Source organism: Microtus pennsylvanicus, chromosome 9, assembly GCF_037038515.1.
Source record: "Microtus pennsylvanicus isolate mMicPen1 chromosome 9, mMicPen1.hap1, whole genome shotgun sequence".
NCBI lineage: Eukaryota > Metazoa > Chordata > Mammalia > Rodentia > Cricetidae > Microtus > Microtus pennsylvanicus.
In genome coordinates this window covers 89,430,223-89,718,580 of record NC_134587.1, presented here as the reverse complement: position 1 = coordinate 89,718,580, position 288,358 = coordinate 89,430,223, and positions in this window count along the sequence as shown.

Genomic DNA, 288,358 nt, shown 5'->3' with positions numbered 1-288,358 from the left:
AGAGGGCAGGGTACCCTGCCCTGTGGGAAGTCCAAGGCTCCCCCCCCCTATATTCTGGCTTAGGAAGGTATGCATCCAAATAGAATAGGATCCCAAAAAGCCAGTACATGCAGCAGAGACAAATCCCAGTGCCATTATCATTGGCTTCTCAGTTTGCCCCAATTGCTAGCCACATTCAGAGGTTCCATTTTGATCCCATGCTTCTTCAGTCTTAATTTGGTGAGTTCCCATTAGCTCAGGAACACTGTCTCATCGGGTGGATCAACCCCTCACTGACCTGACTTCCTTGCTCATATTCTCCCTCCTTTTGCTCTTCAACTGGACCTTGGGAGCTTAGTCCACTACTCCAATGTGGGTCTCTCTATATATATCTCCATCTGTCGCCAGATGAAAGTTCTATGGTGATATCCAAGATAGTCATCAGTCTGCCTATGCAACAAGGCCAGTTCAGGGACCCTCTCCTCCACTGGCCAGGGTCCTAGATGGGGCCATCCTCGTGGACAACTGGGAACCGCTCTAAAGCCAAGCCTCTTGCCAACCCCAAAATAACTCCCTTAATTAAGATGTCTCCTTCCCTGCTCCCATATTCGTCCTTCCTCCATCTCAACCACTGGACTCACCTAAGCTCTCCCCAGCCCTCCCTTTCACCTTTCTTTCTCCTGGTCTCTCCTTCTCCCCACCCCATCCCTACCCCCATGCTCCCAACTTTTGCCTGATGATCTTGTCTGCTTCCAGTTTCCAGGAAGATCTATATATGTTTTTCTTTGGGTTCACCTTATTACTTAGCTTCTCCAGAATTGCGAACTATAGGCTCAATGTCCTTTGTTTATGGCTAGAATCCACTAATGAGTGAGTACATAAAACATTCATCTTTTTGGGTCATGGAAAGGTTCTGGATAAACCATGAGAACTCATTAAAGCATGAGACAACAAAGGAAAAACCATATTTTCATAGCAAAAAGTTTCCTTGAACATAAAATTCTTACAGGGTCTATGAACACACATATAGATATTAATAATCACTCTAATATTAAAATTATTTTTCCAGGAAAGCAAGCAGATGATCTCCAGAGCATAAAGCCATTGAGTAATTTATAGCATTTATATATTACATATGTTTTCAATAAATGGAAACTCAACATCTTGGGTATGGCATTGTCATGTAAATGACCCTGTCCATTAAGCCTTATTCACCAAACAGGTGGATTGCTAGATTTGGATCATGACTTGGCAATTAGGTACCAAGATACACTGAAGTAAATTGTAAAGTGATTGCAAGTGTAATCTCCTAGCTTTGATCCTCCATTGCTGCATTTTAATTCTTTCTCATGGTAATTTTAATTGTTTCAAAAGGAGTAGGTAGTTTTGTAAATAAAGTACATAACTTAAATGTCCACAAAGGTTTGGATTATATTTAGGAGCATGTTTTTATTGAAAAACTCATTTAGTAACACCTTCAACTTCTTTGTCTATCAGGGTTCTCTAGACATTATTCTCACTGTGCCATATTTTTTTAATATTTTCACAATGTACTTTTATAATTACTATAGAACACTCCTCACTATTACACAAAACTCACCTGTGCATCTGTTCTTGCATTTTTCTGAGTAGTAATTACCAAGGGGCCTGAAATGGTCCATTATTGAGGTGATATTCTCAGCTCTCAATCTATACCTTCATAAGGCAAAGTTCACATCTCAAGCTGGTAGTATTTGAAACAGCACGTTATGAAATGTACACCTTCATGCTGCATCCATACACAGGACCCACCCAAATCAATAGTATATCACATTGTAATGTGTTGAGAGACTTCCACTTTCATAGAAGAGGTTCTGTGTCTACACAATTACTTCATATAATCCAGGTCTCATTGTGGAGACTTTCAGAATAAAGAGGATTAACCTAGTTTTGTGAGGTTGTAGGATATAGTGCCTAAACTAGAACAAACCAAACCAAAATCATTTACCAGTTTACAATCTTTTAAGAATTTTGAACTTTGAATTCAGATATAAAAAAAGAAAAGCTAATCAAAAATATTTTAATAATATAGTTCTGCTAATAAGTATATTTATTGGATTTATAATACTAATTTGAGTTATAGAATTTCAATTAAAAGTGAATTCACATTTTCACCACGCCAGGATTACAGGAAGCTTTTTCTTCCTGTAATTATGGGACCTTATTTAGATATTATGATCAAAGCAAAAGAAACCTGCAAAAGGTTTATTGAACCTCTAGTCACACAGTACTAGAATAACTTTGAAATGCACAGAGCCGAGTTTCATAATAGTTAAGACTTCAAAATCACCACGCACCAATTCCAATACAATTAGCTACAGAAGATATTGACACAAATTCCCAAATGTAATCTCTGAGAAGAAACTAAAGGCTTTCAACAGAAGCTAGTGTCAAAGTACCTGAAAATGCTCATTGTAAACCTGCCTTTGAAAGATGAAATGCCTCTCTGAAAACAAGTGCAGATACTGAATATTTTGAACACCAATTTGCACAAAGTATTAAAGTTTACACATGCTGGGGTTTTTTTTTGTTGCAATTTTAACCCAGTTAATACTGTCACATGATTATGCTCTGGACTCCTTCATAGTTTATACTTAAATAACTACTCACGGAGAGAGCCTTCCACCTCCCACTTTGGGGATTAAATCTAGTAATCCTCCATACTACATTCTGCAAGATGCCCTCAACAGACAACAGATAAAGAAAATGTGGTACATTTACACTGGAATATTCTTCAGCCTTAAAAAAAAAAGAAATTCACAGAGAACTGAATGGAGCTACAGAAAAATCACTTGAGTTAAGTAACCCAAACTAGAGAGATAAAAATAGTTGGTGCTCACTTATATGTAAATATTAGTTGTTAAATCAATGATAAGTAAAATACAATCCATAAGATCACAGAGGTTACATATCACAGAGTAAGGGCCTGAGGGTGGTTATGAATATATCTACACATCTCCCTGGAAAAGGAAAATAGAATAGTTGTGGATGGATAGGTGGGAGTGGGGGCACTGGAAAAAGGAACAAGTAGAGAGAGGGAATGAAAGAGGGAATATTGGGGAGAGACCTCTTAAATTAAGGGCTACTTGAGGGGCAATATCAAAACCTAATATAGTGTAAGTTTCATATATATATATATATATATATATATATATATATATATATATATATATATATATATGAAATATACAAATATTATATATATGAAATTGACAAATAAAGGGAGATAAAAAATTCACAGCTGAACAGCCCTTGTCACCAAATGAAGTTTCCAGTAAAAAGCTTGAATAACTCAGGCTGTTGACAAGGCTACAGGTTAACTTCACAAACACATATAAGGCTTCATTGTTGAAGACAACACACAACCAATAAGGTGGAGAAAGCAAGATGGTGCTTCCCTAGATCCTCCAACCATACAGATTATTTTTCATGGTACCAGAAAGCAGTCCGCATGCTGACAAAGGAGAAAAGTAAGCATCACCTCAGTTTCAAACCCTTCAATCTAGAATGATGTCTTGACTGCAAGATATGCTAGTACAATTGTGGCAGCAAGCTTGTGAGAGTAACCAAACTATATCTGCTTTAATTGAAGATCAAATCCATGTGATAGAGCCCACACACAATGTTGCTTGGGTAAATAAGAACCTGAGACTAGATAGCTACCCTGCCAGGGCAAAGGATGTAGCATGACAATTGTAATCATGAGTACACAGCTACTATTCCTACTTGCAATAGATCTGGACCCAAAAATAAAAGATGTGAGAGTTGGGGGTGGACTACTAGGGAAGAAATAACTCAGTAGGTGAAAGAAATGGATGACAGAGAATAATGGAGGATAAATGTATGAGTAATACATATACTTATGTATGTACATAGATGTGCTACATACACACATGCCAACACACACACATGCATACACACACACACATATATGGTGTGGGAGATCCTTCTGTCTATGAGTTTATGTGTTGTTTTTATTGGTTAATGGATAAAGAAAAGGTCTTGGCCTGTTGATAGAGTATAGTAATAAGAAGCGGCGGCGGGGCTCCGTCCCCAACACCCCAGCCGCCTGCCCGGCTAGCTTTACCCGAAATAATTACAGGGACACTGTATTCATTTAAACACTGCTTGGCTCTTAGCTCTAGCCCTTACTGGCTAATTCTGATATCCCAATCAACCCATCTCTAACAATCTGTGAGCACCGGTCTTACCGGGAAGATTCTAGTTCAGAGCTTCATCGCGTGTGTCTGCCCAGGAGCCTGGAGCATGGCGTCTCTCCTACGTCTGCTCTGGAGAGGAGAGCTGTCGAGTCTGACCTCACTTCCTCTTCCTCCCAGCGTTTTGTTCTGTTTACTCCTCCCACCTATCTCCTAACCAATGAGAGCCAAGCAGCTTCTTTTTATTTAACCAATGACCTTCCTCCATCAATAGAGTAGAAGTTAGGTAGGTGGGAAAACGACTGAATGCTGACAGAAGGAAGGTAGGAGGGGGGGGAGAGCGAGAACATGGAGCTGTTGGATATAGATGTGGTGAAACTTTGCTGGTAGGCCACGACATTGTGGTTATACACAAATTAATAAAACTTGGGTTAAATTAATACATAAGAGTTGGCTAATAAAATGCTAGAGCTAATGGGCCAATCAGTGATTTGATGAATACAGTTTCTGTTTGATTATTTTGGGTTGAAGCTAGCTGGGTAGCCAAAATTAACAAGTGGCCTCATCCAACATATATATGAGGGAAAAATTTAAAATGTAGCATAATATATCACTGGAAAATAATAGGAAATAAAAAATGGAATATTCCCTGATAAAAGTTAATAGCTTATGTCTGCCAAAAGACACAGGAACTAAACAATAGAAAAGTGCATATTAACACAACATTCGAAATAAGTAGATACTCAAAATATCAAAGACAGACAGACAAAACTAAATCACATTAAAATGCCAAAAGCAGAAGAGAAATTAATCAAAATATAAAAATTAAATAAACTGTAAAATAATGCAAAATAATAATAGTAGTGGGTTGATTTTTTAGTAAAAAAAATAAAACTTAAGATAAAACCATTTCCACTGAAGAATAAATGGAAAATTGACTAAGGAGGATTAACTTTTGGTGTTTTATTTTATCTTAATGAAATTATTAAATTTAAGAACAGATACCATATCTTTGGGAGTTATAGTTATATACCTGCTTATTTGGTAAAATAAACAGACTTTATCCCAACTTCCTGTTTCCTGTTGTCTATGGCTGTGTATTTCATTTGTTACTTTTTGAGTGAAAACCTGATCTTCCATTGTGAGGCCACTGTGGAAAAGGCCAGGATTTCTGCCATGGTCATGAAACAGCAGGAAGAGTTCTAGAGAAAGAAAAAGTCCATATTAATTTTCAGGTGGGCAGACAGAAAGATTCAATGGTGCGATTTAAGACCAAGAAAAATTTGCCACTTAGTAAACTGAGAGTCTGTTGTCAATGACAGTTTGCCAATGGTACATTCCAGATTCAAATTTGATGAGCAGCGAATCAATGAAACAAACTCATCTCCACAGTGAAAGGATGGAGGAAACTGTTATGCTATACACACTATTAGACATCAAAAAATAACAAATAAATCAGCAGCAAGGAACTGACACACCAAAAAGACAAAGGGAAAAAGGAACTGGTGCTACAGCTTTGCTATTGTAAACCAGATAAACTTATAGTCAATAAACTGCCTAATTCCAGCATATCCTTACTTGTCCATAGTTATATTTCCCTCTCCCACTGCCTTAATTTACATAAGAAAATTGATATTTCCCTGATTATGTTTTTACATATGTGTGTAATTTGTTTTTGATCAAATTAAACAATGTCATATATGGATGAATATCAAAACAAAATCAAAATCAGGCGATTAATCTACTAGTTTCATTAGCAAATGTTTTTTCTTTTATATTTAGCACCTTTAGATTTCATATAATCCAACAGGGGATATTTTCTTTCTCTGTAATCAATACAACAAACAGGCAGAGATTTGACTTTTAGTTTGTCAGGAAGATCCTGTCATATACCCCTGATCACTAGATTTAAACAGATTGCCTCATAATCCACATTCTACATTTCTTAAAGACTCTCTTCCTAACTCTAAATTGAATGTTTATGATTGAGTCTACAGATTTGAGGTTGCCTCTTACTCATCTTGTCTGAATAATAGGATTTCATAGCTTTACTAACTCCATGTTAAATTCTACATCATAGTTGGTTGTCTTTTATTACGACAGAGAACAGGAGCATTGACCTATGTTGGGGTGAGGCAACACATGAACTAATGTTGTTGTCCACTGGACATGAATACTAATATCCTGATTTTTCTCTTTTGATGAAAATAAAATGTTTTTTTTTCTCCAGTCTGTGGTCATAAATTTTGTATCCATGTGTAAATTTGTTATCAATTTTAGCAAATGTGTAATGAGTGAAAGACAGTAAGGTTCACTTAGGACAACAATTGAATAAAAATTTCACTAATTCAAATAATTTTCCCAGTCAATTCTGTGAATCATGAAGAGAGAATCACTCACTCTTGTATGTATCTTGCATCTTTAATGATAACATTAATAACTCCCACCCCTAGTCACACTGTCACACATATTCAGATAAAACTTTTCTTTTGATTTATATATAATACTAGCTGAAGAATATAATGGATGATTCTACCTACTTCATTAAAACATTGGAGAACATTTTTTTTTTTAAGAAAACAGCTCCACATGTCAAGTATATAAACACAGATTTTGTGCTTGAATTAGGGAAATGATATGGCACAAATACAGTGTAACAGAAAGAATATCCATCAAAAACAGACTTAGATGGTACTTCATTTATTACCTGGGGCAAGGTGCCTCCTTTCCAACCAGAAGACAGTAGTTCTGGTCTGCATCTTCTTTATCAATGTCAACTGAGATCATCTGCCCCATAGTTCAAAACATGGTCTGTGTGATTTTTTTTTTTTGCAGTTTTCATCAGCTATAAATTAGATACAGTCTCTTCTGCATAAAGACTGAGGAAATGTTTCCAGGCATGACCTGTCTGCCTAGATAATTCTGCTCTTGTGGAAAAGTGGATAAAAATGAAGTACTGAGAAGGAAGAGGCATACTCTCAAAAAGTCAGCTTTAAACTTCCAAATGTTAACTTTCAGTAAAACAAAATTATCAAACTGTCTTTCAATGCTTAATTTAAATAACTCAAAGAACAGCTTGTCTGCAAATATAATGACTATATTTTCTTATGCAAAGGACGACAGAGAGACCTGCTTTAATTATAACTGAATAAAAAACAAATAGGTTAGTTTGATAAAACATAGCATCTTTAGTTTCAAGAGTACTGTAAATTAATATTTTTTGTTTTCCTTTACAAATTTGCAGAATTGCTTATGTCATATATATATATATACATATATATGTATATACATATATATATATAGTTTTGACTTATTCTTCTGTTCATTTTTTCCTACTCTATCTCTTGGTCTCTATGTTTCATCAACTTCTGTGAGTTCATAAGTTCAACAGCTACTTCATGAAGAGAAGAAAATATTTAACAGTAGTCCTCCTCATTCTCTAGATCGTAAAGTCTTTCTATATCCCATTTTTCTTCTGGGTATATTATCTCATCTTTAAAAATAGGTATCAGTACAAGACCTGTTCAAAATTAAGACAGTCAAAAATTCCATTATGGATTGAAAATAAAACTTCCAAACTCCCCACCTTGAATAAAGAGTTATTGATAGTTGATAATTTCTGGAAGAGTGAAAATAAATTTTATGATCAATAGGTGTGGTGTAGCTAAAAATAGCCTATCCGTGCTCCAGTGGATCAACCCTTATTCACAAGCATATAGAAAGTTCTAACTAGATCCAAAAGATTATTTTTCTTAAAAGAAAAAATATGAAGTTGAGAGATGTATATGTTGCTGGGGATCCAGGGAGCACTGAAATGGGAAAACTGGAAATATGTATAGTCAAAATTATATACAAATTATATATAATATGCTAATACATAAATGCCATATATATCATAAATATGTAATTTTCAAAAATAAATATAATTATTAAAAAATGAATGAAGTATAAGCTATACACATTTTTTCTATGGTTAACAGTCATATCCTCAATGATCTGGTTAACAATTACAATGCTTAAATAATGAATAAAAGCCTTGAAAATAAGCAAATACACAAACAAAGAAACTGAAAGGTTATGAATCAAAGAAAATGCTAAAAAAATCATGTAGTTACCAATTGAATTGTGAATGAGTTAATAAATCAACACAATGAAAAGAGCTCTTCTTTTCAAGAGATGCAAGTGTCATTGATGTGAAAGAAAAACACCTATATATTTTTCAAAATAAATCACAACAGAGAAAATAAACAAAAAGCAGTAAGTCAGGGACTCAAGTAATGGTAAAAGATTCAACATTTTCTTCTTGATCTTCTCTGGAGGACTGAGAAAGATGGCCAGACTAATAACTGATTTGAAAGATAATCAGAACATATATTTTGTCAAAGCTATAAATTTACTGAGGCAAAATTGAAGGGACTTCAAAGAGATTGGACTCAAAGAAATATTTATGTTGAAACATTAAAATCAACGTAAAATCTGAAGAGACAGAAAAAATGTGGATAATTTCCAAAGAAAATCATGCCTGACCTGTGCAAGAGAAGGAAAGTTCTGATAACATGAGATCTTGTATTTTTCTTCATATGAGAGGAAGTCTAGAAGCTTATGCTGCATCATTTTCACATCATTAAAGAAATAACTGTCAACCAGAATGTCAGGGACACCAAAATTATTCTTCATACTAGAGAAGGGATCCAAAACATTCTCAGATGAAGGGAAAATAAGGGAATTTGTTATCAGGAGATTTTCTCTAACAGAATGGCCTAAGGAAGTTCTGCAAATAGAGAAAAGTATACACAAAGAAATTTTAAAAACTTGAAGAAAGTACATACATGGGACAACTTTCTTTTGAATTTTATTTTCTTTTTTCCTTCCTTCCTTCCTTCCTTCCTTTCTTTCTTTCTTTCTTTCTTTCTTTCTTTCTTTCTTTCTTTCTTTCTTTCTTTCTTTCTTTCTTTTTCTTTTCAGTCCAGGTTTAGTAGATACCACACTCCAGGAAAGCTGTAGGTTAAAAGACCTGAACACTTTAGAACATAAATACAGGAAATTTAAAACTTTTAAAACTCTGAAGTTTCATCTGAAACCTGTTAATCCTGGTATAAAAAGCCTGCAAAAGAGGCACACTTACCTTTATTTTTAGCAGAAAAGTTAACTAACAAACTAATGAGCTACCAGTACCCTAGTCATCAAATACCATCAGAGAGATCTGAGAGGGGATAAATATATGAGCAACAGACAGCCTTTTCCAGCTACCCATGCTATCTTAAGTCTCTCTGTCATCTTTGGTGATCAGCATTCTCAGGAGTACTACTTACTTGCCTTTAGATGCTATACCCAGGAGGCCTAAGAGATTTTCCTGTGGGGGTAGGATTGGGTTTACCTGTCTTTGCAAGACAAGATGAGATAATCAATTCTCCCAGAGTACGGTACTCCATTTCAGGGTCTAGCAGCTGATGAGGTGAAAGATAGCTTTTACACTGTGTGACTGGATTTGCCACATTCAAACACAAACCTCTATGAGAAAGTTTTTCTGCAGCCATGTGTCTTCTTAGAGGAGCCACAGGATGTTGCAGAAGCTAGCACAAGAAGCTCTTTTGTTAAATGTCATACTCTCAGATCTGTAAAGGCACTTGAGAATTAGAGTGCCATTACCTGTCAGTTATATCTAAATTAGACATATAAATTAAATGTGGATATTTGGTTTGCCCAGTCAGTTACGTTTGCCAATATTGGCAGAAGCAAGAAGACTAGAAATGATATTTCAGTCTCTAGATTTTTAGCTGTGGTCCTGAGACCTAGAATATAATCCTAATCATGATTAATAATATATAATTTACACAATGGAGCACTACTCAGATGCCAAAAAAAAAAGAAATGGCATCATGATATTTTCAGGAAAATGGATGGAACTAGAAAAATAATTCTGAATAAGGAAACACAAACTCAGAAAGACAAAGTGTGTACTTAAACATAAGTGGATAAAGTGCATAAGACATAAAGCAAAGGATAAAGGGAGACATCATGGAGCCACTGCCACAGATAGATGTGTTGAAACTTTGCTGGTAGGCCACAACCTCAAATTGATGCACAGATTAATAGAAATGGGATAAATTAAGATTAAGAGTTAGCCAATAAGAAGCTAGATCTAATGGGCCAAGCAGTGTTTTAAATAATATAGTTTCTGTGTGATTATTTTGGTTCTGGGTGGCTGGGAGGAACAAGGGGCCTCTTCCAACAGGAAGACCATAATATGGACACATGGATTGCCCTGGGAAGGGTAATTGAGATCTCGTGGGTAAAATGGAGTCAAAGAGAGGTGGTGAAGGGGAGGGGATGGTGGATGAGAACATGAGGGAATGCATTGTTGACTCGAGGGAGGGATGGAGAGCAATGAAAGAGATATCTTGATAGAGAGAACTATTATGGGGTTAGGAGAAACTTGGTGCTAGGGAAACTTCCAGGAATATACAAGGATGACATCAGTTACAAATCCTAGCAATAGTTGAGATGGTGCTTGAATTGGCTTTTCCCTGTAATGAGACTGGTAAAAACACCGACTTTCATCATAGAGCCTTTTTTTCAGTTATTGGTGGAACCAGTTGCAAAGAGCCACAACCAAGCCACAACTGAGCTCCAAGAATCCAGTCAAAGAGAGGAAAGAGGGACTAGATGAGCAAGGAGTGTCAATATCATGAAGGATAAATCAACAGAGACAGTTGAACCAAGCTTGTGGGAACTCATGAACTCTACATCGACTGCTGTGTAGCATCCAAGGGAATGAAGTAGGTCCTCTGCCCATGGGAGACTGTTGTGTAGCTTGGTCTATCTGAGGAGCCCTTGGAAGTAGAACCTCCTGGGATCTATCCCTGATGCATGAGCTAGCCTATTGGAGTCCAATTCCTATGTTGGGAAGCCACGCTCAGCCTTAATGCAGGAGGAATGGGCTTGGTCCTGTCTCAGCTTAATGGGCCAGGCTTTGTTGACACCCGATAGTAGGCCTTACCCTTTGGGAGGAGTGTATAAGAAGTAGGCTGGGGTGAAGACAAGGTGGGGGAAGAGGTGGAGGAGAGAACAGTAGATGAAATTAAAATGAATATCCTTTTTTAAAAAAATCATAAAAGGTAGATCAAAATATATGACAATGTGTGGTGTGATTATAAATGAATAGTGAAGAAATAATTAAGGCAATTTAAGTAGGAATTAAGTACCTGGATATTGAGATACAGGAGCTTGTGAGCTTTGTGTGCACTGACTGGAACCAAAGGCAAGTCCTCTCTAAGAACAACAAGAACTCTAAATAGCTGAGCCATTTCTCCAGTTCCTATACGTTGTATTTAAAATTATAAAATAACAATGGAAACCCTGAAAAAAATGAATGTATATATAGTTAAAGTTAACATTTTTCTGAAAATATGTATTCTATAATCAATACAGTTATAAAAGTAGTTCAAGTAACCTATTGAAAAAGGATTAGAGCAAGGACAAGTAGAAAAAAACAGAAGATAAAAGCTTTTAAAATTAAAAGGGTAGTTTTGAGTCCCATTATAAAAATGAGTACTTTAAGTATGAAATTATAAAAATAAACAAATTTAAATATTAATTAATATTAATATCTACAACACATAGATTTTTACCTTGTTTTGGAAAGGGGCCATTGAGTGAAGTTTAGATGAAAATTCATTAAATAAGCAATGTATCTTGTGTTGCCCAAAGGCTGCTTCTTCAAATACTCTTGTATCTCATCTAGTTTGTTCTCTGTTGCTATGATAGAACACTGACCAAAAGCAACCTGAGGCAGAAGGTATTTATTTCATCTTCCAATTTGCAGTCCTTCAATAAGGACATGATAGTATGGACTCAAGCAAAAACCTGAAGCAGGACCCAGTGACGTGGTGGTGGTTCCTGGCTCACTCTTTAGCTCACTCACAGGCTCAACGAGCAACATTTCTTGTTTATTTCAGGTACATAGTAGTTTGAACAACGCTTCATCCATGTTAGCTAAAAATATTCTCTGAAACAAAGCACTAGGAATGAGTTCAAGTTCAGATCATATGTTGTTATCCCTGTGTTCTTCTTTCCTCTCATACTTTGCTGGTTTACTTATCCTTCTCAGTTATATCCCCACTAAATTTCTCAGCCCTTTCTCCTTCTTCCTCTCTACTTGTCCATATTCTCTCCATTCCTGAATTCCTACCTTATCCCATCCCCTTCCATATCTTTATTATACAAAATATTCAGCAACACTGAGAATATATCGCCATCAACAACAGCAAAAAACAGTAGCCTGGAAAAACTGTCTTATTTACAAATACTTTATATCAGAGAAAAGCTCCAATAATGTCTGTAAAATGTAAATTATTTTGCCACAGTTGCATTTGTGATGATTTTTTTTCACTAGAAATAAAGTACTTGGATAGCAAGAAGGAGAGAAAGAGAGACAGTAGAGTGGACCAAATTAAATATTTTCTATATTTTTTAATCTAATGTATCACATAATAAATGCCACATGACAAAATAAGTAATATATAATATACCTTTTCAAAATTTTGAATATGTTAATGTTTAATATAAATATATACAAGAATATGCATAAGCAGAAAAGAGAACATTCAGGGAAAAATATTTTAAATTATTCATAATTGTTAGTGTAAAAATTGGCAGATTCATTTCCTATTACTTATTCCATACAAATATCTGATATGTACCAATAGATATGAGGACATAACCTTATCAGAGAAGTTTCTAGAAGAGTATTTTTTCCTAGCTGCAGTGTTAGTGAGCATTACTTGACAAAATAAAATTTAATTCACGTACCAGTAAAATCCTTGACAGATTTTTCATTAAAGACAGCAGTTATCCTGTGTTTTCTGTCTCTTAAACAGCAATAAGGAGTTTCTTAACATCTAAACATCATGAATAGATTCCAATAATAAATTTATAAACAATATATATTGTTATTTTTACATTATTATAGGTAGTAGTTTTCTAAAATATAAAGGATGTGTAATAAAATAGGTACATGTGTAATAAAAATATGTTGATTTGCTTTGTATTATATCAGAGTAGGACTATGCATGTTTTATTTTTTAAAATATTATTTGGTGTAACATTGTTCTACTGTTTATGTACCATGCCAAAATGTAAAATAGATATATTAATGGAGGGGAAATAGAAAATTGGTGTGTTAAAATTTCATCTCCATAATAAATAAGAGAGGTATCTCAAGTTGAAATAAAATATTTTGGTCACTAAATTTTATTATTATTCTGGATATTGAAATAATAGAAGAATAGTCTCAGTAGGTTCTTTTGGAAAAACAAATAAATTACAAAGGAGGACTGAGTCCTTGCCCATCTGTGCATTTTACAGCCACGATGAGAAATTGGTGATTTGACACCATGGGCGTTATTAAAAACACAGTTCTGCCAGCCTAGCTTTCATACATAACAGATTACACTAATTATCTGCTGTGGCAAATTCACATTCTGGCTATTAACTCTTATTTACCTGAATAGACAAAATTAAGCATGTACCAAATAGAAGCCAGCAATTTCCAAAACTAAAATAATTGGATTGCGAGATGGCATTAACTGCCTCTTGCTGGCTGATAACAGCTTCATTTCCAAGCTCATAAATAAATAGAAACATTATACCATATTGAATTGGGTTTATTGATTCTGAATATCCCTTCTACTCACATTTTTCCAATAAAGCTGGTGATAGTCTGAATTTTAAAATTTTTCCCTAACTATCTAACACTTATTTTTTATTTGTTCATGATCAGTAATTTTCTCAATGTTTTTATTTTAATTTTTACTGGCTGGATGAATTAACAGAATGATGTAAGATAATTGATATAATGAATATATAGTAAGTTTTTATTTAATATTCTTCTGATTAAATATACATATTTATTGTAAGTTTTTCTTATTATTAATGAAATCATATATTCCTAAATTCACATTTTTTTCTTTTAAAAATGTTTATTTTATTTATTTTTATTTGTGTATATTGGTGTCTATACATGTAAAAGAAGGTTCCTGAAGACCCCAGAAAAGGGTACTGGTTTAGCTGGAGCCCTAGTTAGAGACAGTTGTAATGCATCACACATGCGTGATGGACAACAATCATGGACCATCTGAGAAAGTACCAAGGCTGCCTACACAACTGAGCCATTTCTCCAGTTTCTCCATTCCTTTTTTATATAAAATACTCTCATAGAAATAATGGAAGTTGTGTATGGATGTTCATCATGATTCATTTATAGCCTACCAGCAAAGATTGAGTTCTCACTGTAGCACCAATCTTCGACAGACAAAGTGCCACTTTTTGCCAAACTTTTCCATCTGCAGTACTTTGATATAGAAGGATTTGACTGGGACAGTTCTGTAACTGCACTGTTAATGTTTTTGCATTGATTTTTGTCTGTGTGTTTGTGTTGTGTCAAACTGACTCAAACTAGAATCATCTGGAAAGAGGAAAACCTCAGTTGAGAAAAGTCCTCATGACATTCACCTGTAGGCAAGTCTGCAGGGATTTTTCTTAACAATATACGTGGGACCTAGGGAGGTCCTTGTGTGCATTGACATCTCTGGACAGTTGCTGCTGGCTTGTATTAAAAAGTAGGCTGAGAGAGGAAAGGGGAACAAGCTGGAAAGCAGTGCTCCTCCTCCACAGTTCTACTGTATTCCCTGTCTTAAATTCTTGGCTTTACATTGCTCAAGGAAGGAGTGTGAGCTGTAAACTGAAAATGTCTTTCTTTTTAAGTTAATTTTGGTCATGGTGTTTATCACAGCGACAAAATCCTAGCTAGGATGGAAGGAGGAAATTGTTATATTTTCTAGGGAAACAATGAAGGACTATAATTATATAGCAGTTCATAAAGCAGAGCCAAAAGTTTCTAAAGAATCATTTCTACGCAAGTACACACAGACACACACACATCCTTATGCACGTATGAGACTTCTTTAAGGTCTGAGTCAAGTTACCTATGAGAAGTTAAATGTATTGAATATTTGACTTATGATTCAACATTCCTTTTGTTTTTCATTGTTCATTTTTAAATGTATGCATTATTCTGTTGTATCCTCTCCTTAATCGTCTTCCTACCTTTCTTCCTACTCAACTTCATGTTTTGCCTTAGATACAATCAATGTTTCTACTCAGAACTCTACTGAACTTGGTCCAATATATGCAGGTGTTATTTACCTATGTAATTTTATGCAAAGATTTCAAATATAGCAGCATGTAAACAACTCTCATGTCATTTCATCATTTCCTATATTATATATCTTATGTCATTAAATTGTACTGCACTCCTCAAAGCATGTTTCAACTTGAAAAGTGGAATTATCAATATAACTTTTTTTTCACAATACAACAGTATAATTGATATTGTTCCTCAACTATTGTTTACCTAAAATATATACCTAGATATCATTTTGTGCATTTAAAGAAATAAACAGAATCTCTCTTTATCAATAACTACTTCCTTATTAAGTGATTATTTCTTAAAACAGAGTGCTTTACTCTGAAGCCGTTGGGTTTCATACAAGTTGACTGATTCAAACTTCTGAAGTATACAAATAATAATCCATTAACATTAAGAAAAACATAATATTTTATAGTATACCTTAAGATAGTATAAATCCCTTGTGGCATTTTTATGTATCATCTTTTTTTCTATCTTCCCTGACTTTTCTGCCTCTTCTTCTGATGATTCTGATGCCCTGTCCTTCCCCTCAGTTTTCTGCATCTGTTTCCTGGCCATTTGTATTCCATCCCCTTGCCCCTTTTCCATCACTTAGGGTCCACTTTTACCACATGATTACCACTCTTTTCTCAAGAATAACACAAATATTGTGCACATATATATTCACATGCACACATAGATATAAACACACACAGCATTCAGATGAGATATGCTGTGATATTGTGATTTGTCCTTGAAAATAGATTTTTCTCTCATACATTATATACTGACCACATTATTCTCTCTCTCCAATCCTCCCAGAACCCCCCACTCATCTCATCTAGATCCACTCTCCCTCCATGTACTTATCAAAAAAGAGCAGGTCCTGAAGAGATAAAAACCACACAGTAATAAACAAAACACAACATGATAAGGCAAAAGCCCTTACATCAACACTTGATGGCACAAATATCTGTCTTCCTGGGACTGACTTAATTTACTTAATAATGGTTTCTATTATTCTGCTATTAATAAGCTCCCATGTTCATGCATATTTCATAATTTTTAATATTAACTTATTTGAAAAACTATCTTTTTTCTCATTTTGCATGCCCAAATCACTACCCACTCCCTCCCCTCCTCCTGCTCTCTCAAACTTTCTTTCATCCAATCCCCCATCTATTCCTCAAAGAGGGTAAAGCTTGCTATCAGGAGCCCAAAAAGTCTAGCAATATGCTTTGAGGCAGGACCAAAGACTTTCCCACAATATCTAGGCTGAGCAAGGTATCCTTTAGAAATAATGAGTTCTAAAATGCCAGAACAAACAGGGATAAATCCTGTGACACCACAGTCTTCCCCAGACATACAACTGTCACCCACATTCCATGGACCTAGTTTTGTCCTATGCTGGTTCCCTCTCTGTCTGGCCAGAGTTGATAGGCTTCCATTAGCTCAGATAGGCTGTTTCAATGGGTATCCCCATCATGGTCTTGACCTTTTTGCTCATATTCTTACTTCTCCCACACTTTGACTGGACTTTGGGAGCTAAACCCAGGGCTACCCTGTGGATCTCTGCTTCTGCTTTCATCAGTTGCTGGAAGTACATTCTATGCTGACATTAAGACATCAGTCCGACTGTAGGAAAAGGCACGCCTCCACTATTGCTTAGGGTCTCAGATAGGGTCATTGTTGTGGATTCCAGGGAATTTCTCTAGTGCTACGTTTCTTGATAGTCCCATAATGGCTCCCTCAATCAAGATATCTCTTTTCTTGTTCTCCATCTCTATCCCTTCCCCATCTCAACCATCCCATTCTCTCAAGTACTCTTTCCCCCTCCTTTTCTCTCCTCCTTTCCTTCTACCTTCCCTTCTGCCTCCATGCCCACACTCCCAATTTTCTTAGGAGATCTTGTCTATTTACCACTCCATGAGATATCTATAGAAATTTATCTTAGGATTCTCTTTGTTACTTAGCATCTCAGGGGTTGTGGTGGTTTCTCAGAAAATTGGGAATCAACCTGTTGCAAGACACAGCAATATTACTCTTGGGCATATACCCAAGAGATGCTCAACCATACCACAAGGACATTTGTTCATTATGTTAATAGTAATATTATTTGTCATAGCCAGAACCTGGAAACAATCTAAATGCCATTTAATCAAAGAATGGATAAAGAAAATTTGGTGCATTTATACAATGGAGTGCTACTCAGTGGTAAAAAACAATGACACCTTGAAATCTGCATGCACATAGGTGGAACTAGAAGAAACCATCCTGAGAGAGGTAACCCAGTCTCAGAAATATAAGCATGGTATGTACCCACTCATATGTGAATATTAGCTGCAATGCAGAGCATATTTCATAATTTACTTATTTTTGGGGGGCTGAATAAAGTTCTACATTTTCTACCCTATCTACATGCTTCTATCTGTTGTAAATCTAAGTAATAGTGCAGTAATAAACACATATCTGTACATATAGTCCTCTGTATTTGTTCAACCATAACTGTTATTGCTGGGCAGTATGGCATTTCTGACTTTCATTCTTAGTAAACCCCACTAATATTTTCATAATGACTATACCAGTTTGGCTACCCATTACCAGTGAAAAGGGTCATTTTCCCCATATCCTTGCTAGAATTTGTCCTTTTTATTCTTAATAATCATAGTTCTAAGTAAGGGCTGATAGAATTTCAATTTAGTTTAATTTTCATTTCCTGATGGCTAATGATGTTGAAAAATAATCAAAAATTTATTAGCTATTTGAATTTCTTAAATCTATTCAATTATTATCCCATTCATCGAGAAGATTACATATGTATATAAATCTCCCAATTCTGAGCATTTTCTACATATTGATCCTCTGGTTGATATAGAGTGCACAAATTCTTTTTGAACTATTAACTGAAATTAAGGGTCATGCCAGGGGTAATATGGAAAACTGATAGAGTAGAACCTTCATACATACATACACTCATATACATATACACATATATGTGCATATATAAAATTTATTTTCAATAGAAGGAAATGTATATATATACATATATGCATGTAGGTATATAAAGAATTTCTAAATAAGGTTGTGAAATAATGGAAGCAATGCTATGACTATCTCTTGTCATAAAGTGAAACATCCAGTACCAGAATTGGCATACATCTAATTGAGTTGTTGGCAAAAAATTCCATAAGAAGTCTCAAAAATTGCCAGGCTATGGATAAGACTACAGTTTGCTTTCCACAAATTGATTTCAAGGCCTCATTGCTGAAGAGCACACCTACACAACTTACTGAACCTGGAGAATTTCAGCCAACACATACATAGAATATTAATCCCTATGTTTTAATATCTTTGGTACAGGAAGGTATTTTCTATGCTACAAAAAGAAAAATGCAAACAGCAACCCAGCCATAAACCCTTCGATCTACACTATTGTCCTGGCACAAACTTGTAAAGAATCAACAAATTGATACGTGATTTCACTTAAGACCCACTTTATACTGTGGGACCCATATCTGACACTACTTAGGTGAATACAAACCTGAGATTAGACAGCCCATGAACCTATGCTAAAATCAGATAATACTGGTCTAAACAAATAAAATTAAATGTAGTGATGAAATGACTCTTATTGACATTCTGTAATACTTATGGATTATTATCTTGTTTAACCATCACCTGAGAAATTCCTGCATTAGTACAGTAACAAGTACAGATACCTACAATCAGACATTATGCAGAGAGTGAGAGACCTCGGAACACTCATCCCTTTTTGGGTTATTTCCACCAAATCTCTCTTATCAGGGCTCAGTGAATATCATAGAAGGGGAGGCAGAGTATAAGAGCCAGAGAATGGAGAATATCAAGAGGACAATGTTGAGGGAGGCTACTCCTTTGTTTCCTGGCCACCAGGACTCCTGAAATATCACACAGAATTCTCTATTAACTGCAATACTATTTAATCAATAGCTTAAGCATATTTCTACCTAGCTAGTACATCTTAAATAAACTCATTTTTATTATTTTGCATTTTACCATGAGACTTCGGATTTACCGGTAAAGTTCCTGGGCATGTGTCTTCTTTGGAGGCAGCTACATGGCATCTCACTGACTCCTACTCTCTCTGTATACCTTTTCTAGCCAGGCTATATTCTGTTAAGCCACTGGCTGAAAGCAGCTAATTTATTAACCAATGGTATAGAGAGGAGAATCCCACATCAAGACGAGGTCTTCATTATCAATATGGTTAAAGCACAAAGTCACAGAGACTGAGGCAGCAAGCATATGTCCTACAATGGTCTGAATCAAGACCGCTGCATATGTATTATGACTTCCAGTTTAGTGTTCTTAGGGATTCATGAGGGTGAGAACAAGGAAGTCTTTATTTCTTGTGTTTTCCCTTCAATTCTGATGTGTTTGTATTGCTTTATTTTCTATTACCCCTTAAAAGTCTATTTGTTTTCTAATGAGAAACACAAAGGAGTGCATCTCGATTGGAGGATAGGTGGGTAAAATTACAAGGGGTAGGAAAAGGAGAAAATGTAATCTGGATATATTATGTGAGAAAAAAAATTACATTCAGTAGGAGGAAATAATAAAACATTTTTGAAAATTATTTTCCTATAAGAACTTCCTAACTATGTCCTCAATGTTCTAGTAAAGTTTGTTTTTATTTTCATTTGATTCTATTTTATCTTTAAGTTTAATTGAATGATTTTTTTCAATAATCCACAGACAGTGCCACAGTATATTTTAATATATTTACTATTTAGGTTGGTGTATATATATATGTATATGTATATATGTATATGTATATTATACCTTGTATGGAATCATATAACCCCATATATACATGCACCCAAGAAAGCCCGAAGAGAATCTTCTAACCCCTTGACTTGGCATTGTTGGTGGTTTTGAGCTGTCTGATGTAGGTGCTAGCAACTAAATCAAGGTTCTTAGCAAGAATAATAAATGATCTTAGCTGCTGAGCCACGTATCCAGCAGAGGTGTGCATTTTTAAAATCCAATTATGTATACAATTTCTACTTTGAGATGCTCTACGATGCAACATACAAAACATATTATCATTTATATTTATAGTCTTTTAATTTTGACCTACAATTTGTTGTATCTTAGAGATGTTTCTATTTGATTCTGAGAATGATGCATATCCTAGTTATAAAATATTCTGTAGTTATCTGCTAAGTTCAAATAGGGTATGGAATAATTTATTACAAATTTCTAAATTTTAATTAGGATAACATAACTAATTTTGATAGTCAGCCAAAGCAATCATCCATAATTATTGTAAAAGAACATACCTAACCTCTTAATTCTATTAATGTTTGTTTAATGAAACTGGAGCCTGAATATTCTGTGCAGATTTATTGAAAGTTTATTATATGTTATTGATGAATCCTTTTATTAACATGTAAGGGTCTTCTTTTTTTGTTGGATGTATGTTTTGTTGGATGTATGCATTATCATATATCAAAATGCTAAGCCAGCTTATTTATAACTTTCATGTGTTTGGCAACTCAATTTCTACTCTTCTAGTTTATAGTTTTGTCAGTGCAGTATATTTCTGGAAGAAAATGCTTTGCTATTTCTTATTTATTAATCAACTCTGAATCTCTTGAATGAGGAGTTGAGGACATTTACATTTAAGATTAGTACTGATACTCTTTCTTGTGTCTATTGTCCATTGTCTTCTTAATGACTTGAATTGGTATAAATCCTCTTCCTTATTCCTGGTCATTACTGGGTCTTGGTTAGTTTGGTTAAAGGACTTAGTAAATTATAATTTTTCATATACCTTTATGTATTTTCTGCATTGTTGACTTATGTATTCATTTGTACTTGTTTTGGAACCTTCTTATTTCTCTAATAGTTTAGAAGATGGCTTTACAAGCCAATTAGTACTTTCAGGGACAGAAATATATCATTCCATGCTCTGCTGGCATTTAAGATAACTGAAGAGCCTATATGATATTGGTCTGAAATCTTTGCTTTGTAAAGTAATATATCTTTCTCTGATAGCTTTATCATTATTATTGTGTATACATACAAATGTGTGTGCATGCCTCTTTCTCTTTCTGTGTGTGTGTGTGTGTGTGTGATGTGTTTGAGGCAGAGGCTTGTCTAGCTTAGCATGCATGTGGAGGGCCTAGGATTACTTTGAGAAGATTGTTCTTTCTTTCTATTTTTACATGGGTTCCAAGAATTAAACTCTGGCTAAAAAAGAAAGACCAATGACCTACTGATTCATATCAGTAGCCTTCTTACAGTTTCAGTTTCTAATATCCTTTCTTTTTTTTTCGGTTTGTAATGTGTCATATATGAAATGATATTGAGACCCTTCAATGGCATGTTCATTATTGTAATTTCAAGAGAGGCCATGAGATATTGCAGACTACAGCTCTATACTGTTCTAACTAGATCACTTTCTGCTAAAATTCCACCTTCCAACATACCTAGTCACAGAGTTTTTGCAGAATGCTTCTATTTGTGGTATTGTGATAGGTCTAGTACCTTGGTTCCTGTGAAGTTTTTTCCTAAGGTTGTGTAAGGATTTTTTTTCTCAGTCTAGTCACAGTATGAAACCTTAGAAAAATCTCATAATCAGGTTCCCGCTGTACTTACGCCTTTGTCTCCATGCCCAAGATAGTTTGGCTATCTCTTCTCTGGTATGGCACATTCATGCCTTCTTCTAATCTCTGAAGTCTGAGAAGTCCTTCTTCATAAGCTCACTGGTGTGAATACCATATCCAGGAGCAGGCAATATCTTCCTGACATTTTAAGCTGAATCCATCCTGGTAGAAGCAGCACAGTGATGGTGGTCACTTCTGCCTCTTGACCACAGAAGGACTCTTCCTTTACTTCCTTTTTCCTAAGAATGCAGTCAATTCTTTATGATTCTGACTCTTCATTGTCAGATTACAGTGCAGTAAATTATTTTGTTATCTTACACGGAATTTTGATTTTAACAATTTAGAAAGCATGAGCCTTTTTTGATCCATCCTGAACTTTATAGCACTGTTTGTTCATTTGTAAAATTCTTCCATATTCAACTCTTTGAAATCTAAATTATTTACAAATCTATTCTCACATTTAAGTCTTATAGTACCTACATATACCTCTATACGAAGGCCAATTCTCACTCACAAATCCAATATTCCCATCTTAAAGGAAGTGTTGCAAGGAAATTCCTTTCTCTGAATATTTTAAACTTCTATCACCTATATTTACCTAATGTCCTTCACTTGTTATCAGGAATGATATTTTATCAGATAGTATCTTTCCTGAATGACACTGTTGGATCATATAAAAAAATGACTTCTGAAAGACAATTTTCTCTGTGTTAAGTTCGGAGAATAAATTGCAAAGGAAACTATTACTGACCTAGGTCTGTATATGCAAGCAGGGTGACTATATCAGAATAAATTTTGTTACCATTCAGACAAATAAATCAAAAAGAAACTATTGTTTTACAACCTTTCAACTTGAAACCAAGTGTAGATCAATGATATATATTCTTTCCTCTGTAGAGTGAATTATACCTAGGAAACACTACCCACAACTATGCTAGAGAGTCACCATCTATCAGGAGTCTGCATTTTACTAAATTATACTTGTGTTCAGGTTTTTGCTTTTTATTTTCTAAAATATAACAGTATTTGCATAACTGTAAAAAACATATTGTTTATTAAGGGAAGAGAGGCCATTGTTAATTTTTTTTATCAAATGCTTAGCTCTTGCCTATAAATTATGTACTTTTGAAAGTTAATCCCAGAAATATGCCAAATGCTAGATTTATAAAAAATGTAAAAACAAAATATTTTGGAATATCCTATATGTTAAATTGAACAAGCTATGATAGACAATTTTAATCAAACAATAATCTACATTTTCATAAGAAGTTGCTGCATTGATATAATTAATAACTATTGTATATTGCTTTTAAGAATGGAAATGATTCTAAATTATCTGGCTATGCAGACTTAAATCATTTTATGGAGGTAAGATCAGATGTAAAACTTTTCAAAAAAAAAAAAAAGGAAATACTGCCATTGGCACAGCTTTAACTAGTGCCATGAGATTTACCTGTCACTTGTGACAGACTCATTATAGATTTCAGTTTGTGTAACTAGCCATCAGATAACAAGTCATTCCTTGTATTAAATATGTTAATACATATATTCTAGTGGTTCTGTTTATCTGTTTTGAGCACTGACTGAAACAAGAAAACAGCAAGTGGGGCTAAGGTATTAGCCTAGTTTGTAAAGAACTTGCAATGCATACATAAGAATCAACATTTAATCCCCAAAACAAAAACAAGCAAAAGAAGTGAACGTAGTTTTAAGTATTTAAGTACACAATAGGCAGAGACCATCAGATTGTTGAGACTTGCTGGACCATAAACTACTTGGTGATTATGAGTCCAATGAAAAACTTTGCCTTAAAAAATGAAAAATAAATAAATAAAAGGGAGAGAATAAAAAATACTAATGGTATCTGAAGAACAACTTCCAAGACTGTCTTCTGACCTCTATATGTACACATGGACATGTGCATTTGCTGGGGGATAATGTTCTTGTACACTATAAAGATTTGCCACCCATATTGGTTTATTAAAAGACTGATTGACCTGAGGCCAGACAGGAAGTACAGATAGAGCTACCTACCAGACTATAAGAATTCTGGGAAGAGGAAAGGAAGAGACACAGTAGCAAGATGGGACTGATTTACTGGAAAACATTATCAAGCCACGTGTCTAAACATTGATAAGAATTATGGGTTTATTTAAGATGTAGGAGCTAGTTAGTAATAAGCCTGAGCACTAGGCCAGCTAGTTCATAATTCATATAAGACTATTTGTGTTTATTTTTTCCTGAACTGTTCTGGGACTAGGAAGGACAGGGATTTCTTTTTTTTTATTTTTAATTTATTTATTTATTAAGGATTTCTTTCTGTCTACATACATTCATACATTTATATCCTCAACATAACAACAGGCACACACACAGTTAATCAGTTAATATCTCTCTCTCTCTCTGTCTGTCTGTCTGTCTCTCTCTCTCTCTCTCTCTCTCTCTCTCTCTTTCTATCACACACACACACAGACACAAACAAACACTAAAGAAGAAAGAAAACTACAAGTATCTCAGGAATGATGATATCAAATGGTACAAAGTTTACATGTAACAAGAAAGAAATAACATGTAAACAAGGGGAGAGGTGTGCCCAAAGCTATTATAAAATAGTTAACATTTTCATTAGTCATTAAAGAATAATCAAGAAATAATGATGTAGAAGAAAACAAGACACAATTAAAAGCAACAAGAATCCTTAGTCACAAAACATCATAAATTAGTGCACTGCACATTTACATCAGGAATAGAAAGATATATGTATATATGTAAGTAAACATAAATAAAAGAGTCCCATACTAGCTCAAAATTGAGTGTAATGAAGGGTTCTTTATTTAGGGGTAGACTCCCAGATCACAATCCATTGCACAAATGGGGAACAGGAACTGAATCCAACAGTCAAGAAAAAGTATGTGTGCATAAGCTTTACAGTTGCATTTACAGCATAAGAAACTACACCCAAGTGCTCTGGTATCTTAAAGGCTATTGGCTTAAGAAGTTCCCATAGTATCTCCCCTTTTTGTCTAAACAAGTGAGTTCTAAGCCTAATTAAAAATATATACAATAAGAACATATATCAATTTTTAAAATTAGAATTACAACCACTATAAGCAATAATAAGCAAGAAACATGTGCTAAATGTTTTAATAATTATCCTATCCTAAAGACTCTAAGTCTTTTACTAGAAATGGTTTGGTCAAGTCATGAGAGGAAAGTAACAATGACTAGTCTTCATCCCTATCAAAAACCTGACAAGGGAAATAATATTACTTGAGTAAACATCAAATGCAATCAAGCAACTTCCAAAATGTGCTATAAGTGAAAGAAACAACTGACTACCTGGGCAATCACTCAAAGTCTTAATTGTAACATTGGAGCAACCCACTTTGGCTCTAGAGTAACTGACACACTATTTTCAGAGGCAGGAAAATTCTCAGGACTGTCTTATGTTGTCTTGGCAAGGTTTGGCAGTCTTTTTACTTTTATCCTGCTTGTCTTGTCCAGACTGTGAATTTTGTTAGTGGTTCAGACAAGGGCAGTTCTTTGCACAAAGGCCAATTTTACTAAGAAGAAAATATGATCCAACTAAAGTGTCTTCAGTATCCAACATTCTCTTGGGAATAGATTGGTGCTTCCAGGAGCAATTGTGGCTCATATCAACAAAACCCTAAGTTATTTAAATTGTATATTCTGCATTTCTTTGAAGTGGTTGAAGATTACCTTTCTATATAGAATACAATCTCAGTGTATCTAAAAAAAAATTGATTAATCTAACTATAAGTTTGACAAACCTGGATGTCTATTGACCTATAATTCTTAATACCTATGTAACTTAAAGACTAAGACGTAATACTAGAATATTAAACGATCATTAAACAACTGTGCAGCAAATGATGACAATGATCTCAAAATATAAATGATATATCCCTCTGCATGAGCAGGGAACAGGAACAGGACCCAGCAGACAAGAGACTGTTCATGTTTTTACTTTTGTATATATAGTACATGTGACCATGCCCAGAGTTGGCCACTTTCTTAAAGGCTATTGGTTGAAGGAGTTCCCACAGCATAATATAATCCATAGACTGAACTTTTTCAAATGAGAAGAGGAGGAAAGAATGGAGGGAAAATCCAAAGCACCATTAATTTCTTGAGGCTCGTGTGTGTGTGTGTGTGTGTGTGTGTGTGTATGTGTGTGTGTAACTGCATGTAGAGGGAGAGATTCCACTACAGACATAATCTATCTTTAGGAAAATTCATACTACATGTTCAATTCCTGCCAGAAGCAAGGTTATATTATTAAATAATTTAAGCTTCTTTCACCTGAAATAAAAAAGGGGGAGGCAAGAAACCCTGACTTGGTATGTCTCCTGAGTAAACTATTATCACTGGTTCTGCAAATCATTCCTAGAAACTCAAGGTCAAATAATATTAAATATTCTCGTAGCAAATAAATATAGTGATTAGTAGATTATTGTAGAAGAATCACAACTCTTATAGTTCCTATTATAGATAATAGTAAAAACTATGAGACTACATGAAAGAAAAGAGTTTGCTCTTACTCTGAAATTCACCTTATCTTTAGTTACCTCTTTCCCCCCCTGAAATGTTTCCCTGGGAATTGTTAAATAAAGTCTCTTTTAAATAGCATCTATTGTTATAGAATTTATTATATATCACTGCTTACCTGGTTCTGGCTAGACATTACTGTTCCTTACAACTTGCTTGCAAATGGTCAATGATTTCTAAGCTCACCAGTAGATTCAAAGAAACTCATCAATAAAATCCGGTTACCTGGGTATGTTTTTCCATTTCTATAATGTAGCTACTGATTGTAGGCACATGGATTTGTTTAGACATGCTTAGCGGTTGTTAGATTTGCCATACATTTTGATGTTTTCAATTACCTTAATTTGTTTGATATCTATGCATTCATTTCTGTTCGAGTTTGTTCTCTATTGCCGTGATAAATACATAGCAAAACAATTGGGAAATGATGTATCTGTTTGACTTAAACGTTCTGCTCATAGCTTTTTTTTTCATTCAAAAATTTATACTTCCTCCCCACCTCCTATTCCCCTTCCACTTCCCCTCTCATTTCCCCTCCCTCTCCCCCCTCCTTAAGAGAGGGCAGGGAACCCTGCCCTGTGGGAAGTCCAAGTCCCTCCCCACGGCATCTAGGCCTAGGAAGCTTTGCATCCACATAGGCTAGGGTCCCAAAAGCCAATACTTGCAGTAGAAACAAGTCCCAGTGCCTTTATCAATGGCTTCTCAGTCAGCCCCCATTGTCAGCCACAATCAGAGAGTCCGGTTTGATCACATGCTCTTTCAATTCTGGTCCAGCTGGATGGATTTGGTGAGTTCTCATTAGAACAGGCACACTGTCTCAGTGAGTGGATGCACCCCTCATGGCTGAGACTTCCTTGCTCATCTTCTCCCTTCTGCTTTTCAACTGGAGCTCGGGAGCTCAGTCCATTGCTCTGATGAGGGTCTCTGTCTCTATCTCCATCTGTCACCAGACAAAGATTCTATAGTGATATTTTTTATTGAAGAAAATCATTATAGAAACTCAAGGCAAGAATGGAGGGGAAGCAGATCCACTAAGAAATCCTGTCACCAAGCTTGCTCTTATGGCTTTCTCAGCTCTTAGTTTTTATAACACAATATTAGATTTGTTTGTAGCACAATATTAGGTACCCTGTGTTGGAACCAACAGGAGTGGTCTTTGACCTCTTCCATAAATGAAGAAAACGCACCGCAAATTTACTTGCAGGCCAACCTGATGTAGGTATTTCCTAAATTAAGGTTCTTTCACAATTGATCCTACCTTGTGTCAAGTGGAAAATTGAGATTGCATGACATACAAATAGATCATTTACTAAACACCAATATTTTCTTTCTTGTTTATCCCAAAGATATCACACTATGTTACAGTATAAAACACATTATAACTTCGAAATGCCCAGTCTTTAAAAAGTTCAAACAATTTAAAAATTAAATTTATGCAAAGTACCCAAAATCTCTTTAAAATTTTAAGGTCTTTCAATGCTAGGTTCCTGGGGAAAAGGAGGGGACAAGAACTATTTCATACGTCTTATTCCAGGAAGGATGAAGCAGAATGCAGTAATAATAATAATAAAGCAAACTCATTATCTGCAAATATAAATAAATCCTGTAGCTCAGTGTCCACCTGGGATATACTCACCATCTTCTGGTAGCCAAGGTTATTTTAACAGCTCCACTTCATGATTCTTCCACTTGCTGACTGCGCAGTTGGTTTCTTAGCCTCCCCTATTCCTTACTAGTTATTGTCATTGATAATAAGCCTAATGCCGTGACATGCTACCAAATGTTTTTGGGCGTAATGGTGCTGCACCTTCACCAGTGGCTTCTTCTGAGATCTCTTCGGGAACTAAAAACTCTACCTTATGGTGTCAAGCCTCAGATTCGATCCATAACACTTTAAATCCTGGGATTTCAACTCTGATAACATTTCACATTCAACAATAGCCTCTCCTGGCCTCCCACAGAGCCAGATTTCAACTAGAATACACAATCCCTTAAATCCTGAAGGTTTCATGCTGCCAAAGCAATACCACACCAGAGACTCTTACATACTCTTAAATTCATCTACCTGTTAATTTGTTGCCCTGGCCCCTCACTATGCCACAAATTTTGGGTGGCAACCTTTTTGTAAATACTCCCAAAACCTTTATCCTCTCTTCAATGATGATTATTTATTATTAAAGACAGATGACTCACCAGCTCCAGTTAACTGGTATCAACTGTCTCATTTAATCAAAGTTTTCACTTTAGGATTACTAGTCTGTTCTTAATTACGAAGAATTTTTGAAGTCCAGTAGATGAAAACCCATATTCTTCATTCAAAATATCATATGACTCATCCCAAGAGAATGTTTGAGAAACTTTCAACCATCCCTCAGAAACTTCACTAGCCAGGCCTCCATCATCTGAATCGTTGTCAACATTCTTGTCTTTCAAGTTGCCCCAGAAACTAATTAATCTCTGAATGCACAGTGGCTTTTCCAGGCCAAACTCTGAAAAACAAAATGATCTTGTCAGTCACAGAAATAATCCATAAAAGATTTAGCAGATTCTATGCTTTATTTTTTTTCTTTTTCTGTGATAAAATACTGACAAAACTCAATTGTAGAAGGAAAGGTTTATTTGGTTTTCAGATGCCGATCAGAGCCCTTCTCTGAGAAAATTCAAGACAGAAAATCAAGCAGAAATCTGAGGGCAAGGATTATAGTTGAAGCCCAAGCAGGGCTGCTTACTAATCTGCTCAACATGGTTTGTTCAGGTCAAGTAAGTAGTACTGGCCCTGAAGTAGCACTGCCCACAGTGGAATATGCTTTCCCATATTGCTCATTAACCAAGAAAATTTCTCACAAACAAGCCAATTTGATGGAGGCATTTTCTGGGGTGATGCTCCCTTTTTGAATTTAAGTACCTTTTATTTTTTATTTCTTTTATTATTATTATTATTTTATTACTTTAAACAAATACCCATCCAAATCCCCACTCCCTCCCCTCCTCCCACTCCCTCGACACACCCTCCCACCCCTCCCCCTCCAACTTAAGAGAGGGCAAGGCACCCTGCCCTGTGGAAAGGGCCTCCCGACTAAATCCAGGTTGAGCAAGGTATACATCCAAAGAGAATAGGATCCCAAAAAGCCAGTACATGCAGTAAAGCCAAATCCCAGTGCCACTGTCAGTGGTTCCTCTGTCTGCCCCAACTGTCAACCACATTCAGAGGGACTAGTTTGATACCATGCTTGTTCACTCCCAGTCCAGTTGGAGTTGGTGAGCTCCCATTTGCTCAGGGAAACTGTCTCAGTGGGTGAACCTCTCATGGTCTTAACCTCCTTGCTCATATTCTCACTCCTTCCACTCTTCAACTTGGATCTTGGGAGCTCAGTCCAGTGCTCTGATGCGGTTCTCTGCCTATATTTCCATCTGTTGTTGGACAAAAGTTCTATGGTGATATTTAAGATAATCATCTGTCTGACTACAGGGCAAGGCCAGTTCAGGCACCTTCTCCTTTATTGCTTAAGGACTTAGCTGGGGTCATCCTTGTGGATTCCTGGGAATTTTTCTGAAGCCAGATTTCTTGCTAACCCCATAATGGTTTCCTCAATCAAGATATCTCTTTCTGTGCTATCATATCTTTCTTTCCTCCGTCTTGACTATCCCATTCCCTTAAGATATTCTCAACCTTCCCCTTATCCCCTTCCTTCTATCTCCCCGTCCCATGCTCTCAATTTTGTCAGACAATTTTGTCTCTTACCAATGCCCCAGGTGGGTCTATATATGTTTTTTTGGGGGGGGAGGGGGTTCGCCTTATTACTTAGCTTCTCTAGGATCATGGACTATAGGCTCAATGTCCTTTGTTTATGGCTAGTATCCACTTTTGAGTGAGTACATACCATATTCATTTTTGGGGTCTGGATTACCTCATTCAGGTTAGTGTTTTCTAATTCCATCTATTTGCATACAAAATTCAAGATGTCATTGGTTTTTTTTTTTTTTTTTACCACTGAGTAGTACTCTAATGTGTAGATGTGCCACAGTTTCTCTACCCATTCTTCATTTGAGAAGCATCTAGGTTGTTTCCAGGTTCTGACTATTCAAATAATGCTGCTATGAACATAGTTGAACAAATGCTTTTGTAGTATGATTGAGCATCTTCTGGATATATTCCCAAAAGTGGTATTGCTGGATCCTAACATAGGTTGATTTCCCAATTTTCTGAGAAACTGCTATACAGATTTCCAAAGTGGTTGCACAAGTTTGCATTCCCATCAGCGATGGATGAGTGTTCCCCTTACTCCACATCCTCTCCAGTATAAGCTGGTGTTTTTGATCTTATCCATTCTGACAGGTGTAAGATGATATCCCAGAGTTGTTTTGATTTGCATTTCCCTAATTTCCTTAAGTATCTTTTGGCCACTTGAAATTCTTTTTTTTTTTAATTTATTTATTTATTAAAGATTTCTGTCTCTTCCCCCCCCCACTGCCTCCCATTTCCCTCCCCCTTCCCCAATTAGGTCCCCCCCATCAGCCCAAAGAGCAATCAGGGTTCCCTGCCCTGTGGGAAGTCCAAGGAACCCCCACCTCCATCCAGGTCTAGTAAGTTGAGCATCCAAACTGCCTAGTCTCCCACAAAGCCAGTACGTGCAGTAGGATAAGAAATTCTTTTGTTGAAAATTTTCTGTTTAGTTTAGTACCCCATTAATTGGGTTATTTAGAATTTTACTATCTAATTTATTGAGTTCTTTATATATATTGGAGATCAGTTCTTTGTCTGATATGGGTGGGGTTGGTGAAGATCTTTTCCCATTCAATAGGCTGCCTTTTTGTCTTATTGACTGTGTCCTTTGCTTTACAGAAGGTCCTCAGTTTCAGGAGGTCCCATTTATTGTTGCTCTTATTGTCTGTGCCACTATGGTTATATTTAGGAAGTGGTCTCTTTGCCCATGCATTGAAGGCTACTTCCCACTTTCTCTTCTATCAGGTTCAGTGTGGTCAGATTTATATTGAGGTCTTTAATCCATTTAGATTTGAGTTTGGTGCATGGCGATAGATATAGATCTATTTTCATTCTTCTGCAGGTGGACATCCAGTTACGCAAGCACCATTTATTGAAGATGCTTTCACAATGACAAACACAAAGAAACAACAAAATAATCAACAAATGACAAATAACATTTAATTTCAGAGTGGATATTTTTTTTTTAATTTTTACAGAAGGGGCCAGCACTGACTCAACACTAGTTGTTATCATAAACATTACAACAATCTTTTTTTCTCTGTAAAAATTTTATGGGTGTTTGTGTACATATATATGAGAGAAGGAGACAATTAGATATAGATAGAGATAGATGGCAGATGATGACAGATGATTGTAGATAGGTAGATGATAGATAAAGTGATGATAGCACAGGTAGATACACAAGATAGTTGATTTGAGAGACTGGGATTGATAGGTTAGTCTTAAAATTCAGAAAACGAGTGGTCAGTCTTTCAACTATAACTAAGAACAAATGGAATTTAGAAGAAAAATCTCAAAATAAAAAGACATATAACTAGGGTTCAGGAAATTCACTCAAACATTTTCCTGATTTGTACTTTAACTAGGTAATGACAAGCAAAAATACAAGTCCATACATGGAGAGAGAAATGACAGGGAAGGAAGAAGTAGATATGTGATGGCCCTGTTCTCTGCAGTAAATAGTATCCAATATTCAGTCTCATTTGCTGCTTTAATATTCTTCAGTGTAAGACTATTAACAACCAATGCCAATGATAAACTAACTTTACTTTGGAATTCTGTGGTTAAGTACACATGAAACTAGTAATTAGTTTAGTTTCACAAGATCTTGTCACAAATAGTCTCATTTTATGAAAAGAAGATGATTATTACTAACAGCCATTAGAATAATCTCAATTAAAACAAAATACTTACATTCCCCATAACATCATGTATTAAGACTTTTATGACAAAAATTGCACCACGTTTAAATGAAGAGAAGTGAAACATAGTGAAGGCAGAATATCTGTCCTGAGTCCTTTTATATTGAAAATCAGAATCTTTAATAGTCTCTTGACTATCTGACTCCATAAAGACTTTAAATGTTAAAACACTGCACCTCTCAGCTCTCACAGAAAAAAAAATATTTAACCTTCTAATTTAATGCTCAAATTTCCTGTTATGCTGGGCATTGACACATCTTTTTTTCTGAATTTATAAAATCAAAGAGTCTTGGAACCTGAGATATTTCAACTTTAGAAGGTTTTAAAGGTTAAAGGCACAAAGTGATTTAAGTATTTAGAGGGGTATAGGAGTGTTTTCTGAGGCAAAGAAATCACTCTAAGTTATTCAAAGGCTTCCTTTTCCTCAGGGCAGTTTAAATAATTGGATTCATGGATATCTGAATCACTGGCTGGGTGTAGGGAGGAACCAATGTCACTTTCTATATTCATACTGAAATATCTACTTCATTTTATCATTTCGCTTAAAATGAATTTTTGACAGAAATAAATACTAAATATGTAAACCAAGACCTTAGGGAAATTATTTTAACAACATGCAAATGTATATCAACCATCTAACCACATAAACAGTGAATTTAAGAGAAATGATCACCTAAGTCACTGTGTTTAACAGTTTATTTGAATGATTATTCCATATATTTAATTCATGATGAAAAAGTATATTTGTATTTAGAAATTAATATCAAATTTAGTACAAATATGAAACCTAACGGCATATAATTAATGTTAATTTGCTAATTACTGAACAACTTTTACTTATAATAATTGGGTAAAGGATTATTTAAGATGAATATAATAGTTTGATTAAATTAATATTTTATATATAACTAACAGATACATAAATATATTCATATTTCTAAGTAGATTTATATTATATCAATGTTTATATACAATTCATATTTATCTTCGGATTTCTTGAATGGCTAATGAGATAACAGATGCAGAACACTATGGGCTTTGGAAAGGAGGATAGGCTGGAGTATGAAGAAAGAGTTCATTTTACTATAAAGGCATGCTTACAAAATGTGTTACCGATCGATAGGTGGTACTAGGCCTCAAGTAAAAAGGACAACCAACTAGTAAAAGTCTGGGATAAAACCAATATTATGTGATTTTGAAATTTTAGAGATTCTATACATGAGTATTGTATTCATATCGCTTCTACGACTCCCCTTCAGCTCTCCACACTTCGGCCTCCACCTCATTCTGTCTCTCTTTCTCCCATTCAAACTCATGATCTTTTAATTCTTTATTTATCATTAATATATAATTATCATTGATACATATTATATATATTATGTATACATATATAATCTATCTATCATCCATTTATCCATCATGTATCATCTATCTTTAAATGGAGTAAAGTGCATAAATGCATAATCAATGTGCTGGGTACTCTTAGTTATACGGATATGTGAAAGGCGGAAAATCTTAAATAACTGTCAAGACTGACTAGGAAAAAAGCAATTTAATTACAAGGAAATATGCATTCCCTGGTCCCTATTGATATGCCTCCATAACCAGAGAGACTCTCTAGGGGTTCAAGAATTTGAATTAGAGAAACTAAGGTTGGTGATAATTTGAATAGTGTATTTAGTTGCTAACACCAGCAATCCTGCTGGCACTGGTCGCATCACAAAGAAAAATGTTGGTCCAGAAATGCATTTATATGCTGCTTATGGAGACATGAATCAGAAAAGGAGTACACAGTGTTCTGCTCAATCAAGCATGCTGGGCCAGGTGAGAAATAAGAGCTAAATAACAAACTGGTGAACTATCTCTGCATCCTTGTTACCCTGAGAACTCCAGAGCAGTCATGAGCACTCACAAAGGAATTTCCTGTACTATTGACGTCACTAAAAGTCATTATGTCACACACTAAGCATGCAATTTGTGGATAGCTAATTACCTATATGTACATTTATTATTTATACATTTACAGTGTATATAATAATAGGGATTTTGACTAGATTAAAATAATAAAGTCAATTCGTGATGTAAATGTGACAAAAATAATAAAAAAAAACGTGGCTGTGAGCAAACTAGAAAATCTATAGTACCCGACCTTAGCACTTAGGACTTATTAGCTGCACATCTTAATATCCCTTATGTGTAAGAAACTGCACTAGGAAAATATTCGATAAATGGATGGACAGACAGGACAATTTAAATCTAGTAAGCTGTTCTATTGATGACTTCTTGTATCTTATTGCTGACAGTGTATTTTCAAAAGGCTTAGAAATAAATTTGGAAATTGACAATTTAAATCTAGTAAGCTGTTCTATTGATGACTTCTTGTATCTTATTGTTGACAGTGTATTTTCAAAAGGCTTAGAAATAAATTTCTCTCTATATCCAGTAACTTTATTACATTAAATTCATGCATTACTTTTATGATTAGAAAATTTAAATACTGCAAAATTAAGAGCCACCTAATTTAATCAAGGTGAATGGAAACGTGTGATTACATTAAACTATCAAAAATATATCAAAATATGATATGTTCTGAAAAGTATTACTTTGAAAATCAAAAATTTCTAATTAACACATATTAAATGTTTACCAGAGAATGGTTTGAATAAATGTCAACCAATTGAAGATTAAAAATACATCTAATAGCTTCCTCTCCCAGAGGGTATAGAATAATCTGGTGATATTTTTAAGATTGCCGAAGTGGAATATCCATCATATTAAACAAAATCAGAATGAACCAAAAGTTCTTTTGTAATGAATACTTTGCATATGATATCTGTCACTTATGCTCATATACTAACATTCAAGAACCCCTTCCAAGAAATACAATTAGAAAATTTAGTTGAAATAGATTGAGATTTCATGCAAGGAATAAGCCAATATTTGTCAAATACCATAGAAAGAATAAATTTGACATCAACAAACATGATACAGAAAGCAAGCCAAGAATAGGGGTGGGCCTTAATCTCACTCCAGAAGCGTACTTCCTCCAGGAATTTCACTCTTCCTAAACTTGGTTGCCAACTGGAATCGCATGATCAAATATACGAGTGATGGGCAAACATTTTTATTCAAACCACCACAGCACTCTTTGAAATTTAAAAATGTTTACATTCATTCTTCCAATATCAGGAAACTTTGACACACCCATAAATCACAAACTTTTCTGTGTGTGGAGAAGACAACCTAAGGAGGCAGAAAGAAGGCAACATAAAAGCTAAGATCTGAGGCCTTGAAAGAAATCAAACATGCCATCACCTCATTCTTGAAGTTTAAGATCCCAGAACTGGGGGTAGATAAGTTTCCCTTATTTAAATTAGTCTGAAAATGTGTTATTAACAATGTGTAATTAAACAATGGGTTTGAAATTTTGATATTATGGTATTTTCCTATTTGATAAAAGGTATGATTTTATAGACAGTCCTCCTCTTAAACTCTCAGTCTTGCCTCAGGATCCCTAATGCTTGGATTGAATTTTTGTGTCACTGTGCTAAACGTTTTATGTTATTCATGAAAATAGCACCCTAGAAAGTTGGTGTAAATACTGAATTAGCAAATATCCAATATTGCTTTTAAAAGAAATATAGGAAAGCCCTACGGCCAGCATACAGTTATTGATTGCTATCACTACATATTAAAATTCTATTGCTTAATATGCATTTCTATATGAAAAAAATGTTATATGATATATGTTTTTATTTACAAGCATTAAATTCATAGGCAAGAATACTACAGCTATTGTTGGACTCAAGTAAATCTATTATTTTAGTTATTTCTAATTGATTTGATAAGAATACAATGCCCAGACTAACGTATAGAAAGAAGAATGAATTTAGAACTTCCAGTTCCAGCTGGAATGGGAGTCTATTACCACCCTGAGGGGCAGCATGATAACAGAAACACAGGCATTTTGCTGGAACAGCACCTGAGAGTGCAAACCACAATTCACAATCATAAGACAGAAAGAGACTAGGAATAGTGAGAGGCTTTTGATACCTTAAACCTTCTCCAAAAAATCCACACTTCCAAATCCTTATGAAATGGCAACAAGTAGGGACCAAGTATTCAAATGACCAAAATTTATGGTAGGGGAGGGGGGAGGGCATCTTATTTAACCTACCACATCTGCTATGTGTATCTCCGTGGAAATATCACAGACATCTGAATATTCGTTATCTCAGAAAACATGCAAATGTCCCTTTAGAGGTCATTTTAGATATTAAAATAAGCCTAAAACATGTAGATATGACATATGAAGATAAGACACTGAAGAGACAATGAAAAGGACACTTAAAATGTTATAACTGAAACATGAAGACAGACCACTGTCAATTTATTTTCACTGACAATAGACTCAAATATTTGACAATAATTGCATATCTGAAAATGGCTTGAAAAGATCAAATTTATTGGTGCTGTTGTGACAAACATCAGCAGCACTAAATTTTCAGATATAAGACCCAGAAAAATGAGATATATTTTACTGGTAGTTATTTCTTCCTAATTTACAGACTTGCAGTGTAGTACTTATACCTTATGTCATATAACTTAGTCTCCCTGATTCATTGTTCTACAGAAGAGAGTCTGTTCATTAAACAACGAATAGAATTCAGTTGTTTATTAGTATAGGTGGTAATTATGACTATAAATTTTAATTTCTCATTGGAAGTATTACTTTTGTATCCCATGAGTCTTTGACTCTTGTAAGAAAGCTGATTTCAGTTAATATTGAACCTATGTTTCTTTTGAGTTCTGTGCGATGTGCCCATCAACTTGCCTTCAGAGCAGGATCACTGTTGGAACATGGTCCATGAATGTAGCTGTGTAAGATTTTTAAGAAATTGTGAGAAAATTCCAAGTAAAGAAGAGTCTTATGATCTATATTCCTCTAAAACATGGGTTGATTTTGGAATGTGCTTTCCTGCCTTCTAACCTCAGGTTGTTATGGAGAGAAGTGAGTTGACTTCAGATCATTAATTATAGCTGGCTATTTTTTATTTGTTTATTTGCTTCTATAGAAAACATCATTTTTCCATGTAGGTGTAAGCAGAGACTGTTCATTCATTTCCTGACTGCCCAGTCCCAAATAATCACACAGAAACTATATTAATTGCAAAACTATTTGACCATCATTGGACAAACCTTACATATAATCTCAAGAGGCAAGAAAAATCACAGCTTTTTAAAGCCATACTAAAAGAGGCTTTTGAGTATAGAGTTGATCCTTCCCTGTCTTTAAACTTACTTATAATCCCCACTAAATTGCTCCCCACAGATATTGTATCACAGGAGGATAAACCATTGGAATGGATTTATTTACAGCATAAGGGCCATAAAGTACTCACTCCTTGCCTTACTCCTTTTGCTTAGTTGGTAAATCATGAGAGGCACTAGGTCAACATTTGTATGGGTTTAATCCTTGTTTCATTATCTTACTCTCAACTAACAGTTTCTAGGTGCATTAACGAAATCTGTGAATTTTCAAATCTCTTTCACAGATTACTGAGGAAGGACACAAATTCATTTTCCAGCTAAAAATTTTTGGATTTTCACATACAAACTGAGTATGTGATTACAAAATACTTCAACCTTTTCCCACTCCACAGGCAGATACATTTTTTTATGAACAGCTCATCTAAAAGTTTAGGAGGCATTTATGGCCAAGAAATTTATCTACCTATTTATACTCCCTTTTCTTTATCACAACAGGTGGGACTGATGGTTTTAAAGCATCAATTATAGTGAATTCATAATTACTTAAATATTGTTTCAGATTCTGTTTATCATTTCCACTAGTAGACTCATACTCATGCTTGCACTAACCACCTTGGTTTTATTGCAGAATGAAATAAGCAAGCTAATGAATTCACGAGCCTAATTTTTACTTCAGAAAAAAATTGGGAGGGAGTTTGTGTTTAAGTCATTGCAGATGGATCCACTGAAGTATTTGGAATCCTCTCTGGCTCCTCCAGTGCTGGGTTATCAAGGATGACTTCAGTGGGCAAGGAGACAGTGGAAATAACCAGAAAGATAGCAAACCTCCAGATAGAGTGAAAAAGAAATAATGATCATCTTATCAGAAGATGTCTGCTCACTTGGGGTCAAGTAAAGGCTCTATTCACCAACGAAGAAGTCATTTTACAAATGACTATGTCTATGACTGGACCATTGGACAATAATTGACAAATTCATTAACTTGGAGAAGGGATGGTGTTTACAATTTCGGGGATTATTTCTAGAGTTTTCATTTTTTTTTCTTTTTTTTTATTGATAAAAGAAGAATAAAGAAAAAAAAACAAATTTCCACCTCCTCCCAGCCTCCCCTTTCCCTCCCCCTCCTCCCACTCTTCTCCCCCTCCTCCCACTTTTCTCCCCCTCCTCCCACCCCTCTCCCCTTCCCCCCACTCCTCTCCCCCTCTCTCTCCAGTCCAAAGAGCAGTCAGGGTTCCCTGCCCTGTGGTAAGTCCTAGGTCCTCCCCCCTCCGTCCATATCTAGGAAGGTGAACATCCAAACTGGCTAGGCTCCCACCAAGCCAGCAGATTGCGTAGGATCAAAACTGCATGCCATTGTCCTTGGCGTCTCATCAGCCCAGAGTTTTCATTTTTATAGAACATCTTTACATTTGTATTACTATTAAAGTGAACTATGGCCTTACATTCTATAAGATGCCAGAAACTATTAACCATATGGGCTTCTTTTAAAGTTTTAAATTCTCTACATTTTTTAAATATTTATTTATTCATTATGTATACAATATTCTGTCTGTGTGTATGCCTGCAGGACAGAAGAGGGCACCAGATCTCATTACAGATGGTTGTGATCCACAATGTGGTTGCTGGGAATTGAACTCAGGACCTTTGGAAGAGCAGGCAATGCTCTTAACCTCTGAGCCATCTCTCCAGCCCCTATTCTCTCGATTTTTCTGATCAACATAATAAAGTAACTAATAGCACTGGACATAGTTTGGATTTCTGTTCTTGGTGGCACAGTATTACACACAGTGTTTTCACCGTTCTAATATAATTTTCATGCTGATAGGATACTCCTGTACCAAAGAAAAATTAGATTTTGTCAACAGCAACCCAAATCTAAACTGCTGTGAATATCCTGCTATTAAATAATAAAAGGGGGAACACTGGAACACTGTCCATGAATAAAAATGTGTGGGGATATTTCTGCGACTTTGTTATAAAAATTCCAAGTGAACAAGACAAGAGTCTTTTTTTTTAATCTCTGGAATTATTCTTGGTTTGTGTTGTCATGTTCTTCCCAGAGGGAGTGGCAGACGTAATCATATTTCAGATTTTTCATTACAACCAACAGTTGTCATTTGTTTATATGTCTCCATTGTAAAACATGTTTTTGTCATGTGTATTTTCTCCTTGTTTATAACGCAGGTGACCTTTCTTAACATCAGGGTATAAATTCACTGATGCTCTGAGAAAACTTTGGCTATTGAATGAGACCTTTTTCTCATTCCCAGGCTCCATTCTCCCCAACTCACTGTCATTCTAGTGGTAAAGAGATAATAACTTCATTCAAACTTCAATTGTATACAGAAATACATTGCTGAGTTTTGCCTTCGCTGGTTGTCACAGTGCATTACTGCCATGATAAAAGGTAAATCATTCAAGAATCATAACTGTCAAGAGAGTATCATGTAGGCAAAGCTATCAGGGGTAAAGAAAGCAGACATAAAGTCAACTCTCACTCATTTCTCTGCATTATTTGTTATATCGCCTGTTTTAGTGCAACTATATTCTTGTCTTGTCCTGATTTTTCTTCCATATTTGATGTTTCTCTGTTTAATAACTAAAAACACTTACTAAAACATCAAATTACTCCATATGGGTATGACTTCTTGCAAATAAAATGATCTACAATTCACCTTCCTTAAAATTTTTCTTTCTTTTTTGTTTATTTTTTAAAAAAATATTTTTCTTTTTTTTTCGCATACTGACCACAAGTTTCCCTTCTTCATCTCCTTTCAGTTTAACTAACCCTCCCACCACATGCTTTCTATTTACCCTCCTCCCGTACCACTACTCCTCAGTCTCCATTCAGAAAAGGACAGGCCTCCAGTGCATCAACAAAGCATGGCACATCAAGTTGAGGCAGAACCTAGCTCCTCCCCTTACTTCAAGGCTGGGAAATGGAGTCCGCTAAGTATGAGAGACAGGTACTAGTCTCATTGCTAGGAACCTTACAAAGAGAACAAATGAGGAATTTGTTTTCTTTTCAATACTGGGGGATATGTCTAAATTAATATCATCCATTTACTTTAAATACCACGTGTGTCAATTGTTTTACTTCAGCAGCAAATAATAACTTATGTGAACATTATTAAAGGAAGTACAAATACAAGTTTCCATAATAAAATAATTCCATAAAAATAACTAAGAACATAATAAGGAATATCACTTAGAGTTTTATAGATTATGGTGTTTTAGTTTAATGGATAAATAATAAATACCTTAAAGATAATCTAAAGCTAATAATTAAACTAGCTGTTTGAGCTGTTATTATGATTGCCGATGTGTTTTATGCTTTATCATTTTTTGCAGTGTACTGTTGTGTGAACGTGAATCTTTAAAATAAAGTTAGGAATTATTAGTTTTCTTGAAAAATAAGGAAAATTATTTTTATACTGTCATAAATTAACCACAAATATAGCAATTAATTTGCCAAGAAGAAATGCTAACAGTTATCTTTACCTAACCAAAAGTTTATTTTCAAATCAAACATTTAATAAGGACATTATTCAATTACTATTTACTTTGGCATCATACCACCAAAAATTCTTGTAAAAGTAGTTTTTCATGGATAGCTTATATAATAAATATACTTTGTTTTTATTAAAATTATAATGAAGTTCCACTATAATATATGTATAGATGTGAAGACTATTATTACTTGATTGATATGTACATATCCAACTGTTTATTTTTAAGTTCTCTTATTTCATAATATACACAGCAATATAGAATTGCAGTCATGGACTTTGTTCTCATGAGTCATCAGTATTGATTACTGGATAATACCCAAAATTTGGAAAATATTTTTTAAGATTATGGGTGTCTAAAGAGGGCAACAGAACACAGAAGATTCCCTAGAAATTAATCCTGGCATTTCAGAAGGTGGTTAGATGCCTTAAGTAGGTGCTAAGAATTAACTTCAGTGCTTTGAAAGAGTAGAAGTTATTATTAACTAGGGTATCATCTCTACAGTCACTAAAATAGTTTTAAAGCCAATTTTTAAAAATAAATTTGTGAAATTTTCATTATATGATACACTGAGATATTATTAAACTATTTTGGTTTAATAATATTTATTAATATTCTGGTTCTTACAATGTTGTTTTAGAACAAAATTTTGTGAAAAATTGTCAGAAAACATTTGTTGTGCATGCTGTTAAACCACTCTTTACTTTTTCTTTCTTCTTATGTGTTTCAGTTTACAAGTAACCAGTTCACCAAACTAGAGAATGATCACATTATGTGTACTATAAATTAAAATCTCCTGACTTTAATTTAATTTTCTAAAGTATCCAAATATTTAGATCAAGCCAATGTTGATTCTTGATGAATGCAGACAGAACAAAATTGTCTTCCTATTTTCATTAAAAGCTGTGACTTATAAATGGTGAGTATGCTTAAAAACTGGATGCAATTTTGACCTCAAAATTACAAACCGTTAACTTTAAGAGCTGTGTTGAATAACCTCTGAAAACATTCAAAATTCCTGGGCATCATCCAGGAAAGCAATTAAAAAATGGCAGATGTGGGAGTGGGGGAATAAAGGGGCCCATAAACTTATGCTGCTAAAACCTTTGCCATGGGGAGAAGAGGCATTAGCTGCATTTAATAGCCTTCCATATCCTCACTACAATCACCTCTAGAAAGTTTCTCTTATGCACACGCTAAAGGAAATGCTCCATTCTCATTAGAGTTCATTTGTATTGATTTAACACCGCATTACCTTTGAGGGTTCTGATACACTGTATTGAGTTTATAGAATTATAGAAATTAGAATTGGAGAAGGCCAATTGACTCATCTTGTTCAATTCATTAGTGAAAGATTATTTGGTGTAGCATATTATTCAGTGTTTGGTCAAATTTTAAAGTTGTTCACTAACAGTACTTTGGGGAAATGATCTCAGTGATACAAAAGCTTGGGGCATATATTTTTTTTATCATTATCACCATAAAAATTGGTTAACCATATCGTTACCATGGAATTTGACAATGTGGGTAGATTTTTCTAACATATATGCAGTTTTCCATAAGGAAATTTGCAGCAGAAATATCACATAAGTAACTAGTAAATCTGCACTTTAAAATGGTGCCTATTTTCTGTCTTATTTTAAATTAAATTTATTTTAAACAATATTTTCTCACTTTGCATGCCTATCCCAGTTTCAACTCCCTCTCCACCTCCCGCTCCCTTAATTATGCCCCACTTCAGTCCCCCATCCACTACCCAGAGAGGGTAAGTAGAGTCAACAAAGTCTGACACAATCATTTTGATGCAGGACTGAACCTCCCACTCCCACACCATATCTAGGTTAATAAAGGTATACCTCCAAAAAGAATGGGTTCCAAATACCAGTTCAAGCACTAGGCATAAATACTGATCCCACTGCCAGCAGCCCCACAGTCCGCCCAAGCCACACAACTGTCACCCACATTCAGTAGGCTTAGGTTGGTCCTATGCATGTTTGCCTGCTATCAGTCCAGAGTCAATGAGCCCTCAATAGCTCAGGTCAGCTATTTCTGCGGGTATCGCCAATATGGTCTTGACCCCTTTGCTCATATTATCACTCCTCTTTTTCTTGGACTGGTCTCAAGAAGTTTGGTCTAGTGTTTAGCTGTGTATCTCTGCCTTATCTTCCTTCATGTTTCTGCTTCCATCAGTTGCTGATGAAGGTTCTATAATGACAATTAAGATAATCATCAATCTGATTACAGGGGAATGCCAGTTCAGGCACCCTCTCTACTATTGCTTAGGGTCTTAGCTGAAGTCATTCTTGTTGATTCATACGAATTTTCCTAGTTTCAGGTTTCTCTCTATCCCCATAATGGCTCCGTATATCAAAATTTCTTTCCTTGCTCTCAATCTCTGTCCTTCGCCCATCTCAGTGGTCCTATTCTTCGTGTTCTTCTTTTCCCTCACCTTATTACACCCCCTCCCTTTCCATCCTCTCTTTTCCCCTTGCCAATTTTCTCAGGAGATCCTGGCTATTATCCCTTCCCAGGAAGATCCATGTTACCTAGCTTATCTGAGATTATGGACTATAGGCTGGTTATCCTTTGCTTTACTTACAAATGAGTACATACCATGTTTGTCTTTATAAGTCTGGCTTACCCCACTTAAGATGTTTTTTTTTTCTAGTTCTATCCATTTGCAAGCAAATTTCAAGATGTCATTGTCTTTTACCATTCACTAGTAATTCATTTTGTAAATGTACCACATTTTCTTTATCCATTCTTCAGTTGAGGGTCATCTAAGTTTTGTGTTTCTCTCCATTTAATTTAATGCTGACTGACAGCTTGCTATATATTGTTTTTATTATGTTTAGATATGTTCCTTGTAAGCCTGATCTCTCCAAGACTTTTATCATGAAGGAGCATTGGATTTTGTCAATGGCTTTGCCAGCATCAAATGAAATGATCATGTGGTATGCCTTTCTTTCAGTTTGTTTAGATGGTGGATTACATTGACTGATTTGCATATGTTGAACCATCCCTGCTTCTCTGGGATGAAGCTAATTTGATCATGATAGATGATTTTTTATGTGCTTTTGGATTTGGTTTGCCAATATTTTATTGAGTACTTTTGTATCAATGTTCATAAGGGAGATTGGTATGAAATTTGCTCTTTTGGTTGAGTATTTGTGTGTTTTTGCTATCAGGATAACTGTAGCCTCATAAAATGAGTTTCGAAGCATTCCTTCTTTTTCTATTATGTGGAACAGTTTGAGGAGTTTAAGTATAAGCTCTTCTTTGAAGTTCTGGTAGAATGCTGTGCTGAAACCATTAGGCCCTGGGCTTTTCATGATTGGAAAGCTTTTGATGATGGCTTCTATTTTCTTTCAGGTTATATGTCTATTTTAATTGTGCATCTGGTCTTGATTCAATTTTGGTATATAGTACCTATCCAGAACACTATCCATTTCTTTTAAATTTTCCAATTTTGTGGAGTATAGGCTTTCAAAGTATGACCTAATGTTTTCTTTTTAATTTTCTCAGTATCTGTTTTTATATACCCCTTTTCATTTCTGAGTTTCATCATTTGGGTATTCTCTCTCTTTGTATTGTTTTCTTTGTTTCTATTTTATTTATTTCAGCCCTCGTTTTGATTATTTCCTGTAGTCTACTCCTCTTGGATGAGTCTGCTTCTTTTGTTCTAGAACTTGTAGGTGTGCAGTTAATTTGCTAGTGTGAAATTTCTCCATTTTCTTTAGATAGGCACTCCATGCTATGTATTTTCCTCTTAGCACTTCATTCATAGTGTCCCATAGGTTTGGGTGTATTATATAATCATTTTTCTTTGAATTCTTTGTAGTCTGTATTTCTTTCCTTAGTTCTTTCTTAACTCAGGGGTGATTCAGTTGCATACTGTTCAAGTTCCATGAGTTTATAGTCTTTCTGCAATTAGTGTTGTTGTTGAATTCTAACTTTAAGCCATAGTGGTCCCATAAGATACAGGGAGTAATTCCATTTTTTTTTTGTATCTTTTAGGGTTTGTTTTGTGACTGAGTATGTGGTTAATTTTAGAGACTGTTCCAGAAGGTGCTGATAATTTGTGTGTGTGTGTGTGTGTGTGTGTGTGTGTGTGTGTGTGTGTGTGTGTGTTTGGTGAGATATCCTTTAGATGTCTATTAAGGCTATTTGAGTCATGATGTCTTTTAGTTCTCTTATTTCTCTGTTATGTTTCTGTCTGGGTGACCTGTTCTTTGGTGAGAGTGAGGTGTTGAAGTTTCATGCTATTAGTGTGTGGGGTTTGATGTGTGATTTATCCCTTAGTAATGTGTAATGTTTCTTTTACATATGTGGGTTCTCTTGTGTTTAGGGCATAGACATTCAGAATTAAGACTTCATCTTGATTGATTTTTTCTGTGATGGGTAAGAAATATTTTTCTCCATCTCTTTTGATTGATTTTAGTTTGAAGTCTTTTTTGTTAGATATTAGGATACCTGTACTTGCTTGTTTCTTAAGTCCATTTGACTGGAAAATGTTTTCGCAACTCTTTACTCAAGTAATGTCTATCTTTGAAGTTGAGGTGTTTATCTTTTATGCAGCAGTAGGAGAAATCCTATTTTCATATCCATTCTATAAATGTGTGTCTTTTTGTATGTGAATTTAGTCCATTGATATTAAGAGATATTTATCACCAGTGATTGTTTATTCCTGCTAGTTTTTTTCCTGGTAGTGCTTGTGTGTTTCCCTTTTGGGGGGTTTTGCTGGTATGAGGTGTGAGGTTATCTGTTGGCTGTGTTTTCATGGTTGCAATTTTTTGGGGGGTTGTAGTTTTCCTTTTAGTATTTCCCTTAAGACTTAATTTGAGGATAGATGTTATTTAAATCTGGTTTTGTCATGGAATATCTTGTTTTCTCCATCAATGGTTATTAAAAGCTTTGCTGGGTTAAGTAGTACAGGCTTGATTACATGGTCTTTTCACATCTACAGAACATCTGTCCAGGGCCTTTTGGCTTTCAGAGTTTCCATTGAGAATTCTGGTGTAATTTTGATGGATCTGCCCCTATTTGTTACTTGGTCTTTGTCCTTTGGAATCCTTTATATTCTTTCTTTATTCTGTATATTTAGTATTTTGATTATTATATGGAAAAAGGACTGTTTTAATTTTTGGTTTATTCTATTTGACATTCTATAAGCTTCTTATATCTTCATAGGCATATCCTTCTTTAGTTTGGGGGAGTTTTCTTCTATGATTTTGTTGAATACATTTTCTGTGCCTTTGAGTTGGGGCTCTTCTTCTTCTATCCTGATTATTCTTTGGTTTGGTTTTTCTTGGTGTCCCAGATTTCTTAGATGTTTTGTGTTAAGGATTTGTTAGATTTAACATTTTCTTTGAATGATGAATCTATTTCCTCTATTATATCTTCAACTCCTGAGTTGATTTCTTCCATCTCTTGTAATCTGTTGGTTATCCATGCATCTGTAGTTCCTGTTCATTTACCCAGATTTTTGATTTCCAGAATTTCCTCAGTTTGTGCTGTCTTTTAAAACTTTATTTCAGTTTTCAAGCCTAGAAATATTTGAGCTGTTTGTTTCACCTGTTTAATTTTTTTCTTGCTTGTCTTGACTTTCTTTAAGAGATTTACTGATTTCTTCCAATTTCGTTCTTCCATTTTTCTAAGGGAATTTTTATTTCCTCTTTAAAGGTCTCTGTCTTCTTCATAAAGCTATGTTTAAGGTCTTTTTTAAAAAAAATATTTAGTTAGTTAGTTAGTTAGTTATTTGGTTGGTTTTTCTGGATTAGCATGTTCAGGTCTTCCTGTTGTAGGACCATTAAGTCACTAAGTTCTGGTGGTGCCACATTGTTTTTTATGTTGTTGGATGTGTTATTACACTGCCATCTGCCCATCTTTTCTTCCTGTGGGTGCAGTTGGGACCTGTGCTTTAGGATGGCTCTTTTCCTTCAATTAATGAAAGTTCAGCCTCTGTCTTAGGTTGTTGCTCTTATTCCTTGTGCAGTTAGGTCTGTGCCTCTACTGTATGCTGGTAAGTTCTGGGGTTCCTCCTGTTGTAGGCAGGGTCACAGCACTTTCCAGGGGAGCTTGACTCCTGTGTTCACAGACTCGTCACAGAACGGGAATGGTTGCACTCATGAGAGTGCTGCTCAGAATTTCTGGGGTTTGGTGGGTGGGGGTGAGACACAGAATGTGTTTCCCAGGGCTAGGGCCTAGGGCCTAGGGAGTAGAACAACTAGGGAGTTGGAGGCAACAAGGAAGCCAGGCACTTACCTCTCCAGAGGCAGTCCAAGGCTCTGGTGGTAAAAGATTTGGTGGGGGAAGTTTGTGTGTATAGGGAGGCTGCTCTGGGGTCTCTGGGATTTGACGGGTGGTGGTAGGGTACACGGTTGCCTTCCAGGACCAGGGTCTAGAGAACAGAGCCCTCCAACCAGGAAGCCAACACTGACCTTTTCAGCTGCAGTCTGGGTCAAGGATCCAGGGGTTCAAATGTGGTGGGGATGGTTGTGCCTGTGCAGAGGCTACACTGTTGTCACTAGGATTTGATTGGTGGGGTGAAACATGAATTGTGCCTCCCACAACTAGAGCGCAGAGAGCAGAGTCCGCCATCCTGGACACAAACACTCATCTCTCCAGGGGTCATCTGGGCCAAAGCTCTCCTGGGCACAGATGTGGTAAGGGATGGTTGTGCATGTGAGGAAACTCCTCCGGAGTCTCTGGCGTAGCGCTCATTTAAAGATGAAAGATAGCTGGGCTGTGGTAGTGCACGCCTTTTATCCCAGCACTTGTAAAACAGAGGCAGGCAGATCTCTGTGAGTTCGAGGCCAGCCTGGTCTACAAGAGCTAGTTCCAGAAAAGGCCTCAAAGCTACAGAGAAACCTTGTCTCAACTTGTCTTGAAAATGAAAACGAAAAGCCAAAAACCAAAAAAAAAAAAAAAAGAAAGAAAGAAAGAAAGAAAGAAAAAAGGTGAAAGGTAATTCAGTTACTTTAACAAAATAACATTAAAATACTACTGTGTGAAACTGATTCTCTTCTCAATCACACGAAATCTACCAATAGCTGCTACAGCAGCCATCTATATCTATATCTACATCTATCTATCTCTATGTATGTGTGTATTTCATTATCTATTAGAAAACATACAAACATATGCATAAATATATACATAAATATGTATATATTTCCACATTTATGACACGGAATCTTCAGAATGTGCCAAAGCAATATTTACAGATTATTATTCCACAAATGACATATTCAAGGCATTTTATTTCAGTAAGTTGAATGAATTCCCCAATCCTTCAAAATATCAATCTATCTTGAACTTTCTGTAACAAACAATTGTGTCCCTTTCCTTCATTTATAATGGAAATGAAAGTGAAGAAAATGAGACTCTTTTCCAAATACCGCTGCAATTCATCCTCTAGAAATATACACTGGCTTCTATCAGCGACTCACGTCATAATTAATGTCCTCTTCTGAAAGAAATCCAATAGTTTCAGAAAGATATATTATAAAAATAGACCTTTAATAAAAGCAAACAAACTTTTTGTTTTAAATTGATAAAATGTTTTCCTGTAAGGGCATTTAGTTCTTCTACTTTTGTATGCTTTTGTGTAGATATGAAATGGTTTGATATTATTTTAAATTTTCCTCTTGCCTAAATATCTTTTTTTAAAAGACTTGTGTTTAGAAAGTTCCTCTTTATATCTTCTTCCTATACATATATACCTACATTTTGGTTATAAGTAATCTTGAGGAAGCCTAGCAAGAAATTTTAATGCACTCATTTTTAACAATTATACTTCACTGACATATTCTGTTTTGTCCTGTTATCCACAGTGGCTTTTCTGATACAAATCCATGTCTTCTTTTATCCATGTTATTCATCTTTTGAAGATTATTTCCTTTTCTGATGTTTATATCTTTTTATTTATTTATTTATTTATTTATTTTGTACAATACACATTTTCAAAGCCACCTTGAGGAACTACAGGAATGATACCATCGTATTTTGGTTCACATTATGTTCATTCAATTTTCAGGTGTCCTTTATCTTATATTTAATTATCCACAGTTGCACTATCATTCTGCCTGATGATTTATACTTTTAAAATTCACAAGTGTGTTTGTGTTGGGAAAAGCAGTATTTTGATATAGCAAGTCCGTATAAAGTAGATCTTTGTGAAGCATAAAAATATCCATGTATGCTGGAGTAGAAGATAGTCTTTACAGGAAATTCTAAATGTATTCTTTCTATGATATTGTAGAATTGAGAACTAAGACTGAGAAATAAAAAGTAAATGTATTTCAATAAATAAAAATAAAAGAAAGCATAGAAAGGCAGTTTCCCACTGAGAAATAAAATGTTGTATAATTCACAAGTATTACCACCCATGTTTATTTGTTCTCTTTAAATAGGCCAGTAACTGATAATTGAGCAATCACACTATGTAAATATCTGTGCTAGGTAGTGGTGAAACATTATTTTCTTCCCCCAAAATATTAATCAAATTTGGAAGATAACACTTCTGCTGAGATATTCATGTCTTCATGTACTGAAGAGTTCTTTGCTTCCATTTGCTTGGAACCTACACACACACACACAAAAAAAAACATATAAGAATGACAAAGAGCATTGTTGAAATCCAGTGAAATATTTCCAGAAGATATCACACAAGCAGATCGGAACATGTGGGAGGGAATTTATTCAGAATTTGAGCACTGCCAAATGGTATACAAAGGGGCAGGATTGTGGGCTACACATCAATTATCCATGCATAACAGGACAATCATGATTGCAAGGCCAATGTGGGCTACAGAATTGAGGCCCTTTCTCACAAAACAAAACCAAAATAAGTAAATGAAAGAAAGAATATGAGACTAGCCATCCAATAAATTTTATATCCCAAATTTTGTTGATTATACGGTATAATTCCAGATATCAAAGAAATACCTTGTAAAATATTAAATGTTATACATGTCTTGAACAATTTTATTATGAGAGAATATTATTTTTTTAGAGAAAGAGTGATACATCAGGAACTATTTTATGCACACAAAATATTTACTGAGCACCAAATAAAAAGAATCTTAGTTTTGTAAGCAGAAAAAAAATTTCTCATGTTAAATATCTGAGTACCTAATCTAAAGTGATGGTAGCATTCATGCGAGCATGGGACACTTCATAACAGTGAAGCAAAATCTAAAATGGCAATTATAATCAGAGACTTATTTTGATTTCAAAATCAAAAACGAAAGAAATAGTGGCCATGAAACAGGAAGAAAGCAAGGGGAAGCACGTGGAAAGTGTGGCATAGCAAAAAGGGAAGGGAAAATGATAATATTATAATTAAAATGTTAAAAATAAAATTATCATAAAAAGTTTTTTTACCAATGAGTTAAACTGTGGGAAGTGACTAATGAAACAGAAGTGATCTGGCTCCCAGAGAGATAAAGTGAAGGACTATGTTCAGAAAAATGTTGATAGAAAAAAGAAAGAGACAAAGAGAGAGTAACAGAAAAGCAGGGACAGAGGTAGAGACCCAGTGACACAGAGAGAAACAGAGGAAGTACAAAACAGAAACTGCTAGGTAACATCTTTGTAGATGAAGGTCATTCTCTTTCTGTATTGTAAAAAAAAAAATTGACATCCTATAAAATGAATATTTTTACTTATGGAAATTTCCTTTAGAGCATGGAAGCCCAGAGAGTCCCTGCTAATGTTTCTTGATTGCTCAGCCTAAAGCCATGTCAAAAGGGTATATTTTACTAGTCATAATTTGATCCCATTCAATAATCACACTTCAAAGCTGTAGTTCTTACAAGCATTCCCACTGGGAAGCATTAAATAAACCACATACATCCCAGTAAAGCCTTTTCTCTACATAGAATTTTCCAGTTCAAATTAATAGTTTTGCTGGTGTTGAGAAGTCTTATTTAAGTGCACTTAGGAGAGGTTCATATAATTTGCATTAAATTAACGAACATTAAGCTAAATAGTGGCACAGAAAGGAAATAGAGAAAATACACCACCTGAAAACAGCGTTATTATTTGAAAACGAATTGTGAAGTTTGCACTGAAGAGAAGTAGAGCGGCTGGTGAAAATGGGGGGGGTGTTTAATGTTATACTGTGATTGAGAAAATTACTCTATCATGAACAGAGAAAAATTAGCTGGGTAAATCTAGGGAAAGCTTTTACTCCTAAAGCAAGCAGGTATTAAAGAATGAAAGGGAAGGAGCAGGTGAAAGGCTTTAAACCTTATAATGGTTCCTATTTTTTATACAGAAGTCTTGGCAGTGAAACTGATTTGAAGCTATAGTTAAAATGTGAAAAATATGAAAGGATTCTGGGAAGGATTATATCAAGGACCGAAGAAAAGACAGATCACTCTGCCTACAAATGGCCTTTTCTGACTGTCAGCTACAGAACACTGAAAGCTGTTTGGATGATCTGAGTTTAGAGACTCTGCTGAGGAGCGGGAGCTCTGCATCTTGGGGTCACATCTTATCAGATGTCACATCTTATTAAAAGAAGCAATATACTGTCCATATGCATAAACCTACATATACTATATGAATTATGCGGATACTACAGAACCTCAGAGGAACGAGTGGCCCTGGCTCTAACCTGGAAGTGGAATATGTTAGGAATCAAGCAAAGGGAAGTTGAAAACAGAAAAATGGGCCCAGATATCATCACAGTCATTGTTTATCTTAATGAAATTTGGTTAAAAGTTCATCCACTCAGATTTTCCAATCATTGCTGACTCTTGCTAACTAATATCTGCTCCTCACTATAACATAGAATGGAATTAGTGATGGCCTGTAGAATTAAGGTCGGTGCATCCCTCTGCCCATCCCAGTAAGTTTCCTTCGCATCAAGAGAGAAGTGAAAGCATCAGTCCTTGGAGTTGTTGCCAAGATTTACAGAAAAATTTATACTTTTACTCATACACTTGCACAAACAGTTTAAATGAGACTGGTACATGAGAAAGTTATAGTTACCTAAGTATAATCTTTAATAAAGAGGCAGAAAACCATGTTTTACTAGCTAAATGCTTTTTAATTCTTTTCCAGTTTGTGTCAGAGGGTGGCAGAAAAATTTTGAACAGCTAGAATTCCGTAGTGAGTTCCTGTTTCACACACACACACACAGAGAGAGAGAGAGAGAGAGAGAGAGAGAGAGAGAGAGAGAGAGAGAGAGGAGGGAGGGAGGGAGGGAGGGAGAGAGAGAGAGAGAGAGAGAGAGAGAGAGAGAGGGAGGGAGGGAGGGAGGGAGGGAGGGAGAGAGAGAGAGAGAGAGAGAGAGAGAGAGAGAGAGAGAGAGAGAGAGAGAGAGAGAGAGATGCTACACACAGAGAGAAAGAACAAAACAAAACAAAACCAAAACCCAGAAAAACAAAAGAGGGTTTAAATAGTGTTCTAAATATCTTTATTTTTACATTTCTGCAATTCAAGCTGTCATCCTTCTAATCATATGAGATAAGTAGGGAAATATCTATCTTTGCTTATTTACTGTTTGAGTGGCATTTTCTTATAATACTCTTACTATTACATCTTCGTTTTATTGTAATTCTTATTCTTTAGACTCCCTATGCAGGATGGAATGCTATGCAATAAAAATTCTTTTGTGTGCCCTCATTGCATTTTAGTTAGTCTCTTCCCAGGTACAACCAGCAAAACATTACCGCACAAATGCAGTCAATGTGAACTTAATGTCATAGACAAAGGATAAAATCATTAAAATAATCACAATGCCATCATAATTATAGCTTACGTTTTTATCTTTCTTTTACTTTATCTCATTATTTTTGTGATTGTTGTTTTCTATCTGTGTAATCAACAGATAATTTTAAATGTACTTTATTAGGCCAAGGGAAAATATTACAAATTGATTTTTAACACCACAATGATGAACATAAAGAAATCCATAAAGTTTCCATGTCACTCATTATTTACATTATTTCTTTTAGAATCATAAAAGATTTGAAATTCTAAAGTTCCTATAACTATCTAGCTGAGAAAGCCACTGGGTTATTTAAAAATTAGAATTGTGTAGTTGTGATTATAAAAGCTGCACAAGGATCATTAGAGGTTAGATACATGGCACAGCTACAAGAAACAGCATATCCGGTTTTATCCCAGGCTTTTTCAAATCCAGGCCAGCTGGCCTTGGTGAGTTCCCCATAGAACATCCCCATTGTCTCAGTGTGTGGGTGCACCCCTCGTGGTCCTGAGTTCCTTGCTCGTGCTCTCAATCCTTTTGCTCCTGATTTGGACCTTGAGATTTCTGTCCAGTGCTCCAATGTGGGTCTCTGTCTCCTATCATCGCCTGATATGCCTATATGTTTTTCTTTGGGTTCTCCTTATTTAGCTTCTCTAGGATCACTAATTATAGGCTCAATCTCGGTGAACAGAGCGGACAATGAGGACTACCGAGAACTCAAGAACAGCGGCAATAAGTTTTTGATCCTACTGCACGTACTGGCTTTGTGGGAGCCTAGGCAGTTTAGATGCTCACCTTACTAGACCTGGATGGAGGTGGGTGGTCCTTGGACTTCCCACAGGGCAGGGAACCCTGATTGCTCTTTGGGCTGACGAGGGAGGGGGACTTGATTGAGGGAGGGGGAGGGAAATGGGAGGCGGTGGTGGGGAAAAGACAGAAATCTTTAATAAATAAATAAATAAATATAAAAAAAAGAAACAGCATATCCTAAGCAATTCACATTATCAGCCACCTGTTCATGTGAATAGCCAGTAACAGGAAGCTTTCTTCCACACATCTACCCAAGGACCAGTAACAAAAGATCACTAAGCAACACAATATCATACTTTAAAGAATTGCACTTCTGCATTGCTTGTGGGAATGCAAACTGACACAACCCCTTTGGATATCAGTGTTGCAATTTCTCAGAAAATCAGGAAACAACCTTCCTCAAGACTCAGCAATACCACTTTTGGGTATATATCCAAAGGATGCTCAATCATGCCACAAGGACATGTGCTCAACTATGTTCATAGCAGCATTGTTTGCCATAGCAAAAACATAACCTGGAAACAACTTAAATGCCCCTTGACAAAAGAATGGGTAAAGAAAATGTGGTACCTTTACATAGTGGAGTACTACACAGCAGAAAAAATTAATGACATCTTGAAATTTTCATGCAAATGGATGAAGCTAGAAAACATCATTTTGAGTGATGTCACTCAGCCCCAGAAAGACAATTATCATATGTATTAATTCATAAGTAGCTTTTGAACATAAAGCAAAGAAAACCAGCCTACAAATCACAATGGCAGAGAACCTAGACAATAATGAGGACTCTAAGAGAGAGATACATGGACTTAATCTACATGGGAAGTAGATTAGAAGACAAAATCTCCTGAGTAAACTGGGAGCATGGGGACCTTGGGAGAGGATTGAAGGAGAAGCAAACTCTCTATAGCGGGTAGGAATAATCTGATGTTCAAGATTAAATTTAGAGAATTTTTGTTTAATTTAATGTTGTAAACCCTAAGACATTATCACACAAAGTTAAAAAAATATTCAGTCACACAAGGTATATGGGCATAGACTGCAAAGAGATGTGATAAAAATCAGTAAGAGAAAAAGAGTCACTGTGATTCTCTCCTTAAAGTTACAGTCTGAACTTAACAAAGAAATCCACTCTGCCGCTGTCTGAATCAATGGCTCATTAAGAACCTTTTAAGGGGAAATCGATGCATTTTAACCACTCTCTACTGAAAATGCACAAGCCACTTCAGCACGCACTTACACTTCTTTTATAACACTTGTGTTTACATGCTTCCTTCCTATTTTGCTACCTATTATTTATTAGATAAAGAGAATGATTCCATTGTTCCTACATTTGGATTTAGATTTTAAGCATTTTAATTTTTACATCTTTGCAAACTGTTATTTATTAAACAGAACTAGACTGAAAGGTGCTACTTTACTTACAATTCAAATCATACAGTGCCTTCTTTTGCCATCTATTTACAATGCTTTCCATCATAAATATACAGAAAAATAGTACAGCTATAGTGAATAGATATTGATACTTTGGAATAAAAGAGGATTTTAATTTAAGATATTCAAAACTTCCAAATGTGAAATACTGTTTTATTTAATCAACTTTACTGATTTTTAATCATTTTTAAAAGTAGGTAAATAAAACACTTAGGGTTTATAATTGATATATTTAACAATGTTGTATGTACCATACAAAGCACTAAAAAAATGAGAACTGCTAATGCATTACTTGCTCTTAATACATTTCAAATAAATTTAAAATAAGTCATATTGAAACTTCAATTCTAGGGTACAGAAGAGAATCCTTTGTGATGAAAGAGTAAGTACTACACTCTGTAGAACTGAAATTCAGTTTCTCATACTCACACCAGATTAATCACCACCTCCTGCTACTCCAGGTAAAGGGAACCTGAATCTTTTTGGCTTCTGTGGGCAACTATACTCACATGGGTATACACACACACACACACACACACACACACACACACACACACACACACACGTATGCATGCACACATGCATGCATGCTCAAGCACACAGTTAAAATAAATGTTTATTTATTTATTTATTTAAAAAACTGTCTTTTCTCATTTTCTATACAAATCTCAGTTTCCATCTCTCTTTTCCTCTCATTCTCTCCACCTTCACCCCCCGACACCTACTCCTCAAAGAGGGTAAGGCTTCCCGTGGGGAGTTAACAAAGTCTAGCACATTGTTTTGAGGCAGGACCAAGGCCCTCCTCACTATATCTAAACTGGGCAAAGTATCCCTCCAAAGACAATGGGTTCCAAAAGATCAGTAAAAGCAATAGGGATAAATCCTGGTCTCACTACCAGTGACCCCACAGTCTCCCCAGGCCATACAACTGTCACCCACAGTCCAAGGTCCTAGTTCAGACCTATGATGGTTTCCTTGCTCTCAGGCTGGAGCTGGTCAGCTTTGATTAGGTTGGGTAAGCTATTTCAGTGGGTATCCCCATTATGGTCTTGACCTCTTTGATTTTATACTCACTCCTCCCATTCTCTGACAATACTTTGTGAGCTCAGTCCAGTGCCCCACTGTTAATCTTATGTGGTAGACTATCTTCAAGCTCTGGCCCATACCAAGGATCTACTTGCAGTGTATAGATGTTTGAGGTAGAAAAAATTTTCTTTGCTGAAGATGTGACCAATGTTAGGTTTACCATACTCTAGGAGGTGGTCACATACTCATGTACATGAAGAACATTATATGAACTTGGTTATCAAAACATCAAAGTCATGAAGGAAGTTGGAAAAAGGTGCTTGAGCGTTATGAGGACAGTTGAACCTCACAAAACTTTGGATAGATATGATCATTTATTCACATATGAAATTCCTGAGAATTTTATAAACATGTGAATGTTTCTATAGCTTACTAAAGGCTACAAAATTGCTATAGATTATAAGGGCTTGCGGGGGAGAACTTTAATTGTTTTTGGAAGATTCTGCCTGTTGGTGTGCATCACTTTGAGCTTATCACTTCCAACGGTGATGGTACTACTCCGTACCATCAGTTCCATCTAATGCTTCATAGAGCATTCCTTTATTTCTACTTGTTAACTGATGGTCAGGGCTGCATTTCTTTCTCTGAACAAACATCACATTTCATATAAAGTTCTCAAACACATTGCAGGCAAGACTACTGTTGCTGAATCTCAGGCTACTCCTCTTGTCAAATACTTTGGCTTATTTGGATTAAGCAATGCATTAATGCATGTCCCAATGGTTTTTCATAAATGACACAGATCACAGAGAGTTGACAATGGAGAATATGAGCTGGAATAGCGTTGTAAGACATTAGGACACAATACCACAAAAGATATCATGTAAGGATCATGATAATTTTGAGGTTAAAATTTGAAAATTGGTAAAGACTGTAAGCTTTTCTATCAGTGTTTTTCTGACTCAAACCACAGAAATAAAACAACTCCAAGTCTCTTAATTTCTGTAAAATTTCTGGCTTCTTAATAACCCAGGAATTCTGTCTCCCATCAAGGAAATGTCACTTGACACATTTTTTCAGCCACTAATAACCTACTGTGTTGCAGAATATTATTTTAAAATGTGTTGCTTTTTTATACTGTGGAACACTTATTTAACAAAGTAAAGATGCCTTTTCAAATGCTGCCTTTGTTTAACTATAACGATGTGATTCTTTCCCTTTCTAAAGCACCTGATGGTCTAATAAAGAGCTGAATGGCAAATAGTGAGGCAGGAGAAAGGAAATGTGGGGCTGGCAGGAAGCAAGTATAAAAAGAAGGAGAAATCTGGAGAAGAGACACAAAGAAGGAGCAAGCTAGGACAAGAAGAGGAGGACGTCAAAGGCCAGTCACTCAGCCACCCAGTCAGCCAGGGAGAAAGGTATACAGAAATAGAGAAAGATAAAATCCCAGAGGCAAAAGATAGACAGGATAATTTAAGATAAAAATAAGCTGGCTAGAAATAAATCAAGTTACGGGCAGGCATTTAGAAGAAGGAAAAAGTCTCCGTGTGTGATTTGTTTGGGAGCTGAGTGTTGGGCCCCCAAAAAGCAAAGAGTCAAATGAGTAGAAAGAATACAAAAAAAAGCAACACTATTATCCACTTTTTCCAGTCTCATTATTCCTACAAAAATATTTAATTTATTCTTTTTTTTTTTTTTTTGGTTTTTCGAGACAGGGTTTCTCTGTGGCTTTGGAGCCTGTCCTGGAACTAGCTCTTGTAGACCAGGCTGGTCTCGAACTCACAGAGATCTGCCTGCCTCTGCCTCCCAAATGCTGGGATTAAAGGCGTATTTAATTTATTCTTAACAAACACCAAGTTCTGACTACATCTTTAAGCTGCTTTTTTATTGAATTGCTTAACACACTAAGCATATATATTTTCATTTACTTTATAAAGTCTGTATTGTAGATCCCCCAATGCAGAAATAATAGAAAGAATGGTTTTCCCAACTAGAACTACAATAGAACAATCTTAGCAGAATTTTCAGAGATCTGTAAGAAACAGGGAGAATATAATGAGAGCCATACTCAGCTCCCGTACTTTGGGAACCTGTGTGCATGCTATGTAAGAGCAATGTTTGGTGTAGATTCATGGTAGAGGAAAACTGTGAGTTTCTTGTCTTTGCTAGAGGGAGGAAATATACCCATAATGTCCCCAAAGAGTAATTGCAGACTCTAAGCCTTACATAAATCAGCCAGCCATCAGTGGATATATTTCTAGTTCCAGGAATTTAAACACAACTTCAGATCAGTCACTGGCTAGCCATGAAATGACCTTCATGCATGAGTGACGCCTTACAGTAAACAAGCATCAAAACTGAAGTTGTTTTGTAGATTTTTTTTTCTCTGTTTAGTTATTGGTGATCAGAGAAATATATGCCGAACTCTGTCAAGTGCTGTGTTTTGTTTTTATACATTTATTGATAGGGTCAGTGTGTTGTTTTTCTCTTTATTATTCTTCTAATGACACTTTATTTTTCATGTTAAGTCACCCTTGGTTTCCAGGAATAGCTTCATCAAGTTGTTGTAAGTTAATCTTTTCAAACTTCATTGGTTTTACTTTTATAATTACTTGCTGTTGATTATCCACATTATTTCATGGTGGCTGTAGATCTATACTTTTTAAGTATTTTTATTTGTTTGTTTTTCAAGACAGGTTTCTCTGTAACTTTGGAGCCTGTCCTAGTTCTTGTAGATCAGACTGGCTTCAAACTCACAAAGATCTGCCTGCCTCTGCCTCCCAAGTGTTGGGATTAAAGGCATGCAACACCATTGCCCAGCAATAATTTTTTTAAGTATTTTTTTATTTTAAATTCCTATCTGATCTTCTGAGCTTATTTAAGTATTGCTGTCATTGTTATTCTAATAATATAATTTTGAAATATGAATTATATCTTCTTGAATGGTTTGTAGAATTCATTAGAACATATAACTAGGTCTACAATTTTTGGAAGGTATAAAGGGAATTTTTAGTACACATACTTCTGGCCAGTTATATAGATCCTCAGGCATAAGTTTTAAATGTTTTTGGAACTTTAGTAAATTAATCACTTTAAAGCAGATTTTTTGATTTATTAATTGGATATTATATTACTAAATGAAGATCTATTGGATCTGTACTAATGTCATTTCCTTTTCTGTAACTTGTGCTCATACAAATTTGTAATTTGTGTTTTTAATTCCTTGTGTTTGGCATTGATAAATATAGCAACAGGACAAACTTAATGAAAAAATTTAAAGAGAGAGCTTTGATTTCAATTCTTTTCATTTTTATTTAAATTATTTCTTTCTGCTTTTTATCCACTTACATTGCTGTTGTCATTGTTTGCTTTTGTATTTGTTGTTGTTGTTGTAGTGTTTGACTCATTTAGGACACTTTCTTGGACCTTTAAGCGTTTCTGAGATGATTAACTAATGCTATACACTTGAACTCTTAGCACATTCTGGAATGTAAGTGCTAAAGCCTCATGCTGTGTTGTCATCTCCATTATGGAAAATTGTGTGTGTGTTTGTGTGTGTTTTGGAGTGCACAGGGCTAAGCAAATCCATTCATGCTAACAACAAAGGAAAATGTTGATTTCCTTTAGGATCTCCTGATGATATCACCTTTTGACTAACCTGACTGACTAGTGAGCTGAGATTGATTGATTGATAAATTTTGGCCCCCAATGTTAGGGGAATAGGAAAATGGAGCCACACCTGGTAGGATTTGTTGATACTATATATTCTAATCTAGATCTTCATGCTTGCATATCAAGTAATCTCTGAGTCATTATGCTAGGATATGGTTTTTATCTTCTTTTCACCTCACCCTCAATCTCTGGATTTTATTTATTTATTTATTTATTTATTTATTAATTACTTATTTATTATGGTGGGAAAGTCGGGCATACTCTGGTATATGTGTGGAGGGCAGAGGGCAAACTGCTAGAATCAGTTCTTTCCTTCTACTATGTGAATCCCAGGAATAAAATATAGCTCAGTATGCTTGATTGGCAGTAGGCACCCTACCTGAAAATCATCTGACTAGCCTATCTAGAGCATTTAGTAAATAATATAAGTACAAATTATTTTGAAAATTTCAAGTGTTTATCAGCTATTTATTCTGCTTTTTTCCTTTTTTTTCAATTCAGTAAGTAGTGAATATCATCTGTGTTTTATTTTCAATTAATTTAAAATAGCTAAAATTTTATTGATTTATTTTAAAAGAAAACAAAGAATCTTTTTTTCATTTTACATACCAATCTCAGTTCCATTTCTTCCCCTCATCCCCATTCCTCTGCTTAATCCTACCACCACACCCCAAATCCACTCCTCAGAGAGGGTCAAGGACATTGGTTTGAAGAAAGTTCAAGGTCCTCCCTACTATATCTAGGCTGAGCAAGGTATCCATCCAAAGAGAATAGGATCCAAAAAAGTCGGAAAAAACAGTAGGGATAAATTCTGGTGCCACTGACAGTTTCCCCACAGTCTGTCCCAGCCATACATCTATCACCCACATTCCGAGTGACTTGTTTGTATCTATGTTGTTTCCTTTTCTTTCCGGCTGGAGTTGGTGAGCTCCCATTAGCTCAGGTGTCCCCATCATGGTATTGACCTCTTTGCTCATATTCTCACTCTTCCCACTCTTCACCTGGACTTTAGAAACTCAGTCCATGCTTTGATGTGTATCTCTACCTGTTTCCATCAGCTGCTAGATGAAGGTTCTATGGTGATATTTGAGATATTCATCAGTCTGACTACAGAGCAAGGCCAGTTAGGGCACCCTCTCCTCTGTTGCTTAGGGTCATAGCTGGGGTCATCCTTGTGAATTCCTGAGAGTCTCTCTATTGACAGGTTTCTTGCTAGCCCCATAATGTCTCTCTCAATCAAAATATCTCTTTCTTTGCTCTCATCTCTGTCCTTTCTCCATCTCAACTTTCCCGTTCCCTCAAGTTGTCTCTGCCCTCCCCTTCTCCCTTTGTCTTCCCCCTCATCCTCCCTACTTCTCCCACCATTATGCTCAAAATTTTGTCAGACAATCTCGTCTATTTCCCCTTTCCAGATGGATCTATGTATGTTTTTCTTAGGGTTCACCTTGTTATTTAGCTTCTTTAGGATCATGAACTATAGATTCAATATCGTTTGCTTTACCGCTAGTATCCACTTATGAGTGAGTACATACCATGTTAATCTTTCTGGGTCTGAGTTACCTCACTCAGGTTGTTATTTTTCTAGTTCTATCCATTTACATGCAAATTTAAAGGTGTCATTATACTTTTACTGCTGAATAGTACTCTAATGTGTAAATGTGCCACATTTTCTTTATTCGTTCTTCAGTTGAAGGACATCTAGGTTTTTTCCAGGTTCTGGTCATTACAAATAATGCTGCTATAAGGATAGTTGAACAAGTGTCCTTATAATATGATTGAGCATCTTTTGGATATATGCCCAAGAGTGGTATTTCTGGGTTCTGAGGGAGGTTGATTTAAATTAGTTTTAATTCACTTTAAATCAAAGTACTTCATATTTAACTTATTTAATGTCTGCCTTAGAATATATGCAAACTTTTGCATATTCAGTTTAACTAAAACACATTTGTATTCTGTTGTAACTTTGGAGAACATTCCATAAGTATTAATTAGCAAAAAAATCTGTGGAAAATTTGATTTAGTTGTGTCAATATCTACACTAATTTCTGGCCCCTAATTACGCTGAATACTATTATTGAGTAGAGCTTTGTGGCTCTTCCAACAGTTCCTGCTCCCCCATGCCCTAACTTTCATAAGGATAGGTTTCTTAACATTCTTCCCAGTTTCTGTAAGAAGACCAGAGAATAATTATAGAGAAAAGAACCTTCCTGATAGAGACAGTGACACCATCAATTCTCTGCAGACACTGCAGCTTGCTGCATTCTTCTATTCTTCCAAGTCTCGAACAACTGCTAATAACCAGCCTCATTCTTCCTGCCTCCTTCGGCTATTCCTGTGCAAGGGAACAAGGCTGCCCCACCTCAGCTTATCCCTTTCCCAAAATTTTGACTGACTTGCTCTTGTTTTAGTCAAAATCACAATAAATTCACAAGTTGCTAAGTATTTCCATTTTGTGTGATTTTAGCCTGGTACCTTGTGCTTTCAAAATTCCTGGAGGATTTGAAAGTCTCAAAAATTTTTTGTATACAGATCTTGTGTTGAAAACTCAGTCATGTATGCAGTGATATATTCAGTATACACGATGAATAGTTTTTATTTGCCTTTGTCAGAGCTGTAAAACTCTTGGGGCTGTTAATTTTAGTTATGAATTCTTCATTTTACAGTAGCTTTAACAATACAAACTGAGTTTTAATTTATAGTATCATTTTAGAAATGATAATATATTGTCCTGTATTGCCTCCTGATGTTGTTATAAAGTACCCTAACCTAAAGTAACTTGGAGAGGTAATGCTTTATTTGACTTTCTAGTCAAGGTCACAAACCATCAGTGACTAAAGTCAGAGCAGGAACTCAGGACAAGTGTTCAAGAAGGAACTTGGAGACAGCAACCTTGGAAAAACTGTTTGCTGAATTATTATCTGTGTTGCTGGCAGAGGCTCATCTTTAAATAGCTTTCTTAAATAGCTCAGGACCTGCCTAGGAATTGTACCACCCATACATAATGGACTGAGCTTTCTTACACCAATCTGCTGAAAAGAGAATGTTCACACACGTAAGTCCATGGGTAATTCTGATCTCCACAATTCTTCAGTTCAGGATTCTTTTCTCAGATGACTCTCCACTGTATTAAGTTGATAGGCAAGGCTAACCAAATGCATAACATCTAATATATAATCATATATCTATAATCACTGTGTCTAATTAGGTTCAAGTTTCTTCATGTTTCTCATTCATTCTACTTTATCTTGAATTACTTGACTGAATTTTACATAAAAACTAAACTATCCTTGAATGCCCAGAATATTTTTAAATATTTCTGCATTAGCTTTTTAAGTATTTCTTTGAAATATCAGGGCTTAGATTGTTTTAATGCTCTTCTTGCACAATTCTGTAAACACGGCTTCCTTAGTACAGGTTCATTTTCACCCTACACTTTAGATTAGCTGAACTGTCATAAGATTTATTTCTTATAAGTAAGGTGTTAATAAGAAACCAATAAAAAGCTCCAGGTCTGCTGACTTTTAAGCACAGGTGTTTAATCACTCCTGCAGTGTCTTTGCTAGTCCCTGAACCATTCTGTATTTCTACTTTTTCCTTTGCCTCTTTCATTAAGTTTTATTTAAAAGAAATTCCCTTCTGATTTGATTTTAATGTTATGAACAGTTGTCCATAACATAAACATAACTTTAAAAATTAAAGAACATATTATAAAACTTACAATGTATTTTTTTAATTTTTTAGAAAAAAATTTAAACCACTCATTATAAATGATTTGTTTAAAGTAGACCTTCATAACATAACTCTGGGGTTGAAGGTTTGACCAGTGACTTATTCTGTAGAAAGTTCTAGATTCGATTTTCAGCATATTCAAAATTTAATAAAAATACACTTTTGTATAAATTTCTGAAAATCACATTTCATTTCTTTTTCTGTTTTCTTCATTACTGTTGAATTACAACATCTAAAGATATATGTACAGGATAGTCATAATGTCAGTTGCTTTATTCCTCATAGCCTTTCATTTGTCCTTATGGGAATTATTGGGTAAACATCAGTGGTTGTCTGAGAAATTTTGGAAGTGCCTTGTGAGGGTACATAGAATTACAAAGGTAGAACCAGGATAGAATTACTGGGAAAACATTGTCTTTCTTTATGTTTGATTCTAGAGGCATATTTGAATGGGGGACAATATCATGTGGAAGTGTACTTTGGGAGCTCCTTTAGCACCTTCAGCAAATATCCTTTAAGATACCATGCCCACTCGGGCATTGTCTCTTATTCTATAAATGCAGATGTAAAGTACATGTTCCCTTTTTTGCTTCCTACTTTCCTTCTGACAGCTAAACTCTGTTCCTGTTCCCCATTCATACAGAGGACTGTGATCTAGGACAGTGATCTGTGATTCTCTCCTAAATAAATAAATTCTACATAATTCTTAACTAGTGTGAAATTATTTTGTATCTTCCAAATCATCTGGTGCCTGAATGTGGGGACCATCCTACACTTTTCTGGTTGGTCCACCAGCTGTATGACACATTGGGCACTGACTTTCCCACCCATGGTTCTACCTGGCTCTCAGAGCTCCCCAACTGGTGATCCACATGCTGCCTCTCTGTGTGTTACATGTCAACACACACTGCTGCTGCCTATGATCCCTGTGCTGTACACAGTCCGCAACTCCCACTGACAGAAAACTTCGAGTTTTCTTTTTTTCCTGGGACCCAACTGTCATTTGATTGCCTTAATAATTGCTCTTAATTTGTTAAACAAAGCGTATTTTTCAGTACCTAAGTAAGCAACACACTGCTGCTGGTGTCTCTTGGACACGTGGTTGAAACTGTGACACCTGCTGGCTGATAATAATTATTACACCTACCCTAAATCATTGTAAATGATCTTACAATAGGTATGATCTGAAAAACTTCAAATATTACTAATAACATACAGGAGCTCAATGATTATTAGGCTTATACTATGGAAGGTATTCTGAAAGGCTCATGCAATTTTCCTTCTACATCCTTTTATTTGATTCAAGAAATTAGCTTTGTTTTCAATATTATCACATTAAAAATGGTGTAATACTTATAACATAAAGGGCCTGCTCATTTCTGTAGCATGAGGGCCGGTTTGTTGAGGTTTCTGTCCCACCAGGTACCCATAGCTGGCAAGGAGCAGTGGGTCGGTGAAACTACCTTAACCCCAGAATACACCAAAATTGTATTAATTAAATTACTGCCTGGCCCATTATTTATAGCCTCTTATTGGCTAACTCTCACATCTTGATTCAACCCATTTCTATTAAATCTATGTTCACCACGAGGTCATGGCTTACTGGCATGCGTCTAACCAGTGTCTGTCTTGAGCATGAGAAGCATAGTGTCTGCATGACTCTGCTCTTCTTCCCAGCATTCTGGTCTGTCTACTCTGCCTACCTAAGGACTGTCTTATCAAAAGGCCAAGGCAGTTTTCTTTATCTAACCAATGAAAACAACACATAGAAAAAAGACCCTTCTACACCAAATACTGGAGAGGGATGGCATCAATTTTACAAAATTATCTGAAAGAATTTGTCCTATTGAGTTTAACTATTGGAATCTGTTGAAAAGTTATTATATGTTCAAAGATGAGACATTATCTTTACCCGGATGAATTTCATAACTTGGAATCCTTAGTGAGGACATTAGAACAGAACACTGGATAGGATATTCAGATATTTTTAAGGGCAGAAGCAAAAAGAATTGAAAAGATTGAGGAATTTATTATAATTGATGAGCAGGGAAAGAAGGTACAAGACAAGATTTAGCCTCATCAGTATGTGTCAGACCTGGGGATGACTTATACAGAGTTTCAGCTGCATATCTGATAATTTCTTCAGAAAGACCGTCTGGCACAAAGTACCCTAAAGTAGTTATAGAATATGCATGGGAACCAATATGTATGAGTGATCTAAAAGAAATAAAACAAGCAATAGTTTCTTATGGCCTACATTCACCATTTGTCAGGGAAATGGTGAAAACATGGGCTTCAAGTACTAAGCCTGTCCCAGACAATTGCCTTCAATTAGTCTTAGTGGTCTTAGAAAATGGACCTCAGCTGCTTTTGAAAGTGTTATTGGAGAGAAGAGGTAAAAATTTTAGAGCACCAGGAGAAAGCAAAAGAATTTGAGATCAAATTCTTGGCTAGGGTCCTTACTCTGATCTTCAAGACCAGTCTCACTACAATGAATGTACCTTGTCCCTATGTAATACAGCAGCTGTAAATGTTTGGGACAGGATTCAAGAACTAGAACAAAAAGGATTGAGTCAGATATCAGGGTAAGCAGGGACAAAGAGAACCCTTTACTTACTTCTTACAAAGGTTAATTAAGACTATACAATTAGAAGTGACAGATCCTGAAGCTAGATGTGTACTAATTGAATCCTGGATTTTTGAAAATGCCAACTTCCAATGTAAGAAGATCCTTGGGCCTTTAGAGATTAGATTAGCGCCCATAGATAAATGGATCTTGCATACATGAATGTTGAAACATTTGACTATACTACTGAAGCTTCAGTGGGAGACGTGATTTCCAATGTTATGAGGAGACACCATAATGCCAAGTGTTTTAATTGTGGAAGAATTGGACATCTAATAAAAGTAGACAAGAAATTCCTAGGAATAATGTCTCTTCTAGGAATGGAAATCACAGGAGAACTCATCCTTCAGGTATATGTAGGAGATGTGGCAAAGGCCAACATTACAGTAATGAATGTAGGTCAACAAGAGACAGATAAGGCAACACAATACCACCAGCAAACTCCTTGGGGGCATCTCATAGGTCCCAGTGTCAAACTAAATCCAGTCATTCCCAATCACTGTACAGAACATATCTCACTAGGAGAATTAACCAATCCATGCCAACTGAAAAAAAAAAGTACTGTCATGGATGATGGAATAGACATGAAGTATGAATCAAAAACTCCAGTAGGAAAAAGGGAAAATATATTTTGGCAAACTTCTATAAATCATCAAACCCAAAGCTAAGAGTGCATATAAATAACATTGTAATTGAGGGATTACTAGACACAGGTGTGGACATGTCTACCATTGATCCAGAATCTTGGCATCCAGATTGGCTTCTTCAAGAGGCAGATATTCAATTCCTAGAACTGGAACCGTGTCTCAAGTTAAAGAAAGCATGAGTTGGGTTGAATGTATAGGGCCAGAGGACAGAAAAGAAGGCTGTAGCCCTATATAGCTAATATCAATCATTGGAAAAAATATGCAAGCAAATCCTAAGTCTATAATTTACCATTAATTACATGGATGACATTTTGTTGTCTGATTCAAATACAGATGCTTTATAAAGAATGTTTGAATAGCCAAAGAAAGTTTTGCATAAATGAAGATTAAAAATTGCTTCTGAAAAAATGCAAAGTGTAGATTCTATCAATTACCTAGGATATAAATAGTTTTACAGACGGTTAGGACACAAAAGGTACAAATTAGGAGAGACTATTTGCAGAATCTTAATGAATTTTAAAGATTGTTAGGAGATATTTCCCACCTATGACTGACTGTTGGGATAACACCTGATCTAATAGTTCATTTGAACAAAACCTTAGATGGTGATAAAGACTTAAATAGTCCCAGGGAACTAACAGCTGAAACAGAAAAAGAATTGATGGTGGTTGAACAGAAATTACATGACACACATGTAGAGTCAGTGAATTTAAATCTTAATTGTATTCTAGTCATATTGTCTTCTAGAATTTCCCCTACAGAAATTTTAATGCAAAGAGGAGATATTATCTTAGAATGGAACTTTTTACCACATAAATCAAGAAAAAAATTCAAAATTTATGTGGGAAAGTGTCTGAATTATTATAAAAGGAAAATTGAGACTTTATCAACTAGCGGGAATATAGCAGAGATTATAGTGTCTTTTACTGCTGATAAAATTTAAAAATATCCTAATACCATTATCCATGGCAAAGAGCTTGTGTTAATATTTTAGGAGAAATTAATATAAAGTATCCCGAAAGTGATAGAATTAACCCTATAAAGAACTACTTGGATTCTCCCCAAATTGTATGTGACACACCAATAACTGGAGCCCATACATTTTGTAGTGAAGCAAATAAATCAGGAAAGGCAGGTTACAAATCAAAAGAATTAAGTAAGGTGGAGCAGAATCCTTATAAGTCTGTCCAAAAGGCAAAATTATATGCTATTCTCATGTTACTATGGGATTTTAAAGAACCTCTCCATATAGTTATTCATTCACAATATGCAGGAAACATTGTCTTCTATATTGAAACTGTTGAATTTATACTAGATGGTACAGAATTGACTTTTTAGTCATACAATTTCAAGATATAATCAGGAATAGACTTTGTCCCATAAACATAACACACATCTGATCTTATATGGGCTTCCTAGGTCATCGGGCACAAAGTAATCAGAAATTGATCAATTATTGATTAGAAGTGTGCAGAAGGCCTCAGAACTTCATAAGAAACATGATGTAAATAGCAAAGGTTTAAATAAAGAGTTTTCTATTACATGGTAACAAGCTAAGGAGATTATAAAGAGGTATTCTACTTGTGCTTTCTATAATCAAACACTTTTATCTGAAGGTAGTAACCCAAAGAGTACTCAAAGGAATGAGATCTGAAAGATGAATATGTTCTACTTTACAAAATTTGGAAAACTAAAATAGGTACACCACACCATTGACACGTATTCAGGTTTTCAATGGGCAACTGCCTTGAGCTCAGAAAAGGCTGATTCAGTAATCATACATTTATTAGAATTTATGGCCATCATGGGTATACCTGCACAAATAAAGACAGACAATGGTCCAGAATATGTATCCAGGAAAATGAAACGATATCTTTTGCTTGTTATAATATAAAGCACATTATAGGTATACCAAATAATCTTACAGGTCAGACAGTTATAGAAAGGTCAAATCATACTATCAAGGATAAGCTAAACAAACAGAAAGGGATGGAAAATTCTCCCAGAAATAGATCTAAGGTTTAAAAAAAAAAAAAACTTAGTATATACAGTAACCATACAGGGATTGCCAAGTGGCAGACATTATGTTACATTTAACTTGAATATTATGATATAAACAGAGACTGTAGTTTGGTTTTTGGGCCACGCAGACCTGAATAATCACTTTAAAACAATATTAATTACAACATGGTTTGACTAAAAGTATAGCCATATTCCTAGCTAACATTTACATCATAAATTAACCCATTTCTATTAACCTGTGTATTACTACAAGGCTGTTGCCTGTGAGTAAGGTTCTGATATCTGTCTTCTTTGACAGTTACATGGTGTTTCCCTGACTCCATCTCCCTTTTTCCCGCATTCTCTTTATTTTTTTTTACCTAGCTGTATTCTGCCCTGCAATATCCCAAAACAGTTTCTTTATTAACCAATGGTAATAAAACATATTCACAGCATGTAAAGGGGAATCCCCTATCATTGTTCTATTCTTATATTTAAGGAGATTCCATGAAGCAATATTCTAATATGGCATAAATTCACCATTTGTGATGTGGTGTAGGAGGGTCTTCTTTCTATGTGTTGCCTTCATTGGTCAAATAAAGAAACTGCCTAGGCTTTTTGATAGGGCAAAATTGATAGGCGGGAAAAAGAGAACAGAATTCTGGGAAAAAGAAGGCAGAGTTGGAGAGAGCAGCCATGGAGCCAGCCGCCAGGTCAGACACGCTGAATCTCTCCTGGTAAGCCACAGTCATCTGGTGATACACACATTAATAGAAATAGGTTAATCAAGATGTGAGAATTAGCCAATAAGAGGGTAGGGCTAATGGGCCAGGCAGCAATTTAATTAATACAGATCTCCATGTGATTATTTTGGCCATAAGCTAGCCAGGGTGGGAACATAGCCCCCTTTTCACTACTACAGAATGACATGATAATGAACTCAATGTAAAACCTGAGAGGGCTTGAAAAGAAATTGTACACACACACACACACACACACACACACACACACACAAACAAACAAAACAGAGTTTAATACAGCTTTTTGCTGTGTGCCTGTGGAGTGCTGCAGAGAAATTTCCCTGACTCAGTAGCCAGAGCAGGAGAAAAGCATCATGGTCTTAAAATGCAGCTTTCCAGGCAGTGCCGCCAGTGAGAACATTTTAATGGCTTTTATGGGACCGGATGCTTGTGTTCCTGCTCGGGATCAGGAAGAAAGTATTCTGAGACCATGCCTTTGCTCCCTGCCTGGGCAGACTGTGGGACCAGGCTTAGGCAGGCTGGACAGCATGGTGGATTTCTGCCGCCATGCAGAGAGATATTTCCAGGCTGTGCAGGTAGCTAGCTGAGATGATCCAGCCTAACAGATTATTCTAGCCAGGACTTGAGACAAGCCTTCCACTTTTCCATTACACATAGACTGAACCAAAAAAAAAAAAAATGATACACCTACCACTCACAGGACTTGGCAATTAGGCCAATTTTTCTTTTAAGAATTCTCTAAAAATGCCATTTCCTCCAGAGAGCAGGAAGTCAATTTAAGAATATGACATGCACATTCCCAAGAGGTGAAGTGGATAGTGTTTGATCATTCAATGGATTATGGATATTGGTAATTGTTTATTGGGTTATTTACAAGATATTATTGGTAATGGACAGAGAAAAAGCTAAACAAAGAAAATTACATTCAAATTTCCTATTTGGAAAAGAAAAATGGGGTTTATAGATGTAATAGGATAAAAGGGTAGATTATTGAATCTATGCTGAAAGGAAAAAGTGAAGATATAGATGTGATAAAATAAAAGGTAGTATATTGAATCTACTTTTAGAAACCAGCTACTACTTTTAAATGTTTTATATTGAATTGGATTTTTTTGTATTGTATGCAAATTTTATTTATTGAGATTAATTTTGTTAGGATATACTCTACATACATTTCTCCTCTTACTCAATGTATTGTACTTATATAACTTATTTAACAATGTAACAATGTAATGAAAAGTTCTCGTCAATGGATATGATTATTATCACCAACTGTTTATGAAAAAATGCAGTATAATTTGACTTGTAGTCACATTAGGTATGTCTTCAAGGTCAAGCAAAGATATAATTTTAGATTGACAAGTCATTTGAAAACACTTCAAAGATCTAAAGAATATGGCATTTAAGATATTTCAATAACCAAAGTTCTTCTTTTTTATGAAAATGAGTCATGTTTGCTTCTGGCAGCACTTATCCACTTCAGAGAACATAATGGGCATCAAAGAAACTCCACATAGACTTTCCTTCCTTTGTGTCAAAAGTGAGCCACTAGGCAATAAAATCCCCTTTCCCTGATTACTAACAGTATGCTGTCCTAATTTGAAAAGCAGGATACCAAAGAACGACTGTCAAACATTGTCGAGACATAGAGGGACAGCCCTTCAGAATATCCTGCTGCACAGAAAAGTCTGTCAAATATACTAGGCCTCTAGGTCATAGACAGATGCTACAACACTGCAGAGGAACTTTGGGTAATTGTTCAGGCAGCCAGATGTCTCTGTTATTGCTCACATTTTTTGGTAAGTTGTTTGCTCACCCTTTCTGCTTATAATGTTATTTCTTTCTTGGGTCTCAGAGGGAGTTAAAGACTAGATATGTGTACTTTTTCTTGTTTAGCAGATACAACAGCAAGTTATGACAGAAAGTAAATTAGGTACAAGTCTGTGGACTCACCAAGATAGGATACATATGGAGCATTTTCTGATCTAGAATGGCCTTCCTTTTGTTTATGTATTGCTTTTATTTGCTGATATATAAAGCTGCTTTGTCCAATTGCTTAGCAGAGTAAAGCCAGGTTGAAAATCCAAACAAATATATATATATATATATATATATATATATATATATATATATATATATATATAGAGAGAGAGAGAGAGAGAGAGAGAGAGAGAGAGAGAGAGGGAGAGAGAGAGAGAGAGAGAGAGAAAGAAGGCAGAGTTAGGCAGATGCCATGTAGCTGATGAAGAACAAAGATGACCAGAAACTTACCAGTAAGCCACAGACTTATGGTGGTACACAAATTAATCGAAATTAGTTCATTTAAGATACAAGAGCTTGCTAGAAATTTGCGTGAACCATTGGCAAAACAGTGTTATAATTAATATAGTTTTTTGTATAATTATTTAGGTCTGGGTGCTCAGAAAATGAAAAAGCAGTCTCCAAATGCAAATTTCTCTGAATTTTTCAAATGCAAATGGACTAGATATTGTTGACTAGTATTATTGCCTGTATATATTGCTATAATTTATGTATTTACTGTATATAGCTTTTTATATTAGATAGAGCATTCTTTTTTATTTTAAATAAAAAGGGGAAATAAAATGTTATATTATTTATATTTTAATAAATAAAGCTTCCATAGAAATCAGAAGGGCAAAAATAAGTCACTAGAGGTTAGGCAGTCGTGGCACACACATATAATCCCAGGATTTTAGTGACAGAGACAGATGAATCTCTTTGAGTTCAAGGTCATCCTGGGATACATAAGATCAACACAGAAAAATTTTCAGGGGGTGTTGTCTCGCATCTTTAATCCCAGTATTAGAAAGGCAGGTACCTTTAATCCCAGTACAAGAGGTAATATCAAAGTGGAGGAGAATGAGACTCTCTCTGTGTAGTCTCCTTAGTCTGCAATTACCCAGGCTTGGTAGAGGGAGCCTTCTCTAGTGGCTTGACTACTTTACTCTCTTGTTTTTAGATTGAACCCCAGTATCTGTCTCTGGTTTTTTATTATTCATGCTACAATTTCAAGGATGGCATTAAAGTGAAAGGAAGAAGTACACCGGAGATGAAAGAAAAAAGAATAAATAATTTAAAATAAGATTAGTTCATAACCATGAAAAATATAACAATGTATACACAATTGTATATTTTAATAACCTTTGAATTTATTTTATAGCAAATATTAATTATAGTCTCTGTTTACTGAATAGATGACCAAATAAAGCCAAAGAATGAACACTGTAACTGAGAGCTACTGTGCTTTTTAGGGTTCTCCATCCAACAGAACCAGTACAATGCATGCCATTATAAAAAGTGGAATTCACTAGGCTAACTTATATCATCAAGGGTGGAATAGTACCCAATAGGCACCTGAAAGTCAGAGAGTTAAGAAATATATAATTACAGATCATTGCAAAAGCTAGAGGCTCAAAACAACAATTCAAGCTGAGTCCAAAGATAATGAGCCTGAAGCCTACAGGGGTGTGAAGTCTTGCTTCAGATGATGATGATGACCTGGGACAAATGTCTGAAGATGGTATCATGTAATCATCTGATGTTGTTCAAGAATGGGGTCCTGGAAAGTTTCGGCCATCTTTTTTTTTTTTAATGGAGTTTCAATGGTTTACATGAACAGTTTTACAATCAGCTTGTACTTCTTTCTAAGAATGGTTACAATGATTATCAATTTGTTATTTCTCTCTTTTCTGTTCTCTCTCCCAACTCTTCCACTGGTAGCCATTACCTTTTTGATTCCTATCTATGTCGTCAGAAGTATAAGCAATTTTGCAAGCTACAAAAACCTTTTCTAATTAGGACACCTACATGTAGAACATTGTGCCCAGTTGGCAGCATATGCGGTTACAGCATCCTGTAGGTCAGGAGAGTTTGTTCTCTTGTGGTTAATATTTATACTTAGTAGGGTCTGGATTCTCAAGATCAACTCACCAGCCAAAAATTGGATCATTCTACCTTCTGTACTATTCTATATACTCTGAGGGCATACCAGGATTTTCCATTTATTCTATAGGCAAACACCACTTGGAAACCTACTATTAATATATAGAACTGCTAATCACTTGTCATTATGTTTATCTCTCTTAACTGTTTAAGGTATTGTCACAACTGTTAGAAATGAGCAAATAGGGTGTTTCTATAATTTTTTGGTAACTTTTCCATTAACTCCTGATATCATCTATTTAATAACACTTCTTTTAAAGTCTTGTGGTTAAATCACTCTTTTCAGAACAGTTATGCAAATATGTAAAATTCACCTTCATAACCTACTGTGACTCATTCAGGCCAGTAGTATAGTTAACATGGTAAAAAGCGTGGAGAGCACACGGCACACACATGTGCCTGGGGTCATGCCAGGTATTATGCAGGAATCTGCCCACAGGTCCTTGCCTAGTGAGTCTTCAGGCTCCTGCCACAAGTAAAATCATTAGTGGCAATCTAGGGCATTTTTCCCTCAAGAAGTCACACGTCTCCTGCCACTGAGGCATTGCTGGTAAAGTTAACATCCAAGTGCTCAGAAACTACAGTTGACTTTAACATGTAAAGGGCTCAACAAAACCTGGAGATAGGTCTGAAAATATGCAGGATGTTTTCTTTTCCAGCTCTTGGTCCAATTATCCCGAGGATTTGCATTTCTGTCAGAGTCATTCTTAGATATCTCCTCTACCCTTTTCGTCAGTGAGTCATATCCCAGTCATTTCTGCAAATACTGTCACCAAGGCACCCGGAAAACTACTGACTAATTTTCTGAGTTTCTAATTAGTCCAATTATAATGACAAGTAAAATAATCCATAACAACTGCCAAATATTCAAATTAGAATTACTCTTCATTCTAAGTTCTTTATCTGTGCACCAGGGAAAGACATGCAGCTCTTCTATGACCATATCTTATAACCATATAACATTAAAATTATTTATCAATAATGCATTAGATAACTGGTATTTACTGGCTATATTACGTCTGACATATGAATTAGTGCCAGAGAAAAAATCAAAGAAAATATATAAAATGAAAAACTTGATTTTTTTATAGTTATAAAGTTGTACTGAGTCCCCTTCTACATATGTCCCATTCTCCTTCCATATAATAGCATTAAAATGATGGTATATGGTGAAAAAAGACAAATAATACACCCATGTATAATCACCTCTGAGTCCTGATTAGTTTAGACAGAAGTCTGAATTCTGTGTTTCAAGAAGATCAGGATCAGAAATTTTATTAGTGTTGATGTGGGAATGTCTCTTTTCTTAAATATAAAATGAGACATGTAAAGGAAAATAGTTTAAAAGGCCACATTTATGACTGAGAGCTCCAAAGTTTTTTTGCACTCTGCTCATTACTAACTTCTCTGTGTCTGCTTCCTTTCCTCCATGTCTGCCTTGAACACAGGCAAAAGCGAGTTTTTCCATGCTGTCATGATCTCTGAATCTTATGATCTTTTCAGCTTCTTGAACACATAGTTATGGAGGAACAGGAAGGGGTTTCAGAAGAGAAAAGGATATGATCATACTGTATTGTATTGAGGATTTTAGAACCAATACATATAAAAAAAATCAAAATAGAGTCATGAATTCTAATACACATATCTGCTTTGTTTATGGGTTAATTACATTTGTGAAAAATAGTAACATGCAACACTTGAAAAGACATAATTTTTGTTGTTCTCTGCCATTCAGAAAATAGTAAAGGTTACTGTTTTTACATACACATATGAGAAAGAATGAGCATTTAGGATAGTTTTTTTTGATATTTTTTTTATTGATAAAAGGAGAATAAAAAAAAATTTCCACCTCCTCCGAGCCTCCCATTTCCCTCCCCCTCCTCCCACCCTTCTCCCCCTCCCCCCACTCCTCTCCCCCTCCCTCTCCAGTCCAAAGAGCAGTCAGGGTTCCCTGCCCAGTGGTAAGTTCTAGGTCCTCCCCCCTCCACCCATATCAAGGAAGGTGAACATCCAAACTGGCTAGGCTCCCACCAAGCCAGCACATTAAGTAGGATCAAAACCCTGTGCCATTGTCCTTGGCGTCTCATCAGCCCTCATTGTTCGCCATGTTCAAAGAGTCCAGTTTTATCCCATGCTATTTCGGTAACAGTCCAGCTGGCCTTGGTGAGGTCCCAGTAGATCAGCTCCACTGTCTCAGTGGGTGGGTGCACCCCTCGTGGTCCCGACTTCTTTGCTCATGTTCTCCTTCCTTCTGCTCCTCATTGGGACCTTGGGATCTCAGTACATTGCTCCAGTGTGGGTCTCTGTCTCTATCTCCATCCATCACTAGATGAAGGTTCTATGATGATATGCAAGATATTCGTCAGTGTTGCTCTAGGATAGGGTCATTTCAGGTTCCCTATCCTCAGCTGCCCAAGGAACTAACTGGGGACCTCAGCTTGGGCACCTGGGAGCCCCTCTAGGGTCAAGTCTCTTGCCCACCCTAAGGTGGCTCCCTTAACTAAGAATTGTGGTCCCGAGCTCCCCTATCCAACCTTCCTTTATCCCAATCCTCCTGTTTCCCCAAGTCCCCCCCTCCTTCCCTTCTACCTTTTCTCTCCCCATCTCCCCTTACCCCCATCCCACCCCACCCCCAAAATCCCAATTTTCTCCCCGGCAATTTTGTCTACTTCCCTTAGCCAAGAGGATAACTATATGTTTTTCCTTGGGTTCACCTTCTTACTTAGCTTCTTTAGGTTCACCTATTGTAGACTCCGTGACCCCTATTTATGGCTAGAAACCAATTATGAGTGAGTACATCCCATGTTCATCTTTTTGTGTCTGGGATACCTCACTCAGGAGTTTTTAAAATAAAAATAAGTTGTAATTCTTGAATGTGACTAATATAACATCATCTTTCTTATTTAACAATGCAAATGGAATATACTGATTTGGAGAGACAACTGCATTTAATAGTGTAGACTATATGCTTAGTTTTCCTTTATTACAGGAAAGAATAACATTTTTTTTTCTTTTTTTGTCATTCAACGTGAGAATTTGAAAATAAAAATGTGGCAATTTTTCTAAACTTCTAGTAAATCATAATATTATAGCTAGAATGTAATGGCTAATATTGGCTGTCAGGGTGACTAGATCCAGGAAGAGCTAAAATGTACTAAATCTCTAGCCACCTCTGTGATGACTTATTTAGATTATATTCATCCTTGGACATATTTGTGAGGCATTTCCTAGACAGGTCTCGTCTTAACTAGATAGAAGACTCATCTTACCTGAAAAAGATTTTATTCCCAGATTTGAGATCCTGGACCTAATACAATAAGAGAATGTGATGAAGTGATCTCTAGCATTCAGTTCCCTTTCTTCCTGACCGTAAATGCAGTGCCTCAGCTCCAGCTACCACAAGTCTCTGGTCTTGTTGGGCTACTCCTTAGAAATGTGATCCAATATGTAGTTCTTTTTATGAGTTGTTCTCATCAGGTCTTTCATCAATGCAGCAACTTAATAATTCACTGAAAGTAATGGTATTGGAATCATATAAAAGGTTTTTCTTTAAAAATAATTTCTACAAGTTCTGTGATTGTAAGATATATGAAGAAAACAATAAAAGCTTTTTCAATGGCAGTCTCAAATTATTTTCTTTTTCTACTGGTTCAGTTTAGATTTGTCAGTAAGAATCATTATTTTCCTGTCCTACTATTTATTTCAGAGCACCAAGACACTCTTCACCATTGGCATCTAATATGTTCCATTTCAAAATATTGTGTGCTTGACATACAATAAATCTCCATGTCAGAAAGGTGGCAAATAAGGCAGAAGTCACTCATGGTTTGCAGATGATTAAAACCTACAACTTGCATAGCTAAAAGATTAATTGCTTTACTTCTATGAGAAAGGGGACTTTTTAAAAGGAGAGCAGATCAATGGAAAGACAGAAGGGAAGGAGGGACAGATAGATGCAGGGAATGAGGAATAGTGCTGAAAGGGCATGTGTTAAAATGACTGCATGAAATCACAATGAATCTATGTAGGGTAGGTGCAGATGTTGCAGCTTCTGTTGGAGTGCCCATCTGTCTCTAATAATCACTGTAGCCAGATCTAGAAAATTTTTCAAGTCCATTCTGAATAATTCTGGCTGTTTCTGCATTTAATTAAATCTATAATTATACATTAAGCTATACTTATAATTAAATTATACATGTAATTTTTTCTGTTTATTTATTTAATTAACTAATTTATTAAAGATTTCTGCCTCCTCCCCGTCACCGCCTCCCATTTCCCTCCCCCTCCCCCAATCAAGTCCCCCTACCTCGTCAGCCCGAAGAGCAATCAGGGTTCCCTGCCCTATGCGAAGTCCAAGAACCACCCACCTCCATCCAGGTCTAGTAAGTTGAGCATCCAAACTGCCTGGGCTCCCAGAAAGCCAGTTCGTGCAATAGGATCAAAAACCCCTTGCCATTGTTCTTGAGTTCTCAGTAGTCCTCATTGTCTGGTATGTTCAGTGAGTCCGGTTTTATCCCAGGCTTTTTCAGACCCAGGCCAGCTGGCCTTGGTGAGTTCCCAATAGAACATCCCCATTCTCTCAGTGTGTGGGTGCACCATGGAAGTAGAAAACACTATCCTGGGTGAGGTAAGCCAGACCCAAAAAGAGGAACATGGGATGTACTCACTCATATATGGTTTCTAGCCATAAATAAAGGACATTGAGCCTATAATTCGTGATCCTAGAGAAGCTAAATAAGAAAGTGAACCCAAAGAAAAACATCTAGGCATCCTCCTGAATATTAACCTTCATCAGGCAATGAAAAGAGACAGAGACAGAGACCCACATTGGAGCGCCAGACAGAAATCTCAAGGTCCAAATCAGGAGCAGAAGGAGAGAGAGCACGAGCAAGGAACTCAGGACATATAGTTAATTTATATACTTATATATATATATATATATATATATATATAATTTATACATATATTTAATATATATATATACTCATATGTTTCTATTTATATACTAGTAAATTACTTTAAATTGTTTAGATAGGTGTCCTTAAAGTATTGTTTAGATAGTTGTTATTTTTAGTCATTTATACTGACTTGTATGAGTAACAGATTTGCAAATTATTAAAATATAAATATCAATTAAAAACTGGAAATTTTAGAATATCACTTCCATTTTCTTATAGTAGGATAAGATTCATGTTTTTAAGTTGTGTCTGTTTCAAACAAAGTAACAACTAAAACTAAACTGCATTTTTTAGTCTATAATATCACAAAATCTTTATTTCCTACAGCCTTAGTAATGATACACATTTTATAATTTTGAAAGTAATACAACTAATGAGATTAGTAGTAATAGGGTTGGCATAATAGAGTTATTATTAATAGTGTATTATTATCATAATTGTAAAATACGCCAAATTTTATGATGAAAATATCCTATGAGTAATCATATTAATCAATATAGTCAATAAATTGACCTTTTGTATTTCTGATTGAGCTTTGCCTTATATTCTATTTGCAATGATGATAACTCATCATTGGTGTTTAGGCATTTATTTTCAATCACCTTATGATCATTATTATTTTACTAATATCTAAACTCAGCTTTAGTCTTAAATATGCTGCTACACAGACAGGAGGTTATGAATTCTTACCTTATTTTTTGTGTTTAAATTCTGGTTGTTGATATAGAAATGTCTTCTGTGCTTGTGTGTGTATGAGTGTGCGTTTAAAATAAGAATTAGTATTATTTTTTTATAATTCTGTACATATAGACAATATATTTTAAGTATATACAACAAATACCTCCTCTCCTTATAGATGGAAGTTTCTGTCCCACAGTCATTCAATCACAAAGAAACAAACATAGGCTTATATTAATCACAAACTCTTTGGCCTATTAGCTCAGGTTTATTATTAACTAGCTCTTACATTAATTAACCCATAATGCTTGTCTATTTTTTGGCCACAAGGCTTGGTACCTTTTCTCAGTGAAGCATTCTCATCTTGCTTCCTCTGTGACTGGCTAGTGACTTTCCTCTTCCCAAAATTCTTTTAGTCTCATTGTTCCACCTATACTTATTGCCTGGCCACTGGCCAATCAGCATTTTTATTAAACCAATGAGAGTGACAAATTTTTACATATCATGTAGAGCAGTTCCTGTCTTTTTTCTTTTCAGAACAAGAACCTGAATCAAATCTACTTTGTTTAGCTTCTCTTTGTGACCATTGTCTATAACAACTTATAACTAACACACTAAACAAAGACAAACATCCATAGTTCATTTGGGAGAATGTGAGTATAGTTTTTTAGGATAGTTCCTGCTTTCTGGGGGCTATGGATTCTTTAGGGGATCCTGGAAAGAAAAGTTTAGGCTAATTGTCTAGTCCTGGGAGAGATAGCTATATCATTTTTGTCCAGTGTATGTGTAATGGGGAAGTGTAGGGCAGTTCTCAAGTCTTAGCTAGAGTAGTCAGGTAATGTACAAAAGCATTATCTCAGAGTAGTTCCCTTTTTTTTTTGTTTCAGAGAAGACTCAATAATCTACCCTTTTATCTTATCATATCTATATCTCCCCTTTTCTCTTTTTCCTTTTTTTTTAGTGAAAGAATTTTTAAAACACAATCTTTGAATATGAGAGTGATCTGGCTGTGACATCTGTCACCCCGTTGATCACCAGGGTTCTTGATTCAGCTGATCTGACTCACTACATGGTTGTCCCCTTCCTCCTTCATCACTACATGTACATCCCTTCCAAAGCCACATGCTTCGTCAAAAAGGACGATTTTCCCCGAATAGAGGAGGACTACTCTTTGGTTAAGTGTATATAAGTAGCTGTGCTCCCCTGCCAGAATCTCCAAACAAGCTCTCAAGTTCTTTTCTCATTTTATATAACAATCCTCATTTTCACTCCCTCCTACCTACTCCTCCACCCATCCCCCTACACCCTCCCATTCACTCCTCAGAAAGGGTAAGGCTTCCCATGAGTAGTCAACAAAGTCTGACACATCACTTTGAGGCAGGACCAAGTCCCTCCCCTCTGCATCTAGGATGAGCAAAGTATCCCTCCAAAGATAATGTGTTCTAAGATGCCAGTTCAAGCAATAGGGATAAATGCTTGTCTTACTGCCACTGACACCACAGACTGCAAAAGCCTCACAAATATCCCCCACATTCAGTGGGACTAGTTTGGTCTTATGTTACTGTGCCAAAATTATCTCAGGACCTGTACCTCAAGGCCTAAACGACAGAAAAAAATATCCTAGCTGAAGTTCAGGGCCCAGACTTCAAGGCCTGTAGGACAGAGAAAACCCTAACTTGAATGTGAGTAAGGATGAGACAGCAAAAAATAGGTAAATGCCCCTCCAACTAGAGGGAGGGTTTGGCTGCCTCTCATTGGATGGAGGTAAGCCCACATTGTACCATGTCACTCAAGTTATACAGGATAAAACTCACAGTAATAAACTGAGTTCCTGTTTTGACTCAGCTCCCTATCACACCTGATTGTCCCATGTCGTGGGGCTGTGGATCTGATTGCCCTGCATAGTGGGGCTGTGGGAATGGGCAGAGAGTACACTCACCTTTTCCTTGGTAATAAGGAGGCTCAAAAAGCCAGCACTATGCAGGCTCCCCTGCTATCAATCCAGAATCAGTGAGTTCTCATGAGCTCAGGTCAATTGTTTCTGTGGGTATCACCATCATGGTCCGTTGGAAAACAATGTTTACAAAGATACCACTAACCAGGGTAGGGACATGGGGTTAGAAAGATAAGTAAAGAAAACGAAGATGTGAGTAAAAATAACAGATAGAATAGTATCTGGAGGGAGTTCCAGTGAATACTAAAAATTGCCTGCTTTTAAATTCCATATGTTTCAATGCCCTGGTCCAAAAAGGTAGGAGTAACATAAAAAATTGCATTAACATGATAATGGAATGAACAGACCAGGTAAAGGAAAATAGGCAACATTCTTAGTTAATTATTCTGTTGCCAGACAAAGCAAGTAGCACTCACACCCTAGACTAAAAGATTCTTTGGCAAATTACTCTCTTGGTGCTGGGTGGAATTCAATAATATCTCCCTAAAGGAGTAGGAACTTAGTTGGATCCTTAGAATTTTGTTTGAGGTAGAAAAAGATTGGCTTCTCAATACCTGAAGTAGAAGGTCTGAATATTAGCCACACCTGCTGACAATAACCTTGCGAGATCAGAACAAAGGTGGTACCTTTCGTTAAGGTAGAAACAGAAAATGACCTTGAAGGAACAGAAGCAAGTTCCAACTCCCTAACTTTTGGTCAAGATAGAATGGGCTCACACTTTTGGACTTCCACAATAGTTCCTTTGTTTCGTTATATTATTGCACCTCTGTCACTTCAACTGGTCTGCAGAAGCTCAGCCCAGTGCTTCACTCTGGATTCTGTATCTGGTTACATCAATTGCCGGATGAAGATCTATGATGACAATTAAGGTAGTCATCAATTTTATTATAGGTGAAGGCCAGTTTAAGCATCCTCTCCCCTGTTGCTTAGAGTCTTAGCTGGGGTCATCCTTGTGGATGTCTGGGAAATTTCCTAGTGCCAGGTTTCTCGCGAGCCACTTAATGGCTCCCTCTGTGAAAATATCTCTTACCTTTCTTTTCCTCTATGTCCCTCCTGCTTGAGGATTCCATTTGCTATGAACACAGTTGAGCAAATGTCCTTGTAGTGTCCATGTGCATCCTTTGAGTATATGCCCAAGAGGGGTATTTAGACTTAAGTTTTATGCATGACGATAGATATTAATCTATTTTCATCATTCTACATGTTGACATGCAGTTATTCCAGCACTATGTGTTGAAAATGCTTTCTTTTTCCACTGGCTATCTGATGAGATATTTGGGATTTTTCCATTTTTTTGTAGCTGTTGAGGTTTTTTTGCGTGTGTGTGTGACTAAGTATGTGATCATTTTTAGAGAAAGTTCCAGGCAGTGCTTAGAAGAAATTATATTCTTTTGTGTTTGGGTAGAATGTTCTGTTTATGTCTATTAAGTCCACTTGAGTCATGGTTTCTGTTAGCTCTCTTATTTCTCTGTTAAGATTCTGTCTGGCAGACCTGTCCATTGGTGAGAGTGGGGTGTGGAAGTCTTCTACTATTTGTGTGTGGGGTTTGGTGTGTGATTTATGATTTAGTAATGTTTCTTTTACATATGTGGGTGCTCTTGTATTTGAGCATAGATGTTCAGAATTGAGACTTTGCCTTGATAGTTTTTTTTTATTGTGATTAGTATAACATGTCCTTCTCCATCTCTTTTTATTGATTTTTATTTAAAGTCTGTTTTGATAGATTTTAGGATAACTTATATCCTATAACCTGCTTATATCTTAGGTTTATTTTATTGAAAAATCTTCCCCAAACCGTTACTCTGAAGTGATGTCTGTCTTTGAAGTTGACATGTATTTCTTGTAAGAAGCAAAAAGATGAATCCTGTTTTTGTGTCCATTCTGATAACCTGTGTCGTTTTTAGGATAATTGAGTCCACTGACTTTAAGAGATATTAATGTCCACTGATTGCTTATTCTTGTTATATTTTGTTGGTAGTGTTTGTGTGTTTTCCTTCTTTGTGGATCTTCTAGTGTGAGGTGTGAGATTACTTGTTGCCTGTGTTTTCATGGGTGCAGCTAACTTCCTTGGGTTGGAATTTTCCTTCTAGCATTTTTTTATAGTGCTGAATTTGTGTCATGTTCTGATGAATTTGCCTTGTCAGCTCTTAATATTCTTTCCTTATTCTGTATGCTTAGTGTTCTGATTACTATATGGCAAGGGGATTTTCTTTCCTCATCCCTTCTATTTGGTGTTCTGTAAGCTTCTTGTACCTTCATTGGTATAGATTTCTTAATTTCGGGAAAGTTTTCTTCTACGATTTTGTTGAATATTTTTTTGCCTTAGAGCTGGATTTTCTTCTTCTTCTTCTTCTTCTTCTTCTTCTTCTTCTTCTTCTTCTTCTTCTTCTTCTTCTTCTTCTTCTTCTTCTTGTTATTGTTATTGTTATTATTATTTGTTTCCTTTGTGTTAGGATGATCAAGTCTTGTTGTAGGACCACTAGGTTTCAGGTGGTGCCATATTGGTCTTTATGTCACTGGATGCATTTCTACATTGCCATCTGCCCATTTCTTCCTTCAGTGGGTTCAGGGGGGTCTTTGCTTAAGGGTGTCCTAATTCCTCCAATCAGTAAAGGTGGGGTCTGTAGCTTAGGTGGATGCTATTCCCCTGGGTGCAGGCTGGTCTAACTCTAATAGATGCTTATAAGGATCTGGAGCTCATCTCCAGGAGCATTCTAGGCTAAGGCTCTCTAGGGGCAGGTGGGGCCAAGGCTCAAGTGGTCACAGATGTGGTGGGGGATGTTAGCAGGTATGTGGAGGCTGTTTGGGGTCTCTGGGGCTTGGTGGATGGGGGTGGGAAACAGGATGTTTCTCTGAAGGCTAGGGCCTACAGGACTTAAGCATGCAACTGGGAACACAGACGCTTACCTCTCCCCATTATTTTTTCTTTTTTCTTTTTCCAAAACAAGAACTTCAGCATCTGTGGGTTCATCCTTGGTTAAGAAAAATATGGTTTGATTGAGGAAGACCCACTTAAAAATCTCCAATTGGAAAGGATGGCCCACATGATCCACCATTTCCAATCACCTCTGTTTCAATTTCTTCTGAGTTCTGCATTCAAAACAGCTTCAAGTCTGCTGGCAGAGATGATCCATCCTCATAGATTACTCCAGTCACTACTTGATCATAATCATCAATTTTCTTTGGGTTCCCAAGGATTACCAGCACCCTAATTAACATTTTATTAAACCAATGTGAGTGAAAAATCTTTACAGTGTACAAAAGCCTTATATCTCAACAGTTCCCCACTTCTGAGTAGATTCAATAATCTACCCTCTTATCCTATCACCTCCAAATTCCCTACATCCTGCCTGACATGTATGCCTTCCATAAGTCCATACCCTCCTCCTTACAGACATAGTGACTGACAGAACATAAAAAGTATACAATCATTAGTTATTATTCATTTGTCTCTGTTAGTAAATTTTATTTATGAACAAAGCTGGCAACTTCAATATAATAACCTATTTCCAAGCCATGATTTCCGGAATCACAGTGGAAATAAAACTCAAATATTTCAATGTAATTCATAGAAATATAATTTTTGTTCATTAACAAAAATGTTCATAAACATTTTAATTGGGGGAAACTGTATAACTTCTGGATATCAAATGGAAAGAGTATCTGTACCATAGGAGACCTTTAATTTTATTATTTTGGGAAATGATTTTGTAATAGGTACTGTTTTTCACTCAAATTTTAACTAAAATTCTGAAAATTTCAGTTATGTCAAAGTTGAGGTAGTCATAAAATTACAGATCTATATTTTATATTTTATATTCTATTTTAGTATGTTTGATATATTTAAGAGTAAAATTTTGGAAATAATTTGATCTGTAATTTTGACAGGATAGTTTAATTTTATTTTAAAGTAATATTTTATTAGGACCCCAGAAATCACACCAAAATGAAAAAATGTCCAAAATTAAGTAGTTATGTAAAACAAATTCCCAGATATATGACTCCCAATAAAATTAAAAAATAACATATTACTGGGGTGAATAGAGGAAGAGGAGTTTGTAATCAGAATATTTTATACAGAAAGTAAATCTTCTTTCAAGAAAAAAGCATAAGAAAACATAGATATTAAAATTAATTTTATGTATATAGGTTAAAGATATTTGGAATTAGAAGTTTCAATACAAAGTATAAATATATATAAAATAAAACATTTAATTGAGGTTCATTAGTTATTGAATATCTGTGAAATTCAAAAATTGTGTGCATCAGTATTTTCCAATTTATGTAATAGCACAGAAAGATTTAAGATATAAAATAGAAATTCTCAAAAGTTGTTCTCATATTAATAGTCATTTATGACTTATACAATGAGAATACAAAGGTTAGGGAGCCAAAACAACAATTAACATAGATATCACACTTCCATACTAAGAATTTAGGTGTGATGTGATAGAAAACTGAAATAGGTAAGGCTATGAAGTTAATTTCTAAAACCTTGTTTAAATTAAAAGGAATGAACATAGTAAGTGCTGCATAGTCCAAAACAAAACAAAGTCAAATTTAGGAAATTAGGAGTAAAGAGTTCCTTAGCAAACACAAAATGTGCATTAAGAATACCACAAGAATAACAAGATATCCTTTGAAACAAAGTCATAGCAGCTAAACTCTTATGAAAAGTACATATTAAAAATTCAAAGAATTTTAACTCACATTATGTACATACTCAGATAAGTCTACACATGTGTGCATATGAGTGTGTGTGTGCTTGTGAGTATGTGTGTGAATGTGAATGTATTGGAGGTCAGACATTTATATGGGTCAATAGCTCTTAGAAATATTATTATTATTAATTATTATTTTATGTATTTTTTGCAGCAGCATCTCTCACTGAATCTATCACTGAAATTGACTGACTAACTGACAAGGAATCTGCCTGTCCCTGCCTAATCAGCAGTTTGATACATTATCAGCTATCCATCTATCTTCTTTATACCAAAATTATCTTCTTAAATTATACATGATTAAATATATCTATTTACATATTATAGTTCTAAATATATTTTAGAGATTGTGAAATAATACTTATAAACTAAGCCTCTTGATAGTTTAGAACTACAGGGTCTGGAAATACTGTAATATAAAATACTACTAAAGTTTATCAGAAAATTATTATTACACAAATTAATTGAAATTAATATTATATAATATTAATAACGCAGCTAAAATACTTCCTAAACTTTTTTTCAACAATTAATGTCAAAAGACTAAATGATAAGGAAATTATCTTCTATTATGTAAGTGAAGGGAAGGGTCATTCAAGAGGAGTATTGGTTCAGTAGATAGATATTTTCCTGTTTTCTAACTATATTACTTTTAGAATCAACAGGTAAATCACCATTTTCATACCAGCAAGCTCAAATTTAGATTCAATAAAAGCAGTAAAGTTGACCAGTAGCAATTGCAGGGCCACTATAAATTTCACTAGGAATAACAAAGATCACCTATATTTTGATAGTATTTGGCTTTGAAGAACAGTATACACAGAGAAATTAAGGAGAGAATTTGTTCTTAATCTGTCTATAGAACAAAAGTTAAGACTAGATATGGGACATAATTATTGAACTTAAATAGTTTATAATGTATTCTCAAGTTGAGGAAGGATAATATTCCACTAAATATATATGCTTGGACATTAGCGAAATGGATGTACTGTGATAACAATATAAATTTTTTTTCACAAATCTGGGACATGGGATCAAGAAAGATAATTAGTATAGTTAGTATCAACTATTAAATAACAACATTTGTGATAATTAAAAAAGTGAAACTATGCTATCATGCCAACAAATAGCATTGGAAACAGTTTATTGTTTTTCTATCCTTTTAAAACTCCTCCAGCATTTATTTTTGAGAATTCATTTATTTCCAAACAAGACAGATGCTTATTATGGTCATGGTACTATAATTAGGGGCAAACCATTTTAAAAGATTTTTTGAAACTGTAATTATTTGACTTTTTGATCATATCAATGTGTCCCTTACTTTTATAAACAAATTTGCTCTTCAAAGTGATACAAATACATTAAGGTCAAAATAAGTTTCAACGTTTTGTACATAATATTTAATTGCCTGTAGCTACTTTCAAGTCTTATTTTGAGACATAATATTACACTTGTTTTTCATATCTTTTCCTAACTCTATCTTTAAAGAAATCTGTCTACCATGATATTTTTCTTGGTAGTTTTAATGAACAAGCATGTTTTCCCTATTCATAGTGCTTTGACTTTTAATTTTTTTAAATAATATTTTATGATTTATTTAATTTTTTGTGTGCATTGCGTGAAGGTGACAGATCACCCTGAAATTGGATTTGCAGACAGTTGTGAACTACTATGTGGTGCTGGGAATTGAACCCGTGTCCTCTGAAAGAGCAGTTAGTGTTCTTCACTGCCTAACCATCTCTCCAGCCCTTAACTTTTAATTTTAATGTAATTATTTTCAAAATAAATTAGAAAGATTTACTTAATGATTTCTAGTATATCATGTAACTCCATAGTTTTCACACCTGTAAGACACATTGTCACATACCTCATTTCACAATTCATGCATTTGTTTTAAAGATATTGAATATTTGTGTGTTTCAGAATGTACTCTAGGCATGTAGGTGTCAGGACTAAGTGTGCAGTAATATTTCATTTGTATTTTAATAATGTTTGGTTGAAATACAGAGAGTAAAACAACCTCACTGATCAGCCTTCTGGACCAGGCAATGGTGGTACACACCTCTAATTCCAGTAGCCACACTAGCTTGCCATAGAAATCATGTTTTAGTGTTATATGCCTTTAATTTCAGCTCTAAAGAGGAATATAAGATAGGGGAGACAGCTCTCAGACATAGTCTCATTCTGAGATTCCTGGAGGCAGGATCGCCATTTTGGACTGAGGTAGAGGTAAGAGCCAGTGACTATCTGTTTTGCTTTTCTGATCTTCAGGTTGAACCCCAATTTCTGTTTCTGGGTTTTTATTCATTGTGCTGCTAAGTTTCTTTTAAAAAAAATAATTAAAGGACAGCAAACAAACAATACATCCACATGTCTCACCCCCTCCAAGAGGTAATGTTCTAAATCACAAGAAAGAGTTACACGGTGCTTCACCAATCCCTGTGATGCCTGCACGTACAGTTTCTGTTGCTGTGATTATTGCTTCCAGGGCTGAAAAGAAAATCTATGCTTTCACACTATGGATGAACATTGAGTTTCTCTGACACAGCACTTGTCACTTATTCTCTGGATCTTGATGGACTGTGAATCTCTACAGTAAATTCTAAAGCATGGGAGGCGGTGATACTTCCCCTCATGACAATGGCCAGAGGTTTTGTCCACCCAAAAACAATTTTTAGAGGGAGTTTTAAGAGATACACCACTTATGGAAACATAAGTAGCTTCCTGCCTAACATCTATCACCTACCTAGACAAACGACTATTACACACATTCCAGTAAAAATCTTAAGCACCTTCCTGTAGATTGTGCCTTCAACCAAAAAGAAAATCATTTGGTTGGAGTAATAATATTCATATTGTTACATTAGTTGGAATGCCTTCTCTACACATTCTCAGTGAAGTAAACAGGGAACATAGCTGAACTGTAATGTTGGTGACACTCTTCCACAGAAGCCTGAGTAGAACTTTCCAGAATTATGGAAGCAGGACAGTCATGTGGATGTTTTCATCTAAGTTCCAGCCAGATTTCTCCATGTCCCACAGTTGAATGCTTTCATGTCTTCAGCAATGGCGTCTTATCATCTCTGCTGGCATGCAAACAACAGTCATGATTCACTAATTACTTCTCTGTTGCTGTGAGAAAACACTGTGACCAAAGAAACTTAGTGAAAGTGGGGGTCACTTGGCCTTACAGTTGCAGAGGAGTCTATAGCGGTGGGGAGGCTTGGAGGACTCGGGAGACAAGAGCAGGAATCTAAGAGATCACATCTTGAGCTGCAAACAAGAGGAGGAGAGTTTGTAAACTCTCTAACTCTGACTCAGTGGCATGCTTCCTTCAACATGGCTGTGCTTCCGCATAACCTGTCAAAACAGTCCCAAGAACCTGAGATCAAGCAAGCCTGATCCCATGGAGGAGGGGGATATTTCTCACTCCGAGGCATACCTTCCTCTCTCTGCCTTCATGGTCCACTGGCCACATCACAACACAAAACTCATTTAGTCCGACTCTAAAAGTCAACGTAATCTTTCACAGTTTCAACCTTTTAAAAGTCTGTTCCATTGTAAGACTTGAAGCAATTTCTTACCTGCAACTCCCCGATAAATCAAAAAGCTATTTACATATCTCCAGCATGCGATGGCATAGAATGTACATTATACTTTCAAAAGGGAGAAACGGGCACGGGAAAGAAATGATGGAACAAAGCAACACCAAAGCAGGCAGGGGAGGCACCATATCCTGGAGATCCCAGTCTGATGCCCTGGGCTTAAGCTGCTAAGACCTTAAACAGCACTGCCTGTAGAGCTCTGTCACCTGCAGCAGCCATCAATAGCTTAGCTTACCTCCACTCCCTCTAAATATCATAAGCTCTCTAAGCGGAAACCTCATGAATCTGAAAGATTCAAAATCTTGGCATTTCTATGGCAACTTAGGCTTCCTTCTCACAGCTTCAAATATGGCATCTCAAGATCTTCTACCCTTAAAGGACCTTAAAGGAACCCTCTTGGCCCGGGCTGCCTATCAACAGAAGCTTTCTGGAACCAGGGAAGAAGAAGTCTATGAGGCCTTCTTCTTGTGCCTTTCTTTAATGCCTTCAAAGCCCCTTAATATTGCCACTAATGGGTTTTCTAAAACCCCTTAGGCTCTCTTTTATAACCTGAAGTCTTAATCTTTTATTTGGGCCACCATTTATATTTTGCCAGTATAAAACTGGAGCCTTCTTCTTAATTGTGTTATCCCAATTATCAACATTTGTTTCTTTTCCCACACTATCCTGGGCTGCAACATTAACTTTTCTACATTTCTTTTCCTCTCCAAAATGAACACATTATTTTCTTGCCCACTCACTGCCCCTTCTTAATGTAGACTACATATGGTGAATAAGTAATAACAATGCCACAAATTATGAGCTATAATTTACTGACCCAAGGTTCCAAAGACTTCTGCATTCCTTAGGTGAAACTTCTTCATTATTCGTTATAACATCAGATTTTTTGCACCAACTTCTGTACTACTTTCATGTAACTTCAATAAGCATGGTCAAGGCATTTAACACAAGGAATGTATTACTTAGTCTTGTGGTTCCAGATCACAAGACAGTTCATCATGATGATAGATGCAGGGACGCAAGTACTGGATTAGAAAGCTGAAAGATTATATCTTTAACTGCTAACAGGAAGTTAATAGAGTGAACAGGTATCAGGGTGAGATGATAAATTCTCAAAGCCAAACTGATGCACTTCCTCCAGCAAGGTTGTATACCCCTATAATATGCCCAAACAATGTCATCAACTTTGGACAAAGTGTTCAAATAAGTGGGCCAATAAAGAGAGCATTTCCCATTCTGCACAAGGGTGTGTGTTGGAAAGTATGATTTGGGAAGGGCTTAGAGGCCTGCCTGAAGAACAAATTACAATTAGATAACCCCACCCTGGCTCCTGGAATTTATTTCAAACTCTTCCTTGCTATGTTTACCATTTTTAATTCATGTATTTCAGAATCAGTATAACTCATAGTGTTAGCATTATGCAATGAAGCCTTTTACAGTGGGTATACAGAAAGCCCACTGATGTCTCTCTAGTGAGAACCTATTGTTCTTGAAATACAAAATTTAGAGAGAGATTTAAAAAAAATGTTAAAAATGTCCATACAGCACAAAAAGTTCTCTTCACCTGTATCCATTGTACTATCATAAACATTAGGTTTCTAAGCCTGAGAACATTACCATGTCCAGCTACCCACAATTTACAGTTCTTTATGGGCTACTCAGCTTTGTCATTGTGAATAATCTCATGGAGACAGATTGTGCTATTTAGCCTGACTCAGATCTCAGAGAAAGAGAACTTCAAATTTGCATATCACACTTTCTACTAGAACAGGCACCATGGTTCTTAAATACCCAGGTTGGAACAATTGTCATAGTCCCTCCAACTAGCCACATTTGGTGGTTGATTGGGCTTTTTATTGGGCAAACAATCTCTACTGTCTATATATATTCTTGGAAGAAGGAAATGCACATAGCATAACTTGGGGGCCGAATCCCATTCCTAGAATAAGCTTACCTTCATTTGATTGCTTTGTTTTATTTTAATCTTCATTTTAATTTTATTCTTTTAATAAAATCTTAATTTTAATTATCTTCATCCTCTCAGTTAATCTGTCTTTCACCTCCTTGTTGAACTGTTATTTATTTTGTAAAGCCTACAAAGTCTCTCTAGTACAGACATTGGCTTTTTTTTCATAATGTTTCCCTCTGGCAATGCCAGATACAAATTTTGTTATATTTTTATAACCCAGAAAGGCATTATAGTCAGATTTAGCTTGATTCTTTCTTTCCCCCACCCTTAAAAGCTTTAACACTTTAGGGGCCCTATGTCCATACTAATCCAAAGTAGTTAAACCCAACAGACATTCTGCTTCTTACATGAATATCACATGACTGATGGGATTACCAAAGTCACCACAGTCTCTTCACAGTACCATGAAACTTGCTAAATTAACTTATTTCTTACTTACCTGTAAACGCAATAATTTCATGCACAGTGAGGTGAAAATAAAACACACCACCTCTTAAGTGCTCAATTCTCTAAGAATGTCTGTTCTTCCTCTGCTGTAGCCAAGTTTATTCTATCTGTGGAAAACTTAGCTCAAAATATCCAAGTGTCCTTTATGACTTAAACATCTATAGAACATCAGGGAATATGGTCTTCTTTTTCTTTCATTTCATGCACTCTTTGTCTTTGGGAAGGATTAGCACTTAGAATTTTCAAGTTTTCTTGGTTTTATTTGTTTGCTTGTTTGGGTTGGTTTTGTTTCAATTTTTGATACCACATTTCTCAAACTAATCTACCTGCCTCTATGCCCTACAACTTCTCCAAGCTGAGATGAAAGGCATTTGGAATTCTTGTTTACAATTGTTTCCAATTGCAGAATTCACCTGCAGAGCATCTCATAAGTATCTCAGTATCTGTTTTTCACAGACATAATTCATTCTCTTTCTTGTGCATGGTGCTAGCTGTAAGAAATTGTAAACCAACACTTAGAAGTGTTGGCTAGAGCCTGTCTTCCTTTTATTCTGTTTTCTAAACATGTCAGAAGATAATGTGGAGGATGGCAACTGTATGCTTTATTTTGTTTTGTTTCCCATAACCATTCTTGCCTTATGAAGGTTCTTTTTTTTTTCTGCACAAACAGCTAAGAGTGAGTTTCATGTCTTATCATCTAGAGAAAAACCCACATCACCAACCATAGCTTTTCCAGGTTCCATCACAAATATATTACCTTCAGGGATTCCAATATATTATTTTGTTGACTAAAAAGATAAGGAATAGAGTCTTTGAGTAGGATGGAGACTACTCTGCTCTGTGTCTTTGTCTCATGAGCTCAGAGAATAAAATCCATATACAACAAGAACTGTGAGATAAAATGGAGTTTTTATTATAGAAAGAAAGCTCACAGAAAAAAATATTGAAGATATATTGTAGCAAGCAGAGCTCTCGAAAGCATGCAAAGCTCCTGAGAGGGCCCCAAGAGACAGAAAAATCCATTGAGCTATTTGTCTAGGGGATTTTTATAGGATTTATGGAAGAAACTAGAAAAAGACCTGGAAAATTTTTCTTGCAGTGTGGAGAGGCCACATGCTCCGTGTATTTTTCTGTGCCAAAAGCAAAAAGGTGATTAGCTGCTGTTCACTGGGTGTTTATTTGATTTTGGTTAGTATTCACTCTTTGAAATCCTTGATCATCTATGACTTGTTATGTTGACCTTGACTTGTCTGCTCTCATTAACCCAGACCAGTGTTGTACTCACTCTGAGACTACAGGTATTTCTGGCCTTAGACATTAGTGGGGACACCTAACCATTATTGAAAGTATGCTGGTTTTCTTCTCATTTTTACATGAATAACCTTCAGTTTCACTGTGGTAGGACAATAACTCTCATTATAGCTAACAAGATGTAGTTTACAGTCTTTCATGGTTGCAACACACCTAGTGGCTTAACCATAAGGTGCTTTGGGGTGTTCTCTCAGATGATTTACCATTGACTGCATTTATTTCATTTGATATATCAAGTAGTATGAAAATGGTACTTTAGCAAGGAAGCATGCCATCTCATAACACAGAAGGGAAGAAAATCCGTGTTTAGATTGCACCCAGAAACAATACAAATTCAAGCGAATCAGCCTCAAACTTGTACTGTATTTTCCACTTAGGGGTCAAGCAACGACTCTTCCCAAACCCATCTATGTTTTTGACTGTCATTTCGATTACCAACAACAAATCAAAGAAATGAATCCATTAGTTGTTGAACCAATGTGTTTATTGGAATGATTTAAAGCAGCACTGATGATTATCATCTGTCTTGGCATCCTAAATCATCTGCTTTGTATGGCCTTTGACTCAAAATTCTACTGTATTTGGATCTCCAGGTCCAACTTGATACCAATTCCACCAAAGGGTGTCTATTTCCTCAGTACTTGCTAGTGGTCTAGAAAGACTTGGGGAGAGCCATGAGAAGCTTTATACTTTCTGGGTTTTTGATTAATGGACACTTTGAGAAGTTTCTGACACTTACGTCTCTCAGCAGCTTCCTGTGACTTTTTAAACTTCCAGTTTCATGAACTAGGGACCAAATACTCCAATACATGATCCTATAGCATATGTTTCAAATGTAAAACCCCTCACAGAGTATGTTACATAAAGAAATACACATATATTTGTTTAAAACCAGATTCAATTGTAATCTTGAGACTTTACCCCCAAATACTAACAATCATGAAATACAATTCAAAGAGTAATGTTTTATTAATTTATTCAGAATTGTAAGCTGAAGAAAAACAAGTCCTTGAAATACTTTTGATTCATCATAGTTCTAAAATAAACTAGATGAAGGCTAATATCTCCCTGCTTGTATATTTTATACAGATACATGAGTTTATGACTTAAAGTATGTTTGAAATTGTCTAATGGATCAATATCCTAAAAGCAGAGTTCAGGGAGAAAGATGGAAGAATGTGATATGGACATTATTTAAAGATCATTATTTTGGGGCATACAAGTATCTTTATAAAAAGTAGCAACACATACAAAGAATATGCACCAACAAAACTCATAATTAAAGCACCACAACAAAGAGGTGTCACTGTTTTTAAAAGCTTGACCTAAATGTTTCTCCATGCATAGTGAAATATACCAATGACAAGTAGCTAAGTGTTCAAAGCAAGACTGGTTTCCTCATCTCACGTCCATTTCCTTATGTTCTGTGTTCTCTAGCTATGAATACAAGTTGTTTGTGTGGTAGGGTGAGTATTAGTTCCTAAGGTTGTCTTATTTCAGAATCCCAAGCAAAACCACTTAAGATATACAAAACAAAATTTAAGGTAATTTCTTCCTTCAAGTATACTTAGGAATATTACACAAGGAAGACTGGATTTCCCTTTTGATTTGTCAGCTACTATTTGTAGTTTCATAGGCAAAAGGACCCTCATAATAGTTTTGCCTTTAAGAATTTTGCATAACCTCAAAAATATCTTTTTATCAAACTTTCTGCTACTTTGTATTTATTGTAAAAAAAAGCAAATGATAGTTTAATGATAAAAATTTCAAAAGTCTCATGTTTCTTTTGTGTATTTGGAAATGCATAAAGAAATGTTAGAGGGGAACAGATATAAACCACTCTTGAATACCTAAAGAAAGAGTCATTGTAACATTTTCATAAAAATTGAGCTAATAAAATAAGAATTCTGTGTACACCCAAACTGCAGAAAATTCATAATTGGAACATGAAACTACTTAGAATGCCATAAAATAAATAGCAGATTTGAAAATAATAAAATATAATAATCTTTTAAAAATATACTAATTCTGAGCCAGCATTAAAAGCAAAGTATTATTTTTCTAATATTAATCTAACAACAATGAATATACACAAAATCTTGCATTAATTATTTTTTATAAAGTTGCATATATAAATATACAAATATTTTATTAATTTAATACTTTTACACGGATTTTTAGAAGTTCAATAGGAAACATTATTTCATGAGGTATTTATAATTCTCACTCCCAAAAGAATCCCTGAAATGACAGTAATATTCTTGTTCATATATTCATTTAATCATAAATCAACATCTTCATAGATTTTAGAATTGTATAAGTACACTTAATAATAACTTCAAAATTAATAATTGTAATTAACTTTCTTTTTACCAAATATTTGAGAAAAACTCGACATGATGGTTTATCCATTAGTAATCATTCAGTTTGATTATATAGTAAAATTCTGGAAAAAAAAAGAATAATTGTAGAAACTTTTAAAGGTATTTTCAATAACTGGAATGACCTCTCAGCTAAAACAAAACCAAAACAAAAATGAAACAAAGGCAGGATCATTGATGAGTGATTTAAATATTTTTTTTTGTCTAGAAGTTGAAATCAGTGAATTATTTAACTTATCAATTTAATCTTTTTTCAAGATGCTGAAATCAACAAAAGGCCCCTGTAATTCAACACAGTCGTGAAGGCCTATAGGAACAGAAAAAAATATGATCAGAGAATGGTGTACCAACTTGGGGCTGAAAAAAAAAAAACACTTAAATGCCTAGGAGAGCCGGGGAAGTTATTCTAGATAGAAAAGAACAGAGTTAAGCTTGGCTTCTTGGTAGCATTTTCTCAGGTGTCCTCTGTTTCCTAGAGGTGCATCTCAATTAGGTGCTTCCTGACTCAGCTTTAGCTGCAAAACCTTGGAGCTCTTTTAAGAGGACCTGCCACCAAACACTTAAATGGTGTTTATGACTTGCCGACAGCACGCTTCTTGGTTGTGTCAGGGACCTTGAAACACCATAGAGTGGTTGCAATAAATATGGCTCTGGTACCTTTGACTTGAGGCTAGACTCTCAGAAAGCTAAGGTATGGGCTGGATCCAACATCAAGGTCAGGGCTTGAATCCTACTTATATTGCTTAGCAAATTAAAGACTCATGTGGTCAGAAAAAGAGAGATGTATTAAAGATAGTTTTAGAAGAAAAAGTCTCTAAACAGTTTACAGTATATTTGAAAATATATGTAGGCTTGGAAAAGCAAAAGGATAAAGTCATTAAAATAAAAAAGAAGAGAGTAGTTGTGTGTGGTGGTATACACCTTTTATCCCAACACTTGTGAGACAGAGGCAGGCAGATATCTATGAGTTCAAGGTGTAGTGGCACATACCTTTAATCCCAATACTTGGGAGGCATAGGCAGGCAGATCTATGTGAGTTCAAGGACAGCAAACGACAGGAAGAGAAACCCTATCTCAAAAAGCCAAAAATTAAAAATTAAAATAAAAGAAATAGAGTTTAAAATAAAGCCACGTAAAGATGAAAAATACAGAGTCTGGATACTGTATGTTATTGTGTTGTCTTTAAATTGTTTGATGGCTGAGAAAAGGGCAAAAGCTGCTAAAAGATATTTGATTATAAATGCTGCTGTATCAACTCAATATGTTTATTTTGGAAATTAAAGTAAAAATGTGTTACTTTGGAAAAGTTTTGCTTTTGTTTCCCCAGGAAATGAGAAGTGGCAGATTCATTATGGATTAAGAAAAATAAGGTATTATCAAGGAAAACCCCCTGAGAAGTCTTCAATAGGAAGAATGGCCAAGATATCTGAGTTCTACATCCAGAACAGTTCAAAGACTGCTGCCTGAGATGATCAAGCCTTGCAGGATACTCCAGAGAGGACTTGATCATAATTCTAAATTTTCTTTAGGTCACCATAAGATTATCAGCATCCCCAATCAGCAGGAAGTATCCTGGAAAATTATGCCCACATTCCCAAAATATGGATTATGGATGTTTGCCTTTGTTTGGGATGTTGGTTACAAGTTGTTACGGATAATGGTCATTAGAGTAGCTAAACAAAGGAGATTTGATTCAGAGTTCTTGTTAAAAAAATAAAAAGGGAAGTGCTGTAGGACAATGGTCTGTACCCGTCACTTATATTTTAAATAAATGCTGATTGGTCAGTAGCCAGCCAGGAAATATAGGCAGAACAACCAAGCAGGAAGTAGAGGCAGGGCAATGAAAATTCTGGGAAGAGGAAAGTTTCAGTCTTCAGTCATCACCCAGACATAGAGGAAGCCAGACACAGAGCAAGCATGTTGTGACTGCCTTGCTGAAAAAGTTACTAAGCCACATGGCTAACACAGACAAGTATTATGGGCTAATATAAGTTATAAGAGTTAATAAGAAGCCTGAGCTAATAAACCAATCAGTTTGTAAATAATGTAGACCTCTGTGTGATTTATTTGGGACTAAATGGATGTGGAACCTGGTAGGATGGAAACCCCAGAAACAGGAGGTGACCCTCCACTAGATGCAGTGTTAAACTGTTGTTGGCTATAGGTGATCCTGTGTCTAAATGGGGATAGGACTATGTATACAACATAAAAGACTTTCACTAACATTTAATTTGTTGGCTTATAACATCATATTTATTAATCTTACTATTATATATAAGTAAATGAAATTTTGTATTATTTTAAGTCTAAAACACAAGGCAGAATTTTAGCTTATTTTACTTCTAAAATCTGGACTATTAATTTACATGCTATTTATAATTAATTAATAATATTCCTACCATAGTCAGACATTATGATTAAAATATAATTTATAGAAGAAAAAACAAAAATGAAATTATAATGCAATACTGTATGTTTCTTACTTTTAAAATAATATATAAAATAAAAGTTTTATTATTTATTTTTATATATGCAAACTAATAGAGTTAATTATTGTATAATGAATTTTGTGTACAGATTTATAGTCACTGATACAAAACCTGCAATTAATACTAGAAATAATTCAGTACAATTTGTGTGTCTGTAATCAGATTGCTCTTCAGGTATAGATATCCAAAGTATATCTTAGTCTCAATGGAGGAAACTTTTCAGATACTCTGAATAATTATGAAAACAAAACAACTCAAGAGAACTATTCGGAGTTATGCTTCTATAATCAAAAATAAATTCTTTCCTCTGAAGAGCTATGATCACCTATGTTGTGAAACATTTAACTGTGTAAAAATATGTTACATTTGTTAAAGATGCATTGGATTAATTATGCAAACATGTGTTGCTTTTGTTTCACCTTTCCTACTGAAAGCACCTGATTGGTCTAATAAAAAAGCTATAATTGCAATAGCAAGGCCGAGAAAAAATAGACTGGACTGACAGACAAAATAAATAGGATAAATCTAGGCTCTCTCTGGCGAGGAACAAGAGAAGAATGAGAGAGGAAATGAAGAAAAAGAGCCTACCAGGGGCAAGAAGCTAGGCAGCCACCAGTGGGCCAGACACAAAACGTAGTCAAAATAAGATATACAAAAGGAAAGAAAAGTAAAAGCCAAAAATAAGTCTAAGCTAGGCCAAGCATTCATAACCAATAGTAAGTCTCCATGTCATGATTTGGGATCTAGATGGTGGCCTAAATTAAAAAGCTTGGTATACATCTCAGTTATCATGTGACAAGAATGTTAGGCATTTTCCAGAAACATGTGAACTAGAGGAAAACTAAAAATGAAACAAAGGACACAAAGAAAAAGCAGGATGTTTTATCAACTAAATGTTGAAACAGTGTTCAACATATTCCACCCAAAATGAAGGGACTGGATTAATGATTGGAGGCATCTGCTTTTAGTTTTCTTCTCTTGGTTAACTACTAAATCCATTGGCATTAGGAGGCCCTGCTCAGCATAGTCTATAATGCTTACATATAGCCATTCTCTTGTAATCCCTATGATGTATTATAGCGTTCAAAAACAAGCGAATCCATGTGCATCTTCCTAAATCCCAGCTGTTATTTTCACTTTACATACTAAATTGTTTATCCTCCCTTTAAATCCTAGAAAAATCTCTTCCAGAGATTCTTTTTAAAATGTCTATTTCTTCTGCATTGAAAAACTAATCTTTCACTATTGTTAAAATTATTTTGATAATAAATCATTCCACTTTTCCCACTGAAATCACTATAGAAGACAGAAAACATGGGTACTGAAAATAGGCAATCACTTCTGACTCAAGATTTCTTTTCAGCAGCAATTTCCATAATTCCAAATTCTATCCTTTTTAAACAACTGATACTAAAACATTCCCTTTAATTCCTCATATTGCCTGTAGGTCATAATGTACTCATGATATAATACCAGATTGGGCTATGACTTTATATCATATAATTAATGCACAAAGATAGGTTGATAGCATGCAGATGATAGATTCATTACACATATGTATATATGGTGTGTATAAATATATATAGTAAATTAAATAAGTAGATTATAGTGATAAATGAAAAAATAAATAATAATATACAAGAACTGGGTTTTTGAATGTAATTAACCCCCATAGTCTCATAGGTAGTAGCATTATTAGGAGGTATGATTTTCTCGGAGTGGGTATGGTTTTGTTGGAGGAAGTGTGTCATTGTGGGGGCAAGCTTTGCGGTCTGTTTTGCTCAAGCGTTCCTCAGTGTGACAGTCAGTTGACTTACTATTTCCTGCAAGATATGGAACTCTCAGCTGCCAGCACCACACCTGCCTAATCACTGCCATGCCCCTGGCCTAATGATAATAACCTAAACCTGTGAAACTGCAAGCAAGCCACCCTAATAAATATTTTCTTAGAAGATTTTCCATGGCCATGGTGTTTCTTCACAGAAATAAGAGTCTAACTTAGACACAAAAAATTATAATCTGGTAAAATATTTGTGTTATATGAAGTGAAATGTATACCAGTCTCTCTAAGGACAGATCCTACGAAATATGACATGTACTTTAATTTTAATGATTTTGGTTCAGATATTAGGTTTACAATCTGTAATGACTACTAATAATTTTAAGTTGAGCCAACAGCCTACATGGGAACATTTTTTTTTTCTGAATGCTATATGTCCAGAACTGGGAAGAAGTTTAGATGCACATGGTTCTATGTGCATTGAGAGAAAAATGAAACACTAAGAAATGAGTAAGAAATGAGTAGTTTTAGCACATGCATCATAGTGTAAAACAAAAACTTCCTATCTATATCATGTTCTGTATCCTAAGCTAAAAGGTGTGCCAACATAAAGGTACAAATTCAGGTTTGCAGAATAATTGGAAACTTCTCATTGATGAAACACCAAACCTATAAAAGAAATTGCAGGCAGACCTTTAAAACCCTTGTTCCAGAAGGAGGCATTATCATCATATTAGATAGTAAACAACAACAGAACAATTGACATCATTCTATGAAGGAACATACTAATATATTTCCAGGCAGTTTAGCACACAAGCATCCTTAACATAAGGTCTCAAAGTACAAAAGAGTCATTGTCTCCTCTTGTAATACAAGCAAAAATGAGAGAAACCCATAGTTAGTTCCTAACACCTTTGTGCACAAATTGTTAGGTAAGGCTATCAAAATAAACAAATGTAAATCTGGGCCAAGGCAGACAATGTTCTTCATAATCACTCAACAGAATTAAAAGAGGATCTTTGCAGACTTACATATTTCATGCATATTTATGTCTTCTGACCTTGGTTCATATGCATGAAATATGAATAATGTTAGAGAAGGTAAGCAAGGAAGAAGGAATGCATCTGAGTAAAATAGCTGGCAGATGGCGGCTGAGAGGTATGCCATGACAATTTTCCAGGATAGATAGAACTTCCAGAGAACTTACAACCATTATGCACTGCTGTTCCTTGACCACCAAAACACATTGGAAAGTATGATCCTTCTGAGGTCATAACAGAGCAGAGTCCATGAGTAACAAATCGCTTGAAGCTTATTGTTTCATGGGAAACTTAAGCGAGATATTTTACCAGATGTTTCTTTACAATTACTTAAGAACACACACCAAAATAATATATCACTGAACTGTACTATTCTCATTGCTGCTAATCTTTGTGCTTGAACATCATTCTCCTGATTGAATGAAATTCCAAACCATACACTACATACTTGACAACGTTTCACTGATTGGTCATAGGTTAAGTATTGCATTCTATTCTAACTATCAATCAAGCACTTTGCTTGCATTGTGTGCTAGATTAATAACAATTGTCTCCTCTACTCCTTTATGCTACTATTATTACCAGAATTATGATTTATAAACTGTATTAAGTTACTTTAAATTGGCATAGTTATTTCTCTGCTAAAATACATCATTTTAGTATGCCTTTTAAGACATTGAAAATGCTTTCTTTCTGTATGATTGTTAGTTCCACAGTATAGAGTTTGTATAGTATAGCTTTAGAATTAATTTGTTGGGTCTCTTTTTTGTTTAAAACTGTTAAAATTTTATAACATGTTGTGGTTCTTATAAATCTGTTTAGATATATCTATTTTCAATTTTGTTTCTTCTAGCTAGTACTCAAATGCATTCATATGCAAGAATTGTAATATATATATCCCCATTATATTTATTTTTTGCTACTAGCTTTCATTACAAAGATAATTCATATTTTCCTTAAAACATTTCATTGTTGTATATGTTTATGGCAATGTCATATAGTTCTTTTTTCTCATGACTTATTGAAAGGTAAGACTTAATTTTTTTGTGATGTTATTACAGTTATGGCCAAACATAAAAACTTCAAGTCAAAATAAATTATTGAGCTACAATTAGAAGGACAAAGAGTCAATGAACGTAGAATTTGATATTTCTTATTTTCTCCATTAGATGTGGCAGTACGTTAGTAGGCATGCTGTTGTTTACCAGAGGAATTAAAACACTGTACCTGCTAATATGCCCTATCGTATTCCTTTCAGGCTATTGAACATAGTGTGTTGTCCAATTTTGTACTGTTGACAATACTATAGGTATGATATGTTTAAGTATAGATTTTTTAATTTGTTAATTTTTGATGATCAAGACGTGTTTATAATAAATTCAAATACTCTTACCCCACATACCATCTTATTTTCTTCCCACCTCCTATTTTAACCCTCTCACGTAAAAGTTCCTTTCCCACATTTATGTCTTCTTTTTTTTTTTAACCTCACTTCAAGTCTGCCTATGCATATGTAAGTCTTAACAGGACCGTTCTATTTTGGGATCACTACAAGAAGCCAGCTGCAATGAGTTCATTACTGAATTAACTATGTCATGGCCAGAGAAGAAGTTGTTGTCTGTTCTTCTTCTCTTTCAGCTCTTGCATTGTTTCTTATCCACTATATAGCAGTAGGGTGATATAAATGACATCTTTGGACTAAACATAGTCAAATGTTACACTTTTTCAGCATCTTGGACAGCCTTTAGATTCACCATTGTTAAAATAAAAGCTTTAAATCTAAAAGTAGTTTTTTTCTTGCTAGATGTAAATATAAACATTTAAAAGACAGTTTGATGGTAAGACAATTTAATTAAACAATAGTAGTAAGGTCTACCAGGAGTCAATGACCTCTCTAGCCATATATTTTTAAAATATTTTGTTGTACCAGCCGTGGATTCCTTATGTGAAGAAGCACCAGAGTTCAATCAGAGAGCAGTTAATTATTATCATAACAGTAATGCCACTATTGATCAGGAATGCTGATCTTGCCTGACAGGTTGGTATTATGGTACATGGGATTAAGAGCTTTGTAAGACTTGATGCCGTACCCTAGATCTCCCAAGACATAATACCTGCTTACACTATAGAAAGGTAGTCAGCTGAGAGGAAATTTCATGGTCAGTAACATCTTGATATTTCTGTGTCTTGCAATCACCATGTATGTTTTATTCAGCAATGAGTTGTATTCTAGTGTTGGTGGGCAACCAAAAAGATTAGCATCATTAGAGAGAGTTCCTGAAACTTCTCTGACCAACAACTCATAAGTAGCTATTCTACATCCCGCACTGAGAATTTTGTTTGCTAATTGACAGATTCCAACAGCAGCATCATTGAGCCTTACTTGGTGTCTCCTTTCCAATTTATTTTTTAAATCATGTTTTATATATCCTTTGCTTTGGTTAACCCTCTGCCATAACTTGCTTCCTCCATTCCTTCACTTTCTCCCTGCATACACCTTTTCACACCTACCAGTCTTCTCTATTTTAATGTTGCCTAGGTTCCTCCACTGTGGATCTCCCACAGCATTAACGTGTCACCAGTCCAACCCCTGTAACTGCATCTTTCTAATCTATTGATTTTTACAGTCACTTCGAAGCTAGTATTTCAGTGATAATATGTGTTGCTTGTGTTTGTGGGCCTGAGCCACATCACTCAGTGTAATATTTTTTAGGTCGCATCCTTTTGTTTGCACAGTTTCTATTACTGACCTTATTATTAACATTATTATTATCCAGCTGCTCATCAATTTTCTACAGTCTACTTCTATTTGGATTTTCCTTTTTGTTCATTCCTTTGATCATTTTTCTTTAATTTTAAAAATATCTGAATGTTTTTGGCACACTGACCTTCATTTGCATTATTTATGCATTAGATTTTAATGTCTTTTGTAAATATTTGCTTTGGTATACCTTTATAGATAAAATGACTTAGTGATGATAGAACCTTCCCCCCAACAAAAAAGGCATGCAAAATTACATGTTTTAGGACTAATTAGAAAACCGTAAAACATTGCTGCTATTGAATGGCAATTCAAAATGACATTGACCATGGGGAAATTACATTACATACTTAGAATAATAATTCTAATAATTAAATCACTAATATGTTTAATTGTGTACAACTTTTGAAAATACCATAAGAGTCCAAATGTTTTTGCATTAAAATTTAGAAAGTGATGAGTTTGGAATGCAAAATCTCTTCTGATGCTTTCCAACATGTTAATTTTAAAGTGAATGAATTTTACAAAATTGTATATGAGTTGGATTTCTCAAGAGAATATCTCAAAATTGTTCCAGCATTTGTGTGGAAAACCTTCATGATTGATAGATTGCATATACTTACTCTGGAACTATTATAGAGGTGGATTAAATGACAATTATAATCTGAAAGACAAATGTCTTATATCAAGGAAGTTATGTTATTAAGATTATACAATGCACACAGTGCCAGAGAGTGACACTGCTGTAAGTAGACTGTCTGATATAGGCTGTGCTTCCCAACTGGTCACTCTTATTGACTTTAGTTCCTTTGGAATGGCGCCTCCATCTGTGTCAACAATAGTAATTCTTTGCAATAGGGAGAAACTTCTTATTGCAGTGGAAGACCAAGGAAAAGCTTTAAATGTAGTGCTAATTGTTAAATGAAAAAATCATGAAAAAAGTTTTAAAAATGTAGATTTTTTATTTTTTATTTGAAAATAAATTCCTTTCTCCTACCATATATCTTGATTACAGCTTCCCTTCCTTTTACTCCCCAGTTCCTTCTCCCCTTCCTTTGCCTCCCTCCTGACTCATTACCTTTCTGTATCTTATTAGGAAAGATCAGGCTCTAAGAGATAATCAAGCATTACAAAAATATAATATAGTAAGATTAATACAAAGACCCTCACATCAAAGTTGGTCAAGGCAAACCAACAGAAGGAAAAGACCCAAGGAGAAGACACAAAAGTAAGAAAGCCACATGTCCATACACTCTGAAGTCCCATAAAAGCATCAAGGAGAAAGATATAATATATATAACCATGAGAACTGGTTCAGACCCCAGACCTCTGCTTTCTGCCTCAGTCTCTGAGTTCATATGAGTTGATTTAGATGCCCTCAATTTCTTGATATCTTCCATCTCCTCAGACTCTTACATTCTTTGTGCTTCCTCTTTCAAAAGGTTCCGAGTTCTTAGGGGAGAGATTTGATGGAAACATATGATTTATAACTGAATATTCAAATGTTTCTTTCTTTCTGTGTATTTTCTGACTGTAGATTGAAAAATTTATTTTCATCTGTTGCCCTACTATATTTAAGAGTTAGAGCAGCATTGTAGAGCAAAGAGTTTTTGGCTGGTTTGGTGTTTGTATTTCTCTTTTGGTAAACTGCAGAGTACATTCTCATACCAAAGACACTTGAACATAGGAATTAAGGTTTTGATCTTAATTTTCAATGATTTATATGGTTGTTGTCTACAGCAATGGAGCCTTGCCATCAGTTTTTGGAGAGAAATCTATTTACTTTGCAAAAGCCCGTGTTGATTGAGGATTTCCATGGGATCAATATGACCAACAACTCCATTATAAGTCAGTTGCAGTACTTAATCTTTAGGTGGTAAAAGAGGGCCAGTTGAAACTATGTCCTCCCTAATATTTGATGAATCATTATGATCCCTTTCACATATTTAGGAAGTTTCCACTATACAATGTTTCCATACTACCCTGCAAAGGCTCCTTAATTCTAACTGTCTCTGCATGCATTACCTCTGACAACTCCTCTCATCCTTCTTCTCATCTGATCATCCCAGTTAAAACAGGATTAAACAACTTCATCTGGGGTGCAAAAGTGACTCTTTGGTATACAAAAATCTTTGTACAGTCTTTATTAAAAGATTATTATCATTATTGTTTCATTTATGCAAGATGAGTCTAATTGCTATCTGCCAGAAAAGTGAGAGATTTCATTTAATTAAAGAAATGAAGAGGTCTACATTAAGAAATTCATGAAATGAGGATGGAGGAAATCACTGTCAATCAGTGATAGCTTGGCAAACATGAAGATCTAAGCTCATACTACCGGAACCATCCTCCCAAACCAGCATAGAGACTTATATAGTAATATCAGTCTTTGGTGGATAAAGACAGGAAGATCTATGATATTTATTGGTCCTTAAGTATAGACAAAAACTCCAGACTCAATGAGTAACCCTACTGGCAAAACAAAGTAGCAAAGTATTGTGAAAAATACCTATAAGCCTTTGGCCTCTATGGAAACACAAATCCATGCAAACACACATGCATGCACACACACAGGAACATAAAGGTAAGCATATACACACAGAAATAACAAAAGGCACATGAATTAAAGCAAAAAAGTATTTTAGTCTTATGCAAATAACATTGCTATACATTATTGCTGATAAATGTTAAAGATGCCGAAAAGTGTTATGCTGCAGCTTTCATACATGTTAAATGTGATGTTTTCAGCTAATGAAGATTATGTATTTTAAAATATCAAGTACAATTTCACAGAAGCTTGGAGGAGAGAGGTTGTATAGAAATGTATTCATAAACTCATAGTCTTGAGACTGCCATCATTGTGCTCTCAAAATATTTCTTTAGAATTACATACGACACTAGGAACCTAACACAAATAAATTAAAAAGAATTTAGAAAATTATTAGAACTATTAGAGTAGATGTCTAAATAACATCAACTCATTGCAAAAATATGCTAAGTCACACAAGAAATTTGAAGGTGAACCACTGGCACAATAGATGAGATTATCGCTTGGAAAAGGCAGCTTTTCAATGCATATATACTTTGATAATATTATGTTAAAGTATTATATACAGTGTGTATAATAGCTGAAAGTAAATGGTTATTTAGGGAAAATGGATGACAAAAATGAGCTGGCCAAATGTATTTTAGTTGAGTTAAAAAATAAGATTGAAAACATAGAGGGTCAGAACTATCAGCTGTACAATAAAAATAAAAATGAATTAAAAGAAAAATGATAGGAAATGTAGAAGAAATATCTCCATCTAATCCAGACACAACTATTAAAAACAGTTAATCAGAGATGGCAAGGAAATCTTAGAAACAACTCAAAGGAGAAGAGACTGTCTAGCAAAATCACTTCAGTTAATCTAAAATCAGACATTTCAGAAGTGAGGGAAATGAAATTACAGGATCTTTAATGCACTAAGAGAGAGCACGCGTCAGTGCAGATGACAGCAATCAGTGAAACTCACTAGAACAAAACAACTGAACTTGGAAAGACAAGCCCAGAAAGAAGACGTTATCTGATAGACAAAAACAGATTTTTCTAACTTCAAATAAGCAATAGCAGAGATATCTGCCTTAAAAACAAGTTTAAAATCATACCAAACCTCAACACTAGATTAAACAATACAGAAGATTAAAAGCATAAAGTACCAAAACAACAAGGCCAGGAGATAAGTTTACAACATAAAATCAAACTTAAAATCAATGATAGTAATATTTATCCTAGATAGGGATTGATTACATAAATAATATAGTCTGTGCTAGCAAAAGAGTATAAATTAAACAGGGTTAGCATTTCAGAAGTAATGCTAGGAGATAAAAAATTCTAGCAGCCAGAAACTTGTCTTACTTCTAAATTACAGTATATGGAGAAAAAGGTTGTAGGAAGAAAAAACCTAGATAAATTATATATAAAAATAAAGATTATTTTAATGACTGACACTTAAAGATGATGTCATCAAAATATCTGACCTATTTTTAAAGAATGCATTCTTCATGATAGTGTGATATAGATTAACTTGATAAGTCTATAAAAAAGATAAAATTAAGATCCATAAAAATAGCTTCTTGGTTACAAAGTCCAGGAAATATTATATCCTAGGTTTAGGTAGATTGATTCTGAGGAGACCAAAGGGAAAACAAGAATAAGGAAAGTATATATTATATCTTAATGTACATAAAAGTATAAGGCTGAATGTATTTCCAAATATTCATTGCTTCAGGCACTTAGAATGCATACTTTGCTCTTGAAAGTGACTTCATAAGAAAATTTGCTTAAAAGTATGTGAATGTAGAGAACTTGTACATAAAAAATATATATCATTGTATTAAAATGAAAGTTCAAAAATTTACAGAATAAAAGAGAAATGTGTACTTAGTGATTTTCATTTATCATTTAATAAAAACAGGCAAATGATAGAAATTAGAAAAAAATTTGAACCATGAACTGAACAATGAAAGCAGATAATAAAGTATATAATTGGTCTTCTAAGTACAAAAAAATACAGAAATCCCATAATACTACACATTAAAAAGCAAGAGAAAAAGAATGTGTCTAGTTTTGTAAACCTTTCAGAAAATGAATCAAATAAGTGAATTATTAAATTATGTTTAAAGTTAAATTAGATACATGCTAGAATAGAAAAATGCTACCCATGCTGCTTTCATATATAAAAACAGTAACCCCAAATTATCACCGGATCATAGATGATATTTCACCTCTAATTAAAAGGATGTCATGAAGAAATTTAGCAGTCTCCAAACTCATATGCATTTTTTTTCACATTCAATTAAGATACAGTTTCAATTTTGCATTACCAGTCTACCAGCTTGACGAAAGGAAGTACTCTAGTGTTGTAAGATTTGTATATGTTCTTGATTCTCAAACCATAAGTATACAAACAGCATGGCCCACTAGCAATCACGGATATAAAAGAATAACTGGAAAGCCAAGTGTTAGCAGATAAACGGCACAATATATAAATGTTACTTTGTAATCCACTTAAGTTTGGTCTAACATTTCAAATTAACATCATGTAAACAGCAGATTAAATGATTCCCAAGAAAATAGGATTATTATAATACGTGCAAAAACATTGCAAAGAAATTCAATATCCAGTTTTAATAAAAGCTCTCTGCAGAACAAGGAGCAGAAAGCTATTTATTTGTCAAATAAAGACTACAACCAAAATTTTAATACAAATATTTTACTTAGTAGTAAAACTTTATTTGATTTCATTAAGATTAGTGTAAAGATACATATTTAAATGGCACTTCTGTTTGTGCTTTTTGTTCAGGAGGCTCTTCACAGTTTATTAATAAAAGATTTAAATGTGAGAATGAAAATTCTAATTATTTACTCATGAACAGTATGCATAGAAAATTATAATAATTTATAAATACATTATTATGATTAACATAGCATGGTTGATTTCCAAAATTAATCAAAGCATAATAACAATTGTTTCTAATTTTTCTATAACTTCCAAAGTCTGTTCTCTTGCCTTAGCATCAAATTTTTTATAGGACAAACTAAAATTATAAAACTCCCTGATGGAACTTAAGCACAATATATTAAGGTGTCATTGAATAATACAGAATAGATATACAATTAAATGTAATACACATGAGAAATTTTCTTCTATTGAATAAAATGTAAAATAAATGAATACAATGACTTAATTGTACTGATGTAATATAATGTGACAAATTTTATTCACAGTTGTTTGTATGAATACATTTCAGTGGATTAATATAATGCTGAAATATACACACAGAATTTAATATAATACATAAAATAATAGAAGGAACACAATTTTAAAATTTTGTTTAGGAACTCATGGTCCAGGTTAGTGTAATTATAAGCCCTCAATATAAAGATAAGAATTACAAAATTTATTTATTTCCTGGATTAATTGAAACACATTCCTCTTGAAAGGATACAACTGTACCCTATTCTATGGTCTTATGTATTTGATCTCTTATATATGCAGGTATATATAAACCTGCATACACACAGTTTTTTTTGCTAATCTCCTGCAAAAATTACTGTATAACTTATTCTCATGCTAGATATCAATTCTATATTATTCAATGACACCTTAATATATTGTGCTTAAAGTTCCATCAGGGAGTTTTATAATAACTTGTAATGTTGGTTGTTGAGATATATGACTACAGCATCAGCACTCAAGAGACTAAGAAGAATTAAAAGAATAGAACTCAGAATGTTGATTTACCTAAATTTAAGTGACTGGAAGATGAAGTCCCTTAAAGTATCTCACATTTGTGGGTAAGTTATAAGAACAAAGGAAACAGTCGGTTCCTCTGTAAGCCAAGCAACACTGGCTGAAATAATATTTCAAGAGAATCTAAAAAGAAAAGCAAAAAAAAAAAGAATACTACAAATTTAAATCTACTATCTATCTTTAATACAAAATTAGACTATCAGTGACTTTGGGGAGAAGGAATTTGTTAAGTATAGATACTATATTTTATATCTTTGTGTTAATATAAGTTTTATTATTATTGAAAATATTTTATATGTTAACTACCTATATACTAATATGTACATTTGCATGTGTGTTCTGGACACTAAAAAGTAAAAGTTAGAAAGTAAATTAAAATAATCTTAGCCATAGTAACAGCGATTCAGTATTTCTTTTTATATTTAACATAATTTCTTTACTGAGCATTTTTCATAGTTCAGATATTTCAAGTTCTATAATTCATTTGTCTTTTAAAATATCTGATTAGTTAATATTTGATTGTCTAGACTGATTCTGGATGATTTTTTGGGTAGTAGTTTTCTCTGAGATACAACTATTCCATCTATCAGGGAACCTGCTTGAGTAAGAAGGTACAGAACTCAAAATAGCTTTAGGAAGTCCCTAAAATTGATGAGATTCACTAGGCTTCTCCGACTCAGTATAAGCAAGAAAACTTCTGATAATTACCCTCAGACAAGCAAAGCCTATAAAGAAGACTCTTGCTGAAAGAAGAAGAAGAAAAAAAAAACAGTTGAACTGTCTGCAAGAGGTTTAGAACAGAGCTAAGTCTTTAGAAGGGACAATCTCGAACTAACTGAGGCTCATGAAGGCTATTCAGCAAGTACAGGTTTCAAGATTTTGAGAACTGTTATCCTTGCTGAAGTGAGCTTAGGTGAGTCATCTGTTTTTGAATCATTTCTGTTCGAATAAGCAACACTGCACTGGCATTGCCCTATGTAATCCCAATAAAACTCATCGTTTCACTAAATTGAACTTGCATGGTATTGGAACTTTGGTCTGTCATGCACTATGATGGGTGAGAAGACTTGTGTCTTGCATCTCCCCAGGAAAAGTTTTGTCACACAGCAATAGATAGATGTGTGTGTGTGTGTGTGTGTGTGTGTGTGTGTGTGTGTGTGTGTGTTAAAACGAATCTTCACAATTAACACTTCTCAATTTTTTTATTTTTTATTTTGTTAGTAATTACTGTATTTGGAGCCTTAGAACAGCTAAGTCTGTTTCTGCCACAAGGACTAAAAATTTCTATCATATTAAAAATAAAGTCGCCGGGCGGTGGTGGCGCACACCTTTAATCCCAGCACTCGGAAGGCAGAGGCAAGCGGATCTCTGTGAGTTCGAGGCCAGCCTGGTCTACAAGAGCTAGTTCCAGGACAGGAACCAAAAAGCTACGGAGAAACCCTGTCTCGAAAATCCAAAAAAATAAAATAAAGTAAATAATTAAAAAAATAAAGTCATGAAACTTATCAGGGGAAAAGGACTTGAGTGATACAAAAGTTGCACGTCTTGGAAAGAGTAAGGATTAATTTATTTATTTTTTGAATTAAAATTCTAAAATTTCGTGAGTCAATATCCTATCTATTGACAATAATGATGTTTGTTGGTAAGATTACTTTATACCTTTTAAATAATTTTCAAAACCATTTTGAGGGTTCTGTGCTAACACATATAAACTAAAGGTACTATATGGAAAGAGTGGCTAAGATGCCTGCTGCTACTGCTCTGGAGAAATTGAATCAGAAGTGGAAAACATATTGAATCAAATTTAATGAAAGAAACACTTCTGTTTGATTGATTCATTATAAAATAATTTGAAGTCATGAAATATAGTCTCCATTTTCAGCATGTAAAGCTCAGATCATTCTAACATAATTAAGAAAAATATGAAGGAATAGGTAACTTATATAAAAGTTGAATTGATTCTGATGTTACTGCAAACTGGTGAGGTTGACAAGCTACATAAGAATTTAGATATCTGCTATAACTTGTGGTCATGAAGTATAAATAGTGAATTCATTGATTCTACTTTAATCTAAGGTATTTTAAATTATTAGGATTCATAGAATTAAAAGTTATCCAGAAAACAGTAAATCAAGCTTTAAAAATAGTTTGTAAGGAGAGAGCGCAAAGACTGAAAAAAACTAAGTCTATGGAATGATAAAAAAAAATGTTAGAAATATGCTAGGAGGAAGACTAATGACTTTAACAACAAGGGATTGATAAAGTGATTGTGTGATACAAGTGAGAGCAATGGCAGAGTTGGCTAAGGATGGATAATCTCTTAATAAATTAGAAATATGGTGGACATTGACCACCTTCAGCAGCACATAATAGACTTTGAGAAGGAAAACCTTTGGTTGTAGTATCATAAGAGGTAGTGATGATTAAGATAGGGAGAAAATACTAACATTCAAGAAATTTTGTTTTAAATAACACAAAGGAGCAAAACGATATGGCTCTTTGTTTCAAGGTAGAATTCATATTTATCTTTATGTATTGAACTGATTTGATACCCTGTGTTAAAGGAATAAAAATTTATCAATATAAGGAGTTCTGCAGCATAAGTGAACAGAATTCAGAGCTCACAGGCTAGAAATAAGTATGTACATCATATCATGTGAGAAATAACTATCATGAGATGCAATGTGAATGATTTATTTTAAGGAGAGGAGAAAGAAAAGGCACGACTCTTTACCACTGAATTGTTGACTAGCAATAAATTCTTGAAGAGGAATTATTCTCTTCAGTTGTATAGTCATTGGTGAATTCCAAAGCGTCAAACCAACACCAAATTCATGGTCACACTGGAAATCCTGATTATATTGAGTGACTCACAAAACATAGCAAAGAGACACAGAGACATGTGTGTGTGTGTGTGTGTGTGTGTGTGTGTGTGTGTGTGTGAGAGAGAGAGAGAGAGAGAGAGAGAGAGAGAGTGGGGGGGAGATTTGGGCAAGGGCAGAATGTGAATGGTGTGTTAGTGTGTGTCAGTGTACAAGTATGTAAAAAGTAGAAAAAATAGATGAAAACTTTCAAAAGTGGATGAATCCTCATAAATATGGTCTGTCTAAAACTTGTGTTTCAATAAATAGGTATTTGCTGCTTGAATTACTCAGAAATTGTTAGCAATGTTTCTACATTTAAACTCACAAAAGTGCAAGTTTTGAGATTTTGTTCATAATTTGATAATATTATTTGGACCCTGTATAATACAATTACAAGTCATATAACAAATACTAAAAATAATATGATATGTAATTAAAAAATAATATTTCAACAATAAAAATAAGATTTATAATCAGGGGACTATGTACTTTAGAGAATAGTATGAAGTAGTATGATACTACCTTGAAACTAAGGAAACACAATTTAAAATATGTGTCAAGAAAAAAATTAAAAAATTGTATTTCATATTAAAATGTAACTTTTCTACTTATAATTAAAGCTTCTGTGAAGTAGAATTCAAAACCAAATAACTTATCATCTCACATCATTTAAAGTGAATCTTGTAAAACTGATATGATATAAAAATTATTTTATGAGTTATAAAACAAAAGACAGTCTTGCTTACTATTGGAAAACATACAAAATTAAATTTTTTTTGTAAAGAATGTGTAGATTCCTAGAAAAAATAAAACGATAATATCATCCATTATTTCCATTGCTGGCTAAATGCAAGAACAATTAGCTCTAAAAATATACTCACATTTTCATATTTGTCGTAGAATTGTTATCTATACTCATGATGTGAAAACAAGCTTTCGGACAGATAATAATAGATAAAAAATTGTGTATATGTATATTCCTATACTACAAGTTCCCTCTAGAATTTACCAAAGGTCTGTGCATTGTAGAAAGAATTGCTCACCATAGTTTGACTTAGTGGAAGATTTTAGCTTATTGAGACTGTGTCTTTAATTGAAGTAGGGAGACATTATCCTTTCCTTCTTCTCATCTAATGCCTTCCTAAATTTCAGTATGTTGATTGGCATAACATCGCTGAATACATAACCATACTCTTAAAAAACAAACTAACATTTTAACAATTTTTATAAAATGTATTTCTTAGTATAAAAACCGTATTATAAAATCATGAAATGTTTATTCATTTTTAAGCACTTTCTTCCTTGCTGAAAATATCTCTAAAACTATATCTTGTGGGTTGAAATTGATAATTACCAGCCCAAACTTCATGTCCTCATCCCTGAGTCATCTTATTGATTATAGTCATCCGCTGCTCCTAAGCCTGTGTTATCAACATGAAATTAATCTACAAGTACAGAAGTTGCCACTTTAAGCTTTTCTAGTTATCTGAGAATGTCATCCTGATTACTTAATGAAAGTTGAGAGTGTAGGTATTTTATTACTGATTAATTTGAAAAAGCTATTTTACCACTGATGAGGGTAGCTATTAATAGTTCTCTAATAAGAAACAAATTTTTTTTTGTATGTGTGAGAGAGAATGTGTTTAAACTTTCAGAAAAAATACAACATGGCTAAAATTAGGTAAACGGTTGTCAGAAATTTACTAGCTGCTTCCTATATTTAAATATTACACAACAAAGACAATTTTAGGAAATGGAAACAGTGTCAAATGAAGAATGCCAGCCTGTTATTTCTAAAGCATTAATTCTGTTTATTTTTTTCATTAAATAAGAAGTTTTAAAAAATGTTAAAAAGTCTTTTAAAAGTATACAGCATCATTTTCATATATTTTTTTCTGCTTTTTTCAAGAATTTAAGTGTAGTTGCAACCTTCAGGTTGTTTAGTTCACAAATGCATGTATCACCAGTTCCAGAAGATTTGACCTTACTACTGTCATCATTGACTGACCCAGTCAGGACACACACACACACACACACACACACACACACTCACACATTTTAAAAAAGAAACGTCTTGTTTTCATGAAGCAAATATCTAATAATATATCAAATATGTCAGTTAGTGAGGATAAATTCCAGGCTGTGCTTACAGAGACACACGTTCAAAATAAAATAGTCTTTATATAAAAAAGTCTCATGCGCACTGACATTGGTTTTATAACATACATAAAATTTCAGCAAACATTACAGCGTTGTAGAAATCATAACCAATTAATGTGTCTTACTACATTTGCATATGTGGAAAACAGTTTTTTCATGGCATTTTTGAGGGTGTAACTGGCTCCTATCTAATTGTTCCTTACATCATTCATATGTATCTCACCATACTGCATCTCATTTGGAAAGTAGAACACTCTCTGAAAGGGTGCCTATTCTCCACCTTTAATCAGAAGAGAAGGTAACAAAGCTCTAATAATATGTCTTATCTTCACTATGACATATTTCACACACTAATGTCATGATAGAGAGAGCTGTTCTTGCTGTACATCATCAACTTATTCAAACATAACAGATTATTTTTAAGCCTTTTAAACCTTTCTAAAAGAAACAAAAATCATTAAAATAAGATAACCTTTTTCTGTATACTTTGAAAAATAACTTTTATCAAATATTTTCTATAGCAGTGTGGATCTCTATTCAATTTTAGATTTTCAAGGTACCTTCTGGATCATATTTTATGTTCTACTAGACAGGCCTACACTCTAATTCCTTGCTCTGGCTTCATGAATCTCTTTCTTGATAGTTCCACCCTATTTCACAACCTGAGATAGGTCTAAGTGCAAGCTGGAACAAGTCTGTGGCTCTTCTTTATTTCTTAGTTCAAAGTACTTATTTTCTTTACTGCTATACTTTCAATGAACCTGTTGCTTCATGCAGAAAAATTGTTATTATTGTACGTGTTTTGTTGCTCATTGTGATGAAATGATCAAATTGGCTCCTTGTTATTTAATACTAGCATACAGCAGAACTTTACTGTGTCTCCCGATCAATTCTTCAAAATGTAATTATAAATAAATCAAAAACAACTTTTATAGTACCATAATTTTAGCTCCATTATTTCACAATATTAATTGATACACGAACAATCATTTAAATGATTAATTATTATATGGTAGTAAATGTATTTCTTTTGTCCATAATTTGTTTGCAGAAATCTTGTATGCTTGCACTTCTGATCTTCCTCTTATTACGATTTATGTTCAGTTTTTTTTTATTTTATTCTTACAGTTGTGGCTAATTTAATGTAATACATTTCTTAGAATTTATGCCAAAATACTGAGTTTTAAACTTTGTATATAAATGTTTTGTCATTCTTTCCACTTATTTTCTTTGAAAAAAAGAAATATTATCTCTTGAATTTATTCGTCTTCCAATCCTCCAGTCCCTGTCTTTAGATTCTTATTTAATGTGATTCTTCAGTTTTATATTTCAACATGTTGCCTTATTTTTCCAGCTAGACCCTATCAATTCTGGGTACTTTTAAATTCCCATGGTTACCTTTTCAATTTGGGAGAAATGTACTTAGTTTCTCTTTTATATGTTTAGAGATGACAGCTTTGTTTTACCCTATGTTATCAACAAGACAGCTCCATCTCTCTGCATGCCATACTCTTCTGACCATATGCAAAGACTGTGATGGTACGTCTCGAATCTCAAAGTTAGTAGGTGCAATTGTGGGCTGTCACCATATTGTCATTTTTTTCTATACTGAGTTTAGTGGCTCTAGGCTACTTGCTGAGAACTTATAAGATGCTACACTATTCTCTAGTATCTCTAATTCAAAACTGACAAAGAAAACTTTATTCCTCTTCATTCCTCAATAAACCATGCACAAACCTTCCATCTACCTTTGTAGCATACTAGGTACAATACTCAGGTTAAACCACTATTTGTCAATTGACAGTACTGTTGATTCTGAATCTAGCTTACTAAAAGTAGCTTGCCTAAACTTGCTATGTTTTAAATGTGAAAATATTTAGAAAAAAATATCATTTCTTAAAGAAAATATCTCAGCTAAATTTGTCACAATGAAACCAGCATAGCAATTAATATTTCTATTAACTGCACATTTACTAATTGTAAAAGAAGGAACTACCTCAGAAAGAAACTTACAATGCTATTGACTTTCAACCCATCCTTGACTCTTTAAGGTGCTGTATAAAGTGCAAGACAAATATTACCATATTCGTTGACTGAAGTGACACAATATGGAAAATGATTTTTAAAACAAAAGCTATAAAGTTTCCCTGTTATAGAGCACACAAAAATTAAACTCAAAGCCTGCACCTTCATAGAGAAATGCCTATTTGTGAAAATCAGCTGTAAAATTATTTTATCAGACTTCTACCTTAGAAATTGTGTATCCAATTAACCAGTGCCTTGAAGGCTTTTCTACATGCATCTCTTATGTTAGAGGTCAAATAGGAGGGTTAATTGGAGATTTCAAAATGGAAATTTTAGGAAATACTAAAGCATTTTTTTAAAAATATGATTTGTAGATACCAGGTAATTTGTCTAAAGCTAATTTCTACTAATGACTTTACACAAAGTAATTTTATATTGACTGAGAATTCACAGTATAAAATACATTATTACTTAACTAATGTAATTAAATGTATTTTGTTGATTTGTTGAGTCAAATGTGTAAATATAAATGGAATTAAGAAAAATGACATAATTGTTATTTAACTTTAACAGCATAATCTCTGCCCAAAGCAAATAGTTAACCATATTTTGATATACAGCTTTGCTCCAGGCTTGTATTTAAAAATAAGTTATGAGTACCCTAAGACTACTGTTATCTTGAATAATTTATTACAGTAAGTTTCATGTAGTCTCAGTCTCCGAAATCTATTCAAATCAATTTCTTTTCCTGTAGAGAATCATTACAATAGCTTTCTTGCTATTGTTTCCTCTTTCTAAAGTGTCTTGTGAATCACACATATATAGGAATGTGCACACACACCCCTACACACACACACAAACACACACACTTGTAACTTGTTACATAAGTACTTAGGTAAAATTGGGATAGGACAGAGTAAGCACCATGACTCTGTTCTTTTGTATTTTGACACAAACCATCTTTCTGTTTAAAGAAACATAAAATGAAAAAGGTATTCTAGAAAAGTATCTTTGACTATCCTCTTTATTCTGATATCATGTCCTTTATAAAGTAAGATGTTTATTTAAACATGTTGATTTATTTAAGCTCTTTAACTTCTTCTATTTGATACAGAAAAAAAAACGACATAGATCACACTGTGGACACAACAAAACACATGCATACATGTGCAAAAATATACTTCTAATTCACATGAATAGCTGAGAGTATAGTTCAATGGTTTGGTGCATGTTTAGTATTTGTGAGCCTTGGCTTCCAACCCTGGCAGTAAAACTGAAAAATTATGTGGACATTTCTGATACAATGTTTGCAATAATCACTGTGGCTTGTGGTTGAGTGAAATGTGCAGAAATTCAGGCCTAGAAAGTAGGAGAGGATTTTGTTCTTGTTTTTGGTTTTTTGCCTCTTTTCTTTCTTTCTTTTTTTTTTTGTTTGTCTGCTTTTTAATCTCTTGTTCTTTACCTTTTGCCTTCTAAGAAATGCCATATCAGATTCAATTACTTTGACCTTTTTTTTTTTTTTTTTTTTGGCGGGGGAGCGGGGCAAGCTGCCTGTGGGATTAAACAGGGTTTCTCTGAGTAAAGAGTCTGTCCTGGAACTATAGTGGGATGCCTTGCCCAGTTTTGATATACGGAAGAGGAGATTACCCTACTTCTTGATGTGCCATGCTTTGTTGATTCCCATGGGAAGCCTAATCCTTTCTGAATAAAAATCAGAGGAGGAGTGGATGGAGGGAGAATGGAGAAGAGAGGAGGTAGGAGGAGAGAACAGGAAGAGAGGAGGGAGAGGAAACTATGGTTGGTATGTAAAATATATACCCACCAGAGATGTTTTAATTTTTTAATCCTCTCCCTTTACATGTAAAAGCACTTTTTCTAAACTGTTTTACTTTGGAATTTACTTAATAAGTGTCATATATTGTTTACTTGATCCTTATAGCCAGATGGTTATTGAATGCTAAGATTTAGCCACATGAGTTTTATAAAATTCTAATACCTTTATGCGTTTTTTTTTTAATTGTGGTATGCTACAATATGGAAATATCTCAATGGCTGGTCATAGAGAAAAGGAGATGAAAGAGTCCTGAGGGTAGAAGAGAGCCAGAATTATATTAACTAGCTCAGTCAGGGGAGGTCACAGTAAGAGGTTCTATGTTTGCTTGAACTAGGTGAGGGAGAGACTGGTTCCAAAGACTATCAAATAAAAGTGAATTGAGAATGCAGTTCTCAAGTAGTGCTATGTTTGGCATCTCAGATACAGAGCAAGCAACAGAGAAGGAATATGACAGGAAGAGATAGAGTAAGTATGTTTAGAGAGAGATGAGCATTCTGAGTAAAGGAAATCTTATTGTCTGAAAAAAAAAAATAGAGTTTTGTAAGGGGACCTTAGAGTCTGCCCTGGGCTGTCACCATTGTGGTATTGCTCCCATTGACACTGTGACCATACTGTGTTAAATGGAAAAAAAAAAAAACTGAATCATCTAATGGCGTTTTATTATATCTTTCTGCTACTCTGCATTGGGACAAATTAGCTGGACAACAGCTCTGTGGTACTGAAGAATTTAATTCTAAGGCTAAAAGTGGCAAACAGATTAGAAAGACAGGTGAACTGTAGTAAAAATACCAGTTCCTCAGTTTCTGAATTTATCGGTTCCGTGGCTGGATCATGCCCGTGCAACCTCTTGTTTCCCAGTCTCCATAAAATCAAAGTAAGTGATTGGTGCAGAACAGGTAAAGTACAGCGCAGCAATTTCGTGGAGGAGGGAGGAATATAAAAAAAAACCGAGAAGTTTGATTTGAAGGAGAACATTTAATGAATGAACTGAGATTTTCCTACAATGCTTGCCAAAAAGTAACATCATTAAAGCACACATACTCTGGACACTGTTCAGTTCTGACAGCACACAGCCCATCTCTTCTTCCCATTATTTACTCGTTCTCATGCAAAGCAATTTTATATCTATACCCATAGTTGAGGTATGTGTTCACAAATGTAACTAAACATAAATTATATTCATGGTTTTATTACCTCTAAAGAAGACGTTGATTTTCCCTTACATTCAGGAGATTAACAATTAACTTTTTCCTTTATTGTTTGATAGGATAATTGCCTATGAGACTTTATAAGCAGAATCATTTTCAATATTTTTCTCATTTGCTTATCACCAAAATCCACCTTTCTATGCACTGAACGTTTTTTATGCGATCATATTAAACAGTGACTGCTATTTGGTCTTCTCTTTAAATGACTTAATCTTATCCCAAGCTTTTGATCCTTAAATAACTGAAATAATGTAATAGACTGATGAATTATCACCCTAGTTCCCATGTTATGATCATGCCTGCTCAAATCAAATGTGAATGTCAGGTGAAGCATCATAATTTTTTATATAGCTCTTAGCTCAAAAGCACCCAGATTCCCCCAATTGTCCAATAAAGATAACTACTCCTCTCCTTTCACTCTCTTCTCCCTGTCACTTCAAATTTATATTATAATCCAAGCAACTTCCCAAGAGCCTCATAGATAAATGCTGTCCATCACTTAGGAACGCCGAGAAAGTCACATCACAATACTGCCCAAATAAGACGTGTTTAAGAAAATGTTTATCAAATGACATACACTCCTTTAGAGAAATTCCCGCAATTTCTCTGGTGATTACAACAAAGATTAAAAATTCTATCTGACAAATTAAAGTGCTGCTATCCGTCAGCAGTGAACCACATTTGAAATGGTTTTTCACAGAGACCATGTAAGGTGTAAATTTTTTTTTCATGCTTAAAACGTGGATAGGACACTTAGGGTTAAAATGGTATTACTTTTTGACAATTGACTGAAAATGTCCTTGGTCATGTGCAGACTGAACACTGAAGTGGGTAAAATTTGGCCTAATCTTTAAGCCATCTGAATTTATTATTTTAGTGTAAAAGAATCCCGGTGCTACTTCTGAATCTAGATGACACATTTCTCCAAGGTATAGAGAGAGACGTTTTCTTCCAGGTCTCTGATACATTTCCTAAAGACTTTTTCATTTTCTTTTTTGCTTTGCAGAGGTCATTAGAAAAGTTCATGTCCTTGAAAGGGACGGGAAGGCAATGGATTCTTGTTTCAAGTTGCAAGCACTTGTCAGCATTTTGGCTGTTGGTTATTATTTCTGAAGTAGTAGGAGACATAGCTCCTGTAAAAACTTTAATCTATATGATATAATAAATAAAAAAATAAGGATTACAAAGTGAATTCTGTCGAAGGTTATTAGCCTACTGCTCAGTGAGGCCAATTCTTTGAGCAGCGAATGTCCTTCTCAAGATTGTGCTGGACACAAGTAAGAATTCTAACAGTCGAATTTCAATATACATGGTAGGAACTGAATTTGTGAGTACCTTGTTTCCAAATTTCATAGAAAGTAAAAAAAATCCATAAACAAATATCAGGTTACTTATATCCTGAATATTCCTGAAAATATTTTTCTTAGACTATAATAAGAAAATTTAGAAAACAAATCTGTCATTATAAATCAATAATAGTTTGTGAAGACGCTTGTATCCTTATCTTATTTATCCTTCTCTATAATCATTTCCCAATTTTTCATCATTTACATTGTCCATAGACTGTAGATGGTTGAAGTGTAAGGAAGATACAGAATCTACAAAGTGAACTAAAATAGGCAAGTCTTTGATTGTTTAACAGGATTGTTGATAATTTAAATCGCAGACAACTTAAACGCGTAGGAGTTTCAGTCTAAAGTTATGCCGATATAAAATTACATAACGAAAAGGATCATTATTAAATTTACTGCACTATATACTTTGAGCAAGAATATCATTCTGTATAGGACCTCTTCCAGATGAACTTCGATGGTAGGCAGCCTTTTCTGTTAAAGTCTTTACAATGAGAGGTAACAGTGGTATCAATAAAATGCCACTGTGCACGGTAATGATTTCATAAGGAGAGAATCAGGTTTTACTTGAAAATTTATTCTAACATTTTTATTCGTAGGTATGTGTCTGTGGGTATTTATTATGTATGTACATGTGTATATTCACACAGAGGCCGGGAAAGAGTATCAAATATGCCAGAGCTGAAGCTGCAGCCTGCCCTGAGACTGCTGGTGCGGGCTCTGGCATCTGAACTCTCGAGTCCTCTGACACAGATACAATTGATCTCAACTGTGAAATGATTGATCTTAACATCTCTTCAAATCATTATTAGGCTTCCTTGCTACATGATTAAAACACTAAACATACAGAACAAAGAAGGAATGTTAAAAGCTGTAAGAGAAAAAGAGCAAGTAGCATATAAAGGCAGACCAACTAGAATAACAGCCATCTTTTCAATGGAGACCCTAAAATCCAGAAGGGCATGGACAGATGTCTTTCAGATTATAAGACATCACAGATGCCAGCCTTAACCACTATACCCAACAAAATTTTCAATCACCATAGATATAGAAAACTACATATTCGATAATAAAGTCAAATTTAAACAGTATCTACCCATGAACCCAGAACTACAGAAGATGCGAGAAAGAAAACTTCATCCCAAGGAGCATGACTACACCCACGAAAACACAGGAAATAAATAATCCTGCACAACAAAACCAAAGGAAGGAAAACACACACACACTAAAACCACCACTACCACCAACATTAACAACAGCAAGCAACATTAACAAAATAACAGGCATTAACCTTCAAATGCCATTGATATCACTGAATGCTAATGGACTCAATTCCTCGAATAAATAAACACACAGTAGCTGAATGGATGCCAAAATAGCGAGGGTTTATAATGTGGATTCCCTGACTTCTCACTGATTCCCTGAACTACTTCACATATTTATAAACTAATTTTTCTACTCACAGTTACTGAAATTTTCTAATATCTACCAATGTTTGCCAATAATGTTAATTCATGCAAGCACTGTGGCATGTTTCCTAGGTTATAACTTATTATTTACTTGCTTATTTTTAGATCATTTTGATAAAAAGATAAGTGTGTGATGTATTCTAACCACCATGCTTGTAATTGCATGACACAAATAAAATGGAACTTTTCAGCAATGTACATTCATTTCAACCAAATCACGTACCCTAGGTGATTTTCTTCTATTCCCTCGAGTATTTCGGCCAATTGGGTCTTAATAGGGAATGGATTCACACATAGAAATACTTGACTTGTTATCATTCAGAAAGTGGAATAAATTTGTACATTATTTGAAGACAAATTTTACTTTTAGAAGGGAACAACTAGATTTATTTTGCAAGAAGGAAATCATTATTCTCCTTTCTATTCATTGACTTTCAGACATTTAAGTGGAACCCAGAATCCACAGACACCAGGGTGACCTGACCTTTCCATGACAATTTTTGAATTAGTGTAGAAGCCTCTGTGGACATGTTTGAAAGAAAATATCTTAAAGATAATTAAGTACATTATTCACTCTAGGTAAATATCTATGTGGGACATATTTTTAGTTAAAACACATTTTTAAAATTAAAATTCTAAAGAAAGATTATTTTTTCATGTTTTCAACAGAAATTAGCTTAAGAACCCTTCCTTTGGAAGTATTTCCCATAGTTGCATAGAAAATTTACAGTAACAAAGTGATTATTACCACTGTATTTATTTTGTGAATATAACATCCTCTCTAAATGCCTCTTCACCAAACTAAGTTTGACTCTGGTATAGTTAAACTTGTGCTTTCCACTTTGCTTAAGCTAGAATAGAAAATTTCATTGACAGAATCGTTCTATGTTTCTAGATAAAATGGAATTTTGAAAACTAGTGCCTTCTAGGTGACTGAGTTCAAATCCCATCTGATTTCTTCTTTTGCCATGGTATGAAATGTGGCCTTCATATGACCATGTATAAAACTATTCCAAATGCAAGTAGAATCTTATTTTACAAATGGATTTTAAACTAATGCTACAGAGTTTCTGAATTATGAAGATGCCCTTATGACCACAGTTTTTATAGCGACAACACAAAGTGAATAGGAGTAGAATGAGTTACGTGATATTATCTCTTTCCATACTATGCACAGTTTGCTAGAGGAATCCAATGTCAAGATGTTCTATATTGCTATACTGCTAAGAGCAGCTGTAAATATGTGTTATATCTTTTTTGGTCATTATTTTTATTGCCATTATACAGAGTAAAACTGTGGATTCACTAGAGACTTGTATCAGGTTTAAACTTGTCCTTGAAAATTTTAGTAAAGAATGGATATATTCTAGTCCATAATACTCACAGTTTCAAGCAAAATATGCATTGAATAGAAATAGACTATAGTTTGGCCTATGATTCAATGATGAAAAAAGCAGAGACAAATGCAATTGAAGCAAGTTATGCAGTGATAAATCTTTACAGTGGAGTCAAGTAATAGAAAAAGGTACTTCAGCTAGATGCTTGCATCAAATAGGATTAGTTTGAGCTCTTATGCATTAAAGTAAAAATTTTCTGGGAGTTTTTTTTCCATTTTAAATGATTTTTAATATACATAAATATAAAATGTATACATAATATACAATCATACATGAATAATATATATGAAATGATTATTTATCTTTAGGTGACTTTATATAATATATATTATCTGTATTCTATCATTGTCTTTTATATTATATATTATATAATCATATTATATGAAGCATGTTGCAAAGGATTGAAAAGTTAAAATTAATGTGAATAATTGTTTACAGTGAAGCTGCCTTTGGGGTATATAATAAATTGATGTCATACAAGTTGAAAGATAATTTCCAATAATTCCCAATAATGTTAAGAGAGCTAGCTGCTGCACTCAAAAATAGAGGTTGTTACTTCTATTTTTCATTGTTTTTACTTTTATTGTAAAATATAGATTATTTTCTCATGCAATATTTCCTCATAATAATTTTTCCTAAACCTATTCTCCCCAACATCCCCTCCCCAATACATTGAGTCTTTAAGATCAAAAGAAGTTGGAATAAAAGTATTTATATTGAAAATTGAAAAAAAAAACTGTCACTATATCATTGTATAAAGGCACACAACAAAATTTTATATTTACAAATATACAGATTCCAAAGGTTATTTACTTTATGGCACAAAGCTTAGAGAGTTTAAATTAGCCTGAGTATCATTTACTGCATTTTACATTTATGTAGATCCTATTTCAAAGGTTGGCATTCAGCATCTAGTGGGAGAAATATCTTTAAGTGAAAAAAAAAATCAAAGCATTGATATCTAGATAATTTTAAAATTAATATTTATTATTCCTCTGGGATGATGCTGATAGCGCAACTATAAGATCTGTTTGAGGTATCAGCTGCTCAAGATGGTTCCATCTTGGTTAGATGAAATGGTGCTTTTTTTTACAACATTCTGGCCAGAACTCCAAATAAAAACTTCTGAAAATCCTACTGAATACTCAGAGACAGTAATCTTGGAACTAAACCATCATTTTACTTTCACAGGATCCTATAGAAAGAACATCACCCCCATGACAGTTGGAAGTAATTCTAGAAGACAACGTCCATTCTCCCAACAAAGTTTGTCCTCAGGGTTAGGGATATCATTTAGTGGTTGATTATAATTGCTATAGCTTTGGCAGTTTGGGGAAAAATTATGTAAACTCAGGGATTTCTTTGAAAAAAAGAGGAAATTGGATGAGATAATGTATTAGTGTGAACTTACACTAATAATAATAGTGAGTAGTGGAGTGAATATTTGTAAACTATTATTTATAGTCAATTTACATTGGTATAGATTTTTGTTTATTGATAAAAACTTAAATTATATTGAATATGTTTCTATTTTTATCTACAATATTTGAATACCTAGGTAAAGTTATATTATCATATTGTATGAATGCATGCTTCTACCTCTGCTTAAGACATTTTGTATATTGATACAATTTTAGGATATTTTTATCTTATTGCAGTATATATTCCTAACTCTGACCAAGATATTTATACATTGTTTACATTTTGATGTCATTGTCCTCATTTCTTGCACAGTTATTTAAAGATTGTTTAATATTCTAATATGAAGTCTTAGTCTTTAAGTTATATAGGTATTAAGATTTATAGGTCAATAGTCATCCATGTTTGTCATACTTATAGCTAGACTATTCAGGTTCTTTAGATACATAGAGATTGTATTCTGCATAGATAGGTAATCTTCAACCACTTCAAAGTGCTGTAGAATATGGCATTTAAATAATTTAGGGTTCTGTTGACATGAGACATGATTATTCCTGGCAGTACCAATCAGAACCACCAGAATGCTTAACACCGAAGACACTCCACCTGAACCTTGTTTTCTTCTTGCCAAAACTGGCCTTTGAGCAAGGAACTGCCCATGTACCAACCACTTACAAAATGTGTGATGCCCAGACAGGACAAGCAGGATACAAGAAAAAAGATGGTCAAATCTTGCCAAGACAGGGTAAGACAGTTTTGAAAAGTTTCCTGCCTCTAAAAATGGTCTGTCAGTTACTCTAGGCCTTAGCCAAAGTTGGCTTATTCAACATTGCAAATGAAACTTTGGGGGACTGCCCAGGTAGCCAGTTGTCTCTGTCATTTGTTGCACATTTTGGATGTTGCTTGATTGTTCTTCCTGCTTACTCAAGTAATATTATTTCCCTTCTTGAGTCTTTGATGGGGTTGAAACCAGATAGTTGTAATTACTTATCTTTCATGACTTGGCCAAATTATTTATTATACAAGACTGAAACTAATAAGGATAGGTAATTATTGAAACATTTACCACATGTTTCTTGCTTGATATTGTTTATGCTGGTTGTAATTCCAATTTCTATACATTAAATTTGTTCTTATTGTGTATAATTTTGTATTAAGCTTTGAACCTTCTTATATAAACAAAAGGGGGAGGTGCTGTAGGAACTCCTATATCCAATAGTCTTTAAGTTACCATCCCTCTTGGGCACCGTCTCGTATACTTTATGTGCAGATATAAGCGTGGGTCTGGTCTCTCTTCCAGCTGTGGGATTCAGTTGTTGATCTCTGTTTGAGCAGAGGACTGTAATCTGTGAGTCTACCCATAAATAAATAACCCTCTATTATTCTCAATTCTGAGCTAGTGTGGGATATCTTCTAAGTGTCTGTCTTCATCTGGAAATTGATTTGGTTTTTAAAATTGAGCATTAAAATAAAAAAAAGCATAATACAAAAAGGGATCTTGCATTAACATTTGCATGTTTCTACTTTGTGTTAAAACAAAAATTTTATTCCTTCTCACCATCCTTAGAAAGTAGTGTTATTAGTTCGATAATTAAGATGACAAATAGAGAAGTCCAGAGGTTATGGCTGAGGCCACTAATATAATCAGTGGTATATGCACAATGAGGGGTAAATTCACTGGCAACCTTGCTCAAAAGCCATAGGTCAAAGCTATGTGCCTCTCCATCATGTTCCCTGCTCATGAGTTATCTAAAGTTGTAAAGGAAAATTGTGCAATTATGTTTCAAAGGGTTTTTTTGAAATTTACATAAAAAGCTATGTCCTATACTTTAAAATCTTTGGTAAACTGAAGCAATTTTTTTAATAAGTTGAGTGGATTTTTTTGCTGAGATATCATTGAAAAATGATTACAGCATTTTAAATGATATTTTAGCAGTACAAAATTCATCAGCAATAAAAATGAAATTTTAAATTTAATTTTATTGAGAGTTTGAGTTTATATAATGAATGGTAATATAGAATAATCTTTGTATATTATGGCTGTATGATTTCTAATAATGTAAACAACATAAGTTACATTATGGTAAATGTTTTAAATATAAATTTTCCAAAGTGAAATATATGTGGACAGGTGACAAAGTAAAAATTATTTTGGAAACTAATTGATAAAATGAGGTGATAAACTATTCCAGAAATCTTAAAAGGATATCTAGAAAGAGAATAAAGATAAAGCAATGATTCAAAAGATTAATTAAGAGTGAGTTATTTGTAGCAAGACATGGAACAATCTCTAAAAAGAATTTTAAAATAACACATAAATACTCATGATCTCAGAATAGAAAAGTACATAGTTAAATGACATTTATAGAGGATAAATCTTATGGTTAAGGTCTATTCTTTCTAGCCACAATGAAGACCTTGGAAGAATATGTTTTTGATTTATTTCTTTGGAAGAGAACTCATAGATATGTACCTGTTGCTTGAATGGGAAAATTTTGAAGTCCTAACTATTTCTTAAGAACTCTAATTACATAAGCAAGACCAATACTCTATGCCTGTCTGGCCAATGATCTTAGATACAACATTGACATCCAAGGTGAGATCCACAAAGGTATTGAGAAAATTTAAGAATTACAATAGCCATTGCTGAAATATGGGAAAGGCTATACAAGATTCAAAGAGTGTCTAGTACTATTCTGAAATAACTGATTAAGAAATTCCATAAAAAAGCAGGACAAACCATTTGAAGCAGCTACATGTTTTTGAGATTTAAGGATATCAATGACAATATCCCAGTTTTAAAAAATAGCATAAATGAAGAGATATAATATAAACCTTATATAAGGTTCTTCATCTCTAACAGTGATTAGAGAATAAAAATGAAAAAAAAATATCTTCATAGCTATAACCAAAGCTCTTAACAATACCATTTAACCATTTGGACTAGAGGTTTGTACATGGGGATAAATTGCATCCTGCTACATTTTGAAATCCAGTTATTTCAACAACATTTGTTAAAAATGCTTTCTTTTTTCCATTGTAAAATTTTAGCCTCTTTCTCAAAAATCAGGCATTCAAAAGTGTGTTGATTAATATTGGGGTCTTCATTTAAATTCCATTGGTCCACCTGTCTGTATTTATGCTAATACCAAGCTGTTTTCATTATTGTAGCTCTATAATAGAGCCTGATGACAAGAATGGTGATGTGTCTGGAAGTACCTTTATTGTACAGGATTTTTTTTTTTTTGGCTCTCCTGGGTTTTTTGGTTTTCCATATAAAGTTTAACATTTTTCTATTGAGGTCTGTTTAGAATAGTTCTGGAATTTTGATGGAGATTGCATTGAATCTGTAGATTGCTTTGGTAAGATTGCCATTTTTATTATATTGATGCTACTTGTCCATGAACATGGGAGATGCTTCCCTTTCCTCGTATCTTCTTCAATTTCTTTCTTCTAAGACTTAAAATTTTTGTCATAAAGGTATTTCACTTCTTTGGTTAGTGTTGTCTACTGACTCTGGATTGACAGTTGGGGAATCTTCATAGGCTCAAACTAGGCCCTCTGAATGTGAGTAACAGTTGGTAAGACTGGGGAAGTCTGTGGAGCCACTGTCAGTGGGAACAGAACATATTTCTAGGACTTGAAGTGGTTTGTTGAAGCCCATTCTAGATATAGGTGGGGGCAGACCTTAGTCCTGCCTCAAATTTTGTTCTAGACTTTGTTGACTCCCCATGGAAAGCCTTAAGCTCTCTGACTAGTGGATGGACGATGGAGTGGGTGGAAGGTGGGGGGAAGCTTGAGGAGGGGAGGATCTGGAATTTGTATGTAATATAAGATTGTTTTAAAAATAAATTTAAAAATACCATTTAACCTCTACTAACTAATTATAGAGATTTTAAACATTCAGTGACAAATTAATTTTAGTATAAATATACTCTATCTTGAAAAGAAAGCCTTATTTTATTAGTATTCAGTGGGCTATATGATACATACAAACTCAGGTGTTTTGAAGCACTAGGCAAGTATATATTTTGCTTTCAATCTTTTTTATTTATTTATTTATTTATTTATTTATTTATTTATTTATTAAAGATTTCTGCCTCCTCCCCACCACCGCCTCCCATTTTTCTCCTCCCTCCCCCAATTAACCCCCCCCCATCATCAGCTCAAAGAAGAGCTGTCAGGGTTCCCTGCCCTATGGGAAGTCCAAGGACCTCCCACCTCCTTCCAGGTCTAGTAAGGTGAGCATCCAAACTGCCTAGGCTCCCACAAAGCCAGTACGTGCAGTAGGATTAAAACCCAGTGCCATTGTTCTTGACTTCTCAGCAGTCCTCATTGTCCACTATGTTCAGCGAGTCCGGTTTTTCCCATGCTTTTTCAGACCCAGCTGGCCTTGGTGAGTTCCCGATAGAACATCCCCATTGTCTCAGTGTGTGGGTGCACACCCCTCGCTGTCCTGAGTTCCCTGCTCGTGTTCTCTCTCCTTCTGCTTCTGATTTGGACCTTGGGATTTCAGTCCGGTGCATTTGCATAAACATGAGTATAAGTGGGTTATCAAAGATTATATTAAAAATAAAAATATACCTTTTTTTGTTTTATTTTTTTTTTCGAGACAGGGTTTCTCTGTAGCTTTGGTGCCTGTCCCGGAACTAGCTCTTGTAGACCATATTTAATCTAGCTTACAATATTTGAAATTTCTAATTTTGTGATATTTGTATTATTTTAAAGAGTTCACATTAGACATTCACAAAAATATGCAGCGCAAAGAATATTAGTAGCATTTTTATCTGAAAATAATGACAGCAATTATTCATTTAACTTTACAACTGTGAAATACTGAGAATGATTAATTTCTAATATGTTATTATAGCTCACAGTTTTGGACAGTCTGATCCAAAATAGTTTGGCCTCTTAACTTAATTCTACTGAAAGAGTACCAAATCAAAGTGTCAAGGTAGAGAAGAGAAATATGTTTACCTGATTGGAAAATATGGAAAGAATAAGAAGGTATCCAGAATCCCACAATTCCATTTTGGAGCACAATCCCAATTATTTAAGAGTTTTCCATAAGGTTCAGAATTTCTATACCTCCAAAAAGTACCACTTTGGAAAGGACAGTTTGGGACATTAGGAGACACTCAAACAAACCATGGCGTTTGGGTTTCCATTTCTACATCTCATTTTTCTTTTTCATTTTCATTTTTGAGACTATCTAATCCAATGCTGAAAAGAAGTCTCTGATCTAAAATTGGACGTGTTTTATATTATACCACTTAAGTTACAGTTTTATGTGAATCCTCTAATAGGAGTATTATACTTTACGCAGCCAAGTTTAATTTTTTACTTAAAGTGACTGTTGAACTGAATTTGTTAATGCTGTGTGTAATTTAGTAACCTGGGTTTTGTGATTTTCTTTATGCTGCTACTTTCTTCAATGTTTTCCTTAAAATTAAAATTTCGAGCATGGGACAGAAATCTCAAGGTCCAAATCAGGAGCAGAAGGAGAGAGAGCACGAGCAAGGAACTCAGGACCGCGAGGGGTGCACCCACACACTGAGACAATGGGGATGTTCTATCGGGAACTCACCAAGGCCAGCTGGCCTGGGTCTGAAAAAGCATGGGATAAATCTGGACTAGCTGAACATAGCGGACAATGAGGACTACTGAGAACTCAAGAACAATCGCAGTGGGTTTTTGATCCTACTGCACTTACTGGCTTTGGGGGAGCCTAGGCAGTTTGGATGCTCACCTTAGGAGACCTGGATGGAGGTGGGCGGTCCTTGGGCTTCCCACAGGTCAGGGAACCCTGATTGCTCTTTGAGCAGATGAGGGAGGGTGACTTGATTGGGGGAGGGGAAGGGAAATGGGAGGCGGTTGTGGGGAGGAGGCAGAAATCCTTAATAAATAAATTAATTAAAAAGTAAAAATAAAAATAAAAAAAATTAAAATTTCGTTTAATGAAATGATACTACTAATGAGTTTTCTCTTTTCTTCCTCTGTATGAGTATTTTTTTGATTTTTTTTAAATCTTTGGCTAAATCTTATTCAAAGGACATTGGAAACTATTTCTTTAACATTGAAATTTATTATCATGTGATATCTGATGTACACATAAACCTGTGTCCTTATAATCAATTTCATAATTATGTCGAAGTAATAAGGACCAACATGCTTTAAAAACAGGAATGAGCTAAGATGAGGAACACAACCTAGTTTTAGGTCATGTACTAAATCATCAGCATAATAAAAAAGGTATTTAGCGTTGGTTGTCTTACTCAAAGTGAGAAGAGTTTTGATTCATTGTATAGTTGTTGCACACATAAAGTTTTCCTGATATTCTCTAGGAAAGATATAAACTGAGAGCACTAGTTTTGTCTTCCCAAAGCAATGTCAAAATCCAGGCAAACTGTTTAAGCATTCCACAGACAAAATCCCTCCTCACGGCAATATAATTAGTCTGTTTGCCAAGAGGTCCAATTATCAGCATGTTTTCAGAAAGATTATCCTGGGTCACCTGCCTAACTTTTCTGTCAGTGTCTCACAGGTAAAAGGAGATAAATGTGTCATACTGTGTTAACTCTAAAATAATTTTGGAAAACCAAAATATGGGGAAATAAAGTCCTTAAGGGTTCACTTATACTGGTGATATATATATATATATATATATATATGAATATATTCAAATATTTAATATGTAAATTTTAGATAATTTAATAAAATATTTCATGCATCTGCATATAAAGACAAATGTAATTTAGAATAAATTGTGAAAATTAAGTGAACTATCATTAATTAAATCACCCTTTAGGTTTTTTTTCTACATACAAAATACTAAAATTCAAATATTGATAATTGTCAATATTATGTACTCATATCTATTTTAAATTTATCACTTCTGTGTCAGTTTAAAATATCAATATTCTATGCAGCCTTTATGAAAATACATCTTAATCATCACATTCTGTCTCCCTCAACTGCCCAACTTTACTCTCTGTCTTCTGTAGTAAACTACTTTATGAAAATTATTTAAATTTTGTGTATTAACTGTTATATGTAGTGAAATAGTAATAAGTTGTATTTACATTTTAGGTAATGGATAATGAAAGAGACTAGAAACAAGCATACCCTAGACCATACATTGAGCTAGTATCTGTCGTGAATTGAAAGAAAATGGCCCCCAAAGGGAGTGGTATTAATAGGAGATGTGGCCTTGTTGGAGGTGGGTGTCTCTCTGGAGGCTTTGAGGTATCCTTTGCTCAGACTTCCCTCATTGTGACTCTGCCTCAAGGTTTATTTCTCTCACCTTCAGCACAGTGTTTGCCTGTAGACAACCGTGCTTTCTGTAATGATAATAATTGACTGAACCAAGCTATGACATTTTCTTGGATTTTTTTTTGTGTGTATGTGAATACATGCAGCTTGAGTGCATGAAAACATAGATGACAGTAGTTGTTTTGTTCATGTTCCTTTACTTTCTATCAGGAATGCAAAAAGTCACCATTTGAAATTCATTTAGTCATCAGGAATAGAAGTTTACCTGAATTTAAATTCTAATCAATATTATGATAATTAATTTATTCTTTTTTTCTGAGCAACACTTACCTGTTAGATGTTATCTGCCTTATTTATTGGTTTTATCAGAATATGAAAAAATGTTTTATAATTTTATATTGTTTGTGCTCTGCTGCTTCTGAGATTGGCTTTCTTTATGCAACCCACACTGTCCCCTCAACTTTTGAATCATTCCTCCCTGCCTTTGCAACCTGGTTTTACACACACCACCATCTTCATAGGTGTTTCTATGAGGAACATAAATATCTGTAACAATTAACAACTTGAATAAAACACAAATAATGCATTTATTCACATGAAATTGAATTTAAATTTAAAGTTCTTGTCAAATAGATCTTTCACTTCCTTGGTTAGTTACTTTATACTATTCGTGAAAGGTAATATTTCTCTAATTTCCCTCTCAGCTTTTTTTACCTTTTGTGTATAGCTGGGCTACTGATTTTTTTGAGTTGATCTTGTATCCTGCCACATCACTGAAGGTATTTATCAGCTTTGGAGTTCTCTGTTGGCGTTTTGGGGTCACTTATGTAAACTTTCATATCATCTGCAAATAACAAAAGTTTGACTTCTTCTTTCTAATTTGAATCCCCTTGATCTCATGTTGTCTTATTGCTATTGCTAGAACTTGAAGCATTATGTTGAAGAGATATGGAGAGGGTGGACAACCTTGTCTTGTTCTTCCTGATTTTAGTGGAATCTCTTTGAGTTTCTCTTTATTTAATTTGATGTTAGCTGTCAGCTTGCTGTATATTGCTTTTATTATGTTTAGATATGATACTTTATCTCTAACCTCTCCAAGATGTTTATCAAAAAGGATGCTAAATTTTGTCAAATGCTTTTTTGGCATCTAATGAAATGATCATATTTTTTTTTCTTTCAGTTTATTTATATGATGGCTTACATTGATAGACTTTCATATTTTAAACCAGCCCTGCATCTCTGGTATGCAGCCTACTTGTTCATAACGGATGATTGTTTTGATGTGTTCTTGGATTCAGTTTGCCAGTATTTTATTGAGAATTTTTGCATCAATGTTCATGAGTGAGAGTGGTCTGTAATTCGCTTTCTTGGTTGAGTCTTTGTGTGGTTTTGGTATCAGGGTAACTGTAGCTTCATAAAAAGAGTTTGGCAATGACTCTTCTGTTTCTATTATATGGAACACATTAAGGAGTATACTTTAAGTCTTTAAAGAAAGAAATTGAAGAGGATACAAGAAAATGGACAGATCTCCCATGCTCTTGGATTGGTAGGATCAACATAGTAAAATGGCAATTCTTCCAAAGGCAATTGATATATTTAATGCATTCCCCATCAAAATAACAATAAAATTCTCTACAGACCTTGAGAGAACAATAATCAACTTTATCTGAAAAAAATTCCAAGATAGCCAAAACAATCCTATACAATAAAGCTACGTCCAGAGGCATTACAATCCCTGACTTCAGACTCTATTACAGAGCTACAGTAAGGTAAACTGCTTGCTATTGGCATAAAAACAGAGATGTTGACCAATGGAATCAAATCGAAGACCCAGATATTAATTCTCAAACCCATCAACACTTGATTTTTGACATAGAAGCTAAAGGTATGCAATGGAAGAAAGAAAGAATCTTCAACAAATGGTGCTGGCTTAACTGGATGTCATCCTGTAGAAAAATGAAAATAGATCCATGCACAAATCTCATGCCCAAATGGATTAAAGACCTCAATATAAATCTGACCACACTGAACCTGATAGAAGACAATACATGGGCACAGGAGACCACTACCTACCTATAACTTCAGTAGCACAGACAATAAGAGGAACAATGAATAAATGGAACCTCCTGAAACTGAGAAGCTTCTGTAAAGCAAAGGATACTGTCATTAAGATAAAAAGGCTACCTACTGAATGGGAGAAGATCTTCAACAACCCAACATCAGACAAAGCTCTGATCTCCAAAATATATAAAGAATACAAGAAACTAGACATTAAAATTCTAAATAACCCAATTGAAAAATGGGATACTAAAATGAACAGAGAATTCTCAATAGAAGAATTTCAAATGGTTAAAAGATACTTAAGGGCATGTTCAACTAACTTCCCTAGCTATTAGAGAAATGCAAATAAAAAAACTTTGAGATACCATCTTACACCTGTCAGATGGCTAAAATAAAAACACCAAAGATAGCTTAAGCTGGAGAGGTTGTAGAGCAAGGGGAACACTCATCCATTGCTGGTGGGAATGCAACTTGTGCATCCACTTTGGAAATCAGTGTGGCAGTTTCTCAGGAAAATGAGAATCAACATACCTCAAGATACAGCTATACCACTCTTGGGAATATACTCAAAAGATGCCCAATCATACTACAAAAGCATTTGTTCAACTATGTTCATAGCAGCATTATTTGTAATAGCCAGAACCTGGAAACTACCTAGAAGCCCCTCAATGGAAGAATGGATAAAGAAGGTGTGGCACATATACACTTTAGAGTTTTACTCAGCAGTAAAAACCAATGACATCATGAATTTTGCATGCGAATGGATGGAAATAGAAAACACTTTACTGAGTGAGATAACCCAGACACAAAAAGATGAATATGGTATGTACTCACTCATAAGTGGATTCTAGCCATAAATAAAGAACATTGAGCCTATAATTCCTGATCCTAGAGAAGCTAAAGAAGGTGAACCCAAAGAAAAAAACATATAGTTTTGCTCTTGGATATTGGAAGTAGACAAGATTGCCAGGTAAAAGTTGGTTTCACGGGGGTGGGGGTGGGGTGGGAGTAAGGGGAGATTGGTGGGAAGGGAGAAGGGGAGGATTGGGGAGAGCTTGGGGGAATGGCATGGCTGGGATGGAGGAAGGGTGGATATGGGAGCAGAGAAGTAGATATCTTAATTAAGGGAGCCATTTTAGGGTTGGCAAGAGACTTGACTCTAGAGGGGTCCCCAGGTGCCCAAGGAGATGTCCCCAGCTTATTCCTTGGGCAGCAGAGGAGCGTGCCTGAACTGGCCTTATCCTATAGCCACACTGATGAATATCTTGCATATCACCATAGAACCTTCATCCAATGGATGGAGATAGAGACAGAGACCCACACTGGAGCACCAGACTGAGCTCCCAAGGTCCAAATGAGGAGCAGAAGGAGTGAGAACATGAACAAGGAAGTCAGGAACGCGAGGGGTACATCCATCCACTGAAACGATGAGGCTGATCTAATGGGAGCTCACCAAGGCCAGCTGGACTGGGACTAATGGAGCATGTGATCAAACCGGACTCTCTGAACGTGGCTGACAATGAGGACTGGCTAAGATGCCAAGGACAATGGCACTGGGTTTTGATTCTACTGCATGGATTGGCTGTGTGGGAGCCTAGTGAGTTTAGATGCTCACCTTCCTAGACCTGGATGGACGGGGGAGGACCTTGGACTTCCCACAGGGCAGGGAACCCTGACTGCTCTTAGGATTGGAGAAGGAGTGGGAAGGAGAGTGAGAGGAGTGGGAGGAAAATTGGAGGAGAGCAGGAGGTACAAATTTTTAATAAATAAATAAAAAAATAAAGCAAAATACCACCGATCCTTCTGAAAGTATATCTTGCCTAATATTATCTTGCCCTAGACATATTTAGGACATTATCATTAGTGTTTTGCTGTAGTTTATTTCAATTTTTTTATAATTTGTTATGACCTTGGGCATGAGTATGCTCATTAAAAATTAAATTGCTTATTATAGCCTGGCATCATTTCTCCTTTGATCAGAAAGCACAATAGATTTCCTGAGTGGGTTTGCCTGTGAAATATTTTAGTAACAAGAATAAAAGGCAAACTTCATAGCCACCAGAAACAAATGTTGGAAAAAAAGCCAGGGCATAATAAACATTTTGCACAGAGAACATAAACTATAGGTTCATGATGTAAAGATTTTTCTTCTTGGTTCATTAAATATCCTATTTAAAGGTAAATTTACATTTTTGTTTGTGTAAAATCATGTTCTACGACAAGACATCTCTCACAGATAATGTGATCACCATGGCACTTCTTTGTTCCCTGTTCATAGCTAGAGCACATAATAAATTATATTGAGATGACACTGCTGCACATGAAATCATGTGAGTCATAATATAAATAGTTGTTAAGACTGTTAGCTCAATACTCTGAAATCATTTTAAAATTCCAAGTCTGTAATTCCTATTGTGGTTGTATTTTCATATTTTAATTTGCTATAACTCTTTCCTTAGAGTTTTGCTATAGTTCATATAGTTTATAGATTTTTTTCTTTCATCACATGGGAAGAATAATAAAGTAAAAGTAAAATGGATTACAAAAAAGGTTGGCTGCAATAATATAACTGAAATACTCAGAAATTTCTCATTTGCATTGATTACCACCATATGCACAGTGCATCAACACTTATTATATCTGAAATTTATTTATTTGTTTATAATAGATTCCTCTTTCATAAAATAAATCCCAATCAAAGTTTCCCCCACCTCCACACCTCCCATCTCTCACCACTACATTCCCACTCTCCCCTCCCCCGCTACACTCTCCCTCTGTTTTCTCTTCCAAAAAGACCAGGCTTCCAAGGTACCACAGGCAAATAGGACAAAGATATAATAAGGTACGGCAGAAGCCCCCATATCGAAGTTGGATGAAGCAATCCAAAAGGAGGAGAAGCACCCCAAGATCAAGACTTGTGTGTCAGAGATACACCAATTCCAACTGTTAGAAGTTCTAGAAAATAGCTGTAACAATTATGCAGAAGATCTGGCACAGCACCAAGCAGCCTCGGTTCTTGTGGCTCCTGTTTCTGAGCCCTTGTGAACCCTACTTTATAGATTTGGTGGGCTATGTTCTCCTGCAATCTTCCATCCCCTCTGACTCCTGTAATCTCTTTCTTTCTCTTTCATGATGTTCCCTGAGTTTGAAGGAGTGGGCACAAATGGATACCTTCAATGTAGACGCTTTCTACATAACTGCCTGTGGATATCTACAACAGCTTTATCTGCTTTCAATGAAAGTCTCTCTGATGACCACTAGTAAAGACAAAGATGTATGAGCAACAGAATTTCATCAAAAATCATTTCATGGATTTTTTTTCAAGCATACTTGGTTCCACCCTACGTCTCAGGTCTAAGCAGTCTCTAGTTTCGGGCCAACCAGTGTGTGGCATGAACTTTGGAAGCCTCAAATGAAACCAAACATTGGTTGAGCACACCCACAGGTTTCTGTGCCACCACTGTTCCAGCACATCTTGCAGGCAAAACAGATTGTATGTTGTGAGTTTTGTAACCGGGTTGGTTTCTAGTCTCAGTAGCTGGGAGTTGGTTCTGTGACGATATAAAAACAGTTGGTGACAGAACATAGTCATAGTCTATGTCTAGCTGCTGTCATTGTGTTAGATTGATGGAGAAAGAGGCAATTTGCAAGTTGATGATTTAAATTGATGGAAAAAAATCTATTCTAGTTAGAATTAAAAATCAATTTCTTTTTTTTCTTTTTTTATTACTTTATAAATAACACCAATCAAAATTTCTGCTTCCTCCCCTCCTCCCACTTTCCCCCCGCTCTCCCACACACCATCCTCCCAACCCCTCCAGTCCTGAGAGAGGGCAAGGTACCCTGCCCTGTGGGAAAAATAAAGCCCTCCCCCCTACATCCACATTTAGGAAGGTGTGCATCCAAATAGAATAGGATCCAAAAGCCAGTATATGCAGTAGAGACAAATCCCAGTGCCATTGTCATTGGCTTCTCAGTCTGCCCCAGTTGTCAGCCACATTCAGAGGGTCCAGTTTGACCCTATGCTCGTTCAGTTCCAGTCCAGCTGTATTTGGTGAGCTCCCATTAGCTCAGGCACACTGTCTTAGTGGGTGGACCCACTCTTCGTGGTCCTGACTCCTTTGCTCATATTCTCCCTCCTTCCACTCTGCAACTGGACCTTGGGAGCTCAGTCAAGGCATGTTGAATGGCAAATAAAATGTAATTATCAAAATGATGCCTTATTATTACAAAGGATAAGATCATTGCAAAATAAAACCTGTTTTACAAGTCACATAATACATATACCAACAAAACAATGAAAGTATTATTTATTCTATATTTTTACATAATTGTAATTAGTTATTGCAGCATTTTTTTGATTTTTAAAATCATATACATGTTTTATGAGTATGCACATACACAGATATATTTTTCAGTTGTGAATGATTTTAACTATCACTTAGTACAACCTCATAATTTTCTTGTTTCAGTTATATAATTTCACAAATCAATGAATGCCATCAAGTCCAAACCTATAATTTCTCAAATGGAAAACCAGAAATAATTTCCACTATTTATAATTCTGTATACCTAATAAATTTAGAACCACAGTGGTTAATCCTAAACCATAAACTAGTCTTCCATATTCCAGCTTTAATCCCTCTTTTGTTTTAATATATACCAGAAATATATGAGAATTTCCTCACAGAAAAGGCGGGTGTATCAATGTCAGCACATGACTATATATGGACAGTGGTGTGAAACCATATAGTTTGGTGAAGATATCCTGCTAAATATTTGAGGTGTATTTTTGGCTTCCACATAATTTTTCAGTTCTTGTGTTTTAATTTCATTTCTAGGTATAAATTTTTATACAATTCATCACAAAAAAGTGAACAAATTAGAGTTTATTCATAAATTTGATGACAACTAAACTATGCTGATCCGCTATTTGATTATCAGAATCAAACAAGCTAGTCTAAAAAAATTGCATGATATTAAATTAAAAGATTCAAAAATAATATCATGCAGAAAGAAATAAGGTCCACTTACTTCTGTTGACATATTTTCAGATTAACATTGATTTATTATTCTATATCACTGAAACACTTTCATTATGTTGGGAATCTGTTAATTTTTGTGTTTGCTTCTGCAGGATCACAAATTTATGACCAAATCCTACTAGAAATATGTGATAAATCATAACCCGCGGAAATAAAAAAGAAGATTGAATATAGGGAGATGGTATTTTTGAAATTATTTGTCTACTTATTAAATGGTTGTAAGATTTTGTTTGTTTAATATAAAAAATAAGCATATGGTTAGAACACTAGCATGATTTCTATATAAACATTCCGATTTATAATTATCAGGCTCCAGTCTTGTGAAACAGATTTCCTTAGTCAGAAGTCATGTTACTTTTGTCACATTTACCTGACATAGAAACTATGACATTGATACTTCAATTTATTTGCTTTATGCCTACTTCTCTAATTCCAGGAAATCTAGTGATCTGGCTTGCTTAGAATAGCAGTCAGAAATTTAGTACACATACATCCTTGCAGACAAATACATACTTGCAGACAAATCATTAATATATGTAAACCCCAAATAAATATTTTTAAAGTTCGTACTGGTTCGATATTAACCAAACATTATTATCCTCCACTGAACAGTACCATATAACAATAACTACTAAAAAGGACAACAGTTGAGAAAGATTTTGGAAATTTAGGAAAGAAGGAAGAAACAGTAGAGAAGAGTATATGATAAGGAATGAGTTCTCTATACACATGCTAAACACAATTATTTTAATAAATTTGTAACTTTCATTGCCTAGTTAGTTGTGCCTTTTCATGGAGTTTAATTCACACCTATTAATCTAAGAGCAGTAAATGGTATTGAGTTTTAATGAACATTCCATGTGTGTTGACATATGAGTGTGTGTGTGCACACATGCACACAAGGGCATGTTGAATATTTGTCTACTTGTGTGCATGAATATGTGTGTCTCTGGGCCTGCGTATGAAAGCTCAAGCTGTCTGCTTTCTGCTCTCTCACCCTCTCTCCCTTATTCCTTTTGAGATGAAGCCAAACATTTTTGTTAGAATTACTGACAGGCAAGTTCCTAGGATTTCCTTGTCTTTACCCTCCATTCTGGGTAACAGACAATTGCAACAAATATAGGTTTTTATGAGGGTAATACTGCTATGAATTCAAGTAGTGCTTGCTTTGCAGATAAAAGTTCTGGCCTGCTAAACAATATCCTAACCCTTAATAAATCCTGTCTGGTTAATAAGTCAGTAGATAAGTTAAAATAGCACTATCCTGTCTCAATATTTAATAATTATTATATTCTCAAAACTTACATTTTCTTTCTGTTGATATAATTAATGACAGAGTTATGGACTCTGTTTTCTTCTTCTTTTTTTAGGAGATTAATTTATATTCCAGATTTGCTTGTAACTGCCTGCTTCACCAAAGCTGTCTTCAAACAAGTGATCTTGTTATTTGTAACTTTAAAGGGCTTGAATTGCCCATGTATGGTACATGGCAATGAATTGTTCAAGACAGAAGAAGAAACAAAAACAATCACCTGCCTCTGCAGGTTAAAGGGAATGTTGACCTATGTGGGATGCTATAACTTTCATTTTACTAAACTGAATGCTCTTTAAATTTCAAAGTAGCCAAATTAAAATACTGAAGTTTCCCTATCACTCAATTAAAACTTCTAACTCTTTAATAAAAACAGATATCAACTTTTTAGAGGCACTCATGACATAGAAGCTATTTATGACCATAAATCTAGCACTTATACAAAGTAATTATGAACAAATAGCAGATGAGGAACATTTTATAGAATCCATGAAAAATTTAGTTTTTAGTTTTCTCCATTTTATTTTTATTTTGCTTTGCTTAATAATAATTTTCGTTATATGTACAAAGAACATGAAAAATATTTCATGTAACATGGACAAAGTTGTTGTAATCATTAGCACTAAAATGTTTTGGTTTTAAGTCTGTTCTTTCTTTGTCTATGTAAAATGGCCTTTCCTTTTCACTTATCAGCGTTAGGTACACTCGGAATGCCTTTTCCACAGTGTAATTTTAGTTTCACATTGCTGCTCTTTGTGAAGAATATCCAGGGCTGTGTTGTCTGTCTTGATGTCTCATCCTGGTTATCTGCTTTGCAAATGTGTTCCCACTGTCTTAGTCTGAGCACTTAGCATGAGTCTGAGCTACTTTATTACTCAAGTGAATATTTTGTTTTCCAGGTCAACCATTGGAATATTTAGCTCTAAGTTTCCAATTCTATTTATGAAACCTACAATTATACCGTCTGTATATCATGCACTATTTGTTATTTATCTATGCATGGTGGACTGGAGAGGGCTATTTGAGCTCATGGGGTAGGCATGAGTCTACCTCTACCTGGAATAATTGTTGTGTTGCTGGTTGCACAGACTTAAATTTATTCTAAGTGTGTGTGTGTGTTCTGTTCTTTATATCATTAAAAGGCTTAGTATCATTATAAGTAAAATGAGTTAACTGATGAAAAAGGAAAGTTTAGCTTAATAAATATGAGATTATTTTATATTTCACAGTGTTCCAATATATTAATAGCACAATTAATATTCTTTCATAGTTGAGTAATATTGAGCACTGTATGATAAAAAAAAGTTGAACACTGCATACTAATTGTGTTTTGGTAAGATTAGAGAAGATAGCCAATTAAATGGTAGCACATGCCAATCCTGAGTCTTGTGAGCATGAAACACTGGCTGCATTGCCTATGCTTGTGCTCTGAAAGAGTCATTTCTTTGATCTGTTTTTTTTTTCAAAATTTGGAGAAGTTATGCAACTTCTCTTTAACCTATGTAACTATGTTTATATATTAATGTCTGGTCAAAGGCTAATCATGCAGTTAAATAAATACATATTCAGTATCTAGACTTGTTGGTCACAAGCATACTACCAACATTGTTCTATAATATCTGTAAACGAGTGCCATACATCAGGAAAGTTAGAGACTGACTTACAGCCTCTCAGATGTTATTTATCCTCAAAGGGGTTGCAGACGTGCTCCATGGAAAACACGATTAAAAGAGGAAGGGCTTAACCACAAAGGTCTTTAGTATAAGTTATCACAGCTATTACTATATTTATGCCTTCCTTCAAATATGTCTTCCTTATGCCTTACCTACAAACAATTTATGGCTTATGCACAATAAATAAGATAATGGATGCAAACTTTATCAATGCCCAGGCAAAAATTAGGAAGAACAAAGTATTATTTTTAATGAAAAATATAACTATAGGATTTAAGAAAACAGATAGATTCCATGGAATATAAAGCTGCTAGATTATGACTTTGAAGATTAATTAAAAAGAGACAAATATACAAACAACATAAATGATTTAAGAATATATTATTGAAAAAAGGATTTAGGATGAATAGTAATATTGAACAAACACACATTTAGAATTGAAGAAATGACACTACATAAAGAAAAACAGACAAAAGGGATTGGCTGATTGGTTGTCAATAGCATACCAATAATTATACCAGGCAAAAACTGTAGAACTCCAATCATAAGAAAAGAAAGATATAAGGAAAAGCAAAAAAAGAAAAGACATTGTCTACACTAATTCAGATGAGTTAGAAAGCCAATATCATATTCATTATAAGACAAAAATTAAAGCTAGGAGATTCTGAAAATGAACTAAATATGTAAACACATACTTTTAAAATAATAGTTCTGTTATCATATGGAGAAATTTATTGTGCTGATTAATCAAAAGAAACAAGAAAGAAATGTAAAATATCTACTATTACGCTGTTAAAAATTCCTCCAGTATCTATAATTTCAGTTTGTTGCAAATCCAACTGAAATAAATTAAAATGAAAACTCTCTTTTGCTGATGGTGTTTGATATTGCATTATTGTCAATGATGATAGTGTTTTGTGTCGGTGTCTGTAACTGACCAGCAAAGTCAATGTACTCTTAATAAAATGTACTAGAAACTGTTTATAAAGCAACATCCTGAAAATATATATATAAACAATGCATTATTTACATTGATAAACAGTTGCAAAATCACTGAAGAACAAACAGGTGTAAAGCAGAACTACAAGTATATTCAATAACAAAGTTATAATACCTAAAATTAATGATTATTGTACAATTGAAAACCCCTACAAGAAACTTTTTCTATGGACTTTATATGTAAAAGATCAGCATTAGTATGAGTATCAATCTATTTTAAAAACTTAAAACATTAAAATATAAAATGATAAGTTCCATTTACTTTGTATGGAGAAGATATAAATAATATTTTTGTCAACCTTAAAAAATCAAAAAAGTGTCAAAATTCATAAATAGGTAATCTCTTAAAGTAGACATTTTTTGTACAGCTATGAAATGATCCTACCCTCTCAGCTCTAATCAGACAATCTTAATTGTAGTGAGATATGTTTTCATACTCCTTACACTGGAACTATTGAAAATATTTGTGAGTGAGCCATTGTGTGCTGCGTGGGGGAAGAGCAGATCACGGATACTCCTGGAGGCTGTGTAAATCAGAAGTACTCATCTGACAGCATCATGACAGCAAGTTAGAAACTGATAAACAATTAGTACAAATAGGCGCTGTCCTAGGCTCTGACCCTACAGAAAGTTTTTCAGATACAAACAAGATAGCAAGTTTAAGTTCACCAATGACAATTATATTAAAACAGTTAATATGGCCTAAATGTTATTAAATATTTAAATTATATATTGGTGAAAAAAGATTAATTACATATTCTTTGTGTATCCATGCATGAATAAAATAAAAGTCAAACAATGAGTAATATTTAAATAAATCATGACTCAAAAGTGATTAAAATTATTTTGGTATGAAAATTAAAGTGATTCAAATTACCTTTGTGTGTTGTTTTGCATTGCAGGCATTTGTTAAATCAAAAAATAAAGTGTTTCATGAGTATTTTTAAAGATAATTCAACTTACAGTTGCAGTTGCTGTATATTTTGGTCAAAACTGAATATTAGTTATAGAAGACCTAACCCCCTTGGGGTGTTGATGGAGTCAGCATGTGGTCATCAAGCCTCACACTGCTCTGGCACAGTAAGTGCTTGCCTGCTGCTTCAGTGAGACCCTGGTTCCAGCTAAAGCAGCATGCTCCTGGAAACATCAGTCCTTGTGGACCTTGGTCTCCAGGTGTGAGTCAGTTACAGTGTGCCAGAATGCAATACTGCAACCACATCTAGTCAGGCAGATGGTGTCTGAAATGCCCCTATATGCATCTAGGTGACTATTATTTAGTCATACTTTTCATGCCTTGATCTATCTCCAAAACGTATTTGATATTATTTATGATCCTATTCAGTTTTATAAGAAATGAACACTACTGACTGAAGACTAAGGAAATACTTAATCCTACACCCAAAGCATGGCGTTGGTTAGGAGACATACTCTTTGGAGACAGAAGTGTGCTTGGATTGTCCATTTTAAAGTTATTATATGTAAGTAAGTATCTGGAAACAAAATTCTTGTCTTCAAAGTGGATAGCAAATAGAATGACTATAAGCCTTTTACAATGATTTTTACTATTTCCATTGAGTAAACCAGACTTACATAAATAATATTAATGGATGGAATTGCAAAGAAATAACAGGGTTCCTAATAGCAAGGTAATAAGAGCAAAACATGCATAAAGGATATATGACTTTATGAATTTTCACACATGTTATGATAATTTTAAAAATCTACAAGACTGAAAATTATCATGCTCAAAACATGTAGATCTAGAGAAAGACTAATGAAATTAGGATAGAAAAAAAGAGAGGGTAGAAATGCACTTGTTGTTTCAATGTAACTTTCAACTCATACAGTAAATGCCACGAAACAATAAGTTAATTTTAATGAATGTGTGGCATCATTATCTTTCATTGATTCAATATTAAAATTTGGGACAACACATAATTTGTTGTTTCATTAAACAGTTTTTCCGGCATGGCAGTATCCTGTGTGTGTTGGTGACAATTTCTATTTTTGCCTGTCTCCCTTTGCTTTATTTTCAGGTTGCTTTGCTTCATTGTTTCAAACTGATTTCAAGTAGCAAACAGAGTATGATGCAACTTGCTCATGCACAGAATGAGAGAGTTTTTTCTTGCCAAACACTCATCAAATTAAATGCCTGGCTTTTGTTGCAATTGGACAAATTTAAGACAATTACTGGCATGTGGAACTTTAGTACCACCATAACCTCAGGGTTCAAACAGACAAACTCTAAATGTCATCTCGGAATATATAGATTCTGTCAAGGAAGTAGGTCAAGGGGAAGGTACCACCTTAACAATCACTGAATATCCATAGAAAGTGTAAATGTTCAAGTGTAAAATTATTTTCAAGATAATGAATCCATTCATGTCTTCGTCAGTCTTCAAAATGTAAAATCCTGCATTCAGAAATATCAGCACTTTCAAAATTTAGAACTGTAAGATTTAGAACTGTAAGAATTTTGTTTCCAGCGTTAATGAATCAGAAAGAATAGACTCGGGGCTTGTGAGATGTTTCGGTGGGTAAGAGAGCTTGACATGCAAATACAAGGAACAGATTTTGAATATCCAGACCACAGGTAAAAGGTCAGGTACAGTCACATGAACTGTAATCCTAGTGTTGACATAGAAGCTATGGAGAGACAGGAATATCACTGAGGGTCCTAGCAATTCAGTGTAGCAGAAAGTGGGGTTCTAGATTGGTGAGATACACTACACTATTGCAAAGGAATAACCTATAAATCATACAATAGAGCATCTAAATCCTTCCTTAGCCTCAGAACACACATGTGCACAGGCAGGAGTACACATGTGCATAACATGCACACACACAAATGCACACACTAATATGATAAATTAAGACTAGATTGAGTGATCTGTGTTACAACCCTGTGGGTTATTGGGATGTACTTTTCCTTTTAGAACTACTTTAGCCTTGTTTCCACACTCATCATGCTATGAACATTTCGCATGCCTATGTGAACAATCGTGTTGTTAACAAAAAATCATTTTTCATACAGTTCATTACATGTATATCACAGTATAGCAATGTTCAACCGAAATACATTGTATTCACCATGACATGTAGATCCATAGATATAACTAAAAACCAAACACATATGGATTGGTGACAATGGTATTACCTATAAAATATAGAAACATCACAGTGTGTTAATAGAATTAATCTGACATATCTAAGTACTGTGGGAAATTGTCAGCTTTTCAGTAATTATAGGACAGTTTTTTAAAAACATGTTTATTGTGACCAATCAAGATGACTTTCTAATATCCTTGAATGAAATAAAAACACCTGTAATTCAGTAAAAGCCAACCAACTATTTTTATTCAGTCTTTTATTTTTGTACTATAGAGAAAATTCGATGAATATGTTAATACTTTGTTCTTTTGTAATTTTTAGCCTTTGATGCTAGCGTTATCATTTTTATTTAATTTCATATTTTATGTTAGACAACAATTCAATTCATTTTGTTAGGGATATGCAGCTCCATTATCAACAACTTAAGTGACTAGTTTTACGCTGTTTATGGCTTTTGTACCTCTTAATAAAGTAATTGAAGGTAGGCTTTTGGCTCCACATCTGGGATATCAGCTCAACTCTACTGATTCATGTGACGTTCATGCCTGTTGCTATGATGACACTGTGCAGACCACTGCAACTTTTCAGAAAACTTAAAATTAGAAAATGTGAGTCATCCTTTGTTCTTTTAGGAAGTTATTTGGGTTATTTAGAATTCCATACAATAGTACATAAAAGTGAATATCAACTTTTAACTCTCCACAAAAATATTCAATCAGAATATTTATAGGAATTTTACTTTATCTGGAGATTATATTAGTACAAATACTTTAATATTGCAACTTTTAATCCTTATTTTTTATTGAGAAAAGGAAAAAAAAAACAAGTTTCCACCTCCTCCCAGCCTCCCATTTCCCTCCCCCTCCTCCCACCCTTCTCCCCCTCCCCCTACTTCTCTCCCCCTCCCTCTCCAGTCCAAAGAGCAGTCACGGTTCCCTGCCCTGTGGAAAGTCCAAGGTCCTCCCCCCTCCGTCCCTATCTAGGAAGGTGAACATCCAAACTGGCTAGGCTCCCACAAAGCCAGCACATTAAGTAGGATCAAAACCCCGTGCCATTGTCCTTGGCGTCTCATCAGCCCCCATTGTTCGCCATATTCAGAGAGTCTGGTTTTATCCCATGCTTTTTCAGTCACAGTCCAGCTGGAACCTGAAATGACCCTATCCTATAGCAATACTGACGAATATCTTGCATATCATCATAGAACCTTCATCTGGTGATGGATGGAGATAGAGACAGAGACCCACACTGGAGCACTGGACTGAGCTCCCAAGGCCCCAATGAGGAGCAGAAGGAGGGAGAACATGAGCAAAGAAGTCAGGACCACGAGGGGTGCACCCACCCACGGAGACAGTGGAGCTGATCTATTGGGAGCTCACCAAGGCCAGCTGTACTGTAACTTTTAATCCTTGTATATTTCATTATTATATACTGTTGTATTTCTAATAAAACAAATTGTTTGAAGGTATAATTAAGATTTAAATATGCATATCAATTTTATATCATAGATGATAAATTAAACATCCTTCCTACATTATTGCATTTTGGAATTTCACTAGCATCTCTAGGCACAAACTGAAATAAAATACGAAACTAGAAAAATGACAAGCTGACCTGAAGACATTTGCTATGTGGAAACTTTAGAGAAATCATCACTTACTGACAATTTCCTGCTATGTCCTTTAAACATCACACAATAACTATACAAAGAAATCACATTCACTATTTTTCCTTCTTTTTCCTACGCTTTCTAGTAATATCACTTTACTATAGATTTTGCTCTATAGTAGAATGTTGAGCTACATAAAAATGTGATATTCATTTTATAACACTTTTGCAGTATTCCTTTCTTTATACCATGTTTGTACTATATTTTTAAAAATTATGCCAAAATAAAATGAAATATTCAATTTCATAATTCTGTCTGCCTCCAAACAGAGAAAAATATTGGATTTATGGCATGTTCTCTCAAACACATCCAGGGATGTGACTTACTATAATAAAATATTAATTAGACTAAAATATGCACTCCTTCCTTATTGTTTTTGCACCCACACTGCTTTTCTCCCCATTTGTCTCTATATACTCCTGGAAACACGTTCATCTTCATTTTGACTCTGCCAAATATTTAATAATATTGTGCTGTTGCTCTTGGCATGGTAAAGCAAAACATTCAGTCTCAAACATTTAACTTGTATGAAGTCAGCACAATCTACAGAGAATTTCACCTCTCTTGATCACGGGAATGAGCTAATACAGTGGGAATGAGATTATTTTCCTTAGACAGAATTGCTTGCCTTTTCAGGATGTGCAGATCTTTAGCATCATGGATGAGATTAATGTTCCACATGTGTTAAGTTCTGTGCATGTTAGGGATCTCACTAAGAAAGGACTCCGAGACACCTTCACTTAGTGCCATCCAGACACTGCCTCAATTGCCTTTGTCATCCTTGGCATATCTCTGGACTCCTTTACTGTAAGTAGTCATAACCTCAGCTGCCTTATTTCACAGACCTCAAGAGTTATCCACACTTCCAATTTCTGTTATAATTTTACAAACCTGAATAATCACGGTGTGTACAAACTACATTTTCTTCGCCCCCTAGGGACTTAGGGTACTTTCACAAATCTGGATATTGTGAGTAAAACTGTGAGGACCAGATCTGACATAAATCTAGTAGTGGAATTTCTAGGTCATGCAACAATTCCACATTTTTTCTATTTTATATCTGAAGAAACACCATATTTTTTTCCATGGTGGATACGTGATTGTACATAAATAGTCTATGAGGGAAACAGGGTTTTGTGACATATTTTAATAACTAAAGTTCACATTAGAGGTGTGAGCTTTACCTTATGTTAAAAAGAACCCTACCATTTCACATGGTGATCATACTTAAACACAGACCCACCAACAATGACATTAACACTTTAGAGACCCAACAGCACTTTCAGAAATATATGGCATGTTTACTAATTCAGCTATGGTGATTTCATCATGGGTACATACAGATGCACAGACTCTCAAAACTGCACCAATTATATCTGAGAAAAACTTAATGGAATTATAAATGCAAATCTGCTACATGATAACTCCAGGAAATCAATGTAGCTGTACCTGTTCGTGGGAGCCTCTGACACTGTTGAAGAGTACTAAATAGGAAAATATGTGATGATTACTTAAATATACTTTAATTATGATAGAGATAAATCTAGTATAAGCATCTTTGAGGTGAATCATATATGATATGGTATTTGGAAATTGTACTTTTAAAAGAATTTTATCTTTCTGTTGTGATGGCTATAGTTTATATAGTCCTAATTTGAACTGGATTGTTCACATTAACTAGTAACTTCAACTGTTCTTGTGCAGGGAATCCACATGTGGATGTTTCTACAAAGAGGAGTTCTCACAGTATGTGGCCATTACAGGGACTTTCTTTTTATTCTCTATTGTTGTAGAAATATCACCTCCAGGGGTGTCTACTTTTCCAGCTATACTGACACATGATCCTTAAACCAAACAGAATAGCAATGTTTGCAATAAACCTATGTTTTTAAGCTGTTTTTCTCTTTAGGTGAATTTCAAGATAAATATCTTGACAGTCACCCGAGAGAAGCAGGAAGTTGCTTAATTTTATTATAAAGAATCAGAAACAAAAGTGTAAAATCTATTCTTCTTGTTGATTTACTCATTCAGTGAAATGCTTCCTTACATATTTGTCAGAAATCACCTGGAACATTTGTTGAGCTTAACAAATGCAACGAAACCTTCCCGTTTCAATTTCTTGCACAAAAAAATTTTCAAGTTAAAGATATTTTCAATCATTACAGTTACAATTACTCTGGTTACTTGAAACAAGTTTTCCCCTCTACATTATGCATGCCTTCCACACATATTTTTCACCCAATTTTTCATTCTGTAACAAACTATTTTATTATGTGAAAAACTGCATGATGTGGTAATTTGAACTTCAAGTTATACAAATAAATACTTGATTTTGAATCAAATAACAACAGATATCATATTGTCTTCTTTTAATTGCTTCATTATATTTCAATTTGACAATACATGTGCAAGTTATAGTTTGACATTTTATTTCAGACAAGTGTTTTACGCTGAAAGTTGATTTCTTTTCTATGACAAACTTTTTACTTGTAAAGATAACAATTGGAAGGTTCTTGGTAGGAGTGATAAAGAAATAAGCATCAAAAAAAAAAAAAAAACCTTTTTCTCCCCACACAGATCTATCTACAGAATCTGATGAAAAAGTATGTGCAAACTAAACAAAATGAACTCAAATTTTGTTTTACTCAGTATTTAATTTTTAATTTTTTTTGCTTTTATAAAATAATTTTGTAGTAAAACACAAGGATACTTTCAGTGGGAAAAATACTCAAATAAATACACAGGGATTAAAACTTGGAAGTTGAAAGATTTTGTTCTTCCCTGTGATTTGTTAGAAACCAAAATTCAATTTGATTTTGTGAAGTCATGGACCCACAGAGACATGCAGAAGCCTAATGACAAAGCGACAGCAACAACAATAATGTCCTTTGCATTGTTCATTCGCTGGCATCTCTGCATCCAGATCTCTCCGGCCTGAATATGTTTGAAACCTAACTCAGTACTATTTTATGTGTCCAGGGCTGTACCTTTAAAAAGTGTACATAGTCGAATCTGATGTAGATCTCAAATGCTTTTGCAAAGCAAAGCCTTTATTTATCACTATATACGCAAAACATTCTTCATTAGAATAACACACCATAAAATTTTTATGAGTTTTTATTTCTTTTTTAGTGGTATATATCACCCGAAGGAATCTGGTGTCTCAAGAAACTGCGTGCTGGCAAAAAACAGTGAAACTCATGCTCTGTCTGATTTTTTTTTTTTTGTAAAATGTCCTTTTCCAATTTAACAAACAAATATTCATTCATTTATTGTGTTCTTTACCAGAACATCCAAGGCAGAGGGTCAAGAGGATAACTTGAAACTGTGAGTTTACTGGGACTACTTTGGATGCTGGGTATCAATTTATTTAAGATTGAGTTAGGCCCTGGTCCTTTGTTCCATGGCTACAACTCACTGGCTGCATTAGTAAAACTGGGCTGTTGGCTCCCCTCCACAGGGATGTATTAGTCCAAGACGCATTTTAGTTCAAAGCCCTGAAACAGACTTCCCCTAAAATATATAATCCTATTGAAGCTGTGACTCGCCTATTTCAGTCCCACATGATATAAGATCGCAACTCAGTTATATATACACTTTAAAGCTGACAGTTCCTGCTCTAATTCTGGATAAGATAAAGTAAGTACACTCTATCCAACCCTGTCCGCTATAGCCATAAACGCTGGGTAGAGCACACAAAATAGCCATCAAAGGAGTAATAGAGAGGACTGGGGAGAAACAAGATTTCGAACTACCACTCACCAAATGATGAATTTGTCATTTTTCATTTCTTCTGCCATCACTTAGTTGAAATCAGTGTTTCAAATGTTCATAAGCGAATAAGGCACAGATGGAATTACACAAGAAGAGCCATGGATCAGGCTAAAGGCAGTAGAGCATGCCCTATTAATGATCAAATTCTTGTGGAAACCTCCACATATGTGTGTGCCACTTTCCATGTTCATTATATTTTTATGACCCAGACACCAAACACTTCTGTCTGGAACTGGAAATGACTGTCAGCTTCTTCTGGACTTGAGAGTGATCACAAGTTTCTCGTCTCTCAACTCAGAAAAGCTTTAGTCCCAAGAAAATGGGGATAGACATGTGATTGTCAAACTTCTTTCTGTTTTCCCTTAGCGATTACAGGTAGAGATATAGATGTGTATAAGAAACAGAGTCTGATAGCAGAATCCCCAGCTTTCTGTCCTATGAGAGTACATAGTACCAGAACATGCAGAAAAGATATTGGAAAGGGGAGCGTTGACAAATCAAATTACTTTTAATGCTGCCATATAGCTCTCAGTTCACTCAACTGTATCTGGATAGATAGGATCCAATCTAGCATGCCAATGACTTTGAGTACTGAGCTTACTCCACAGTGAGGCACACCTGAGAGGCAAACAGAGCCACAATTATTAAAAGATGAAATGATATTGAAATATAGAAGGTGACTGGAAAATATGGTCTGCTGGATAAAATAATATATATTGAATATGCTGATGAAAAATATAATAGGGTTATGGTACATTAATAACTTGGAGAACGTTAGAAGTAGATTTCAGAAAAACATTTCCTTCCATTTGTGGATCTTAGCTTTAAATCTTTAGATACGTATGTTCCAACAAAGGGGGACAAAGGTAATCAGGATTAAGGGAGAACAAGAAGTGATATAGAAGTGTAGGGGAGGGGAGGGAGATAACTTGAGGAAGAAGATTAGAGGGAAGCCTAGACGGAGCACAAATTCTAATTGATATTAATTATAAAAACCTGGAATCAGCAGGGAAAATCCTGAAAGGTCAGAGAGATGAGGAAAAAGCCACAGCCACCTCTTACCTCACCAATTTCTCAGTCCAAAGGGCACCAAGCTCCTGTCTTTGCCCTACCACATTACTTCCTTTAACCTCCTCCTAGGTTCTGGGATTAAAAATGTCTGTCCTGACTGCCTGGCCTCTATGGCTAACAAGTGGCTAGCACCGCACTCTGATGTCTAGACAAGTTTTGTTTCTTAGAGCACAAACAAAATATTACCACAGCTAGAAAAAGGAGTACAGGAGAGATGACCAACACTAGGTAGTAGTGCATGCCTATAATCCCAGTACTCTGGAGACAGAGGCAGTGGATCTCTGGGAGTTCAAGGCCAGCCTGGTCTACAAGAGGTAGTTCCTGTAAATGGAGACTGCTCAGTCATTTCCTGGCCACCCAAACCTCAATAATCACACAGAAACTATATTAATTGCAATTGTTTGGTCAATAGTTTAGACATATCCCTACCTAGTTTTTAAATCTCAAATGAATCCATTTCCATTAATCTGTTTATCACCATGAGGCTGTGGCTACCGATAATGTTCCAGTGTCTTTCTCCTTAGAGAGCTATATGGCATCTCTCTAACTCTACCTTCTTTCTACCTGCATTCAATTTAGTTCTCTTGCCTAGCTGTATTCTGCCTATTTTACTATAGACCAAAACAACTTCGTTATCAACCAACGGTAATAAAACATATTCACAGCATCCAGAGGGGAATCCCACATCGAGTTCCAGGAGAGAGAAACAGTGTCTCGAAAACAAAACAAAACAAAAACCCTTTGAAAAAGCTACATCGAAGCCTACTACTATAAAATTTTCTTAAAATATATACACATAAATATATTTAATAAGTTTTGTTGAAGTTAGCCTATAAAGGGGAACAAACAGTTCATCAAAAAGACATGCTACCAGTACAATTAATAGATTAACTCCTTAAGAATTTTTTTGCAAACAGGACTCTAATACCCCAAGCATTATTCGCTATTGACAATATTATAAATTACTATCCAGAACCTGAAAGAACTTCCTACTGCTAAAGACATCATACTGAACTTACAGATCATTGAAAAATAAAACCAGCATTTAATTTGGAGCTCATTTTTCTTAATAGATAAATATTAATGTAAGCGAACCTGAAACCAATATTTATTGCAGTTTTTTAATGAGAGCTTTAATTATTGTCATCTATTGATAATCATAACCTGGATATTAATGGTAGAAATAGCTACGAAGGCACCTTGTGAAGTACAAATCTCAAATATGTAGAAATTTTTGTTACCTTAGATTTCATATAGTGTGGTGGTGTATTGATGAATAGTGCTGTAAAATTTGACAAAAATGCTTCTAAGAATGTCTATGGGTTAGAGTTGGGGAGATTTCTCAGTGGGTAAAGTGTTGGTTGTGCAATTCTGAAGACAACAGTTGAAATTCCAAAAGCACACAAGATGGGCATTGCAGCACACACCTGTGATCTGTCTCAACATTGGAGGAAGAGAAAGAAACAGACACATACCATGAAGTCTCTGGTCAGAGAGTCTATTAAAGATAGCAATTTTCAGCTTCAGAGAGGTATCTTATTTCAAAAAGAAAAAAAGGTTGAAGTGATTAAGGATGTAATCCCAGAAAAAACCTCTGGACCCTTTTCCTAAATATGTGATTAAGCAAGCATACAATGAACACACACACATACAAACACTCAAACATTCTCTAAATAAATAAAAATTTCAACACACACTAAATAAGAATTTTGGAGAGTAGTGACTTATGAACCCTTTCAATTCATGTTTTCTTAACATTGCTTCTCAAAATCAGCATCCTACAGGAATGTTCATTTATTTATTTCCATTATTTCTTATTGTGGTTGTTGGTTTGCTTTTATTTTTGTTTGTTTATTTTGACACTCTTTGTGGTAGATCATAACAGAAGACAACATAAAGTCATTTATTATAATTATGTTTTCATCCACTTTTTATCCAAAAGAACAATACTAAGTCATACACATAGACAAGATTATAATTAAACCAGATTTTATTATATTGAATTGATAAATAGATTATTTACAAAGAGTAGCTTTGCTATTATATAGTAGTGTTGTTTTATGCAACTTACTGTGATTAAATTAATAGGAATGGGGAAAGAAATCAACCATGTAGCTGTGTGTGGTAAAGCCTTTCTCAAGGGAGAAGAGAGGAATAACAAAATGCAGGGAAGCATCTCAGTTTGCTTTCCTCCCTCTCCTTTCCCAGCCCTTATCTACCTGACATTCTAAGGCTCAGTGCTGGTTAGGATCTTCCATTGACTGAACTGCCAGGTTCACAATTTTTGCACTATTGCTGTTCTGAAACTTGCAGGTGAACAATGAAAGGATAAACTGTGGGACATCACACATATATGTCACTATATTTTATACAGAATATTTTAAAATAACTCAACCTCTGAAATGAATTTGGGAGACAGAGGGGATGCTAATGATAGTGCATGTACTTAGTTTTCCCTAGGCACATGGTTAGACTTTTAGTGTTTATTTACTCATAATAACATTAACAATAAATAAAATAAAAGTAATTCATAACCATGCTTAATGGTCATGAAAATCTCATGATAGCCACATAATTCTATATAACACAGTTTCAATTAATTTGTATTTTATAGATATAGATATTTGTATTTCATAAATATAGATATTTATAGTAAAAAGCAAATTCTTAGAGAATAATAACTAATATGGTGACCTTATTGTAATTTCCAAAACCCAGCTGTAAAATTTAACCCTTAACAAATACTTTGGGAATCATAAGAATACAGGTATAGCATTAACTGCATCTTTTAGTATTTTACATTCCATTATTTGGGTAGTCACCACTGTTCTACTGGGACTACCCAATGGTAGGAAGGGGTGATTATTCCTATTGTTGTCTGAAGGTTTGTCTTTCTCTTGCAGTAAGCAATGGTGCCATTTGTTATCTTGCAAATCTGTAGTAAATAATGCGAACACAAAGGTATGTGGGAGAGTTCTTCATCAGTTTAGGGACTAGGAAAGAAAAAATAAAATTGACTTCATTAGAATTGCCTGGTTTACTGGCCATTGTGGTGCACACTTTAATCTCTGCACTTTGGAAGCAGTGACAGGTGAATCTCAGAGTTTGGGACAAGCAGAGTCTATAGAGTGAGTTCCAGGATAGTCAGAGCTATGCAGAGAAGCCTTGCCTCAAAATCAAAAAAAAAAAAGAAAAATCATCTTTTCTTCGAAACTATCCAAAACACTAAAGATGGGAACTGAGAGATGACTCATGAAGTGAACAATAAGTCTGTAATGGTATTTTAGGAAGTTGTGAATATTAATATCTTGAAGCTTCTTATATGCAAGTAAGGACTAAATTTGTATGGACTACATTCAAAGAATTAATTCCAAGTAAACTTTGTCTCTTTAATCACCTTTATATATCATGTTCTAAGTGTTAAAATTAAAGTAGGTGTAATATTAAGGAGGAAATAACTTCAGAAAAACTGTGGATTAAAATTGCTGCAGGTTGGTTCTTATGTTTTAATATTAGGAGAAAAGATCCAATTAACTTTAGGGAGTTACTGACTTTCACCTTGAGGTGGCAAATAGGGAGATGCAAAATTCTATACAAGTTATATGTTTGGGACAGTACTTTGGGTACACTGTGGCTTCACAATAGCCCCTATTAAAACTGCTTCCACGTCTAAGCAAGAAAAACTGCCTTACACACTGGTTTGTTGGGAATGAAGAAGAGAGTTGACTTCAGATTTAACTATAGTTACGGTGGTTACTGTGACTTTGCAACACTGTGAGGCTGTGGTAGAAACAAACATTACATGGATCTGATGTTTTCTTTCCTTATTTTTGCCTCACAATTTGTTTGTATTTATATGTTCTCAATGTCTAAGAGCAACTGCAAAAGTAAAGATGCAATAAAAATGAATTGCTTGGTGTGCATTGCTCTATGTTTATCAAGCATAGAAATAAACAAAATCTCCTGTATTTGACTTCCTTAAAAATACTTTGTTTTGCTTTGCTTTTGCTTTTTTTTTTATCCTTTTTGATACTTGCCTAAAAGCACCAGCTGTAAGAATAGTTAACAAGTAAATTACTTGAGATGATGGATAGCTTTGTTTTAGTGTCTTATGAAATTTTCATGAACAATCCAGACATAATTGTTAAGAACTCATGTATTAAAGTTCACGTAAGTGGAATAAAAGTTTACAAATGGGCTGGCAGTGGTGGTGCACGCCTTTAATCCCAGCACTCGGGAAGCAGAGGCAGGTATATCTCTGAGTTTGAGTCAACTTGGTTTAAAAGAGCTAGTTCCAGGACAGGCTCCAAAGCTACAGAGAAACTCTGTCTCGAAAAAAAAAAAAAAAAAAGAAGAAGAACAAAAAACAAGAAAAAAGTTTACAAATGGAAAAATGTATAAATAAAATTGCTATGCATATTATTCATTTGCAGGAAAATTAGAACAAATATTCTCATAAACGAAGACTGATGTTTTACTTGTTTATTCTCACTCCCCCTGACCCCCTCACCTGAAAAATAAATAAGTAAAATCACCTGTAGGAAAATAATTCACTGGTTCATAAGTTATCCTGAATGTATTTTATCAGTAGCAGCTCATATTTACCCCTGCTTCTGTGGTCAATAATGGTCCTTACTAGAGATTAGGTAGAACACTGTTCTCGTTTTTTTTTTCTCTGTTTATAATAATCACTTTATCTTTAAAATATTTTATTTGAAATGTAAGTATTATGTTTAAAATTTTACTCTGAATTAAGGTCTAACTAGGTTTATTCTTTTGTCTTTTTTGTTGTTGTTGTTGTTACATGAATCTTAAAGAACTTTATTTTTTTTATTTTTTTTTAGTTGTTGAAAAAAAATTTCCGCCTCCTTCCCATTTCCCTCCCCCTCCTCCCACACATTGCCCCCTCCCCCCACTCCCCTCCCCCTCCCCCACTCCCCTCCCCCTCCCCCACTCCCCCACTCCCCTCCCCACTCCCCTCCCCCCTCCCCTCCCCCTCCCCCACTCCCCTCCCCCTCCCCCACCCCCCTCCCCCTCCCCCACTGCCCTCCCTCTCCCTCCAACTCCATTCCCCCTCCCTCTCCAGAATGAAGAGCAGTCCAGATTCCCTGCCCTGTGGGAAGTCCAAGGTCCTCCCACTTCTATCCAGGAAAAGGAGGGTGAGCATCCAAAAAGGCTAGGCTCCCACAAAGCCAGTTCATGTATTAGGATCGAAACCTAGTGCCATTGTACTTGGCTTCTCATCAGCCTTCATTGTCCGCCATGTTCAGAAAGTTTGGTTTCATCCCATGCTTATTCAGTCCCAGTCCTGCTGGCCTTGGTGAGCTCCCAATAGATCAGTTTCACTGTCATAGTGGGTGGGTGCACCCCTCGTGGTCCTGACTTCCTTGCTCATGTTCTCCCTCTTTCTGCTCCTCATTTGGATCTTAAGAGCTCAGTTCAGTGCTCCAATTTGGGTCTCTGTCTCTATCTCGATCCATCGCCAGATGACGGTTCTAAGGTGATATGCAAGATATTCATCAGTATGGCTATACGATAGGGTCATTTCAGGTTCCCTCTCCTCAGTCGCCCAAGGTACTATCTGGGGACATCTCCCTACACCTGCGAGCCCCTTTAGAGTCAAGTCTCTTGTCTTGAGAAGGAATTTCCTTTCTGTTTTGTGAATCCGGGATTTATTTGGGAATCTCATATTTATATCAGTGTAAAATCACTTCAGAGTTAAATTACAGAAAAATTAAGAATAGCAATTGCTCTCTCACACAAAAATGATTCAGATAAAGTTTTCTCTCAGGTAAGGTAAAATTGAAAATAGCTCCCTCGGGCCAGATATTACAATCTCATGTTCATTATAGACTCAATATTCTCCTGTATTTACAGCGTCAATTTTAAGACATTCTGTTTATAATTAAGGCTACCAAACTGAAAATGATTGCTGAGCCATGAGTTCTCTGATAGAAACATAGGAAACGGTAGGAAATACATTCTGGTATATATAACAATGTAGTTACCTAATAACCACACAGGCTAGATTTTATGTTTTGATCATGAATTCTCTTTAGAATGCTGCTGGGAATTTATGCTATAAATGTAAATATTACTAAACAACACAGGTTAATAATTAATATGAAAGGTGTAGGTACACTAAATGAAAAACTATCCTCTGCAATATTGAATCAAATTCCTACCTCCTATTTACCATAGCTCTGAACTCTTAGACCACAAAGAAAGGGTGCACTTAATATCAACAAAAAAAAAAAACAATAATCTCAGGGACACTGACATACCAACTCTACCTGAAAATCAAGAATACAAATTCCCACTATATACTAAAAAAAAAATATGGAACAATGCATATAAATGTTGTGATGTTTTATTTCCTACTTCCATGTGAGATGTTATATATATATATATATATATATATATATATATATATATATATATATATACATATATGTATATATATTGAAGTCTTTAGAATTCTAAATAGAAATAGCTATAAAACTGTGAGGAAATCATTTCTCAATCAGACTAAGAGGAAAAAGTATAACATATTATATGCCAGCCCAAACTGTTATTTTCTCAATCATGACTAAATATAATAAACACAATAACAGTGATCTAAAGATAGAAGCCATCACGTTTGAATGTAAAAATGATTAAAAAAAAAAGCAACTTTGCTTCCTGACCATACAACAATTAATGTGGTTGTTAGATTCATTGTGTAAGGAATAAAATGTACAGTTTGTACTTCAAAGTGTAAGCATTTTGTTTATGATATGGAAGGGCCAATGACACATCGCAATAAATAAATAGTCTTGGGAAACTGCACACAAAATTCTACAATAAAACAGCAATTTCCTGCAATAAACTAACTTAACATTGAGATGGAGATGAAGGGCTTAAGGAAATCGAAGAGAGCACCACTACTGCAAAAGGTCTTCATATGCATTACTGGGTATTTTCATCCTGCTACAGAAGTTGTTGGCATAGATAAGCTTTGTAAAAAATCAGCAACAGCAGGTAAATAATCCATTTCAAACACAGAACAAAATTCTTCATCATTTTGGTGCTGTAGTAAAAACTGTTTCTTGGATTCAAAACTTTCAAAAGTGTTGCTTAAGCTTTAAGATGAATGACAAGTGTTTGGAGAAATATTCTTCCCCAGGGAAGAGGACATCAACTTGTTATCCAATACCAATGCTCAGCCCTAGAAACACATACATCTAACATTATACAGACAGAGCAAGTTATATTTAGGAATATATACATATATATATATGTGTGTGTATGCATATATACATGCGATAACAATTAATAAAAATGAGATCATGGATGTGCGTAGAGCAAGGAGGGTTTTATGGGAGGGATTCAATGGAGATAAGGTGAGGAAGAGTTGATGTAATTATATTATAATCTCAAAATAAAACAAATAAAAATTATTTGAAAATATAAAAAAATTAAAAATAAAACAAAGAAAGTTGTAACCAGAAAAAAAAAATAAGATGAATGACCAGTATAAATGGAACCCTGCATATACTCAGTTAAAAGGTTCACAATTTCTTTCTATAATGCTTTAAAACAGCATTTTGTTTAAACAGATGTTTACATTCTATTAGTATATTTAATTAAGAATTATTTACATTGGCATCTATGTGTCCCATCCGCTATGATATGGCTCAAATTTGCTGGACTAAAGCTGGGAACATTGTGAAAAAATAATCTCTGAATATGATTATGAGAATCTAACAGTTTAGTTACAGATAGATTTGCTCACTTATAACATGCTTTAAAATACACCACTGGGTTTTAAATTCTAGGGTAACTTTTGGCTTACAGGTTTTAAAATATGTGCACACTATAATATTTGAAATTAAAAAAATAAAAGTTTTCTTCAGAATTGGAGGTACCCATTCCTTTCTTGTGCTCCTTTCTGTGACTAAAATATCACAGAAGGGCAAATGAATGGTCTAACATTCCAATCGACTACCAGAGTATAACAAGTTAACACAAATACAACCTACAAAGTGTGGGGCAAAATATGATGAAGATCTAAAATTTTGTGAATGAGCAAGCTATGCACATTCAGTAACTTGACTGGTTTTTTTGAGCAGAATTTTTCCAAAGCAATCTACACCAAAGTTCATAACAACTAGACTTCTGAAAACAAAAAGCAAAGCAGAATATAGTCTTCTTGAACACAGCTGAAGAAATACTATATCATTGAATGACCAGAAACTTTAGGAAAGGTGGCATGTCCTTCTAATGAAGGGCTCAGCAAAAATCTCTGTCAATCATTCTTAGTAGACTACATCCCAGAACCATGACAGGTAATATCCAAAGTGAAAGAAAATTAGAGGAGATTTAAAAGGATTCTTACACAATGAAAAAATGGTATTTGAAGAAAATCATGGAAATCCATGTAAGAAGACAATCTTACTGTCTAAAATAGATATAAAATCTAGAGGATTATACTTTACATAAGATTTTAAATGACATCTCATGATTGAGGCAAAAAATCAAAACTATTAGCATGAAACAGAGAAAAAGTATTTGTGGTGTGGCATCAGTCCTCTTCACCTGTGTTTGGTTTTTGGTTGGCTGTGTACTGCTATGTATGCAATTTACTCTTAAGTAGATTGTTTCCCTAGTGGAATTTCCTTAGTGCAAGGTTTTATTTGCAAGTAGTTATCAATATGGTGTTAAATCTGCGTTGGGGAGAAGGCATGTATCCACTTCTGCCTTCAACTCCAGAATCCTATCTATTGTACACTCTTCCAGATCATGTGCATGCCGCCTCAGTCTCTGAATTCACATGGGCATCAGTCCTATTGCATTCAGAATGTTTTGTTTCCTTAGTGGCCTCCATTCCATCTGGTCCTATTCACCTGTGTTTGTTTTGTTTTGTATATTATACTAAGGTACTATATTATTATAATATGTTACAACGTACATGGTACATTATTATGCTATAGGATATTATATTGTAATCCCTTAGAAGCCTGATTGTTTTCCTTGTTTTTAATAGAAATTTTACTTACGAAGCCCAGTGAATTATTTGGTATATTGAAGTGTAGCTTCCTGAACTCTTTACATATTTTGGAGATCAGTTCTTTGTCTGATGTGCTGTGCTGTTGGTGAAGATCTTTTCCCATTCAAATAGTTACAGATTTGTCTTAGTGAATGTGTCCTTTGCCTTGCAGAAACTTCTCAGTGGCAGAATGTCCCACTTATTTATAGTTGCTCTTAGTGTCTGTGCTACTGGTATTATATTTCGAAAGCCATCTCCTAAACCCATGCATTCAAGACTACTTCCCACTTTCTCTTTTATGAGGTTCATGAGGTTCAAGTGAGCTTTGATCCGTTTGTACTTGAGTTTTGTGCATGGGGATAGATATGAATCTATTTGTATTCTTCTACATGTAGACATACAGTTATGACAAACACCATTTGTTGAAGATGTTTTCTTTTTTTCCATGTATAATTTTAGCTTCTTTGTCAAAAATCAAATGTTCATAGGTGTGTGGATTAATACCAGGGTCTTTGATTTGGTTCCATTGTTTCAACTGTCTGATTTTATGCCAATATCCAGATGTTTGCATTATGAACTTCTATAATAGAACTTGATGGCAGAGGTGGTGATGCCTCTAAAAGTTCCTTTATTTTACAGAATTGTTCTTGCTAGCCTGATTTTTTTGATTTTCCATATAAAGTTGAATATTGTTCTTTTGAGGTCTGTGAAGACTTATGTTGGGATTTTGATGGGTATTACATTGAATTGGCACTTTATTATATTGATCCTATCTATCTAAAGACATGGGAGATCTTTCCATTTTATAATATATTATTCAATTTTTTTCTTAGTGACTTAAAGTTCTTGTCATACAGGTCTTTCACTTCTTTGGTTAGTGTTACTCTGTTGTACAGAGGCCTCTTGTTCATCCTGGCCACCCAAAACCAAAATAAAAACACAGCATCTGTAATAATTAAATCACTGCTAGGTCCAATAGCTCTAACTTTTTATTGGCTAATTCATTTTTAGTAATCTGTGTATTGGCACGTGGCTTGGCTTATTGGCAAGATTCCGACTGGCATCTGTCTCTGGTGGGGCTGCCTGGCTTCTTTTTATTCTGCCTTCGTTCTCCCAGCATTCAGTTTAGTTTTCTCCACCTAGCTCTGCTCAGCCCTACTCTGCTATAGGCTCAAAGCATTTTTTTTTGTTAACCAATGATATTCACAGCATACAGAGGGGAATCCCACATCATTACCCCAATATAATTTATGCTATTTGTGGTTATTGTAAAGGGTAATATTTCTCTGATTTCTTTCCATGTTATTATTTGTATAGAGGAGGACAAGTGATTTTTTTTTTTTTGAGTTGATCTTGTTGTATTCTGTCACATTACTGAAGTTGTTAATCATCTGTAGGATTTCTTTCATAGCATTTTTGGGAGTCACATACATACACTATCATATCATCTGCAAATAGCAAAAGTTTGACTTTGTCCTTTCCAACTTGTATCCCCTTGATCTCCTTTTTATTAGAACTTCAGGTTCTATGTTGAAAAGATATGGAGAGATTGGACAGCCTTGTCTTATCCCTGATTTTAGTGAAATTGCTCTGAATTTCTCTTCATTTAATTTGATGCTGGCTGTCAGTTTGCTGTACATTGTTTTTAATACGTTTAGATATACTCTTTGTATTCCTGTTGTCTCCAAGACCTTTATCATAAATGGGTGCTGGATTTTGTTGAATGCTTTTGCACCATCTTATAAGATAATAGATGGGTTTTTGTCAGTTTATTTATATGGTGAATTACATTGATAGATATTCATATGTTGAACCATCCATACATCTTTGGGATGAAAATGACTTAATCACAGATAATTATTTTTGACTGTGTTCTTAGATTTTGTTTACCAGTATTTTATTGATTATGTTTGCATCACTGCTCCTTAAAGGGTTTGGTCCGTAATCTCTTTTTGTGAAGTGACAGTCTATATGTCAGAGATAGTCTGAGGTCACAGGGGATGGATGGATTTGGAGGCAGAGTGGGACTTTTACCTTACTGGATCATATTGATAAGGTGGGGTTGAAGCAACCTACCTGAAAGAAGCTTTCCTGCTGGCTAGGTGAGGGAGGGGCCCTGGGTTTTGGCCTGGGACTTAGGGCCTAGAACTGGGATGTCCACTTAAGTAACTGCTCTCCCACCCCTTGGTCCTCTCTCTGCATCTGCAGTCTCACCTGTTTGTTTTCTAATGACAGTGATAAAGGAGGTGGTTTTGGATGGGAGGGAAGGAAGGGTGAAACTGGGAAGCATAGAGGATATAGAAATCATAATCAGGCACATTATATGGTAAAAATCTATTCTCAGTAAAAGAAAAATTTTTATCAATGAATTTTACAGCAATAAATCTAACAGTCTTATTTGCATTCATCATTTTTTCTGGTTTATTTGTGTATATATAATTTTCTGTGCATCTTGTCACTTACCTTTATTTGTATGCCCACCACAATCAACAAGATATTGTCCATGTTTTTACCCAACACGGATCCCTGCTAAAATTTTACCCAAGATCCTCCTTCCATCTCATGACAACTCCCCCTCTTTTGTTTATAAACACTGTTGTCTCAAATGTTACAAAAGCAGACTACTATACCTTTGGGGGGCATATCTACTTTCTCCCTTGTCCCTCAGATTCTTCTATGTCCTGAATGTATCATCAAGAATTCAGTCTTCCCTGTTCCTGAATAGTGTCCTATAACCTGTGTAGTATGCTGAACACAGTTGTCTAAGCATTTACTTGATAAGGGAAAGTCTTGGAAGGCTGTCTATTTAGATATTAAAAATAAAGTCACCAGAAACTGCATGAGAAATGAAAGGTCCAACAGAAGAGAAGCACAAAACTAATGTGTAAGCTCAAATGCAAATAGATACATTTGATTCCTAGAATACTGGGATCAAAGTCTATTATTTGGGATTAAACAAGGATTTGTCAGATTTTTCATATTTACTGATTTTTTGCTCATTGCGAATTTTCAGTTAAATAGTTGCAATTGATAATCCAGGCTCCTGGATGTCTTTGTTAATGCCTCAAAGACAAAAGAAACTCCAGGTAAATATATACGTTAAAAATACCAGTAACATTTAAATGTTCAATGAATTTCAGTTAAGTATAAACAGTATTACTTTAAAATATATATGCTTATATATACATATATACATATAAAGACTTAATATTGTTGCTATTTGACAGAAATATAACCACGATTTTAAAAAAAGATTGTGTTTAAACTATCTTTACATTTTTCTTGGAAGTATTTTAAAATTTATAACTTGTGATTTGTCAGCTTATGAGGCTCTTTGTGAACAACAGAAGAGTCCACATATCAACTTTAACAGACAAGGAAGCCATTCCTATTTGGCCATACAGTAGTACTTTAGTATAGCTCAATTTATTAAATTACAAGACAATATAAGTTTATACCCTTATATGGCTTCATACATTTATTTTATGTACATAAAGAAAATGTTGGTAATGGGCTGAATTCTTAAACATTCTGCTAAGTGTGATGACCTCATTTGAGTGATAAATTGTTGAGATTAGCTTTCTAATTCATTACAGTCAATTCTTTAGAAAATTGTAATAGATATTTCAGGGAATTAGGGGATTAATCTAGCAATCTGACAAACAAGGTAACCTGATAGTTTGAAGCTTTCCTGGGTATAATGTGATTTAAAATGAAGAGAGATCATATCCTATGAGCAACAAATTGAGATACTCTCCATAACTTAATTTTGAATGGTAATCACATTAATGAAATAAGATTTTTAAAGTATTTTAAATCCATACATTTTAAAAAGAAGTGATTAATTATCTCTTACAGCAGGAGCTGCTTTAAGCTTTCGAATTTTATAAAATAATAGTTTTTATAAGTGCTTATTAGTAACAAAGAGCTCAGTCTTTATTAATTTATTTTAATCCTGTTTTTAAATAATTCTGTGTTGTCTTTCAAAAGCCCAGATGCATGTGTATGTCTCTCTCTCTCTCTCTCTTTCTGTCTCTGTACATATTTGGGTGTGTGTGTTGTTAGTAAAGTGTATCTTATGAAGAACCAGGAGAATCTTTTAAAAGTTAATTTAGAAAACACAAATGACAAAAGAAAGATTAATGCATTGAGGTTCAGTTTGGTGCACTCAGCATGACATTACTTAGTTTATTTGGGAAAAAAAAGCACCAACACTTTTCTTACTCAGGATAGGAAATAAAGAAACTACAGGGGGAAGTAAGAATTAACAGCTTACGCTTACAGAAAGAAGCAGACTCATGACTGAGTGGAGTGTCCTAGGTCAGACAACAACATAAATTTGCCTTCAGGGTACAGGATGGAGGACAGGTGAAAAGAGGGTGTTGCTCAGTCTTCCTAAACTAGTGGAAGACTTAACCTGTTCTGATAGTTCACAAAAGATGAATTGTATGGCTTCAGCCTCCAAAAGATTTCTACACCTATGCATTAGCAAAAATCCTCAATCTGTCACCAACAAGACCGTCTTTAGTTTGTAATCTTTTTAAATTGCAATTCTAGGAATTTTCCCTCTGTTAAACACAATTCACCATTCTATACAAGGCAGGCACCCCCTGCTGGATGCTGTGTGTTTGCCTAAGAGAATGCTTGTATGCTTGTAGAGAATGTGTGAATTCCAAAACCTCTGCTGAGTCCCTTATCTTTATAGTATTGTACAACATACTTTTTTTTTTTGATCAGGATTTTTAAGAGAACTACACCCGAGGATCATTTCTCTGGAATTGAATAAGAGCCATCACACGAAGACTCATGTATAAGAGAAGACTGAAAATATGCCTAAAAATGATGAAGTCATGTCAAGATAAACCAGATGTGAAAACTCACACATATAATAGGAAAGTAACTGATTGATATTTGTTAATTAATTATGTTTTACCTTGTGTAGTTTTCTTTACATTTAATTAAATATACCTCTTAGGTTTACAATAACTTTAATAAGCATAATGCTTACACCTGCTCTGTATTTCTAGAAGTATTAATCATTAAGGGAGGAAAGAACACACAAGAATTATATGACAGAGTTGGGATATATACAAAGCAGATCTGATTCCAGAAGTCATGCAGTGGTACTAACTTTAGATGCTTGAATATTTATATCTGCTATTACATTTAATTTAGTATCATTTATGTAATCTCATTGATTAAAACATATTCTTAAAAAGGGAAGTTAAATTACCCAGCAAGTTACAGAATTTTTCAGATTACTTTTTATATGATAGTCTTGCAACTCTAAAACAGGGTTAACCTAAAAATATTGAAAGAAATAGTTGGAAATTACCAAAACTATAATACCACAAAGCCTTTTTGATATTCTTATAATGAGAATTTATTTGAAAAAAAATCATTCAATGTCTCATGAAAGTAATACCTTGCTAGTTTGACAGGACAATCAGGCTTCAGTATGATTTAGGGCTGATCTTTATAGTTTCCAACTTTACCATTGAATGAGTTACCCGGAACGACACAGTAGAAGTCATCTTCTGTCTCTTTGGAGGTGAAACCCAGACATCCCCAGTCTATCTTCTAAGATACTCATTCTGCTGATATTCTCAATAACAATGCATTGTGGTTGCCTTACTGGAAGGATCTCCTCACAGAGTAATTTGCAAGGAAAATGTTCAATGATCTGGATCTGTGTCTTCTGAAAACTAAACAATGTTTAATAGATTGTACCCCTTCATCTTAAAATTAGAACTTAGATATATGACAGAAAGATACTGTGCCTCTGCTGCTGCAGTGGTTAGATACTGTCTCCTAAAGTACACAAAAGTTAGATATGCTTTATAAAAGTACCTGGAAAATTGTGTTGAATGCAGAGCTAAGATCAGACAAAAACATTGTTTAAAAAAGTATCAAATCTTAGTGCAAAATACACTCTTGATTGATTCCCATAGTAAGCTGTAATAATAATACATTCAAACTGGTATGTTTATAACCATAGAAGTTATGCTTTAAAAGGGTATGATGTGCATTCGCACAGACGTATATTTCTAGCCTTTTCAAAAATATATTTAGATGTTTTTCCTTTGATTTGGATGAAATGAATGTGCTATTATGACATATTACAGCTAAGAGCTCTCTACTACAGAATATCAGAAAAAAAAATATCTGACAAAGATAGAAAGACATACCTGTGACTTACCGCTCTGTGGAAAGAATGACTCAAGGAGTAAAATTTCAAAAGTGGAAAATATATCTTTAAAGAATGAAATAAAGACTCAAAATGGGGGAAAAGGATTAAGAGGGGAGAAAAATCACAAAGATTTATCCCTGATCTAGTAATTAATCAAGGAAGCAGAAAAAATACAGTTTGTTGAAATAAAGTGAGTCAATCAAAGAGTCTTTTTATTAAATAATATTTGGAAACTACAAATCTGTGCTACTTAAATATATCATAGAGCATATGTATGTATGCATATGTATCTGATTATGTCTATGCTTTCATTAAGATGTTTCATTTTAAATGCATTTTATTTTAAAGTATGAATTGCAAACAGTGAGCGCCAGTGTACTCCTAGAGATGGGCAGTTAACACTGTCAGGAAATTTTAAATGTTTTTACCACATAGAAAACATTATGACACACTATTTTCAAATTATAAAATAAAAAAACCTGAACATCGTTAAATTTAAAAGGGTTTTGACATCAAAAGTACAATCAAGAAAACAAAAACAAAAACCTTTGCAAGCTGCACAACTGAAGGATATTTGATATCTAGATTATACAAATAATTAAAATTAAAATTAAGACATGGAAATAAATAGGGAGATCTTAAAAGAAGACAGATAATGTCTCTTTTTTTAAATGAGAAATATTGAAAACATGTTCTGCATCCTCAGTCACCAGAGACATACCAATGTTGAAATTCCTTCTTACCCAAATCAGAATTGTTAAGAGCCACAAAAACAAGGAAACAAACAAAAAACACTGTTGATGCATACATGTGAAAAGAAAGGGGAACACTTCTTCAATACTACTGGGAGGAATAACTGATATAACTATTTTGGAAATCAGTGTGGTAGTTATTCAAATATCTAAAAATAGATCTCCCATATGATCTAGCTATATCACCCTTAGCTATGTCCAAGGAACTCTGTATCCTACTACAGATACACTTACTCAAGTATGTTCATTGTTCAAACTATTGAAATATTCAAACTATCTACCAAAATGAAAAAGATTTATATGTCTATCAACAATGAATAATAAAACTGTTGTACATAAGCAAAATGGAATACTATTTTGCTATTAAAAACAATAAAACTATGAAATTTATAAATCAATGCATATAGCTACCAATATTTATTCTGAATAGGGAAATCCAGACCAAGAATGCTAAGTGTTGAATGTTCCCTTTCATATGTTCATACTAGCTTTGAATATTTAGATTGAAATGTCCATAGAAATCAAAAAACTAGAACTGACAGTGATGGAGGAGATAGTATGTGGGGTTTCCCTCTATATGCTCTGATTACCATTAATAAATAAAGAAAATGCTTAGGACCTATAGAACAGCAGAATTTAGCTATGCAGGAAAACTAAGCTGAATGATGGGAGAAAAAAGGTGGAGTCAGAGAGAAACTAGGTAGCGCTGCCTGAAACAGACACCGGAACTTTAGTCAGTAAGCCATAGCCACGTGGCAATACACAGATTAATAGAAATGGGTTAAATAAATATATAAGAGTTGGCCAATAAAAAGCTAAAGCTAATGGGCCAAGCATTGGTTTAATTAATACAGTTTCTGTGTGATTATTTTGCGGGTCTGGGTGGCTGTGAAACCAAGGAGAGTCAAAAGAATGATAACAAAATACAGGTTATATAAAGGAGAAAGAAAAATAATGGAATGAGAATTGTTGGAATGGGTGGGATGAGAGGGCAGGATAGAGTAGAACATATGAGAAGGATAAATAACACTAACTGAAAACATCATATGGAAATCTGCTATTGTAGATGCTTCTTAAAATACACACAAACACACACACAGAGACAGACAGACACACAAAGTTACTCAATAAGAGTCAACTCCAGATAGCGAAATAGGAATACGTCATCTCTTTTTGACTTGGTACATGGTTTTTCATAGATACTCCCAAACATTATAGGCTATTGTCCCTTCTCTGGGTCATCATCTAATACTTAATAGTAAGATTCTATTGGGGAAAATACCAACAATGATGATATCACATAAGAAATCAAGCTAATACCAACTTGGATGTCTGGCTAATATTTATGAGCTATGAATTAGTGATAGTTTCTGGGTTTGTACCTTCCTTTGAGCCCCTTTTCTGTTTTATTTTTGTCTGTTTTGTCCAATTCAGATATGTTAGCTTTATTTTGTTTTATTATATTTATATTGTTAATCTTCAGAAGCCTATTTTTTCCTAATGAGAATCATAAAGGTGGATATGAATGGAGGTGGGGATGAATTGGGAAGGAGTAGGAGAAGACACTATATCAGGATATATGTGAAACAAAATCTATTTTCAATTAAAGGAAAAGAATTCAGACACAGCTTTACATATTTAAAAACATTTTTTTTATAAAAATGAAGTTCCAAATCCCACAAACTTAATATTCTGGCAAATGCACTATTTTTGGTCCTACTGTGAATCTCTTACAATTCTGGGTTTATGGAGCTACCCTTTTTATGGATATCACCTTGCTAATATTCTACTGCTACATTTTAGACTAGGGTGACCCATGTTAACAGGTTTTTCTAAGGTTGTAAAACTGGGAATTATCCTCTCGTATGCAGAAACCCTCATCTGTGAGCCAACAGTGACGACTCATTGAGATGTTCTGAGTGCTGTTCATCTCTGAAGGGCTTGGCTCTGCTTTGCGTATTTATTTACTATATGGTTTATTTAATGAAGTTTCACTTTAGATATTTTAGTTCATATCAATTTCTATCAACCCTTGATTCCTATCCTCAATAAGCTTTTCTATTATGAACACCAAAGGTTAGCTTTTCAAAAGAACTGGCGAGGTTGTTATTGGAAGGATGAAGTTTACAGACGAAACACTTGTAAGCACTGTGCTACTTGCCTAAATGCCTTGTATGGCTCTTAAACGGCCAAAGTCTCCATTCAAGCAAAATATACCCATATTTGTCTCCATACAATATGGCCATTTATTCAAGGGATATTCCAGTACAAGCAGGATGAGTAATCGTTTCAGCCTCGGCTTACACCGTAAGCCTTCTCCCTATCACCATGCCGTCATTATTGGCAGCAGTGAGCGCAGCTGAAGCTCAGTGCTCCGTCCCATAAATATAAATTCACCTCAAGCAAATCCCCTACTATGGGACATCTGCCCAGCAATTAAGGCAAGATTTAGTCCAGATGGAAACTGATAAGTGGATGAGTGGAGACATGTCTAACTTGATTGTTTCTCCGAAGCCTCTGGAAACATTACGTATGTTGGCACAGTCATGCAGGCAAGGCTGACATGTTCCTAGACAGTGAATGATGTGTCACAAAGGAAAGCTTTGACATTGTTCCCCCATTGTGACTCTGATCCACTAGAAGGATATCCTGTTCTGCAGGGTAACCATAATTCACAAGGGACTATTTTAGATATTTAATGTCATTTCAATATGTAGAAAATAAAATTCAAAAGTTAGTTCTTCAGTGAGAACTTTCTACATACGATGTAGACAATAGATCCATGAGTAGAGTTACTACACTTTAACAGCCAGAAAAGAAATGTATCATTAGGTAATATTTAATATGCCCTAAAGAACTTACTTATGAGATGAAAGAAAGCTCTTGGAAATGATGAGGAAGGTGAGCATTTTTAGAGCAAGTTCATTAAAAGAAATCAAGGGAAATAAAAATGTGTAATTGCAGAATAAAATGGGGACTGAAAGTCACAGCTCTCATATGTGGGACAGCAACTCTAAGGAAAGGACACCGTTAACAAAGTATGCCAAGAGAAATTGTTCTGATAAAACCTGACTACAATTATTACCAATTCAAAACTGGACTGGATTAGAGATCCAAGAAAGACATTAGATTAAAAAACCTTATTTCTGTCCATCTTCCATCTGACAAGTGACAAGGAGGGGATACTATAATGGTTAATTTATTCTGAGTCCTATAAATTTACGTATTACACGTGGTAACACATTTTACTTTTTAAATAAAAGTGTTTCTTTCTTTCTGATTATATAAATAATTCATGATTTTTAAAATACTTCAAGCAATGTAGCAAAATGGAAAAGGAAAGTCAAAACACTTGAAAATTTCAATTACTAGAAAAAAAAACAACTTTCATTTTTGGTGCAATACAAAAATAAATATATGTGTATTCCCATATATTACTTTGCATTTTTCTTTAACAACTTTTCTGTTATAACTTTGGCAATGTTTGTGTGACATCATCTGTGTTTAGGAGTTTGGTAACTGTTTCCCCTGATTCTCATGCATGTATTTTTCATAGAATTGTGTAAAGACTTTGTTATAGGTATTTTTTCTATTTGAAATTATGCTCATACACATATTATTGCAACTAAAATTTTTACTAAAGTTAGATTTTAAAATCTGCTTTAGTTAATAAATATTTCCTCAGTTGTACCAGCACTGCTATTTTCATAGGGTGAATATTTGTAGTTTTGTTGGTAATTTCCATTACTTGTATTACAGTGCATTTGCTCCTCTATTTTCATTGAACTGAGCCTACTTGACCTTCACTTAATTGACGTCTTCTCAAAATTTTAGCATGCATAATGATAGATATTCTGAAGTTTTATAAGTATTCACACGAGAGTATGGTCTGGAACATGCATAATGAGGTTTTTGGAATGTCTTTCTTAAGATTAATATATTAGCAACTTAATTATCAAATTCATACATTGATAAACATTCGAGGACAACCTTTGTGAAGTGATTAGAATTAAGTGGGTTGCTGAGCAGTTTCCCAATGGCTAAAGCAGAGGTTTTGTATGAGGAGAAATAATTGTATCATTGGGAGCCTGTTCTCATTCACAATGTGATTCCTTTAAAATTGTTTTGATGCACCAAGAAGGGCTAACCACAGGCAGATTTCATGTTGGTGCCATATGTTGGGCTTCTTAAAACCATGAGACAGGTAAGGCACTGTTGTTTATGATATACAGGCTCTCTGGTATCCATTTATGGTGACAAAGCAGAAATAAGATGGAAATACAATAATTCCAAAGGGTCTGTATGAATTCAACATTTTATGAATGTCCATTACCCTTTTTCCTCAGTGACAGCATTTGAATCTTATCATGGCTAATTTATACACACTTATTGGCTTTTTACCCATAGTTAAATCTTCTAGTTCAATTTAGAGTTTCTGTTTGTCTATCTTGGTACATTTTAATTTTTCACTTCTATTTATTTATGTTTTCCAAAAGTTGCTTGATAAATACTCTTAAATATTTGTTGACTATGTATATATGCATCTCTTACTTTTAAGAATGCTTCATGAAACAATACATGTTATTTTAAGATGCTGTGATTTCAATATTGATTTCCTTTTGACATAATATGTTTCAATTTACATATATATTGGAATAATATTATTGGGTACACTAAACGATATTATAGACATTATTAGTATTGTGCACAAGGTGAATAAATTATACACAGTTAAATTATTTCTCAACTTATATATTTTTATTATTTTAATACTATATTTCACTCTATAATTTTACATTTTATATATTAAACACTTCTATAGATTTTATTGTAATCAAAATTTTTCTGTCAGGCCTTAATGCCTTCATTTTATTTTAAGATATTCCTTTTGTCTTCTAAAATCCTCCAAGGTATTTTGATTTTTAAAAATCTTTTAATAATCATTTCATCTGGGTGCACCCACACACTGAGACAATGGAGATGTTCTATCGGGAACTCACCAAGGCCAGCTAGCCTGGATCTAAAAAAGCCTGGGATAAAACCGGACTCGCTGAACATAGAGGACAATGAGGACTACTGAGAACTCAAGAACAATGGCAATGGGTTTTTGATCCTACTGCACGTACTGGCTTTGTGGGAGCCTAGGCAGTTTGGATGCTCACCTTACTAGACCTGGATGGAGGTGGGTGGTCCTTGGACTTCCCACAGGGCAGGGAACCCTGATTGCTCTTTGGGCTGATGAGGGAGGGGGACTTCATTGGGGGAGGGGGAGGGAAATGGGAGGCGGTGGCGGGGAAGAGACAGAAATCTTTAATAAATAAATAAATTAAAAAAATAATTATTTCATCTAAAATAGATATTTACATATAAGAGGAAGTAGAATTAATTATACATTTCTATCAGAAAAAGTGTCATTGATACTGCAGTTTTAAATTAGTAAATTGAAACCCACATTTCCTATATCAACACACACACTCAAACAAACACACACACACATGTATTTCAAACACTATTCTTTCTATTTACTTCATTCAATTGAGTTCTCCCTCTGTATTCCTCCATGTTCTTAGTTGCTTGCAATTTCTACTGGTAGAATTCACAATATAGCACAGTGTACGAGACAGAAGAAGTTTATTTCATAGCAAACTGAGGTCCTTGAGATTGTGGAATGGACAGTGAACTTAGCAAATATTGTCCCTATTAGCATTAACAAGTTAGAAGCAATTTTAAAGTCTTTAGAAAACAGAAAGTTTTACCAGCTGTTCCTTTTGATTTTCATTCTTTGTTTCTTATATTTTTTTTTTATTTTTCCATTTGAGAGGAGAAAAAAGTGAACATGAAGTTGGAATGTAGAAAGGATCTAAGAGTTGAAGTGGGGGTGTGATGTGGGATTCCCCTCTGTGTGCTGTGATTCCTCTTAATGAATAAAAAAAAAACTGCCTTGGCCTGTTGATAGGGAAGAACTTAGGTAGGCGGGGAAGATGGAACTGAAGGCTGGGAGAAAGAGGGAAGAGGCAAAGAGAGATGCCATGGAGCTATCAGAGTCAGACATGCTGAATCTTTGCCGGTAAGCCACTGCCACGTGGCAATATACAGATTAATAAAAATGGTTTAAATTAAGCTGTAAGAGTTAGCTTATAAGAAGCTAGAGCTAAATGGGCCAAACAGTGATTTAATTAATATAATTTCTGTATGATTATTTCGTTTTGGGTGGCCAGGACAAACAAGCAGCTCCTCTTTCAACACCGTTGGTAAAATCATGATTAAATGTGTTGTATGAAAGGATAAAACTTAATGAAAAAGAAAAAAGACAAAATTGAAGAAATACATCATTCCTTAAAAGAAATGTTATTACTTAGTAAGTCCAGATTAAAAAAATCTTCCAGATAATTTGTTAGTATAAAAAGACAAATGTATAAATAAGAGACCTAGAGAAAGGAGGAAAAAATGCTCAACAAAAGAGACAAAAAAATAAATTTAAGAAGAAGTAGAAGATAATTTCATAAATCTAATGAATGAGATGCTCATGAATGTGAAAGAGGCATACAGGACACCAAATAGATTTGAGTAGAAAAGAAATTCCTCTCAACACATTATCGTAAAACACACCATGTGCGGGAAAAAATGAAACAGAAAAGTTTCAAGGAGAAAGGACCAAGTCACACACAGAGTCAACCACATTAGAGTAACACTTGATTTTTCAATGGGGACTTGATAATCAGCAATAAGACTGGGGAGATAGCTCTGCATTCTAGTTCTGGTTCATTAATTGTTCATCTTTCTGCCACAGAGTAGCCTAATCTGAGAAGAGAAAACACAACCGAGAAAATGGCTCCATCAAATTGGCCTATATGCAAACCAGTGAGATATTTTCTTGATGTTAATTGACATGACAGAGTGTAGACGATGACTGGCAATACTTTGCCTAAGCTGGTGGTCTTGGTTTGTATCAGAAATCAAACTGATTTTCAAGGAATTTCATCACATAATTTAGAACTCTAAATGTATTTTCTTCATGTAAATCCATTTCTTTCTTTTTCAATGTCGGAGTCAGGGTCTGTCTTTCTAGCCCTGGCTGTCCTGGAACTCACTATGTAGACAAGATGATCATTAACACAAAGATTTACCTGCCTCGGCCTCCCCCGTGCTGGAATTGAAAGAGTGTGCTAACATAACTGGCTCTAACTTTCATTTTCATTTACAGTAGTATACATGTTGATATTCTCATCTTGCTAATTTCTTATGTAAAAAGTTGATGTTTCTCTTTTGTTATTTCTTTAAATCTCCATAGAAATTAAAGTTTTGTTAGCAAAAATATTTAGTGCTATAAATTTTTCTGCAGTTTACATTGGGTAATTTTTGTAGCAGTTTAAGGCATTCCTAGGTAGAGGTTATATTTACAAATTTAGTACAAAATGACCTCTTAAGTCAATTTATCATTTTTCTCAGTTTAATTCCTTTCATGAGTATTGCAACTTTTACTAACAATATTAACTAAAATCTAACACATCATCATTGGCTGAAAGGTTAACCTTTTTTTTTTATTTGGCTTTGTGTAAAAGTTGTAGTCCTGGAAAGCATTTTGAAGATTAGCCTTGAGCTCAGATCCACCTGTCTCTGCCTTCCTATTGCAGGAATTAAAGCTGTGTACAGCAAAAATTTATAATTTTAATGTCTTTCTCTCCAGTAATGTCATTCAGATGTTGTTACCTAGCAATTAGCTACCGTTTTTTATTTTTAATATTGCTTTATGCTTTAAGTTTTAATTTTCTTTAACTTCCTCGGGTAATAGTTTACATTACTGTCTTAATTTTTTCCATTTATCTAATACTGTAAATCTCTAAGCATTACTTAAATTAGTTTGCATAATGTTCATGCTGTAAATCTTTATTATTTATTGGAAATAGTTTTGAGTCATTTTGTATTTTGTTCTTTTAAGCATCTGCTTAAATCAACGGTGCTACTTAACTTCTGAACATTAAAGTTTTGTAGTTCTCTCTGGTATTAGCTCAGAAAAAAGCTGGTTGCTATAACTCGTGTTATTTATTTCTCCAACTTGTACGTAGCCATTAAATATATTATTTTAATCACTTGGAATCTGTGAAACTGCTCTGGTTTTGATGAATACACCAAGTGTGTTCTAAAGAATGAATATTCTACATTTTTTAAATGTAGTGTTCTTTGAAGCTCAGTAAGCGGTTTGATTTTTATCATTTAAATTGGCACATTACTAAGCACTTCTTGCTAGTTTTGTGATTTAGTTGCAGACATGTTAAATACCTGATATATCGGTGGGTTTTCAACTTTTTTCTTATTCCCTTGTTTGACGATCTTCTTAGTGGGTAATGTTTCAGTAATATGTTAATTTTTTATCTTGCTTTGGTTTTATAATGGGCAAATAGATAAATTGATACTAATTTTTGAGCAGCTGCTCATATACTATTTTATTTTTTGATAATCTATTGTTTAGTGATTGCTAATTTCACATATGGACATGATGTGCTTTGATCAAATTTGTTTTCTTTGCCTACCCTCCACCTGTAATTCTACCTATTCCTGATATCAGTTTTTTCCTCCCTTATTCATGCTGGGTTCTGTTTTGTTTGTTTTGTTTTGTTTTGTGTATGTGTGTTTATTTTAACCACTGAGTATTCTTAATATGTTTGTATATGCTTGCATGCAGTACCATCTGCTGGAGCCTGGGTAGTCTCCCAGATACTAGCTATCTAAAATGAGTATGATTTGAGTATCTGGGACTATCACATTTTGAGAAGGATTGGGTGGATGGATTTCTAAGGTTAGGCGTGATAGGTTGGGGCTAATGTATAAAACATTAAGATAGGACCCAGAACCATTGTGAAGAGGAATCTGTCAGAAATGATAACCCTCTTGAACCCTTGTGAGAGACTGAATCAGCCTCTGATGCCTCCTAATTTCCCATGTAAAGTGACCATAGAAGAGAGCACAAAACAATATAAAGAAAGTTATTGCTGACGAAAAAGTTGACTTCATAAATGGCAAAAGATTTATTCAAATGTTAATGTTCTTTACAAATCCCTGAGTTGTCAGTAGTCCTCATTGTCCGCTATGTTTAGCGAGTCCGGTTTTATCCCAGGCTTTTTCAGACCCAGGCCAGCTGGCCTTGGCGAGTTCTGGATAGAACATCCCCATTGTCTCAGTGTGTGGGTGCACCCCTTGTGGTCCTGAGTTCCTTGCTCCTGCTCTCTCTCCTTCTGTTCCTGATTTGGACCTTGAGATTTCTGTCCGGTGCGCCAATGTGGGTCTCTGTCTCTGTCTCCTTTCATCGCCTGATGAAGGTTAATATTCAGGAGGATGCCTATATGTTAGAACAATGGCAATGGGTTTTTGATCCTACTGCACGTACTGGCTTTGTGGGAGCCTAGGCAGTTTGGATGCTCACCTTACTAGACCTGGATGGAGGTGGGTGGTCCTTCGACTTCCCACAGGGCAGGAAACCCTGATTGCTCTTTGGGCTGACGAGGGAGGGGGACTTGATTGGGGGAGGGGAAGGGAAATGGGAGGCGGGGAAGAGACAGAAATCTTAAACAAATAAATAAATAAATAAATAAATAAACAAACAAACAAACAAACAAACAAATCCCTGAGTTGTATTCGTGAATGGCCAGCAAATCACATCAGTTCCTTTTCGTCACTGGAAGGAGAAATCTCTGTTATCATAATATGGCTGTTTGCTCTCTAAGTGAATTTCCCTATTTTTCAAGAAAATTCTTTGTCATAACTGTCACTTATGTACTGATAGTATGACAATATGAGTATACAATATTTTTTTCTGTATAAGGGATTTAGTTTTTGAAAATGAATTAGCTGCTCAGTGGATTTTTCTCACATCTCATTCAAATTTTCTATATTATCAGTCTTCAGGTGTAGCCCATGAAGCACTGTATTATGTCAGCAACTAAAGGCCTAATTTCTTTCAGTGTGTAGTTCTGTTAGGTGTGACCTGCTTGTTTGTTCATACTGTAGCATATTATCACACAAAACAAAATCCAAAACTAGATGTGTTTTCTCTGAATCTAAGCATAGTGGTTCAATTCATAAATGTAGAAATCATACCTTTGATCATGATTTTACTATCCCCAATATGCTAATAGAAAATGGTTGTCTCTTATTGTACCACTTTGTATTTTGAGTTCTCCAGTACAGAATTATTTCACAGAACGAAAAAGAATCAGTGGTACCTCTGTATTCTAAGTCAAATTTGAAATCTGTCCATTGCCACAGAAGGAAGCAGATAACTGTGGATCAAGCATCAAAATCATATTACCTACTATGTCAGAAAGTAAATTCAGGCTTATGACTGGGAAGCATAGATGTTGTTATAATATTAGTGGGTAGAATCTATCAAAGTCAATTAAGGGAGAGACAACTCAATGTAATGGAATCAAGAATAACCAAGGATTTTCTTCATTCATGGTGTTTACCAAGCAGAGTAATGAGCAGCTTAATGAGATTAAAAACATATTTAACCAGTATATTTTTATCTTGAAACATATAATAAAATTAAAGAACAAAGGTTGTTTGAATTATGAATAATTTTAACTGGAGAGAATAGGATGGAACATTCTGTAAGATACAGATTTAGATTTAGTATTTGTGTGTTTTGGTTTGGCTTTTTGATATGTCATTTTGTTGGGTAGCTCTGGGTGTCTTGGAACTTATTCTGTAGATCAGGTTGACCTTGCATTCACAGAGATCCGCCTGCATCTGCCTCCCAAGTGGTGGAGTTAAAAGTTTGTGCCACAGGTATCTGGCCCTATGTATTTTGTTTTAAAACACTGAAATATAGTGTAGACATGTTGATTTTTGTGTCCAGTTTAAATTAATATATATGATTATAAAAATATGATCAAAGTGAATGTAATTATTAAGATATCAGTCATTGGAGTCACTGGGATTACTAAGCAGGCAAAGCGTTTGAAGAACACATATGATAGAGTTTGCTCACCTGAACCCCTATAGAAAAGTGGAGAGAACTGAGTCAACTAGAGAAGGTATTATTTAACTCCCTCATGCAGGCTGTGACAGAAACACCCTAACACCCATACCTTTCTCTCTCTTACTCTCTTAACTATCTTTCACACACAGTCATGATCATCATCATCGTCATGATCATCATCATTATCATCATCATCACCATCATCATCATCATCATGACAATAATAATAACATTTTTAAAATCTTCAAAAATTCTTTAGGATGATTTTCCAAATGATTATAGGTTCCTACTTCTATGAAGCTGTCTATAAATCTGCTACTTTATGTTAACAGTTCTACCCTAAAATTTATTTCACATACATAATTTTATAAATACAATATATTAGTGTGGTGGTGGTACACACCTTTAATCCCAGTACTTGTGAGACAAAGACAGGTGGATTGAGATTGAGGACAGCTGATCTACAGAGCAAATTCCAAGACCATTTCCAAATCTACAGAGAAACCCTGTCTCAAAAATCCCTAAAATATACAAATACATACATACACACACATACATACATAGATACAATATATTGTTAAAAGAAGCAATAGTTTCAAATTGATGACAGATTTCAAAGGGACATTAATTCTGTATCCTAGAAAACTGATATAAATAGGACCATTTTAGCATCTTCCTTAAGATTAACCGAATCATAGTGAACTACAAAGAAATGGATGGTAGACAATTTACAAGGATTAATTTCTATTCTTAGATTTCTTCCACTATTAAAAAAATCATCAAACGTTTTAATCATTTATACTTTCATAAGTATGACATACTTAATATTTGGCTAATAATTCTATAGACTCAAGTAATAAAATAGATAGCAACCTGCATAGCAATTTATAATGCTAAGTTGATGACAAAGTCTATGCAATAAAAATTGCTTACTTCGTTAAGAGGGAAGTGCTTCATGGAATCCTTGCTCTGTCTCCATGTGATGCATCTGTTAATTGTAGCACTTCCTTAGGTGTTCTACTTAATCTTATGAACTTGTAAGATGATCTCTTCTCAAATTTGTGATAAAACATGTTTAATTTATAGTTAGGAAGAATAATTTTTGAGACATGCCTTTTCTGACCTCACTGTATTTACACTTGTTGACTCCTGACCCCCCCTTCTAATTGTTGACTGTGAACTCATAGGATGAATTCTACCTATTCTGTGACTATGTGTCTTCATTATCTAGGACAGCATTTCTCCCTTTTATGTGCTTAATAACTATTTTACAGGAGCGAATGGTCATTGAACATTGAAGAACAACTTGAATCACAATGATAACAGGGAAAAAAGGGAACCGTATTGTAATGACACAATGAAAGCAGAAAGAAAAAAATTAAGAGTTGTATTTGACACCATCCTTTTTTTTTTTTTCTTTTTTCAGTTGCAATTTTCAAACGAATTGAAGAATAACAATGCACTCAGCAGGGAAATTCTATGCTACTTATGTTGACACACAAAAATGAAAGCTTTTATGTTGCCCATAGCAGTTACCAGGAAAGTTGCAAAACTCTACTCAAATAAATCTGAATACTTAAGAGTAAGTAATTGTGTCTATTTAGTTCCAGTTGGCAAACTGTATTCATTGTAGGAGGCACTGCTTACAATGAGGCAACCCAGCATTTGGTTTATTTTCTTGTTTAACTTCCAGCTATCCAATTATAATGTACTATTGTAAGTAGAATACCTGGCTGGTTGCATATAGAATTGCTTGTTTATATAAAAATTGTTTCCAGTGTTCTTTCTTCTCATCACAAAGGAAGTAAGACTTCAGGGCCAGAATTCTTATTTAATTCAAAAATAGTTCATATAGATCTATGATGTCTAAAAATAATTTCCTCTTCATAATTTAGTAGTAGCCCATTTTTATGCTTAGTTATTTTATGCCTTTGGAGAAATATTAATTTGTTTGGTTTTCAACTTGCGTATTATAATGTCAGTAGTCTAATAGTAAGGAAATGACAGTCTGATGAGATGTCATTTTCTTTAAAAGTAAGAATCAGTGGAAAGTGGTGGTCTTTGTTAATTAATGAGTTTATTCTCTTATTTGTATTGGCTATTTTATGCTGAAAAATACTTCCACTTTTCTGCTTTATCTCTCTTTCATTGTGCTATATATGACACAATAATCCACAGAACAAATTTAAAGTGTAGATTTTTACATGTTGACACACCCTGGCTTAAAGACATCCATTAAAATATTACTATGATGAAGATAAAGATTATATCTTTCATCCCTGAATGTTTTATAGTTCCTACTTCCCACTTCTCAATATTTCTCACTGCCTTGCCAATGAATTTGATCACTTTTCTGTGAATTTGGTTGACTTTTTTAAATTTCAGAGTCATTAAAATCCTGGCACAAAGGAATCGCCTAGGAATCTTCAAGGATGATACCAGATAAGACTCCTAGCCAAAGCAGATACATAGTCAGAACTGGCCATCTCCTGTTAACGTATTCGTACCTAGCCCAATTGTCATCCGAAACACACAATCCAGCAAGTGATAGAAACAGATGCAGACCCGCAGCCAAATATGAGGTGGAGCTGAGGAATTCTGCAAAGAAGAGGAGAAAGGACTTTAGGAGCCAGAGGGCTCAATGACATTACAAGAAAATCCACGGGGTTAACTAACCTCGGCTCATAGGGGTTCACAGAGATTGAACTAATGACCAGGGAGCCTGCATGAAACTGATTTAAGCTCTCTGCAGAAATGCTACAGTTGAACTCCTAACAATAGGAGCAGGGGCTGTTTCTAACTCTATTAACTAGCTTTGGGAACCCTACACCTCATACTGTGACAATTTGCCTTAAAACATGGGAGGTGCTTAGTCTTACTGCAGCTTGATATGTCATGTTTTGTTGATATCCATGGGAGACCTGCCCTTTCCTGAAGAGCAAAGGAGGAGAGGGTTGGGTGATAGGGCAGAGTAGGGTGGGAGAGGAAGGCCTGGGAGGAGGGGAAGGAGGGGAAACTGCATGGCTGAGGAGCAAAATAAATTAGTTAATTAAAAAAATTAGACCATAAGCTTTTTGCCCTTCCCTCCCTGAGCTGATCAACAGCAGTATGGGATTCACCTGTTTTTACAAATATTGATAGTCAATCTTTATGTTTTATTTAATCTTTTGATTATGTTGCTATTTGGGTTTGTAATAGCTTTTATTCATTCCATTTGTTCATGAATGGACAGTCCATTGAAATCTGGTTTGACTGTATTCCGAAAGAGTAATTTCTACTAATTCAAAACTTTTTAGTTTAAGATTACAGTTTAGCAACCGTATATTAACCTGAGATTTTGTTGTGAGTTAAAATAAAAGCAAATTTTATCAAATTGTCCTCACTCAACATTCTGAATGCCTCCTTCTCTCAATTTGTTTTTTCATGTGTTTTTTGAAAATCACTGCATTTGTAAGGATGGGATTTATGTCTATATTCTTTATTCTAGTCCATTATTGAATATGCTGTTCTAAATAAAATGTTATACTATCTTATTTTAGCTTCATAATAAATCTTAAAAACATGTAGGTTCTGTATTATCCTGTCATTTTCCAGTAAGCCCATGATGAAGGTGACAATGAAGGACATTGTATACTTGGCTTCTCCTGAAGATGTTCTGTTTGGTGTGTTGACAAAAACACACTGATTCCTTGTTCACAAGGGCTTATGTTCCCTTACAAACATCTGTGTATCTTTCTCTCCTTTAGAAGAACCTATTGCTTTTAAAATGGGACTTATCCTTATTAAATATTTTGTGATTAATTATATCCTAAAGTATTTAATTTCACAACATTTTAAAATATTACCTGGAAATCGATGATTTTAAGAACAATGTTTAGTAAGTTTCCTTTTGATATTAACAATTTAGTAGAATTTGAATTTATTGTTCCATTGTCTGTTCTTTAATATACATTTTGTTGTTTCTTTCATTTTGGGGTCTTTTTATTTTTTACTTCTTTTCCTTTACAAGATTCCTTTGATTTCTTTTTAATTGTTGATGTTGGTTTTTGATCTGTAGAACAAAATTTAATTATTTATAGTTATTTATAGGATGTATATAAAATCATTGATATGTAAAACATCACTATACTTTCCACCAATATTTTATGCTATTGTGGAAAATTAGTTCTCGAACCCAATGAATAGGCTATGAACACCGAATATATTCTTATTGTTATAAAAACTTAACCTTCTTTAAGTATCTTCAAAAGCCGAAAATGCATTTCCATATGCATCTATCAGCCTTAATTTTTTTCTTTTGTAATTTCATGCAGATCTCCATTTACAACACAATAACTTAACAATGACCTATTCTTGAGGATATGAATGTGAAGAAGGTATTCTGTTAAGGTTTGCATGTGCATCTTTGTTTTGAAAGGCATATTTACATGTTGAAGATGTTCACACGCTATAGATGCTTCCTTTCTGTTACTGCTCTAACTTTCACTCCATTTTATTCTTATTTACTCATTTTCATAAAAGAAATTCTCCGGCACCTTAGTCTTTCTGCTTTGTAATGTGGCTTATCTTTTATCAATATTTTATGATTAATTTCTTTTTAACATTTTTATTGCTTTTTATGTTGGTCTTATTTCTTTTTAAATCAAGTTAAACTATATTCTCACCATTTATCTTAAGAATTATTTTTCTTGGCCTGGCGGTGGTGACGCACGCCTTTAATCCCAGCACTCGGGAGGCGGAGGCAGGAGGATCGCTGTGAGTTCGAGATCAGCCTGGTCTACAGAGCTAGTTCCAGGACAGGCTCCAAAGCCACAGAAAAACCCTGTCTCGAAAAAACAAAAACAAAAACAAAAAAAAAAAACTATTTTTCTTTTTTGTCTTTTATTTTTTTGTGTGTAAAGTCTTAGCTAAAGCTATCTTAATTGTTCTAATGTTATTGAAACAAGAGAAAATGTTTCTATAAACATTTTTTTTTTATTTTTTGCTCTTTCCTTTCTGATAGAACATTACTGGTAATTTAAAGTTTTTCCTCAGCCTTTGGAAGATACCCCATTCATTTTGGAAAATTTTAGTTTTTCCTTTGTGTATTGCTATATTTTGTTTTGTAAGGTTTCTATTGCTATGTCTTTATGTTTATAAATTTGTACATGTTAATTCCCTGCTAATTTAATTGTTTAAACTTAGTACAGTTTTAATTTCTAAATTTTAAGATGGGTTCAACTGTGCATCTCAAGTGTATATATTTCAAACTTACAGAGTTCAGATAATCATGATGATCTGTTTCTTAAGTTAATCCTAATCATAGTTTCTAAGGTTGGGATCTGATATGTTCTGTTTTTTTTTTCTGGTTTGTATTGACTATTTATTTATGATAGTCTATCTTTTTTTGTGATGTCTATTAGTCAAATGCCCTGTCTTGGAAACTTTTCCTGGATGCTAATGATTATTTTGTATTCCTATAAATAATCTTGACTTTTGGTTCAAAGAAGTAATCAAATTTTGGAACTTTATTTTTCCACTTTATATTTTAAATTTCTGGCTTAGTGTATAGAGGTTAAGTCAGCAATTTTCCTTCTAGTTTTTAGCATTTCAAAGAGCATCGATCTGAGTTTCCTATCCTTCACACTGAGTATATGTTTTCCACATTTGATAAGGAGGTCTTGTGAAGTTCCTGAACATCTGATTTCCTGGTATGCTACCTAAAAGTCTTTCATGTACTTCTTTTCCTGGTCCAGATAGCTTCTTCATTGGCATTTGTCAGTCTGTACCTGACTGGAGCCCATCTCAAGTACTGTTCCCCAATTTCACCCCTACATTCCTTCGAACAGCTCTCTTTTTTTGTGTGTGCTCTGTCTTCCAAATTCTAGCTGTAATTGTTTCTCTGGGCTGTCATGTTCAACTTCAAAACATATTTGGCTTAGGGGGTCCTACTTCCTTACCACTTTGAGTAAAAATGCTGGAAATCTTTTCAGTTCTAAATATCTCTCACTAGATTCCTTTTTATTGCTTGATTTCACAGGCTTCATTGTGTTTTGTTTGCTTTTTTTTTTTTTTTTTTTGGTCAGAGGGTGATTCAATAAGTAGTTGCAAGTGATAGAAATGTCGAAGAGCTAGCAAGACTTTGAAAATACATGCTATAGAATAATATTTGAGGGCTTTAAACAAATTTACATTATTAAGGGAATGACATGAATGAGAATGTAAAAGCAGCTCAGAAAGCTGAGATGTGGAAATCTTTAAGTAGATTGAAGACAGTTAATTTCATAAAAAATTCCTCATTTTTGCTTGTTTGTTATAACTGCCATCAATTCCGATTTTTCTTTGGTTAACTTAAAGGTCCATTTTCCATTTTGTTAATCTATTATTTTCTTTTTATTTGCATTTTCCCTGATATTCTCTACTCCCATCCTTAAGACTTCTATAACATGCTTACAGCTATTCCCTACTCCTTTTCACAGACTTCTGCTAGATAGCAGTTTTAGAAAGCAACAACCAAAAGGATTCTCCTCCAGGCCTTTAAGATTTTTAGGGCTATGTGATATTCGACGTTCATCAAGAGCATGTTTCATCTATTAAGGAAGTCATGTGTATATGTGTGTGTGTGCATGCGTTTGTGAGTGTGTGTGTGTGTTTGTGAGTGTGTGTGTGTGTTTGGGTGTGTTTGGGTGTGTAGGGAGAGAGAGGGAGGGAGGGAGGGGTTTATGTGTGTCCACACTATGTTCATGTAGAGTAAACACAAAAATCAGCCTCAGGTATCTTCCCCTATTACCTTCCACATTCCTCTTTGGGAAGATGTTTCTCACAGAACCTAGAGTTCATCAGTTGATTAAGCTAGTAGGCTGGTAAATTTCTCTGGAATTTACTGTCTCCCCATCCACAACTACAATGTCCAGGATTACATTTAAACTGGCATTTTATGTGATATCTAAAGTCAGGTATCCCTGTTTGGGTAATATGCACCTTGGAAACTGAGCCTCTGAAATTTAGAAAAAATCTCATTTCACAATGTTATTTAACCATCATCCACCGTTTACTAGATTAAATTTCTATACTCAGTGATCAAATGCATCATATAATGAGTGACCACGGCTCTTCTCTTTACCTTTTCTTTCTACTAAATCCTGTTTTCAGAGTTGTGCTACAGATGAAGTACTTGTTAAGTGTCCTTTCTTAAGAATAGATAGGTCACATGATTGACTATTCCATGGTTCCATGTTTTCATATTTTTTCCTCCCAGACACATGACTACTTTCTTGCCTGTACATAGGGCCTTATGACTACACACTTTAGATGCTTATAGATGAGTTCACTCTTTTCTAGCCATTAAATTTGCAAAGCAAGTTAAGCTATTACTAGTTTATTTTTTCCTTTGACAGAAATCTGGAAAGTTTACGTCATGCTTATATTATTGTTCTCTATGTCCTTATCCTTCAGAAGGCTCAGAAGACGTGTCAAATGTGGGTCTTTTTTTCATCAATACAACCTGGAACTCAGTGAGCCCTCTCTGTCTGCAGATGTGATTCCTTTGTCATCACGGATGAATTATCGTCTATTATTTAATTATTGCCTTTCTTCCATCTGTTCCACTTTATCTTCTGGAATGCCTATCATTTTTATGATGAGTTTTCAGCACCTCCAGTCTCTTTATTGTCCTTCAGTATTTCTGTCACCTTGTAATTTTGTCCTTGATCTCTGAAGCTGAATTGGGTCTAAAAAGGTGATTATCTCTCTTCAAATTGAGTAATTGAGAAATTGTACTGCCTGTCTTTGTTGTGTGCTTATTTATGCATGGTCCTTTGTTTGTACGTTCTCGAGATGTCTGCTGTTTCTGAGTTACCTCAAGTATTCTTTTTTTTATTTTAACTTTTACTCTCATGGTTTTAGAAGCCGAAATTCCAGGGGAATATGTTTTGAATCATGTAAATTCCTTCCTTAGTCTTTTTGAACTGGAGGCAGGTATAATAATATTCCCCCTTATAATAGTGAAAAAAATTCATACCTTAATATCAATAATCTATGACCATGTACCTTTAGAAGGTAAGCAATTATGCATATACTATTAAAGAACATGCAGTAGGGAATCACTGCATGTTGAGATGCAGGTGTTGGCCTGGTGATTCAATGGGACAAAGGTAAAGGGGAAAAGGGTGATGTATAAACAAAAAAGAAGGGGGGAATAGTATGGAGAACGAATAGGAGATTTGAAAATGCTTTGTGACTGTTTTTAGAGGCATCATCAACTGGGAAAACCAGAAACATAAAGTCTACCAAAAGCCTTCACCAATTATTAGAATAATGAATGTCTATTTCTACTTTGATCTTTTAACTAGAAATAGAGTTTTTGACACCTTTACTACTTAAGTATTTAAAAAAAGAAAGAGAGCTGCTGTACGCAACTTAGTTTCTTATAACATGCCAAGACAACTTCAGGAACGTAGCATAGATCTTCAAAAAGCAAATTTCTGCTACTCAGGATTACACTGTAGGCCATCGGACACAACTGTGTTGAGAAGTGGTGCTGTGAGCCTCAGGTAGACCAGCAATCTCGGAGTGGGACAATGGGACTATTTTGCTTAGTGCTGGACAGTGTAGGTGCTGGATTCAGGCAATAGAGTGGGATCCACATTTACATATACATATATATGTATATATAAATATGTATATGTGAATGTGTGTAATAGGAAATATGGCAGGTTAACATGAGGACAGTATTCATCTTCCCTGTGGTATCTTGAAAACTTTATGATCTCTCCCAAGAGTCTGCCAATTACGAGGCCGTGAACTAGATTTATAATTCCTTGGTAGACAAAATCCATCACAGTTTACTTTTAGAACTGAATAATAACCTTATTTACTAAAGTTGCATTTACTAAATGCATTGGGATTCGAATTAAAAGTTGTATATTTGATTGCAGCAGGAAACAAAGTTACAAAATGAGAAAATAACAAATAAAAATGACAAATATGGAATTATAAACTGAAAATCAAAAGCCTACCCAGGAAGCTCAGACCACACCCCCTCCCATGGTGCTACCCTGGGGCCCACAGCCCCAGCAGCTTTACTGGAGGCCAGTGCAGTCCTAGAGACCCGAGGGAAGCTTAGCCCACCTCCAATTGAACCTTTTTAAGCCAGACCCACAACCTCAGACTGTAACCCTCTGCCTGGGCTAAAGATCCATGACTACCACAGTGGAAGACGTCTTTGGCTCTCCCAAAGTCCCTAGGAACTCCAGGCAAGGCCGTGCCTACCAGGAGTTAAAATTCCTTAAAACCCACCCACTAACCCAGTCTAAAACCCTCCCTTGGGCTCCAACCTAGAACCCACAGCTCTGGCAGCCTTACCTCAGATAAGACACTTCCCAGCACCCAGAAAACCCTAAACCTGTCCAACAATCCTAGATGTCACTCACACCACCAACAGTACCACCATCACCACCACTACAACCACCCCACACCTCCAGGCCTCCGTATCTCAGTCTACAACTGTGGAAGGAAATTTCCACTTCACCAGAGGATAGTCTGGATTAAGGGACCCAGCTAGAAAACCAGAGAAGAAAGAGAACTCAAGGAACAAAATAACCCATCCCACAAAGACAAATGTAGAGGTCAACCCCAAGACCTATAATCATTCCAAATCCAGATCCTAAATGACAGTGTAAGAACACAAACAATAACAGAAAAGGCAATATGCTAGCACCAGAACTCAGCTGTCCTATAACAGCAATACCCGAACAATAAAACACAGCTGAAACACAAAAAATAATCAATCAGTATAATGACTTCTTGAAAATGATAGGGCCCTTAAAGTGGATATAGAAAAAAATATCTCTTAGAGAAATTAAGGAAAAGAAAAAAATGAAATAAATAAATAAATTGGCATAAGAAAACAAAGAAAAAGAAAACAGATGAATGAAACATTTCAAGATCTGAAAATCAAAATAAAGCAATAAAAAACACAAATAACAGGAGTTTCTGAAATGAAATCTGGGTAAGCAAACAGAAACAACAGGTTCATGTATCGCCAACAGAATACAAAAGATGGAAGACCTTCTCCCAGTCAATAGGTTGCCTTTGTGTCTTAGTGACAGTGTCCTTTGCTTTACAGAAGCTTCTCAGTTTTAGTAGGTCCCATTTATTGAATGTTGCCCTTAATGTCTGTGCTTCTGGGGTTATACCTAAGAAGCGATCACCTGTGCCCATCTGTTGTAGGGTATTTCCCACTTTCTCTTCTATCAGGTTCAGTGTTATCGGGCTGATATTGAGGTCTTTAATCCATTTGGACTTGAGTTTTGTGCACGGTGATAGATATGGGTCTATTTTCATTCTTCTACAGGTTGACATCCAGTTGTGCCAGCACCATTTGTTGAAGATGCTTTCTTTCTTCCATTGTATACTTTTAGCTCCTTTATCGAAAATGAGGTGTTCATAGGTTTGTGGGATTAAATCCGGGTCTTCTATACGATTCCATTGGTCGACTTCTCTGTTTTTATGCCAGTACCACCCTGTTTTCATTACAGTAGCTCTGTAATAGAGTTTGAAGTCAGGGATGGTAATGCCTCCAGACAATCCTTTATTGTATAGGATTGTTTTGGCTATCCTGGGTTTTTTGTTTTTCCATATAAAGTTGATTATTGTCCTCTCCAGATCTGTGAAGAATTTTGATGGGATCTTGATGGGGATTGCATTGAATCTATAAATTGCCTTTGGTAGAATTGCCATTTTTACTATGTTGATCCTCCCAATCCAAGAGCAAGGGATGTCCATCCATTTTTTGGTATCCTCCTCAATTTCTTTCTTCAATGCCTTAAAGTTCTTATCAAATAGATCTTTCACTTCCTTGGTTAGATTTACCCCAAGATATTTTATGCTGTTTGTGGCTATCGTGAATGGAGAAGCTTCTCTGATTTCCCTCTCTGCTTCCATATCCTTTGTGTATAAGAGGGCGACTGATTTTTTGGAGTTGATCTTGTATCCTGCCACATTACTAAAGCTGTTTATCAGCTGTAAAAGTTCTTTGGTGGAGTTTTGGGAGTCGCTTATGTACACTATCATATCATCTGCGAATAACGAAAGTTTAACTTCTCTGATCTCCAAAATATATAAAGAACTCAAGAAACTAGACTTTAAAAGGCTAATTAACCCAATTAAAAAATGGGGCACTGAACTGAACAGAGAATTCTCAACAGAAGAAGTTCAAATGGCCAAAAGACACTTAAGGTCATGTTCAACCTACTTAGCGATCAGGGAAATGCAAATCAAAACAACTTTGAGATATCATCTTACACCTGTCAGAATGGCTAAAATAAAAAACACCAATGACAGCCTTTGCTGGAGAGGATGTGGTGTAAGGGGAACACTCATCCATTGCTGGTGGGAATGCAATCTTGTGCAACCACTATGGAAGTCAGTGTTTCGGTTTCTCAGGAAATTCGGGATCAACCTACCCCTCGACCCAGCAATACCACTCTTGGGAATTTACCCAAGAGATGCTCTATCATATGTCAAAAGCATTTGTTCAACTATGTTCATAGCAGTATTATTTGTAATAGCCAGAACCTGGAAACAACCTAGATGCCCTTCAATGGAAGAATGGATGAAGAAAGTATGGAATATATACACATTAGAGTACTACGCTGCGGTAAAAAACAATGACTTCTCGAATTTTGCATGCAAATGGATGGAAATAGAAAACACTATCCTGAGTGAGGTATCCCAGACCCAAAAAGATGAACATGGGATGTACTCACTCATAATTGGTTTCTAGCCATAAATAGGGGTCACGGAGTCTACAATAGGCGAATCTAAAGAAGCTAAGTAAGAAGGTGAACCCAAGGAAAAACATATAGTTATCCTCTTGGATAAGGGAAGTAGACAAAATTGCCGGGGAGAAAAGTGGGATGTTGGGGGTGGGGTGGGATGGGGGTAAGGGGAGATGGGGAGAGAAAAGGTAGAAGGGAAGGAGGGGGGACTTGGGGAAACAGGAGGATCGGGATAAAGGAAAGTTGGATAGGGGAGCACGGAACCCCATTTCTTAGTTAAAGGACCCACTTTAGGATGGGCAGGAGACTTGACCCTAGAGGGGATCCCAGGTGCCCAAGCTGAGGCCCCCAGTTAGTTCCTTGGGCAGCTGAGGATAGGGAACCTGAAATGACCCTATCCTAGAGCAATACTGACGAATATCATGCATATCATCCTAGAACTTTCATCTGGCGATGGATGGAGATAGAGACAGAGACCCACACTGGAACACTGGATAGAGCTCCCAAGGTCCCAATGAGGAGCAGAAGGAGGGAGAACATGAGCAAAGAAGTCGGGACCACGAGGGGTGCACCCACCCACTGAGACAGTGGAGCTGATCTACTGGGAGCTCACCAAGGCCAGCTGGACTGTTACCAAAAAAAGCATGGGATAAAATTGGACTCTCTGAACATGACGAACAATGAGGGCTGATGAGACGCCAAGTACAATGGCACGCGGTTTTGATCCAACGCAATGTGCTGGCTTGGTGGGAGCCTAGCCAGTTTGGATGTTCACCTTCCTAGATATGGACGGAGGGGGGAGGACCTAGGACTTACCACAGGGCAGGGAACCCTGACTGCTCTTTGGACTGGAGAGGGAGGGGGAGAAAAGTGGGGGGAAGGGGAGAGGGGTGGGAGGAGGGGGAGAAGAATGGGAGGAGGGGGAGGGAAATGGGAGGCTGGGAGGAGGTGGAAATTTGTTTTTTTTCTTTTTTTTCTTTATTCTCCTTTTATCAATAAAAAATACATAAAAAAAAAGATGGAAGACAGAATCTCAGGTGTTGAAGACACAACAGCGGAAATAGAATCATTAGTCAAGAAAAAATGTTAAATCTAAAAAATTTCTAATATTAAACATTGAAGAACTCTGGGTCATTATGAAGATCAAACATAAGAATAATAGGAATAGAAGAAAAGAAAACCAGTTCAAAACACAAAGAATGTATTTAATAAAGTGATAAAAGAAATTTTTTCCAACCAAAAGAAGGACATACCTATAGATGTAAAGGAAGCTTACAGAATACCAGATTGGAACAGAAAAGATATGAACCCTCAACTCCTGCTCCTAGCCTCCAGTTTCTTATATCTGTGCTTCTGTTCCACCATTTTAGACTCCAACCATCTGGAAACATGAGCCCCAATTAAATGTTTCTTTTTAAAGTTGCCTGGCACACAGTGTTTTAGCACAGCAAAAGAAATGTCACTGATACAATGGAGTGGTACCACCTATAATGGTGTTTTCCAATGTCATTAATTTAGTTATGAGGATACCTACAGCCAATTTGCCTACAGCAAATCTGAGGGAATCAAATCTTCAACCAAGGGTTCCTTTTCCAGGTTTGTGTCAACAACAACAACAAATAACCAATACACAGATTAAAATGTTAGTGTAATGTGAAAAAGCAAAAAAATTTTCTTTATGCTTCATGAAATTTATTAGCCGTGTAACTAGCACAATCTCTAATAATATAACAATAAATGATAATAAATTATTTTAATTTCAAATATAAATAATACAATATATTTGATTAATAGATGTTGTGTGGTCATTCTCAGCACTTCTGTATAAGTAGAGGCAGACCTTTCCTTGTCCCAACTGTTCCTTCCCAAAACAAACACATAAAAGCACATATTAATTACAGATGTTGGTTCTATACCTTAGACTTATTATTAACTAGCTCTGTTATTTAAATTAACCTATTTCTATTAATCTACATATTGCAAACTTGCTTCATGGCTTTACCTTTTCTCTAGCACATCTTGTTCCTCTAGTGGCTGGTTCACATCTCCCATGGCTCAGTCATTTTTCCCATCTGTATTTTCAGTTTGATCCTCCTGGCTAGTTTTTTTCTGCCTTACTGTAGGCCAAATCAGCTTTTATTATCAACCAATGAGAGTATCACGTATTTACAGCATATGAAGGGTTATCCCACAGTATTCTGCCCTTTCTGTCAAATGAAAAAGGAAAGTTTTAACTTTAAAATAGTAAAGTTATAAGCAACAAAATAGTTATAAAGTATGAATTGCAGTTATAATATCTAGTCTATTTGTGTTTGACAAAATTAGAGAAAATATTAGTTATCTATCCTGTCTTTGTAAGTTTAAAGTTTTATATTTAATTTACTTTTTTCATAACTAAGAAAAATACAGAATTAATTATCTAGTCTTCAACTCCATCAAAGACCTGACAAATAAATAATATTTCCTGAGTAACCAGGAAATGCAAGCAAGAAATTTCTAAAAAGAAATAGAAAAAGCCAAAAACAACTGGCTACTTGGACAGTCATCCAAAATTCCTCTCTAACATTGGGTCATTCATTTTTTGGCCTGTAGACCTAGCACATCTCACAGACTTTCTTTAGAAGCAGGGAATTTTAAAGAACTGTTTTACCTTGTCTTGGCAAAGCTTAACAGTCAGCTTTTCTAGTGTCCTGCTGGTTCAACTTGATCAGTAATTGTTAGCAGTTGAGTTAAAAGAAGTTTCTTTGTGCACATAACTAGCTTTAGCCACAAACAAAATAAGTTCCATATGGAGTGTCTTTGGTGTCAATCATCCTCTTTATAAGTAAACACATCTCATGTTAAGAAAAGTCTAAGTATTAAATCATTTCAAGTGAAATATTCTGTAGGTCTTTGGAATGTTTATAGAATAACTATCTATCTGAAATATGTCTTTGTATATCTAGAAAACTTAACTAACATGACTATTAATATGGCTATGACAGATGACTATCTGTATTTCTGCAATTTTGAATTTCTTAATTATACCTTATATTTTAATTGCACTGTATAAGCCCACTACCTTAATCAAGAGTAGAAATATACATATAGAATGACAACATTGTCTTTAACTTTATATCAATAATCTAAAATCTATACCAATATAAAATATTTTGAGATTGACAGTTGTTTGTGGATTAAAGTAGATTCAGTATTTACTCTTTCCCATCATTTCTCTATCATGTTACCCTTTCTTTTAGAAAGAGACTGACTTAGACCAATAACAATTTGTAACCAACCTCCTTAAATTAAAAAAAAAAACATTTATAATAAGCATTTTGAGAAGGTGGACATAGATTTTTAAACTACTCCCTATTGATTGCTGGGTACTGGTGATCTTTGAGTGACCCTGAGAAAATTTAAGATAATTGTTAAGTCTTGGTTGTAGTATTCTGTTTGGCTGGATCATCTTAATCAGTGACCTTGAAGCTGTTTGGGATATTGGATCATCTGGGCCATTTTGGGTGGTATCTTGTCCCTTTGACCTGAAAAATACATAACTTTTTAAAGGTATCTTTATTAATAAGAATATAAACTTTGTATTTTGTATAGAAACCAGCCAAAGTTTTTTTTGTTTAATGTTTGTGTAGGTAAAATATATGCTATAATTCTTATAGTTACTATGTTAGGTTTATTTTCCAAGTCTGTAGTTAGGATTTTCATGGGGTCTTCCTTGATTAAACATTTTTTTAACCCAGAATGATTCCATAACCTCTCATTTCCTATGGAAACAAAAACATAATTATTCCCTAAAGTGACATACCTTTTTAATTAAATTTGAAGTCCAGATTATTTTACAATATATAGGTTAGTTTAATTTAGTAGCTGTCACAACCAAGTATCTCTCAGTAATTATTATCTACTCATTAACAGTCAAAAAATTCAAATGACAACATGATCAAATATATGATAAAGGATCTCTGTTTATTTCCTATCTTTATGTAGCTTATTATATTTATTATTATTCTATTCTCTCATTATTATTTTTAAATCAATTTAGCCTATGACTGTTTCTACCCTTTTTCTTTTCTCTTCCAAGCCTGAACACATTTTTCAAACTCACTGTGACCCATTTAGAAGCCTTTTTGTCTGAATTAGTCCTTGCTGTGTATTCCTAACCCTTTTGTCTGCATGAGCAAAAACCCTAAATCCACCATACAGTGTGCAGCTGTCTCTCAATCCAGCAAGCATTGAGTGGGATAAACCTCTCTGTAGCACCACAGAATCTATCACGCTGCAGCTCAAGCCTCCTCATGAGAGAAATGTACTATGAAGCTTCTCTTGACTCCCTTTTTGTGTGTCTAGAATCCTTTTTAAGCCTTGTCATCCAGTACATGGATGTAGGTATACTATGTTGCAGCAAAATATGTAAGCAGAGGCTGAGATTTTCTTTTGTCCTGAGTACCTGCTACCAAATAAACACATAATACTTATACCAATTACAGAATGCTCAGTCTGTAGCTCAGGCTTATTATTAACTAGCTCTTACAACTTAAACTAAATAATTTCTATTAACCTACATGTTACCACATGACTTTGTGGCTTAACCTTTTCTCTGGCACATCTTGTTCCCCTGGTGACTGGTTCTCATCTCTTCTGAATCAACTCTTTTTCCTCCCTGTATTTTCAGTTTGACTTTCTATATAACCTTAGTTTGCCTTGCTAGCTCAAACCAGCTTTTATTATCAGCCAATGAAAGTAAAACATATTCACAGCATACAGAATGGATATCCCATGGCACTTCTGCTCGATTTCCACATATTAATAAGAAAGGAAGTTGGAATTAAGTGATTTGTAGTTTATATTTGCAAACCATTTATATAAAATGTACATTCTCAATTTAATGCTGAAACACTGAATGACACTGTCTATAAATTATGTTGCTGGAAATATTTACTCAATTTATTTTCCAATAAAGAAATTTAAGAACTATGTTAACATATTTTTTGGGAAATTAATAAATAAGAGCTATGCCAACTAAGCTTTCATCAAGATTAATAAACTGCATATGGCTCTTCTAAAGCATCAGTGACAAACTGTAGTCTATTATAGATACTCTTCTGTTTGGTTAATGAAAAAAACACTTGTTTTCATTTTCACTTAAAGTTATATTGTTTTTTTTTTTTGGTATAGACATTTCTACAAATGATTGTATGTGTTCAAGTGTGTAAGTATCTTATACATCACTTATCTGCAAGTTACACTAATTAACCAGTTTGAGACAAGCACTCACACAAACCTACTTCCCATTCAAAATATTTATTTATTTGAAGAAAATTCTCATGATCATCTTTAAAATCCAGGAGATTATGTCACAAATCTGGATATAAAATTTACAAATGTCTTGAAAATTTGCATCTTGATATGTCTCTATAATAGAAATTTATTCAGTAGTAGCTTATGTTAGTGTATATACATATATTTAATTAAAATGATTTTTTAGGAGATAGATATTTGAAAGTTATTCTATAAAAATCTTAGGTCCTTGAAATGAAAAGTACATGTAATTCAAGAATTAGTGAAACTTATAAAAATATATGTATTTAAACTTTCAGTATTTATCTATTGATAAGTTTCAATAAAATCTAAATATATATTATAAAATACTGAAATGCAAGTTGTGAAAAAATTTGTTATTGAAAATGTTTATAAAATATTTTGCGTATATACAGCCAAAGTTGTTGGGGTATTCCTAAATCTGCAGATATAATTAAAAAGACTCGTGTACTTCCAGCTTTCCTCCTCCTTCCATCTTGCCTTTCCTTCCTCGCTTCTACTCTCCACTTCTCTGTCCCTCATTTATTCAGTGTAAGTAAAAAATAACCACAGGAGCGAGAATATTTTTATTACATAACAGTTAGACGTTTGATTGCGAAAATCAAAGTAAGAAGACATTAGTCTTTCTGAGTATTTTATTAGCGATGAAAAGGAAGTGAATGGATGAGTCTCCAGTCTTCCCACATATCTACTTGATAGGCAAACCCCGGCATTGAATGCAGAGCGCTCCTGTCATTGATATGCTTACCGTTTTCTCCCAAATGACCTTGAAGCTTAATGAAATTCACATGAAAGATTTTACTATGCACGTTTAAAGAAAGTAGTTAAAAAGATTTAGATAGCTTTATAAAATAGAATTTCATCTCACTTAAAAAAAAAAAAAAACCTCTGTTCTTGTCTCCTCAAAAGTAAACGGTTCCAATTCAAAGCAGTTTACAAGCAACTTTCATGGTCTTTGTTGTCACCTGGCAACGTCCTGGAGATTGACAAGTAAAGCACTGGTCTTTGAGGACTGATTTCTAAGGATGTTAAGAGCATGATCTCCATTCCTTTTAAATGCTTTCTCAAGCACTAACTTCAAAACAGAGTCGACCACTGATCCAACCATTTAGTGCATGACAATGGGAAACATTACAGAAATGTACATTAGAAAGTGGACTGTCTTCATTCGACAAAAGTCCCAGCACAGAGTTACAGAACAATGAAAAGTGAGCAGTAGTGTATTCTCTATAAGCAGTCCCTGGGGGTTAAGATAAAAGAATTCCTAGAAAGCAAAAACTGAGAGTTAGAAGTCTAAATGACAGCAATTAAATGTATTAATGTTGCAGACTTTATGTGGGCTTCCAGAGGAATTACTGGCATTTTTTTCTATTTCCATATATTAATACAAAAGTATAGTTTTGGGGGGTTAACAGAATCTTAAGGCAATCAGTGTGCATAAAATCAGTTTTTCTGGCTTTTCACCCTTCCCTGGTGGCTGCCTTCCTGAGGCAACACCGCTAATTCCTGTGTTCATCAAGAGATAAAACAATTCTGTATGAAACAAGAATAGTCACATTAATGCAGAACGGAAGAGGTTGCAAAGAGCATTTGAACTTGGTTCTTTATCTTCTCCAAAAAAGTAAAGGAAGTATAAATAAAGAGAAATGTGCACTTAAGTTCAAATGCTATTTAATGCACAGTGTATGTATCTTATGATATTTTATTATGTAGTTAATCTTCTAATAATAATGTAAGTGTTAAAATCCGCAGGTTTACTTGTTTTTAGAAATTATAGAACAGAAAATATGTAGCAAAATGAATTTAACTGTGTTTCAACTTGAGGCAATACACTTATAAGTATTGATACAGACCTGCTTAATTTAAATTTTTTAGTTTTTTTTTACTGTGATTTTTAAAATTCTTGTACTGCGAGATATGCTTCACACACAAATAAGATAACTGGGCCTGTCTCCGATGGCACATGCTTTTAATCCTAGCACTTGGAAGGCCAAGACAGGTGGCTCTCTGTGAGTTCAAGGCCAGCCTGGTTTACAGAGCAAGTTCCAGGACAGCCAAAGCTATTACACAGAGAAATACTGGCTTGAAAGGCCAGAAAGAATAAGAAAGAGAGAGAGAGAGAGAGAGAGAGAGAGAGAGAGAGAGAGAGAGAGAGAGAAATGGAACCAAGAAGAAAACAGCAACTATCAAATAAGATAAAATGTTTTCAGATTATGTGTTTGGTATTATAATTTCTACTTTTCAAGAACACAAACAAATTTCAATTAGAAAATCAAAACCTTTTTTTTTCAAAAAGAATGCATAAATAGAAAAGCTTCAACGCTGCCTATCATTAAGAGAATTCATCACAGGATCAAATTGAGATATCCTTCCAGTTCCACGAAAATATCTAAAAGCAAATAAAAAAATGAGCACGTGGCAATTGTTGGTTATCATATGGGAAACTCAAATTCTTATTCCCTTTTGGTGGAAATGGAAAGTAATAAAAGTTGTTCTAAAAAACACTACGTTGTTTCCTCCAAAGGTTAACAGTATAATCAGACTATTATATTTTGGATTTCTATAAAATAGTCAAAGGAGGTATTTAATGAATAATTCTATAGCACGTTCATGATGCTCTCCATGAGGGCCAATAGAATGAAACAATTCATATGTGCATAAGTAGAAATATGGTCAAAAAATTTATTAGTTGCAAACAAAGGAATTTTGTCAGCCTTTTACAAAAACACATTTTTATCATATGCTGTAGCATCATCTATCGGGGACAACATCATGCTGAGTGAAATGAGCCTGACATGAAAGGGCAAATCCATCACAGTTGTGTGCCTAGGGGTTACCAAGGATGTTTACATGTGGTTGTTGTGAACTGGTGAATGAGAGCTCTGAAATATCATTCACAAATGGACAGAAAACTTTAGCATGAAAGGCTGAGAAATGTCTAGAAAAGTAAGGAGATAATAATTGCAAAATCAATATAAAAAAAATATATATATATACAATATACTCTGTATCATAACGTTGAATTTTAATTTTACTCATAAGCTGTTAAAAAGGTTAAAATAATAAAATTTATTTTCTCTATATATTATCATAATTTTAAAATTATGTAACTTAGTTATATTTCCACGGGTTCAATTTAATTGCTAACCTTATAAGAACTCATACCAATTCCCATATATTAGGGTCCCAGATAACTAGTTCCAATATTGCGGTCCAAGTGTTTGCATCATCCCCAAAAGTTTACGTGTAAATTTAGTTCCAAGTGACATAATGCTAGAGAAGTGACTTTAGGAGATGAGTGATCAGGAAGGTCCACCTATATGGATTTAGTACCTTCTTAAGGGGACACATTGGAACCCCTACTTTGTGGAGACTGAGGAAGAAGGTGCTATCTGCTTGGCAATGGCCTCAATCAGACATCTAATCTTGGTCCATTTTGGTCTTGAGCTTTGAAGCCTGTTGACTTATGAAAAATGAACATTTGTTACATAGGTTATGGTATTTTTACTATACCAACAAGAGTATATTATGCAGTAGTACAAAATAATATTGCACATCTACTTCCTTTTCTTTCTTATTCACAAACTTCACATGTTCTCTTTCCTTCTATGAGGCCAAGAAAATAGCTCTGCTACTAACTGAAAATTCTATACGGCTGTGTGAAATAAGCATCAAGTTGAAATTCTTGCATATACTTGGTTTGGTTTTCCTCATGTGTCTTTTACAGTTCTCAATATTTTAGTCTTAAAATTGGTTTAGTAGGAATAAATATCAAAAGCAATATTTGAAAGGTTATCTGAAAATTGTGGGCTAATTTTACCTGTTGAAAAGAAATTGTACACTTGATATAGTTAAACTTAGAGTATTTGAGCTTTTTGATCAACAAAGGAGAACATTTGAAATTGGCTTCATTTATTGCTAAATAAAATATCACCACATAAGGAAGAAATGATGCTTAGAAATATTTGCAGACTATAAATCATTTAAATTATATTTGACATCTGCATCATAAATGAGAAAGTTGAAATTTAAATTGTTTTTAAAGTAAATATATCCATCTTTTATGTGTTAATACTAATGAATTTACTTTTTAAATTATATAGGAAGATGCAAGCTTGTTAATATATTAGAGATAAAATATCCACGACCTTCTAAGATTTAAAAGCAGACGATTTCAAATTATTTGAGACAGTAGTTTGTTTGTTTGTTTTTTCGTGGAAATAGTTTCATTTATTTATTTATTTATTTTTATTGAGAAAAGGAAAAAAAAACAAATTTCCACCTCCTCCCAGCCTCCCATTTCCCTCCCCCTTCTCCCACTCTTCTCCTCCTCCTCCTCCTCCCACCCTTCTCCCCTTCCCCCCACTCCTCTCCCCCTCCCTCTCCAGTCCAAAGAGCAGTCAGGGTTCCCTGCCCTGTGAAAAGTCAAAGGTCCTCCCCCCTCCGTCCATATCTAGGAAGGTGAACATCCAAACTGGCTAGGGTCCCACAAAGGCAGCACATTAAGGAGGATCAAAACCCCGTGCCATTGTCCTTGGCTTCTCATCAGCCCTCATTGTTCGCCATGTTCAGAGAGTCCGGTTTTATCCCCTGCTTTTTCAGTCACAGTCCAGCTGGCCTTGGTGAGCTCCCAGTAGATCAGCTCCACTGTCTCAGTGGGTGGGTGCACCCCTCGTGGTCCCGACTTCTTTGCTCATGTTCTCCCCTCCTTCTGCTCCTCATTGGGACTTTGGGAGCTCAGTCCAGTGCTCCAGTGGAGACAGTAGTTTTTAAACCCTTTTCTACTGAAATTTTTTTCCAGAGATACTTAGTAGAGTTTTTCACACATCTATGCTAGAAGACATGGCCTCTCTTCCTGTGATGATATTTTTACTGATTATTTGAGTACATTTGAAATGCATTTCTGGATCCTAACATTACAAAAATCTCTGGGATTCTACTGATTTTCATCAAGATTTCTGGATTTAAAAGGACCCTCTGAATCAACTAAGCTCAGTTCATAAGAAACTCACAGAGACTGAAGCAACAGGCGCAGGACCTACATAGGTCTGCATCTAGTCCCCTGCATATATAATATAGCACTCTGTATAGTACTTTCTATGGGAATCTTGAATGTTTGAACAAGTGGGCCTCTGACTCGTCGTTCTGTTCTTGGGATCTTTTCCTTTTGTTGTGTTTCCTGGTCCAGCTTCGATAAAATGTTTTTTGCTTTATTTTGCTTATATTATATTTTGCCATTTTTAGTTGTTATCCCTGAGAAGCCTGTTATTTTCTAATGAGAGACAGAAAGGGAGTAGATCCATAGGATAGAGGGTTTGGTGAGGAACTCTTAGGAGTAGAAGGTAGGATAAACAATAATCAGGATATATTGTATGCAAAAATATCCTATTTCAAGTAAAAGAGGAAACAAAAGGAAAAAGTTTGGCTCTGAAAAGTGCATCCCACTTGTATCTACGTTATCACTTTCTCCATATGCAGTCCTATCACCCGGAGATCCGTCTGAATTTAAAAGTGCTATGTAAATTAATCTCATATCACAAATGTTAGATAAAGACATATTAATTATATAAAATTCAGTGAATAATATTTACTGATTATGACTTAAATCAGCTTTCCCCTCCAATGTAAACTTTCTGTATAGTAGTAAATTTTATCCATTATTATCAGCTTTAAACTAAGTTGTCAATGATTATTTTAGAATGTAAATGAATTATTTTCCTTTAAGAAACATTTAAATTCTAAACCAAAACAGCTATAAATTAATGATGAATAAAGCCTTCCTTTTCTAGGATGTCAACATGCTGTGAATTTGTAATTTCTATGATTTCTAATTGTCAAAATAGATGCTGAGAATGAATTTAAAGTTTATAATAAGTTGAAGTGTGTTGTTTTATAGAAACAACAAGGTAAGTAAAAAATAGGTCTTTTTATAGTAATGACAAAAACTATCATTTTATTAAAATAATATGTGGTTTATTAATGATATCATGATAAAATTATTCAGAATACACTATCTCTTCCATGGCCCTTAAAATTGTGTTGATCAATATTTTCCACAGAACTATTATTCACTTTGGGGCATCTACTGTATGGTTACGCACTCTACTACAGTTCAACGGCACAATGAATATTCTCCCATGGGATCTAAATTGCAATACCATAAATTTTTTCCCAAGTGTGTTTCAGATACATGCAGTTTCAAACTGCTATGTAATGTGTTGAAAAATATAGTTGTGAGAATAAAGATGATTCCAAATCAAACAAGGTGGTGTTTGCCATCAAGCCGTGTGACTGTGCAGACATTGGAGATGATAAAGAGGTCCTCTAGCCAGCGAGGCGAAAAAAAAAAAATGGTTGTAATCTCAACAGATAGATTAGCAATGATAATGGTCCAAGAGGAATCAATTTCAATACAGAATCAAAGGAGCCCATCTTGTGAAATAGGAACACAGGGAGAAACTGTTAAGTGTGACGTATGTAGACACAATGAACTCTTTGGAGAGTCTCAGTCAAGAGCTCTTGTCTACAATATTGAGAACAGTCACATTTGGCAAACAGATTTCTGTTTTTACACATAAGGGGATCTTTCTGGTAACTGTCTAGGATATCTCTAACCTTGACCTTAACAGCAAAATGACCACTCTCTTTTTGGACTCCCTTGAAATATATTTGAAAAACATATTAAAATTTTCTCTAGTCTTTGCCCCAACATCTTTCAAGGCTTATTAAAGCTGTAGGAAGGAGAAAAAAAAATATGAGCAAAACGAGACTGTTGGTCGTGGGAAGTACAGCAGAAAGAGACTGACTGTTTTACTAGTTGTCTAGGTGAAGAGTACACAAGACAGGAGGGGAGAGACTTTGCTACACAATGTGCAACTATGTAAAGGCGTTTGCACAGCAGTCAAAACATTGAAAGTAAGGAGATAAAGCATTTTAAATATTAAGGTAATATTTGTAAATAATTTGCACAGTTATTTCTCAAAATACAAAAGATCATCCTTAGCTCCAAAATACGGAAAATTGCTGTGTCTAGCACAGCAGTCAGCATATTGCTTTTTATATCTGACCTCTAGTTTCCACATATTTAAACTGGATAATTACATACACACAGAGTAAGGCTACATGTTGATAATATGCCTGTACATCCACAAACAAATAAAGAGGTCATTGTTTAAGAATTAGTGATTCTAAGTAAGTGGTGATGTCTTTAGTAATTTTTAGAATGATTAAATTTTTGAACCAAACGAAAATTTATCTTATAATATCACATATTACAAACTGAGACAGGAACGTTTCTTGGCTTGGATATGAGGATTGCAGGCTTTCTGTGTTGTCTTTTTTTAACAATGCAGACACAACAGTACAAATCTCTAGGCAAACACACTAAACTTGGTATATCATGTAGTGTGTAAGGAATGAACATTTTGAATATGTTGCTGTTCTTAGCAGAAATGATCTACATTTCTGTCTCTCCATGCTTCCTGCTTCTCAACAAGACATCATCTTTCTCATCCCCACTTCCTTCTCTCTTAGGTATGTCACCTTGCTATTGTCTTTTTCATTTCTTTGAATTTTCTTTGCAAAGAAATAGAAACGGAATATTATTATTAAATAAGCTTAACAAGGTTGGTGCAATTTTGTAACTGTATACTTTTTAAAAGAGTAAATTATGGAGTTTATCAAAATTAATACTAAGCTCCTCTTCAATATCTTGCAGTATTTAATAAATACAATAAATTTCAACCAATAAAATGTTGTATCCTTTATGTACGTGTAATTGTCATTCACACATTGCACATTTTTAGTTTTATTTGAATCAGACTAAGTGTAGAGTCATAAACACAACATTGATGCTGCCTATTGGTAGATTTTTTTAAAAAATAAAGTTTCTTCATGTAGTCCATAGGAGTCCAGAACTTGTGAGTCTTGGCCTAACTCAGTGCTGAGATTACAGGTGTGTACCAACATGCTCAGTGCTAATATTCATGGATGCCATTCAATTACTTTTCAAGATAACAGAATAATTATTTTTTTCCAATTAATATGATTTTCAATGACAAATAAGCATTTGAGGTCATTATAGAAACATTACATGGACTTCAGCTGCCAATAAGCATCTGTCTTTGGGGGTATTGCTGAGGAGAAGTATAATGAAGGCAAATGTGGTGAAAGACCAAAATTCAAATGGGAAAAGAGAAAGCTGTTACAGCTGGAGTCCAGGATATGTGGACATTGGATTAGGACAAATACAAGAGGAGCCACTGACCTCCAACTCTTTCTATATATCTGTATATAGTTTCTATCTATCTATCTATCTATCTATCTATCTATCTATCTATCTATTTATCTATCTATCATCTATCTATCTATCTATCATCTATCTATCATCTATCTCTATCTATCTATCTATCTATCATCTATCTATCTATCCATCTATCTATCTAAATAGAGAATATAGATATGAATAATTTTAGATACTGGTTCATATGAACCTGTATCTCAAATTCAAAGCCTCACAGACAGGGGGCTGTCTAACATATTAAGGGACCATTTATCTTGTGAACGGGTAGGAAAAGTATGCTGCTCCAATTTGGGGGCTCAAATACTGCTCATGCTAATTTCGAGTGAAGCTATCACCATGTTCCTGGAAGATGTGCTCTCAGAAATTGACAAACATTCATGTTCATCATTCGGGAGCAGTGAGGCTCTGCACTGTTCTTCCTTGATGATAACTGTGCCGTACCCTTTAGTAAAAAGGTATTAACCATCTGAGGACCCTTTGAAAGACAGCTGATGCTTCCTAAGTGAGGAAGGACCTGGAAGTGCAGACATAGTCACTCTTCTTTGCAAGTGACAACCGCGCTTTCAGTAAGAGAGCAGAAAGGATGAATCTTCTCCCTCCTCCCACATCAGTCTTCACCTGTTCCTCAACTGACCTCTGGGGGGCTTACTTGGGATGTCAATGCGAATGTAAAGTAGAAAAAAAATACCAGGTCCTTAAGGGGTATTTGTACATTAATAGGGAAATTCTAAGCAAATATTGAAAACAAGCAGGAATAAATATCGAACCAGAAATTTTTCAGAAAGTTGGGAGAAATAATTGGGCATAACATAAAACAAATACACATAGGTTAGAATATATACATATTATAAAGGATCATTGTAAGCTCTCTAGTGTTAAACAGATGCTTTAACAACAGTATTTATTTTTTAAAAAAAATTCTAGAGATTCCGAGGGCAAAACGCTGAGGAAAGGAACCTTGCTTCCAAATCAAGAAGGGAGAATTTGCATCCCATCCTTTGGGATGGTGTCTTGTTTGTTGGCTGCGTATTTATCATGATGTGGCCTAGATTTATTTCGTTTTGATCCCCCCTCCCGCCTCTTTTTGGGAACCCTGCAAAGATTTTACTCCGGAAAAGCCGCCAGGCAATGGAGTACTCCACGCGAATGGAAGGATTTCCTTGAGCCAAAAAGGGGCTTGTTGGTGGAGAACAGCTTTCAGATTGTAGGGGGTGGGGGAGGGCGGCCGGCTTTAAGGTCATCATCTCTTCTGAAGGTTTGGGAAGAGGTTAGGCTGTGACTAAAAAACCGGGGCACCTGCGGTCAATTGCCATTTAAGCACTCATGTTGGAAGCCAACGGTAGCCCCAAAGACATTGCACGCAGGATCAGATCTTGTAGGTCCGTTTGGAGTATAATGTAGGAGTCCCAAGCTGAGCCTAGAGGCAGAAGGATTGGCTGCCCCAGCCTTGGGTGCTGCACCTGAGGGTGGAAGGCACCTTTTCGGAGAGTAGGAGGAGAGGCAGGCAAGGGACTGAAAAAGCCTAACTACGTACACTTGAACCACCATTTACAAAAATGACAACTCGAATCGCTGTAGGTTAAGCTCCCACATGGGAATGGGAGCGTCTCTTTGGGGTTTGGGAAAGCCCTCGGGGAGGTTGGCAGCCCAGCAGCTGGAGACTGAACCCTTTCTCCTGTGGGGCGCTGGATTCCGTACATCTGCACTCATAGAGGCAGCCGCCGTGGTTCAAGAGCATCCACCGCCAGGGCGGAGAGTCTCTGCGCAGCGATCACCGGCTTGTCCTCTTCGAGGGCGGTGGGACTGAACACAGCACTGTCCCGGGGAACCCGAAGAAAAGTCCCCTCACCTCTACTGATACTCATCGCCTCCTTCACAGCAAGCAGAGACCCCTGGGTGTCCTCTCCCTCTTGGTGCCCCGCCCTCCCAGGGCGCCTGGGTCCCCGCGCCCCCACGGGAGGAGGGGGGAACCAGCCGGCAAGCCCGCATCGCCGCAGCTGGAGCGACAGCCACCGCTGGGCTCAGAGACACTTAGGGGGGGAGGAGAGGGAGGAGGAAAAGGCAGGGCGGGAGATGGGGGGCGGGGGATGGAGCCAAGAGGAGGAAATAAATAAATAAAACAATAACCTCCGCGCCAATAAGAGCGAGGGAGAGAGAAAGACGCGGCCAGAGAGCCACCGGTGCCAGTCCGCTCGCCTGTGACAGGCTCTCGGCGCGCGCGTGTGTGTGCGTGAGTGTGTATTCGCTGGGACTGGAGCTGGAAAGTTCAAACTAAACGTGTTGCTTTCCCGGGTGGCCAAGGCTCGCCACCGAGGCTCTACCCAACTTCTCTGGGCCAAGTGACTGGCAGTGCCCGGCGCCCTTGGCGCGTCGCAGGCTGCTCGGCCCCGCGCCCGGGCGCAGCGGCGGAGGCGGCTCCGGTCACCCCGGAAGGGAGCCCGCGGCCAGTGCTGGACGCTCGCCCCGCTACATCGCAGACTCTCGGGGTCCTGAGCTGGCGACTTGGCAACCGGAGAAAGGTACGTGACACTTTTCCTACAGGCATCTCCAGCCCGCGTGGTAGGTAGATGTCTAAATTCTTTCCCTGCCAGGGGTGGTCACCATTCGTCAAACTTTACCTCCACCTTCACACTCGGTGGCAGTGGAGACTGCTCGCACTGGGAAATTCGCTGATAGGAACCGAGTGGAGAGAGTTGGTGCTGAAAGAGGTGCTTCCCATCTGGATGAAGACTGCCTTTCGGATAGAATCGCAGGTTTTACCTTCTGGGGGTGTCGCTTACAATGCTATTGACTGTGGTGGTTGTCAGGGGTTCCCTTGGCCCTTCTGCAGGAAAGGGCTTACAAGTTTGCAGGAAAACGAACATGAAATCGGGAAGTTTGCAGGCACTTGACTCCCAGGGAGGAGTAACCCTTTCTTTGCAGTAGCAGCAACCACTAGTGTGAAGCAGCGGCAGCTGTGGTGGCAGTGAAAGAGGCCTGGCTGGTGGCCGCAGCTGCATGTGGTTCTGTCTGAGACCGGGAGAAGGCGGAAAACTGGGGCTGCCTTGTCCAGGAGTGCGACTCAAGAGCTGCCTGCATAGACGCTGCGGGGTCAGTAAGCAAATGACACCCTATAACTTGGTTAATAGTGGAGCTTCACGATTGCCTTGTGTGATATTTATGTTTCCTTCCTGCCAGCTTTCAAAGGTTTTTAAAAAGTTGTTTGTATACAATTTCCATTTCTAGGTTAGGAGGAAGGCTTTAGGACCTGCCACATCGACACCAATAAAAACAGTCGAGTGGACATAGTGCTTCAAGCTGCAGGAAAGCCTATTTCTTGTCTCCAATGCTCACCTTTTACGAAATGTATCTTCCCTGAGATTATAGACTGCTTTTCCCCTTTCCTTTTCCCGTTACATTAAAATAGGAACTCATATTGAACAGAAGAATGTAAAAGTCATTAGAAGTTCCACAAGCAACATTCTTGAGCCTTTTGAAGCCACCTGCTGAATTAATTCATGTCAGTTTGAGGGGTCCACACTGGCTGCGGGAGATACACTCACATCCAGCAGATGGAGCACTGGAAAACAGTAGCAGGACAAACCTAACACTCATTTATCCGGATTTAATCACGTTCTAGGAAAGAATATGTGTAAGGGGTTTGCTTTATCGGCAACACTCTATTTTCTGCTATCTTTGAAAAAAAGTGGCATAGAATTGAAATATGATTAAAGTATAACTCTCAAGTTTTCAGTTCTGTAAGCTCTTTTTTAACTTTCATAGGACATTTCTAAATTGTTTCTTTCATAAATTAATGTGCAATTAAATCTCTACATATAAAAATATCAGCTATGTCCATGGTGACAGATTATGGTGAATAAAAGCTACATTAAAACCAATGTTTTTTGGGGGGAGTATGGCAGGGCATGAGAAATGTCAGTGTGCTACAATTTTAATGACTGTGTATGTGTGTGTGTGTGTGTGTGTGTGTGTGTGTGTGTGTGTAAACTTGAATCTGAAATTAAGTAAACATTATCAAGTTGAATACAACTAAATTTTTGTTCTGTAAACTGAAAATAGGGAGGCATATTTATTTCCTAAAATAGTTGGAAAAAAAGTTAGCAGGACTTTGAAGTGCTTTTGTGGAATGACTGTTCCTCTTTTCCTAGAATTATATAAAAATATATTTTATAAATATTTATATACACATTTATATAAAATTTAGAACATGTAAGTCTTAAAATAACAAATCAAGTGTATCTATCCCAAAGTAAGTGTTTTCTGTCATTATGACAAACATTAAGATGGCGATAGTAATTTGGAAAGATATTTGCCACCCTACATATATTTTAAAACTTTATCCCTAGTGGTGCATTCTAGAAAATAATCGTTCAGTTGAGAAATAGATGTATTGCCCATTTTACAGACAGAGCAGAAAAGGCTTAAGTTGTGTCAAGGACCATTGTACTCAACACTGGATCTTGTTTTTAATCAATTCCAGCACAATCAGTATCTTTCCAGTTGCTAGGTTTCCCTGTAGCTTAGAGTGTGATACAGTCTTATCTCTAAGTAGTCTGAATGATACCAATTAAGTCTGATTTTAGTAATTAAAATGGTACAGATTAATATAAAATATTTTAAGAAACACAGACATGGGCAAGACACCTTTGGAAACTTGGTAGAGCAATCATTTGAAGTAGACGTCCTTTACTTTGTGCATGTGTGTCTTACAATACATGTGATCGTGTTCTAAGTCATCAGATAGTTGAACAACCCCTAACCCCATCCTTGAAACTATATTTCTGGTAGATTCACACTGTATCAAGAGGGCTTGGAATTCAATTAATAAGGTGGCTAGTTTTGTGAAAAATCTAATTTTATCCTGGTTCTCGCCACACAGATGAAATGATTATAGATATTTTTAAACAAGCTGTCTCAAGTTGATACCTCTCACACAGCAAAGAACATGGGTACTTCAGAGAAAGGTGCTGAAGTTTAATTTCTGATAATTACTAAACCTGTTAAATTACTTAAATATGATAGCTCTTCCTGGAAATATTAATTAGTTAATAGCACAGTGTTCATTTAATTACATGGGTTAAAATGACCATATTTGATCACCATTATTATCATGGTCATATTCTAAGAAAAGCAGATACACTCATGTTTGTCTGCCTCTTCACTACTAATGGACTTCAGATAAAATTTGTATCACAATCATTCAGTGAGGAGATGATGTTTCAAAAGTTTTTAAAAAGTCAGTAGCAACACTGAGCGGCATTGAAAAATTTGGGGAAATAGTTTAATTTTGGATTTTTATTTGAAAAACACAACAACCAGGCACAGATATCTGTTAAATACTTTCTAAAATCAAAGCAACCCTGAGGATAGAGACTGGATCTGGGGAATCACCAAGTGTGACTTCAAATTCATTCTAATTCATTTTATGCATTATTTACATTGTCGTTCCATTTCCTCACAGTTTTAGCCTACCTGAGCCATGTTAAGTAAATTTCATCAGGCACTATAAAATGTAATTATTGAGCTTAGACTTAAAACATTTAAATTGAATTAATTATTATAAACACATGGGAGCTTGAAAGTTCTCTCCATTGTACTTTTCTCAAGGAGATAAAGCAGCAATATCAGTCAGTGAAGATGAAGCAAAAGTTGAGACTTTAATTTTAATTTCTGTCTCATCACTTTCTGGTGGATTTGTCTGTGGTATAAATACTGACTGGACACGGCCTTCACTTTTAATTTTTAGAGAATGTTCATAAATATGAAGTGTGACTATTTCAGAAGCTTGTGGATTCTATTATTTCTTTACAATGTTTCTGAAATGTATATAAAGAAAATACTGTAATATCACATTAAAACTTATTTTAAGAAATAAGAATAAATTACAAATATATTTTGGAAAGAAATCTTTGCAGAAATGATAAATATCTCAAGATTCACTTCAAATGATATTTTTCAAATATTTGCATTAGTGTAGAATTAAAAATACTGAATCTCATCATACAGATGTCACAGATATTTTTAGGTTGAAGGAAACTTTTAAACCCATACTTTTTTTGTATAAAACTTTACTAAAAAGCAGTTTAATTTTACATTCAGGTATATGCATATCCACTTATTTATATGCTAATGTGATTACCTTATTTTAGTAAATATTTATGCTTTATATGCATCTATAGATTTCCAATAAATACATTTTGACATACATGGTACATTATATTATATTTAACTGATCTTTTAAAATTCTCTTTGAAGTCCCAGGAACCTCATGAATTTTTTCCATGAGTGATTGTGCAGTACTTCCTATGTATTTGCAGGTTTTTATCCATAGATATAAGATCTGACATCCTGCCTTTTGGTCAGAAAAATAAAATTTCTGATTTCCTTTATAAACAATTTATTACATGACTCTAACTTATAATCTAGAGACAAAATCAATTGAAAAAAACAGAAAACTTTTTTTTTTCTAATAACAAGTTAAAGCCACATTCCCTATTTTCCGGACCATTATTTTAGAATTCATGAATGGGAAATTGATTGATATCAAAAACTAATATCAAATTAATGAAAAGGAATTATTTAGCAGAATTCCAGTTATGAACTATCAGAATAACTGTGGTTTTACAGTCATTCCTTCTAGGAAGACAGTTCCAAAAGCATGGGGAGTTGTACTCAAAAGAAAAAAAAAACAAGAAAGAGGTCACTGTATGTTATATTAGAGGAAGCAGTAGCCTAACGAGTACTTAGACATTTATATGTTTTTTTAAATGATTTTATTGCTTTGAGAAAACCTCAGAACATCAACATTATTTTCTATTATTAAGTATGAATATTTAAAAATTGTGGATAATGCAACCAGTTCTCAGGACTTTGCATCTACTAAAGTAAAGAAGCCTTTTATAAAATTGAAAGACTGAACATTGGTGTTCAGTGAGTTCAAGCAGACTTGCTTCCACACACTCTTGCTACTTTGCTCAGTGATTTAGTCAGGGATGACTCATACTTCAATCATGCTTAGTTCTCTCACTTAATAAGGATTCCTGCTGGGTCTTGAAAGGAAGCACTGATAAATATGATCATATTACAGATGTTAGATTTAGAACGTTGCTGTAAATATATATAGTTTTAGTTTCATATAGACCCCAAATAGTCATGAGCACTAACTAATCTGGACTACAGGAGAATGAGCAAAGGAAGGTAGGACCCTCACAGCCTGCATGTGTTCTCTCTGCTTCATGTCCACAATTTTCTGAATAGTTTTTCTATAGTTTTTAAAAATCTGGAAAATAATCACTTAATTGTGGCCATAAATATACCTTTGTAAATGCTTTGGATCAATCAATATTTCTGAATAGCTAAATCCATTGTTACAAACCTGTTCACTAAACGATGGTGGGTCTTATTACCTATTTAAAAGGTATGTGAGCAGTCATATGATGAGATCAGCAATAGTGAAAAACTAGTTTTGTTAAGTCTAAGTAAAACTTGTTGATGTAAATTTTAGAAACCAGTTCTATTTGGATGATGATTATAGTTCTGTGGTTATAGAAAATAAAATGTTTTCAGTAAATTTGAAAACTACAACTGATAAATGTGATTCATGTATATGTGTTTAATTTCCATGTGCTTTTAGTAGAACAGAATAGTCTAAGTGTAATTATGACTTGTTGAACAGGAATCAGAAGGCTAACAGAAACGGGTGGAACACAATCATGCTAACTGGTTTACCTTCCCTACGTTAGTCTATTGCTGAACTATTTCACACTAAATTAAAAACATCTATAAGCTCAATTATAATTACCTAAAGTATAGATGTCAGGTTCTGTGCCCTTGAAATAAAAGGGACCTCTCTTACCTTGATTCCTTCTTTCATTGAATAATTAAAATCACTAACTTGTTTTTTTTATTTTTAGTTTAGGATAAAATATTCAAGGGAAATTTAATGCAGTACCAAAGATATAAAATGGGTTCATGATAGTAAGGATTTCTCTTATTATGTTAGTTTAGTTATTTTAGTTTTATATGATACCAAATTATTCTTTTTTCAATAGGCTCGTTTAATATTGAATAAACTTAACTATCATCCCTTCTTCACTGTTATTTGTACACAATGACTTTCAAAATATATATTTCTATTCTGCATATATAATTTAGATTGTAGCTCGTTCCTAAAATATAGATCCTAAATCTGTTTATGCTTAAAAATTATTTATCATGCTTTTCACAATGCATTTTTTGGGGAAAATGCAATTGTTTAATTTGATAAATTCAAGTAGAATTCTATACCATTTATTATTATCAACTTCATTTTATGATTTAATCCTTGTTCTTAAAGTATATTTTCTTCAATACTTACACATGCAATTAACGCTAACACTTATTTGAGAATGTTTTCTCTCTCATCAATACTTTAAAGTTTATTTTTTCTCTCAAAGCATGATCATCATTTTTATCCAAATTTACTACTCATTTCTTGAAATCTATTGGCAACTCCAACAAAAAATTTGAAATTTCATTAACTTTATATAATCATGTGTTCGTGATGTATTTTAATGTCTGTTAAGAAATCTGTTAATACTATTTAAATCAATATTATTTCCTTGATTTTTTCTTTATAATAGGAAAGGAATATTATTTGAAAAGAAGAAAACAAAAAATTAAATTCTTATCTTCCATACCTGAAAGCAATAGCCTTCAAAAAGACAAATGTGAATGACCGAATCTCAAGAAATATTACCATAGATTTGTGAAGGAAGAATAATATGAAAGCAAAATAATTTCAGCAGTAGTTTGCATTTTCAGATTTTTCACTGATTTTTAAATTTTATTTTTGAAATTACTGATATAATAATAGATAATTATTTATAAGTGTATTTCTAAATATGCACTTCAAATATAGAAAAATAATTTGCATTTTTTCCTGTCAAAAATTTGAAATGTTTTCATATACTTAAATAATAATTTTAATGTTCCAATAACAGCATTGAGATAAAATAATAATATTTTCCATGAAGGACAAAAATAAAGTTCCAAGACACTTTAACATTTTTAATCGGGTTTAGTATGAACTGTATAAAAAATTTGCATACTAGATGCTTTAAATAAATGTTTGACAATGTTTCTTATGAAGAAATCACATTAAAACTGTTGTTAGGTATTTTATTGCTTTCTTATATAAAAGGCCCACTCCAATTTATTTAGGTTTATTAACAATTGCTGTGTGATTAATACTGTAGTACTACACTGAAAAAGAAAACCCGTGTCAATTTTTTCGCACAATTGAGTATTTATAATACTAACTGGTATTATTTCAAAGTTGTTTTTTTTTTTTACGGAGAACTGTCAGAAAACATTTTAGAAATATGAATAAAGTATAAAATCTTTCTGTCCATAATGTGCTTTTAGTGAAAAGTATTAAGAAGACATTGCAAAAATTCTCAAGATGTAAAATGCAGAGAAAGGTCAAGAGATAATGGATCAGAAGGCATTTTTTTAAAAAGAGGCATAGTTAGACAAAAATAACCCCTACCAAAAAGAACAAAATAGACTCCCAAAGAAACAGCCTATTGACACTGACAGTCTTAACAATGGTAAGAGTGGAATGTTCCAAATGTGCATAAGATACACCCAAACAAAGCCGGAATCCAAAAGAAAAGTTTGGCAACACTCATGAGAGCTGTACCCTCCAGGGAAGAAAACAGATTTACAGTCTTGATGTTGTAGGCCTAAGTGGTTGATAGCATTAGCGGTGCGCACTAAAAGCAAGACTGTGTATGCACTACTCACAAGGCATGCTGAAAGTAATATGCTCATTCTTAAAAGCTGACTTCCAGAAAAATTGCTATTTGAGTTATCCAGCGAAATCCAGTCTCTGGATTGTTAAATTTTTATTTCAAATTCATACACTGATATATTGTTTAATTCATTTTATTCCTGTGTGCATGTTGCTGCTATGAAAAGCCATCAATCTCATATATAATTATCATTGCACGGACACATATTGTAACCCAAACCCATAGGATCAAAGTTACTAAAATAATACATTATTAAGAGTGTCGATAAGCAACAACTGAGCAAAGGTCCCATGCAACCAAAATGAGAAAAAAGAATGCATTGCTCCAAAACCTGCAGTGGCAAAGCTTTCAGTGACATTGCTTAGGTTTTCTACGTCTCTTCTCTCTCTCTCTCTCTCTCTCTCTCTCTCTCTCTCTCTCTCTCTCTCTCTCTCTCTCTCTCTCTCTCTCTTCTCTCTCAATATATCTATCATCTGCCTATCTATTTAATGTCTTTGGAGACAAAGCCTCTCTATAGACCATACTAGCTGGAAACTGGAAGGACTGTTTCTTCCTTAGTCCGAAGTGTGGATATTAAAAGTTTGAGGCACCATGATTGAGAATGACCTTTGTTATTAGAATAACATTAAGGGCTGGGAAAACTGCTCATTGGGGAAGAAGTCTTGACATGCAAGCCAAAATTGAGAGATCTGGAATTCATAAAAAAAATGCGGTTTTTGACTATGTGTTACCGTAACCCCATGTGTGCAGAGAAGGAAATTTTGTGGGATTTCTCACCGGTCACCTAGTCACCCTGGGAATAAAACAGTAAGCTCCAGGTTAATTGAGAGACCCTGGGTCAAGGCCATACAGCAGAAGGGGATGAACATCTGAAGATATTCTTTCTGGCTTTAGTGGCCACACTTAGATGAGTGCAATGGAGCAAAATACACACACACACACACACACACACACACACACACACACGCACACGCACACACACACACACACACACGCACGCACACACACAAACATGCACACACACACACAAACACACACGCACGCACACACACAAACACGCACACACACACACAAACACACACGCACGCACACACACAAACACACACACACACACACGCACGCACACACACACGCACACACACAAACACACACACACACCACACTGAAAAAGAGGCAAACAAAAACCAATAAAGAATAAAAATGGAAGAAAAATTACTGAAGGAACAACTAAAAGAAATAAAAATAAAGATGAATATGCTTCAAAAATATTTGTGACATTTATTAGGATTCTTAGCCATTTCTCTCCCCAGAATCCAAATATCATAGTCTTAGGAGTCACAAAGATGGAGCAGTTGGTAACGATTGCTGTTGCCACCTCGAACGAACTAAGTTTTATGCTGGCACACAACTGGTTGAAAACAAAGTCATACTCACAGAAGATATATTCCGACCTGCACATGCTGTTCAATCCGTTCACACACCCACACTCCCATAACATTAGTAAGTGAACAGATAAATATAAAGTAATATGATATGTAATTACTAAACAAAATAATAAAGATTAGCTTATTGTTTGTAGACACATCTGTTGTCAAGAGTTCTTTCTTATTGCTGTCCTCCTATCTAACATTTCCAATCCACATGCCTCTATTTGATAAAGTACAAACCTGTCATGCCTGCAGCCAGACAGAAGTCAGCCCCTAATGTGGCTTACGACAGTTTATAACCATGTCTTAAAGTCTACTACACGTTCACATTGAGTATATTTTCATTCTCTGCATCTAGATTCACTGTCTTAAAGACCTTTTTTATCTCTTTTTCTGCATTTAGGACAAATTCATTCATTAAAATCACAGTTCACTATTTTATTATAGATAAGATAAAATCACAATTTATAAATTTACAATTTTGCAGTAGGAAATATTTCATTTTAAATAATTTAAGCCTAATTAGTTTATGTTCAGAAGGTGTTTGGAATGTGGATGCGTTTGTCCTTACACTACTTGTGGATACCAGAGGAGAGAAATAGGGGCAACGTTCTTTCCTTCTACTTCGTGGGACCTATGGGGACCAATTTTCATTGTCAGTGTTGGCTGTGACTACTCACTGGTTCCTGAAATAGTTCTTCGAAGTAATAATACATAAAAACGGAAGCACAACATATAAAGCACACAGGTGTTCAATAAGATGAATTAGAGACACTCCCATTTTTATATCTCTTTATTTAGCATTAACTTTTGCAAAATAAAAATGCCTTATTATTAAATGTATTTCTCACACTATTGTTTACAGGGCTGCATGTTTGGTCACTGTATGAATTAGCCGGTCATATTCCTAAAACCTCTCCACTTTAGTCCTTTGAGGTAACTGCTCATATTAGCAAGGAACGTAAATGCATTTTAATTTTTATTCATGGCATTTATATCCAAAATATGTATTTAGGATAAATACTAGAAATCAAAAACAAAACAGGAGAGGGTCCTTAAAATTATGTATCATTTCTCACCTGGTTAATAATGAAATATTTCTTAAATTAATTAATTTTAATAAAAATAGAAACCCCATACTGTTGTGGTTGACTATTTTTGCTTTTTTTTTTTTTTTAGAAGGGGTTTCTCTGTAGATTTGCAGCCTGTCCTGGAACTAGCTCTTGTAGACCAGGCTGGTCTCGAACTCACTGAGCTCCACCTGCCTCTACCTCCCCAGTACTGATTAAAGATGTGCGCCACCACTGCCCAACTGTGGTTGACTCTTAAACTAGTGTTGCCTGGGAAAAAAAAGTTCTTGGATTTTTACCCTAATACTAAATGTTGTGATAATGTATGATCTGATCCTTAATCAAATCTCATGTGATCTTTTATATTTCCTTATTTCTAATTTTCTCATCTATAAAACACGTGAAACCTAATAACGCTTACGAGACAATCTTATCCCACCTAATTCTATCCTTGGTATTTCGCATGTGGAGGTAAAAAGTAGTATATAGTAGTACACACTATTATAATTACATGATTTTTACCATGCAATGTATGACACCTATCAAAAAGATGTATTTTCATAAGATTTAATGATAGAACCTTTTATTTGTACTGAAGCCATTTCTTTGTACTAATACTACCATGCAAAGTAACATTCCTTCAGACTTTGCTCCACAAAGAATTTCAGTCATGTATTTCATCATAAACATCAATAACTATTTCACTATTGTATGCCATCTTTTACTGTGGAAAGAATTGGCATGTGCAAGTTTCTCTTGTATGTACAAATATGTATTCCATTTATGAATAAATGAATATTTGTATCAAAATTTATTGTTGCCAGTAAATTGTAATGCATGTAATTTAAATATAGTTGAATGTGAGACAACAATATATCATCTTTATTAGTAATAGTGTTAGCATTGTGTATGTGTATGTGCACACATGTGCACAAGTGTGTTTTACTCTGTGTATGTTTGTGTGTGTGTGTGTGTATAGGACTAAACAAGTATCTATTTTCACTCCCTGTCGAAGATTTTTGACGAGCCATTTCTTTGTGAACAAGGAGTCACTGTTTTGGCTAATCAACCTAGCCAGGAACTTCTGGGTCTCCACGTATCAGTGCCTCTCCAGTACTGTCTTAATGTACCATTCTACCCAGCTTCTGTGTGGGTTCTGCATATCTGAACTGCTCCTCATGGACAAATTTGAAAATATATTCATTCTCATGCAAAATGTTTTCTTTATACCTCGATGTTTTTCTACAAGTAAAAGGAACTTACAGGTTAGATTTGCCTTTTCTCCTGCCTCAGTTCTGACTACTTCTATGGGTACTTGAGCCTTGTTATCTGTGGAGAGATTCTCAAAATCAGGGTTTGTATCCATGCGGAGATTGTTTCTTTTATTTTCAGTTCATAAGTGAATGCTGTGTTTGCTCAGAAGGCTTTGCTTCATTGATTGCTGCTTAAACATGTGTGTGCTTAAATTAGTTGTGGGAAAATGATGATGTAGACAGAAAAATTCAAGACAAACCTTTCAATGGGACATTCCCTATCAACCACTGTAAGGATTCTGATTACCTGCTATTCTCTTATAGAATCCACAAGTCATGTAAAGTTCCCAAGGCACACAGTAGAAGTCTCAGGTAAGAATGGACCAGGACCCTTCAGGATCCTAGGCACTTAAGAATTAAATTCTTAATCTGTATGTTGTCTGCTGTTCTTTTTACTTATTTTTATCTTAAATACAGGATTGTTCTCTGTATCTACCATCACTTATAGTTCACTATATATAAAGAAAACTAACAAAAATTATTATTATTAAATAATTACTAGTTACTAAGTAGTTACTAAATAAGCAATTAGTAAATAATTACTAATTACTAAATAACAATAAAAATTACTAAGTTTACTATGCTTAAAGAAAAGTAACATAAATTATTAGTAGTAAATAGCCTAGTAAAATTAAATGTTCAAGCCATAAAACCATTCAGAAAATTTACTCGTTCTGTGTTCTTATCCAACAGAGTTAAGCAAACTTGTTCTCTCATAATTGTGTTTCCTTTTTTAAGCCTCAGCTTCTTAGCTTCGTTTCCTGGAAGTTTACACCTGGCTGAATTCTACTTAAAGACTGGTCATAGTCTCACACTTGTCCTTTTGATCATCTTCAATGTAACCTTCAGTGATAAGGTCACCAGTCACAGTGTCCTTAACTGAGACTTGGCTCCTGGCATTTTACCCACAATATTCTGTCCTTATGATAGTCATCCACATTATTACTTTCAGTAAGTCCTGATGCGAACACGATCGTACAAATAAGCATAGGTTTTCCTGCATGGGATATCAGAGACAGTTTTTTTCTATATGGAATTTAAATATTTTTCAGTTAGAACTTTGTCATCTAGAGAATGGTTGAGCAATAGTTCCTGCAGATGCTGTATGAATAAAAGGAAAGTTCATTCAAAATAATTATACTCATTGATATGGATAAGAAAGCATAAATCTTTAAGTTGTGGTCTTTCTATAATACAAAGCACAACTTTATTTGTAGAGCATTCTGTGTGTCATATTAAAGGAAACATCTTTGTACTCCTCAGTCCCATTTGTTTGATTAGCAGGCCCCTCTCTGACAACTGGTCATTCAGGCTTCCTTATTTCCTATTGCTTCAGTGGCATTCAAGAACAAAGCAGCCTCGCTGTACACCTGCCTGTCAACTTAATTGTAACAGGCAAAGGTATTTTCCTGGCACCTAACATTTATACAATTTTGACATTTTTCCTCAGGTGTTCAGACTTCACTTCCTTGTTTCAGTTAATTGGGAAGTTAATCACAAGAAATTCTTGATTGCGTGTTTGGGAGATGTGGAGGGAACGGGGACTGCTTTGAAGGAGATCAAAGCGCTGGGGGAAAAAAGGGAGTGATAGAAATGTTGGCTTTATTAGAGTCTTAGTGCTACCAAAAGCAGTACATAAACTGGGTGCCTTAGAAGAGCAGAGATGTATTCACTTGCAGCACTGAAAGCCAGAAATTCAACACAGGGGTTTAGAAGATTGGTGCTTTCTAGAAATTCTGAGATGGTCATCTCCATGGCAGCCTTTTACCTGGAATCCATGTTCTGTGCCCGTCTCCTGTGCAACTTAAGTCTCTGCTTTCATCTTCATTTACCCTTCTCTCCTCTATTTCCTTTCCTTTGCAAGCTTGTGCTATACCTAGGTCTCTTTACATTTATTGAATCACAGGTCAGAGGATTTAGTGTTCATCCTACATCTAAGATGAGCTCATCTCAACATCCTTAACCTATTTGCATCTGCAAAATTATTAAGTCACATTCCTAGGTCAGGATTCAAGGACATGTTGGAGGCACTATTCAGTCTTCAACAGTGGAAAAGATTGACCTTGGTGGAACACAAAACATTAATTTTGAATACATTGAGACTGGATATCATCCAGAAATTACCTCTGTAACTGATACAAAATAGAAATACCCTGATTGAGAGGGTTGCAAGTCTTTTCTAGACATCTGAGGTAATAGAGAAAACTGAGTCAGAAAAGTGAAACCAATTAAACAACCTATGCATAGGAGGAACACAAACATAATTCAAGTCTGCAACACATGATGAGTAATTGAACTAGGACAATAAACTTTCCGGAGGGTCAAGCTGAAGTAATGCCAGTTCCATTGGGAATTTTTGAGGCTCTGAGACCTTAGAGAATCCATTTCCTTCCGTTGTTTCTGATATGATGGGGCTTTTTCCTCCAATCTTTTTATGTATCAAATAAAGAACACAGAGACTGAAAACTAAAATAACCCGGAGTTGAATCTTTCCTCAGGAGTTACTAATATCATAAACTTGAATATTCTGTTTATTTTCTTAGAGCTCCATTTGTCATTTCTACAAAGATTTTGTATTATAATTCCTTAAAACAAAACTATTTCCTAGCAGTGCTGTTTGAAAAACCTTTAATGAGAATGGAATGGTTCTTTTCTGCCACTATCCGGACGCTAGGCACAAGCACAAAATAGCAGTGAGCATACCTTTTATGTTAATCAGTTCTATAGGACAGTGTGACTCTGCACAATTTCTTCAATATGAAGTTCTTACTCCCTGTTGGTAATAGTTTCATTCACTTCCCATTACAAGGAAGTCAAACATAATAGGTAAAGTTGCTTCAATATGGGAGAAACAGAAATTCATGTATATATAAATGTATCATAAATGTATATATATATATCAATTTATATTAAATTTAGCAACTTTATGTATTCTATAATTATATAGAATTATAATTATAGCAAGGTATATTTATTTTCTAAAACAATTTTAGAAAATAATATGAAAATTAAATATAAATAAATTCTTAATAGTTCTTAATGTTTGTAAGAATAACATGTAAGAATTCATTCTTTTATACTCTTTTATTGCCTCTAAGATACAGATTTCAATCCCAGTTTCATTGTGAAATTTATATACTCAGGTATGTCCCAATTTTGTAAATTTTTAAAATAATTATGTTTATTCTAAAATTATTAGGAAGCTGAGGGTGTTTATCAAAGTCCGATTTTTTTCTTAAATCCTAAAAGTTATTCATTTCCTTACATTATTATCTAAGATATAAAATGATAGAATTAACATAGTTCAAAATTGCTAACAGAATAAGGAAAGAGGGAGAGACCAATAGTATTTCTATTTATTATATTATATCTTGTTCATAATAAATTAATTCTTAGTGGTCAAGATGTGACAAGGACGATTTTATTGATAGAATCAATATTGTTATTCAGTACACAAGTGTTAAAATTTGTGCTATACAAGCTAATCAAAGAAAGCTTTATGAAAATAATCTTATACATAATGTACATGTACAAACACATCAAAGCCAAATAAGAATCACTGAAATATGAAGCAGTAGTAACAGCCTATTATGTCGATTAAAAATAATGCAAGCACATTTAGATATAACCAAAAACAGGTAAAGAACATTAAACTGAATTGCAAACTATTTTGAAAAAACACATCAGTCACTAAACTGCTTGCCACATAAGTGTGTGAATCTGAGTTTATCCCCTGTAGCCTTTATTTAAAAGCTACTTCGAGTAGTATGCATATGTAAACTCAGTGTTGGAGTGACAGGAGGATCCCTGGGGATTCCTGGCCAGGCAATCTAGCAACATCAGCAAGCTTGACATTCAATGAGAAAACTTGTTTCAAAAACTAAGGTGAGGAGTGACTGAAGAAGACATTGGGGTTGACCTCTCTCTCCACACATTTTAATTCTTTCTTTGTCTCTCTTCCTGTCTCTCACATGGGCATTCTTACAGATAAACAAAGAATGGCCACTCACATATGTTCTTATATAAATTTTGTGTTTGTATATAAACTGTAAAATATATGCAAAATCAAATTCAAAACATTGAATTGTTAAATTAGGAGTATAGGGAATGAATTATATTATTAAATAGTCTAAAATATAACCAGAAAGCCTGTCATGGTAGTGCACTTTTAATGCCAGCATTCAAGATGCAGAGGCAGGTGGAACTCTATGAATTTGAGGCCAGCATAGTCTAATAGTCTATAGGTGAGTAGATGAGTGTTCTAGAATAACCAATGCTGACAGAGAAGACTTGTCTCTCTTTATTTCCAGAATAAAATTAAGATCAATAAAATGAATAGTTATTTATGGTATATGCTATAGATATATGTACAATAATAGCACACACATATATATATATTTATGTGAAGATTTATTAATTAAAGGATTAGCAGAATGTGACTATGATCCATAAATAGTCTTTAAACTGAGTAAATAAAGAACAATTGTCTTATCAAGAAACATATGAAAGTAGAAAGAGCTAGAAATGATAATGTGATTTGTTCTTCCTTCAGTTATTACAAACATGATTTCTATTGGTAGATGAAATAAGTGAAGCAGTAAAGACAGTAATTCTATATGTTAATCTATAAATTCAATAAATCACAGGTACCATCATATCGAAATTTTTAATTTTCAAGTGGTTATGAATGCCTGTGAATAAATAGGCAAAACAAAAAAGAATATTGACAGTAAGAAAGGTTTAAGATTAATTTAAAAACTAAAACAAGCCAAAGTGGAGTTCCTTATATAGAAACATATAAGATTTCCAAACGGAAATACAAAATTCTACATATCGGTAGCACCCTATATTGTCCAACTTTAACAATTTAGAAAGGCAAATGAAATTTTAATAAAAGGATCATATATGCACTTTCAAAAAAGATATCAATGAATATAAATAGATATAATAGTTGTATTTCTGCTTTTAGAAATTTCTGCATTTAGAAATTAGATCTCTGAGTATTAATTCTAAGCTCAGAGTTCTGCAGCTTTGCTGATGTAAGGTGGATATGAAGTGATGGGTAATTGAAAAGGATCGTGGTGCACAATGGAAAACGATATAAACAGTAAATAAAACAGAAAGTTTAAAAAGAAAGGCTGTCCTGTGGATATGGGAAAGACTCAGGTGAGGGGCGGAGATGAGCCAAGGATGACAACAGCAGATCGAGGATGTGCTTAGTTGTTTCTCAGTGATCACATCTAGTACACAATGACAAACACTTATGTAACTTTAGATACATCAGTCTCCAAAAAATGTTCTTTGCTTTAGTCCCATTGTTAAATACCAAAATCCATTTGTGAACACTGTGTTTGGAATATACATACATACACACAAATGCACACACATAAGAAACCGTATAATTTTATTCTTTGTTTTTTCTTTATACAATGTATTATAATGAAACAGCAATTAATTGCTCATAGGCAATGTGAGTATTTTATATTGCTTATTATAGAAAAGATATAAATGGAAATAATATAAATGCTTAGGAATAAATTGTATTATAAATGTATCATGCCCCAGCAAATTAGAGAATGTACAGCATTTAATGGATACTCAAGATTTTTATTTAATGGAATGAAATGCTTGACACCACATGTTACAAAGTGAAAAAACAGTTATTTCATATACCACTTGTGATATTTTGATTGAATAAATTGTTTACCTTTATATGCTTCTTTGTAAACACTGTTCATGTATCCGACCTCATGTTTTTCTATAGAAAAGACCAAAACTTCCCTAACATTTTAAGCAGTTCTATTCAATAACATGCTCAAAATCACATTACCGTGAAGTAGATCTTATGGAATAGAAATTACATTAATTTCAATATACATGAATATTTTTTTGAACTCAAGATTTTTAGGATGAAGTATGTTATAGGTGACTTGTGGCCACAGGAATCCTGGAATGCTCACTGCATGTCGGTGGCTGGACAAAGTACTGTATAAAGAAGCAACTAATGGGAGAAGTGCTCTATTTCAGATCAATCTCCAGGTCCTTGTTTATCACTTAGGCTAACAACAGTAATAACAACTGGAGATGGGGTTACATCACCTCCATGGTCAAAAGCAGAGAATAATCAAAACACACAAGGCTGTTGCTCTTTGTTCATTTATGAACAGTTCAAGTCCCTAAACCTGAGGGTGATGTTGCCTATTTCTTGGCTGGATCTCCCTATGTCAATTAGAAATGTCACTTCCTTACAAACATACCCATACTCAATCTGATCTAGATAACAGAGCATGGAGACTCCTTTCCCAGCAATTCAATGCCAGTTAACAACTGGAAGTAGCCATCATAGTGATAGTGAGAGTGAAGAAGAGTAGACACACAGAAAGCATAGAAGTGTGGGTTTTTCAGAGATCCAGAGATAGCAGGCATTCTACATCATAGGGAAATCTGATGAATTGCTGTTCTCTCAACATAATAATGCCTTGTTGACAGGGCCGTGTTCCTATGGATCATATTTAATTCCAGCCTCTTAGTTTTTCAAACTCCATCCATTCCCTCTTAACTCATCACTCCTAGTTTGGTGAGTAAAGCCTTTTTCATTTATTGATGACAACATATACAAGCTTGGCCCTTCTTAGTGTGAAAAAGAGCCAAAAAGGATATTTATTAATTAGTCCAATTTTTATTGATTGTTCTTCATACTCCAGGCATAGGGCCAGAAATTGGAAACCCAGCGAGTCTCCTTAAGAAGCATGGATATAAATAGATTAAGTGTAGCCCCCAGTGCTTTGGTGAATCTTGTACCACAGGCATTTGTACTTTGTAGTGACAGTCTAATAGTTGAGAGTGGCGGTAGCTGATAGACCTCAGAGGAGTGACACTATATCAGATTTCTTCCTGGGGCAGTGAGATCTTCTGTCATTGTAATGCAAGTCATTGCGGGTAGATAAATGATATGCTATGTGAACCGAAGCAGTATCATTCACACAAAGTCCTATGGAAATGCAGATTACTGTGGGGTAAATGTGAGGCAAGTTCCTGGCATATTTGTAGATGGGTGGAGTGGTTGGGACTGCATTTGGTTTCCGATAAATCAGCAATTAGTCATGGAAAGGAATCGGACAACATTAGTGCAAGGATATGGTTCTGAAAGAAGAATCACTCATAGTTGAGCATCGTTAGTGTATGCTGAGCTGAAAGCAGAGGAAAGTGGAAGGAATGACAAGGGACTGTATCATGAAGGACATTGTTTCTGTGGTGAGACAATCTAACTGTGTGTCCCATGATCTGTGCTCATGGTGTCACTAACCATGATGGATCAACTTTCTGCTGCTTTTTTTGTTTTACTTTTTATTTTTATTTACTTACAAATAAATGGGTATTAGACTCACCAAAGCATTTTTAATGGAGATTTCTATCTCTATGTTCAGAGATTCTGATCCAAGTGCTTGTAAGCAGAAACAAAAAAAATCATCTTTTCAATAACTATACTTTGTAATTCCCAGAATAGCCAATGCAGTAGATTTAGAGAAATACTATGAGGTCTAAAATACACTTATTCATGCTAGGAATGTGGTGAAGAGATAAAATTATTTGTTCAAGCCTGATGATCTGGGTTCCAGTTCCTGAAACTGATAGAGAAGCCAATAAGCCAGTGTAGGTCTATAATCTCAGAGTTTATACAAATGATGAAAAATGGATGCAGCAGAATCATCTGCAAGCTTGAGTCCCCCGTCAGACTGGAGTTCACCGTCAGCAACAAACATGAAAGGCTCTGCCTCAAAGTCAAAGGTGAGAAAGATTGACAGCTGAGGTGGTGCTGTGACTTTCCCATGAGTGTATGAGTGCTGGATTTGTGCCCTCTTACATACAAACACACATACAACATAATGCCATATAGGTACACACTAAAGTAAACAAATAAAAATTTGTTTAAGGTGTCACAAATGTCAAATGTCTAATATTTTGTACAGTCATATTTGTATGAGAGCTCAGGGTCTAAGATTGTGAGACTTTATAGAAGCTTTTTTTACTTTCAGTTCAACTGGAATTTCGCTCTTGAAGAAAAAAATGAAAGGTGCCTCACTCATAACTCTTATGTACTTTTTATTAGTGGGTGCCATAAATAAAAGATGAGAAGTCACTTATAGCTGTTGAATGGGCCAATGAAAATATTACACTGAAAAGGAAACTATGCAGTCAGCAGCTTTCATAAAATAATTTCAGCTATCTTTTTGGGAGATGATAATATGGCAAGAAGCTTGAGATTATAGAGAATTTACTATAGGATTCAAATTCTTTACTTTCCTGAGAAGAAACAGGGGCCTCAGACAAAAAGAGTATTATATATTAAACATAATGCAATAAGCACACTTTGAATCAATTTACTGCTTTTCATTTTAGTCATGATCCCAGGCACTGAATTTCTTTTAAGAGAAAGATAAATATCAAGACTGTAATTGCAAAACTCTGTCTTCCCTCGAGAGGGCTTGCTATGAACTTCTATTGATTTCTGTTGTGATTCTGGAGAAAGATATGGCATTGTCCAGAGGGAATTGTACTGGCAGAGTCTGTTTTAAACATATGTATATACATATATTGCCTTATATTATTTTTTCCTCAATTAGGTACATTTTTCTACAAGATTTACATTGGTGGAATAATTTTATCATGACCATATCAGAGGTACAGAATATATAACCCATTTCATTAAATGCTGTTTTGCTATTATTGTCATAATTCTCAATTAATTTTAATTTTACTTTTTAGCATTGCTCTTTAAGAGGTATATATGATCAAGCAGATGATCTGATCCTGAAAAGATTTGTTAGATTGGAAACTTCTGGCAAGTAAATACTTTCATACTCTTAGCATAAGAAATCCACATTTACCCTTCCAGTGAGCAAAGGTGACAGGATAGATTTGAAACCATTCACCTGTTGGGAGGACATTTGTACACGTGGCCATGTATGTTAAAATTTCATGGTTAATAGTTATACTATGAACGCCCTAGTAAGAAGAAAATACCCTTAACTAAATCCCTTTATTTAAAACCTACTCATTCTACATTTAGAACGTAGAGGACCTGGGTCCTTATTTTATGTAGAGAGTGGTCAGGCAAATATCTCAACATTTATTCATGTTCTCTCAAGCTTCATGGTAGAATTCCAAACCTGCAAGAAACTTAGCCCTCAGCCTACCCCTTTGCCCGAGCTAAACTAAAACTTAGCCTCCAAAGGTCTTGTCACTTGGTTTCCAGGTCACAGCATCTGGAAAAGGCTCAGGCTGGAGAGAAATTTAAATCCCAAAGCACAGCACACTGGCAAGAAAGAGGAGACAGATGGCAAGAACCAGACTGAATTCACTCACAGAGAAAACTTTTTTGGGGGTGGACTGAGTTCATTCAATAAAGAACACAGAACGGGCAACATGCCAGCCTTGTATATTCTTAAAATAGTATAACTTCAGTTAACCTAAGAATTCTTGTCAAAAACAAGTCCTGAACTCATTTTGTTTACTCAAGGAAATATACACTGCACTTCATATTATCTCCATGACACAGACTAAGCTTATTGGGGGAACAATAGCACCTTTATATATGAGAACAGAAAATAGACAATTTCATAGGTCAAGTAATTAATTTGGAATGCAATTTGAAATTATGAGAGAAAAGAAATTATTTAAAACAGTTTTTAATAATTCCAATCATGTATATGATACTTGTAATTGCCTCTTCATAATTATCTTTAGCATAAGGGCATGTAATATTTATGTTCAGACTGTTTTAGTTTTACTTTATTTTTTTTTATTGAGTTAAACATGTCAGGTTCATGTGATGGAGAATTGAGCAGTTGTGCTGTATCATTTCTGGTCCACAGAATGGGGTGTGTACCCCTTGCCCTTTGTTCTCACTACTGCATAGAAAAATAAAGTAAATAAATAAATAAATAAACTCATTAATTAAAAAACCTTAACCATTTTTGGAAACCCTCAAAGCCTCTAACCCAAAATTTGTTTCATGAATGAAAAGGTTAACACTGTGGATAATCACTTCATCTATTGTATCTCGTAATTCTATTTTCACATTAAAAGGGCATTATTGTGTGACATTCTTTTTGATACTTTCCTTTCTCTGGTTGAATTAAAACAAGAAAACAAATGACTTGTGAATTTTTCTAAAAACTCATATCAGTCCAGGTGGCACAGGACTATAATCCCCAAGTACCTGTTAGCCTGAGGCAGAAGGAAGGCCCCTTGGGTCTACATGTAAGTTCACATCAGTATGAAATAAGTAGCAAGCTCCCATTTCAACAATAAGAAACTAAAGTAGCTGCTAATGTTGCTCTTTGACACAGCACTTTCCTAGCATTCAGGGAGTCCAAAGATTAATATCCAGAACTTTAAAATCTTTTAAAAATAAAAAAATAAAGAACAAACAGAAAAGCTATGTAAGGCAAGTTACCTGAAAGTCAGTAGTATTGTTAAACAACTATTGACATGTGTAATTGTTTGGTTTAAAAGTTATGGTATTGACCGTAAATTCACTGTTTTTTGAAACAATATAACTCTAAAAAAAATCTATGTATGTTTGATACTTTCTGTTGATGCCTTCTCATTTAATTGCTTAATAAGTAAATTCTTCTCCTTTTGTTGGCCATAACAAACCTATTAGATAATCTAATATCAATAGTAGTCCTGTAGTCAAGAATAAATTATAGTTCAATTATTTTTCAGTAGCCATTTCCATATAAAAAGGATAAAAGCAGATTTTTACTCTTTAGATAACACATCTTTGAGCCTTTTAAATATTTTCTACTCCAACTCTTAGCTCTTTATTTAGACAATCTGTGGAAAGGAACCTTACCACTGTTTATGTCTAGAGACAATGTTCAACAGCATTTAAATGCTTTGTGACTTTAAAATGCTTACTTTCAGGGAAGTGGAGCAGCCTGATAGCCTTAGGCCCAGCTGGCTGACCATGTAATAAAGAGCTTCAGCTTTATTTTAAGCCCCATGGCCTCTTCTAAAGAGTGGATAAAGGATGCGCCCCTCGCGGTCCTGAGTTCCTTGCTCGTGCTCCGTCTCCTTCTGCTCCTGATTTGGACCTTGAGATTTCTGTCCCGTGCTCCTCTGTCTCTGTCTCCTTTCATCGCCTGATGAAGGTTAATATTCATGAGGATGCCTATGTGTTTGTCTTTGGGTTCACCTTCTTACTTAGCTTCTCTAGGAACATGCATTATAAGCCCAATGTCCTTTATTTATGGCTAGAAACCAAATATGAGTGAGTACATCCCATGTTCCTCTTTTTGGCTTACCTCACTCAGGATAGTGTTTTCTATTTCCATCCATTTGTATGCAAAATTCAAGAAGTCCTTGTTTTTTACTGCTGAGTAATACTCTAATATGTATATATTCCATACTTTCTTCAGGGGATGTTCTATAGGGAACTCACCAAGGCCAGCTGGCCTGGGTCTGAAAAAGCATGGGATAAATGCGGACTAGCTGAACATAGAGGTCAATGAGGAATACTGAGAACTCAAGAACAATCGCAGTGGGTTTTTGATCCTACTGCACGTACTGGCTTTGGGGGAGTCTAGGCAGTTTGGATGCTCACCTTAGGAGACCTGGATAGAGGTGGGCGGTCCTTGGGCTTCCCACAGGTCAGGGAACCCTGATTGCTCTTCGAGCAGATGAGGGAGAGGGACTTGATCGGGGGAGGGGGAGGGAAATGGGAGGCGGTTGCGGGGAGGAGGCAGAAATCCTTAATAAATAAATAAATTAAAAAAAAATAAGCTCCATGGAGAGTCAATGAAACTGCAAAGAAAAAAAAAAAGAGTGGATAAAGGAATGCACCATTGCTACTGCGAGATTAATTGGAGGGCCCACAATAAAGAAGTCTATTTCCATGTCAAACTAAATGATGAAACCCATAATCATTTGTATTGACAGAAATTTTCTTCAAGGAAATTTTCTCACTTATTGGTTTGAAAAAATTATGAATGAACATTTAATGTCAATAACTTTAATAAGTATGTATTCTATAATCTCATCCAATTTTATAATAGTAAAATGTATTCCATTGCTCTGATTACTGGCATTTGTTGTCCATTCTTCAAAAGAAATCCTCAAAACTTACCTTAATCTTTTATTAATTCAAACCAAATGTTTTCCAATTTTTACCCCACCCTCTTTAAAAGTAGTAGATTCAAATAATAAATACATTGTATTAGCAAGATCTATTTTGTCTATTTCAGATAAAGTTCTCTGAATAGAATTATACAATTTCTTTAACAATATATGTTAAAAAATAAAAAAAAATATTTGGAATAAGCTATATGAACTCAAACCCATGTTATAATACAATATTTTTTAATCCCTGCTTTTAACCAAAGTATTTTCTTATTAAAAAAAGCTTCCAGATTGTATAATTAATTAGTAGGATTTTTATAAGTCTTGAATGTGCTAGTTATTGACTAATATAGTAGTAAGGGTTAAGCTACCGTGACATTTCTTATATCATACAGCTAAACATTATCCTTTATACATTTTATTTATAATTCTAAGAAAATGAATAAATAACAAAATTAGATTTAATTTTTTTAATACCCTTAATGTACTTCATCATGGCTTCTCTAGACATAAGTGAAATGACACCAAAAAAGGCAATTTGCAAGAAATATTAGAATGTCGTACTGTCCCTCTAGCAAATCTCAGTCCCTGAAATCATTATAGTTTATCTGTTAATATCTCCATATATGATCTTGATTAATCAGAGATTGACATCAAATAAACTCTTCTATAGGTTTTCTTTCCCTGGAAGTATAAGTCATTTGAGATTGTTTCAAATAAATCACATTACATTGTTTCAAAAAGGTACTTTTTTATTTTTCTTTTTTGATTGATTTTATTGAGCTATACGGTCACGGTACTTTTTTAAAGTAAGTCTCCTTCTAAATAAGATATTCAATTCACAAGCCAGTATAATCTAAGAACAATTCTTACTTGTTTGTTCATTTAGGATGCAATAGATGTTCATTCACCATCTTGTTGAGACATAAAGTGTGGTACACCAACCGGAGACATCTCATCAGCTTTGTCTGGTTATTGGATCCATCTACACATATATGTAACTTAAAAAGGAAATTTATAGGAGAAGGAGGGAGAATCCTTGAATTGCAGCAAATAATGCTAGGCACATACTCTTGGCTCCTTGGGAAGCAGTTGCTCAGGAGATAATATTGATCCATACCTGAAAGGTTGCGAAGCTGACTCCTAATATATGGAAGTGGAAGGAGTCTGCGTATTTAAAAAACTCATAGTGGGATCACCGGTTGGGATAGATAATGTATTAGTCTCAGTTTTTATCTGGCATTAGTGAAGACAAAACAGCCAAAAACAAGAGAAGCATATAGAGTACAGAAACAATTCTTGAAACTGCCCTGCTTTTCTATTCTAAGTCCTTATTGAAGACATTGCTAATCAATCACAGTATTGTGATTCTGCAAGAATTGTGCATCTTCTGCATATTACTCAACAATGCAACATTCAGAGCCTCACGACTAGGTTGTGAAATGAAGTGTGTACTTTGTCACTCTTGTTCGTACAGCCCGGCCAGAACTGGGGCTCGATGCTCTTGAATACACACAAATGTCTTGATCCTCCACCAGCCTTTAGTGAACTGAGATCAACAACTTCCGTTTAATAGTTATGTCAGATATAAGGCATTTTAAAATTATCACCATTAACCCCAGAAAAGTTATAATCTATAAACAAAGGGGTCAAGGAAAGAACATCTTTAAAGTTTTGGGGCTTAACTTTAGCCTGCAGTCAGGGACAAAAACAAATGTCCCAATATTATTTTATACATCCTGGCCTACTTTTCCAAATACCATACTAAGATTTTATAAGAAGTAATTTTTTTCCATTAAATCATCGAAAGGTATGGATATATATTTTATGTTTCTTTACTTGTCGCATTTTAAGTTGCTGGTAGCTACTTTGCCTGGTGGTTACCAGATCACAGCACATACCATAGGCTATAAACCTTGTGTCTCAACCTTAATCTTTGTTGCTGATACCATAGTGCAATAAAATATAAATAGTTTAAGACTACTCTCATATAGATTTACTCAAAAATAACTCACTGTACTGGCAGTAATTACTCTGGACCTATAAATACATATTGCTCATCGTATTGAATTAATAAATAGGTACTGATTTGATAAGTAAGTACAATGCCACAAAGCACAAGTATCTCTTAGGTGTTTTATTTTCATATGTAAGTGAGGAAGATACACACACACATACACAAACACACACACAAACACACATACAAGCACACACACGCAGGGACTACTTGATGTGAATAGAAACACTTTAAATGACCACCAGTGATCTCCTTCAGCTATGAATTTCATTTTCAAGGGAATGAAAATTAATTATGTGCTGGTATTTTAAAGCATTTATAAGAAGTTTTGGAGAGTCTTTGAGATGGCTGCATTCCGTCAGCCTTCTCCTGATCCATATGATGCCCTCCAGGTATGTTTTTGCTAAGTTAGTACATGCTTAGGGGGACTTTTTAACTTATAGGAACTCATATTCTAGAGAGAAGTCATCATGTAATGTAAAGGAACATATCAGTAAGAGTCCTTCATCACTTTATAAAATAATCAGTAGAACCCTGCCACCTCTGATATCTCTCATTACAAAAGTGTAGGAACAAGAGCAGACGTTCAACCTTTAGATGGAGTTTGTGAAATGGTTTCCCTATACTGAGAATTTCCTCACACTGAAGTAGAAGCATGACTATAAGAAGACCATATGTAAACAGAGCATTTCAGAAAGGTCAGAACTGAAATTTTATTTTGAAACTAAGAGAAAAGTAGTTACTGTGTGCATGAACTTATTCCCCTTTCAATTGAAAATCACCAGGGAATTTCTCCTCAATGTACTAGTATATTTTAGTTTAATATCATCCTGGCATGTTTCTGAGTGCCAGCACTTTCAGAAAGCAACCATTGGACACCTCACTGTAAAACCAGCTCCAGAGAAACAACACTGTTGTGTTGCTTAAACCGTGTTTAGACGTTTTGTTAAATAACTGCTTCAGAACAGTTCTGCATGGTTCATTCTGGCAAACGCTAAGCTGTGGTTAATGAAAAGGTTGTACTTTCATAGGTTACATGTCAGAACATGGGACTCATTTTCAAGCAACTGAACAAAACTTGGGGGAAAGATTATAGAATATAGACCTTGGTATTCATTCTGAATCCAGGCAGATATAGCCAAAATCCAGAAGGAAAGTTAGTGTTATCAGTCATGCAAAACAGGATATATTTATAGGAAGTAAAAACAAACAGCAAGAAAACATTTATGGGGAAATTGCATCTTAACATGTGTTTGACAACTCAAACTCTAATAGTTAGGATTATAACAAAAAAAGAAAGCAAATGAACTGTTTTCCTCATAAATATTTTATGAGAACAATTTTGGCATCACACAGACCTAAGGAAAGCTCTTAGGGCTGGAGAGATGGTACAGTGGCTAGATGTATGCCAATTTGACACAAGCAAGAGTCACTTTGAAAGGTGGAACTTAAACTGAAAGAAAGCTGTCAACAGATTACCCTGTGCGCAGATCTGTGGTGCATTTCCTTGGTTGATGATTGAGTTGCAAGGGGCCTGCTCAGTGTGGGCTTTATCACACTTGGGGATGTAGTTCTGCGTGCAATATACAGATATTTTTTTTTTTTTAAAAAAGTAGGCTGAGTAATCCATGAAGAGTAAGCAAGTTAACAGCACTCCTCCATGTTCTCTGTCAGCTTGTCTGATTTTCTCTCCAGTTTAGATTCATGCTCTGACATCCTTCAATAATAGACTACAAACTGTCAGCTGAAATAAACCTTTTCCAGGTTTCTTTTGGTCAAACTGGTTGATCATGGCAATTAAAACCCTAACGTAGAGAGAGAGAGAATCATCCTCAGTGTTAAGACAGAGTTCTATTCTTCCAGAGGACCAGAGTTTGGTTGCCAGCACCCAATCAGCTGACCTCACATCCTATTTGGCCCTCTGCAATATTCCACCATGTACACACATACACATGTGCACATACAGATGCACGTACACGTTTAGGTAACTAAAATTAAAATTTGTTAAATACAGGAATGTATTTGGGACTATGCTTCTACAAACACAATGAAGGAAACAGTTTGTTCATGCTATATGCATATCCATTGTGCAGGTAATTGCTCCATAAAGCAAAACCAGGCACGTTAAAAACTAACAATGGCTTTTGAAATTCCTAAAATAATGTAGTATGCTGGAGTAAACAGAGAAAAGACAGATAATTCTAATTATGTGACAGGTACTTTTATTTAATATTCCATTTAATATATAATGCACAGAAAAAAACTTGCAAATAGATTCCACTGTGCCTCTTTAGAATTTTAGAAGGAGCATGTGTGCAGTTTGCTTCTCAAAGCTTTGTTCTTGTGCCTTTGGGACTAAATCACAAAGTTCAACCAGCAAAGCTTGCTTTCCCAAAGGACACAGCAGGCACTGATACTGCACCATGGCTGTAATTCTATAGTGACAGCAGATTGGCGACTGACAAAAATCTCTGGGGTAAGAGTGACAGAGCGGTAATATTTTCACAATGGACTGACTGGTGCCTTTGCAAGGTCTGTTTGATTTCAAAGGACATTTTCTTTTCTTTTTATTTTTCTGTGGAGATGAAAGTACATAAGACCTTTATGATCAAAACCATCTGACTGCATAATAGAAGACGCAGTAAATAAAATTACAGCATTTGGTTTCTGAGCTATTTATTGCTTGAGGCTGATTAAGAATATTTCAAAGTATACATAAGTACTATTTATTTTTGATAGAAAGTGGTTATGAGGTTATCTTTATTTCTTTCTGATTAATGGAGAATAAATTATTTAGAAAATAGAACGGGCTGCCTGCTCCCATGAATAGCAAAAAGCATATGTATTTTTATGAGATGATATATTTATTATTTATAGTTAAAAGAATAAATATTTAAATAGATTATCACATAAAATATTTCATTTACATCAGGATTTAAAACAAAGCACATCACACTGTTTTAAGTGTTTCTCTTTAGCGGTATGAGTTGTACTGTAAAGTTGTGTGAATCATTCATTGTGTGATATCTCAAAACTTTAGTAAAATGGGAAACTATGCCTAAAACTACATTAATTTTGTTAAAAAAAAAAGGTCTGCAAAACACATTATTCAAATTTCGAATTCCAAAATATACATTAAATTCTACCATTCTTGAATGGTGTGAAATTCATGCATACTTGTAAACTTTTCCATACTTCATACTAAGATGCATATTTTAGATTTTAGAGGAAAACAATAAGCTTTCTTTATTGTCACACCGGCACTCCTCATCACACATTTCCTTCCAGGTATTAGATACACATTCTGTTATTTTAAAGCTTAAGCTATTTAGTGAAGTTTGGCTCATGTCTCAATGTTTGAGAAACTTGTCAATTGTGTTAGAATATTGTTTGATATACAGTTTAATGCTTTAAAATGTTAGTTATGGAATGTTAAATAATCAAACTACTATTCTTCACATAACTACTTAGAGCAGAATAATTATTTCATTGTCTCACAGGTAACAAGAATTAATATAATTTCAGTATCATCTATTTCCTTCAGTGATCAAGTTCCCTGTACTATGTCTTATTGATTAGTTATTTGTAATTAGATCAGTTATATGTTGCTGTGATTATATACCTGACCCTATGAAAGGATTATTCTGACACCCAATTTCAGCATGCAGTATGACAAGATGAGGAAGGCATACCAGAAGGACCTGAAGCAGCTCTTGACATGGCCTCCTTTGTCAACAAGAGAGAGAGAAAGGCTGATGTTCAGTTCAATTCTCCTTTTTATTCAGTTTGAGACTTCTCAGTAGATCTTCCCAGACACACCTGCATAGGTAACCCAGAAGAGTGTTTTCCGTCAATCATAAATCCTATCAAATAGACAAGCAGTAGAGATTCACCCTTACAGCACTTTTCATCCCTTCTTTTGGCCAAAATTGAATTCCAGACTCTTTCCCATCAGAATGTCTTCATGAATATCCCAAAAAGTCAGTTGCTATTGTTCACAAAGCTATATTTTCCTGAAAGATGCTAACAAAACAATAAAAAATCTCTTTCATCTTTTATGTAATTTAAGAAATGATATGATATCAACAAATACACCATAGGTTATTTTAGTATTAACAAAAATATTCCATATGTATTTAACTATGATATTATGAGAACTTTTGTCAATATTTGGCTCCCAGGTACCTGTCTTGTATTACCAGAGAACATTTGGAAATGTGATAAAAAATTAAACAAAAGGAAAGGAAATGGGAGCAAAGCTTTTGAGTTTTGGGCATATGAAAAAAATCGCTTTGGGCATTAGATATAAAGAGATAGAATTTCTAATTATCAGAAATGATGGGGAATGAGAACAATGTGTTAGTTTATTTTTACTGTTGAAAGAAATATTCATGGCATTACATAGTTAAAAATTTGTGCTTGGGATTACCCCAGCTAAAACCTAGTTAAGTGGGTAATCCCAATCTGATTACAGGAGAAAGCCAGAGCTAAAGATGGGGTTAAACTTTTTAAAATTTTTTTTCATAAAATTTATTAAAATTACTTACTAAAAAGGTCATTAATTTGCATTGTTATCTATAGTACCCAATAGTTAGTGGGAATATTAAAATGAAAATAGCTATTAACATTAACCTATTATCCAAAGTATTTTGAATGAATTGTCTTTTGTAACACTTGTAACAGCAGGGTTATATAGCTATTTGTGTTTATCTTTTACAAGTCAGGAAACCAAAGCTCACTGTAATCTTGTCCAATATTATTATTAGCATATTTAATTGACAGTCACTTTCTAGATTAGGACTCTGATTTTACCATCTATTCTGGGGAAGTGTGCTCGAAGAGCATTATTATAGAAGCATATTTCCATTTTTGATTACCACTCAGATGATTTTAGATTTTTTCCTAATGATCTGAGAACAATGCAGTTACTAATTTGAGTCATATTACTAGTGTGTGGGTCTGTATTGACACCTCAATCACTCCAGATAATCCATGAATTAGCATCAACTCTCAGGTTGATAACATTTTGTTTTAAAATACATAACATAAATAGCAATGTCAAGCTAATGCTAGGGTTAGCTGGCCAAGCAATTTAAGAAGCAGCTAAGTCAGCTGTAGAAGGGGGCTGGCCGCTTGGTCTTCTTGGCCACCAGGCTAGATTAGACCCGAAATAACCACACAGAATGTGTATTATTTAAAATACTGCTTGGCCCATTAGCTCTAGCTTCTTTTATTTATTTATTTATTTTTAAATTTATTTATTTATTAAAGATTTCTGACTCTTCCCCACCACCGCCTCCCATTTCCCTCCCCCAATTAAGTCCCCCCCCCCCAGCCCGAAAAGCAATCAGGGTTCCCTGTCCTGTGGGAAGTCCAAGGAACCCCCACCTCCATCCAGGTCTAGTAAGTTGAGCAGTGCACCCACACACTGAGACAATGGGGATGTTCTACTGGGAACTCACCAAGACCAGCTGGCCTGGGTCTGGAAAAGCCTGGGATAAAACCGGACTCTCTGAACACAGCGGACAATGAGGACTACTGAGAACTCAAGAACAATGGCAATGGGTTTCTGATCCTACTGCACGCACTGGCTTTGTGGGAGCCTAGCTCTAGCTTCTTATTGGCTAACTCTTACATCTTAATATAATCCATCTCCATTGATCTGTGTATCACCATGAGGTTGTGGCCTACCAGCAAAGGGTCAGCATATCTCTGGTGGCGGGTCCATAGTGTCTCCCCGACTTAGCGTTCTTCCTCCCAGTATTTCCTTTAGTTCTTCCCCCCCTCTGCCTACCTATCAACAGGCCACTGTAGTTTCTTTATTAATTAATGATAATCACAGCACACAGAGGGGACTCCCACATCACCTTCACTTTTCTGTTTAAATAAAAAGGAAGGTTTTAACTTTAACATAGTAAAATTACATATAACAAAAAAGGTATCAAGCAATAATTACAGTTACAATATTTATATCTACTTTATATTTTATCATATCTAAGGAAAACTATAACTGTAACTATCTATTCTTCAACTCCATCAAAGACTCCAGAAGGATATAATATTACCTAAGTAAACACTGGATTGTAAGCAACTTCCAAAACTCTAGAATTGACAGAGATATCTCATTGCCTGGAAAGTTACCCAAAGTTCTTCTGTAAAGTTTATGCATCCATTTTCAGCCTATAGGCCCATAATATCCAACAGACTTTTCCATGAAGCAGGAAATTTGAAGATCTGTTCTGCCTTGTAATAGCAAAGTACATCATCAGTTGCTTTCTTCCGTGTCCTGTCGAATGTCTGGCAGACCCTTTCATGAAGCAGGAATCCTGAAGGAACATCTCACCTTTACACAAGTTCAGCAGTCAATTCTCTGTGGGTCCTGCATGTCCTGCATGTTCATTAAGAAGTCCAGGCAAGAGCAGTTTTTTGCCCAAATGTCTAACCAACTCTATAAGGCGCCTCTTTGATGCCAAACTTTCTCTTGAAGTAGATTGATGCTGCCAGAGCAAATGTGTCTCATTGTCATAAGAGTCCTAAATTCTTAAAACATTTTAAATGCCATATTCTGTAGTCTTTGAAAGGTTTGAAGGATACCTATCTATTTGAAATACATTTCTGTACATCTAGAAAATCTAGCTAACATGACTACAAGCTTGACTATTATAGATGATTATTAACCTATATTTGTTATTTATACACTGCATTTTTAAATGAGCTGAACAAACATAGTACCTTAATCAAGATCAGAAATACATATACACAGTATAACAAAATTGAACTTAATTGTATCAATAAAGCAAGATCCATACCAATGCAAGAATCCATCTCTATAGCATATCCCCCTTTAAATGTAAACAAACAATTATAAACAATATTTGGAAATAAGGGCATAGTTTTTTTTTCATAATGCTTCCTGCTGATTGGGGGCACTGTTAACCAGGTCTTTTATGATGTAACCTGTTTGTTGGGTTCATCTCAGTCAGCAGTTGGATGAAGTAATTTTTTTGAGGGTGTTCATGGCAACCTTGGTACTTCTTATTCCCTCATACTGTACCAGTCTGGAAGCAATGCACAGGTTCTCATTCTCTGTGGAAATAAGAGAAGAACCTCTTTTCCAAAGCAACATATCCTTAGACCCAAATTTGGAGGTGATGATACCTTTATATTATACATGCTGTTTTAGCTTAGCAGCCCATAAAATGAAATGTCTCTCTGTATTATGTCATTCACAGTCAAAAAATTCAAAGATAACACAATAATATACATAATCCAGACTGTCTGTGAATTTTCCATCTTTACGTGATTGTTTTTACTTTATTGCTTTTTTTGGTTTGAGTGTATTTATTCTATTGCTTTTTAATATTTATTTTATATTCTTTATTCCTTTAATCTATGACAGTCTGCCTTTTTCAACTATCTATACTCTTTCTTCTATCTCCCAAACCTATATACATTTATTCAACACCATGACCAATTTGGAGTTCTTTATGTCTGAATCTGCACTTATTGCATTATCTGTAATTCTCTACTGTCTTAAAGAGCTTTTAAGACGGTAATCAGCTTGGTTGCAGCTGCTCTGGATGCTGGCTCCACTACTCTTCAGTTTTAAAATGGTGGATGTACCATTACTGCCAGATCTGGTAGGAGCCACGTTCACGGCACTTTAACTCTGAAAATGAGCGTGCAGAATGTATACTCTGTTTATCTGAGTGATAACTAACTCTGCCTTGCAGCACACTGTGCAGCCTGGAAATATCTCTGTGTATGGCTGCAGGAATCCACCATGCTCTCCTGCTTGTGCATGCCTAGTACACCTGATCCCGTCACCTGCCCAGATGGGGAGCACTGAGCCGTGGGTATGGTCTCAGCTACTTTCCTTCAAACCCCGAGTGGGCACATAAACACTCCATAGCTGGAGTTTGTGCTGACAGCACATCCCAGGTTTTATTTCAAAACCACAGCGTTTTGTTCTGTTGCTGCGGCTGAGTCAGGAAACCCTCTCCGAAAGGAGTTGCTGCACACTACCAGCAAGCAGCAAGAAGCCGAACTAAACTGTTTTTGGTTTTTGTTTTTGTCGAGAATTCCTTTTCAAGCCCTCCCAGTTCCTACATGGATACAGTTGGTGACGTCCCCCCCCCCCCAATTTGTAGGAGGGGGCTGGCCGCTTGTCTTTCCAGCCACCGGGCTAGATTAGATGCAAAATAACGAAACAGAAACTGTATCAACTGTATCATTTAAAACACTGTTTTGCCCATTAGCTCTAACTTCTTATTGGCTAACTCTCACATCTTAATTTAACCTATCTTCATTAATCTGTGTATCACCATGACGTCGTGGCCTACCAGCACAGTTTCAGCACTTCTCCGGTCCATAGCGTCTCCCTGACTCGGCCTTCTTCTTCCCAGCATTCCCTTTAGTTTTCTATGCCCACCTAAGTTCTGCCCTATCAACAGGCCACTGCAGTTTCTTTATTCATTAATTATAATCACAGCACACAGAGGGGACTCCCACATCAGTCATTCCCTTGTTGAAGATCTTGCCTTGGTCATTACATGCTTGCTGGCTGCCGGTAGAACAGGAGAGTACATGATCCTGGAAGAATTCTTTTGCTTATTTCTTGTATTTAGATAAAAAAATATGAAATCTCTTTCCCAATATCAAGTACAGCATAAATTATTTTAATAATAATTTTATCTTCATAAATTAGAAACAAACCTTTGAATTTTACAAATGTAGAAATTGTACATTGTTGTTATTTTTAAATTAAGACTTAAGAACATTGATACAAATAGATCATGAATTGATTTATCTTGTTTCCATGATTAATGACCATTAAATTTTTAGTCTAAAATGGTTTTTTCTATGTAAAAGATTTATTTGTAGTTTCCTTGATATGCATTAGAGTGTTCTCTGCATGTTTATAAGTGCACTGCTTCTGTGCCTAGTGCCAAAACGTATCAGAAGAGATTTGATCCCATGGAACTGGTTGGTTGTGAACTGCCATGTGGGTGCTAAGAAAACAACTGGGGTCCTCTATAAAGCAGCCAACTTTAAGCCTCTGTGTCATCTCATAGCACCCATCAAAATTATTTTTAACTGATAATGATTCATTGAAAGAAAATATTATGAGGGAAGAAATCCAATTAATGAAATTAGGATAATTATACTTAAAACCACTTACTTGGTAAATTTTGTGTTTCACTTTATTATTCTTTTGTATCAGCAATCATTTTTTGATTTTATATCTATTTCAGCATAATGCCACTGAAAATGGTAGTGACAAATCTAGATACTAGTATTGATAATTAGAGAGGAAACATACTATGATATTCATAGTTTACTATTCATCAATATGTGGTATACTATCTTCATAGTTTTCTTATAGATATGTAACATATACCTATTCTTGCTTTTGTCAAACTTGATACAGTGTCTCCCTATATTTCTCTACTTATTTGTGGAAAATAACATTTATAGTACTTTTGAAATTACATACTAGCAATTCTGCTCTACTTGATAATTTTTGTTTCAAAACAGCATTTTTCTGAAACATGTTCATACCAAATGATGCTGCAATGTATTCATTTATCCAGTTTAGGACATTAACACAAGAGAGGGGGCTATTGATATTTATGAAACGAGGATCTAAGTGACTAGTAAGATTTCAGATGCACAGTATGTCCTTTAAGACTACTGAAAGGTCAAAGCACATTTTAAAATATCATCACTTTGTACAGTCATCCTATCTATACATTGAAAGTTTCCAATCACCATTTTCCAAAATGGAAGTAATTTTTTTTTTTTTACAAAAACCTATGTATCTGTATTTTACAGATCTTAGCCACAAAAAGGATAAGTACATTTCTGGTCAATCATGACCCTATTTCTCTTGACCAAATGTTCATCATCAAGTACAAACCTGTAGTTCATTTGTTTGTTCAGTAAGATATTTGAAGACAAGTTTTCCGTTTTCATCTTAGAAATAGTACTCACAAAATACAGTTGCAATCCATGTTGATCTACTTTTCTTATCCTTAATGCTAGAAAATTCATTGATATATTACTGTATATGCAGTTTAAAATGTTAGTGTTAACTTTAAAGCTGATTTTACAGTAATAGATTGCTCTCATCCCCATGATATCCACTGAGCATGAAATGACCACAGGCACCACTGTGGCCTCATGCTCTCAGGTAACTGGAGAGCCCTGTCTCACCAGCAGCTGCTGGAGTAGGGTCTGACTCACAACCACCGACTTAACATCTTGGGTTTTGCTCTGGTTTAGGAGTCTACGAGATGCAGAGAATCTGAACTTATATTGTGAAATATGATTTTTCATAGCTTTTGGTGAATTCTGTTAAAAATCTAAGTGGAAAATGCAAATATAGCTCTTAGTCTACATATGTTTTATTCACATTTTACATTACGAACTTTTAAAAAATGAATTAGTCATTGTTCAACACCTTTATCAGTTGGCATTTTATGTTCAAAGTGTGCACATATGCATACATACACACAACACATCTTATTATCAACAGTCACCCTGTTACTCTAATTGACTAATATATCACTAATGACTGCGTTAATTATGTAATATTTGTAATATTAAACATATTCTGTTTTCTCAAAGTGTTGATTATTTAGACATCAAATAGATTTTGTCAACCACACATGCAAAATTTATCATATTATTAGTTTTTAATTCTGCTTTTGCTTGGAGGAAACAGATAAAAGTGACTTGTTACTTTAATGAAGATTATTTTACAGAAATTAAATGACTAAGTTTTTATGAAAAACATACTTGTATGTCTCCTAAATTACCTCACCAAGACTTTGTGTACAAGGCACAAAGTTTCAAGGAAACCACAAATTTCCCTACTGTTATTTCTGGACTTCACTTTATACCTAAATTGATTGACCTCTTTTACAGACAAAACTGAGTTATACATGAAAGAAAATGTGAAACCACTTTCATCATATGGGGAGTTAGGATGCCACACTTAGAATTCCCCAAGTGTTTCACTTTCCATCTCATGCTGCACTTTGGGTAAGTGGTGAGTTGACATTTTATTTTAGTTGGGGAAGTATGACTCCAGAACCCTTATTGGATTTTATACTCTGATTACAATCATGTATGCTCTCTGTGCAAGGTGAAAATTATGCCATTTTGAGTATGATATTTTCTAGCCACTTGAAAGTATTTCTTTTCTACTACGATGACAGGTGTTTGACAATGATGTGAGAAACTTGGTGTTAAACATGAAAAATAATTTGGGTTTCCTTCTTCTCAAATGAGTTGAGAAGACAGATGTGGTAACACACATCTGTAACTACAGCACTTTGGAGTGGGGCCATGAAGATTTTCAGTTAAAAATTATCCAGCTAGCTGGAGACCTGTGTGGCTAAAGAAAACCTTTCTCAAAAACAAAGAACTAACTAAATAAATAAGTCTTTTATTGTTAATTCTCTTATATATTACATCCTGATCACAGTTTCCTCTCCCTCCACTCCTCTCCATCCCCCCAAACCATTTCCTTCCCCCTAGGGCCACACCTCCATTTACTTTCATAAAAAGATCATGCTTCCCGGGCTATCAATGAATCTGGCTCAACAAATTAAAACAAGACTAGACAAAACAAGGCAAACCAACAGGAGGAAATTGTCCCAAAAGCAAATAAAAGAGTCAGAGACACCCCATTTCCACTGTCGGGAGTTCTAGAAGAACACACAGATACATAACCATTATGTATATGCAGCAACTGAGTTCCGTGATTGTTGCTTCTGTCTCTGTGAGCCTATATGAGCCCTGCATAGTTAACTTTGTGGGTCATATTCTTCTGGTATTCTGGGCTCTTCTGTCTCATACAATCCTTCCTCCCTCTATTTAGCAAGATTACCTGGGCTCTGCTTAATATTAGGCCATGGAACTGAATATGTTCTCAGCTGGAGCAGAAGGAAGATTCTCTGATGATTACAGAATATAATTAGCAATCATTTCATTGACTGTATTTTAATTTTTTCTTTTCTTTCTTTCTTTTTATCTATCATCTATCTATCTATCTATCTATCTATCTATCTATCTATCTATCTATCTATCTATCTATCTATCGTCTATCTGTCTATCATTCTATCAATCTATTCATTTTTGTCAGTAATGTTTGGTCCTATCCTAGGTCTCTACACTATCTGGCCTCTGTTCCTGGCCATCTGGGCAGTCAGGTGAATGCTCTCTCTGGAGAGGTGGGCCTCCATTTGGACTAGTCATTAGCTGGTTACACACTCTGTGCCATCTTTAACTGCAGAACATCTTGCAAGCAGGAGAAACTAATTTTGACAGCTGGGTTGATATCCTATTCCCACCTCTGAAATACTTGCCTGGTGACAGAAATGGCCGGTCCAGGCTCCCTATGCCCCTTTACTAGCAGTCTTCACTAGGGTCACCCCTGCAGATTCCAGGGAATGTCCATTGTGCTATGTCTCCACCACTACCCAAGGCCTCCCGATTCTAATTGTCTCTCTCATGAGTGTATACCACACACACACACACACACACACACACACACACACGTGTTTCTACATCACTGAAGCAAAACGTCTTTGAAATATTACATGAGTGAATTTTTTAAAAGATTATTTATTTATTATATATGCAGTATTCTGCATTCATGTATTCCTGCAGGCCAGAAGAGGGCAGCAGATCTCATTATAGATGGTTGCTAGCCACAATGTGGTTGCTGGGAATTGAACTTGGGACTTTTGTTAGAGCAGCCAGTGGTCTTAACCTCTGAGCCATCTCTCCAGCTCCATGAGAGGCCTTTTGATGATTCCTTGTGAAATTCAGAAGATTCTACAATGAGAAACAATTCATGACTATAGTCAAATAATGAAAATAAAGCATTTAGGTTTCTCAAAGTAAAATTTTGGTTTGCTGACCTGTTACTCTGAATACATGTAGTGGGATAGAAAATTCATTTCAAAAAATAGTCATGACTACATGCTAGTTGCCCTACATTGTGTTAATTATTATGAAAATAAAAGCTAAATGTGAGAAAGAAATTTAATACTCACATGATATATGATGTAGCTAAGAGAACTAAGATAAAGAGATATAAGAAAATGAAATAATTAGGGGACAACATAATCTCATACATGTTAATTTTTAATAAAGTAAATTTGTAATTTCAGATAATTCTAATAAATGTAAACAAAATATTTAATTATGTTTACTATTAAGAAATGTAGTGTGTATTTTCTGTAAAATCCATTCTAGAATCTTTCCCAGAAAACACGGCTACAATGAAGGAAACTATTTAAATAATAAATTTTGTAATTTATTCAACTCCAGTAATGACATAGAGGATAAATAATCTTAATTTTTCATAAATTGTTCATTCAATCGTCAGTTTAGGGTAATTCCAGGATCATAAGATTAGAGAAAATATTCAATAATTTTTTTATTGTCTTTCATAAACCATCAGTGGCCTTCTATTTGTTTCCTGGTTGGTTTTTTGAGTCAGGATTTCTCTGTAGTTTTGGAGACTGTCTTGGAGCTAGCACTTATAGACCAGGCTGGCCTCAAATTCAAAGAGATCCTCCTGCATCACAGACATTCAATAAATGTTACCTTAACTTTTTTTCTGATCTAAAAGGTACTCCAGTACCAATTCTGATCATTGCATTATGAACTCTAGAATGGCAGGCATTCTTTTGGCTTCTTCGCTATACATTGTTCCAAACAAACCCTTGGTAAATGCCCGCTGAGTAAATGAGTCTAGTACAATTCCATTCACTCATTCAGTCTTCCAATATTTACTATATAAACAAATGAATATATTATCTTCTTTCACATGACATTCAGATAGTTTGCCCATTACATATGCCTCTCCTCTTCTTAGTAGCATAAAAATAAAAATCAATTGTTTTTGCATGTATATAATAGTGGAAGGGGGAAAACTGGTGGCTGAAGCATAGTCACATAAATAGGGGTCAAAGGAGATGGAGACAAGAAAAGGGAGTAGAGCATTAACCAAACTAAGTATGTATAAAATGATTTTACAAGCTAATTAAACATAAAATGGAATATAAGTCACAAAAAAGTACAATATTTGTTCTTTCACTTAAGTATTCGTTCATATTTATTCTGTGATCATGCATTGTCAAATCTTACATTTTTTCACATAACATATGTGTTTTCATAATGGCTCAGGTTAATATTTATCTACAGCAATGGACATTGCAGATAAAAATTTACCATTCTCTGATGGAGGAAGGTCATTGGTTAAAAAAATAAAGAAACTGCTTGGCTGGCCCTCATAAGTTAGAACATAGGTGGGTGGAGTAAACAGAACAGAATGCTGGGAGGAAGAGAAAGTGAGCTCAGACTCAACAGCTCTGCTTTCTGGAGGAGAGGCCATGCTCTGCTCTCCCGGGCAGAAGCACACGATGAAGCAAGCTGCCAGGTCAGACATGCTGAATCTTTCCCGGTAAGACCTGAGCTATACAGTTTATTAGAGATGAGTTGATCGGGATATCAGAATTAGCCAGTAAGGACTAGAGCTAATGGGCCAAGCAGAATGGGCCAAGCAGTGTTTAAAAGAATAGAGCGTCCATGTAATTATTTTGGGGCATAAGCTAGCCAGGCAGCCGGGGTGCCGGGGACTAAGCCCCGCTGCTCTTATTACTACAATTCTCAATCCATTTAGGTTCTGTTTCATGCTTATTGTAGATTGAAAGCTCTTTAAATAAATAACAATTAGCTCATTGAAGCTAAGGTGGGAGAACTGAAAGAGAGTATCTTTTTCGGCTCCCTAGAATTGATACTGTAAGATAACTACTGGATGCTCCCTTTGATTTATATCTCAGACTAAATATTTAGAAAAGTATACTTTCAAAAGCAGTGGGATTTGATAGGGTTGATAAAATGGTTCACGGAGGAAATTGCCTGATACGCAAAGGGACTCAAGTTCAAATCTCCAGTACCTACTTTAAAGCCCATCACTGACGAAAGTGCTAGAGGGAAAGAGACAACTGGATGCGTTAAGTTCATTGGCCAACATGCCTAGCAAAAAACAAGATCTCTAGTTTCACATTATACCTTTACTTAGGAAAGAATGCCATACTTAAAAACTCTCTCTCTTTATCAGATGTCACATTCCTTTATACTTTTTTCTCAGACACTCTTCTATGTACTTTATTTATATATTTTTTTTTCATTTTCTTTTTTTTAATTTATTTATTTATTAAGGATTTCTGCCTCCTCCCCGCCACCGCCTCCCATTCCCTCCCCCTCCCCCGATCAAGTCACCCTCCCTCATCTGCTCGAAGAGCAATCAGGGTTCCCTGACCTGTGGGAAGCCCAAGGACCGCCCACCTCTATTATATTTGTCAGCTTTCATAGATGCTGAAGACGTACCTGGTGCCTTACCAGGTCTCATGATGATTTTTAAATAGGATTATGATTCATGGGTATTAAAAGACTTACATTTTTATTCATTATTGAATAATAGAAAAATAACTACCTCTTCATTCTTGTATTCTCCATACTTACATGTGACAAGAGATGATAATATTGTGTGAAAAATAAGACAAACCAGCCATGCAATATCCATGATATAGTGTTCAATTTGTGAAGACTGTATTTGCAAAATAGTATTTGAAGATCTCAAGTTTTAATGCATTCAAAGAAATAAAAACAAGTACATATGGCTTGCCTCTGCATGAACTAGAATAAGAAACTATATTTTTTTACAGTGCTCATAGATCAAATCCCATTCTTGTTCATAACATACACAGTAATCATATCTGTGATTATCTTGAGTGTGAGGTAAAAGACATACACAACAGCCCATATCCCTGTGAATTTACAAGCCCCCTCCAACTTATAAGAGTATTAAGAGCACCGAAACATTTCTGTTACACAGTTTTGTTACCACACTTTTAGATCCTCCAGTATATTATAAGAACTTTTACAAATAATATGAGACACCAAGCAGCAAGTTTATGAGAGATATTGTCTCTAAGGAATGCTGCTCCTAATTGTAGCAGGCTTTCTTTCGGGTCAACATTCACCTCCCAAAGAAAGACACAGGAATGGTTGGCATTAGCTTATGCTTGTCCCACTACCTTTGTTAACTTAACCTGGTTCTTTTCATCGAGGTTTTGCCTCAGAGTTTTTACCCTGCTTTTATTTTGTCAGTCTAACTCTGCATCTGGCTGACTGGTGGGTACCTGGCCACTCACCCCAGGTGTCTCTCCCTCTCTCGTTCTCCATCATTCTTTTCTTTCATAGCCTAGATTTCTCCTCCTATTTATTCTCTCTGCCCATCAGCCCCACCGATCCCTCTAAAATTTAGCTATTGACCATTCAAATTTTTATTAGACCAATCAGGTGCCTTATGTAAAACAAATGAAAAGCATATTTTGATAGTTAAAGTAGTATTCCACATACCTAATAGATTTAGAGAATCAATCAGTTCTGTGCCTTAGCAAAAAGTAACTTTCCCCAGTTTTATTCCTTCCTAGTCTCCTGCTGTCATCCCTTGAAGAAAGATTATCAGACAGCTGATACACTGTGAAATTATACTAGAAAAAAACCTCTCATTGAGAAACTGAAATCTAAATCCAGTTTATTTCATTTAGCAGTTGTGTGTAATTGAGGATTAAATAGAACAAAATGAGTACCTTGGCTTAGGGTATGGACACTTGGGATAATGAATTTTGGGACAGAACAGCCTTCAGACCCCTGCAACACACACCACACAGTATGCCCTTATCTCCTATACCAATTAGCTTTGTTTTATATGTGCACTCAAACAATCTTCTGTTTTCCTTGTTTCTTTCTCAAGACCCTAATACTTTGTCTATTCGTTTTGTAGGCTATTTACTACAGTCTTTGCAGAGACAATGAAAAATATTTTCACCTTTGAAGTTATTTACAAAACAATTTAACAGACCACTGTTCACTAATAGTGTGATTTTTTTCCTTCAAAGAACAATAAACAAATTTTTCTTAGTGTTCATAGAATCACACCTTTCTCGCCACAGTATTTTCATATTAGCTTCAAATGATTAGTTATTCTAGTTATCATCTTGAAAGTTATGTTATCTGACCTTTAAAGACTGTCTGTGTGATTTTGTATACAATTCATAATATCTGACTACAAGTTAATGCCTTAGCAGTGTTGACTCTGGATCATGGATGTCATTTTATAGAACATGGACTTTGAAATATGCGAAAGAAGGGTCAAGCTCCTGTGTCCTCTGTGTCTTCTTCTCTTAAATTTGAACTAAAAAGTGTCAAGGCTGACTGTCTAGGTTCATTGATTATGCAGATTTTATTGATCAGCCTTTAACCATTAATATTTTTAACTGCCTCAGCATCAAGAAGAAAATTTTAGCTGCAGGTCTTAATATTTTGGTAAAACTGTCACAGGACAAAATTAGTAGAAATTACTTGATTCTTTGTTAAAGAAATGATTAAAGTTAACTTATATGTTCTTACATTTTAAGATACCAACATCTGTCTAGAATAAAAAAAAAATGGAAGTCCTTGTCATTTATGCCCTAATTCCTAAAGGTAATACTCTTGAAATAATTTTGATTTTAATTGTATTACTCTAAATGACTTGACTTTATGCATATAGCAGCTAAATTGGAGAATAAATATTTATTATTGTCACAAAGTTAATGTCATCTCGGTAATTACTAACGCAAAACTAGTATATTATTTCACCTAGCCTTTCTAACTTGCTTCCAGGACTATATTTCTGGGTATACATTTTTTTTGTCTAAGATAAATCAAACATGAAAGATAGAGAGAATGCCTGTTTTTTTGCATAATCAGTCTGAGAACATTGTAAAAGGAGAGAGACACTTGTTTGTTCCTGGCCACTTTGCCCTGAAATAATCACACAAAAACTGTATTAATTAAATCACTGCTTGGCCCATTAGCTCTAATTTCTTATTGGCTAACCCTTATCCATTAATTTAACCCATTTCTATTATTCTGTGCATCACCTAGAGGTCATGGCCTCCAAACAAAGCTTTGGCACATCTGTCTCCAACAGCAGCTCCAAAGCTTCTCTCTGACTCAGCCTTTCTTTCTCCCAGCATTCAGTTTAGTTTTCCCTGCCTGCCTTAGTTCTGCCGTATTGACAGGCCAAGGCAGTTTCTTTATTCACCAATGGTATATACAGCATACAGAGGGGAATCCCATATTATCTCCCCTTTTCTGTTTAAATAAAAAGAGGAAGGTTTTAACTTTAACATAATTACAGTTACATATAAAAAAACAGGTATCAAGTAAGAATTATAGTTACAATATTTATATCTACTTTATCTTTTATTATAACAATGAGAAACTGTAACTATAAGTTCTTCAACACCATCAAAGACTCCAGAAGAATATAATATCACCTAAGTAAACAAGTGCATTTTAAGCAACTTCCCAAACTCTATAAATGACAGAGACATCTTGCTGCCTGGATAGTCACTCAAAGTTCTTCTGTATCATTGGGGCACCCATCTTCAGCCTACTGGCTCATTGTTTCCAGCAGGCTTTTCCATGAAGCAAGAAATTTCAAAGATATTTCAGCCTATATTGGCAATTTATCAGTTACATTTTTTGTGTGTCCTGCAGAATGTCTAGCAGACTCTTGAATAAAGTGAAACCCCAAAGGACTTTCTCACCTTCTTTAGGCAACTTTAGCAGTCATTTCTCTGTGGGTCCTGAATGTCCATTTCATCAAGCACTCTAATCAAGAGCAGTTTCTTGCCCAAATGGATAAGTAACACCATAAGGAGCATCTTCAATGTTCATCACCCTCTTGAAGTAATTGATGATGCCAGGAGCAGATGTGTCTCACTGTCATGAAAATTCTTAAGCCCTTAAAACATTTTAAATCTCATATTCCATAGTCTTTGAAAGGTTTGAAGAATGACTATTAATCTAAAATACATATCTATCTAGAAAATCTAACTAACATGACTACAAGCTTGACTATAATAGATGACTCTCTATTAAGTTATATTTCTTAATTATACATTACATTTTCAAATGAGCTCCACAAATGCAATACCTTAAAGAAGAGCATAAATATACACATACACAGTATAACAAAATTGACCTTAAATTTGTATTGATAAACCAAGATCCATACCAGTGCAAATCTCTATTGTTTATCCCCTTTAAATGTTAAGAAACAGGTCACAGCAGTTTCTTTATTCACCAATGGTATTCACAGCATACAGCATACAGAGGGGAATCCAATATCAGGACATCAAACATTTGAGTAATAAAAGTAACTCAAATTTTTATGTGAGCATTGTATCTTTGATAGAGATTACTATTTTACATTTTTCAACCATATCAATTCCATCTTCTTTTTCCTTTTTATTACGCTGTTGCAAACCCATCCATTGGGCTCTTACTCATTCCCTCACCTCTAGGAATATTCCAAAGAAAGCATGTGTCTCTAATGTTTCAATGTTAATATCCAGAGATGAGAGAAAATATGTGGTGCTTGTCTTTCTGGATCTGGGTTAGCTCATATATGACAATGTTTCAAGCTCCACCCACTTACGGGAAAATTCTGCCATTTCATTATTCTTAGCATCTGACTATTGTTCTATTGTGCAAATGAACCTTCGTTTCATTATGCATTTATCTGCTAACAGACATCTACCCTCCTTTTGTTCCCTGGCTATTATGAACAGAGCAGCAATGAAACTTAAGGGTATGGTCCCTACAGTGTGGAACAAGCTACAGTAGATGATCACACATTTAAAAATAAAGGGCCAGCGCTAATTAAACTGGATAAATTTATTACAAATGAGGACAAATGTGGGTGACAACAGAATGGGGGATAAATCTCGAAGAATTTGGGAAGAGGGATAAAGATGATCAAATGCCACATATGAAATTCTCAAAGAAATAACAAAATAGTATTATAATGGAAAATAGAGATTATATATATATATATATATATATATATATATATATATATAACTGAAAATGTTAATTATGTATTACTATAAACCAGGCACTGTTCATAAAATGTATATTTATGTATTCATGTGCATAATATACACACATGTATATATTTATACATAAATATATATTGTATATGACAACTTAAGATTTGACTTTATAAGAAAATTCTGAACTTTGAACAAAAATGTAAGCAATAAGCATCGCCCTAATTTTTTCAAGAAGCATATTTTATTAGTGTCCCCCATTGCCTGTTATTTGTTTCCCACTTTGCTAACCTGGGGAAATCAGAAAATTCAAATCAAAATTAACACCTCCAGAACAGTTCAGCGTGATCAGATAATTAGCACAGCTACAACAACCAAAAAGGTTTATCACATTGAACATGCTATTATTAAGATTAGAAATGGATAATGTAGTATTTAAGATCACACACTTTCAAGAGAAGCTACACCGTAAAAAAATTCTAGTGAGAAAACCATGACAGAGTTTCTTTCTGTACCTTTAAGGATTCTTCTTCTCTTTAAGTCTTCAATTATTTTGCTTTGCTCCTATTGATAGTAACATGAAATTATTTTCCATTTTTAATCATTGAATATTCTTTGAAGTATTTTCAGTAATTTAAATAAAAAAGTTACAAGGATATAAATGATACTGTGAGTGCAAGGGTTTTAAGAAATGTATTTCATGTGAACCTAAGAGGATAATCAGAAGAGATTATGCAAGAAAATTATTGCACCATAAAACCTTTACAAGTACTTTAAAATGTGTTAGTGAAAGTAGGTCACATGGTATGCCAGAAGACATAACTCACAGCCCTACTTTGGGGAAAATCCTCAAAGATACTAGGAAAAATAGTAAAATCTGTCACATACTTTAAGTTACTCTTTATGGTTGTAGCCTATATATTGTTTTAAATAAATATACATGTATTTATTAATACTGTATTTACATTCTTTACCCCTGTCCTCTACTCCTAACTATGCCTTTGTCTATCCCCTTCCAAATTCATGACCTTTTCTTCATACACTTATTAATTGTTTTTTTTTTTGTTTTTTTTTTTGTTTTTTTTTTGTTTTTCGAGACAGGGTTTCTCTGTGGCTTTGGAGCCTGTCCTGGAACTAGCTCTGTAGACCAGGCTGGTCTCGAACTCACAGAGATCCACCTGCCTCTGCCTCCCGAGTGCTGGGATTAAAGGCGTGCGGCACCACCGCCCGGCTAATTTGTTTTAGTTTAGGATTACTCAATTAGTATTTGCATTTAGGACTGAGTACTTGGTATTTGAAAAGACTGATTTTCACTTTCTTGAATGCTATCTAAGTTTGCTTTCTGTTGCTGTTATAAACACCTGGACAAAAACTGAGTTTGACGGGAGAATGCTTATTTGGCTTAAAAGCTACAAAGCAGTTAGAGCCATTAAGGCATGAACCAAGAGATGAGAGCTAAAAAATGGAGTCATTGTAGGGTTAGCAAGAAACCAAACACTAGGGAACCTCCCAGAAAAATCACCAAGGATAATCCCAGTTAAGACTTAAAAAAAAAAAGAGTAAATAAGGTACCTAAATTGCCCTTCCCCTGTAAACAGATTGATGACTAGCTTAGTTGTCATCATAGAACCTTCATCCAGTAACTGATGGATGCAGATGCAGAGATAGACAGCTAAACACTGGGCCAATTTCCTGGAGTCTAATCATCGAGGGGCAGAAGAGATATTTTGAGCAAAGGGGCCAAGACCATGATGGTGATACCCACAGAAACAGCTGATTTGAACTAGTGAGAGCTTAATGCCCCTGGACTGACAGCTGGGAAAGCAGCATAAGAGCTAACTAAGCCCTCTGAATGTGGGTGGCAGTTGTGTAACATGGGTAGTTTGTGGGGCCACTAGCATTGGAACCAGTATTTATCTGTAGTACTGTCTCTTTGGGGCTCATTCCCTATGGAGGGATAACTTTTTCAGCATAGATACAGTGGGGAGGGACTAGATCATGCCTCAAGTGATGTGACAAGTTTGTTGACTCTCCATGATAAGCCTCTCATCACCAAGGAGTGGATGGAGGTGCAGGGCTGGGGGGAGGGTGCAGAGAGTGGGAAGATGGGAAGGAGAGGGAACTGGGACTGGTACATAAAGAAAAAGAAATCATAAAACATACTTATTTAACAGTCAACAATATCTTAAGACTCAAAGGCAGAACTTCTGTTCTATGTCTCCTCTCTCTCTCTCTTGCTCCTTTTCTCTCTCTGTCTCTGTCTCTCTCATCTCTTTTCTTTAACACATGTACAAGCACAGAGAGAGAGGGATACCTATAGTTACATACACATAAACTGCATCTCCATTTCTAAAATACAATCTACATTTTGAAAATAATTCTTATGATAAACACTTGAAGTTTTATGCACATCAACAGGAAGTGACAATTCTCTTAGTTTTCCTATATGATAGAGCCCAGAAATGTGGCAATTATGATAGCAATGGAAATATAAATATAAATGGAAATATAAAATGTAATTTTGTGAAAAAATAAATTTGTGATTTATAAATATGAATTACTGTTGGCTTTTATATAAGTGTAACTTTATCTCTTTTTATATTGTAATATTTCTATCTCTATCTTGCTTTACCTATATATAGATATCTCTTTATTTAGATATATATCTAGTCTATCTACACATACACAAATACACATATATGTATATATATATATATATATATATATATATATATATTAACTTGATACTTTGGTCAAGATGTTAAAGTAAAATTATTAGGAAGATATTTGGGAACCATCTTGGAAAACAAAGCAGTAGGCTGGATGATCCATATATAGATGTGATATATCCATGAATAAGTCAATTATTAGTCAGATATTTGCATTTCCTGTGTATAGTATTTCCTTCTGGTGTGTATAGAGTCACCTTTTTCTTTATTCATGGACTGGAGAACCCCCAGGTTGTTATTATCTTCCAATGATGCATATTGTCACAGGTATCAAACCCAGGATCTGAATACAGAAGTTTCAGTGAGTACTTGTCGTGTGTCATACACATCCATTACTCCCTGTTATTATTTAACCTTCACAACAGAATTCTATGTTATGAACTGTCATTACTTAAGTCTATAGAAAATATAGAAGTTTAGACAGAGTTGCGCCCATGCTGACATCCATACAGTAGTTAGCAACAGATTCTGAGCAGAATGACTTCAAGTCTCCAACCTACTAGTAGCACAAAGATATTAAAGTCATGTAGAATCTTCTGGGAAAGTGAAAAAAACAAAATCAGAACAATTATGGAAGACTTAACATCCTTGGAAGACTAATGCATTAGATGAATAAAAGCACATTCAATGTGATGTAGTCCTGCAGAGAATGATGTGAATGCCAGAAAGACAACTGACTAGACAAAAGAAAATCTACATAGAAGAGTTTGCAATCTAGAGATAAATAAAGTTGCCTCAAGAAACACAATTTATTTTTCAAAGAGTGTTATAGCAATACCAAAAGCATTGGTACTTATACTTCAAGTCAAAAAACAATTAATTGGCCCTAATGTTAAATATGATATCAACAGTTCAATTATAATATATATAATGAAAATATTACAAATACCTAGCAACATGGGCCATTTATCAGTTAATTACAAATAAAACATTCTTTTTCACTGCACTTTTACACCATAAAGATAGCAAATACTTGCAGAATTATAATTCATATTTATAATTCCAGATGTGTCACACATTTTACAGTTGCTGCTCACTATGTATTTATAAGTAAATATGCATACCAAAGTCAGTTAGGATGTTGTTTATAAAGACTTTATACACGAAGTAACATAACATTTTCTTTTGTTTAGGTGCATATATTTTTCTCTTACACAAGAACCATGTTAAAACACAAGCTTTTCAGGAACCATTGTTTTGCTGATTAGTCAAGGCAGTTTCCATTCTATCAACAGGTTTCAAAGCACATATCTTGTCACTCCTTCAGGAGAATCAATACAAAATTCTCTGTTCTTTCTATCTCATTATAGAACTTATTCTCTACTAAATCCTTCTTACCACTGTTATTTCTTCTGTTCAAAATATTTTCTTAACCTTTAATTTCCCCAAAATCTATTGTCTTTTTTTTCTTTGTTCCTTCATTGTGCCAAACTCTAGAGAGTTTTTTAGCCATGAAGTTAATTTGTGCTTAGTTTTAATTTGGACGAAAAGAACCTACATCATTAACCTCTTCATGTAGCATCACCGACAGTTACCATGTTACTAAATTAAAATATCATTCCTTCTAGGAGCTAATCTTGCTTGCCCAAACAATATCACACAGTATGGCTCTTTTATTCTGTATAGGTGGTCACCATTTCTGTACATCCCTACATCCCTAAGTAATCTTTCCTTTCCCAATCTTTTTTTTCTGTCATTCTGGACTATGAAAATCTTTTTCATACCTGGAAGACAGGTGTAATTAATTCAAGAAATAGTTTTTGGGTACAGATAAGAATAAAAAGAAATCTCTTAGTCAAAATCAGCATTATAGTCTTGACCACAGATGAAAATTTCCACAGGAGAGTGTGCATAATCTTGGCTGTTGTGACGATGAGAGAATTAATACTGTGTCAACCCAAACTGAACTTCACCCTTGTGCTTGAGTTTCTAAATGAATCTAAGCTTAGGAGAAAGGTTCCATTTAACATAGGTAGGAAAGAGTGTTAAAATACTTTCATGCTTCAGATTTAAAATTTTATATAATGGTATTATTTTTTTCTAGTACTGTAAATTTAGCATAATCAATTGTTAAATATACTGGTATTTGTGTTTTTGTGTGTATAATGTGGTGTAATTTGCGGATATTGTCATGTTTGTGTGACTAGGTTGACAAACTCATAAGTAGCCACTAACAACTCATATGTCTAAGAGACATTATTTATAACCTCATTAATAGTGTTTCTAATGAGAATTTTGTCAGTTTGTTGTATATAAAACTAACCACCAAGAACACAGTAAAATTGTGGCAAATAAAGTAACAATAATTTTAATCCCTTTGAATTTTATAAAATTTTTGATCTCACAAACATTACTTCATTGCTCATGTAGACAACCTTTAAAACTTGAACCTTTGTTATCAATGTGTACCACTTTAGAATCAGTCTGAAAATGTGATGAAAGATATAATTTAATTGAGGACAAAAGGTTTTAGCTGGAGACTGACTAATGCCCTGTCATCTATCTATCTATTTCTCATCTATCTATCTATCTATCTATCTATCTATCTATCTATCTATCTATCTATCATCTATCTACTATTTATCCATCTAGCATCTCTCTTTTATTTATCATCTTTCTGCCTGTTTCTATTATTTTTCTAACTTCTATCTTTCTCAATTATCTATCAATAGTTATCTCTCTATTGTCCATCACCTATTTATCTATCAAGCATCTATCTGCCCATCTGTCTGTCTTCTATATATCATTCTTTAGAATCTGTCTATATATCTCTCATCTATCACTATATCTATCATCCATCTATCATATCTATCATCTATCAAGCATATCTAGCTAGCTATAATCTATGTATGTATCTTTGTATGTATGTATGTATGTGAGTAGGTATATATGTATCCTTCCATCCATCTGTCTGTCTATTTATGTCTCCATCACCATTTCACTCTACTAAGGCATTACTAATGCAATTTAGATACATATATTTATATCATCACAATATTCTTGCCCTACTTTCGTCTTTCTCCTCATTTTCCAACCTCTTCTTATCCCAAACCTTAGAAAATCTTATTTTTAAAACCTTAGTGTAAAATTTAATTTTTAGTTTACACTACTATTGAGTGAGAGAAAAGAACTCAAAGTCAAAACTTTAAAAATGGCATCAGATTTAATATAAAGAGAAGACCCCTATTTGAGCAAACACTTGGCTATCACAATTATTTTACTAGTGTGTCTAGCCCTTTGTGTATTATGTTCTATGACTTTTTTCACTGTGCCTTTACACAGTGTTTTCATGAGCTCTGCATAGATTCAGAATCTGAAATAATGAATCAGATATGGAAACAAAACTGTTTCTGAAAATTAGTTAATTTTGTAATTAATTATAAAGTACTTCAAAAACAGCACTGAGTGAGATAGCATCTGTGGTTAGCAATAGACATGCTGCGGGTAATTTATTATTAAAGACCTTTAAAATTTTAAAACCCAATTAAAAAACCTTATAATTGAAGAGTGGAAAAATGCTTCTTTAAAAAGTTGCATTAAGATTAAGCAACATCATACAACCTCCAGGCAAATGCTGATCTCAGATAATAATAAATTATCAGTCTATTCTTCGTGTGTACTTAAGATCATTAAAACAACTGCACTTATGGTTCCTCAGGCAATCATCATGTCAGATCTCTATAGAGAGAATGAGAGAATTGTGCAGAGGAAATCTTCAAAAGCAATGAAGATCGTGGTGGGTAAAATTTATTATGTACTCTCCACATTCAAGAGGCAGGAGAATGTGGATCTTTACAAGTTCAAAGCCAGTCTCCTCTACAGATCAAGTTCAGAATATTGAATAGAATCAACTGCCACTCTTTCCAATGCAAGCCTCAGATACACAACCACATCAGACAGTAAACACAAGAAAGCATACATCATATAAAATGTACATCATATGAACTGTTGATTTTTCGACATGTGTAAATTTCTGTTCATTCTTGAATTGAAAGATAACAGCTTTTAAGTGCCAATTTGTGCTATACTTTTTTTTCTGAAAAAAGGAGTGAGAATTTTCTCACCTGTGCTAAGCAAACCCAGCTTTTTTCCATCTAGACCTGACAGCACTCATCTACAATCCCACATTTAAGATATAGAAGAGAATGATTGCAAACAGCAGCTTGGTCCAGGTAAGCAAGCAGTGCTACACACAAAAGCCTCATGCCAAAAGAAGAAAATAAAGTGAGAAAGAAAAAACCCAAACTGCAAGCATTCCATCTAAGTTATTTTTGTTATGTAGTGGTGTGGATATTCAGTTAAAGACATGTCAAGAAAAAGGTGGGATGGTAAAATTCAATGAAGTCCACAAAACAATTTTCTTTTTCTTTTGTGTTCTTCTTAAAGATACAGTATATTTTTTCATTCTCATTTTCATCAGGCATACCATTTGACTTTCAGTATTCTATGGTTTATTTGATGATGGCCACTGTTAATTGTAGAATAACTAAATGCTTTTTATTTGCTTTTTTTTTTGTCTTTCTTAGGTTGCTGGTTTTGTACTGAGGTCTTTTAAAGTAACATACAGTTTTTCTTCCTTCCTTTCTTCCATTTTTTCTCCTTTCACATTCCTTTGAGACAAGGTCTCACTGCATAGCCATTGTTGGACAGAAATCTATGTAAACTTGCTGGCTTAGAACTCAAAGAGTAAGAAAAAGAGTTTTATTTAGATATAAGAATGTAAATCAGGAAATGGAAAGGGAAATGCTTTTAAACTATTTTGGAATAAAGAAAGTGAAGGCAGTAAATTACAATTTGCAGGTCAATATTATGTTTACTTAAATATGAACATTAGAAAACATAACCATTTACTTGGCAGCATGCCATGTTATTATTTTAAATGTTATTGTTAATGGTAATGGAAAGTTTCTTAGAGGTTAGATGGGTCCTCTGTAAAGAGTACTGGTTCCTCTTGCAGAGAGCTGGATTCTGTTCCCAGCATCCGCATGGCAGTTGAAAACTCTCTGTATCTCTAGTTCCAGACATCAGATAGCCTCTTCATGTCAGCTATGAACACTGGATGAGTGTGGTACACTTACATACATACAGGTAAAAACCTAACGTCTTAGACTTTAATCTCAACACTCAGCATACAGAAGTCAGATCTCTGATAATTAAAGGCTAGCCAGCTCTATAGATAGAGATTCAGGACAGACAATGACAGACACAGAGTAACTCTGTCTCAGAAATAAAAATCGTTCTATATACTTACCTGAAATATTTTATAATTCAACTTCAATGTGAAAATAATTTTTATATTTCAGACAACTGGCATTTGCATTTTCTTTTATGTCTCTGTGTATATAGCTGTGTAGTTTGGTGTGTGCATATCCTATGCACATTAACTCATGTGTATGTGGCTGTACATTCACACTGATACATGTTTACATAGATGCTCAAGAATTTTTAACCATATATAGCTCATACACTATATTCTCTGCATCAAAGAGTCTCAATGAAATCCACAGCTTACCAATATAGTTAAAGTCCCTAGCCATATTCCTCTCAAAATTCCTTGTCTACACATTCAAAGGATAGTCAGAACTACAGACAGACTGCCATGCCCACCTTGCACTGTCAGGAAGTCTAGGTTTCCAAACTTTGATCCTCTTGCCTGCTGGGCATGTGCATTAACTGCTGAGCCATTTCCTTGGGAATTAACTAATTTTTTATCTTTATTTCTCATCAAAAAATTAATGAGGCCTGAAGTAAGGGATGCACTTCTCATTTCTGATTTCCACCTCTTTCTATCCTTTTCCATTCTTAAAATGCTAATGGGCATAGAAAAAATCTCCACGTAGACAACAAGAGAAAGGGAAAGTAATGATTTGAGGTATTATGGCAAAATCAATTCAAAAATAATGAAGTTCTGCTGCAGCTGTTGCAAAATCATATTGAAATAGTGTTCATATCTATCATCTAGGGAGTGCCAAATTCCTGTAGCAACTTCATTACTTTATGAGAAATTAAATTTGCCACCAACATGTTTCCTAATTTTACTAGTCATGTCCAGATGATTAAGTTATCTGCAAGAAGACTCAATATGTAAACCTCCCTATCATCTTCCGTAGAAAGCATGATTTAATAGATCCCATTATTTAGTATTCATTCCTTTTCTCCTCTTCCTGCAAATCTGGAGTTTCATGTACTTGGCTCAAAAATGATGTCTTCTTGTCTCATTGACATTCCAACCAAACACGCCCTAATGTGAATGCCTCAACTTTTGCAACTGAATTCCCTCCTTCTACTTTTCTCTCGTTGTATCTGAGCTTCTATTATGAGAACTGTGTCGTTCTGAAGGCAGCTGTGGAAAGGCAAAGGACCTCTCTAGTAGTGTGTATTTCACAACCCTGACTTCCTCTTCTTTGTGTTACACTCATCCATCAGGACCCCCAAACCCCAGATATTTCTTCCACATTTAGGGGAATTTTGAATTTTCAGTCTTTTAAATATTTGCTAATGAGATCATCTTTAGACCATTTTTTTTTTTCTATGCTGAATCTCCCCTTCCATATTCCATATATCTTGGTTAAGATTCTGTGGAAGTTATAGCTTAAAAATGAACTACATTTCCAGTCTCTGTCATTAATTCAACTTTACATCTTTATCCTACTGCTCCTTGATATTAAAACTTTTAGTTTTAAATACCTTAATGAACCTCATTGTCAAATTCTAGGTTTTAGGTTTACTTTGAGTCTTGGCTCCATGTCTTCATTTACTGAAATAGTGTCCACAGTATGAGGGATTGAGAATAAGAACTTGATCATAATATTTAGAAGTAGGGAGCTTGGAAGGTAATTAGAATTAGAGATGGTTAATAGAATGGAGCCTCAATAATGGAATTATGGTGAAATAATAATACAATAGGTAGAAGAGACACATATATGTATCTTAATTTCATCATGTGATACTTGGAATTAGTACAGGACTCTGTCAGCAAAAAAGGCATGGAATATTTGTTCAGTCAAACATGAACCTTCACAGTTTTAACAAAAATAAATAAATATATTTTCCTTATATCTGACCCAACCCATAGCACTGGGCTATCAAGACATATGCAAGCCAGCAGTTCTCAAACTAAGGGTCACAACTTCCATGTCAAGTTTCTATCTCTGTAAAATATTTACATTACAATCGTAACAGTAGCAAATTACAATTATGAAAATTATGACGCAGCAACAGCAATAGTTTTATGGTTGTGGATCACCACAACATGAAAATGTATTAAAGGGACCCAGCATTAGGAAGGCTGAGAACGACTATGCTGAAAAAATCAAAGTCTTCCCACATTACTTTGGAACCTATTCAGTCAATCAAATCTTACTGCCTATAGATTCCATGCCACTGCCAAATGCTTGCACCTGCTATGAGTCAAACATTCAAAGTAAGAAGCTGTGATGGACAGTTTCAATTCAATCCATAATAAATACTTTGTCATAAGATTTTAAAGTAATATAGTATTTTATTCACTATGCATGGACTATCATTTGATGTGAGTTCTTTTTATTGTTATCATGACAATATTTCATTATTTTAATTTTTATTTATTTTAATATTTATTTGGAACATGCCATGTACTGAGCAGTGAAGGAAACATCTATACATCAATCACCAGTAAGTAAACATGGTTACTGCCTTTGCTGTACCCACCTGGCTCTCAGTAGGCCTCATAGGGCCTCTCGAGGTTATACTCCAGGAGAGAGTTTGTGGCCGAAGAACTTCACCCACACTTAATTAGTTCTTCGGTATGTGAGGAACCCAACACTCAGAATTAATTTATTCTCATATCTCAACTCTTTAGTGTGAACACAATAATTTTGTGCAGTGTGAATTCTAATTATTCTTAATAATAAAAAGCCAGGAGTCAGATATATCGGGGTAAATGCTGAAAGATCAGAGAAGCCAAGGAATCAGCTACTAGAGAGACTTTTTACCTATACCAAACCTGCAGACCAAAGTGCCCAAGATCCTGTCTCCACAAATCCTCAGACTGAACGCAATAAGCTCCTGTCTCCTGCTGCCAAATATTCTTCTCTCTGACCAACCATATTCCTTCCTGTCTTCACTTTCCTAGTGCTGTGATTAAAGGCATGCGACACCAAGTACTGGGATTAAAGGTGTGTGCCACCACAGCCTGTCTTCTATACCTAACTAGTGGCTTAACCCACACTCTGATTTTCAGCCAAACTAGATCGCAAACAAAATATCCCCACATTTTTGCCTGTCTGAAAGCCAGAGCTAACTTAGAAGAGAGGATTTTTAATCTTCTAAATTAACTATTGTCACTACCCTACGTGACATAAGAACCAGTCTTAGAACTCAACATTTACATTCTAATTCTTTACTTCAGTGGTAATGTCCTTTAGAGGTCTCCACCTCCAGCTTTCTCAACTTTGAATCTCAGGGAGATAAATATAAGAACTTAGATCTGCTCTCAGGGATACTCCTACTGTACATTCAGACAGTTATCCCTGTCTTTTGCAGCAACAGTTAATTTCCAGAGAGCAGAATTTTCAAGCACAGGGAGGGTAAAGAATGCAGGCTCTCTACAACTTAGTCAATTAAATGAAGTTAAACCTGTTATACACAATCCATTCTTGTCTTTTGTTCAGATCTACTTGTTTAGGTCTTGTACCATCTGAATGAAAAGGGTGTTGATAGAAAAGGTGGCATATGTCACGTGGGCTATGACATCCTTTTTAATAGTTTAAAAATAGAAAGGAACCAGGGGCAGAACAGTTGAAGGAAAAAGGAAAGAAATTACACAGCAGAGAAGGAACAAGAAAGAACTGGGCTGTAAAATCTTTCAAAGGCCAGAAAAGGTACAGAACATGTTTGTATTCATTTAGAAGTAAAGCACAGAAAAGAAAGTGCTCAGAAGCAAGGACGAAGGTGTCCCTGCTGTTGGTCTCCATAGACTGACAATAGATGGCTTCTCCAACAGACACAGAACTCGGACTCTGGTCTGGAGACTCTTCAATAAAGCAGATCTTCCCGCTCCAGAAACATGCAAATGTACAGAGATTAAATGAGGGATTTGATCGTACCAACTCCGGTTCTGCTAACCACAGACTTGACCTTGATGCCATTTTAATCAGCGTAAGAAATCTTAGCTCTGGCATGTTCTTGTATCTACATCTTGACTTTAAAAGCTTTAAAAGAAGAATTCCTCGAATGTAGTTTAAATTTAACCACGAAGGCTACAGTCTGTATATCATAATTTCAGAGGTACTTGATGTATTTGACTTTATTGTTCATGAAAATAAATGCCTTTTGTGCCAACGTATAGTTCATATTCAGGGAATGGTTTAATTCAGAAGAATGAAAAATGTAGTGTTTTGAAAGATTTTCTGTCAAGAAGAAGATATTGCAGGCATACAGCACAGAAAGGCGTTTCAGATAAGGACAGAACACTAGTACGATGCTGGCCACACAGAAACAAAATGTTAATGCAAAATTTCTATTACATAAAAACTTCATATATGAAAGTAGGTGGTATCGCTTATGCCTCTATGATAATGCTACAAACAAAGCTACTACAGTGTGAGCTGTATAAACATATAACACATAAATCATGTTAGCATTAAATCAGTTTACATTTTAATAGTATAGTTTTAAAACTTTAAAAACATAGGCTGGCATCTTGATTATAACATTTTTTCTTATAACTTTTAGTTTTGTAATTTATTTTGAGATTTTTTTATTTCATCTTTTTATGTGTATGGGTGTTAACTTGTGTGTATGTCAGTGTATTATGTACGTGCAATGACTGCATGGGCCAGATAGGGACATTGGACTTCTTGAAAATCGAGTTATAGAGAGTGAACTTCTACTGAGAATCAAGTCCAGGTCTTCTGGAAAAAGAGTCAGTTCTTTAAACGATGCTTCTCTGAATGGCTGCACCGCCTCAGAAGCCCTCATCTTTGTATTGCCATTGTTGTTTTATCTTTTATTAGATGCTCCTCACAAATATGGGCAAGAATTTAATTAACTCATTATAATATACAGCATATATTTTATATAATATATATGTATCATATATGGTAATTTTCATTGATCGCTCAGTCATAGATATAATTGAGATATGTCACTACCTCAAAGATAAAGTAGAACTTAAAACTAAGGAAATGACAAGAAAACTCATAAAAATCAGTATTAATACAAAGTTTATTTTTCATAGCTCATTTGAATCTGGAAGCTGAACTTAAAGCAAACTGAACAATAAGAAAATAAAATGAAACAGAATTTTGTTTCTTTCACATGAAATTTTTACTTGAAATTATAACATATTAATTAATTAATATACCTACTCAAAAGATAGTGATTTATGACATTTGCATTTTTATTCTATTGTTATTTATAAGTAGAGGAACAATTAGCCTTCAGAGCGATTATGATGTTTTCTGTGATATAATATCATCCAATGTCAGAATATAATATTTTCAGTAAGGTAAGAAGTGAATGTTGCTTAAGAAACTTGAAAAACTAGGCAGATGTTCTAATGAGATATAATCAAATCCAGCTGGACCGGGACTGAATGAGCATGCAATCAAACTGGACTCTCTGAATGTGGCTGACAATGGGGGCTGACTGAGAAGCCATTGATAAAGGCACTGGGACTTGTTTCTACTGCACAAACTGGCCTTTTGGGACCCTAGTCTATTTGGATGCAAAGCTTCCTAGGCCGGGATGTCCTGGGGAGGGCCTTGGACTTCCCACAGGGCAGGATTCCCTGCCTTCTCTCAAGGAGGGAGGAGGTGGGAGGAGGGTTAGTGGGGGAGCAGGAGGGGAATGGGAGGAAGGGAGGAAGTGTAAATTTGGAATGAAAAATAAAAAATAAAAAACTAAAAAAAAAAGAAAAACTAGGCAGAAAAGTTCAAGGTAGGAAGATGTCATGTGTTTGTAGTCAGTCTGGGCCTCTGTGTCAGATCCTACCCTAAAAAAAATTAAAAGGAAAGAAAAAAAACTACAAAGTAGGAAGTGAGAGTCAGGCTGAAATGAGTTATGTAGAAAGGTTGCACTGATGTTTGTCTGCATGAGTAGGCCTGCTGGTTTATTTGTGGTAGACTATCTTAATTCAGTTAGCTGATGTGAGAAGCTCCAGTCCCAAATGGGGTACGTTATTTCCTAAACAGGGAGTCCTCTACTGAATAAAACAGGGAGAAAATAAACTGAGCAAAAACAAGAAAGTCTGCACACATGAACTCATTTTTATCTCTTCTGGACTGTGGATTCTGCACGATTGAGTACTTCACGTTTTTTTTTCAATTTCTGACGTTGTCAATCATGGACTATAACCTGGAATTGGAAGCCCAATAGATACTTTCTTCTTAGATTCCCTTCCTTCCTTCCTTCCTTCCTTCCTTCCTTCCTTCCTTCCTTCCTTCCTTCTTTCTTTCTTTCTTTCATTTGATGATTTTATTTTTTAATATTGATTTTATTGAGCTATACATTTTTCTTTGCTCCCCTCCCTTCTTTTTAATTCTTTTTTGATAATTGTATACATGGAATCAAAGTATTTTGATCATTTCCACCCTCCCTCCAACATCTTTAGTGTCCCCGCAAATTCCCTTCTGTTGCTTTTCCCTTAGCATGCTTATCATAGCAACAGAAAAACCTAGAACACAGGAAGTTACAAAAATATCCAGTTTTCAGATAATAAAATTACTGAGTTCTAAAATCTGATATAATTTTAGAGCTGGCCAGCTATTCTAATTTTTTTATTCTGTAATTTATGAAATATAGGCCAAAAGTTATAATGTCTTCTTCAAAATACTGTGACTGTGTTAGGATTTAACTAATTTGTTTTAATGAGAAGAGAGAGGTATCAAGCACTAGTTGGCATTCTGAGATGGGGAAACCAGTTTTAGAGATTAATAAATTCTGTCACATAAATTATCCCAATTGACCTCAATTTTCTCATACAAAAATGAGAATTTGTGCTGCACTGTTTGTAACGTACAATGCAGCTCAAAATTCTCATGATTATACAAAGAACCATTAGGAATGAAAAAATATCTGCCATGATTAGATGAAAACTCTTATTTGAAAAGAAATAGATTTTTTTCTTTCAATTGTTAAGATAATGCATTTCAAATTAGGTGTACTCAATTCAAATTTGTTTTTATCAGCAACATCGGCTGACATATTGCAATTAACGTGCTTCTTTCAAAGTGCTTTAGCTTTCTTCTTATTCTATGATGAAAGTAACTCATTTGTTTGCCATGTTATTAACAGTAGCCGATGGCTAGAACATTTTCAGTGATCACAAATTCCAAATGTAATGAAGTAGAAACCAGTGACATTTTATTTCCTTTTTCTCATACTATCACATGATAAAAATCACGCTGCATTTTATAACATCTGTAGGTCTTGATGAGATTGAGCAGACAGCCAAATAAAACTCATACAGTGTGGCTATTGTCAGAAGGCTGAGGGTCAGACTGAAGAATAGACCACAGATTTATTAATGAGCAATCCTACTGTAATTGAATTATCCAGTGTTTTATTTGTTGCAATACATTATTCAATCAGTGACCCTTTATTGAATGCCTACTGTTTCCCATAAAGCAAGCTACCGAAATAGTAGCAGCTGTTATGTAAAGCAGATTATAAAACCAGGAACTTGGAATGAAGATGAAATTGAAAGATCATTAATTAGAATTACAATGCATTGAATGAATGGTCAAAGGTAAGCACAGAGAGAGGCATAAGAATAGTATAGTCAAATCAGACTAGTTGCAAGAATGACTCGGATTGAGGTTCTGTTGCATTTAACAAGGAGTAAGAAGGTAAAAAAAATATGCAAAATAAGGGGTGTTTAATTAGCAATTGCTAATATTTCTTGATTTTTCTTACAAAGTATACATACACATATATATGTACAAATATATGTTTATGTATTGTATCTCCTTTATCTGCACTGGAGATTTAATGTAAGTTTACATTTTGCTGTGCTACATCTGAATACAGCCAATAAGCAGTAAGGATGAGCCAAGAAGAAAATTGTTTACAGCATACTGGCTTGATTAGCAGTGCATATCTTATTCTGTATGAATGAGTATCCTGGCATAAGGAACTTGGCTAAAACAGGAAGTCTTAGTTTTCATTAGAAGGAAGAATTCTGAAGGCAGTATGATGGAAGAAATTGTACTTATCACAAACCACCATTGTATCTCAGGCAGGTCACAAAGGACAAGAGACTGTCAATACAACCAGAACAAAGCTTTTATAAACCACACGAAATATTAGGATGCCCGTAACTGGGTTTGGGATAACTCTAAAGTAATATACAAGGAAAAGGATAAGTCAGGTCAATCCCCAGCCCTTGTCTAGCAGCTGATGTGTAAATAACTTGTCTGAAGTCATTTGTGATTCTGATCGAGAATAGAAATACAATACATATAGGGCTCACTGTAACCAGAGAACGAGTCATGCTCAGGGACAAATCGTCCGTGCCTTGCAGCTTTCTTATAAAGGTACAATTCATAGTAGAGTGTCTGTGTTACAGCGACAGCAGTAACCACCTTGTGGAGAAGGCAATATTTACATAGCTTGAATTTTGTTTGGTAACAACTAATAAAAGGTACTGGTGAATAAAGCTCAAGCAGAAATCATACTTGTAAGTCAGACACAGACAGTGTCCTGTAAACCCATAGTCACAACAAGAAAGCGCAAGGGATACAGCAAGTGTATAATCAGAGGAGATGGGTTTTGCTTACGACATGGGTTTCATGTTTCTTGCTTATGTTCTTCAAATATTTGGTTCTACTGACTTTTCATACTTCCCTTTGCATTCCAATCTCTAAGAATCCTGATATGGAACCATAAGTAAATTTTATTTCTTTCTGCATTTCTGTCTGATTTCCCAAAATCTTGTGATGACAGTATATATCACAGCCAAATGAAAAACTCAAGACTACCTCAAAATCTCACCATTAGTTTGATATAAGTTATGGTCTTGAACTCAGTGAGAAGAATAGGATCCAGTGTTGGCAAGTACATGAAAGTTAGTAAACTCAACAAACAGCGGGGTGTGTTGGAAGTATGTGACTATTCTTTTTAATTTCACTCTTCAGTTTGACATTAATAGGAAGATGGAAAGTTAGGGAGCTATCACAGGAACTCAAAAAATATTGTTTCAAACCACTTGTAAAATACATTTATCCGATACATAAGTGAATATGGTATGCTCTTGAAAAATGTCACATGCCCTAACTTCTACCTCCTAGCAAGTCAGGATTGAACATCACACATAATATCCTCAATGAGTTTTTTTTTTTTTTTTCTGGTTTGTTTAACCATTGAAATGCCAATGCTTTGAGACTGTATTTGTATGATCCTTTCAATTTTGTAACTCTGAAACATACTATTTAATTCACTTATTTAGTGTTTTTTTTAAAGTATTTTCCCAGCTTGCTTACAGTTTCCCCTCCCTCCCTCCTCTCCTCCCATCTCCCCTCTCCCCACTCCCAGCCACTCCCGCTCTCTCTTTAGAAAAGGGCAGGTCTCCTATGTGAAATAGTTAGTCCCGACCTATCATGTTGAAGCAACAGTAGGTACCACTTCTCCTATTAATGCTGGCCAAGGCAACTTAGTTGGAGGAAAAGTTCCCCAAAGCAGGTTAACAGCCTCAGAGACAGGCCCCACTCTGACTGCTAGGAGTCCCACAAGACCAAGCTGCACACGGTAACATATGTACAGAGTGCCAAGGTCAGTTTCATGCAAGCTACCTGGTTCTCAGTTTAGTCTGTATGAATGGCCACGAGCCCAAGTTAGTTGAATCTCTGGATTTTCTTATGGTATCCCAAGGCCCTCTGGTTCCTATCATTCTTCCTTGCCCCGTTCCATGGGATTTCTCAAGGTCTGACTAATGTTTGACTGTGGGTCTCTGCATCTGCTTCCACCATTTGCTGGGAAAAGCCTCTCTAATGATATTTGGACTGGGCAGAGATCTAAAATTATAGCAGAATAGTAATAAGAATTATTTAATTAACTTTTTTTGTCAGTCATTTGTGGTTCTATGCTTAGATCTCTGAGTTGTTCTTTGTCTGCTTCTTGGCATTTCAGGCAGTATCAGGGGTGGGTTACCTCTCGTGTTATAGGTACAAGCTGGACCAGTCATTGGGTTTCCATTCTCATAATTTCTGTGCCATTTTTTTTTTACCACAGCATAACTTGTAGGGAGGCAAATTGTAGGTCAAAATTTATGTGGATTGGTTTGATTCTCAATCCCTCCACTAGAATTTTTGCCTTATTAAAGGAGATGACCAATTTAGGCTTCATATCTCCCATAGCTAGGAGTCTTAGCTAGGGTCACCCTTAAAAATTCCTAGGAGACTCCATTATAATAGGTTTCTAGCTCTTCCTATAGATGCCCCTGATTAGAGTTGTCTTTCTCGGTACCATCTTCCTCTGACCTGATCTCTTCTATTCCAGTGCCGACCCCTCCTTTGAGACCACTAAACCTGTGCACCTGTTATATCTATTCTGTTTCCCCATCACAATGAAATTTATCTGTCCCCCCTTGGACATTCCTTGTTACATAGCTTCTTTAGGGCTGGGGATTATAGCCTGGTTATCCTTTACTTTAGATCCAATTTCCATCTATATGTGAGCCCAAACCATATCTGTCCTTCTGGGGCTGGGTTATCTCACGCGAGATTTTTTTTTATAATTCCATTAGATGACATTTGTCATCTAATTTCATGATGTCATATTTTTAACAGCCAAGTAATACTCCATTGTGTAAATGTACCACAATTTCTTTATCCATTCTTTGGTTGATGGACATCTAGGTTCTTTCTAGTTTCTTGCTATTGCTAATAAAGCTGCTATGGACATAGTTGAGACACTTCCCACTGGCGAATAACATTCCTTAAATCCTGCCTAAAGACCAAACTGTACTCACTAATTTAGTGTTTCTTCCCCTCGCACCCACAAACATGTTAAAATACTGGCACTACAGAGCTTGTTTTCCTTCCTTCTTTCTTTCTTTCTTTCCTTCCTTCCTTCTTTCTTTTTCGTTCTTTCTTTCATTTTTTTCTTTCTCCCTTCCTTCCATTTTTCTGCTTGGTTTGCAGTTATATTTCCAGTATGTAAAATAGTCCAGTACACAGAATAAGCAGTGATAAGATTTCAGTCAAAAGAGGTAACAAGGAGACATTTTAGTACTGTGAAGACCTTAACACATGTGACTAAACACAGTTATAAACCCAAGTCCTCTGCTATCCTCAAGTGCAGTTTCCCTTTGATATGCTCCCTTAACACATGTGACTAAACATAGTTATAAACCCAAGTCCTCTGCTATCCTCAAGTGCAGTTTCCCTTTGATATGCTCCCTTGATCAATTTTGTCTTATCTTTCTTCTTCTACTCAATAGCTCATTATCTATAAAGAGTTAGCGATGTAGGGTCTGCCCCTGCTTACCAGAACACTGATAGCTGTATAATTAAATCTAAGTTTTCCTTAGTTCAATGCCTCAAGTCCTTGTTGATCTACAACCCCACACACAACACATATACACATACACCCTTCAGGCATATTTCTTATACAGATACTTCATCTTAAGATATTCTCTGTGTGTTGTGTCTTGTCTCCTTTCTGTTGGACTAACTTTTAATGTGATTAATTTCCATGTATCAAATATTTCCTTAAAAATCTCACAATGTGTAATTTATCAGTTTCAGATCATATCAACTTTTCTAAGAAAGATCATATTCAAATTCTAAATTATAATTGATATGTTTCTGAGTACTTAGCCCTTGAAATCATGTGTGTTAGTTTTTTTATTTGTGCAGAATAGATGAAGAATCATGCACCATAAAATAAACTAGATACTATAAAAGAATAATAAAATACGAATAATGTAATAAAGCAGAATAAGTATTTGATTTGTTAGAAAGTATCATAATCTTTAACAGTTTTGTGTATATACTATGTAAAAGTATGTTTATATTAACACTATTCTAAATGTTATAATAAAATTTTATATGCTCTTAGTGCAATAATTGTTCACATGCAAAACTGACCTTCAGATGGTTTTAATAAATTTATCAGAAGTTCCCATACTGGAAAATGGGTTTTTGGAGAAGATATGTCAGACTTGGACTTCACCGACCTTGATAGTCATGCTAGATGAAATTTTCTGAAAGGGAAAAAGCGAGCACAGGAGAACCTCTTTTCCAAAGTAACATATCCTTAGTCTAGAATTGTGAAGTCAAGATGCCTTTAAAATATAAATTTTGGGTTAACTTAGCAGCCTGTACAATGAAATACTTCTCTATAATTAGCTCATTCACATTCAAAAAGTCAAAGAAAACACAATAATATACATAATCCAGACTCTCTGTGTATTTTCTTTCTTTATGTGGCTTTTTAAACTCTATTTCTTTATTTTATTTTTTAATTTTTGATTATTTGAAACAGGGTTTCTCTGTGTATCATTGGCTGCCTTGGATCTCACTCTGTATACCAGGATGGTCTTGAACTCACAGAGATCAGCCTGCCTCTGCCTCCCACAAACTAGGACTAAAGGCACTTGTCACTACACCTAGCTACTCTATTTCTTTTTACAGGAATTTCTTTTTGCTTTTTCTTTTCTCTCCCAAACCTACATATATTTTTAAATACACTGTAAATCATTAAGAGGTTTATTTTATCCATCTGTATCTGCCTTTCCTGTATGAATTTATCTTTTTCTGAGAGCATGAGTCTTTAGATTAATAAACAGCATGGTTAGGATTAATGCTGTGACTTGTTGGCAGGCTTCACCCCATTCCTAAGGTTTCTTCTGTTTTTTCTGGTTTGTTTGTTTGTTTGTTTGGTTCGTTGGTTTTAAAGACAAGGTTTCTCTGTAGCTTTGGAGCCTGTCCTGGAACTAGCTTTTGTGGACAAGGCTGGCCCAGAACTCAAAAAGATACACCGGCCTCTACTTCCCAAGTGCTGGGATTAAAGGTGTGTACTACCACCACCTGGCTCATTTCTTAGGTTTTTCAGAGTCTGCTTTCATGGTGGAGGTTCTGCTGGAAGCCACATTTATTGGCACACCTCTGTGGAGTTCCCAGGTCCATATCACTACCAAGAAGCATGCCGCCAGCTGTTCATAAACACCATTTACATGTTGGGTAGTAGAACGTCTTAAAAGAGTTGTGAAGTTTTTGCCACTAATGCTAAGTCAGAAAGCCTCTCTTAAAAGAGCAAACAGAGCCTTTAGCAAAGAGAGCCACCTGAGAAAGTGCTGGTGCCAAGAAGCTGTGTTTGACTCTGTTCTTTTCTCTCTAGAATCCTTTTCTTAAAAAGAAAGAAAGAGTAGGGGGCTGGAGAGATGGCTCAGAGGTTAAGAGCATTGCCTGCTCTTCCAAAGGTCCTGAGTTCAATTCCCGGCAACCACATGGTGGCTCACAACCATCTGTAATGAGGTCTGGTGCCCTCTTCTGGCCTGCAGGCATACACACAGAATATTGTATACATAATAAATAAATAAATATTTAAAAAAAAAAGAAAGAAAGAAAGAGCAGGGCGGTGGTGGCGCACGCCTTTAATCCCAGCACTCGGGAGGCAGAGACAGGCGGATCTCTGTGAGTTCGAGACCAGCCTGGTCTACAAGCGATAGTTCCAGGACATGTTGCAAAACCACAGAGAAACTCTGTCTCAAAAAACCAAAAAAACAAAAAAAACAAAAAACAAAACAAACCAAAAAAAAACCCACAAAAAAAAAACAGAAAGAAAGAAAGAAAGAAAGAAAGAAAGAAAGAAAGAAAGAAAGAAAGAAAGAAAGAAGAAGCTTTCTCAGGCTTTATGTGGAAATTCTTGCTTCATATTGGGCACCAAATACAGACATATTAAAGAGTTCCACAATAGCCTGGAATGGATTATAACAAAGTTTTATTTATTTGGGGACATAGAAAGTGGAGAGATTCACAACACTCTGTGTGTACTGGAAGCTGGGATCTGAATCCAGAAGTAAAGGGGAAAAGACACACTTTTCATCTGTTCCTATAGTACCTCAGACAATGCCCAAAATGGGCCAGTTTCTAAAAGACAATTGGCTGAAGAAATTCCCATAACACTTCTTGTCTTAACTGTGTTAATGTCAATGTCTTTATTGTAGTAAAATACCATAATTTGTAGATGTTGTTCTTATAGGCATCTAGGTAAAGTGAAATAGGCTGTCTCCTTTATTTTGTGTAATTTTATACAAATTTTCAATTGTATTAAAATGAAAATGATAATCAAAAGTGCACTGAAATATGTCAAAATTATTATAAACAAAATATATGTTCTGGAGGTATGGACACATGACTCAGTATTTAACACTCATTGCTCTTCTGAGGGACCCAGGTTTGATTTCCTACATTCATAGTTTGCCTAACAACTGTGTGTAACTCCACAGCCAGGGAATGCAATATCCTATTGTTGTAATCTTGGTTCTGCATGGACATGATCTACAGTCATACCAAAACTACCCAAATAGATGGAATAAAACTTAATCTCAATGGAAATAAAGAAAAATAACCTGTTTTAAAGTAACTAGAAGCATACTAAAACTATATAGGCAATTACAAAACCAAGGGTGTAAAATTAATATTATCTATACATTATTATTGCAATAGGTTGATTTTAAAGGATTGATTAAAATGTTTCTATGTTTATATGCTAAATGAATGTGTGTGCAGATTGTTGTGGAGAACAGAAGTTGGTATCAGATGCTCAGCAGCTAGACTTACAGGCAGTTATGTTCCTTCTAATGTGGGTAGTGGGAATCAAAATTTAGCTCTCTGAAGCAGTAATGTGCAGTCTTAACTTCTAAGCCATTTTCTCAAACCCACTCTATATTTTTACGAAAAAAATCACAGTGAATTTAAAATGCCTTGGCATATTGAAGGTCAGGAAATGAGTCAAATTTTTCCTTCTTCCTCCTCCTCTATATTTTGTAATCTTAGGCAGGAACATTTTATCTAATGTTTGGATGTATGCCACAGATAAATGAAATCAGTACAAATTCTCTACTATAAGTAAATTAAAAAATAATAATTTAATTAATTACTTATATGTAAATTAATATATTCATTCATTTACTTTGAGACAAAATCTCCAATAGCTTAGGCTAGCCTCACATTTGATGTGTGGTTAAGTGCAGCCATGAACTTCTCCTAATCCTATTGAATGGTGAACATGTGCTAGTGCTACCTTACATAACCTAACCTAACATCTATAGCTATATGCATACTAGCCTAGACAATGATGACTGATTTCTGGAAACCAAATTTGAAAACTTGAAAAATCATGAGATTATTAAAAACATATGTTAATTTGGTGTGAAAACATTATTTAAAGAAAAGCTTAGATTTTTCACAAATCAGTGCCTGTTAGACATCACTTCTGATTCTGATTATTTGATAAAGAAGGAAGACTGAATGAGAAGTCATGTTTTCAGAATTCTGGTATCTATCGACTGTTTTGAAGTTTGTGAATATATTTAATGTCAGGACCTTCTGTAGCTTTGAGGGTTTATAGAATACCTAAGGCTTTTAAATAAACTTTTTAAACCAATAGCTTAAGTCAAGTTTTAAAAAAATACTTTTTACTAAACTGTGTAAGATAAAATTCAAGATGATATGAGGAAAATAAATTTGGCCTTCATTATATTTAGATTATCTGTTACATAGGAAGGTACACCATCGTTATTTAATTCCTTGTGATCAATCATTTTAATAGTGAAAAAAAACAATTTTTAGTTCCTCTTAGCAATTACCTTCTGTTTTTCTCGATGGCATGAGAGACAAATGTTTGATCAAACTCCTCAGTGACCATGAAGCTGAACTTCAAGGAGACTGGAATAAAAATAGATGACAACACCATGAGACATTATAAATAATTTCAATATAAATGTAGGGGTCAGGAACAGAAAGGAAACTCGGTGGTAGAACACTTTCATTCAGAAGGGCTTGGTTTCTATTTCTAGAGCCATAAACACAAATAAGTAATGCTACATGGCCTTCAACTTGAACTGCAATTTCATAATCATTTATTACTAAAGCAGAAAAATGGGAAGATTTTATTGAAGAAAATGTTCTTGCATTAAGTATAAAAATAATAAGAGAACATGGCCTATAACATTGGGACCTACTGATGTTTTGTTTTTTTCCATAAGGTGACAGTCATTTAGCAATGTGACAACTTGGAAGCTTGGATTTATTTTTGTACCCCTGCCCCTCCCTCTTTCTCTTTCTCATACACACAATTTCACTGTCTGACTATTTTGATTTCAATTTCAAACTAAAGTGAAGGGCAGGAATTGTTACATAAATAATGTTATAGTGAAGAATGTGGTCCCAGGCTTATTCTTGACTTTAGAAAATATGAGAAATGTAACTTTGCAAATTTGATAACATGAATTTTTTTCCTGCTTAGGTACATATTTGTCCTGAAATAATAAACTTCGATAGTGTCTAACTCTGTATAAAGTTAGTTAGTATATAGTATACATCCACTCTGTATAAATATCTATTATTTTTCTATAAAAACTAGATGCCTGTGGACACCTCAGATGTCATATTCCTTATTAAGTCTAGGACCTTGGTATTAATTCCCTTTTCAAGAAAACTAACAGAAAATATACTAGCAATAAACTTAGTGTGCAAATAAAATATATACATTTAGCATTGTTTCATTTTGATGAAAGTTTTAGACTTTTAAGGGAAGGATCTAATAACCAATTGTTAAATTCCCAAGGAACTGAGGAAAACAGAATACAAAAATAAAAAGACTTAGTCATAAAGAGAACTATATGTCAAGTTGAAGCTCTATGGCTTTCAGATTTTAGAGATTTCCTCTCAATGACAAAAGCAATGACATTAAGTTTTATCCTTTCTGTGTCTATCTTAATTATGTTTGCTATTGCTGTAAAGAGAGACCATTGCCACGGCAACTAATAAGGAAAATTTTTAATTGGGGGTGACTCACAGTTTCAGAGTTTCAGTACATTATCATCAGGATGGGGAACATAGCAGAATGCAGGCAGATGTGGTGCTGGAGCTGAGAATGCTACATCTTGCAGACAACAGGAAGTCAACTGACTGTCATACCTAGGGAAGCTTGAGCAAAAGAGACCTCAAATTCCATCCTCACAGTGACACACTTCCAGCAACAGGCCACAATTCTTAGTAGTGCCACTACTGTTGGAGACCATGTTCTTTCACATCACCACAATTTCCTTCATCTCTTTAATATGTGAGAGTACATGTGGTACATGTATGTGTGTATACATGTGTGTATACATGCATCTGAGACATATTTGTGTGTTTGTATGGATGGGTGTATTTACATACATGTGATCTGCATATCTGGGGTGTGTATGTAGAATATGTGTGTGTGGTGTGGTTATATGAGTATATGTCATGACTGACCTTAGTACATATACATGCAGATGCCAGAGCTGGGCATCAGGGACCTCCTCTACTACTCTTCTTATTATATTCTTGAAAGAGCCATTCACTAATTCTGAGGCTATGCTGGCATCCAGCAAGCTCTAGTGGGCTACCACTCCACCTTCATCATTGCCACCATTGAGGTTGCTGATATATGTAGCTTGCATGGATGATAAGAATTTGAACGCAGGTCCTCGTGCCTGGAAAACAATCACTTTCACGCACTGAGGCATTTCACTAGCCTCTTCCTAACTTATTTTTTTTTTAATTTTGTAAGCCTTTCGGATTTTTTTTTCAAAAGATTTTTAGAACCTTTCAAAATTACCCTCAACTTAAAAAAATACTTTGTGACCATTTTCAGAATTTTTCTTTCTTTTGCTTTAGTTTCATTGAATCTGTTCTTTGAGAATTTCTCACACATAATAAGGTAATATGATTAATATAATCCCAGAGTCTCTTTAATCTATCTCTCAGTCCTTTCTCTATGCCATGAGATCTAAAAGCCCTTTGCTCGCATTTTTGTCAAAAAAAAAAATATTATATGCCCACTGAGTTTCACCAGGGTCATCTACATGACCATAGTTTTGAAGCTGTCTATTGAAACTTGCACATATTTTAATGAGTACAAAATTGAAGACAATGATGTCCATTTTTTTACAGAATCTATTCACAATCAATAGCTGAGCAAGGGAGGTTAGGCCCCTGTGAAGACTCCATGACCCGTGATTGCCAATTGAAAGATCCTGTTTTGTACCAACCCATTAAAGACAACAGCAACTGCTATTATAACATTACTACATTAACTGGGTGATGCTCAGAAAATAGCAACCCATAGTCTTACACCATATTTTCTGTGAAGTGAGATTATTATTAGTCTTAATAAAAATATGGAGTCAGTTATTAAGGGCGAAAGCTCAAAGATTAGAGAAGCAGAGCAGCCAGCCACCAGAGACTGCTTAACCTCTACAAAAATCTCAGACCAAATCAGGGTGATTCTGTTTATATGAATAATCAGACTGACTGGGGGAGATCATATCCTCCCAGTATATTCCGTTTTTCACTTCCCTAGTGCTGGAATCAAAATCTTGAGGCTCCCATGTGCTGTGATCAAAGGCATGAGATCCCAAGTGCTGAGATCAAAAGTGTGAACCACAAAATTTGGCTCTGTTTCTCTTTTGACTAGTTCAATCTCACATAGCCCAGGGTGGCCTTGAACTCCTGATTTTCCTGCTTCCTCCTTCCAAGTGCTGGGATTAAAGGTGTGTGCCACCAATACCTGCCTTCTATAGTCAGCTAGTGGCTAGCTCTGACCTCTGATCCCAGGCAAGGTTTATTTGTCAGAACACAAACAAAATATCATACAACATTCTGCATTTTTAATATTCTTTCTTTGGTGATATTCTCTGAATCTTAGAGATTATATGAAAATCTTGTTTATGGACGAACACTTAATATTTTCTCTTAGTCCTTTGAGCAGCCAATAATATTTCAATTTGCAGCAGTATTATATAGGAAGACTTCCATGATTCAGTCTTTCAGTAGCACTTGTCCAGTAATACAGACATAAGTAGTTAGAAAGATATTTGGTACCATGGGAATCAAGCTAGGAATTCAATCTTTGGTCTTCATGGATGTGCAACAAGAGCTCTTACCTGCTTAACCTCCTCACTCTGCTCTCCTCCTCTTCTTACTTCTTTCTCAAGAAACGAACACCTTTTTTTCTTCTAGAAGACATTCAACCAATTAGTTATTTATCATAATAGTGTGACCCGGAAAAATAAATAAACATCATAGCAGAAATTGAACAAATATATTCCTTTCAGAAGAGCAATATTCAAAATGGTACCTGTGAAGCGGCTGATGAAACCCCAAGTGAGAAACAGTGACAGAAAAAGCTGCCATAAAAAAATTTGGATTAGGGACACATATCATCAAACTGACTTAAACCTTTGGTTAGAAACAGAAAAAAAAAGTAATAGACAATACTGCGTATAAAAATTGGACAGAAAAAATAAATTGCACAGTAATCAGTACAGGGAACGCCAAACAAGACTTGCATTCCCGGTCCTCTGACTTCAAATAGACTGGAAAGTCATGTCTGGAGGAAAAAAGTACTTTACTTATGCTTCCAAAGTGAGTCGCAATACTAAAATCCATTTACTTAGCACTAACCAGATGTTTAAAAAATATTGCAGTCTAGTCTTAAATTTAGTAAATATAAGCTTTTTTGGTAGATGAAATACTGAAGACATAAAAAAATGCATAGGTTAGCAAGTCAGGACTTAAGTGTCTGTTTAAATGTCAAAATAAAATATAGTCTCAGAGAAGTCATTAATGTTTTCTGGTCTTCAAAATTCTTCTTCTGTACATTAAGACAAAAATGTTGCAAAGTACCAATTTTAAATTTATGTTCCTTTATTCATGAGAATTTCATACATTTATAAAATTAAATATTCCTCGCTTTTTATTCTTCCTGAACATTCCCTTCAATAAGTTGTCCTTCTCACAACTTTCTTTAAGTTTTATTTTCTATGACCTTGGACGATCTGTTAGCCCTGGTCATATGTATGCAGGTGTGGGTCATCCACTGGAGCATGTGACACCAACAGCCATGTCATCAAATAATGACTTCCAAGAAAAAATGCCAACCACCTATAGACTCTCTGTAATGAAGAGTGCACTTTTATTTCCCAGCCACCCAGACACAAATAATCACACAAAACTATATTAATTGCAATACTTTTTGATCAGTGGCTCAGGCATATTCCTGGCTAGCTCTTGCAGCTTAAACTAACATATTTATATTATTTTATATTTTACCACTAGGCTTGTGGTATGTTACCTCACATCCAGCTTCATGGGTGGCTATGTGGAGTCTGTCTGACTCTGACTTCTTTCTCCCTGCATTCAGTTTAGCTTTCCTGTCTAGCTCTATTCAGCCCTGTGATAGGCCAAAGCAGTTTCTTTATTAACCAATGCTAAAAAAAAAACATATTCATAGCATACAGAGGAGATCCCACATAACCCCTCTCTATGTGGTATAACTTACAGCTCTTCTACCTGGCTATGGATAGATTTGGCTGGTTTGTTCTTTGACTGATGTTGTGCAATTAGCCACAATTGTTAGGTGTTTATGAATGAAATAGCTATGCGATATAAGAAAAAAAAACATGTTAAATATACACTCATCTACATCCTCAGGTTTTTATATTCTTTCTGCTGATTCTTCTGCGATGTTGCCTACGTCTTTAGGGGAGAGTGACTGGTACATTCCATTTAGGGCTTGAGCACAGAGTAGCTTATTCTCACTACTTGTAGTTGTACCTCTCTCTAATATCTGCAGTGTACTGTAAAAGCAGCCTCTCTGGTGGAGGTTGAGGGCTATGAAGGTCCAAGCTATACTATGATATCCTATAATGATGTTTTCAGTAAGAAACAAGACACAAGTGCACTTGCATTGGTTCTTAGAACCCAAGAGGGATTGTTTCCACAAACTGCCAGACTATGAAAATAACACTCTTGAACATCACTTAATATACCCTCAAATATAGTTATATCTGCATCATGTTTAATCTTGATGTATTATAAATGTCTATTAATTGTTATTCTTTTGTATTTATTGGCAAAGACATCTTTTGTATAAAGCCTGCAACATGTCATTATAAAATGATGGTCAAATACAAACTCTGGAGAAATGTAGGATGTATATCTTACTCTTTCCTTAAAAAGATATAAACCTCTTTAAATGCAATTTTAAGGTAATCAAGATTTTAATGGAATAATTATAGTACTAAATATATTACATTTAAAAGTGATTTGAAAAGCTACATTAACTCAATTTTAGGCATCTGTATTTCTTGGAAAGTAAAAATAACAATAAAATCTGCAATTAATTTACCTAAAAGCTTCTGTAATAAGGAATTATGAGGAAAAGTAACCTAATTTTTGCACTAGAGCAAGTATGGATAATATTGAGATATGGTAAGCAGTAGTACACTTAGAGTTATTTATAATTAAAGCAAAAGCTAAAGATATTATTGTGAGTGGATTAAATTCTTAAAATGTAAAGCTCTATCAATATTTTACCATATTTTTGGCTTTTAATGATTGTGAGATTAGACTACATAGTTCTAGCGACTAGCTTTTCTTTCAGATTTTTAGGCTAGTCACTGAATATAACTTTATTGGTCAAATAGTGTAGTCCAGATTTTGACAAGTTCTTTCTAACTGCACTGCGAGATCTCCTTAAAATTACAGCCCTGAAAAGGCTTGCTTAGTTTGACTTTCTCTCTATTCCAGAGGGACAGATTCCTGCATAAAAGAAAACAGCAGGCTAAAAAGCATGAGAAATACAGCGATGAAGGAAGGTTTTTTTTTTTTTTTTTTTTTTTTTTTTTTTTTTTTTGCTTAAAGGAGGTAAGGAAGACTAGTTTGAATTTTTAAAAGATGAGAGAATAAGCCACTTAGATCTTTCAAAGTCCTAAAATAGTCATTTTAACATAAAAGCAAGGCTCAGAGCTTTCGAGTTCAGAGAACTTCTTCCTGGAGCTACCGACACAACTCCACTAGGGATTGCCAGCTCTTGCAGGGCTCTCTGTCAGCTGTCAGGAAATAAATCTCTCTATCATAATAAGCACTGTGAGTTGGAGCAAGTGCTCCACAACGTGTCGCCCCGGGAGCTCTCAACATGCTTCCTGAACAAGGGCTCCCCGATGTACTCTGATTTATATACATCTGTAGAGTGACTACTGATTTAGAAAAAGGAAGAACTGATCAAGAGGGCCATCGTACTGCACACGCTTTTATGTCCTTCGCACATGACTCAGCTTGTCCTTGGCTACTCTGGCTCTTCTCAGCAACCCTTTCCATTCACAGTGACCCACTTAAAGAGCAGTTGCTGGAACCACCACACACTTCCCATGTTGGTAAAGAATGGTAGTAGTTATGCCAGTGCTTCAAAGGGGCCCTGTCAAGTGACTGCCCCCTTTGAGAGTCTTCTTCCTTATAAACACAGAATTCATCAAATACCTACTACTGTATAAAACTGTTTAGAGTTGTGATAGGTTGCCAGTTTGTGGCTACATTACGTTCCACAACTATAGCTTGTGTCATGTGCCAGGCTTCATTATTCAACATCTTTGGAGTGATTGCATTTCATCTGTATTTCATTATGCTTCCTATCCAACAAAGTCCACATTATATAGAATTTGAGCTAGCATTAATAGGTAGAAATTGCATGTTAATGTAGGTCAGTGTTGAAACTGCATTTCATGTGTAAGATACCAAGCAATAAGAGTTTTCATTTCAGTGCAAAGCAGGTAGCCATTTAAAGTGTGCAATACTCTAGAGTAAATTTAACATTAACATTATGCTTTTGATTAGTCAATGTATAAAATAACCGCGAATTTATGAATTATAGTTTGTAAATTGGATAATTCAAGAAACCAAAGTGTTTTTGAGCAGTTCCATCATTGCTGTCAGATATATGCTAAAGGGATTGTTCAAGTTCTAAAGGACATTACTTGTTTTTGGCTTTAGCAATATACAATGATATATAGGATTTCAGGATGATTAATAAAAAATAATGGGGCCAATAAGGATAAAGTAGATATCATATATAAGAATAATTATGTAGACCTAGAATAATTATTATGAAATTCATAGCTGATTTTTCCATTTGTGAGCAAAATTAAAATGCAGGAGTACTGAAAGACTAAAAGTCAGCTTGGTACCCATTCTTATGAGACACTATCCACAATAGTCAAATTGTTGAATTTACCTGAACCTTTATCTGTAGATTACTAGATAAATAAACTATGGCAAATATCCCCAACATAATGTTTGACTCATAAAATATTAAATGATGTAACAGTCAACCAAATTGACTAGAATTAGCGATCATGTTAAGTGAAATATGTCAGTTCTTTACAGAAACGTGTTATACATTTTCCCACCTATATATAACCTGGTAAAAGTGAGAATGAACTATTAGAAAAGCCAGCAGGGATGGAGAAGTGAGAGGAGAATGGAGTGAGTGACAAAGCACAAAGGACTAATGGAGAACTGAACATGACCAACGCAATTAGATGGATATATTGAAATGTCCTGAAGAATGCCCTCATGTTGTACCTCAGGTTTTGCTAATATAACCGGGCCACTTTCAATGAAATGTCCCCAGGTAGATACTGCCTGAAACCAGTTTCTCTTAGGCAGGTAATTATTTTGACCAACTCAGTAAGTAGAGACAATGAGGGTAGAATTTCAATAACAAAATAATTATTATTAAAATCACCGGCTTCAAAATATAATTTCAAATTTTCAAAAAATAAAATACTTAATGATGATAGGATTGCTTAACACTATGACAGGCATCAGCCTCAGTAAAGACTATATAGCTCACATCCTTTTCCACAGTACTTCAAAGTCAGAATCTGTAAAAGATGCTATCAGTTTTCTTGAGGAAACTCAGAAGTGCCTGGCAAGTTTCTATTTCTATGGCTAAGAAATTTACAAGGGATGGGAGTGCAAAAGTTTTAAAATGTTCAATTGCAAGAACATTAATGTATAATAGCTAGTATTGATCTAAACCCAGAGATTTGGCGGTCTAGGCAGCAGTGGCACTGCCTTTAATCCCAGAGCTCAGAAGGTAGAGGCAGGCAGGAATCTTACTCTGTGGTTTCAAGGCCAGCCTGGTCTACAGAGTAAGTTTCAAGACAGCCAGGGCTACAAAGAGATGTCTTGTCTTAAAAAACTAACAAAAGAGAAAATGAAAGAAAGAAAAACACCAAGCCAAACCAAACCAAACAAACAAACAAAAAAACCCTACATTTCTACCAAGTCAGTTACAATTTTAGATAACATCAGATAATCAACAAGAACACCTTGTAGAGGATGGTAGTGTCACATGGCACATGCCTTTAATCCCTGCACTCAGGCAGGCAGATCTCTGAGTTCAAGTACAGCCTGCTCTACAGAGCTAGTTTCTGAAAAGCCCAGGCCACACGGAGAAACCTTGTATAGAAAACGAACAAGCAAAATCATAAGGCTTGAACTGCAAATGAGTAAAACATTGAGTAAATATTAAAATATATATGAAATACATTCATTTTAGTATTGTTTTCATACTTTAAAATCAGCCACAAATGTTCTATCATTGTATGATGAAAGTGCGTGCAAATATAATAAGAAGGAATTTTAATGGATTATTGAATCACATACATAAAATTTTATTATATTTAATAGTGTTCTTCTTATGTGCCTTAGCATAAAATAAATTTTGCCAAATATAATTTGACTGTGTTTAAATAAAGGAGTACATCTATCGATTTATAAAAGTTTAAATAACAACCAGGTTGAGGGAGTCAGCTATGGAATATATAAATCAATAGAATATATAAATCATTGTTAATGTGTGAAGGAGAAATAAAATATTCAGATAGTGTGATCATCCCCTGATAAGAGATATTTACTATAATATTTGTCTTTGAAATGTATTGCCTTGTTCACCTTATGAATTTGAGTCCTAACTGTAGTTTTTCTTCCTCACTTCTACCCCCAGCATGTCTACCAATTCAAGGCACTAAGTATCTTGAATGAAATTTCTTAAACCAGAGAGTCCATATGGATTTCAGATTATTCATATTCAAATGCTAAAATAAAGACAAATGTATAAGAGCTTGGACCAGGAATGAGCATTTATTTTAATTATAATGATAGAGATGTGAATATTGCCTCGTATTATTTGCCATAATAGTAGATGATAATGTTCTTGAGAGTGGGCATGAAGAGGAACGTAATAAATAGAAGACTGTGTTATCAGGTATCTATGTTATGGCCTTAGGTCTAACGATGATAGGAACTTACTTGGAAGCTGAGGGAAATGACAGAAATAAAGGAACAGGAGCCGCAAGAGAACTGAACTGTAAAATATTAAATGTCTTATGTAAAATTTGCATTTCCATACTTCCTATTATTACAAACTATGAGGTCTATATTTTTCACATGAAAATTTAAAAACATATTTGTACTTAGTACCATTTCTTTTCAGAGGGCAAAACAATATACAACAAAAATAATTAAAATATTCAGAAGAAAATGAAGTACAAAGATTTCTTTCCTGACAATGTTTGAAATAAATAAAGCTTTCCAATTAGCATAATTTATAAATTTTCCCTCAGATTATGAACAATAAACAGAAAACTACAATAATGCTTATACATTTTCATTTTATAAAAATTTCTTTTAGTGGGTAACTTGAAGTCATAGATTTTTTTTTATTTAAAATAATACACCAAATCTTTGCTGGTATTTTCAACACAAAACAAAGCATCAGGTATGTAAAACTGCTTGAGACATGAAAAACAGTCCAAAGTTACCAAACTGCAGTTGATTTTATATTCTTTTTAATCCATACAAATTAATTGACAAATAAAAATTGTCACTGTTTTATATATTGTAAATAAAATACAAATATATGATTCATTGTCCCAGTAATTATGCAGGCTGTAAGTAAGCACTGCACAGTTTTGTCTTTTAATTCAGAAAAAAGATAAATCATCTTTAATTAATTCATCCTCTCCACAATTTCTTAATCATGTAACAACTGTATCAACGTGGCCAATGATTTGAAAATAAGTTTGAAATAATTTTTCAGTTGTTTATGTGCAAGAGATGAATTGCTGCCTTTGATATTAAAACTCACGCCTGGCATTTTGAAAACTAGAAATATGTGAACTGCATGCTGTAATTAGCTTGATATGTTTCTACTGCTAAAGATTGTGTATTCAGATTGTAATTTGTGAATTTTCCAAACTCTTGGCTTGTTACCTTAATTTAATCCTTAAAGAAATAGGCAGGAATTTAAAATTTTTATGATCTCATTCTATAGCTCCAATAGAAATATCATTAATTGACAGACTGGCTGTATTGTGAGTCAGTAGTATTCAGCAACCGATAGAAACAGAATGAAATTTAAAAGCAAACACACATGAGAAACTAAAGCATCCAAACACACAAACTACATGAAAATTGATCAAATGTAATCACTTGTTCCTTAACTTTATTTCTACATAGACTTTTTTTGAGATAGTATGTGAAAATAACTATTGTATGACAGATTTATAATTTAAAATTTTTAGAATCTGATCTGCAACAGCCTCTCTTACTTTCTTTCTCTATGTAGACTTAAGGCGTAAGTCACAAACAATGCCACACCAGTTTGGAATTATGATTAATAGGGTGATATTTATTTAAAGGGGAAAAAAACTTACAGATAACCGCCCCAGACAACAGCCCTCTGCGCAATCAGGAAGAAGTCTACTTGCCAAAACCG